Source organism: Trichomycterus rosablanca, chromosome 13 (assembly GCF_030014385.1).
Source record: "Trichomycterus rosablanca isolate fTriRos1 chromosome 13, fTriRos1.hap1, whole genome shotgun sequence".
Lineage (NCBI taxonomy): Eukaryota > Metazoa > Chordata > Actinopteri > Siluriformes > Trichomycteridae > Trichomycterus > Trichomycterus rosablanca.
The window spans coordinates 31,094,516-31,321,260 of record NC_086000.1 but is presented as its reverse complement, the minus strand read 5'-3'; the positions used below and the strand labels follow the sequence as shown (position 1 = coordinate 31,321,260).

Here is a 226,745-nt window from a genome sequence, read left to right as displayed (position 1 = left end):
GAAGAAGGTCTGAGAATATTTTTTTGTGTAGTATATTTATGTAAAATAAGTTTATGAAACATCTGCTTCAGCCACATGTTGTCAGCCTTGTTGTAACAGAGAGCTGCAGTTAAAAACGAAGTGCACTAGAGCATGATATGCAGCAAACACTTTCACTTATGTGGCTTTGTACAGAGTGTATCCAGCTGTAAGTCGTATTTAGCCCATCAGAGCAGGGTTAGGGTGGGTGGCACACTCCTTGGCATACAGCTTTAGCGGCCGGCATTGGAGATCCTGGAGTGCTCAGCCCAGCGCTAACCACCCCAACTAGTGCGTATAAATAAAGCAGCGGTTAGCAACAGACAAGGGCAGCTCTCTGTTTCCATTGCTCAGAATCAAATATGAAGTGGAGAAATACAGGCGGAAGCAGATGGAGTTTGAATAGTGAATAACTAAGCAGAAAGGAATGGTGTAGGGAAAATATAAGTTCAAGCACTTAAGTTGCATTTTTAATGAATGCAATATTTCAGTATTTTAGTACAATGTTTACTCACACACTTAACCCTTGTGTGGTGTTCATAGTTTTGTTACTCAGCCAATGTTTGCAGGTCTGGTGGACCCACCTCATTATTGTGTTTTTAAATCAATACAGTTATAACTTCTTTAACATACAAAATCTAAAATGTTAGCAATAAAGACAGCATATTTGGTTAACATTTACTACTCACTAGGGCTGGCACCGATCCGATACTCTGTATCTGTATCGGTCCGATATTGGCCCAAATCACTGGATCGGATATCGGAAGGAAAAAAGCATGTAATCCGATCGGATACTGTTGCTTAATGTAAATAACACTTAATGTAAATAAGGCCATTCAGAAATTAAAACACACTGATCTACTTAAACTTTTAGCATTTAAAAAAAATCATCTACTACTGCCACAACTAAAAACACTGTTTTACGGCGTGTCGCCCAAAGTGTCTACAATTGGAAGATGTGGATGTCGATCAAACGCAATGGACCAATTAGAATTGACACAGAGTTTGGTTGAGATTTTCTGTTAAAGTTCTGTCACGTTTTTAGATTATTAAAAACCAAAGCGCGCTTATTAAAAAACCCTGCTGAATTTTGAAGAGGACGTCTGTGGCTAAACGGGAAACACTAATGGGTTGAATTTTGTTGAGGATGTGAGAGATCTCCAAGCCGAGACAAGAGAGATACATTTGTTTTTTCACTGCCACTTTAAGGTGTAGACTTGAGAGTTGACGGCTCTAGAATTGTATATTGAAATTATAATTTATTTGTTAAATACAGATAAAGTTGCACTTTTTATTTTAATTGTTTGTACAGTGCTGTTAAACAAGCCAAAAATGCTGCTAAATGTTCTGTGTAAAAGTGAAAATAAAAACAGCAGTTTTGTATAAGTGTGATGTTGTAGATTTTGTATTTATTCCTTTAGAATGTTTGTTTCACAGTCTGAGCATTGTTATTTAGATAGCTAGTTTAACCATGGTGCATTGAGACGTGTATTATTACTGCTTAGTTGTTTGAGGGGAGAAGTGACAGTATCAGATTGGTATCGGTATCGGCAGATACTCAATTTGCAGTATCGGTATCAGACATAAAAAAGTGTTATCAAGCCAGCCCTAATCGAAAAGAAACAACCTTAAGAAATGTGAAACATCTGTCAGTGTAAGAAACAGCAGCCTGAAAAGATACAGAATCTATATCAGTCTACACATCAGTCCCATAGAACACAGTTTATTCATGCTATAGCCTATCTAACACATGAGGCTCAGCTTTACTGTGTGTGTTCCATACATTCATTTGATGCATGTATGCTGTGTCTGTCTGTCTTTCTGTCTGTTCATCTCTCTGTTTATCTCTCTGTCTGTCTCTCTGTATGTCTGTCTCTCTCTCTCTGACTGCCTGCCTTCCTGTCTGTCTCTGCCTTTCTGTCTGTTTTTTTCTGTCTGTTTCTCTCTTTGTCTGTCTCTGCCTGTCTGTCTGTCTTTATCTATCTGTCTGTCTGTCTCTGCCTGTTTGTCTGTTTCTCTCTGTCTGTCTGCTTTTTCTCTCTGTGTGTCTCTGTCTGTTTCTCTCTGTCTGTCTGTCTGTCTGTCTGTCTCTCTCTCTCTGACTGCCTGCCTTCCTGTCTGTCTCTGCCTTTCTGTCAGTTTTTTTCTGTCTGTTTCTCTCTTTGTCTGTCTCTGCCTGTCTGTCTGTCTTTATCTATCTGTCTGTCTGCTTTTTCTCTCTGTGTGTGTCTCTGTCTGTTTCTCTCTGTCTGTCTGTCTGTCTGTCTGTCTCTCTGTCTGTGTCTCTGTATGTTTATCTCTCTGTCTGTCTCTCTGTATCAGTGTGTCTCTCTGTATGTCTGTCTCTCTCTCTGACTGCCTGCCTGCCTTCCTGTCTGTCTTTATCTATCTGTCTGTCTGTCTCTGCCTGTTTGTCTGTTTCTTTCTCTGTTTCTCTCTGTCCATCTGTTTCTCTCTGTCTGTCTGTTTGTCTTTCTCTCTCTGTGTCTCTGTCTATTTCTCTCTGTCTGTCTGTCTGTCTCTCTCTCTCACACACACAGACACACACACTCACAGCAGGACATGTTGTAGTAGGACAGAGTAAAGGGACACACTTTTATACCTGAGGATCCAGTGGACCCGAACACCACATGTGTTGTATAAATGTGCAGGGGGGTATACAGTGTAAACTCATTAAAAACGTGTTATTTTATATGTTCTGCACACAAAATGAGCCAAAGACAAAGAGTCTGAGGTTAAAATAATAATAAATAGCATCATCTTTCTTTTGGTAAACAATGAAAACAGGTCCCACAGACCCAAACACCACACAAGGGTTAATCACTCACTCACTTGCTCACAACCAAAAAGAAGCCACAAAGAGGCCAAAGTACCTGGAGGAAATCCATGCTACCCTGGGAAATCATGCCAAACTCATCACAGACAATAATCAGTAGTAAGGTTCCAACCCTGGTTCTTAGAACCCATGCTGCTGTATGGCACTTAGTCTTCACAGTTTTGACTGAACACAGTTTAAGCAATTGAGGGTTAACAGGTTTGCTCAGGGGCCCAACAATGGCACTTGAGAACTCGATTTATTTATTTTGCTGTGCTGTTAGCCATTTTTGCATGTTTTGTAGGCATCTACATAATAAAGCAATTAGCTTTTTGCAGCATTGTGGCTCCATTTTGGCCAGCTACACAACCATACATAACTATTTTGGTTTTATTTAGGTGCAGAAAAAAACTAAGTACAGCCTGAATGTCCCACAGAGTGAACTATTTTAACCAGGACCAGAGACTGGTTTCCAACAGCACAACAGGAGTCCAAAAACTGTATTTAAATTTGTCCAAAGACTTCACACTGTCTGTCCAATCTGATACAAGCCTGGATAAAAATATCAAAAAAGCAGTAAAAAAAAAAGCAGACACAGTGAAAGTGTAGGCTTTGGAATTGGTCAGACCTTTAAAACAGAGCAAATGAAAAAGAACTGGGAATGAATTGAGGATTAAAGCGAGAAGATGAGTCCAAACCAGGACTGACCAAAGCAGACAAAGTCTAAATGGGCCCCCATGTTTATTCAGGAGTATTGTGTGGTGGGAGGCAGTGGCTTCATTTCAACTGGCACCAAACTTAACCCTGGCATCTCTGTCTAGAGAACAATAGCAATGAACAAAATTTTATTAAAGAGCATGTTTTTTTTTCTTTTTTTCCCCACTTTTTCCCCCAATTTTTCTCCCCTAATCTAGTCGTGTCCAATTACCCTGATAGCGTCCTCTATACTGATTCTATACTGCGCCATCAGTCAGCCAGCAGGGGCCGCAGTTGCACCAGTTATGAGGACCTGTGATCCGACTTTTTACCCCAACCCTGAACAACAGCCAATCATCGTTCATGCTGCCGCCCAGCCCAGTCAGAAAGGCAGAGCTGAGATTCGATACGATGTATTCGAAACCCCAACTCTGGTGCGCTAGCGTACTTTACCGCTGCGCCACCTGAGCGGCAAAGAGCATGTTTAATGAAAACCAAAATTAAATTGCAAGGTGAAATATTCATCTTCAAAATTGCAGTGTTACTGACAACCTTTTGCCTCCTACTTTCACAGTGGGACCAAAAACCTAACAGGGAAAGAAAGTGGAGGTGAGCCAAAGCATAATGTGGCAGGAATATGAGGAGCACCATGTTGCTGAGTGGGCGTAAGGACACAGAACTATTATCTTCATCCTCTGTTAACCAACTAAATCTGCTGTTTTACATTTACATTTTCAGTATTTAGCACTTACAGTACTGTGACAGTGTACATTCTTAGCAATTGAGGGTTAAGGGCCTTTCTCAAGGGCCCAACAGCAGCAACCTGGCAGTGGTGGGGTTTGAACCAGCGACGTTCTGATTACTAGTACAGTCCTACAATGTTTTCATCCTCAACCACTCCTGGTATAGAAGGGTTAAATGTAAATAATGATAATGATTCGGAAGGAACTTCACCATTAATGTATCAACACTTTCCCTGCAGTTACAGAAGTTCAGATTTAAAAAGTTGAACCATCAGTTATATAAGAATGGGATTTACCTCATTGTTAGAATAGACGATCACTGCAGTTGTTTTCTTTTTGCTGCCAACCCATCATTCTGATGTTTGCTTTCATTTTTGCTTTCTATCTTTTACATTATAAAGCTCACCTTCACTGATTTTAGACATGTCCTTAGTTCCTTGGATGTGTATAAAGACTTATGCCTAGTTCACACTGCACGATTTTTGCCTTAATTTTCGCTCGCTACATTTGCCGGCTCAGGAGCAACTCGGCGTTCGCTTGGCGATCGAAACTCGGACCTCAATCGCTATGTGTGAACTACCCAACAACTCGATCCGAGCGGCTCGACCGAAGAGAGATTTCTAGCATGTCAGGTATCTTAATCTGAGTTGCCCGACTGGCAATGAGTGCTATGTCGAACAGCCAATGAGAACGCAAGATACGGGGTGAGGGGAAATGCAGGGGAGAAGTTGTAAAAAGGTGGGACAGGAGCATAATATAGTTTATATCAGAATACATCAGTACACACACAAGTATTTCTGACCTTATCGTTCTCTACACAACATAACACCAACACTGCATTGCAAAAATATTTATTAAAGTCCAACTCACTATAGAACAATTCAAGCCAAATCCACTCAGATTCACTTATTTTTCCTCTTTGATTTTACGCTGCACATCAGCTCACAAACATTGATCGCTTGCTACTTGTTGACGTGCATTTTTGGATGTGGTATCATTAAACCTTTCATCATTTCTCACGTTTGTTTTCATGACAAAACGTAGTTTGGGAGATCAGAGAAGCTCGCCTGCGATTCCAGTTGGTGATAGATGGTGTAGTGTGAAACCCCCTATCGCCGATCAGTCGTGTAGTGTGAAATACACACCGATTTAAAAGACTCCCGATTACAAGAGATCCAGTTGTGTAGTGTGAACTGTACAGTGACCTGATGACTTGGAAAGTCGTGTAGTGTGAACTTGGCATTAGTAAGCTTTAGAAAAGGCTTTTTCAGACTGATATATTTTAACACTTCTACTCTTACTGAAAATGTCTTTAGACTGTGGACCAATAGATACCTTTAAACAAATGCTTGACTTTTATGGTGAGGTTCCAGATAAGTGAAGCTTATTTTGTGCTGCAGCTGTCTGGGGACAATCAGTGGTTCCATAACCTTTCAGTTTGCAGTCGTGGCTCTATAGCTTTTTTTATTTAAATATTTTTGATACTTGTGTCCCTATTATGATTAAATACTATATATTATTAAATACTTTGCAAACAACTGAGGGTTAGAGGCACAACAGTGGCAACTTGGCGGTAGTGGAATTAAACCAGAAACCTTTTGATTACTAGTCTAATATCTTAACCACTGAGTCACCACCACCTTTGAGAACGTTATGAAACTCTTTTACCTTCACTACAGATTGTTTGAAATCTTTTCAACCAATGCAGCATCATTATAATATATTTATGAGTAATCTTTTCTCTCTTTTTCTACAATTTTGTCCCCTAATCTAGTTGTATCCAGTTACCTTGATTGTGTTACGCTTCACCTCTACTGATACAACCCACCACTGCTGACTGAGGAGCTTTGCAACTGACACACGCCCCCTCAGACACGTGTGCAGTACCGACTGCCTCTTTTCACCTGAACGAGGCGAGTTTATATGTGGATCAGTTTTGTGTACTGAGAGCCACACCCTGATCTGTGCAGATGCCATCAATCAGCCAGCAGAGTTAATTTGCTTAGTAATGAGGTCCCTATCCGGCTTTTCCTTCCCTGTATGAACATAGCTGCCCAGCCGAGCCGGATGGCAGAGCTGAGTTTCGAACTGACTAGTTTAAAATATCAGCTCTGGTGTGCTAGCGTGTTTTTTAAACTCTTTACCTTCACTGCAGACTGTTTGAGATCTTTCCAATGTCCAATGTCAGCATCTTATTAATATTTTTTATGTGTAATTAGATATATGCAAATATCCTTAGTGGTCAAGGTACTGAACTGGTAATTGAAAGGTCATTGGTTCAAGCCCCACCACTGCCAGGTTGACCTAAACACTCAATTGCTTAGATTGTATTCTGTTACAATTGGATAAAAACGTCTACAAAATATCATAAATGGAAATGGTTTAATACTTGTTCTTCCTCACTGTATTTCTGCATCAGACTTGCTTTTGTGAGTGTGCAGCTTATCCATGCTCAATGTGATTACAAGATCAAATTTTTAACAGATTTCTTCCCTTAGTAAAAGGTTATTTAGTATGCAGATGGTGTGTGAAAGCATTCTGACTTTTCACAGAGCATTTAACAGTAAAAAATCTGAAGCACCTTTTTTTGCCTGCAGCTGTAATATACATCTGTAATTCTCTGGTTAATCCTGACTTTGTACGTTTGGTAAGTATACGCACTTAGAAAAACACCCTCAGAATTCCAAACAGCTTCACTCCAGCGTATTGTAGTGTTTTAAATCAGTGGCTACACAGTGTAGGGCTACTTGCTTAGAATGTTTAATCTACACAGCTTTTCAGACTCTGTCACTTTACAAATGTGCTCGATTGTGGTGAGTGGACTTACTGTGGGTATCACGTAAGGATTTTAAATGAAACTCCTTTGTAAGACTTTGGGAGGTTTTCTCATAAAAATTTCACCCAGTGTGTTCATTGTTTGCTTTCAAGTAAAGTAAAATAGTTTAGTGTAAAATAGTGTAAGTGCTGAATATAAACACCTTGCTACATGTCACTGTATAGAATTTGTAAGTATTACTTAAAACTTAATTTATTCATTCATTTATTGTCTGTTTTCAGAGCCGTGGTGGGTCCATTTCACTGGGCAAAAGTCAGGAAACACCCTGGACAGGTTGCAAGTCAATCAAAGGGCAAACACACATACACTCATACCTAGGGGGACATTAGTATTTCTAATTCACTTAAGTACATGTCTTTGGACTGTTCAGAAAACCGGAACGCCCGAAAGAAACCCACACAAACACAAGAAGAACAGGCAAACTCCACACAGAAACTACCCAGTGTTTCACCTAGGAATCAAACCCAGTACCTTCTTGCTGTGAGGTGACGGTGCTACCCATTGAGTCACAGTGCTATCATCCTCCCAAAAGCTTGCAGAAAGTAATTTAGATTGTAAAAGAAAACATATCACATTAAATTGCAACTAAGTAAGTAAATAAGTATGGGATGCCCTGTGTTGAGTTGGTGTCCTATGCAGAGTATATTTCTTTCTGGCCTCTCTGTGATAAACATTTTCATAACTTACAGAAAAAGTTGGGACAGCATGGAAAATGCAAATAATAACATTACATTTACTTTGACATTCCAAAAAAAGTTGGGAAAGTAGACATTTACCACTTTGTAATGTTGCCATTCCTTTTCACCACACTTAAAAGACGTTTTGGCACAGAGGATAGTGTTCACCTAAGTAAAAATCATTATGCAGTTTTCTGTGTAGTCCAAAGATATACAGAGAAAAAAACCCATTTAATATTTGTCTTTTCCTAAAAATGAAAATTATTTATTGGGATTTTAAAGACATCTTTCACACAGACATCTTTGGTTAGATTCATGACAGGACAGGTAGGTACAGGTTACACATGATTAATCAGTTCATTAATAAGTTCAGTGTCAAACACAGTCACTGGCAATTTTGTACTGTGGAAGGAAACCGGAGCTCCACCTGGAAATCAAATCCAGGCCCCTTTTGCTGAGAGGTGACAGTGCTACCCACTGAGCAAACATGCTGCCCAAAGAAAATAAGCTGTCAAATTATGCATGGGTAGCACCCTGAACAAACCTAAAAATACAGTTTGTCCTATTTAAACAAAAAAAATACTATTTCTCTTCAGATTAATCTGGCATTTAAAGAATGCTGTTGTATTTTCACTATTTGCTGTGATGATAGCAAGCACTTATGCTGGCATGGACTGCACAAGTTTGTGCAAAATCTAATAATCCATGTTATTCTAGCGTGAGTTTAAAATATACCAAAAAGCATCTTGTGATGCTAGTAAATGCTTTGTTTTCTCTGTCTACAACTGCCCCTATAAACACTTAATAGTGAAAGTTCATGACAGTCAGTACCTGACTTCTAACTGTCTCATTTCACCCATTCTAATTATTTCCAGTTCCTCATTATGCTTTAATTGCCGCTTGCGCCACCCCTGTTCTGTTGTCTGAGGAGGACCTGGAACCTTAGCAGTGCCACCATTCTGGGCAGAGGCTCGATTGGCCAGGACAGACTCAATCGGTGGTGGAAGGCTAGTACATTAGACATCTGCCTCATCAATCTTTCCTTTCACATTTCACATTTGCCCATTAAGTGCTGATTTTTGTGTACACATTACTCAAAAGTTACAAAGAGGATTCTAATTGTTCACTATGTTCTCAAAGGGATTTCTAGCTCACACTTCCTGACTTTCCACTTTTCAGTGCTGTGTGCTGAGTCATTATAAGTGTACTGTGTCAACATAATCTTCACACCTAGTAGCCTATGGTACACATTCAAGACAATTATGAAGCATTAAACCTGACTTTCCACACATCAGTAAAGTGATCTCATTCAGCTTAAACATGAGTCTTTGTCCAGGATTATCTGTTGAGTTTAATAATCCCTGCATCCTCCTGGAATTAGTTTAATAGCAATAAGTGTTATTCAGATGACACAGACATAACATCTCCTTACTTTAGATCACTGTATGCTAACCTGCAGTCCACCTCAGCCAGGATGGATCTAATTCATTGTGTAAGTGTTGGAAACATTCCAGACAAGTTGATTTGTATACCGACTAGGCATAACATTACGACCACCTTCCTAATATTGTGTTGGTCCCCCTTTTGCTGCCAAAACAGCCCTGACCTGTCAAGGCATGGAGTCTGACACCTTTCTATCAGAACCAGCATTAACTTCTTCAGCAATTTTATCTACTGTAGTTCGTCTGTTGGATCGGAACACACGGGCCAACCTTCGCTCCCCACATGCATCAAAGAGCCTTTGGCCGCCCATGACCCTGTCGCTGGTTTACCACTGTTCCTTCCTCTGACCACTTTTGATAGATACTGACCACTGCAGACCAGGAGAACCCCACAAGAGCTGCAGTTTTGGAGATGCTCTGACCCAGTCATCTAGCCATCACAATTTGGCCCTTGTCAAACTCGCTCAAATCCTTACACTCGCCCATTTTTCCTGCTTCAAAACACATCGACTTTGAGGATAAAATGTTCACTTGCTGCCTAATATATCCCACCCACTAACAGGTGCCGTGATGAAGAGATAATCAGTGTTATTCACTTCACCTGTCAGTGGTCATAATGTTATGCCTAATCAGTGTATTTTTTATACAAATGACTGAATAAAATGCTGAAGGCCTTTAATTTATATAGGTATTTTTGTAGATGAATTTTGTACATCATCTGGACGACATGGTGGCACAGCTGGTAGAGTAAGTGCTGAACAGCAAGATATGTCTGGTAACAGGTGTAAGGAGTTTGACATGTTCTTTTAGTGTCACTGTGGGTTTCCTTTAGAACCTTGGTGTTTGCTTTCCATCTCTTGCTTTGGCTACTCTAAAATGCCCTTAGATGTGTTTGTTTCCCAATTACGGTATCCCTCAGTGTCCAGGATGAGTTCTTCCCAATACAACCAACACCAAGATAAGTAATTAGTTAACATGAATAAACAAATATATGAATAAACATAATCTAGGTGGGCCAGTTGGATATGAGCTAGCTGCACAGCAACACAGGACCTGTTGATCTGGGTTCAATCCTTGTCTCTGGTCACTGAATGGGAGAAGTCAGCCTCCCAAAAGCATGCAGCAGTAAGTGATTGGCTATATTAAATTACTCCAAGGTGTGATTGAGTGGATGTGTGAATGTTTATCACCCTGTAATAGATTGGCACCCGGTCCAGTGTGAATTTTTGCTTTTTTCCCCCCAATGTTTCTGGGTGGCACTGAAGCCACCATGATCTGTCCAGAATAAAACGGTTAATTAAAATAAATCTTATTTCCAGACATAAATAAAATTTCATAACTCCGTTGACTGCCTATGTTTTCAGAGCTTTGGTTCACGTGTGTCTGGAATTTCCAATTTATAAGGGATTACGTAGTGTGAAAAGATCTACTGTACTTGCTTTCATAAATTTTTCTTCATTTTTTACATTTCAGTATGGCAGTATGTAGGAAGCCATTTCAAACACAGCTCATGGCTGCAGTCTAGTCTAAAATAATTATTCCTATAAAAGGGAATTTATAGTGAGACAGACCACATTAACCATCTGTTGGGTTGTTTTAACTTAAAGTATGAAAAAAACGCTCCATTTAATGGACCCTACACTCTCTGGTAAGGTAACTCTGTATATTTATGATACTCTGTACATTATAAAGTATTTTATAGTTTTTTTTTTTAGCTTATTTAAGGTAGATAATATTTATTTATTTATTTATTTATTTATTAGTATTTTAACGTCATGTTTTCCCTACTTTGGTTACATTCATGACAGGACAAGTAGCCACTCGTTACACAAGATTCATCAGTTCACAAGTTTGATGTCAAACACACTCATGGACAATTTAGAATCTCCAATTCACCTCACTTACATGTCTTTGAGCTGGTGAGGAAACCAGAGGTGACGTGGTGGTGTGTTAGTGTGTGTTGTGCTGGTATGAGCAGAGCAGACACAGCAGCGCTGCTGGAGTTTTTAAATATTGTGTCCACTTACTGTCCACTCTATTAGACTCTCCTACCTAGTTGGTCCACCTTGTAGATGTAAAGTCAGAGACGATAGCTCATCTATTGCTGCTGTTTGAGTTGGTCATCTTCTAGACCTTCATCAGTGGTCACAGGACGCTGCTCGCAGAGTGCTGTTGGCTGATTAATTTTGGTTGGTGGACTATTCTTAGTCCAGCAGTGACAGTGAGGTGTTTAAAAACTCCATCAGCATTGCTGTGTCTTATTCACTCATACCAGCACAACACACACTAACACACCACCACCATGTCAGTGTCACTGCAGTGCTGAGAATGATCCACCACCTAAATAATACCTGCTCTGTGGTGGTCCTGGTAGAGTCCTGACCATTGAAGAACAGCATGAAAGGGGGCTAACAAAGCATGCAGAGAAATTGATAGACTACAGTCAGTAATTGTAGATCTACAAAGTGCTTCTGTATGGTAAGTGGAGCTGATAAAATGGACAGTGAGTGTAGAAACAAGGAGGTGGTTTTAATGTTATGGCTGATCAGTGTATGTGCTATAAAATTTGACGTATTGTGTGAAACAGTGACATGTGAAAGGGTGAAATTAGGTTTTTCTCTGTTTTTGGTAATCTTTTGGGGGTCGACTTGTACAGTTTTGGCTGAGACAAGCAGTCCTCAGCTAGTTGTCTCCTGGCCCTGTGAGGCTAAGAAACTCCATTAATGCCGCGCCATTAATGCCTTGCGCCTTTAAGAAAGGTGGGCGTGTCCTGCACTGCTGCTGCTTTAGTGCTGCTGATCAGACCTGCTGCTCTCACTTAGACTCCAACACACGCTGAGTGAGAACAGACAGACTAGCAGCTGAACCTGTGCTACAGAATCTCTACCTACCTCTCTGTTTATTCCTCTAGTTTAAAGCCTTTCTCTGTGGTCTCACATTACGGATTACATTTGTGCAGGAGAGATGTTTTCCCACATGGAGCTGCATGGTGAGTGTGCAGATCTGGTTCAGCTTTACGCAAACGCGCACCCGTGACCTGACATAACCCAGCGTTCCTGCTCTTTTACTTATGTTACTTATACATGCTATTTAAATGTTTTAATTTTGGGTGCACTATGTGTTTTGCCCTGTCCTGAGTTCAGGTGGCTTGTATTGGTGCCGTAGTGTGCTGTTAGTCGGGTAAATGCAGCTTAATGTGAACGTGGTGTTGGTTGGAAAGCAAAAAATTTGCGCCAATCAGCGTTTGCGCGAATTTGTACTCATATTATTAAATATTCTATTGTTTTAAAAGATCCTTTTTGTCTTGATGTAGCTCTGTATTTCCACAGGTACGCCATGAAGTATCTTAATATTTGGGAAAACGTTGGCAGTTGTCTTTTACGCATTTGGCACGTTTGGTCGGTTTGCGTGTTGCATGCTTTTAAATCCACACTGAGTTGGTTACACGGATGATCTGTTGATTTCCTTGCAGCAGTGACGTTAGTTTAACTGGAAATGTAATGGTTTAGACGCTGGGTAGTGCTGGGTAATGCTGGTAGAGGGTGCTGCTCCCTTTCTGTAAATCATCAGCCTGTTTGAATTGCGTTGCTAAAATTAGGCAGGCACTGTTTACTGTTTGGTTCTAATCCTACACCTGCACCATTCCCTCCTGTAGGATCATTCCACCTTTGGTGTTTCATTGTAGAGGTTTAAAGGACATTTTACTTGCTTACTACCATGTGCCTTCAACATTTTAAACTTTGATACCAGTTTGTTTGGCACAGCTAAACTTACTGCTTGTTTATCTGCTCTATAAATATAGGTGACAAACCATAACAATGCACATTTAGTATTTATTCAACAAGTCTCTGGACCTGCTTTGGTTCAATAAATCACAATCTTCCAAAAGATCCTGACAGATTTTTCTTAAATTGGCTTTTGATGGTGCTGTCTTAACACAATCCCCCATAAATGTTTAATAAGCTAAACAAGATCCGTTGATGCAAAATCCATGGATTATAATTGTTGTATATCATTTTCCTACTCATTAAGCTATTATCATCCTTTAAGTCCTGTCAACCTAAAACAAGCATTTCTATCAGTATAGTAATGTCATTATTAATGATCAGGCGATTAGTCTGTAAAACTATAGCTGTGTAACACCCTCAACAGCATAGCAGGGCCACAAACCTAAAGAGTCTAGCATTCAGGCCTATGCCATTTTCTTGGTGTATATTACTATATTCTTAAGGTAATTGAATGAACGTGTGAAGGTTAAATTAATAACATGACATAAAATAAAAACATGGTTTGACAGTTTTGATGTGGAGACACAGAGCCCTGACTTCACCTCCACTGCACATCTTTGGGATAAATTGGAATGTCATTTGCAAGTCAGGCCTTCATGCCCAACATTAGTGGCTGAACCACAAACACATTCCAAACTCTTGTGGTAATCTTTCCCAGAAGAGTGGAAGCTTTGCTGGAGGCTTTGTTTCCTAATGAACTACTGACTTGAATAAAGTCTTGAATATTTATTTTCACTTTAATATTTAATATTTCTCCATTTATTTGTTCATATTTTCCTTTTATTTTTCCATGCTCATTTTGTGTTAATCCTTTCCTGGTCTGTTCATCATTTTTCGACTGAACACTGCTGGCTGGAAGTTTTTGGCAGGTGAATGTTCCACTACCAGCATATCTGGACAGTTTTGAACCTATGGTGGATTATTTTGATTGGTAAATAGGTTAAAAAGGTGGCCCATTAGTTCAGTTACAGTTTGTAACTGTATACATATACAGTTCCCAGTGTGATAAGTGTGCTTATGTTATAATTTTAGGTTTTTTACTGGGTGCTCTGATAAGATCTCCTCAACATGACAAAAATCACATTTAAATCTAAATAAAGTCTAAAGGCGTATGATGCAGATAACATTACATGCTGGAAAGTACATTAACAGGTAGGAAAAATGAAACCCTAAACTGAGTTCCACATGCACAACAAACTTTGAGATGAAAGTCTGCGGTAGCTGAACACAGAACATCTGGTAGTGCGTTTGCTCTTGAGGTGCCTCTCCAGCTGCTGTGGGCTTCTAATGTATCTGACAAAATCTTAACCTGTTCTACACTGCCAGAACAAAACTGAACAGCTCATCAATGTTGAAGTTGTAGACCTGACACATTTCAGTCTTGTTGGTATTGCTAGAATAAGAGCAACTTCTAACTTTAGAAGGAAAACAATGTAGAGGACTGTGAATAAAATTGAATATATACACCGATCAGCCATAACATAAAAACCACCTCCTTGTTTTTACACTCACTGTCCATTTTATCAGCTCCACTTACCATATAGGAGCACTTTGTAGTTCTACAATTACTGACTGTAGTCCATCTATTTCTCTACATACTTTTTAGCCTGCTTTTACCCTGTTCTTCAATGGTCAAGGACCACCACAGAGCAGGTATTATTTAGGTGGTGGATCATTCTCAGCACTGCAGTGACACTGACATGGTGGTGGTGTGTTAGTGTGTGTTGTGTTGGTATGAGTGGATCAGACACAGCAGTGCTGCTGGAGTTTTTAAATACCGTGACCACTTACTGTCCACTCTATTAGACACTCTTACCTAGTTGGTGCACCTCGTAGATGTAAAGTCAGAGACGCTCGCTCATCTATTGCTGCTGTTTGAGTTGGTCATCTTCTAGACCTTTATCAGTGGTCACGGGACGCTGTTGGCTGGATATTTTTGGTTGGTGGACTATTCTTAGTCCAGCAGTGACAGTGAGGTTTTTAAAAAACTCCATCAGTGCTGCTGTGTCTAAACAACTCATACCAGCACAACACACACTAACGCACCACGGCTGATGAGTCTTCCGAAGGCTCGATGTGCCGCTTGGATTCTGTTTTCTATGTCCTTAGATGATGTGCACTGGGTGTGGGAGCGGTCGTGCGAGGATTTTGGTCTTTGAGGCGTTCACTGTCATGCCAAAGCATGTGTGTGCCGCGTTGAAGTTGTTTTAAACATGGCGCTTGATTTGTCTTACTGCAGTGGTGACTCTGTTTGACCGATCAGTGGTCTGCACTGTTTGACACCCCACCTATACAGCTCACTTTAAAACTATTAATGGTAAAAAGCTGTTTTGTGTCAGTATTAATACATTTAAAGTAATTTGCTTACAGATTTCTACAAATGGTAATAGCATTAGCAGCTGACATGGCATTAAGAATCAAACAAACAAATAAGCTGATAAGCATCATTTTTTACCCAAAAATGATGTGGATATTTTGCGTCATGCCAAAGTATAGTAGACAGAACTCTGCTTATCATGTTATAATAGCTTCTGATGCAGTCAGAAAAAGCTTTAAGATACCAGAGGCATCTCTTTTTTTTTTTTAATAGCATATTTAGCTATTGCTTGTAATGGTTTTGGGTTTCTTTGCAATTTTATTGCCATGTTTACTACAGTAAGCTATTTTTATTCAATAAAGCATAATGATGCATTGATAGGAAACTCTATGATGTGTTTAATACAGCATATTTGTTCATAACTTGCACTCCTTGTGCATTTATAACCCTCTTATACTGGTTTATGTTAAAAGCTAGAAGTCCAGATTAGGAACAGGGAGTGCCTACATTTAAGCATGCACAATGCATTGTTCTAATGTGTTTGATGTAACAAATTTATAGAAATGAAATATTTGTTAAATAATTAAAAAGTGTGTTATTTTCCATGTCCTGACAAATCAAATGAAATTTTGTACTGCTGAGTTTTTTCTTAAGCTGGTAAACAGTCTGTTACTTTTACTGGTGCATTGTAATAATCGGGCCACTTTCCCTTCCTGGTTCTTTTAACAAGGACCACTTAAGGTACTTTTAAAACCTAAGCACAGTTTCATCCAAGACCAACAACACTAAGTGTTTTCTGCTGAGCTGACCAGTGCTCATCAGTGCAGCAATCTGCTGACCAAGAGCTAGATTGAGAGCCTTGGTTAGGGAGGGTTGCTGTGTGGGCATCAGGCAGGATGCTTGTCTTCTGTGTGCCCAGCTCCGGCCCTGAGGAGAAAAAGAGGACCATTGTTCGTTTAAAAGCTGCTGAAGTAAAGCGCTCAGGCTCTGTGCTTGTGGCCAGATGTTGTGCTTGGCAGCTCTTTTAGATTGAGCAGGTGAAGTGAAGTCGTTCTGCCTGGCAGTCGGGTTCTGTGCTGATTAACACTGATGGAGCAGTGGCTGCTGGAAAAGACACAATAGCACATATGAGGGTACACACAGTCATTTAGCCAGTGTTTGCTGTAGATAATGGACCTGAAGGGGCATTTCACACCTAAAGTGGGTACATATGATGTTTAATTCAAATATAGATGGAAATAGTGTGACTGCATACATTAAAAAGTTAATGGAACAGTGGTATCAAGGTCAGGAAGAAAACCCAGTGTCACCATATGTAGAGACTAAATTTGTTCGGGTGGTCAGTTTTTTTAGGAGCCACCAAAAACAGCTTCTGGGAAGATGGGTTTCACTGTCCTCAGTCAAGCAAGCTTTACACTGCTAGAAAATCATCAACAAACCTCTGTTTGTGCTTTGTTGAGATTGAAAAGTAATATAAATTCACTCTGGTCATAAATATGCGGACACCTGAACACAAGCTTGTTGAACATTTCTTTCCACATCTATGGGCATTAATAGTAATGGTTATGACAACTTTCCTTCATCAGGGAGGGCTTTCAACATAATATTTTGCTGTGTGTGTGTATATACGTATTTAGTGCAAGCATATTTGTGATGTTAGGTACTTATGTTGGACAACACTTGCAATCAATGTTCCAATTCATCTCACTGGAGTTCAGGTATGGTCTCTGTGCCGGCCACAGGAGTTTGTCCACACCAACTCATCAAATCACGTCTATATGGACCACACTTTGCACGTAGGGAGAGTCATACTGGAACAGAAAAGCATCTTTCCCAAACAGTTGCTATAAAGTTGGCAGCATGTAGTCTATTTTATATAAATTACTTTATACAGCTGTACAGATGATCCATATACTTTTGATCATAAGGGACATAAAGGACATAAATAAAATAACGTTCTATTTTTAAGATTGGCCAAAATGCCCAAACAAGTTATTTATAGTGATGATGCTTGGTCTTTTTGTGTAATACAGTGATTTCTGTACTTAAATATACACCAACGAGGCATAACATTATGACCACTGACATGTGAAGTGAATAACACTGATTATCTCCTCATCACGGCACCTGTTAGTGGGTGGGATATATAACCACCTTTCATGGAAATGGTATTCCCTGATGGCTATGGCCTCTTTCAACAGGATGATGTGCCCTGCCACAAAGCAAAAATGCTTCAGGAATGGTTTGAGGAGCACAACAATGAGTTTGAGGTGTTGACTTGGCCTCCAAATTCCCCAGATCTCAATCCAATCGGGCATCTGTGGGATGTGCTGGACAAACAAGTCTGATCTATGGAGGCCCCACCTCACAACTTACAGGAGTTAATGGATCGGCTTCTTTTTTAATTTTTTATTTATTTTTTTATTTTTTTATTTTTTTCTCCCGCCACCACCCCCCTCTTCGGGGACCAATTAAACTTTATTAGTGTTAATTTGAAGTACTAAAGTGTGGTCCTTATGCAGAGGGAAGATATACATTACATATAATAAGAAAACAATAATATAAGCAAAATAATGAACAAACAGAAAAAGGGGGGTGAGAGCGGAAGTAAAAGAGGAGGCAGAATGAGCAGACAGCAGGGAGAAGAAAAGTAATAGTAATAATAAATGGAAAGAGAGGAAAGAAAAAAAATATATATATGGATCTGTCTTGTCTTATCTCTCTCTCTCTCTGTGTGTGTGTGTGTGTATATAGAATGGTTATAGCTGTATAATGGTTGTGTTAGTGGTGTGTGGGTATAGTATGGTTATAAATGTATAATGGTTGTGTTAGTGGTGTGTGGGTAAACTGTTGATGAGAGCTGATGAAGTTATTGATATAACAGGTTTTTAAGTGCTGACCATGTTTTCTTGTGTTCGTGAGTTCTGTTTTTGATAGATGCTGAAATTTTTTCCATTTCTATATGTTCTATGAGTACATTTTTCCATTGATTGTGATATTTTTCCTTGATTTCCAGTTTGTGAGAATAGTTTTTCTGGTGATGGTTAGCGCCACTAAAAGTGATTTTGTTTCATCCTGGTTTAGGTTTGTGGTTGAGTGATGGGGATAGGAGGTTGGGGTGTTTTAGTAGTGGAGTCAGATAATTTATAACTAGTTGCCAGGAGTGTTTAATTGGTGGACAGTACCATAAGGCATGTATGTAGTTGTCTGGGGTGTTTAGTGAGCAGTGTGTACAGATTTCAGAGTCCCCTAATCCCATTTTATATAGCTTTTGCCTAGTATAGTGTACTCTGTGAATTATCTTATATTGTATAAGGTGGAGGTTAAAGGATCTGCTTCTAACATCTTGGTGCCAGATACCACAGCACACTTTCAGGGGTCTAGTGGAGTCCATGCCTTAAATTGGAACCGACACAATATTAGGAAGGTGGTCATAATGTTATGCCTAATTGGTGTAAGTTGTCTTTTATATAAATTATTTTATACACATTGTCTACATACTTTTGATCATAAAGTGTAAGGACATAAATAAAATAATGCACGAACATGTTTTATGCATAAGAATGGTCAAAATGCCCAAACAATCTATTTATACTGTAGAAGCTTGGCCTTGTTTGTGTAATACAGTGATTTATGTACTTATATTTTGTATTTCTATTGGCAGTTGGTATTTTTTGTGGTACACATGGAAGTTTACCAGATGTATGGGGGTATCTGCTAAAAAATTTTAACATTGCTGGACTAAATTATGATTGCACTTTCTGCTGTATCTGCCCGCTGTGTGAATGAAAGGACAACTTTTTCGCCTATTAGCTAGCTGGCTCATTCACTGTCAAACAGAACTGTCATTGTCATTCTGCTAAATCAATTAGCACATTGCTACTGTACGCACTGTGTGTCAGCTACAGGCCATGGTCCAGATCTCCCGTGCAAAACTTAGCCCACAAGACTTAACTGCAGGTGGGAGGTGAGCATTTATTAATGGGTTCCAACTAAGCTGCTGTGCTGCAAACACACTGGGAGTCTTTGTTTCTCTGCTCGGTTTAATATGGAATTTGTTCTGAGCTGCGTGTAGACAGCCAGTAAGTCATGCTATGTTACCTTCAGCGCTGGCACAGGAAAGGTTCTAACAGGCGTCTCGGGCATGGGTTTGGTTTATGTTTGATTTCTGGTACCTTGTAGCATTGAAACAATCATGGACGGTGTTCAGGTCAGCCGGCGAAAAGTAATTCATTTAGCTTCAATTGAACTGTACACCTGATCTTAATGCAAAGATGATGATGCAAAGATGATTACTATTGAATTTATGAGAGTTACTCACAAATTTATGAACAAAACACTTTCAGTTTTCTGGAGATCCACTCCATGTGGCCAAATGTACATTAATGAGCCAAAACAGTAGGACCCCCCCCAAAAAAATGCACATGGTAATGTTTATCTCATATCAGGTGTGTATGTTACAATCAGGGATATATTACATGTTGAACTGATTGTTGAGTGACTTTGATAAGTGACAAATCATTATGGCCGGACGACTGGGCTGCAGTATCTTAGACAACAAGGAATGCGCCCAGGCTGCCATAGTGAGCACCCACAAACAGTGGTCACAAAAGGGGTGTTGGACAGCCAAGACTTGTTGATTTAAGAGAACAATGACTGATATGGCATTTAGTACAGACTAACAGAAGGGTGTCTTATGCCCCTTTAAAATCTCCAAAATGGGGCAACTCCATATCAGTGGTTGTAGTTCTGGAATAGGATATCCAACAAGCTCCTGGGTCAGACATATGTAGTTGACCATGTTGTGTGGCATGTTTGCACCCCAGACAGTGTGTTATACCATCCAGTGGTGTGACACACTTCACTTACACCTAGGGTCTGTCTGAAAAACTAGTGAGCTCCTGAGATGAAGCTTGTCTAAATTCTTAGACAATACTGCCTATTGAGCTCCTTTAATTCTGACCGATATTCGGACTGAATAATGATTCTTTAGCGCTAAAGGCAGTCCCAGCATTTAGTGCGGCACAACTTTTCTCACAAAAGGTTACAAATATGGCGGACAAATGAGAAGCAATGAACTTGTTCTTGTCAGTGACAATTTTCAGTACACTGAGGGAGATGTTAGCTGGCATGCTAGGGGATTGTGTCTCCTCAGCTAATTGGTTTATATGGCCTAAGGGTAACTGTGTTAGCTTTGTTAGGAAAAACTGCGGTGACTGAATAGCCATAATTGCTGCCTTAGTAGTGTGTCTGAATCCTCTCTACTTAGGCAGCTGCCCAGGTAGGCAGTAGGCAGCAAGGCAGCTCAGTAAGTTTTTAGACTGACCCATAGTGACAGTTTAGACTGTCCAGTCCACCTACTAACATGTTTTCGGAGGAGGAAGTACACTGGTGTACTTGAAGGAAACCAATGCAGACATGAGAAGCTCATGCAGAACACCTTACAGTATATCCAACTGGTCAGGTGTCCTCATATGTAGTTGATCATATAATGTGGAATGATTACAATGATCACTATGGGGCAAGCTGTAGCCTAGTGGCTAAGGTAATGGACTAGTAATCAGAAGGTTGCTGGTTCAAGCCCCACCACTACCAGGTTGCTGCTGTTGTGCCCTTGAGCAAGGCTCTTAACCCTCAATAGCTCAGACTGTATGCTGTGACTATGCTGTAACTGTAATGTAAGTCACTTTGAATAAAGGTGTCTGCTAAATGCTGTAATTTAAATGTAAACTATGTATGTGACAAACGTTGATTTTATTTAATTACAGATAGTGACCAGAGGCAAGGTGTACACTGGACCACCTTACTATCCATTTTGTCATGCTAGTTATTTGGCCAAATCTAATTTTGGTTCTATGTTTATAAGTCATTTAATGCCAAATGGTACTTGCATTATGCCTGTCACATATGCAGTGCCTAATTGAAGCTGATGGTAATGGTGTGGGTCTCTTATGAAGCTGGATTGTTTTTGGGATATACCTAAATAAAAAAAGGAGATGCAAGAATGCGCAAATTGTTGTCACATGGATCTGGAATAGGATATTCAACAAGCCATATAGTGTGGCATGATTGCACTCCAGACAGTGTGTTAAACCATCCAGTGGTGAGACACACTTCACTTACACCTAGGGCCTGTCTGAAAAACTAGTACAAAACTAAATTCTTAGATACCTTAAAATGCTGCCTACTGAGCTGCCTCAATTCTGATTCCTTAGCGCTAAAGGCAGTCCCAGCATTCAGTGCCTACAAATATGGCGGATGAATGCGGAGCAATGAACAATGAACATTATGCCCGTCAAATATGCAGTGCCTAATTAAAGCTGATGGTAAGGGTTTGGGTCTCTCATAGAGCTAGATTGTTTTTGGGATGTACCTAAATAAAAAAAGGAAATGCAAGGTGCAAGAATGCGCAAATCGTTGGCACATGGGTAGTACTTCCAAAGGTATTGTAAAAACTTGCTGTAGCTTTTTATGGGCCAGATCCTTTAAAGCACGTCTTATAGCTCAGTCTTTAACTCTAATGAGTCAAATCATTTTCTGTTCAATTCTCTCCCTTGGGATAAAACAATGGTCTTTCATCCAAGTTATTTGGACCTGAGGTCTTAATAATCCTTATAAATGAATTTATCAGATGTTAGATAAAAAGGAAGGAAAACTTCTACCTCCCTTTCCTCCACTTCCACACCACCTCTCCCTCCGCCGTCCTCCACAGCTTCATTTCCTGCTGCAGTTCATCAGGAACAGGATGCCGTCGCTTCAATAAATAATAGCAGTCATGTTACGGCACAGTTAATTCATGGTTCCACTCCTAAACCCAGATGCTAAATATTATAATAACTGGCTGGAGTTTCCTTTTTTTTCACAGCACTTAATAACACAATGTTTCATTGTTTTCTTCCAGAGCCAGTCAAGTGGCATATTTGGAGTGCGGAAAACATTTTCCTGCTTCTCTGCTCTGTGTAGGGAAAACAAAAGAGTGCTGTCTTGACTACCTGTAGAAGTATTTCAAACTCAGAGCACTATGTAAACTTTGGGTAGGTCTACAGGATGGGGGTTGCTTGCTGATTTCTGGTGGATAGTGAGGCAATTAGGATACTGACTAGACCTGCAGGCATGATCCAGACTTGCAGTTTGTCTGTCCTTGTTAAACCTTTGTGACCAAATTGGGTCCTAAGTTGATATGGATATTTTGTATCATTCTCTAGTATAAAGGTAAAACTCTATTCATCATGTGTCAATAATGACACTAATGTACTTACTGGATCTCTATCATGATTAGCATGTTTAGTTGGTGCTTGTAATGCACTGTTTGCTATTGACTCTGTTTAAAATCTACATTCTCAAGGCGCACAGGTGGCGCAGCGGGATAATCCGCTAGCGCACCAGCGCAGAGATTCTAAACTCCTCAGTTCGAAACTCGGCGTTGCCACCAGTCGGCTAGGCGCCATCCAGCGGGCATAATTGGCAGTGCCTGCAGGGAGGGACGACCGGAATATGTGCGTGGGGTCTTCAAACGCTGTGTAAGGACCCTGATGGGTGGAAAAGGGTTCCGTTAAGGGCTGCGATATACCCTCCTCAACTGCAAAAAATTGGGGATCCCCAGCAGCGGAAGACAAATTGACTACACTAAATTGGGAGAAGAATTGGATTATACTAACATTAAAAGCACCTCCTTGTTTCTACACACATTGTCCATTTTATCAGCTCCACTTACCATATAGGAGCACTTTGTAGTTCTACAATTACTGACTGTAGTCCATCTGTTTCTCTGCATGCTTTGTTAGCCCCCTTTCATGCTGTTCTTCAATGGTCAGGACTCTCCCAGGACCACTAAAGAGTAGATATTATTTGGGTGGTGGATCATTCTCAGCACTGCAGTGACACTGACATGGTGGTGGTGTGTTAGTGTGTGTTGTGCTGGTATGAATGGATAAGACACAGCAGCACTGCTGGAGTTTTTAAACACCTCACTCTAACTGCTGGACTGAGAATAGTCCACCAACCAAAAATATCCAGCCAACAGCGCCTCGTGGGCAGCGCCCTGTGACCACTGATGAAGGTCTAGAAGATGACCAACTCAAACAGCAGCAATAGATGAGCGATCGTCTCTGACTTTACATGAATTGACACTACAGAATGGACACGATATTTAAAAACTCCAGCAGCGCTGCTGTGTCTTATCCACTCATATCAGCACAACACACACTAACACACCACCACCATGTCAGTGTCACTGCAGTGCTGAGAATGATCCACCACCTAAATAATACCTGCTCTGTGGTGGTTCTGTGGGGGTCCTGACCATTGACGAACAGCATGAAAAGGGGCAAGAAAGCATGCAGAGAAACGGATGGTACAGTCAGTAATTGTGGAACTACAAAGTGCTTCTATATGGTAAGTGGAGCTGATAAAATGGACAGTGAGTGTAGAAACAAGGAGGTGGTTTTAATGTTATGGCTGACCAGTGTATGTGATGTCCTGTTAGGGTCAACTCGGTTATATGTTTAACATTTTGATTGGATGCTATAAACTTGTCACTTATCAGTTAACCTTTAAATAATAAGAGTCCTGTATAGGTTAAAAGAAACTGGCAACATTTGCATTCTTAGATCATGGAACTTTCTACTGGAAGTTGGCAGTGTAAAAATATTTATTGCAGTAAATTGCTTAGGAAATTTCTGCATATATTTATTCATTTTTAGTAACTGGTTTAAATGGATTAGGGTTACAGTAAATCCACAGCCTGTCAAGGGAAATGTTTCCTGGACAGATTACCGGTCCATCACAAGGTATTAGACAATTGAATGTTTGAGGGTTGGTGTCCAGGAAAGTTTGGTTATTGCCTGTGCCCTTTAATAATGGGCACGCTTCAGGATCAGCTTGCCGTATGAACTTTCTTTTGGAAACTCTAGTTAAACACGGAACATTTCCAGCATCTGGAGCTTAGGATTAAAAGGACAGTGATGCATGGCAAAACCCATGGCCATGGTTTAATTAAGTGGATGAATCAGTGGTTTGTTCAGACCACAACTGGCTCCTTATACCATAGCTCCTGGTAACACTCGAAAAAACAACTCTTTATTGCCAACTGTTTGAAGCAGGTGCATTTCTAAAATTAATGGATGTGTGATTTACTGCTGCTGTAATGGCCTCTGTTATTTCAGCTCATTTAGTCTGATCCATTTTCCTGTTACCTGCCCCCATCACCCCTTACCCATTTAATGTGACGTCCCCCCCAACTCCCAAGCAGTTACAGAAAATTAGCTCCCGTCAAAACAGGTCAGATAATAGGCCGTGTAGCCAGAGGGGCACTACTTGTTGCCCTTCAGACCTTTATTCACTAATATTACACCAAGCTACCGAAAAGGAGGGGGTCATAAGGGCGGCTCATTTATTTAGTGTTCTGCTCGAGTGCAGTACAAAGCTGTTCATTCACTGGGGATGTGGAACACATGTGGAAACATTTTCCTTGCTGCGAGACACAAGTTTCCTACCTCACCTTAAACGCTGCCCTCTCTAGCTAACATCAGTCCTTCACTGAGTCTGTTTGTAACTGTGAGCTACCTGAAAGATGATCTTCCAAAATCCAGAGCTAGTATACATGCAATCACTTAGCTGTTCAACACCCATGTCAAACTTAAAGTAATGACCCCTTTTACTTTAACAGCTTTTACCACATTTTGTAGCAATGATTGCAGCTAATCAAATCAACGTGGAGGATTTTTTTGTGTAGATTTTGTTACACCACCAAGACTGTGTCTTTAAGTAAACTTTCCTAAACTTTTAAGTATGTTTGTTTCTAGACAGCCTGAACTTGTCATCTAGAACAGCTGTTATATTTTGGGTTTTAATCCTTCTGCGTCATCAAATTATGCCTCAACTTCAACTCATTGACAGATATGTTTACATTATTTTCCAAAAAGTCACTTTGCACTTTAAAGTTATGCTTACTATCAAATCCCCATACTGTATTCAAGTCAAATCAAATTTATTTATATAGCACTTTTTACAATGGACATTGTCTCAAAGCAACTTTACAGAATCCAGGACCAACAGAACAAAAACCCCTATTGAGCAAGTTGAGGGCAACAGTGGCAAGGAAAAACTCCCTTAAAAATACAGGAAGAAACCTTGAGAGGAACCAGACTCAGCAGGGACCCATCCTCTTTGGATGCATATTGTATTTGAAGTTACTCTTCTGTAACATAATGCTTATTTGTACATTGTTCAAATGTTAAACGAACCGCTATAGTCATATCATTTTATAATATTATGTTTATAATACTTTTATACTATATCCTCAGATTCTCTATAAACTCAGACATTAAACATTCTTATCTAAATATGTAAATATTTATATTATTTACTGTTCATATTCAAATATTCTTTATAATACAATAAAGAATGTTCGAATATGAACACTAAATAATACATACTAAATAATACATTTACATTTCTGGCATTTAGCAGACACTTTTATCCAAAGCGACTTACAGTACTGTGACGGTATATTGTCTAAGCAATTAAAGTTAGGCTCAGTGGGTAGCACTGTCGCCACACAGCAAGAAGGTTTTCGGTTCGATCCCCAAGTGGTGCAGTCTGGGTCCTTTCTGTGTGGAGTTTACATGTTCTCCCCATGTCTGCGTGGGTTTCCTCCAGGAGCTTCGGGTTCCTCTCACAGTCCAAAGACATGCAAGTGAGGTGAATTGGAGACACTAAATTGTCCATGACTGTGTTTGCCGTTAAAACTTGTGAACTGATGAACCTTGTGTATCGAGTAACTACCGTTTCTGTCATGAATGTAACCAAAGTGTAAACATGATGAATAAACAAACTAATAAACAAACAAACAGTTGAACAGTGGCAGCCTTGCAGTGGTAGGGCTTGAATCAGTGACCTTTTGATTGCTAGTCCAGTACCATAACCACTAGGCTACACCTGCCTTATGATAATAAGAAAACTAATAAAAGGCAATATACTATATATATATATATATATATATATATATATATATATATATATATATATATATACAGTGTATCACAAAAGTGAGTACACCCCTCACATTTCTGCAGATATTTAAGTATATCTTTTCATGGGACAACACTGACAAAATGACACTTTGACACAATGAAAAGTAGTCTGTGTGCAGCTTATATAACAGTGTAAATTTATTCTTCCCTCAAAATAACTCAATATACAGCCATTAATGTCTAAACCACCGGCAACAAAAGTGAGTACACCCCTAAGAGACTACACCCCTAAATGTTCAAATTGAGCACTGCTTGTCATTTTCCCTCCAAAATGTCATGTGATTTGTTAGTGTTACTAGGTCTCAGGTGTGCATAGGGAGCAGGTGTGTTCAATTTAGTAGTACAGCTCTCACACTCTCTCATACTGGTCACTGAAAGTTCCAACATGGCACCTCATGGCAAAGAACTCTCTGAGGATCTTAAAAGACGAATTGTTGCGCTACATGAAGATGGCCAAGGCTACAAGAAGATTGCCATCACCCTGAAACTGAGCTGCAGCACAGTGGCCAAGATCATCCAGCGTTTTAAAAGAGCAGGGTCCACTCAGAACAGACCTCGCGTTGGTCGTCCAAAGAAGCTGAGTGCACGTGCTCAGCGTCACATCCAACTGCTGTCTTTGAAAGATAGGCGCAGGAGTGCTGTCAGCATTGCTGCAGAGATTGAAAAGGTGGGGGGTCAGCCTGTCAGTGCTCAGACCATACGCCGCACACTACATCAAATTGGTCTGCATGGCTGTGACCCCAGAAGGAAGCCTCTTCTGAAGTCTCTACACAAGAAAGCCCACAAACAGTTTGCTGAAGACATGTCAACAAAGGACATGGATTACTGGAACCATGTCCTATGGTCTGATGAGACCAAGATTAATTTGTTTGGTTCAGATGGTCTCAAGCATGTGTGGCGGCAATCAGGTGAGGAGTACAAAGATAAGTGTGTCATGCCTACAGTCAAGCATGGTGGTGGGAATGCCATGGTCTGGGGCTGCATGAGTGCAGCAGGTGTTGGGGAGTTACATTTCATTGAGGGACACATGAACTCCAATATGTACTGTGAAATACTGAAGCAGAGCATGATCCCCTGCCTCCGGAAACTGGGTCGCAGGGCAGTGTTCCAGCATGATAATGACCCCAAACACACCTCTAAGACGACCACTGCTTTATTGAAGAGGCTGAGGGTAAAGGTGATGGACTGGCCAAGCATGTCTCCAGACCTAAACCCAATAGAACATCTTTGGGGCATCCTCAAGCGGAAGGTGGAGGAGCGCAAAGTCTCGAATATCCGCCAGCTCCGTGATGTCGTCATGGAGGAGTGGAAAAGCATTCCAGTGGCAACCTGTGAAGCTCTGGTAAACTCCATGCTCAGGAGAGTTAAGGCAGTTCTGGGAAATAATGGTGGCCACACAAAATATTGACACTTCAGGAACTTTCACTAAGGGGTGTACTCACTTTTGTTGCCGGTGGTTTAGACATTAATGGCTGTATATTGAGTTATTTTGAGGGAAGAATAAATTTACACTGTTATGTAAGCTGCACACAGACTACTTTTCATTGTGTCAAAGTGTCATTTTGTCAGTGTTGTCCCATGAAAAGATATACTTAAATATCTGCAGAAATGTGAGGGGTGTACTCACTTTTGTGATACACTGTATATATATATATATATACAGTGTATCACAAAAGTGAGTACACCCCTCACATTTCTGCAAATACTTTATTATATCTTTTCATGGGACAACACTATAGAACTAAAACTTGGATATAAGTTAGAGTAGTCAGTGTACAACTTGTATAGCAGTGTAGATTTACTGTCTTCTAAAAATAACTCAACACACAGCCATTAATGTCTAAATGGCTGGCAACATAAGTGAGTACACCCCACAGTGAACATGTCCAAATTGTGCCCAAAGTGTCAATATTTTGTGTGACCACCATTATTATCCAGCACTGCCTTAACCCTCCTGGGCATGGAATTCACCAGAGCTGCACAGGTTGCTACTGGAATCCTCTTCCACTCCTCCATGATGACATCACGGAGTTGGTGGATGTTAGACACCTTGAACTGCTCCACCTTCCACTTGAGGATGCGCCACAGGTGCTCAATTGGGTTTAGTCCATCACCTTTACCTTCAGCTTCCTCAGCAAGGCAGTTGTCATCTTGGAGGTTGTGTTTGGGGTCGTTATCCTGTTGGAAAACTGCCATGAGGCCCAGTTTTCGAAGGGAGGGGATCATGCTCTGTTTCAGAATGTCACAGTACATGTTGGAATTCATGTTTCCCTCAATGAACTGCAGCTCCCCAGTGCCAGCAACACTCATGCAGCCCAAGACCATGATGCTACCACCACCATGCTTGACTGTAGGCAAGATACAGTTGTCTTGGTACTTCTCACCAGGGCGCCGCCACACATGCTGGACACCATCTGAGCCAAACAAGTTTATCTTAGTCTCGTCAGACCACAGGGCATTCCAGTAATCCATGTTCTTGGACTGCTTGTCTTCAGCAAACTGTTTGCGGGCTTTCTTGTGCGTCAGCTTCCTTCTGGGATGACGACCATGCAGACCGAGTTGATGCAGTGTGCGGCGTATGGTCTGAGCACTGACAGGCTGACCTCCCACGTCTTCAACCTCTGCAGCAATGCTGGCAGCACTCATGTGTCTATTTTTTAAAGCCAACCTCTGGATATGACGCCGAACACGTGGACTCAACTTCTTTGGTCGACCCTGGCGAAGCCTGTTCCGAGTGGAACCTGTCCTGGAAAACCGCTGTATGACCTTGGCCACCATGCTGTAGCTTAGTTTCAGGGTGTTAGCAATCTTCTTATAGCCCAGGCCATCTTTGTGGAGAGCAACAATTCTATTTCTCACATCCTCAGAGAGTTCTTTGCCATGAGGTGCCATGTTGAATATCAAGTGGCCAGTATGAGAGAATTGTACCCAAAACACCAAATTTAACAGCCCTGCTCCCCATTTACACCTGGGACCTTGACACATGACACCAGGGAGGGACAACGACACATTTGGGCACAATTTGGACATGTTCACTGTGGGGTGTACTCACTTATGTTGCCAGCTATTTAGACATTAATGGCTGTGTGTTGAGTTATTTTCAGAAGACAGTAAATCTACACTGCTATACAAGCTGTACACTGACTACTCTAAGTTATATCCAAGTTTCATGTCTATAGTGTTGTCCCATGAAAAGATATAATGAAATATTTGCAGAAATGTGAGGGGTGTACTCACTTTTGTGATACACTGTATATGTATATATAGTTCATTATGTAATGTTTTACACTTTGGTTACATTCATGACAGGAACGGTAGTTACTCATTACACAAGATTCATCAGTTCACAAGGTTCACAAGTCATGGACAATTCAGTATCTCCAATTCACATCACTTGCATGTCTTTGGACTGTGGAAGGAAACCGGAGCACCCAGAGTAAACCCACGCAGACACGGGGAGAACATGCACACAGAAAGGACTCGGACCGCCCCACCTAGTGCTACCCACTTAGCCACCGTGCTGCCATTTCTTATAGTAAAATGCAACTATAACAACATAACTACAGCAAATCGTCTTGGTCTTGACAAAACAGTTTACCACTGTATCCATTACTGAAAAGATATGTACTACAGCTTTAAAGCCGATTTGTCAAAGACATTTATGTATGTGTAGCTTTTTTAGCTGACTTATCAAGTGAGTTAAACTTTAACAAATATGTAATAATTATACACCAGACTGTACAAAATAGCCTGCGAGCAATTCTTATGAAAGTTATATTCTTACTAATGATGACAGTAGTGAACGTCTACACACCCACATGATGACAAAAAAAACTTTTAATCTCTTGCTTGGTGGCAAGATGAGCCCTTATAATCCTAGCCTACATTAAAGTATTAGTTGTTACTATTCTTACTTGGGTCTGGAGAATAATAAAATGAAGCAGATTAGCTAAATCTACCAACCTTAATTTTATCTACCATGCATGGATAAATGCTAATGAAGTTTAGGTTTACCCTACAATTATGTGTATAGAATTACATTTTTCTTGCTGCTCGGGCATCTTTGCATCTAGTTGTCTGGGTCAGTCTATGTACTGATTTACTTGAAGGACAGCATCTAGTTTCATTGTTGTATTGTTTAGCTGTGGCTGTAAACTTTGATAATTCTGAACTATCTTCATCTGTCAGTTTAGTTTTCTTTTAAAAGCTAGTGTTAGGTTAGCATATGTAGCAGATTCTTTTTTTTTTTTTATCTCTAAGCTGGTAAGCCAATGTAAATCTACCTAAATAACCCTAGATCTTAAAAGTGACTTAAAGCCTACATGTGATTTTATGGGTTCACTATATACCCCGATCAGCCATAACATTAAAACCACCTCCTTGTGTCTACACTGACTGTCCATTTTATCAGCTCCACTTACCATATAGGAGCACTTTGTAGCTCTACAATTACTGACTGTAGTCCATCTGTTTCTCCTCATGCTTTGTTAGCCCCCTTTCATGCTTTTTTTCAATGGCCAGGACTCTTCCAGGACCACCACAGAGCAGGTATTATTTAGGTGTTGGATCATTCTCAGCACTGCAGTGACACTGACATGGTGGTGTGTTAGTTTGTGTTGTGCTGGTATGAGTGGATCAGACACAGCAGTGCTGCTGGAGTTTTTAAACACCTTCCTATCACTGCTGGACTGAGAATAGTCCACCAACCAAAAATATCTAGCCAACAGCACCCTGTACGCAGCGTCCTGTGACCACTGATGAAGGTCTAGAAGATGACCAACTCAAACAGCAGCAATAGATGAGCGATCGTCTCTGACTTTACATCTACAAGGTGCACCAACTAGGTAGGAGTGTCTAATAGAGTGGACAGTGAGTGGACACGGTATTTAAAAACTCCAGCAGTGCTGCTGTGTCTGATCCACTCATACCAGCACAACACACACTAACACACCACCACCATGTCATTGTCACTGCAGTGCTGAGAATCATCCACCACCTAAATAATACCTGCTCTGTGATGGTCCTGTGGGGTCCTGACCATTGATGAACAGCATGAAAGGGGTTAACAAAGCATGCAGAGTAACAGATGGACTACAGTCAGTAATTGTAGAACTTCACAGTGCTTCTATATGGTATGTAGAGCTGATAAAATGGACAGTGACTGTAGAAACAAGGAGGTGGTTTAATGTTATGGCTGATCAGTGTATAGTGAATTAATGTGAAAGATAAGTGTTAGAATTCTATAGTCATCACAATCTGAATTATTAAGCCTCTATATACTAGCGCTGCTTGTGTTTTTGTTTGACACATTCCAGTTATTTATCTCTCTTTCCAGCACATTTGGCTTTAAAAACACTTCTATGAAAGGCAGAGTGACAAAATGTTCCTAGAACACTAGAATACACAAATTTAGAACAGAGATATTTATCATAAAGACATTTGGCTAAAGTTTAAGAAGGAAAGATACATGATTGAAAGCAGTTTTGCACTTCACTAAATTTTAGGGCAGTCTTTTAGCAGCTGGTGTTAAATCATCTTTATGTCTTTGTTTAGACTTGCAACATCCACGTGATTTAGAAATGTTTTGTGGAGACTTCAGTATTTGGTAAAAACTGGTTGAGAAATGATGAAATAGATTGTTAAATACAGTATGGCTGCACATTTTCAGTACCACATGCTGTGTGAACAGCTTCATAATTTTTTCCCATGAAGAGATATTAGTTGGATGCGGCTGCTTTATGTGAATCCAAATGGATTCAGTAGACCTACGGTCCATTAGTACCTGGCAGAATGGAAAAGGGGGACGAAATGGGTTGTTGCCTCTTAATGACCTTTGTATTTAAATGACCAGGAAATCCAGCAGTGTGATCCAAAGTTCTTCTTGTGATCATCCAGCATTGGCCATCTGCACAAGATCTATGCAAGACAGTAAGCAAACCTTATAAATCCTTCCAATAAATTAAGTTTGACACCCGATTTTCAGTCTCGATCACTAAAACTCAGCTGGGATGTAAGCAAAATTAAAACAGAAATCTGGAAATGGGGCCACATTTTTGAAGTCCAGAGGGTCAGCTGTACAATGTTATTTTATTTTTGCAGTCCCCCAGTGTACAGGGTCCTGACATTGCCCCACACTGCACTGTGTTGGAATTTTCCCACAATCAAACAAATAAACAATATCCCTGAGAGAGCCTGCCCCATTCCCTGAGTCTTTCCCATGGGCTCGGCTCGGCTCGGCTTCTTCCTGCAGCCCCACTGAACATCCGCAATCCAGCTTTAAAAACTTAAGCTTTCAAGTACTAAAAAAATAGATCTATTTAAAAACACCAGAAGACCTGAAAAAAAAAACCTGATAAAAATGCATTGTAGTTTGCAGAAATTTTGGAATTGTGTTATTACTGGCTCTTGACATTTGATTCCATAATCACGTGATCTCAGCTGCTAATGATCCAAAATGGGTCACAGACTGAAGATGACTTTTTAGTAAAACTTTGTCTGTGTTTCCTGTGGTTGTTCTGCCATTGTGGGTTAAATTTACATCATCAAGTTCTACATAATCTGTCAAAGATATCATGCTGTATACACATAGAGACCATACAGACATGATTGGCTGTGTCTGAGAAGGTGTACTAAAGGCCTCAGCATACTTTATGAGGAGACAACGTTCGTCTGGCTTCGGTGACCAATGTGATGTAATTGTGGAGAAAACGAACAACCCGGACGCCGCGCAGTGGCTTCGCTTGCCCTGTCGCACACATGGAAGCTGGACGAACTCCGCGGACGGCGTCACTCTGTGACAACGCCTGTGATTCATCGGTAAAAAAAGAGGCGTGCCATGAAAACAAACACAGATTTTGAGGAGCGTCTCAACTGTGATCATCGGTAGTGTGTCCGAATACGTAGTATTCATTAAACAGTACGCGAAAAGTACCTGGATAATCTACTGCTTGGGCAGCATTTTTTGGTTATGCAAACACAGCACACTTGCATACGGAAAGAGCTTACTTCTGTACCGGCCAAGCAGTGCGCACCACCTCTAATTAAGAACATACATTTTAAGTATGTGATTTCGGACGCAACCATCGTTCTTCCGGTAGTCATGGAACTTAACATCATAAATGTCACAGCGTCACCTGCAGCTGTGGAGCAGACACGACAGGCAAAGCAAAACAAAACCGCTGGAAGTATGCCAGCTTGTAAGCTCGCAAAGATGCGTTCGGCTTCGTGCAACGCTCGCGACTTTAGTTACACAGGAAGTATGCGGAGGCCTTAAACCTTGTGATGGATCGATGCTCTGAGTGCTTTCCAAACCGAACCCACCTAGATTTTATAAGAAGGCCACTTCTCATGAAGGATATTCAAGGACTGATTCCTTAATCAAGCTTTGGTTGACTTGGAAGTGTGTTTGGGATTATTGGCTGGAAAGTTCATTTGTCACCAAGGTTCAGTTCACCACAAGGGTTGTGTGTATTGTAGAGTCCGACCATGAAACCCTTGGTTGTTAAGTGATCTTATGGTATTGCCTGTATCGGGTCGTTCTGTAAGTCTATTGCAGTAACACAGGGGTTCTCTTCGTTGTCCTGATGAGATGCACCATAAGTTTAGAACTTTTGGACGTTACTTCCAATGATGTCTCTAGGAATGCTTTAAGTCTTGTAAAGTTAGGGTTTGTTGTCAGCTTTTGTAACAGCCCCCTAGATGTCACCATGGTTGTAACACACCTTGAACACTGGAATCTCTGGGCGATGTCTATACAACACATCACAGTGGAAGCAAATTAAGGATCACTTAAGTCTTTTTCATGGAATGCATTGTACCACAGCACATAGCGTTGGCTCAGCACATCTCTGGTTCCTTGAGTTTGCTCCTTGCCATTCTGTTTGATGCAGCAGGTCTAATAAAGGAGGTTTTTATGCGCCTCATAAAAAAATCTAAAACCTTGGGAAAAGACATTGATAGCAGTACGACTCAGCTGGAATTCCTCTAGCTTTTCAGCACTGTTATAATGCTCTAGTAGAAATCAGAAATCTAAAAATCTCCTCAGACCATTAGCTAAGCTCAGGGGTGATGGGGAGATGGAGATCTTAATGCAGCGTAAAACTGTAGGGAATGTCTAAGCACTACAGGTTTACTTTGGCTTACCTTTACCAAAATAGCCATGAAATGAGAGAAGGATATTCAATGAAAAATATTTTGCGTTTTTGTCGTTTAAATATGAGCTGCTCTAATGTTCAGGTTGAAGGATTTGCCTTTTGGCGTATGAAGCATTATTAGTTTGTTTTTTAGCATTATTGCTCGGATGTGTTCTTTGGGGGAATTTTATCTCTGAAGAATCTGGAGTTTAACTCTTTGGAAGACTTCCTGTAAGGCATGGGTATACCCAGGTGTACTTTCACTTGCGTAATAACTTCATTTAAAGTATGCTAGGGTATTTTATTTTGGGACAGTGAGACTACATGGGTAAAATGAAAGTTTAACTTGATGTTTATGACACTAGCATAATTCAACATTCTAAACAATGAAAACCTTTTAATTAAGACAGGAAAGTAAAATATGCATGGTCTAGCTTTTATGTGAAGCATGGTAGTCTGAAAATCAATCAATTACTTGTCTTAACCTGTTTAAACACATATTAGTCTTCATCAGCCTTTACTGTGTTTAAGGTCAAGGAAATACACCGACCAGGCATAACTTTATAACCACTGACCGGTGAAGTGAACACTGATTATCTCTTCATCACGGCACCTGTTAGTGGGTGGGATATTTTAGGCACCAAATTAACATTTTATCCTCAAAGTTGATGTTAGAAGCAGGAAAAATGGGCAAGCGTAAGGATTTAAGTGAGTTTGACAAGGACCAAATTGTGATGGCTAGACGACTGGGTCAGAGCATCTCCAGAACTGCAGCTCTTGTGGGGTGTTCCCGCCTGCAGTGGTCAGTATCTATCAAAAGTGGTCCAAGGAAGGAATAGTGGTAAACCAGCGACAGGGTTATGGGCGGCCGAGGCTCATTGATGCACGTGGGGAGCGAAGGCAACAGACGAGCTATTAGTAGTTCAAATTGCTGAAGAAGTTAATGCTGGTTCTGATAGAAAGGTGTCAGAATACACAGTGCATCACAGTTGCAGGGCTATTTTGGCAGCAAAAGGGGGACAAGCCTTGTACCTTGAGCTGAATGCTTGTAATGAAGTAATGTTCAAGTTAAGTACTAAAACACATTAACCTCCTGAGATCCACAGACCCACCAGTGGAACCAAAATTGCCATTATTCCCTTGGTTTTAGAACAAGATGTCCAACAATCTCATGGGCAGACATCCAAATTTCCTCCCAATGTTCCAATGTCTTCTATTTTGCAGATCTTCAGAGTATCTGTAATATTAGGCAAACATAACCCAAGTAAACATAAAATACTTTTTTGAAAGGTTAAATATTTTAATAGAAAGGAAAAATGCGGTTCAGCCCTGAATTGTCCTATGTAAAAAGTAATTGCCTTTTTAGTTAATAAATCAACCAGTTAATTATATTCAATCGACAGTTTTACAAGCCACACCCAGGAATGATTACTGCCAAACCTGTTGAATATAAACATAATTTAAATAGAACCTGTCTGGCATGGTGAAGCAGGTTAGAAGATCTCAGCACAAAAAGCAGCACATAAGGCCGCATTCTAAAGAGAGTAATCAAGTCAAAGTCCTGACTTGAATCCTATTGAGATGCTATGGCACAACCTTCAATGGGCAGTTCGGGCTCAAAAACGCTTTAATGTAGCCAAATTTAATCGATTCTGCAAAAAAAGTGGTTCATAATTCCTCCACAGTGATGTTACGGGCTTGTTGCAAGTTATCACAGGCATTTGATTGCAGTTTTTACTGCCAAGGGTGGCACAACCAGTTATTAGGATTAGTGTGCAATAAATTTTTCACATTGGTGATAAAGGTTTTTAAAAAATCATAAAATCATAAACCATAAACCATAAACCATAAATCTTTATCTTCAGCAAAAGCTGTGTTTTGTGTCTCGCTCATTCACTCTCTTAACCGCTTATTCAATCAGGGTCGCCGGGGGTGCTGGAGCCTATCCCAGGTTTTCAAGGTTCAGTATCTCCAATGAACCTGACTGCATGTTTTTGGACTGTGGGAGGAAACCGGAGCCCCCGGAGGAAACCCACACAGACATGAGGAGAACATGCAAACTCCGCAGGACCCAGGACCTTCTTGCTGTGAGGCGACAGTGCTACCCACCAAGCCACCGTGCCACCCGGAATTAAGAATCTGAAATAATTAAATGTGACATTAGCAAAAATAGAAAATTGGTGGTGAAGGCAAATACTTTTTACAGCACTTTAATATATATGGATTTACATGTATGCCAAAGTGATGACAGTTTTCAAACTGTGGTATGAATGGCGTTGATGGAACTTGAAGCTTTTCCAGTTAAAACACCTGAGTAATGTAAAAAAGTAAGTATAATTGATTTTGATATTTCTATTATAATTGAATCAGTATATTTAATATAATAATACTTTTCAGGCTACACTTACACCACACTACACTACAACCATTAATCACATGTTATTTCCAGATCTCAATAGTTTTTAAGGCCTATTATTTTTGCTAGCTCTGGGGAGACTGTATGACATCTGAATTTAATCTCACCACAGAAAGCATGTTGATGCTGGCTAGCATTAAAACTTGCATAGATTGGACAGCACTAATTGCAAAATGAATGTGATTCTGTGAGATTACTTAAATGGAGCACTCTAACGTTTTGGTCAGCGGTGATACTTGGTCTGAAACAGGCGTGTCAAACTCATTTTCAAAGGACCTATTGTAACGTGTCCTGCTGTGATTGCAGTCTGTCTTTTAAGTCTTGGACAATTTGTCGTTTTTTTTTTGGAGGCTAAACTCTTGTGTTTTGTGTCAAAATGCCAAATTTATACTGTATATAAATATATATATATTTACCACAGACACGGCCTCATAAAACAAGAGACGTACCGTTTTTTCTTCCTAAAGCTTGTATTCACTTTCCCATCTTTTATTAAATTACCTCCTTCTGCTTTAAATGTTCTCTTCTTGTACATTTTGGGATTATTTGTAAATAGTTCTCAACATCACTTGTTAAAAAATCGCCTCAGTGATGTGGAAACATTGCCATCTAGTGGGGGGATGCGGTCACTTTGCGGGTCACAAAATCGGCATGCATTGTGGGAGATGCAGTTTATGTACCATTTTACAGTGTATTTTACGACAATCATACATCTTTTAAGCTCTCGCGGGCCACACAAAATGATGTGCCACAGGCCTTGAGCTTGACACATCTGAGGATCAGTGCCTTAAAGTACAAAGAAAGAGATATGAAATACTAAGCAGTGCTAAGCTAAGTATATTACATGATGATAAGTGTCTATCATTCACATTTAATGTCTTGCCGAGGGCTTTGTTTTACATTTGTGAGTGGGGTAAAGGACACAAATTACATCTGCAAATGCTGATGACTAAAAAAACAAGTGCTTCATGTTTTTTCTTCAGGCATCTTGATGCTTTCACAGAGCACTTATCTTCACCATTATTTAGAAAAGAAAACATTTTAAACCAAACAGTTTGTGCAGCAGAATGATCGCTCTCATTTTTGCTTTTGTCTCTAGCAAGTTTGAAATGATGTTGCTACTGTGCTGTTAGGGTGCTGCTAATGTTCTGTTGATTGAAGCGTACCATTCCTTTGCCACAGCCATTAGGAATTCTGTTAGGAATGTCATTTAGTGGGGTGTCACCTGGGGTCTTTCTTCAAGAAGCATGTGACTGCTTCAGAAAGTGTTTCATTTACTGGATCGGATATCGGAAGGAAAAAAAATTTGTAATCCGATCTGATACTGTTGCTTAATGTAAATAACACTTAATGTAAATAAGGCCATTGTTTGTGTGTAAAGCAAATAACACATGAAGATACATTCCAACAAAGTGCCGTTTATTGCCAGCTCACTCGCCAACTGCCGTAACAAAGTGCATCTTGATGACATCATTAACATGTGCCACTGATCTACAACTCGTCCGCAACAGCCATTCAGAAATTAAAACACACTGAACTACTTCAACTTTTAGCATTTTAAAAAAGCGTCTACTACTGCCACATCTAAAAACACTGTTTAAACACAATTAAAATTGCTTTATAAATGATAAATCGCTCACCTGATCTCCCGGCTTGGAGATCTCTCACATCCTCAACGATTAATCCATTAGTGTTATGAAATAAAACAAACTACACCGTTTCCCGTTTAGCCACAGACGTCCTCTTCAAAATCCAACAGGGTTTAATAATCTAAAAACGTGACAGGAATTTAACGGAAAATTTTAACTGTGTTAATTCTAATTGGTCCATCGTTATTGATTGACATCCACATCTTTCAATTGTAGACACTTTGGACGACACGCCGTAAAGCGAGATGTGTCACATGAACGACAGCTCGAACGTAAGTGAAACCAAAAATGCTGCTAAATGTTGTGTGTAAAAGTGAAAATAAAAACAGCAGTTTTGCATAAGTGTGATGTTGTAGGTTCTGTATTTATTCCTTTAGAATATTTGTTTTACAGTCTGTGCATTGTTATTTAGATAGCTAGTTTAACCATGGTGCATTCAGATGTGTTATTACTGCTTAGTTGTTTGAAAGGAGAAATGACGGTATCGGATTGGTATCGGTATTGACAGATACTCAATTTACAGTATCGGTATCGGACATGAAAAAAGGGGTATCGAGCCAGCCCTAGTAAATATACAAAATAATCTAATAACTGCAAATTATGTGGATGCCTGATCATGAGCTTGTTGGGCATTCCATTTCAAAACTGTAGTCATTAATATGAAGCCCCCCCTTCCCCAGTTTGGACTATAACCTTTTTTTAATCTTTTAGGAACAGCTTAACTGGGGAATTGTGAGCATTTAGTCGAACAAGCATTTATGAGGTTAGGTGTTGATGTTGAATGAAAATACCTGGCTCCTACATAATGGTCCACTTCATCCTAAAGGTGTTTGAACATTAGTTTAAGAGAGGGAGTGCCTTGTGCTAATATAATGCAGGAAAATGGTATTCTATTCCACTGGCTAAAATAATTAAAGCCAACTCAATTTTTTTACCAGAGTAAAGTGCTTCACTTTAGCCCAGAGGGCAAAGTAACCAAAGCAAAGTAGACAGTCATTTTAAAAAGGCTATGCTTTAAATTCAGCACATGTAAACTGTGTCAGGTTTGGTTCTGATGTGCGTAGCAGTGGTCGATTGAATTAATTGACGATGAATAAATCAATGAAGAATTAGTGATCGACTTCAGTTGGTCTTGTCTAATCTCCAATTCTGCTGGACTCCTGCAGCCCCAACCCTCTCATCACATTAACCCACATTACACCCTCCCTCTGACAGACCCCTTCTTATTCGCCCATACATTTTTGGTTTTGCACATGAGACCAGTCTCACGCACTGAGAGTCACACACTAATCTCAGTATTCCTCTGCTTTCTGTACAGGTGCCTTAGTCTGTTAACCAGGGTCCTTACACAGCATCAAAGACCCCACACCTTTTTTAAAGCTGGTGTTTTCCCACCCAGCAGACTAGTGGCCAACTGTCTTTGCTGCAGGCACTGCCAATTGCCAATAAATAAATAAATAACTACATTTGGTTGTTGGAATAATTAGTGAATGCATTTTTTTTATTTACAAAGTCTAACCTGTACTTTTATTGGCACCCTGGCATTAGGGTGGTTTGCTGCCAGGTTGCTTGGGCAACATGCTGTTTTACATAAACACTGAGGTGTTTATCTTAGCCGTGGCTTTGGAAGCTGATAATTTTATGCTTTTTATCTGTCAGCTGATGGTCGACAGGCGGCACACTGAGCAAGTGAATCAGAAGTGACGTTTCTGCTTTCCTTCACACCTTCAGCACAACCAGGCTTTTAAAAAGAAGCTTTTTAATAATTTAACATAATAGTGGTTTGATGTGGAAAAATAATGACTGAAACTGTATTCACGGTGTAACTGAGTTGTGAGATGAGTGAGGGATTGATTGAACAGTTTAACACATTGATCGATGATCACATTAATGGATGATGAACATTAATGCTACTGATTTTTCTGCTGGTTGTGGTGGGAGCAGAGTCCAGAGACTTAGTCTAGGCTTAAAGCCAACCGAGACCTGTACTGTGTTGGCATTACCATAAGTTTGACCTTATCTATATTCACAGCCTTCTGTTATGATTGAACTTGTTCCAGTTCTCCAAAAATATTGTTTCAGATTAGTGGTATGTGCAAGATACCGATCATGAGCTGCTGATAATCATTATATTTTTGAGATAGACAGATTACCAGAGGTGGTAAAAAAATGTGAGTGTGGAATGTGGAATGTGAGTTTCCCAACCAATTTTGTTCTTTTTAATGACATGGCTTCACTGTTTTGTTGGTGCATATCTATTATAATATTTATTGTAATTTTACCACTATGATTGGACATATGCAGTACTGTAAAGGTGTTTAGTTTATATAGCAACAATTAAAGGCAACTCAATATTGCTTAATTTAATGAATATTTAATGCTTTTTAATGTGTTTAAGGGCCATTAAACACAAATACACAAAAATGTATTTTTTTGTATCCATTTTATCAGCTTCACTTACCATATAGAAGCACTTTGTAGTTCTACAATTACTGACTGTAGTCCATCTGTTTCTCTGCATACTTTTTTTAGCCCCCTTTCATGCTGTTCTTCAATGGTCAGGACCCCCACAGGACCACTACAGAGCAGGTATTATTTAGGTGGTGGATCATTCTCAGCACTGCAGTGACACTGACATGATGGTGGTGTGTTAGTGTGTGTTGTGCTGGTATGGGTGGATAAGACACAGCAATGCTGATGGGGTTTTTAAACACCTCACTGTCACTGCTGGACTGAGAATAGTCCACCAACCAAAAATATCCAGCCAACAGCGCCCCGTGGGCAGCGTCCTGTGACCACTGATGAAGGTCTAGAAGATGACCAACTCAAACAGCAGCAGTAAATGAGCAATTGTCTCTGACTTCACATTTACAAGGTAGATCAACTAGGTAGGAGTGTTTAATAGAGTGGACAGTGAGTGGACACAGTATTTAAAAACTCCAGCAGCACTGCTGTGTCTGATCCACTCATACCAGCACAACACACACTAACACACCACCACCATGTCATTGTTACTGCAATGCTGAGAATGATCCACCACCTAAATAATACCTACTCTGTAGTGGTCCTGTAGGGGTCCTAAACATTAAAGAACAGGGTGAAAGCAGGCTAAAAAAGTATGTGGAAAAACAGATGGACTACAATCAGCAATTGTAGAACTTCAAAGTGCTTTTATATGGTAAGTGGAGCTGATAAAATGGACAGTGAGTGTAGAAACAAGGGGGTTTAATGTTGGCTGATCAGTGTGTATATGACAAATTAAGGCCTTCTATTCTATTCTATGCACCACATAGTCGAATAGTAATAGCATTGCACATGTATGACTGTTGTACTATGCTACTTATATTAAATCATTTAGTTGATGGTTGCGAGCAAATGCAATTTCTAATGTTAACAGTTTCTCTTTGGCACGTTTTATTTAAATGTATATTTATACAGGTCTGATTTGACCCTTTTAATGTAGATGATTTGTTCATTAGTGAATCTGCTGGCTTTAAATACATTATATCAAATGAACTTGGAGCTTGTCTGTCTATCTTTGAATTGTACTGTGTATTAGTTATGCAGGACCGTAATACAAAGTTGAATTGTATAGAACACTGAGGTATAAAATGTATTACATTTACAGAACTTTGCTCCTTATATATTTGTATGTGTTTATGATTATGTTTAAGTATTTACATTACCACCATATGTCATGAAAGTGTGGAATGTATTATATTGTTGTGATTTGTTCATTTCAAAAGAAAAAGATGGGGACCAATGATCCACTGTTGTGACCCCTAATAGAAACGGCTTATCGTCTCTGACTTTACATCTACAAGGTGGACCAACTAGGTAGGAGTGTCTAATAGAGTGGACAGTGAGTGGACACGGTGTTTAAAAACTCCAGCAGCGCTGCTGTGTCTGATCCACTCATACCAGCACAACACACACTAACACTGTGTTGTGTGTAACAGTGCTGAGAATCATCCACCACTTAAATAATACCTGCTCTTTGGTGGTCCTGTGGGGGTCCTGACCATTGAAGAACAGGGTGAAAGCAGGCTAAAAAAAAGTATGTAGAGAAACAGATGGACTACAGTCAGTAATTGTAGAACTACAGAGTGCTTCTATATATTAACTGGAGCTGATAAAATGGACAGTGAGTGTAGAAACAAGGAGGTGGTTTTAATATTATGGCTGATCAGTGTATGTATTTTAACTTATAAGTTTCAGTTCTTTCTAAGATCCTCTGAGTTTTGTTTTAGTATCTTTAATAATTACTTGCTTGTTGTTAGTTGTTACTTTTTTAGGTGAGGCACAGCTTGTTGCCTAGCAGCAGTTAAGCATGCATTTTCTTGTTTTAATAATATCTACAGAGACATTAGAGTTCTACTTAGTTTCATTCTGGCTTCAGCTTTTATGGTTAAAAATGAATTTTGGTGTTTGTAGTTGTCTTGTCTTGCCTTTTAATAGGAGCTGCTCATTCCTGCCACCCTCACTCAACCGCACCCTAATCAGTTCTGGACCGGTTCCATCACTGCTGGCATTTCAGCATTAGTAATCTTGAAATTCATCCAAAATGGAAAGGTGGGGGTTCTGTTTGTGTGTTCGTAATGTGTTTTGAAATGCTAGATATGAAATATTTTAGTGGGAATTTAGAGAAAAAATTGGAGCAGTTTTAAAGCAAAAGTGGGTGGTTCAGTGTCGCCTCACAGCAAGAAGGTTTAGGGTTCGATTCCTAGGTGGGGCGAACATGCAAACTCTGTGTGGAGTTTGCATGTTCTCTGCGTGTCTGCGTGGGTTTTCTTCCGGGAACTCCGGTTTCCTCCCACAGTACAAAGACATGCAAGTGAGGTGAATTAAAGATACAAAATTGCCCATGACTGTGTTTGACATTAAAAACTTGAACTGATGGATCTTGTGTAACCAGTAACTACCTGTCATGTCATGAATGTAACCAAAGTGTGTAAAATATGATGTTGAAATCCTAATAGAATAAAATTTAAAGCAAAAGTTAAGACTTGAACAGTCTGTGCACATCACACGTCAACATGTTGTGTAATATTAACTTCAACCTCAAAGCAAATCCACCCAGTTGCCTTGGTGACATAAATGATCTCTGAATCAACAGGATGAGCGAGAAATGTATGCTGTCTATATACACTGATGAGGAATAACATTATGACCACCTTCCTAATATTGTGTCGGTCCCCCTTTTGCTGCCAAAACAGCCCTGACCCGTCGAGGCATGGACTCCACTAGACCCCTGAAGGTGTGCTGTAGTATCTGGCACCAAGATGTTAGCAGCAGATTAACTCCTTTAACTCCTGTAAGTTGTGAGGTGGGGCGTCCATGGATCGGACTTGTTTGTCCAGCACATCCCACAGATGCTCAATTGGATTGAGATCTGGGGAATTTGGAGGCCAAGTCAACACCTCAAACTCATTGTTGTGCTCCTCAAATAATTCCTGAAGCATTTTTGCTTTGTGGCAGGGCGCATCATCCTGCTGAAAGAGGCCACAGCCATGAGGGAATACCGTTTCCATGAAAGGGTGTACATGGTCTGCAACAATGCTTAGGTAGGTGCTACGTGTCAAAGTAACATCCACATGGATGGCAGGACCCAAGGTTTCCCAGCAGAACGTCGCCCAAAGCATCACACTGCCTCCGCCAGCTTGCCTTCTTCCCATAGTGCATCCTGGTGCCATGTGTTCCCCAGGTAAGCGACGCACACGCACCCGGCCATCCACGTGATGTAAAAGAAAATGTGATTCATCAGACCTGGCCACCTTCTTCCATTGCTCTGTGGTCCAGTTCCGATGCTCACGTGCTCATTGTTGGCGCTTTCGGCACCCTGATTGGTCTGCAGCTATGCAGCCCCATACGCAACAAACTGTGATGCACTGTGTATTCTGACACCTTTCTATCAGAACCAGCATTAACTTCTTCAGCAATTTGAGCTACAGTAGCTCGTCTGTTGGATCGGACCACACGGGCCAGCCTTCGCTCCCCACGTGCATCAATGAGCCTTGGCCGCCCATGACTCTGTCACCACTGTTCCCTCATTTGACCACTTTTGATAGATACTGACCACTGCAGACCGGGAACACCCCACAAGAGCTGCAGTTTTGGAGATGCTCTGACCCAGTCGTCTAGTCATCACAATTTGGCCTAATAATAATGATCTTTAGTTTAATATTTTCAGACTATGGTGCTGATTTCAAAAACAAAGTCAAACTTTCCTCAGAAGCTCATTATACTTGACTCACTCAAACAGTCGGTTAGTATTTTCTACACCAGCACTTTACATTTCAGAGAAGTGAGCCAGACCTCCCTCAGCAGGCACTTACCCAATTTTTCACGGCTCCAAAGACAGGACCACATGTGCTTTGATTTTCATGGTAAAAATGGTCAGGCGTGTAATCCTTAGCACAGGTCAAGCACTGATCTTCGACCCTGACTTTGAATTTCACATGGTCGGTCATGTCCTGCTCTTATGTGGACAAGCAAGAACGACTGGTTAGCCAGATGGAAACCTGAACATTAGATTATGTACTCCAGGTTGGGCGTAACGGTGGCTTGGTGCGTAGCTCTGTCGCCTCACAGCAAGAAGGTCCTGGGTTCGATTCTCAGGTGTAGCGGTCCGGGTCCTTTCTGTGTGGAGTTTGCATGTTCTCCCTGTGTCTGCTTGGGTATCCTCCAGGCGCAAGTGAGGTGAATTGGAGATACAAAATTGTCCATGACTGTGTTTGACATTAAACTTGAACTGATGAATCTAGTGTAACCTGTGCTGTCATGAAAGTAACCACAGTGTGTAAAACATGATGTTAAAATTCTTAGTCGTATCCAATTACCCAATTGCATTACGCTTACTCTCAACTAATGCTGATCTCCACTCCTGATTGAGGAGAGCGAGACTGACACACTCCCTGCACGTGTGCAGTAGCCGACTGCATCTTTGCACCTGCACGAGGTGAGTTCATATGCAGATGAGCTTTGTGTACGGAGAGCCACACCCTGATCAATGCATTATCCCTCGTCTCGTGCAGGCGCCATCAATCAGCCAGCAGAGGTTGTAATTGCATCAGTTATGAGTTCCCTATCCGGCGTGCTGCCCTGTATGAACAACAGCCAATCATTGCTCATGTAGCTGCCCAGCCCAGTCGGATGGCAGAGCTGAGTTTTGAACCGACGAGTTTGAAATGTCAGCTCTGGTGTGCTGGCGTGTTTTACTGCTGCGCCACCTGAGCGGCCATGAATTTAAAATTAATTAATTAACTAAAATTCTAATAAATAATAAGTAAGTAAATGAATTATTTTCTATTCTTTTTTTTTAATGCATTTTTTCCTCCAGTTTTCTTCCCAATCTAGTCATATCCAATTACCTGACAATTGTTGGGCTTCGGTCACACTCCCAGACATAACCAATTATGTCAATGTTAATGTCCAGCTGGCTGATGGCACCACTGTGGTTCGAACCTGCAGTATCCTGTATAGTGGTGGTGGGTGACACAGTGGTCTGTTACCACTATGTTTAGCCTGAGTGCCCTGTTTGACTCTATTTTCTTCCTAAATGTAGACTCCAAGTGAAGCTTAATTGTCTTAACTTTTGTTTGTAAAGAAAACAAAGGCTAGTGAGTTTAGCCGTGAGTCTCTGGGGAAATGTTGAGACTCCATCTGACTGCTTTAGAACAGATTGTTCTTGTTTTTTTCTGAAGATAAACAGGAAGTGTGTTTGTTTAGCTTTAAAAGGGTAGACTAATGGAATGAAGGATCACTTTAGATGAAGTCACATATCGGCATGTGAAGAATTTATCTCCCTCTTTAACACAGATTGCAGCTCCTTAGTAAAGTAGACATATTTCATTTAGGTTTAGCTTGGGGTCTGTCTCTGTTTTTAAAAGTAGTACCTTTAACAGACCTTTTTTGGTCTGGAATGGTATCGTAGGAATAACACAAGTCTTTAAGTCCATAATCAGCAATTAAAAGATCTGTTTTCTTCATTTTGTTAATGTTGGACTATCATGATGATACTAAACTGTTTTTCTCTGACTTGTAAACACATTGCTGAGATGTTTCCAACTGACAACTGTTTACAGATCTGCTTCCTTAGCGGAAACCCAGTATAAACACTTCCTACTTGTTCTCAGCCGTGTGACCGGTGAAAGTGAATATGTCTGTCGCAGCCTCAGTATTTCTTCATGCCCACATGCAGTTAAAGACATGGATCATTAACCGAGCCTGATGGTCACGCAGAGGGTCACACAGGTCACCATCTGAGCCGTGCACCTGTTTTTTAACTCGGGTCACACAGAAGACGACTTGCAGATGTGGCATCGGGTCTGTGCCGACACCCAGCCTTGAACCTGGATCAGTTTCCCACTCGACTATCCAGGAATCGTATATTGTGCAGGTTTTGATTTATAGGCTTTGATATGGAGCTCAGTAAAGAACGTTTGTCCACATGGAACAGTTCAGATGTTACAAGACTGTGTGTTTTTACTGCACTAATAAAATAACCTTGTTAAAGTTCACGGCCAGTAAGTGGCTCCTTTACAGTGTCTGTGAAACCCATTGATTACTGGTATGTCCGTCGTGCTGTTTGACCTGTGTAGCTGGATCAGAAATCTAACTGGTCTAAGTTGACATACAGGTATAAGTGGCATGTATGTGAGATTTGGTTATTTATCAGAAACGATGCACACTTATTAGCAAAATGTTATCATGCCAGTGTTAACCAACTGGCTGATTTTTAGTTGTAGGTACTGAAGGCTGAAAGCACATCTTTAAATGTAAGTTTATGTGCAATTTACATAACTGCATCTCTGAATTTTTGCCTGTTTTATTGTTTTAAGAGCAAACCTTCATTCACATGATGGATAAAAACTGCTTTTTTTTTTTTTAATTAAGCCGTGTTTGGTAGTCGAATTCCTGTTATTTTTGACAAATGATAATTTTGTCAGATTTGTGCTGTTGGACAAATCGTTCTTGAAGGATACAACAGAAGTCTATTCAGTACACGCAGTGCAATCACTGACTGACAGACCAGACAGGAGTGTTAACCAAACGCTACATGTGTACTTCTACTAGGGTGATTTGGGGCACCAGCAAAATGAATAATGAAGATTGGCAGGTGAAGGTCATTTAATCTAACAGCAGGCCAGAGGTTGGCAACTGCCTACTGTTTTCACGCATGTGTGAACTAAGTAACAAGTAGGTTTTTGACAGACACGACAGTTAATGCATCTCGGATGTAATAATTCTGTTATCCTTTGTTAACTATAAAGAGTTTATTTACTGTCAGCATCTATCTTTTATTGACTTATAAATTTAGTCATTTTTTGTTGTGTTTAATTCCTTCTGACATTCTCCTGCTGACATTGTCAGAGGTCTACAAACTGTCATGCTCCCACTCCAGCAAGCACACAGCCATCAATCGCTTCTTTTCACCTATAAGGAGGGGTCTGACGGAGTGCACTTTTGTGTACAGAGATCCAGACACCTCCATCTGTTATTAACTACTCATTTTTTATCAACTGCCCTTTTTGAAAACCTCACTTGGTGGGTACAAGGATAATGCAATGTGATTTGCATATGTGACTACAGCTGGTGACTTATCTGACTCCTGTATAACTAGGGCTAGTTTAATTGCTCACAATATGAGCCACAATCACTGAAATGAGAAAGTCTTGGGAGCTCTGTACAGATCTCAGAAAGAGGATTATATACTATCAACATTTAGGAAGATCACTTTGGGCTAAGCAACTTTTGGTTTCAATGTAATTTTGTAATTTGTAAAACTATCATCCCCAAGTATATGGAACTTTAAACTATCAACAGGAACAGGGCAAAAATTCTTAGCAAATCAGACTACAGTTAAACTTCCCAAAGTCCTAAACTTGAAGGGCCTATCAAGAATGTATGCTCTGTATTAAAATGTCTATAGCACAAAAACAGTTAGATTTTTTTATAAAAACCAACCAGATATGTTAGAGCTAAGTGAGTTATGTGTCCTGTATACATTATTTTAAGGTTTCATATTCTTAGAAAAACCCTCATAGTTAACTCATATGTATGTAAACTTGATAACACAACTTATAAATTCTTAAAGCTTTTTAAAAAGACAGGGTCATTTCTGGTGTTATCATGTATACACAATGTAGTAAAATTCATATTGGCACATTGGATTCCCCTTTATACTGGTTTGGCATGCATTCCCAGTGATGTGTGAGTGCTCAGGCCTTGTTTCTGTCTATCATAGCATAACACAGGGCTCAGTGCTGGGTCCTGAGAGGAAAAGCACAGAGTGAAGAGCGATGCTCTGTCTGTTTTAGCCATTTTTGGGCCTGTTGATAAGTAGAGGTTAGAGTAGGTATACGGCTCTTGAGGTCTGTCTGTGAATGTCAGTGTCAGTTTACTTATTCTGCCATTTAAGAAAATTCTCCTGCCGTGCTTTACATTCTCAGCACTGTTACACATTGGACAGGGTTAAGGGATCATTGCTACTTTGGGCTCGTGACTCCATGGCTCATTTTTGCCTTTAAAGACAAGAGCTAAGAAAACTGGCCAGACTCTCACCAGTTTCCAGTAATTCCTAAAATGTTGTTAGCCATGCAGTTAATTATGGGTATTTAAAGTTTTGGTGCCCAAACCTGCTATTACAGAAAGAAACAGACTCTTTTATGTTTTATTGGGTGTAAGTTTCCATTTTTTCTTTGGATTATTGGGGAAAAAATGGCAAGAGATGAAAACAGAATAATGTTCAAAGTTAAGTCATGGACACATTTGATTTAAGGTATTTTTGCCCCGTCTACTACTTCACATTGCAAATTAAGCTGCATAAAGCTCGAGAGTCATCCAATAGTGCAGCTGCTTTGTTGCATTGACTTCATGTTACAGCTCTTTCTATCAGATTGCAGAAAAACCTAAATAAATAAAAATAGCTGTACATTTAGCAATGTGCGTCTGAGTTTTGTACAATTGTAGTGAAAAGTGTGGTATTTTGAGGGACGTTGAGTGATGTCTTAAAGAAACTACAAGGTTACTGTTAAAGTGCTGAATGAATAAAGAGGTGGGTCTTTATCCATTGTTTAAAACAGGGGTGCCCACACGTTCGTGGCTTGAGATCTACTATTTTAGTTGACAGGTCATCACGATCTACTTTTTAAAAAGGTTGGCCTCATCATTTTTCAAAAAAGCTTTGAAGCATCAGTTGCCTATACTGATATTCAGCATTACAGGGCAAGTGACTGAAAAATCCCACTAATCTTATTCTGATGATTTGCACTGAATGGTGTCAGCCAGGTTTATGTAGTCTGAACAGTAGCTGCTGATACCAAGTCTCAAGCAGGCTTCTAAGTGTTCATCAGTAAGGGTGGACCGATATTTAGATTTAATTATTTTTATGTGGGGAAAAGGCTGTTTCACACAAGTAGGTTGATCTAAAAATGCTGTCAAATATGTGGCACATTTTCTTATGTTTGGATATTTTACCTAATCCAGCAAGTTCCACAACTGTCCAGCAGAGGTGCTTGACTTTATATGAATGTCAGATTTTAGGGCTAGAATTTCTTCGTCAGCTTCTTCAACATATGAACGAATCAGCTGTCTTTGCAGTGTTCTTGCCCAAACAGAAACGGTTTTGGTTTCTTTGTGCCTGGTTGCGCACTTATCTTTACCAACAGTGGAGGTTACAAAAGGAAAATGCAACTGGCTACTGATGAATGAAAACTTTCAAGATTAGCGGTGCATTAGGCAAGCTGAAGTGTAGTCATGTTAACAAACCGCAAATTAAATAAACAGTGGCCACATTTCACGTCAATCACGTTGACCTGTTTGAATGAGGCGCGATCTACCAGCGTGCACTGTGCGATCATATTGGGCACCCCTGGTTTAAAAAAAAAAAAAAAACATAGTTGACAGTCCTGGGATGTTTACATCACCAAATGTGTGCTAAAACAGACATGTGGATTCTCATGCTTGTCTTTCCTAAGTTTAGTGGGCTGAGTCAAGTCGAGCCAGGCTTGGGGCTTAAAGCATAGACATTAGAAGTTGCAACAGGGCTTTTTGCTAGATTTGTGGTCTGTTTTCTCCTCAAAGTCAAGCATAATTCTCATAAGATTTAAATATGCATTAAGCAGGCCTATATATACAATAGGCCAATACAGGTAATGCAGCAATAAATAACGTCAAAGTGATAAGGTTAGACTGAACAAGGACCTGATAAGTAGTTATGCAGGAAATGGTTATAAACATTGTCAGACAGGGCAAAAACATTGCAAATCTTATTATTACTTTGGTAGAATACCTAAACCCAAAGGCTAAATAGTCTACATTTCTATGGAGGTCATGCTTCAAGTCCAGATACATTCACACCTCTTTTGCTCAAGGAGTGGACCTGCAGGTCAATCTCTGAACTTTTTCATGTTTGGTGGAACCAGACTCCTTTGGAAATAGCCAGATTTTGGCACTAATTTGCCTTTATATCAAAGGGAGACACTTGCTTGATCCCAGTACTTTACAGATCGTGGATCAGGTGCCAGATTTGCAAATTTCAGCACTATTGATAATGATTAATAGGATTTAGATTAGGACTCATAACAGGTCCCTTCATAACAGTCCATTGTTTTCTTCTTCTCTATTCTTTGATGCTCTCTGATGTGCGTGTCGGGTCGTTATCCTGCTGGAAGACCCATGACCCGCATCTGACTCACAGCTTTCTGACACTGGGCTGTACACTCCAAATGCCTTGATAATCTTCTGACTTCACTGTCCCTGGCTCTGATTTGTGCCTCCTTTGTAATTCATAGTAGATGTGGTGTATATTGTAATACAATGCCATGGTACCAATGTTTTCAGCCACTTCTCTAGCCAGTCAGAGTGAGTCCACTTTGACTGCTCGTGTCAGCACCCTAACCAGGGCAGTTGTAGCCTAGCGGTTAAGGTACTGGACTTGTAAGTAGAAGGTCGCTGGTTCAAAACCCACCACTGCCAGGTTGCCGCTGTTGGGCCCTTGAGCAAGACCCTTAACCCTCAATTGCTTAAACTGTATGCTGTATACTGTATACTGATTAAAGCATCTGCTACATGCTGAAAATTTAAATGTAACCAGACAACAGATTCACTATTTAAACAGCAATGAGAAGAAAACCTATCTACCCTTACCTCCCTATCGCACTGGCCAGGCCAATAACACAGCTGAGATTCAAACTTGGGAGTTCAAACTCTGCCTTAAGTTCCAGTAATGTAACATGGCCAAGTTTAGGATCATGTTCATACCGTACAATACCACACTTTCCATTTTTGTGCATAAGGCTTGTTTGGTGTTGCTTTTGGCTCTGCTGTATGTAACCTGTATAGCTGTCACACACACAGAGCTGTAATTATCTTCACTACAGCATGAGTTCACTGTGGTTGTTTGCAGGTTGTTGACGAGTTCTCTTGCTGTGTGGTTTTGACTTCTTTCTCTGTGGTCTTTCCACTGATCTTTCTGGATAACGGCAGGGTGTCGAAGATCACTCACTCTGCCCTTTCATTTTCTTTCAGTGTAAAATGCATGTTATAATAATAATGCTAAATGCAAAACATAACACACCCTTGATAGGAGGAATAGCTAGCACCACACACATATGCACCACAGTGCTTTTTCGAATTCTAGGGTTAGATGATTTCTATCTGACGTCCTGAAAATATATCAGTTATTTATATTTCAGTTCTGTCATTGCTGGCAGGGGGAGTCAAGAGGTTGTGTTTAAGAAACACTTTCTACATGTGGTAAATCACTGAAGTTTTAAAGGATGAGGTCAACCAAGGCAACAGTTGGGAGATAATCTGGGAGCTGGAATAATGAAGGAGTCTTTGGGGACTTTGAAGAATGCAACAATCCTCCTAAAAACAAGGGGATAGCAGAAAACAGTTAAAATAGCAGTGCTGGTTTTATTATGTATATCATATACACTGATCAGCCATAACATTAAAAACACCTCCTTGTTTCTACACTCACGCACTTTGTAGTTCTACAATTACTGACCGTAGTCCATCTGTTTCTCTGCATGCTTTGTTAGCCCCCTTCCATGCTGTTCTTCAATGGTCAGGACTCTCCCAGGACCACCACAGAGTAGGTATTATTTGGGTGGTGGATCATTCTCAGCACGGCAGTGACACTGACATGGGGGTGGTGTATTAGTGTGTGTTGTGCTGGTATGAGTGGATAAGACACAGTAGCGCTGCTGGAGTTTTTAAACACCTCACTGTCACTGCTGGACTGAGAATAGTCCACCAACCAAAAATATCCAGCCAACAGTGCCCCATGGGCAGCGTCCTGTGACCACTGATGGAGGTCTAGAACAGGGGTGGGCAATTAAATTTTCCAAGGGGCCACATAAGAAACTGTTACTGTTGTGGAGGGCCGGACCAATAAGGTGAACTTAATTCTGCTCAATATTAATTTGATCTCTTTATAAAAAGCAGTAAATTGTACAGTTCTAATAATCTGTTACTGTTTAGATGTTACAATCGGAAGAAGTAGGCAAAGTAAAAACATCAACATTATTTCACTATTTAATCAACTAATTTTCAAAAACAAATGTGAACAAAATGTGCAGGTTTTTAAACTTTACACTATTTTGACTGGAGTCTAATTTGCTGTTTTTCAGTCCTTTGTTATTGTTCGATATTCTTTTTAAAATCACAAAGCTGGTCCTGACTGCTTCATTTTTGGATGTGTTAAACCTAATAAAAAGTCATTATTGCTTTTGCAGTTTAGTTAGCGCAGCTTCAGGTGTGACGCTCCGCATCGTTCATGTTGTTGTATTCCTTAAACAGCGTTACATCTGACTTCAGTAAATAAATGCTTTAGAACTCCATGTCTTGCTAAAAACTCGACCGTCGCTATCAATCACACTCAGTTCTGTTCGCCCTGTGATGGTCCTGACCATTAAAGAACAGGGTGAAAGCTGGCTAAAAAAGTATGTAGAGAAACAGATGGACTACAGTCAGTAATCGTAGAACTACAAAGTGCTTCTATATGGTAAGTGGAGCTGATAAAATGGACAATGTGTGTAGAAACAAGGAGGTGGTTTTAATGTTATGGCTGATCGGTGTATGTGGTAAATTACACAAAGTTAAGTCATGGACACACATTTGATTTAAAGTATTTTTACCCCGTCTTCCAACTCGCATTGAAAATTAAGCTGCATAAAGCTCAAGAGTCGTCCAATAGTGCAGCTGCTTTGTTGCATTGACATCATGTTATAGCACTTCCTATCAGATTGCAGAAAAACCTAAATAAATAAAAATAGCTGTACATTTAGCAACGTGCAACTGTGAGTTTTTGTACAATTGTAGTGAAAATTTTGGTATTTTGAGGGACGTTGAGTGATGTCTTAAAGAAACTACAAGGTTACTGTTAAAGTGCTGAATGAATAAAGAGGTGGGTTTTTATCCATTGAAAAACATCATAGTCTTTTGGACAGTCCTGAGATGTTTACAGCTCACCAAATGTGTGCTAATACAGACATGTGGATTCTCATCCACCATGTCAGTGTCACTGCAGTGCTGAGAATGATCCACCACCTAAATAATACCTGCTCTTTGGTGGTCCTGTGGGGGTCCTGACCATTAAAGAACAGGGTGAAAGCTGGTTAAAAAAGTATGTAGAGAAACAGATGGACTACAGTCAGTAATTGTAGAACTACAAAGTGCTTCTATATGGTAAGTGGAGCTGATAAAATTGGCAATGTGTGTAGAAACAAGGAGGTGGTTTTAATGTTATGGCTGATCGGTGTATGTGGTAAATAAAGCTGATACTGACAGAAGTGTTGTTCATCTGTTATTCGTTTTTACATTAAATACAACAGGAGCATTACTGTAGAGTTAAGACTGACCATAATATTGAACCTTAAATAACTTGGACAAAAATATTAATTTACGTTTGGAATTCTGAATAAGGTAGTTTGATCCTCACTTGTTTAGCAAACCGTTCCAGCTCTCAAATTTGACCGACCCCATCTCCCAATAGCAAGTTCCAACACTTTCCCCAATGATTAATAGAATTAAGATCAAGAACTTGGAACGGGTCAGTTTAGAAAGGCCTATTGTTTTCTTCTTCTCTATTCTTTGATGCTTTCTGATGTGCGTGTCGGGTCGTTATCCTGCTGGAACACCCATGACCCGCATCTGACGCACAGCTTTCTGACACTGGGCTGTACACTCCAAATGCCTTGATAATCTTCTGACTTTACTGTCCCTGGCTCTGATTTGTGCTTTCTTCATGATTTATTGTAGATATGGTGTTCCCTTTAAAAAAATGAATTTTTTTTCCTCCTGTTGACATTAAGTCAGTGGGACTGTCCACAGCACGTTGTCCCAGAAGCACATTTAAGTCAGTGTCAGATTCAGTATTGAAAAGCAATAAGGAGAAAATTTATCCAACGTTACTGGGCCAATAACACAGCTGAGATTCAAACTCAGGAGTTCAAACTCTCCGCAGTAGTGAGCTAGCATATTAAACTGCCGCCTCAGCCAGGACCGTTAAAATAAAAAAGGAGAATAAGTATTTAGCGACAAATAAATAAAATGATATTTTGTTGCAAAGCCATTGTTGGAATGTAGAGGTTTGTGTTATCTATAGTAAGCAAATCGTTGTCCTATTCCAGTGTTGTGGTTTTTTTTTTTTTGGCCTATATATATTTATACACCGATCAGCCATAACATTAAAAGCACCTCCTTGTTTCTACACACATTGCCCATTTTATCAGCTCCACTTACCTTATAGAAGCACTTTGTAGTTCTACAATTACTGACTGTAGTCCATCTGTTTCTCTGCATGCTTTGTTAGCCCCCTTTCCTGCTGTTCTTCAATGGTCAGGACTCTCCCAGGACCACCACAGAGTAGGTATTATTTAGGTGGTGGATCATTCTCAGCACTGCAGTGACAATGACGTGGTGGTGGTGGTGTGTTAGTGTGTGTTGTGCTTGTATGAGTGGATCAGACACAACAGTGCTGGAAACGGAAAGGGGGCTAAAAAAGTATGTAGAGAAACAGATGGACCACAGTCAGTAATTGTAGAACTATAAACTGCTCCTATATGGTAAGTCTGCAATCTTCTTTGGTCCAAAAAACACGTGTGGACGGTGGTTCAGCTATAAAGGTATTAGACTATTGATAAGAGAGTTGCTGGTTCGATCCTCACAACTCCCAAGTTGCCACTGTTGGGCCCTGGAGCAAATACATCAACCCTCATTTGCCTGCATTGTATTCAGTCAAAGTTGTAAGTGGGTTCGGATAAAACAGCGTCTGTGAGTCGACTGGGAAAGCTGTTTGTTCTTGGACTTGTGAACAGGAAGGTCAGAGGTCGCTCAATGTCCCAGCTGCTTTTCTCTTTTAGCACCTTTTCCCATCTCCGTTTCCTTCATGACCTGAGCTGCTCTGTTGCGGTCAGACCAGATCATCTACACTAACCCTACGCCCCCCCCCCCTTTCCCCCCAAATGAAAACATTTGTCCTTGAATTGGTGGGTGTGAAAACCACTTCTTGCTGTGTTGCTTATTGCTTTAATTTGTGCCTTATGCATTTTCATGAGTAGCAGACATGTACACAGGGTGAGTCTTGAATTACTAATGGCACCCTGTGCTGCTGGCTTGGCAGACCTCTGTTTTATCATAATTGCCCTTAGGCCCTGGAGGGGCAAAGGTGGTGATGGTTATCTGATTCCCGTCTTAGAACATGCAGAAAGGGTGAAGTCCCAGTGGCTTGAACATAGCATGTCTGAAAAAAGCTTTGATCAATCAAGTTATCTGATTCTTACAAATTCACAAGTCACCAGCATGCATATGTAGACTGGATATTCCTTTTAAGGTGCTAGACCGTATGAGGAAGACTATGGACAGGAAAAGGAGTTCCTCCGGGTGTTCTGTGATCCCTAGCACATTTCCTTTGATGATTTGGGCTGGGGAATGTTCATAACTAGGGTGGTTATGGGAGGAGTAAAGGTTATAGGGAAGTGTAAGCTGTGAAGGGGTCACTTCCTTGCATCCTGTTCTCCTCTCATACAGCTTCATACATATCCACATGCGTGCTGTTATAATCTGAGCTCAGAAACCAGGAGTGGACCACGCAAGTAAGAGGGGCTCCAAAAAACCAGTGAGGGAGGGACATAGCAAAACCGAGGCGAAGAAGGAGGGAGCAATGTCAACAGCTCCAGTCCTTGTGCAGTCAGCTGAAACGCAGGCTCTGGCGCAGTAGCCGAGAGGAAAGTGGCAGCTCAGGCTGGGGCAGGAAAATCTCTGCATTCAAGTATTCCTCAAGTAAATTCTCCAGGCCGAAGACGGATCCACACTCAGCGGAAGGATTTTATAAATTAAAGAGCTTTGAAGTTTTACAGCAACGTTTAAAAGGTTCCTGGGTTCTTGCTCAGGGTACGAGTGAAGAATGCGAGATGAAAGATCTTTTAGAAAGTGGTGAGTACCCGTCCTGCAACTCGATCGCACTGTTGATGTCCGTGGTTTGCTGTGCTTGTAAGATGAGCTTCTCTGTGCAGACTCTTTATAACATGAGCCAGATGCATTTGGAGCTCGGAGGACTTTAAATAGAGCTGGTAAAGACCTCCGTGCGCTGGCATTTATTGTCAATAAAACAAGTGTTTAGAGAGCTTACCCCAGGAGCTTTGTAAATATGAATTGACACATTTGCCTTACAGCAAATAAATTATATAAGACTGGCATTAAATGTCCAACAAAACTGGCTTCTATGTGCCAACAAGATAATACAAGGTAATAAAATGCACATTTAATTGTACAGGCCTGTGTCAGTGGGGTGACACATTTAAGCTTACATCTTCTGCAACATCACTTTTTTTGGACCCTTGTTCTTCATCAAGACTTCATTACAATCACATAATTTTACTGTACAGTACATTTGTTGCTGTACATTTTCGGGCTTTTTAAAGGTCCCTGACTTTAGTTGTATCATTGCTGGGTTCATTTCATCTCTTAAAAACCGTCAGTAGGTGGATTGCCTCCTTTAAATAGCTTCTAGGTGCATTAATAATTAAATGTTTTTGAAACAGATTGGTACCCTAGTTTGGGTGTGTGGCTGACTTGGCTCTAGTGTTTCTGGGAATGGTTTTGGGCCCCACCACCTTGACCCTTAATGTTCTGTTGTATGGACCCTTGACACTGGGGTGACACATTTAAGCTTGCATCTAGACTTACATTTTTTTTAACCCTATTTACCCTTGTCCTCCAGCGAGACTTCATTACAATCACATAATTTTACTGTACAATACAATACATACAATACATTTGTTCCTGTACAAGGTCCTTGACTTCAGGCGTGTATTTGCTTTTTCATTCCATCTCTTAAAAACTGTCAGTAGGTGGATTGCCTTCTATAAATAGCCCCTAGATGTGTTAATAATGAAATGTTTTTGCAATAGATTGGTACCCTGGTTTGGGTGTGTGGCTCACTTGGCTCTAGTGTTTCTGGGAATGGTTTTGGGCCCCACCACCTTGACTCTTAACGTTCGGTTGTACGGACCCTTGACACTGGGGTGACACATTTAAGCTTGCATCTTTTGCAGCTTCACTTTTTTGGACCCTTGTTCTCCAGTGAGGGTACATTACGATCACAGAATTTTGCTGTACAGTACATTTGTTGCTGTACAGTTCCAGGCTTTTAAAGGGTCCTTGGCTTCAGTCGTGTCTTTGCTTGGTTCATTTCATCTCTTAAAAACTGTCAGTAGGTGGATTGCCTCCATTAAATAGCCCCAAGATGTATTAATAATTAAAGGTTTTTGCAGTATATTGGTACCCTATTTTGGGTCTATGATTGACTTGGCCCCAGTGTTTCTGGAAAAGGTTTTGGGCCCCACCACCTTGACTCAGCACTTTCTGTTGTACAGACCCTTGTCACTGGGGTGACACATTTATACTTACTTACAACCCTATCGATCCTTGTTCTCCAGCGCGGGTACATTACAATCACATAATCTCACTATACAATCCATGTGTTGCTGTTAGGGATGTAACGATACACTCTACCCACGATGCGATACGATTCACAATACTGGGTTCACGATATGATTTTTTCACGATCTTTTAAACAAAATGAAATTGAAGACAGATTTATTATTTATCTTAAAAAAATAAGTACTGTATTTGTGCTTATCTTTTATACTATTATAAAAAACTGAAATGAAATAAATTCCACATTTAATAAATGAATAACACAAAGAAAGTATCCTCACATAAATAAATTTGGCTGGAAAATTCAGAACCTGGCAACCCTGTAGTGACGTAAACCAGGCGAGGTGAATAGGGCCAGTGCCCTCTTCTGTTTAAAGTGAATATCGATTTATAATACATATAAACCGATTTGAATCGTTACATATGTGAATCGATTTTTAACTGTCTTGTGGTGCATCGTTACATCCCTAGTTGCTGTACATTTCCAGGCTTTTCAAAGGTCCCTGACTTTAGCTGTGTCATTGCTGGGTACATTTCATCTCTTAAAAACTGTCAGTAGGTGGATTGCCTCCTTTAAATAGCCCCTAGGTGTATTAATAAATAAATGTTAGCCCTTGTGTGTCTGGGAAAGGCTTAAGCCCACCACCCTGACTCAGGAAAAAACACTTACCAAAGAAGAATAAATGAATAAATTAGTATCTTTATTCTGAGGACATAGATCTTTTAGGTACCCTGAACATTTAAATATTTAAAGTATACTGAGGTATGATTATGATCTTTGAAAAGCAAAGTGTCACAAAACTCTTGGACATGCCTTGTTCTCGAATAAGAGTAAGTGAATAAAGTAAAATAAGTGGTGCGTGTTATCACTACTGATAAGCCACTCCAGTTTCTAGGGCATCGTGGGTCAGTCAGTGGTCTGCGGTAACGTTAGGAATGGAGCATCACTATTCAAATGGGAATCCTGGGATCCTGCGTTGAGCAGGGAGGATTAAAGTATGCTAGGAATTGTGGGTAGGATAAGCAAGTCTCTGGGAGCAAGATTATTTTAGAATGGTGGCATGCACTGTTACATGCCAGACTGTTCTCTGGGGACCAGTCTAGTCCATCTGGTCTAAACTTCAGCAGTGTTTGAGATCTCTTTAGAGTTTAAAGCCAGCACTTAAACTCCACCAGGCTCACTTCCTCTCCCTTGAGACATCAAGACATGCTGACCCAAAATTACCTGTACAGTGAGGATGGTAGTTATAGTGGAGATGCAGTGTGTGTATGTTCAAGATGTAATTTGTACTTGGGCACTTTATTAAGAGCACATTTTAAGAACCATTGTCCATTTATTTTCATGAACTGCTTTATTATGATCAGGGTCACAGTGTGTCTAGTGTCCTGTGCAGTGTACATACACCGACCAGGCATAGCATTATGACCACTGACAGGTGAAGTGAATAACACTGATTATCTCTTCATCACAGCACCTAGTAGTGGGTGGGATGTATTTGGCAGCAAGTGAACATTTTATCCTCAAAGTTGATGTGTTAGAAGCAGGAGAAATGGGCAAGCGTAAGAATTTGAGTTTGACAAAGGCCAAATTGTGATGACTAGCCGACTGGGTCAGAGCATCTCCAGAACTGCAGCTCTTGTGGGGTGTTCCCGGGCTGCAGTGGTCAGTATCTATCAAAAGTAGTCCAAGGAAGGATCAGTGGTAAACCGGCGACAGGGTCATAGGTGGCCAAGGCTCATTGATGCACGTGGGGAGCGAAGGCTGACCCGTGTGGTCCGATCCAACAGACGAGCTACTGTAGCTCAAATTGCTGAAGAAGTTAATGCTGGTTCTGATAGGTGTCAGAATACACAGTGCATCTCAGTTTGTTGCGTATGGGGCAGCAAAAGGGGGGCCAACACAATATTAGGAAGGTGGTCATAATGTTATGCCTGATTGGTGTACATACATAGAATCCATTCTGGGTGGGGTAGTAATTCATCAAAGGCATTATTTGGTCACTTACTTGCACATTGGGACAATTTGAATTAGCCAGTCCTTCTGTAGCAGGAGAAAGCTGGAGTACTCACGGAAAGCCCATAATGACACAGGTAAAATATGAAAGATGGATGAAAGACTGGATAATGGGATTAAAACTCAGGACCAGTGTTACACCCACTTTTTTAGTTGTTCCACCATGATAATCATAGAAGACAATTATTAATGGGCACCTGGGTTGTGCAGGTCTAATACTAACCCACCATCTCCGGGATCTTGAGCTCTTGAGGCACACATGGCTGTGCCTGAATGAGGGAGGTCAATGGGGTTCCTCGTTGCTGCTGCAATTGCGGAAAGGCATAGCGTGTCTCTCCATACATGATACTGTTTTTTTGTGGGAAACGCTGTGGGACTGTCTGTGGTTAAGGAGTACAGGATTTACAATTTGGGAATCAGGAATGATGAGATTGGGAGAAAATAGGAAACATGGAAAATAGAATACAAACCATTATTTTGTTTACAATTTTGAGAATAATAGAGACAATTTGCAGTGACTGATGCCTGGTGATGAACTTTTGCAGGGTGTAATCCTGGATATAAATCCACCATTATAAGCAGTTAATGAAAGAATAGTCTAATTAATCTGCTTTTTTTTGCAATTCCCTAAAGCAAAGACAAAAATTCGACTGCTGCATGGCAAATCTAGAAGGATGATCGGCCCAGCAATGCTATTGCAGGAAATGCTCTAGGGTCGGCGCTTTGATATTAATGCTGATGTCATTTGGAAGTCCCCATAAAAATATAGAATAAGCTTCTCTTTGTGCCGGATGCAGTGTTATGGTTATTAATGTAAAGCTGATCATTGTATTATACAGTGCACTGGGTTCAGTACATGGCTGTTTTGAAGCTATTTTAAGTCCTCTTGCTATGCAGAAAGCAGTCTATATGGCTATATGGCTCAGCGTATAGACTGACTCACACATTCCAGACGTTTCCCATAATCCTGCACAGCTCGGTGCTTCAGCATGCAGCTGCTGACCTTTAACCTTGTGAGTATATAGCACAGCTGAGTAACGCACAATGCTGGAAAGCCAAGTCCACTGTCTGCCAGGCATTCTCTGTACTGGACTGTAGACAACCAAGACAAGTTGCTGAAATCCTGCACGATCAGTCAGGGGAGCAAGTCTGTATTAACCCGTCACCACTTAGCCACCACCAGCTTAAATATCACGCCTGCACCAAATACTGAAATCAAGGAGAATTGATATGTATATACACTGATCAGCCATAACATTAAAACCACCTCCTTGTTTCTACACTCACTGTTTATTTATCAGCTCCACTTACCATATAGAAGCACTTTGTAGTTTCACAATTACTGACTGTAGTCCATCTGTTTCTCTGCATGCTTTGTTAGCCCTCTTTTATGCTGTTCTTTAATGGTCAGGACCACCACAGAGCAGGTATTATTTAGGTGGTGGGTCATTCTCAGCACTGCAGTGACACTGACATGGTGGTGGTGTGTTAGTGTGGGTTATGCTGGTATGAGTGGATCAGACACAGCAGTACTGATGGAGTTTTTAACACCTCACTGTCACTGCTGGACTGAGAATAGTCCACCATTCAAAAATATCCAGCCAACAGCGCCCTGTGGGCAGCGTCCTGTGACCACTGATGAAGGTCTAGAAGATGACCAACTCAAACAGCAGCAATAGATGAGCGATCGTCTCTGACTTTACATCTACAAGGTGGACCAACTAGGTAGGAGCGTCTAATAGAGTGGACAGTGAGTGGATACGGTATTTAAAAACTCCAGCAGCGCTGCTGTGTCTGATCTACTCATACCAGCACAACACACACTAACACACCACCACCATGTCAGTGTCATTGCAGTGCTGAGAATCATTCACCTAAATAATATCTGCTCTGTGGTGGTCCTGACCATTGGAGAACAGGGTGAAATTAGGCTATAAAAGTATGTAGAGAAACAGATGGACTACAGTCAGTAATTGTGAAACTACAAAGTGCTTCTATATGGTAAGTGGAGCTGATAAATAAACAGTGAGTGTAGAAACAAGGAGGTGGTTTTAATGAAGAATTTGGCACTTTATAATAACCTGTTGAACATGAACTTAAATATCAAGACCAGTTTAGCAATAAACTTATTATTTAAAACAAAAGTCAATAGCTAGCAGTTATAATAGCCAAATTTGCTACTGAAGGTGCAGCTGGTATCTCAAACTTTATCTTAACATGTCGCTTGTGCATAAGGCAAAGATATGTGAATTTTGATTATGAAAAATGATGTTTTACACATATCCACACAAGCTTAGTTTCATATCACAGCATGATTGACTGCAGGCGGGCATATTTCAGCATGACAACACTTTTAGGTAGGTGTTGGATTTCGGCTCAGTCAAGTTTTATCTTGGTGGTGCTGAGATGTGTGAGAGGATTTTAGCTCCACTTCCTATTTAAATATCAGTCATCAGCTTCTGGAAATAAATCTACATGACCTATTGAGTGACCGTGTTAATCGAACAATAATAATAACTTCTTTGATTTCCCACTGTGTTATTGGTTAATCCTTAACAACCCTAAAAAAAATGAATCTTAGGGCATGTTGTTGGGAGTATATATAAAAAACGAAATATACCGTGTGTGTTTATAGGACCTTAGATATACTGCTGGTAATTAAAACTTTAAAATTGACATGTTGAGGCACCCTGGTGGCGCAGCACACCAGTGCAGAGATTCTGAACTCATCTAGCAGGCATAATCGGCAGTGCCTGCAGCAGACACTGATTGGCTACTGTTTCTGCTAGGGCGGGATGACCGGACTATGTGGGTGGGGTGACCGGACTATGTGGGTGGGGTGACCGGACTATGTGGGTGGGGTTTTCAAACACTGTGTAAGGACCCCGATTGGCAGATAATGAGGCGCCTGTGCAGAATGCATGGGTGAAAAAGGGTTCCGCTAAGGGGGTCGGAGGAGGCGTGAGCAGCAATATACCCACCTTGAGCGCAATCAGGGATCCCCAGCAGCGGAACACAAATTGACTATGCTAAATTGAGAGGAAAATGGGAGAAAATGCATAAATAAAATTTAAAAAAATGGACATGTCAGCATTATGAATTGTAAATAATAACGTTTACCATCATCCCAATAAGAAAAAAAAATAGACTCTAAACTTAAACAGAAAAAAACCTCCGTAAATTTCAGCATATAAGCAGCTGTCAATGTTTTGGTTATATTTAAAGTGCAAGTTCATCCTTCAGCACTCTTCAAGATCGGTCTGTTACTAAGGATTAAAGTTCATGGTTTAGGCTGAGAATTTGTTTCTATAAGGTCTTAAACCATTGCTTTTCTGTCACTTTCCATTAGCCATGTGGTGACTGTCTCGAGAGGGTAATAAATATAAACTGATCCAATTAAGCAAAGAAAAGAAAACTATTTAGTAATCCATGAGGGATATCGGATATCAGGTTCCCTTATAACCCTGATGAAACATGGGAATGCACTGGTGGAATGCAGAAGCGTCCAGGATTAGCCTGTGTTTTACGTCGGCTCTGTGTCATCCGCAGTTCTTGCAGTAACAGATGTTAGGAAGTGGGTCAGTAGTGCTACGTATACGGGACTGTAAATCCAATCCTGTACTGTGCCAGTCAGATATGTGAACAATATCTGAAATTATATTGTGAGTTGTTTGATGCCGTACACACTTGTTAAAGATTTCTTGCATGTTAGAGATTACATTAAAACCACCAACTTGTTTCTACACTCACTGTCCATTTTATCAGCTCTACTTACCATATAGAAGCACTTTGTAGTTCTACAATTACTGACTGTAGTCCATCTGTTTCTCTGCATGCTTTGTTATCCCCCTTTTACTCTGTTCTTAAATGGTCAAGACTCTCCCAGGACCACCACAGTGTAGGTATTATTTGGGTGGTGGGTCATTCTTCTCAGCACTGCAGTGACACTGACATGGTGGTGGTGTGTTAGTGTATGTTGTGCTGGTATGAGTGGATCAGACACAGCAATGCTGATGAAGTTTTTAAACACCTCACTGTCACTGCTGGACTGAGAATAGTCCACCAACCAAAATATCCAGCCAACAGTGCCCTGTGGGCAGCGTCCTGTGACCACTGATGAAGGTCTAGAAGATGACCAACTCAAACAGCAGCAATAGATGAGCGATCGTCTCTGACTTTCTACAAGGTGGACCAACTAGGTAGGAATGTCTAATAGAGTGGACAGTGAGTGGACACGGTATTTAAAAACTCCATCAGCACTGCTGTGTCTGATCCACTTATATCAGCACAACACACACTAACACACCACCACCATGTCAGTGTCACGGCAGTGCTGAGAATGATCCACCACCTAAATAATACCTGCTCTGTGGCCATTGAAGAACAGCATGAAAGGGGGCTAACAAAGCATGTAGAAAAACAGATGGACTACAGTCAGTAATTGTAGAACTACAAAGTGCTTCTACATGGTAAGTGGAGCTGATAAAATGGACAGTGAGTGTAGAAAGAAGGAGGTGGTTTTAATGTTATGGCTGATCAGTGTATATATAAGCAATAAATTCATTCACAAAATCTGTATTACATTACTAATACAAATAAGAAAATTTATCTTCATGTATTTTGCCAAGATTTTCTGCATGTTGGAGATTACATTAAAGAGTTGCATGACCCAGCCGGGGTTTGGAAGGACGGTGTTCATGTGAACAATGATGACACTAATGACACACTTCTTCAACAGAGTCCAGAATCGATCATGTGTACAGACACAAGTATTCACCCTTACAGCTGTTACCTATCAATACAACATAATACAAATACTTCTCTTGTCGTTTAAAGCATGTTCTGAGTAATTTAGGGTAATATGGGGTTTAAATAATTTTTTATTAGTTCTTTAGTTTGTAGAAGAATGTAAAATCCTGACTCATGGGTATAAAAGATTTTTGCTCTGCTGTCAAAGCTCATTTTCCTAAAGCAGAAGCAGCTGGATGAGGCGTTCTGATGAATGTTTATTGCACAACTCAAAAGAATCAGCTCTGCTTTTCTTTACTAAATAACATTAAGGACTTTCACCCGCTCTATAAAGCTTATATAGCATTTTACACAAAGCCTTTACAAACATCACATACAGACTTGTGAGGATCCCTGTTAAAGCAAATGAAAGAAGCCGACATGGATTTTTTCCATTCATGGCTTGCATGCAGGCTGAAATTGCGTTCTGAGCTCGGCAGCAGATGTGGACATGGCTTTAATTTTGAGGAGACAATGAAAGAATGAAATGGCTTTTACTGACTTGCCTGTGAATCCTTGCTTCTCTGAGATTTACCCGAAATACCTAAAGAAAGGCGTTTATTTAAAGCAGCTCACAAGCCTATGCTGTTAGGTAGCAGTGAAGCTTGGAGCTGATGTCAGCTATGGAGGTGGGTGTGGTGAAAGATGCATATAGTGTGATTACTAGAGACCTTGAATTAATCTGTGACGTTGATGTGCTGTTAGATAAAAGTATGCGTTTGGACGGGGTTGGGTGTTGGACATGGTGGGCCCCCATTGGCTGCACTCGCCAGGTAGTTATTGTTATATCACATTATTTTCATTAAGTAAAATATTAAAATAACTAAAATACAATGAAATATCTGTTTTGGTTTAGGATTTCATGTCTAAATATCCAGCTGTCCTCCCATCCCACTTTTCCGCTGTTTCTGGACAGATCTTATCTGATAAAGAGAAAATCATTTAGAGAAGCTGGAGGGGGTGAGGGACAGACAGAAAAGAGGAAAAGATGGCTGGATTTGTCATTCCTAACAATCTTGCTTATCCTCTGTGGTGCACGTAGGCACATTTTATTCTAGGGCTGACTTTGTAGGACGTGTCTCTCATTTACTGATACTTCAAAGCAATTGTTCTTTTATTTAAATACATTTATTTATTAGAGTTTTAGCATCATGTTTTACACACTTTGGTTACATTCATGACAGAACAGGTAGTTAGTTACACATTACACAACATTCATCAGTTCAAGTTTTTTTATGTCAAACACAGTCATGGACAATTTTGAGCTTGAGCTCCTAAAGGAAATCTACGCAAACACAGGGAGAACAAAACTCCACACAGAAAGAACCCGGATCGCTCCACCTGGGAATTGAACCCAGGACCTTCTTGCTGTGTGGCGACAGTACTACCCACCAAACCACTGCGTCTCCTGTTTTGCTTTAAAGTCCAATTGTGACCCAAGTTTAATTTCACCACAAATAGCACAACATTCCTCCTCAAAATGTCTTGGTATTTCAGTAAATCCATGATGCTAGTCAAGATCACCAGTTCCTGCAGCAGAAAAACATTCCCTTTTATGCATGACCATAAACCTCGCCTTTATCGCGTCTGAAAAACTGCTGATCCATACTGTGTCCCAGAACTCCTCAGACATATCCAAACTCTTTCGAGTGTATTCAGTCCAGCCCTTCCTGTGCTTCTTGGACAAGTGGTGTGCATCATAGTCAGACCGTAAAGCCCTTGGTTGTTGAATGATGTTCTTATTGTTATCATTGAATTATTTGTCCGAGCCTTCATCAGGTCAGAATTTCAATTATTTGCAGTAACCCGAGAGGGGTGTTTTTGTTTTGCTGATTTTGCGAAGACGTGGACAAATTTTTGGGCTTTTTTACTTGGCCAGGCAGGTTTGCTGCTGTGCCTGAAGTTTGTATTTTTCAGCAAATACACCTCTTGGTGTCTCCAGGAATGTTTAAGGTTTTGGAAATCTTCTTAAAGCCTTATGTGCTAGACTTGAATGTCATATTCAACCCACCAGTAAATATTTTACTATCACTTTCAGTTTTCTTCTCAGTTATGTTTTCTTTAATTACAAAAACACAAATGTTATTTCTAAAAGTCATATGAGGCAGAATTACAGACTGGTGAAATGTTATGACAAGTCAGGGGTAATATTTGTGTTAGGTAGAGGTTTGGAAGAACTAACAAGTACTTATTACGTAAGCAAACTTATAAAGTTACAAATTATAAGCCACTGTATAAAGAGTTATTCTGGCATTTTAGTTATGTACCCCCCAAAAAAAATCACTGGGAATTTTTTGGCCAATTTGGGAACTTGATTTTATTGTATTTGTTTTAAAGTATGTTTAATGATTTTTTTACATTGTAAAACTTGAATACACACCGATCAGCCATAACATTAAAACCACCTCCTTGTTTCTACACTCACTGTTCATTTTATCAGCTCCACTTACCATATAGAAGCACTTTGTAGTTCTACAATTACTGACTGTAGTCCATCTGTTTCTCTGCATGCTTTGTTAGCTTTGTTTCATGCTGTGACATGAGTGGACACAGTATTTAAAAACTCCAGCAGTGCTGCTGTGTCTGATCCACTCATACCAGAACAACACACACTAACACACCACCACCATGTCATTGTCACTGCAGTGCTGAGAATGATCCACCACCTAAATAATACCTGCTCTGTAGTGGTCCTGTGGGGGTCCTGACCATTGAAGAACAGGGTGAAAGCAGGCTAAAAAAGTATGTAGAGAAACAGATGGACTACAGTCAGTAGTTGTAGAACTACAAAGTGCTTCTATATGGTAAGTGAAGCTGATAAAATGGACAGTGAGTGTAGAAACACAGAGGTGGTTTTAATGTTATGGCTGATCAGTGTATACACAAACATTGACCACTACACATTATTTACATTTTTGATATCCACACAGTCCTCCAGCTGTAGTCAATACACCTCAATTGTTGTTTCTTCATACATTTATACAGCTGTAAATGAGGTGAGAAATAAATTAACAAGTGAATAAAATAAAGCAAGTACAGATGTACAAACAAGCAAAAGAGAGAGTATTGCATTACTTAATATGGTGACAATTACAGAATAAGACAAAATTACCTCATGTAAACATCTGTTTGACATCTGGTGCATTATTACATCATTACAATATAATAATTGGTGATTAATTCCTTACTACTCTAAATTATCCTTTCGAAGAATGGGAACCCAATTTTAGATCCTGGTGTTTTTAATAAGAAGCTTAAAGACTACAGATTTGTTTCATGCTACTTCCAGTTTATTCTAGGACAACAACTGCACATTCTTATGTTGGGAAACTGTCCGCTCTGAATGCCTCCGCCTTTGTGTCTCTTTTGCATCATCCCACATGAGCATACATTCCCCTGTCGCACTGGCCTACACTCCAGCCACTCCGTTAAAACAAACAGAGCTGGCTTTCAGTGGAGAACCATTCCGGTGGAATGTGTACCCCCACCCGACAATTTGCCATGACCATTGTTCTAACCTCTCTGTTACAAGGTTAGTGATGGTCATTTATCAGTCCTGACTGAAACCTTGAGCTTATGGCAGTGCTGTGTTTAAAGGGATGCTGGATGATGCTGTAATGAGTCAGGAATTTTTATTCTGTGTTTATTTCTGTGTGTATGTGGGTGGAAGCATGTACTCCCTTAATTATTATCTTTGTTTCTATATTAAGCATAAGTGACAGTGTGTTCATAAGTACAGTGTGTGTGTGTGTGTATGTGTGTGTGTATATATACATAAATATACATATATATACAGTATATATATATATATATACATTAACACCACCTCCTTGTTTCTACACTCACTCATTTCATTAGCTTCATCTACCAAATAGAAGCACTTTGTAGTTCTACAATTACTGACTGTAGTCCATCTGTTTGTCTGCATGCTTTGTTAGCCCCCTTTCATGCTGTTCTGCAATGGTCAGGTCCCCCACAGGACCACTACAGAGCAGGTATTATTTAGGTGGCGGATCATTCTCAGCACGGCAGTGACACTGACATGGTGGTGGTGTGTTAGTGTGTCATGTGCTGGTATGAGTGGATCAGACACAGCAGCACTGCTGGAGTTTTTAAATACTGTGTCCACTCACTGTCCACTCTATTAGACACTCCTACCTAGTTGGTCCACCTTGTAGATGTAAAGTCAGAGACAATCTATCATCTACTGCTGCTGTTTGAGTTGGTCATCTTCTAGACCTTCATGAGTGGTCACAGGACGCTGCCCACGGGGTGCTGTTGGCTGGATATTTTAGGTTGGTGGACTATTCTCAGTCCAGCAGTGACAGTGAGGTTTTTAAAAACTCCAGCAGCACTGCTGTGTCTGATCCACTCATACCAGCACAACACACACGAACACACCACCACCATGTCAGTGTCACTGCCGTGCTGAGAATGATTCACCTACTTCCTCTGTGGTGGTCCTGACCATTGAAGAATAGCATGAAAGGGGGCTAACAAAGCATGCAGAGAAACAGATGGACTACAGTCAGTAATTGTAGAACTACAAAGTGCTTCTATGTGGTAAGTGGAGCCATAAAGTAAGCATTTTTGGCCTTTGTTGACTTGAATTACAGCTTTGTCAAGGTCACAGCATACATCTTTGTTGAGACTGGATGTCAGAAGAGCTAAATAAATGTTGTGGTTACTTTTTGTAGCTGTCCTTTGTGGACATTTGGTAATTAATATGTAGGAGTGCTCTGTCCTTGTCAGTGAGCTGCCTCTTCTACTTAAACTACTGTTTATTTTTGGTAATGTCATTTATCTTGGTTGACAAGCGAGCTGCCACTACATTGCACAAGGACAGAGCTGTGTGCAACACTGATGCACAAGTATGTGTGGTGGTTGTTTGGGCTGTTTGAGCTTATAGGCACTGATGCCCACATAATCAGGTCATGCCATCAATATTGCCCGCAGCAGGATTCAGTCATTGAAGTGTGACACACACATACACACGCATCAAATCAATGTGCACAATGTATTTTCAGCACTGACAGCACGTAAACTAATGTGCACACATCAGTGTATCATGTATGGTAACAGGAAAAGCACTCACAATACTTGACAAGCTTATCTAGGATGTGCACGTTACAGTTGAGCAATTTGCCAACTTGCAAAAATTGATAGTTGACTTAAAAATCATTCAGTAATCATTATGTTGAACGCAAAGGGGATCAATAAATTAGTTCATTTTTTGGACATTTACTTTTAACACCTGATTTATTCTAATTAGGGTCCAGTTTTACTCAAATACATTAGCCACAAGCAAAATACAACCTTAACAAGGCACCACTGTATCACAGGGTACCACACATTTACCCATTCACATACGCATGTGCATCTAGCAGCAGATTAGAGCAGCTTTCTGTATGTTTTGGAAAATAAAATAAAAAACAGTAAGCCTTTAGGAAGCCAAAGCTGACACAGCAAGAACAAGCCAAACTCTAAACCAGATTTCCAGGATTCTGGTGCTGTGTGGCACCCACTTTACCTTCCGTGACATTTATTGGTTTTGGGGTCAAAACCGGCCTGAAAGGCAGAATTAGTATGCGTCTGGATTTGAAACATTATCTTATTTTGTTTACTAGTGTATTTCAGAAAGATCATTGTTAACTGACAGCTTTGATTATACATGTCAAAATTTTATCAAAGTTTGCTGCTCTCATTAAAATGACAAATAATTGTTAATCACAACTATAATGATGTTTAGGATTTAATCACATTAAAAATGTGAAAAAACAAGTTGTTGTATTTGTATGTGTATAGTAGTTGGCTGCGTCCCTGGAATCTAAGGTATTGAAAAACAGGAATTGACGATGGACTCTGACACATTGGATACAAATGATCTCTAATTAGTCGATAAATTTAGAGGGTTTTGAAGGTGCAAATCCATTATTTCTTACAAAATATTGGAATTAAATACACTTTGCCCAAAGAAATGGGCACAGATTGAACCCTAATGCTGCCGAATTGCCTCTGTTGGACCCCTGAGCAAGACCCTTAATTGCTCAGTTGTATTCAGTCATAATTGGAAGTCACTTTGAATAAAAGAATCTGATAAATGCCTTGAATGTAAATTTTAGTAGGTGTATCTAAGCTGTAATTGCCAATAACTGCTTTACAACTAAGTATCAATGCTTTTTCTTTTGGATACTCCCTTGTATATGGGCCACCACAGTGGATCTGGTTTGCATACCAGACCTGACGCTGCATTCATGCTCGATTCCCTTCCTGAAACAACCCTTCTATTTCCATCAGGTCCTGGGACTGGCACTGAGAGTGCACAGAAGAAGCTGTTCGGTCCTTCCCACATCCTTGGACATTAGCCAATCATGTCCATGCAGAAGCCCCGTGGGAAATTTCACCACTGAGATTCGAACCCTGGATCCCTTGATCTCAGCAGTAGTGGGCTAGCAAACTTTACTGTTATGCCACCCAAGCAGCTATTAGAAGTATATTGAATAATACAGTGAAGTAAAGGAAGGATTTTACCCCTACTACAACTATTTCTAAATATTGTGGCCGGTATGATGGCTCAGTGGGTAGCACTGTCACCTCACAGCACTAAGGTTCTGGGTTTGATTCCCAGCTGGAGTGGCCTGGGTCCTTTCACCGTGATCCTAAATACTGTAGAATACAGCAGTGGTAAAACAGACAATAAATCAATACATATTTATGAATATTGTTAGCTTGTATTTAGATGCTCAGGCTTCGACATCAAAGATGACCGAATGAGTGAATGAATTTGACGTGTTTAGAGCTTGTAAGTATCTGTGTTTGTCTGCTCCCTCCCTCCCTGGCATTTCTCTTCCACTGACCTACTTCCAGCAGCACTGTGAGATGAGGTGATGGGGCTGAATGACAATTGGAAACAGCTCTCGCTCTCAAGCCCTCTCTAACCCTCTTCAACCCTCTCTTTCTCTTTTTTTTGCCTCCTTCACGGCTGCTCTTTGGAGCATACATAAAAAACACACTCTGCCTCAAAGCTGTGTGAGCTTGCATGTTGGAAGCCATGAACACTGATACAGATTTACTGTGGATGCACCAATCTCATTTTCTTTGTCTTAGCATAATGCCCAAATGCCAAAAAAGGGTCTTGTGAACCTGAGTGTAAACCCCCCCACTCTCCCAGTCACCATCTGTGCAGAGTTTCATGTGATGTTCAAGTTAATGTGGGTTTCTTCTGGGTTTCTCCCACCTTCCAAGATAAGGGTGGAATGACTTGGAGGGGGGTCTATAGGGACATGGAAGAAAAAACTTCGTTCAAAGAAACTCCAGTGACCTGCACGGAGCCCTGACCTTCGCTTCACTGAACAGCTTCAGAATGATCTGGAACATCAATTGAGGTTTCTTGACCCACATTAGTGATCTTCCATAAAAATGCTCTTTTGACTGAATGTGCACAAATTCCCACAGACAGGGGAAGTCTCAGGTCTTGTGAGAAGCCTTCTCAAAAGAGTGACTTATGGCTGAAAAGATCACATAGATGTCAGTCTATTTCAATATCATTCATTTTAGAAAGGAAATGTGTAACAAACTCAAGGTTAGGTGACCAAATACTTTTGGCCATATAGTGTAATAACGCTGTGCTTTTCTGCTACACTGCATGTGACAACCCTGAGAAAACAGCAAAATGCAGTGTGTTACATAGCTCGATAGGGAGCTCAGTAGTATATAACATGCATTGTGGTACAACATGACATGATGCATTGACACAGTAGAGTAAAAATAGCACTAGCTAAACTTAAATACTATATTTTACTAAATTAAGCCTAGTATTAGTCACAGACTTGTTGCTATTATGCTTTGTTAACAGAGCTTATCCAACAGTTAATATGTACAGGGGTTGGACAAAATAACAAACACCTGGTTTTAGACCACAATAATTTATTAGTATGGTGTAGGGCCTCCTTTTGCGGCCAATACAGCGTCAATTCGTCTTGGAAATGACATATACAAGTCCTGCACAGTGGTCAGAGGGATTTTAAGCCATTCTTCTTGCAGGATAGTGGCCAGGTCACTACGTGATGCTGGTGGAGGAAAACGTTTCCTGACTCGCTTCTCCAAAACACCCCAAAGTGGCTCAATAATATTTAGATCTGGTGACTGTGCAGGCCATGGGAGATGTTCAACTTCACTTTCATGTTCATCAAACCAATCTTTCACCAGTCTTGCTGTGTGTATTGGTGCATTGTCATCCTGATACACGGCACCGCCATTGGATGCACATGGTCCTCCACAATGGTTCGGTAGTCCTTGGCAGTGACGCGCCCATCTAGCACCAAGTATTGGGCCAAGGGAATGCCATGATATGGCAGCCCAAACCATCACTGATCCACCCCCATGCTTCACTCTGGGCATGCAACAGTCTGGGTGGTACGCTTCTTTGGGGCTTCTCCACACCGTAACTCTCCCGGATGTGGGGAAAACAGTAAAGGTGGACTCATCAGAGAACAATACATGTTTCACATTGTCCACAGCCCAAGATTTGCGCTCCTTGCACCATTGAAACCGACGTTTGGCATTGGCACGAGTGACCAAAGGTTTGGCTATAGCAGCCCGGCCGTGTATATTGACCCTGTGGAGCTCCCGACGGACAGTTCTGGTGGAAACAGGAGAGTCGAGGTGCACATTTAATTCTGCCGTGATTTGGGCAGCCGTGGTTTTATGTTTTTTGGATACAATCCGGGTTAGCACACGAACATCCCTTTCAGACAGCTTCCTCTTGCGTCCACAGTTAATCCTGTTGGATGTGGTTTGTCCTTCTTGGTGGTATGCTGACATTACCCTGGATACCGTGGCTCTTGATACATCACAAAGACTTGCTGTCTTGGGTCACAGATGCGCCAGCAAGACGTGCACCAACAATTTGTCCTCTTTTGAACTCTGGTATGTCACCCATAATGTTGTGTGCATTGCAATATTTTGAGCAAAACTGTGCTCTTACCCTGCTAATTGAACCTTCACACTCTGCTCTTACTGGTGCAATGTGCAATTAATGAAGATTGGCCACCAGACTGGTCCAATTTAGCCATGAAACCTACCACACTAAAATGACAGGTGTTTCAGTTATTTTGTCCAACCCCTGTATATAGTCATTGAAAGATTAACCGCCCCAGTCTTGTGGCTACCATCTCACTGACTGTCAGATTTTCTACACATGTGACAAATAAACCTTGATTCGAAATGACCTTGTGTTTTAAAATTTGCAGTTAATGGGCATGTTAGAAAAAGAGAAAAATAAGTTCTGAAAAGCTTTCAGAAGTGGTACAGACATCCCATTACTGTTGTTATCACTGGCCATTTCATTTTAATTTTTAATTAGGGATTCATTTCCTTAATTTATCTTTATCTTTGCATCAAGGACTAATTTTCACGCTACTGACTGTGCTGACTATGAAGGACGTGGTATGTCAGATGCATAATCAGCTGCTCAGCCTCTCTGTGGAAGCAAAGCATGAAGGATGACTTTAGTAAACATGAATATTGAAATGAAATGACAAACACTGGGAAATGCAAGAACACCCACTGAACAGGGTTTTCCCACTTTAAACCTCCCATTGTACCACATCCCAAAGGTGTTCTTTTGGATTTAGATCACCTGCCTAGAAAAGCCGCTGAAGAACACATTGTCATGTTTATAAAACCTGTTTGAGATGACTTTGCTTTGTGACATTGTGCATTAACATGCTGAAAATGTCTGAATGCCACAGACTATTTGAGTATTGTTGCTTTCCATTTGGATTCCTTTATGATCACATTTACCCATTGTGTAATAGCTAAATGTGATCATCAAGGAATCCACATGGAAAGCAACAATACTCAAATAGTCTGTGGCATTCAGACAATGAGTGATTGGTCTGTCAAAAACATTACCCACACCATTACACCACCTCCACCTGCCTGGGCTTTTGACACTGCTTTCACACAGTTGGCTGATCAGATTATTGCCTGAATGAGTAGGTGTACAGGTGTTTGGTTTTAGGAATTAGTTAATCCATTTTGTTTGATTGCTTGGTGAGTTATTTTTATTGACAAGTCAACCAGTGTTTGTTGCAGTACTGGTAGACTGCCTGCATAACATTAAGAGACCCAACAGTGACAACCTGGCAGTGGTGGGGCTTGAACCGGCAAGCTTTCGATTACTAGTCCAGTACTCTAACCACTAGGCTACATCTGCTCACAAAACAGGGTAACACACAACCTTGACTCAACACATTTACATTTTTGGCATTAAGCAGACGCCTTTATCCAAGGTGACTTACAATAGTGTGACAGTATGCAATCTGAGCAATTGAGGGTTAAGGGCCTTGCTTTAAGGCCCAACAGTGGCAACCTGGCAGTGGTGGGGCTCGACCAGCAACCTTCTCCATTACTAGCCCATTACCTTAATCGCTAGGCTACTACTACCCATTTAATCATAATATTCATTAGGCTACAGAGTTTAATAAGTCCTAACCTTGAATCCAGGATGCAGTTGATTACTTCCCCAGAAGATCGTATTTGACAGTTGACATTTGTCGGATTTCTCAATGATTTACAGTTTAAGCATCTATGAATTTAAAAGCAAGCTAGGGGTGGCACGATCACTTGGTGGGTAGCACTGTTGTCTCACAGAAAGAAGGTCCTTGGTTTAGTTCCCAGATGAAGTGGCTTGGGTCCTTTCTGTGCAAGATAAACAAATTGGCTGTGACAGTGTTTGACATTAAACTTGAAGTGATGAATCATGAGTAACCTGTAACTATCTGTTTCGTCATGAATGGAACCAACCTGTAAAACATGAATAGACCTTAAAATCCTGATTAATAAATAATTAATAAATAAATCGACAGGCTGTGTGCTTATGACTTACTTCAGTTGTGTTGAGAGATGTAGACAGCAGAGGAAATGTGAGCAGCCTTTAGTCTTTCTTGCCAAGTCTTTTAAACTGTTTGCTGGTGTTGGTGACACTGAAGTAATTAAATGGTACAGATGTTGATTGGGATATTAAATCTTTATTCTTGCTGAATGCTCTTTTTTGTAAAGTGTGAAACACAATTCTAGTCCTTGCACCTTTACTTTTGTATGAATGGAACAAATCTACTCCTGTTCTTGCTCAGCAGTCCCAGCTGAATCGTCTGGTCTACTTCAGACAGGCTGAGCAGTCGATGGATTTGCAATTTCTTTCTCTCTTTTATTTTTCTCTTTTGCTTTCTATTTTCCCTTCCTTTCATTGTGTCTTGCAAGGTGCGTTTGTGAATGAATGATTGGTCACTTGGCCTACTTTTAACACCAGCATTGGACAAGAGCCAGGGTGCATGATAAGTGAAAGCTGGCTGCCTGTAACACGTCCACACCATTTCTGAATTGTGGTGGAGCTGATTGGGAGCTGATATTGTTAGGTGTGTGTAATCTTGTACGGTGGTCATGTGGACAGCTGGGTTGCCGTTTATTGGTGAAGTGTGAAGAGAGTGTGAAGCAACAAATAGCAATACAGATGATCTGCTAGTCAAGGGAAAATCTACCAGTGCAACAGTAGCAGTGGTGTTTACCTGTAGTCCTGATTAGGTCTCAGTTGCTGTTATAATGTTAAAGCACTAACTAGTCAGGTTTGCATTTAGTTCTACTGTTTGAACCTGTCCAGCAACTCCAGTTATGTCATTTATGTAATTGGGACAGTTGTAGCCTAGTGGGCAGAGCTTTGGGATACCAATTGAAGACTGAGAGTTCAAATACCAGCTCTGTCATGCAGCCTCTGTTGGAACCCCTTAAACAAGGCCCTTAACCCTGTCTTTTCCAAGGGCACTGTACAATGGCTGACCCTGTGCTCTGACCCAAGCTTCCAAATAAGCTAGGATATGCAAAGAAAGAATTTTATTGTACTGTACACCTGTATATGTATATATGACAAATAATGGCATTCTATCTTCTATGTTATTGTTGGTTAAGGTCAGGGTTCAGCTGAATCCTGAAGATTCAAACACTTCACCTCTAACTGAGCAACACTATACTTTCTTTATTTCCATCTACATTTACATTTTCGGCATTTAGCAGACGCTCTTATCCAGAGAATATGAGCTAGTGGTCTTTGGAGGTCAACAAGTTGTACCTCATGAGAACTGACCTTTCCTCCTTTTCTCATTTTGTTGATACATTTGTTGAGTTTTAACCCAGTAGAGAATGGTCCATATTCCATTTGTACCCAAGCTGTATTCTCCCTTACCCCATTTTACAGTTGGCACTATGAATTCAGTTCAGTATGATTCAGAGAAGTCCAGTCTTGGTGTGCTTTATACCATTTTAGCCAACAATTATCCCTGATTGGGAATTTGGACCTCCATGAAGTTGCTAAGTTGCCATAAAATCCCAATACATTTAGTCATACTTTTTTGTTATGCTGACCTATGCTTCCTGGACTATAATAAATATTACAACTCAGAACAGACGTTTTTTATGCACTACGTTAGCGTGTTTGGCTCTTTGCACCTCTGCTGTGGTGGAGCTGTTGCAGAAGCTCCACCACAGCAGAGGTGTTTGAATTATGTAACACATAAGTGTATGACTTATGAAATGGGCTCTTTGGAAAGCCGACATTAAAGTACAACCCATTCTACTGCAAATATTTGTTTATGGTGAGAGTATGGTTGTATGCACTTGTTATGCTGGGTGTGGTTGAAATCCTAACCCACTAATTAGAAGTGTTAATTGTGTAGTCATTGCTTATTTACTTTTTGAGCATAGATTATTTGGTAAACTGGCTAGTAAACTGGTTATTGAGCTAAATACAGGTAAACACCACAAAAATCTTATGGCTGTATTTTCATACAAACTGTTACTAGTGATGTAACGATACACTACCCATGATTTCAGATTTCAAATTTCAGATTTCAAAGCTTTATTGTCATATGTACAGTAGGAAACGTGTTTCCCTGTACAATGAAATTCTTATTTTGCTGTCCACACATGATGTAACAAAGTACAAAGATAATAATAAAATAAAATTAAGAAATAAAAGTTAGATATAGTAAAAAAAACACGCTGAGTATAAGTTATGTACATTGTGCAAGAAAAGAGCAGATACAGTGTATCACAAAAGTGAGTACACCCCTCACATTTCTGCAGATATTTAAGTATATCTTTTCATGGGACAACACTGACAAAAGGACACTTTGACACAATGAAAAGTAGTCTGTGTGCAGCTTATATAACAGTGTAAATTTGTTCTTCCCTCAAAATAACTCAATATACAGCCATTAATGTCTAAACCACCGGCAACAAAAGTGAGTACACCCCTTAGTGAAAGTTCCTGAAGTGTCAATATTTTGTGTGGCCACCATTATTTCCCAGAACTGCTTTAACTCTCCTGGGCATGGAGTTTACCAGAGCTTCACAGGTTGCCACTGGAATGCTTTTCCACTCCTCCATGACGACATCACGGAGCTGGCGGATATTCGAGACTTTGCGCTCCTCCACCTTCCGCTTGAGGATGCCCCAAAGATGTTCTATTGGGTTTAGGTCTGGAGACATGCTTGGCCAGTCCATCACCTTTACCCTCAGCCTCTTCAATAAAGCAGTGGTCGTCTTAGAGGTGTGTTTGGGGTCATTATCATGCTGAAACACTGCCCTGCGACCCAGTTTCCGGAGGGAGGGGATCATGCTCTGCTTCAGTATTTCACAGTACATATTGGAGTTCATGTGTCCCTCAATGAAATGTAACTCCCCAACACCTGCTGCACTCATGCAGCCCCAGACCATGGCATTCCCACCACCATGCTTGACTGTAGGCATGACACACTTATCTTTGTACTCCTGACCTGATTGCCGCCACACATGCTTGAGACCATCTGAACCAAACAAATTAATCTTGGTCTCATCAGACCATAGGACATGGTTCCAGTAATCCATGTCCTTTGTTGACATGTCTTCAGCAAACTGTTTGCGGGCTTTCTTGTGTAGAGACTTCAGAAGAGGCTTCCTTCTGGGGTGACAGCCATGCAGACCAATTTGATGTAGTGTGCGGCGTATGGTCTGAGCACTGACAGGCTGACCCCCCACCTTTTCAATCTCTGCAGCAATGCTGACAGCACTCCTGCGCTTATCTTTCAAAGACAGCAGTTGGATGTGACGCTGAGCACGTGCACTCAGCTTCTTTGGACGACCAACGCGAGGTCTGTTCTGAGTGGACCCTGCTCTTTTAAAACGCTGGATGATCTTGGCCACTGTGCTGCAGCTCAGTTTCAGGGTGTTGGCAATCTTCTTGTAGACTTGGCCATCTTCATGTAGCGCAACAATTCGTCTTTTAAGATCCTCAGAGAGTTCTTTGCCATGAGGTGCCATGTTGGAACTTTCAGTGACCAGTATGAGAGTGTGAGAGCTGTACTACTAAATTGAACACACCTGCTCCCTATGCACACCTGAGACCTAGTAACACTAACAAATCACATGACATTTTGGAGGAAAAATGACAAGCAGTGCTCAATTTGGACATTTAGGGGTGTAGTCTCTTAGGGGTGTACTCACTTTTGTTGCCGGTGGTTTAGACATTAATGGCTGTATTTTGAGTTATTTTGAGGGAAGAATAAATTTACACTGTTATATAAGCTGCACACAGACTACTTTTCATTGTGTCAAAGTGTCATTTTGTCAGTGTTGTCCCATGAAAAGATATACTTAAATATCTGCAGAAATGTGAGGGGTGTACTCACTTTTGTGATACACTGTATATTGCAATCAGACAATATAGTTACATGTGCAAAATGTAAAGACAGTAGTGTAAACATACATGTGCAGCTGTATGTAGACCTGTAAACAGTCATATGTGGTATAATGCAAGTATTGTGTGCAAGTGTGATAGTGTCTGTGAATAATCAGCTCAGCTGTTTAAGAGTCTGATAGCTGTGGGAAAGAAAGAGATCTTTAGTCTTGTTGTCCTGCATTTCACACTTCTGTATCTCCGGCCTGAGGGTAGAAGTGTGAATAGTCCATGTTGGGGGTGGGTGGGGTCTTTGATGATGGACGCAGCTCTCCTGTGGACTCTGTGATGGTAGATGCTCTGGAGAGAGGGTTGTACCGTCCTGGTGATTTTCGTAGCAGTCTTTATCACTCTCTCCAGGCGTTTGCGATCCTTCACAGTAGAACTGCCGTACCACACGGTGATGCAATTGGTCAGGATGGACTCAATGACGCAGCGGTAGAAGTTGCTGAGTATTTTGGGTGACATGCCAAATTTCCTCAGCCTCCTCAAGAAATACAACCGCTGCTGAGCCCTCTTTAACACCTGTGTGGTGTTTAGTGTCCAAGTGAGGTCATCACTGATGTGGACCCCTAGGTATTTAAAACTGTTCACCCTCTCCACCTCAAGGTCCCGGATAAACAGTGGCTGATGAGGTCTCCTCTCCCTCCTCATGTCCACTATCATCTCCTTGGTCTTGTCTATGTTGAGTGTAAGGTTATTGTCCACACACCAGGTAACCAGACTGTTCACCTCACTCCTGTAGGCTGCCTCCTCTCCTCCAGTGATACGACCTATCACAGCAGTGTCGTCAGCAAACTTCAGGATGATGTTGTCGGGGTGGGAGGCGACACAGTCGTGGGTAAACGGGGTGTAGAGGATAGGGCTGAGGACACAGCCCTGCGGGGTACCAATATTGGTGATTATGCTGGCTGATGTCCTGTTTCCAATCCTAACAGACTGAGGCCTACCAGTCAGGAAGTTTAAAAGCCAGTCACAGATGGTGGGGTGTAGTCCAAGAGATGACAGTTTATGTGTAAGTTTGTGAGGTATAACCATGTTAAAGGCGGAGCTGTAGTCAATAAAGAGTATCCTGACGTAGGAGTCTTTATATTCCAGGTGTGAGAGAGAGACATGAAGGGCTGCGGCGATGGCATCCGAGGTAGACCTGTTGGCCCTGTATGCATATTGTAGGGGGTCTGTAGTGCCTGGTATATTGCTCTGAATGTGGGCCAGCACCACTCTCTCGAAGCACTTCATAATGATTGGAGTGAGTGCTACTGGCCTGTAGTCATTCAGACAAGATGGGGGATTCTTCTTGGGGAGAGGGATGATGGTGGTGGTCTTGTAACAGGTGGGAACTGTGCATTGTCTGAGGGAAAGGTTGAAGATAGAAGTAAAAACATCAGTCAGCTCGTTAGCACATGCTCTGAGGGCCCGCCCATGATGCGATACAATTCACGATACTGGGTTCATGATATGTTTTTTTTTCCCATTTTATTTTAAACAAAATGAAATTAAAGACGAATTATGACAGTTTCCTTTTATTATTCGTTACTGTATTTGTGCTTATCTTTTATTTATCTAAATAATGAATGTCCTTTTATTTCTGAGGTAGGTACAAACTATGCCAAATAATGCTTATTGTGTAAAAAAAACTGCAATTGAAATTTTAAAACAAATCCAACATTATATAAATAAATAAATCATACAAATAAAGAAAGTATGCTCACATAAATAAATTTGGCTGGAAAATCCCCTACCTGGCAACCTTGTGAAGTGCCGTCAACCAGGTGAGGTGAATAGCACCAGTGCCCTCTGCTGTTTAAAGTGAATATCGATTAATCTTAAATGAATAATCGATTTGAATTGTGGCACATGTGCATCGATTTTTAACTGTCTGGTGGTGCATCGTTACATCCCTACCAGTTACTCAGTGCATGTAGGGATTCTTTAACATTCTTAGTTAAATTCTTGAGGTGATCTATAAATGCAGCTACTTCATTTTCTTCTTTTTCTTCTTCTTATTCATTTACATAAGAGCAGCTCAGTATTTATTGATCATTCCTGCATTATTAGTCACATACAGGTTGCGATAGATTGCAGCTTTGTTGTTTTGTTCTGTCATGTTGGATCCTGAATGATCTAACATGCTCTGGATTTGTGTCTCTGGTGATTCAAAGAGTCAGAGCAGTTAAAAAATCACTGTGGTCAAAATAATGCAGTACAGTTTGGACATCAAGCATTAATTTTAAACCGTCCTCCACATGCGGTGATATTGCAAAACATCACAATTTCAGCATTAGAGTGTAATCATGTTTTGATGTTTTGTCCATGTTGTGCAACTTTAAAACAAATCCAGACTTAATAAGAGAGAAAAGGGTATGTTTTTTATATTCCATGTTTACACATATGCACTAAACAGTGACACTGTTTTTCAAGGCAAGTATCCACCCCACATTTTTAGAGGAACTAGTGAAAATTCATTACTGTGGAAGAGAGGGGGCTTTAGTTAATAGTTACAATAAAATAGTAATGATTTTTAGGATACTCAGGAGTTAAAGTTTGTCAAGATGAATAAAGCAGATTATGAACTTGACGTATGAAGACTTGGTTCAAAATAAAATGCATCAGACTGCATAATGAGTTATGTTTGTATCATAACTGAGCATAGTTGCAATGTTGGTAATCTTACTTAACATTATAACAGGTATGTTTTCATTCATTCATTTATTCATTTAGTGTCTGTTTCATCATGGCAGGTTTGTAGTGAACCTGATTCATGGGTAGTAGGTCAGGGAACACCCCGGATAGATGGCCGGTCCATTACAGGGCAGGGACACACACACACACACACACACACACACACACACACACACACACACGTTTACCTCTTTCACTTACTCACTAACTATCTAAACCGCTTATTCTAAACAGAGTCTGGGGTTGGGGTGCTGGAGCCTATTTCAGCTCTCAATGGGCACAAGGCACACATAAACACCCTGGACAGGACGTCAGTCATTTTGCAGGGCAGACATACATATCTGAACACACACACACACACACACACACACACACACACACACACGTTTACCTCTTTCACTTACTCACTTACTACCTAAACCGCTTATCCTAAACAGGGTCAGGGGTTGGGGTGCTGGAGCCTATTTCAGCTCTCAATGTGCACAAGGCACACAGAAAGTCCATTGCAGGGCAGACATACACACCTTAACACATACACACACACTTGTATTACTTCATTTAACTTGACTGCATGACTTTGGACTGTGGGAGGAAACCCATGCGGACACGGGGAGAATATGCAAACTTCGCACAGAAAGAACCCAGACCGCTCCACCTGGGAATCAAACCCAGATTTGTTTACAATAATATATAAAATAATTTATACTTGTAAGGTCAGGCACTGATTTTAGACAGGGTCCTAATTCACAATATCATGTTAAATAGGGTGGCACGGTGGCCAAGTGGGTATCACTGTCGCCTCACAGCAAGAAGGTCCTGGGTTCGATCCCAGGTAGGGTGGTCCGGGTCCTTTCTGTGTGGAGTTTGCATGTTCTCCCCGTGCCTAAGTGGGTTTACTCCAGGTGCTCCGGTTTCCTCCCACAGTCCAAAGACATGCAAGTGAGGTGAATTGGAGATACTAAATTGTCCACGACTGTGTTTGATATAACCTTGTGAACTGATTAATCTTGTGTAATGAGTAACTACCGTTTCTGTCATGAATGTAACCAAAAAGTGTAAAACATGATCTTAAAATCCTAATAAACAAACAATTAAATATGTTAAATATGCTTAATAGTCTGAAGTGTGAGTTCCTCCACACCTAACTCAACAAACTGCTTTGTGCACATGGGCACAGTCATGCTGACATAATAACTGGCACAAAGTTGTAAGCCTATTTATGTTATTCTTTTTACACACCTATTAACAGTGAGTGTGGCTGAAACACCTGAACTAAATAATTAGAAAGGGTGTTCACATTTTGACCATATAGTTTACATGAGGGCATTATTAAGACACATTCTCACACAATCTTCTTATCCTGGCTTTTTAAATCCCATGGTGCCCTTCAGACAGCATAGAAAACACTTTTGTTTTTCTGGTCCTTCTCAGAGTGTGCTGGGTACCGCCGGCTTTTTTTTCTATCCTGCCTCTCATCCCTCCCTCCTTCCTTCCACACACTGAAGCGCCACAACAGAAGCGCCTTTGTGCCAGCCAGAATTATGCCAGAGCGAGCAGAAAGGTGCCAGGCTGCTCCCAGCTCGGTGCCCACACAGCCTGCAACATGGTCCAGGAGAGATGAATGCTTTTCTTTCCAGTGCTCTGCATGCACTTCACTTCTCCACTTTAAACACACCAAGCATTTATTTTAAATGCCATTCTGCTTTTTCCTTTTTTTTCTTTTCATTGCAGTGTCGCAGATAAGTGCCCTGTTTCCACTGACACAGTGCTGGTGACAGAACTGATTCAGGAAACCATAACCTTTTAAGAAGTAACCAGTATGTTCACTGGTTTAAAAGGGAAACCATTACAGAAGCAGATGCATTGTGGAAAAAGTTAGATTTTTAATTTGATGATAAATTTCGAAATAAATAAGTTAACATTTGCACACAGCACTAAGCTATATGCACCAGATAAGTAAAACAGCAGGTGCACCAACAGTATGTGGACACCTGTTCTAAAAAGTAGGTTCAGCAGTTTCAGCCAGGCCTTATTGCTCATGTTAAAAAAGTCAAGCAAACACCGATCAGCCATAACCTCAAAACCACCTCCTTGTTTCTACACACATTGTCTATTTTATCAGCTCCACTTACCATATAAAAGCACTTTGTACTTCTACAATTACTGACTGTAGTCCATCTGTTTCTCTGCATGCTTTGTTAGCCCCCTTTTATGCTGTTCTTCAATGGTCAGGACTCTCCCAGGACCACCACAGGGCAGGTATTATTTGGGTGGTGGGTCATTCTCAGCACTGCAGTGACACTGACATGGTGGTGGTGTGTTAGTGTGTGTTGTGCTGGTATGAGTGGATCAGACACAGCAGTGCTGCTGGAGTTTTTAAACACCTCACTGTCACTGCTGGACTGAGAATAGTCCACCAACCAAAAACATATCCAGCCAACAGCGCCCCGTGGGCAGCGTCCTGTGACCACTGATGAAGGTCTAGAAGATGACCAACTCAAACAGCAGCAATAGATGAGCGATCGTCTCTGACTTTACATCTACAAAGTGGACCAACTAGGTAGGAGTGTCTAATAGAGTGGACAGTTAGTGGACACGGTATTTAAAAACTCCAGCAGCGCTGCTGTGTCTGGACTGTCTGTGTCGTCCTGTCTCGATGGCCAGGCTGTGTTCGCTGAGTCTGTACCTTGTCAAGGTGTTTCTGAGTTTTGGATCAGTTATATTGCTGAGATAATCTGCCACACTATACTGTCTATTTAGAGCCAAATAACATTGTAGTTTACTTTGAAGTTCAGTTTGTGTTTCCCAAAAGGCCAAATAGTTTATCTTTAATTCATGTGTAATTTGATCAGTTCTGATTAGGTTCTTTAGTCTTAATAGTGTTAGTCTGTGTTAGTGGTGTGTTAGTATGTGTTAATGGTGTGTTGGTGCAGTGACTCAGGACCAGTTGGATGAGGGGACTGGTATCTTTGCTCAGCTCTTGGTATTGCAGAGCTTTCTCTCTCTCTCTGTCGCCTTACAGCAAAAAGGTCCTGGGTTTGATTTTCAGGTGGGGCTGTCCGGGTCCTTTCTGTGTGGTGTTTCCATGTTCTCCCAATGCCTGTGTGGGTTTCCTCAGAGATACAAAAGTCTTGAACTGATTAATCTTGTATAACCTGTAACTACCTGTCCTGTCATGAATGTAACCAAAGTGTGTAAAACATGACGTTAAAATGCTAATAAATAAATACATTTGATATAGCTGTTAGCAGCTGTTGTGGTTGAAACACATAAATTTCATAGTTCGACTGGATGTCCCAATACTTTTGTCCGTACAGCATATTTGAAATGTTATTTAACCTCTAGATTCCCCCAGTGTCTGTGTGGGTTTCCTCCAGGAGCTTGAACTGATGAATCGTGTAATCTGTAACTACCTGTCTTGTAATGAATGTAACCTAAGTGTACAAACATGGTGTTAAAATCCTAATAAACAAACTAACAGGGCAGTAAACTTTTCTTTGATTCAATATGTGTTTTATTTTATTAACTCATTTCTTTATTTAACAATTATTGCTTCTATTCTGTCAGACACTCTGCTGTCCATTCACATATTGTGCTTCTCAACCCAAATAAAACTTGGGTTACAATCCATGATGCTTGTTTCTTTTTATTTTAGCAAACAGTTAATCTTATATCAAGGTTATTTATGTTGGTTAAAATGATTTTAACAAGTGTTTATTGGGAGCTGTGATTAAACCTCGGACCAGATCTACACGTCATTAGAAAAGAAATTCACCTGCCTGTGATCGTGGTTAAAATTCAATGTGTAACTCGTCTCCTTTAAGAGCAGATTAACTTTTAGAGAGACTGTTTAATGATCCAGCATTACAGCATAACATTTTGTTCTAGTGAAATCAGACCCAGATTTGTTGGTCTAAAAGGCAAAGCTTCTACGGTCAGTGACTGGAGACACTGTGCGTTTATTATTGTGCACAAATGCAAGATCAGCTCCACAGTCAGGGTCAGTAAACCTCTGCATGACATTCCACGTCTGTGCTTTTACATCAGAAATTGTGCATTAAACGAGTTCACCGTGGCCTGGTCTGTCGTGGAGGTCTCGCTCACAGTCTGTTTGTTTGTCTCTTCATGGAGACGTTTATGACTGATTATCTGCAGCAGTGAAAATGCTGCAATTTAGTCTTTCGTGTTCCAGAATGTTTATGATTATTATCCACAGTTAAAAGGTTAATGAACCAGTGTTTCACCCCAGAATAGCTCAAATCCATGTTCTAACCTCGTGTTTCGTTTTGTTTTCAGATCATGCAACCTAGATAGCAGACTCGGCTAGTTTGGCCCATCCAGCTCGGAGAGGATGCCTCCCCGGAAGCGCACCAGGCCCACCCTGGGCTTTCTATGCTGCTTTGGCAGCAGCGAGCCCCCTGAGATTAACCTAAAGGACAGCGTTCCTCTACAGCTTATTGAGTTCAGCACCCCCATGCCACCGGAGGAGGAACTGCATGCACGCTTCTCTGAACTAGTGGTGAGTGATCCTCTTACCTCTTGGTTAACAGCACTACTGTACTTATGAAGTGCACTTTTGATTAAAGGTTGACTGGTATTGGTTTATTGATTAGACACAAACATTTAGAACAGCAGAAACCCACAATTATAAAATGAACAGCGGAATTATGTATTCAGGTATGTAGGGTTCAGACTGGCACTGCTGTAGGGTCCAGTTGTGTGCTTTATACCACTTTGTAGTGATTTAACATTGCATTTATTGATTCTAACATTTAGTGCAGCTGCTCTGCCATGTCAATCCAGTCTTTGAAGCTTCAGTAAACAAGAAAGTTTGGAACTGGGTAGTAAAAGCTTGTGTGGTCTACCAATTGACAGCCAAGTCTTCTGTTGCTCATACATGTTTCCACTTTACAATAACAGCACTTACAATTTACGATGGCAGCAATTTGATGAATTGTTGGAAAGGTGGGAAGCTTGTAACCCTGTAGCCGTGTAATGCTTGAAGTTATGAAGCTTTTTAACCCCTCAGACTCATTTTTACTGCTAATGTTTGTCTGTGGGGATTGCATGACATGACATTATATGCTTGAATTTCTATTTCTGTCATTATTGCATGCATCTGACTTGTTTGTAATTACACAGCTGACTTCCCTGATAAAACCGACAAGTGCACCAACATCTGTTTGTGTTTTCCTGCTGCCTCTGAGCCACTTAAAGAAAATGGGCTGTTCATACAGGTTGAGTTTACGTTAGCTGAGCTCTGCATTGTTTGGACAGGAGCTCCACATGCTGCGCTTCAGCTAAGTGCATGCAATGAAAGTTCTTATTGGTAGGAATCAAATGAAGTATGCCGGGCATATGGGAGCGCTTAGGCCAAGCACGGCAGCCTCACGCTCTACTAAATAAAACGAATCTCGGCTTGGCTGTGGTAAATATCTGGACTTGGCCGAAGCGGACCCAGCAGGCGGGTGTACGCTTCAGAATGTGGAAGAAAAGTTGTTTTTGTTGCGGCTTTAGGAAGCCACATTTAACTTCTACAAAGCTTTTCTGTGGTGCATGCAAAGCTATACTTTGTGCAAGGCATGAAGAGAAGTCATATACCAAATAGCATTATAACAAAGCATATCGTTTTTGTGTTTCTGTTATAAATATTCGCTTACAGGAAGTTGGAATAGCACTGACAGAATTGGGACATGCATGAACTTGATAGTTTTGGAGAGTCATAAGTTGAATAGGATTTTTGGCCACACAGAAAACATAAGTCATGGTGTTATTTAGAAGCTGGGTGCAGTATCATTGGGTAAATGTGTGTTGTATTTTGTCTGCTGTTATTATTAAGGCCACAAAATAAAACATACACCGATCAGCCATAACATTACAACCACCTCCTTGTGTCTACACTCACTGTCCATTTTATCAGCTCCACTTACCATATAGAAGCACTTTGTAGTTCTACAATTACTGACTGTAGTCCATCTATTTCTCTACATACTTTTTTAACCTCCTTTTACTCTGTTCTTCAGTGGTCAGGACCCCCACAGAGTAGGTATTATTTGGCTCTTGGATCATTCTCAGCACTGCAGTGACACTGACATGGTGGTGGTGTGTTAGTGTGTGTTGTGCTGGTATGAGTGGATAAGACACATTAATGCTGATGGAGTTTTTAAACACCTCACTGTCACTGCTGGACTGAGAATAGTCCACCAACCATAAACATCCAGCCAACAGGGCCCCATGGGCAGCATCCTGTGACCACTGATGAAGATCTAGAAGATGACCAACTCAAACAGCAGCAATAGATGAGCGATCGTCTCTGACTTTACATCTACAAGGTGGACCAACTAGGAAGGAGTGCCTAATAGAGTGGACAGTGAGTGGACACGGTATTTAAAAACTCCAGCAGCACTGCTGTGTCTGATCCACTCATACCAGCACAACACACACTAACACACCACCACCATGTGTCACTATGTCAGTGTCACTGCAGTGCTGAGAATGATCCACCACCCAAATAATACCTGCTCTGTGGTTGTCCTGTGGGGGTCCTGACCATTGAAGAACAGGATAAAAGGAGTTTAAAAAGTATGTAGAGAAATAGATGGACTACATTCAGTAATTGTAGAACTACAAAGTGCTTCTATATGGTAAGTGGAGATGATGAAATGAACAGTGAGTGTAGAAACAAGGAGGTGGTTTTAATGTTATGGCTGATTAGTGTATGTGCAGACAGCCTATTGCACACCTTATATACCCACCAAGCCAGCTCACGAAACATAACTTTCTTCATGATCTACGTGCCGCCTCCATCGAAAGTAGAAAGTGGTCATTATAGTGTGACTCGACTGTATATTTAGTGTGGTTAAGGGCTCATTTACGGCCACTGGCCATCTCTACACCAAACTTGTCAAACCAGGTCTTTTGTCCTTTGTCCATAAGAGTCATACAGGATTAATAAAGAGCATTTTTGTGTAAAATGAATTTTATATGAACTGAATAATTAGGATGTGTGTCCAAAGATCCTAATCAAACATTATATAGTGTTTGGTGTTTCTGATGACCGGCACAGTTTAAAGTTTTGGAAAACATTACATTTGTAGCTGCTTTTAAATCAGTGGTTGGGCAGATCTGCACTATACAAACTTTACAAGCTCTGACACTGCCTTCATTTAGTGGCCCAGTTTACCAGATTTAAACCAAAATCCAAACAGTATACGACCAAACATAATGAGCTTTTGCTGACTGGCTCAGTCAATCAGACCACATCAGAAGGTGCAGTGGCTCCATTCAGTCACCAGACAGCCTTTAGAGCGGTGTGCCAACTGTGCTGTGATGCATCATGGCTACTGAATCGAGCAGTTCCTTAAGAGTCTTTAAGATATATGGAGCTAATTTTAAAGGCAAGCATAAAGCAGATGTTTGAGTAGTAAAGATAGAAATCTTGTTTATCCGGAATAAAAAAAAAAACTTGATTAGAAGCAATAATATTTTTAATTGTCAGGCCAGACGTTTGACTCTTTTGAAGTGGCTTCATTGTAAACTCTTGGAAGTTTGAGCTTGCATGCGACCAACCGTTGTTTTTGTATCATGTGGCTTAGTTCTTGTAGCTATGGAGGAGAACGTGCATGTGTGCTTAAGTACTTCTTTATGCACACAGTACATCATAGATTATTGCCAGTTTGTAAAGATACAGTATAACTGTACTGTTACGTGCTAAGCTGTGCATTATGCATCAAACTTTATCTAATGGTAGTTTTATTGGCACCAGCAATAAAAATGGGTAAAATATCCTTCTAATGTCCTTCTGTGGATAATTATCTTAAACTTAAAATATAGGCCTAGGATATCCTAAACATATGGTAAAATTAAAGTTAAATAAAAATAAGAACATTTCATTTACATTTTCTTAAAATAGAATAGAATTCTCTTATACACTTTGAATAAACTATCACATATATTTTATCCATAAGTATTTTATATTCATTATTATATTTACTTTATCCAAAATCATTTCTTAGCTGTATTTAACTAGGTTTAATTAATTTTGGAACCTACTTATTGATTCAAAGTCAAAAGGTTATAGATGATCCATTTAACCTCTAATGGTTTATTCCAGTCATGTCTCCTTGGAGTGAGATAAGTCAACTATGAATGATGAGTATGAATTTTCTAGTCTGATGTCCCTGGCTTAAAACCTAAAATATTTAGCATTGTCTAAGTGAGAAAAACAGGATCAAATGGTTTTATGAGTTCAAATGACTTCAGTAAGTGTTAAATAAGTGTTGAGCTCAGAGGCAGTAGCTGAGAGGCAGGTGGACATGTGGTGACCATGTGTCTGAGTTTGATTCACTGAAACAGAGGAAAACAACTCCAGAGCAGATAACACAAAAAAGTATCATACAGTTTGCGTAATAGCAGCAGGGAAATATGATGGGAAAAATGTAAAATACTGTTTTATTAGCACAACAAGATAACATTTGGTTCACATGTGATTGATGTGATTGATAGAATGTTTTTTTTTCTCTCCTCACATCATGTCATCTTCATCTGTCTGTCAGGATGGAGGACATATTTATTCCTGTATTGGCTAATTTGAGCAAGATGTATAAAGTAGATTGAAATTTAACATTGTGTTTAGCAAAATAGTTTTAATGCCTAGTGTGAAACCATTGATAATAAATGCAGATTATAATTCATAATTAATTATTTGTCCTTTCCCTGATTGGCTGAGGCATTTATGGATAAACTTAGGAACCCACACCCAGTGAAGTACATTCCAACACCCAATGATGCCCATCACACAGAGATGCCTTATCTCATTTCAGAAAAAACATAAATGGGTGTGGTAACCAGAATGATGTAGCTGATTCACTAATGCTTTATGTTTTGTATGTGTTCATTGTGTTAACAAAATAAAACATATTACTGTACTGGTGCAAAATATTACTCTACTAGACTGGAAAATATACACCAATCAGCCATAAAATAAAAACTACCTCCTTGTTTCTACACTCACTGTCCATTTTTATCAGCGCCACTTACCATATAGAAGCACTTTGTAGTTCTACAATTACTGACTGTAGTCCATCTATTTCTCATTCTCAGCACTACAGTGACACTGACATGAGTGGATCAGAAACAGCAGCACTGCTGGAGTTTTTAAACACCTCACTGTCACTGCTGGACTGAGAATATTCCACCAACCAAAAATATCCAGCAAACAGCGCCCTGTGGGCAGCGTCCTATGACCACTGATAAAGGTCTAGAAGATGACCAACTCAAACAGCAATAGATGAGCGATTGTCTCTGACTTTACATCTACAAGGTGGACCAACTAGGAAGGAGTGTCTAATAGAGTGGACAGTGAGTGGACACGGTATTTAAAAAGTCCAGCAGCGCTGCTGTGTCAGATCCACTCATACCAGCACAACACACACTAACACACCACCACCATGTCATTGTCACTGCAGTGCTGAGAATGATCCACCACCTAAATAATACCTGCTCTGTGGTTGTCCTGTGGCTGTCCTGACCATTGAAGAACAGGGTTAAAGCAGGCTACCAAAGTATTTAGAGAAACCAATGGACTGCAGTCAGTAATTGTACATAGAACTACAAAGTGCTTCTATATGGTAAGTGAAGCTGATAAAATGGACAGTGAGTGTAGAAACAAGGAGGTGGTTTTAATGTTATGGCTGATCGGTGTATAATAATACTCCATACTAATCCCATGTTTTCATTATCACTATAATACTGATATCAAAGTTCCAGTTGTTAACTGATACTAGATATTCATTATGACAAGAAAAACAAAATATCATGTCATGACAGGGCTGCCTTAACCTGTGCCATGCTCAAATGTGCATGTGGATTACTAGCGTTGTTCGATGCATATACCACGCACATTTTATTAGTGGATTAGACTGTGAAATATAAATTCCATACAATAGTGACTCATACAGTTATAGACCAACATCAGTCCCACAATATTAGATCAGTAAACTCAACAAGTACTCAAGACAAAGTTTGGGTATCTTTAAAAATAGAAGAAATGTAACATGTTGAGCAGAAGAAATAAGTGAATGCAACTTCTATTAAAGTTCTAAAACATAGTGTAATGACATGGAGGCTTTACTCTTGGCCAGCTTGAGGTCAGCATGATCAATCTTTCGCTCTTCCTTCAACTTAGAGCACTGAGTGGAAAAGTGTTTCCTGAATCATCATCCAATATCTGTGTCCTCTGTGAACCCAGCAGATCCAGGCATGATTCAGCAGCTCCAGGAGCAGGGACGGGACCATAGGACGTGCAGATTAACAAACCTGAGCCAACCCAAGTTTTTACACCCCTACTTTAATAAATGATCTATAATGCAGGTTATAAAGCGGGCATAATTGGCAGTACCTGCAGCAGGGTCGGAAGAGGTGTGAGCAGCAATACACCCACCTTTACTGCAATCAGGGATCCCCCAGCAGCGGAAGACATATTGACTACGCTAAATTAATAAAAATAAATAAAACAGAAAAAAAGACTACTGGTAGTAAGTTTATAAGGATTTATTTGTACAGAATGTAGCTTTCAATTTGTATGCTTTTGTTTTATTAAGTAATAAAAAATTATCTGATTACATTATTAGGAACACAGTCAGTCATTTGTAATAGAATATTATATAAACTCTGATCAGAACAAGATATTTTTGCTCTATCATCCACTTCTGGTATTATGTTCTCTGTCTCTATGGCTAGCAGATCGCTTTTGGCTTTTTATAGTTTCCTGTTGCTTTCCACATGGCCTCAAATGACTTTCTCCTATCTTGGTAGTCAGTGAATCGTCTTTCCTGTCTGTCCTTTACAGAACATACAGATGTAAATGTTATCTTTCTCCCCTTGCAAAAGCAAATGTCCTATTTTTGGGTTGGGTTTTATTTTTGATATCTGCTAATGGTTTATATACATACAGTTTCTATATATTATATATTATTTATATACAGTTTTAATTTTAAAACCATAGAAAACGTACAATAGTTTTGATGATAAGTATTTTGTTTAAGAGTACAGTTAAATACCTGAATTTATTTTTAATTAAATGGTGTGTTCTTATTAGGGTAAACATTTTTTAAGCATTTAATAAAATTTATTCATTCTGTTTGTTAAAAAAGATCTAAAGGAGTGGCTAATTTTGAAATATTTTTTGTTGGTTACGGTCAATAACATACACCCATTAATTTTCATCCATTCAGCCTACTGCAGTTTAGCTTATAGTGAGAGAAGTAAAATAAAAAATACTTGAGAAGTGCCATTCAGTTTCAACAAACATACAACAAACAAATAGTTCTATCTCTCACCAATAATTAGAACACTTCTAAATAAGTTTTTACATATAATTATTTTGGGTTTCTAAAAGTTTGCAGGGTGGCTCGGTGGGTAGCACTGTCGCTTCACAGCAAGAAGGTCCTGGGTTCGAACCCCAGGTGGGGTGGTCCGGGTCCTTTCTGTGTGGAGTTTGCATGTTCTCCCTGTGTCTGCGTGGGTGTCCTCCCACTGTCCAAAAACATGCAGTCATGTTAATTGGAGACACTGAGTTGCCCTATGGGTGTGTGTATGTGTCTGCCCTGCAATGGACTGGCGCTCCTGTCCAGGGTGTTACTGTGTGCCTTGCACCCATTGATAGGCTCCAGCACCCCACACGACCCTGATTGGATAAGCAGTTAAGAAAGTGAGTGAGTGAGAGTGAGTAAAAGCTTGCAACTCTGGTGTAGAATTTTAAGAGGCTTTATTTTCATTTCAGCTGTATATAAGTACATATCAAAACCAAACAACGTTCCTCTGCAACCCTGACCTGGATAAAGCAGTTAATAAAAATGAGAAGAATTAAATAGAAAAAAAAAATTAATGGTCCAGTAACGTGTCATTTATGTATTAATCAATTATCTAGGAATCAGAGATGACCTTAAGTCTAAACAAAATGTGGTTAATAATTATAGGGTTATGCAATTGCCAGATTACATTTTTTCCATCTTTGTTTTAATATCCATATCTTAAATGTATCTGATACTAAAATCCTTCCAGTAAACAAGCAAACTTATCTATCTATCTATCTATCTATCTATCTATCTATCTAGCTATCTATCTATCTCTAGCTATCTAGCTATCTATCTATCTAGCTATCTATCTATCTATCTATCTATCTATCTATCTATCTATCTATCTAGCTATCTATCTAGCTATCTACCTAGTGTGTATATATATATACACACACATGTCAAATGTTTAGACAGTTGCTGTCCATGTATTATTTACAAATCAGAGAATGTGACCTTAACAGAATGTGGTTAACAATAATAGGTTTTTACAATGTCTAGATTTAATTTGTATTCCATGTTTGTTTTTATATCTGTATCTAAGACTTACCTGATACTAAAATCCTTATGTATATCAAATGTTTCAGACATTTGCTGTCCTGTGTTTGTGAATGATTTGTATTGTTTGTCACCATCACAGCTGTTAAAAGAACTATATCAGAGCTTAGGCTTGGACAAGATTAGCCAGTATTGGCTCAGATTGGTACATCTATGATCAAAACATCTGTATAAAAAAAGTACTTGGTAATATGTTCCATTTAAATGAACTAGAAAGTCATCAATGGCTTTAATGGAGTCTGTCTATGGAGCAAAAACTGATCAACAGATTTATAGTCTAAATTTGACCAGCTACTGAAACTACTTATATATATATATATATATATAAATATATTTAAACTGCTATAGTAATCTTTTTTAATGGTTTCTTAATATTGTTGACAGTGTGGGCAACCAGGATGAAGTCACTCCAACGGCTAAATTGGGGTTGAAAAGGCATTACTAGAAATTCCCAATTTGGGGGAAATTTTCATTTTAAAAATATTGAGTTTCAACCTTCACTTGAGATCATTTACCTAGTTTTTGTCTGTCCTGTGTGCATAATTATGGCTGTTAAATTAGTGGCTTACTCTTGTGTCTTGTATCTGCAGGATGAACTGGATCTTACAGACAAGAACAGGGAGGCCATGTTTGCCCTGCCTGCAGAGAAGAAATGGCAGATCTATTGCAGCAAGAAAAAGGTGAGTGTTTTGCATTACATGCTATCTTTTAAAGGTGCAGTGGATAAAATCCAACAGTTAGAAGATGACTTACAAAAATATTTGAACAATATGTTTACTTCTTGGCATGGCCCAATCTATTTAGCATATGGGCGTACAGGTTCTTGGGTGCATGTCAACATTGCTTCCTCAGGTATACAATACATTTGCTTTGATCAAATTATCATGTTTTGTTGTGTTCTTTAGAGATATGTAACAGTAAGAAAGACAAAGGTGTATAAAACATGTATCTTTTAGCCACCACTAAACAAAAAAAAGATCGTTCACATTTCTTAAGTGACTCTTCCATAAGGCAGTGTAAATAACCAAGTCATTTTCATATAAGTGAGGTTTTGTATAAGAATTAAATGAGCTTCAAATTAAATAAACAGCATGAGCTTATTAATTAACGTTATAAATTTAAAATAGGCGAAGTAAAAACACACGCTAGCACACCAGAGCTGGGATCTTGAATACATCGTATTGAGTCCAAGCTCTGCCATCCAGCTGGGCTGAGCGGCCACATGAACAACGATTGGCCTATTGTTCATATAGGGGTGGGGTATTAAGCCGGATAGGGACTCCTCGGGACTGGTGCAACTACGACCTCTGCTGGCTGATTGATGGCACCTGCACAGACGCGGGGAAAAAGTGCGTTGATCAGGGTGTGTCTCTCCGTACACAAGGCTGATTCTCATATATGCACTCGCCTAGTGTGGGTGATAAAATGCAAACGACTGCTGCCCACGTGTCGGAGGGGGCTTGTGTTAGCTTCATTCTTCTCAAATCAGAGCGGGGATTGGCATTAGTGGAGAAGGAAGCATGACTCAATCTGGCTATTGGATGCGCTAAAAAGTCGGAAGAACAAGGGGAGAAAATTCATACACAAAATATAATAAATAAATAAATAATTACATTTAAAATAGGATAATTGGATAATAGTTACTTACTACTCACTTAAAATTCCAGATTTGTGGGTAATACTGGACTCAGTTGACCCTAACCAGGTTAGTAAAGTGGTTAGTAATTGAATAATTAAATGACTGCTATTATTTTAATTTCTAAGAAAATGTTGCAATTTAACACTTACCAGCATTACTATCTGTGTTTATTTATGACATATGCTAAAATAGCAGTTACCTCACCACCCTGATATTTACCCAATTAAGTTTGCATAGGGCAAGAGGGCAGTTGTAGCCTAGTGGTTAAGGTACTGGACTAGTAATCAGAAGGTTGCTGGTTCAAGCCCAACCACTGCCAGGTTATTGCTGTTGGGCCCTTGAGCAAGGCCCTTAACCCTCAATTGCCCAGACTGTATCCTGTGACAGTACTGTAAGTCACTTTGGATAAAGGCGTCTGCTTAATGCCGAAAATGTAAATGCATACCCATGGATATCTATGAATACTGCTGAACTCTTGAACACCCACCCACTGAGTCTCTTAACATAGGAGGGTGAGGGCTTTCTGCAGCTTTTAACAGCCAACCAGTTTTTCTTATTATCATAGGGCACGTAAAGCAGGTACTAGTACATTTAAGTTTACAGATGCCCAATATTGCAAGTGTTGCCTAAATTGATAAGGAAAATGAAATGCCGTTCCTTATTGTTGAGGTTAAATCTTGCATTCTGGTAACTATACGATGAATGCTTCACTGTTGTATAGGGCTGCGGCTATCGATTATTTTTGTAATCGAGTATTCTATCGATTATTGCAGCGATTAATCGAGTAATCAGATAAGAATTACTTTTGCTTTAATAAAGAGCAAAAATAAATACATATAAGATTAAATAAGTCTCTTAAAACAAACTGTACGTTTTTATTCCTTGCATACAGGACAGTTTAAAGAGAACATTTTTGAAATGTAAAAACAAATACATCAAAAATAAATCAAATGTATAACCTAAAACTAAGGCATAAATAATAATAAACAATAATATATAAACATTAACTCTAATTTGTGCAACTTTCAATGAAGAAAAGTCAGCGTATCAACATGACGCTCTGATAGTGTACTGTAGATGTTGCACTGAGTTTTCGTTTTTTTCCAGCTTAAAATGATCTCAAACTTTTTGTCATTTTCTCTGTCCAGTCTCCTCTGTTCGCCCCTCTGACTGTGTCCTAACAGTACGCAGGAGTGGCAACCGTGTCCAAATACATAGTATTTATCGAACTGTACGCAAAAAGGACCCGGTTTAAGTGCTTTTTAAGTATTAAGATTTCGGATGCAGCCCTCGGCTTCTTCACGTCCCTTTGCCCACAGCGTGAACGCGTGCAAAAGTCGTCCGTGCGAAACACCGTGAGGTGTATATAGTTGTATGGATTAAACGATGCCTCGATGCGAAAAATTTGCATGAATGATTTTTAGTAATCGAATGACTCGAGTTTCTCGAGGAATCCTTTCAGCCCTACTGTTGTACCATTTGAAAGCCAGATTCTGCTTGCTTTATTAGGCATATTTGATAAAGATTTAGGTAAGCTGGTAATGTCCTAGTTTAATGCTCCAGACAAAGAACTGTAAAACTTTGTTTTTACAATGAAAGCCTTGAAATTGAAATTTGTAACCACAGCTGAATCTAAAGCACAGGCCAAGACGTCCACCATCCTCCTCACACATATCTTTTGCTCAGCTGATTTCATCTCTGTGAGTTTGCGGTCGGTCGTTCAGGATATTACTGTCTCTCTGATTACAGTGCAGAGACTGTGGTGGCCTGTGAAAGCTTTACCGGATCTCACATTAAACAAATGCACATGGCTCTTTCACGACTGTGTGCTGGTAATTGCTGAACAAACAGAAACCAGTGCGTCTGAGCTTCTGGTTTAGCTACCTAATAACATCAAGCCTTGCCTATCAACTTAAAATTGTAAGCATAGTGCAGAGAGGCTCTGCTGTACTAACCATTCGCAGTATATTTCAGATTCTGGTTAGGAGGGCCGTGTTGGAGGCAGGGTGGGGTGCTCTGTGGTTTGGAGCAGAAACGGCTCGCTGCCATGTCTCCTGGAACTAAGTCATTTGCAGCTAGTCTTCTGTTTCTTCCAGTCCTCTAAAAAATGGACAGGTTTTCTTACTGCACACGGAGTTCGAATTGAGGGAAAAAACCAAACCAGAACCAGGCAGATCTGTTTGGAAAAAAACCAGGAATGGAAACAAAAAGCTTATTCATGTTGGCTGCAGTGGAGAAAGATTATGGCAGGACTGATTAAAATGCAGTATGATGTATACACAGAGTCAGACCCAGTGAATGGAAAGTAGTTGAACACAGAAAGAAATGTAAGCTCTTGCCCAGAAGGTTGATGTGCCATGGTTAGGATGGCAAGGTGACAAGAATATTCCTGCATTACACAGATGGTTTCAGATTCAAAGACACCAAAAAACTGTAATATTCCTGTCTCCTGACTTTGTTGTGCTTATGCGATATACACCGATCAGCCATAACATTAAAACCACCTCCTTGTTTCTACACTCACTGTCCATTTTATCAGCTTCACTTACCATATAGAAGCTTTTTGTAGTTCTACAATTACTGACTGTAGTCCATCTGTTTGTCTACATGCTTTGTTAGCCCCCTTTCAAGCTGTTCTTCAATGGTCGGGACCCCCACAGGACCACCACAGAGTTATTTGGGTGGTGGATCATTCTCAGCACTGCAGTGACACTGACATGGTGGTAATGTGTTAGTGTGTGTTGTGCTGGTATGAGTAAATCAGATACTGCATTGCTGCTGGAGTTTTTAAATACTGTGTCCACTCACATTTTTACATTTACATTTTCAGCATTTAGCAGACGCCTTTATCCAAAGCGACTTATAGTACAGTTACAGTATACAATCTGAGCAATTGAGGGTTGAGGGCCTTGCTCAAGGGCCCAACAGCAGCAACCTGGCAGTGGTGAGGCTTGAACCAGCAACCTTTTAATTACTAGTCCAGTACCCTAACCACTAGGCTATGGCTTGCACTCACTGTCCACTCTATTAGACACTCCTACCTAGTTGGTCCACCTTGTAGATGTAAAGTCAGAGACGATCGCTCATCTATTGCTGCTGTTTGAGTTGTTTATCTTTTGAGATCTTCATCAGTGGTCACAGGATACTGCCCACAGGGCACTGTTGGCTGGATATTTTTGGTTGGTGGACTATTCTCAGTCCAGCAGTGACAGTGAGGTGTTTAAAAACTCCAGCAGCGCTACTGTGTCTCATCCACTTATACCAGCACAACACACACTAACACACCACCACCATGTCAGTGTCACTGCAGTGCTGAAAATGATCCACCACCTAAATAATACCTGCTCTGTGGTGGTCCTGGGAGAGTCCAATGGCTGACCCTGTGCTAAGCTATGAATCAATCCCCCCGTTTACTAAAGTTACACTAATAGCTTTACTACTTTTAGTGATACTACTACTTAACACTGTCCACAGCCAATAGACGTCTGGTCAGTGGTGGTCCAGTAGTAAAGTGGGTCTAACATTTTGCAGAATAATAGATAACTTACAGTAACTGTTTACCTTTAAGGTGCATCCACATAGTGTTATCTTTACAAATCACAAATAAAAATAAAAACAATCATGAATAAAAGGAGGACAATGTGGATGTGAATTCCTTCCTAGAGAATACCAGATGCACTTTCTGGACCAGAACTGTCAGTTTGTGGGTATGCTGGCCACTCACCAAAATTTCCATTTGTTACGGTACAGCGAAACTCACCCATGCAAGGAAACTGTATAATTAGGTCCAGACTACAATACAACGTTTATATGGACTATAATAAGACACATTTTTGTAGAGAAGCAAACTTCCATTCACAGTGTCACTATGACTCGAAGTACCCAAACACAGCAGCCATAATAACTATAATAAACACACCCTTGTGTGCATTCCATCTCCAGCAAGAGCATCGTGGCTGTCAGGCAGATGTTGTGTAACAGCTGGCTGGATGTTCGAGTTTGCGTGCTTGTGGTCAGGACCTTGTTGTAAACAGTTCATGCAGTTTGAGTTTGTGTTAATGCTTTCTCAGAGACTCGATTAGCTTGATAGGAGTACAAGGCATACAGTCGTTCTTTGTGTTCTCTTACAGATCTTGACCTTGGGTTCATTTGATCAGGACATTCAAACGTGACATCATCTCTGATAACACAGTGGCACCTGGTGATAGAAGTGGCTCACTGTTGTAGCGCAATTAGAATAGAATAGAAGAGCTTTTATTTGTCATATATACATGTACAGGTGTACAGTACAACAAAATTCTTTCCTCACGCAAAAAGTCAGCCATCGTATGGCGCCCCTGGAGCAGAGAGGGTTAAGGGCCTTGATCAAGGGCTCAACAGTGGCAGAGCTGGCATTCGAACTCTCAACCTTTTAGTTGATAGCAAACTAAATAAATACAAATAACAGCATTTCTTACTAAAAATTAAAATCAGGAGGTCTGATTGGTTCAGAAAGCGGTTCTTCCAACCATTAGCACCAATTCTGTTGGAGCGTTTCATTCACACCAGCTGTTCCAGTGCACTACGTAGGGTTTTCCACTGTTTTAAGTGAGATTCCAATCCAAAGGAGGGAGTAGGGAGCGATGTTTCATCACTACGCCGGAAGCTGGCTGGAACATTTACCCATTGCGTGCGTTGCAGGTTAAAATGGCCAGAGCGTTATTAGAGAGCAGAAAATGACACGATCAGAATGATGTCAGATCATATATATATTTATATATAATTGTCACACATAACTAATGTTAACACATGCTGCTGACTTTTGTTGTCTACAAGTCATTTTTTGCGTGCGAGTCACAAGTCGAGTCCGAGTCATTTGAAACGAGTCCGAGTCGAGTCTGAAGTAGCTGTGTGTGCGCGACTTACATGCGACACAGATGCCCCATCTCTGAAATGCAGGAGGCATCACTCTATTCAGTCGATTCTAAACCAGTACAGAGCACAAAGTAGAGACTAAATCTGAATACACAGACCACTCCCGCTATGCTTAAACAAACACAGAACGGGTTCACCCCATCAAAAGCAACACACTTAATGAAAGCGGCATGTACATACAAGCAAAAACACCATTCTAACCACAAAACCCACTTTTTATCCCATAAAAATACCTCGACCGTGGCCGCTGGGCATCATGGGATGCCACACTCTTACAGCCGATGACGCACGCAGGGGAAACCACTAAACAAAAAAGATCAAAGATTAAATCATTCACATTTCTTAAATGACTGTTCCATAAGGCAGTGTAAATAACCAAGCCAATTTATATAGGTGAGGTTTTTATAACCATTAAATGAGCATCAAACTAAATAAATAGAATAGGATTATTCACACCTTAAATTTACTCACCTAAAATTCCTGCCTTGTACCCAGTTTTTCTGGATAATAGCGGTTTTAGTTTTTAAATTTTTTAGAAAATAGTGCAAAATGTCATGGCCGATGAGGTACGCAGGGGAAATGCCCCCACCCCCCAAATGTAACATCTATATTAGCACCTTCTTTATGTCCAATTTCCACAGTAAAGCAGCTCTGCCATTGATCACTGACCCAAAGTTGCAGGTCAAATTTTAACATGATAAGATTTGCTTAAATGTGTTGGACTGTAATGCCTAGTTCACACTACAAGATTTTTGCCCTGATTTTTGCTTGCCGACTAGTCGCCGCTAGATATGTCAGCTCGGAGGCAACTCTGCGTTCAAAACTCGGCTCTCGATCACTATGTGTGAACTGTTCAACAACTCGATCCAAGCGGCTTGCCAAGCTCTTGCAGACTAAAGTAAAATATCTAGCATGTTAAACATCTGAATCAGTTGGCCGACTGGCAGTGAGTGCGGTGTCAAACTACAGCCGATGAGAATGCAAGATACGGGGTTTGGAAACCCGGTGGAGGAGTGTAAAAACGTGGGACAGGGACATAATATAGTTTCTATCAGCACACATCAGCACACACACAAGCTTTACAGTATTTGTGACCTTATCATCCATGCCAAACCATAATACCAATGCTGCATTGCAAAAAATATTTATTAACCTCCAACTCACTACAGAACAGACAATCCCTACTGATCTTGTTGCCAAATCCACTCGGATTCATTTATTTTTCCTTCTTGCTTTTATGCTGCACACTTATTGTTGAAGTGCATTTTTGGACACAGTTTCATTAAACCCCTCGTCACTTCTTGCGTGTATTTTCGTAATAAAATGTAGTTTGGGAAACTAGACCAACTCATCCTGGTGATACACTCATCCCTATCGCCAATCAGTCGTGTAGTGTGAAAACCACAACAACTTAAAAGACTCCCGAGATCCAGTTGTGTAGTGTGAACTGTACAGCGACCCAGGAACTCCGAAAGTCATGTAGTGTGAACTTGGCATATTTGTTGCAATATATCTAATCCTAGCAACTTGTGTTAATTTTGGTATTTAAAGAATATCAATTAAAACCTGGTATGAGAGTGGCTTTGCATAGCAGTGTTTTTTATTGTATAGATATTTGGACATCTGTGGGTCTTCAAATTAAATTTATTTAACATTTTTATCAAGGGCACTGACAGATTTGAATAATTGTACTCGGAGCTGGATTCCTGCTGTTGAAACTAGATATTTAAATTAGATTGCAGGGTGAAGCAGGGTACAGCATGCTGAGAGGTTTGATCTTGGCAAGATGGTTGTCTGGCCTCAACCGTGGCTGATTACTGCTCTGGCACAGAGACAGGCACAGATCTGTGTGCTAATGCTATTTCTGCAGGGCCGGCCTGTTACCGAAGGGAACGACCAGCTTCTTGTTAGCCTGTATCAATATTTACACTAACTGGCTGTTTTATAGCTTTCCACTCTGATTAAACACACATTTCACATCTAGTTAAACGCCAAAAAAGATATTAAGAGATAAACGGACAAAAACAAGTCAGAAAAGACGTAACACTAATAAGATGAACTGATGAACAGCTAAGCATACGGCGTCTGCTTCGTGAGCTGCTACTTATGTAACCGTTGGATGTAGATGCCGCTGCCACCAATAAACAAAAGAACTCTGCATTGTGTTTTTGTTGGTTTTATTCTGATAACAGAAATAATACAGCCTTTAGTATTGGTTAGCAAACCCCTGATTTCTCTCTGCTCTCCTCACCTCCCCATACATGACAAATCAAAAGGGCTGCAAAAGCAGGGCTTATAGTAAAGAATATATTGTATTGTATAAAAATTATAAAAAATAACAACAGCTTATTAACAATAACAACTTGGATTTGTTTGCAGACAAGACGGGCGCATACAGTAATGACGTCACTCTACTGCGCATTGCTGCATTAACATAACCGTTAACATAACCGTAATATATCTCAGGCTTTAACAACTTTATACATAAAATTATGCATACCTGATAACAGAAATAATATAGGCTTTAGTATTGGTTAGCGAGCCCCTGCTTTCTCTCTGCTCTCCTCACCTCCTCATATAAAAAGAATATAAAAGAATAAACTTAGCTGACTGGTATACTGCGTGGACCATGCTGTGTAATGTTAGCAACATGTGCAGAAGTATAATTCACTCTAAAACTGAACATCAGCAAAATATTATATAGCAAAATTGCTGATAATGAACACAGGAACATATATATAAACCTGGTGAGCTTTTTATGAACTAAAAATGTACAATTAATACAAATTAGACATGAGGCATATTCTGATACCTGCCTCCTCATACATGACAAAAATCAAAAGGGAGGAGGCAGGGGAAGGGGAGGAGACTTTAAGAGAGGGAAAATGGGAATGGGATGTCCCAATGTAAACTGCCCAGCACCAATACAGGCTATATTAAAGAAAATAATTTTGTGTAATTATAACATTAAAATATATATAATTTTTTTTTTTTTTTTTTTTTTATAAATTTTTTATTGAGAAGTCAAAATACAACAAGTTACAAAGAAATGTAATGGCTCTCAGACTTCCTCAGTTTTTCTTTTACAATCAAACATACATAAAGACCACACATACACATTCACACACACACACACACACACACACACACAATAACAGAACAAAAAACAAAAACTATAAATAAAAATATACAGTAGACAAAATTACCAAAAAGAAATTCAATGAAAATAAATAAATAAATATACAAAAGGAGAGGAAAAAGAAAAAAGAAAAAAAAAAAAAAAAAAAATGGGGGGGGGGGGAGGGGGGTTAATCAGTTAATTCGAAGGCATGGCCTGAAGCTGGTCAAAATAGGCGAGAAAGGAATTCCACTTAGAATAAAACTTCGAGGTATCACCTCTCAAAGTGAATCTAATTTTCTCCAGTTTCAAGAAATACATCATATCATGAAGCCAGATTGAGATAGTAGGTGGTTTAGGGGATTTCCAGAGCAAAAGGATACGACGCCTTGCCAATAAGGATGTAAAAGCTATAACATCAGACTGGGCCTGCGAAAGTGATTGAGGTCCTAAACACAGACCAAATATTGCAATGAAAGGACAGATTTGGATGGTAACACCAAGAATTTTTGACATCATTGCAAAGTAATCAAACCAAAATTTATAAATCCTTGGGCAAAAAAAAAACATATGGCTTAAATTGCAAGGTGACATCGAACATCTATCACACTGATCACTAACTGTCCCAGGGTAAAATTTTGATAGCTGAGACTTCGAGCGGTGAACTCTGTGTAGCACTTTAAATTGAATTAACTGAAGTCTGGCAGAGGGTGAGCTAAAGCGCACCCTCTTGATTGCCTCTTCCCACCACTGTTCAGGTAAATCAGGGCCCAATTCCTCCTCCCATGCATGTTTTATCTTGTCAACGGAATATGTGTTCAAATATATATAAATTTTTAACTTTGTTACACTTATATGTTAATTTATACATTGTGGTTCACCACAGTCAGGTGTAAGTGAACTAAATGCCTGTTTGAAATCTGTCACATAACAATTTTATGTTTTCTATTTCTATATTTCTATTTGTTCTTTTGTTTACCAGTGTTGGCACTGTAATAATCATGAGCAGATTCTCAAAATACAACTAGTCAATATGACTAGCGTTTTCCATGAATGACTAACTCAAGACTTAAACAATACAAGTGACTTGTCATTACAAGTTAAGATTAATTATTTGGAGACAAATGTTTCTTTAATAAAACATGTAAATTGCATTCTGGAATGCGGCACTATTAGAGAAATTATCACAAATTAAATGCAGCCCAGGAAATCCTGATACCCTTTATGTTGGCCAAATAAAGCACAAATACCATGACTAGGATGACCATATGTTCTCATCTTCCTGGACATGTTATCTTTTTTGGTAAATAAAAATGGTATCTTAGCACTTAAAGTACTGGACCAGTAATCGAACGGTCACTGGCTCTACACCACTGCCAGTTTGCCAATGTAAAGTCCTTGAGCAAGGCCTCTAACCCTCAATTCATTGGACTGTATAAGGTCATAATTGTAGATTGCTTTGGATAAAAATGTCTGCTAAGTGTAATAAATGTAAACAAATGTCCAGAATTTGGACATTACAACCACCATGTCATTGTCACTGCAGTGCTGAGAATGATCCACTACCTAAATAATACCTGCTCTGTGGTGGTTCGGTGGGGGTCCTGACCATTGAAGAACAGGGTGACAGCAGGCTAAAGTATGTAGAGAAACAGATGGACTACAGTCAGTAATTGTAGAACTACAAAGTGCTTCTATATGGAGCTGATAAGTGATAAGTGGAGCTGATAAGACAGTGAGTGTAAAAACAAGGAGGTGGTTTTAATGTTTTGGCTGATCAGTGTGGATATACAGTATATATATATATACTGAAAAAAAACAACAACTTTATATATATTTTTTTTTTTTTGAAACTGGGCAGTATAAAAGTAAAAAGTATATAGAATTCCATTTTTACCAGTTTGAAACATTTCAAACTAAGCAGGTGAATTAAAATCATCTGAGGGAATCCTGATTGGATAAAAAATGCAATTTAGTTTTGAAATATTTAATACATTTTAACAAAGCCCTTTGAAAACAACAAACTATGCATGCATCTGTCCATTTATCTTGATTGTATCACATAAATAATACATTCTGATTAGACAGTATTTAAATATGAAGAACCACACAACACCGATACCGGGCTAATTAGATTTATAGCATACACTCAGCTCAGTCTGTGTTCAGGTTCATTACCACTGGCTATTAACAAAATCAGAAATTAAAATGATTCATTATCAATCGCTTGCTCTCAGCCCCTCACGTGCTGTATTTTTCAGCTGAAATGTTTTCTTTTGGCAGTTATTCTGGGTTTGGTGTCATCACCTCTGCATTTGTACAGCTGCTGCTTTAAAGCACTTTTGTGTGGGTTTAGCCAACAGGTTCCAAAAACACTTGGCAGCAAAATCTCAAGCAAAACCACAGAGAACATACAGGCAGTGAAATGCTTTGGAGAATATTCTGGGGTCCCCTTGGCTATTGGCGTGGTAGAAGTTTAATCCCCGAAAGCGAGTGAGCAAGACCCCCAGGTTAAAGTTGCCAAACTCGAGTGCTGTGCTCTAGCACATAAGGAGACACGAAAGAGGAATTTGTTCCAGAATCCACAGCACACGCCTCCACAGGACAACGTGGTGTATTAAATGTGTGTGTGTACCGTTCGGTGGGGTCAAAGACACTTGGAACAGAATTATGAATTATACTGCTTTGCTTTGTTCACTGCTCTGCTGAAGGTCTTCTGATAAATTCAACCACCGAAACGATACAATGTGCAGATGGATATCATGTTAATAGTTTTTTACTACTTCAGATAATTACCGTGTTTCTACTATCTAACTTATTAAATATAAATACAAAAATAAGACAATTTTTTTTTAATTTATTTAATATATTTATATTTTTACATTTTTAAAAGTTTGTTCCCAGTTAAATGTGTTAATAGCACATACCTTTAAACCCCTGAATAGTAAATACATTTTAAAAATAGGTCTTAATATACATTTTAAGGTGCCTTGGTGGTGCAGCGGGCTATTCCGATAGCACACCAGCACCGAGATTCTGAACTCCTCGGATCGAAACTCGGCGTTGCCACCGGTCAGCTGGGCGCCATCTAGTGGGCATAATTCGGCAGTGCCTGCAGCAAACACGGTTCTGCTAGGGTGGGATGACTGGACTATGTGGGTGGGGTCTTCAAACGCTGTGTAAGAACCCTAATTGGGTTGGACGAGGCGTGAGCAGCAATGTACCCACCTCGACTGCAATCAGGGATCCCCCAATAGAAGAAAACAAGTATGCAACCACCTTTCATTGTTTATTATTGGTGTTCACACCCTCTTTGGAAAAGCTGTTTATACCTTGTTAAAAATCTGCTTTTGTCAGTTACAGTTTCAAGACATTTATGGCAAAAAAAATTGTAGTTCAATCGTTCTTACCCATTGCTTTTGGAAAATTGTCTTATATTTCATACGGTAGCAAGGGTCTACTAAATAGGCTCATAATTACAATATTCTTTGTAAAATTTGAATGGGAATTAAGTCAGGAGGCCATACAAGGACCTTGACTTTTCTGTTTTGTTTCGTTTGTATTTGTTTTCTCTAATCATTAAACATTACATTTAAATTTCTTTTGGAAGATGAAATAAAATTCTTTTTTTATTCATCCCGGTATATCTTTTTGTTTCCTTTGTCAGTGTATTAAACCTCACTACTCCTTTCTGTATAATTTGTGGTTCTGCTTTGGAATTATAAATTAAAAATAAATAAATAAATAAATAAAAATAAGTGTGTGCCATGTGCATGTATACACTATTTAATGGAACAAAAAATGGTTCAATAATTTTAAATAATTTCCCCCCACTATTATACAGCTTTACTTGGTAAATGTAGTAGTTGGTTGGTTTATATTTAAAAGGATGAATAATAAAGATTTAGAGGCTTATTAAAGTATTGTTGTTTAAATAAATCCTTTTAGGTCCCTAGTTTTAATTTAGTTTTGAGATTTAAAGATTCATGTTCATTCCAACCAAACCAAAACTATTTGCGGTAATCACAAATATGCAGCAGCTTTAATAGACAAATTGTTAAAATTCAATATTTGTTTAATAAAACATTTCTTCTTCTTGTTAAAATACAAATGCACAATGGAGAGCTGTGTGTGTTTTCTATCAGAGCTGTGTGTATGATGTTCTGTCTTACAGCTCTTGAACACAGTAGCTCCTGTGTTCAGCCCAAAGCCATGACAAGCCCGCGCTGCCCGAGAACACGGGGTCGTGTTTATTATTGCCATCCACTCCAGCTGTTTTAATAGCATAAATATTGACACGTAGGAAGAACATTTCACCACCACACAGACTTGAAACCGAGCAGACCCCTCTCCCATTTAGAGCCAAGAGAAAGTTTACCTTTTTTAATGGCTGTTTATGTACATTCCTGCCAGGAGAAATGTTCTCTTAATAGTGTGCAGGTTCGGGTTGCCAGGTGATAAAGTGTAAAGTCATTAGTCATTAAGCGGATAATCTGACCGATAAAATCCATCTGGCTGTGTGAGCAGACGGCATCTGTGTGCTTAGCTTAAATGCAAAGAGAAAAACAAGCTTCGAAATGAGTGAAAAGAAATAGTTTGCTTTTGTTTCTGACAGCTTGGGTCAGTTTTTTTTTCAGGGAAATGACATGTAGGCTTTTGTAGATTTTTTGCATTTGCAACTGTTTGTACTGTATATTTACGAGGTGTAGCTATAAAGAAATATTGTACGTACCCGGTTTTCCCTAATAAATTGCCCAGTAAATATACAGTACAAACAGTTGTTTAATGTACACCTGACAAACCACTAAATGGGGGTGGCACGGTGGCTAAGTGGCTAGCACTGTCGCCTCACAGCAAGAAGGTCCTGGGTTCGATCCCCAGGTGGGGCGGTCAGGGTCCTTTCTGGGTGGAGTTTGCATGTTCTCCCCGTGTCTGCGTGGGTTTCCTCCGGGTGCTCCAGTTTCCTCCTACAGTCCAAAGGTGTGCAAGTGAGGTGAATTGGAGATACTAAATTGTCCATGACTGTGTTTGGTATAACCTTGTGAACTGATAAACCTTGTGTAACGAGTAACTACCGTTCCTGTCATGAATGTAACCAAAGTGTAAAACATGACGTTTAAATACTAATAAGCAAACAAACGAACCACTAAATGTTATTTAAATAATCTGAATTATTTATTTAAACAGCAAAAATCTAATTAAGTTATACTGGCCTTTTTGACTTCCCATATGAGCCATGTTTGTATATGGTACCCGAATCTAATACATATTATGTGGCAACATAACCTCAACATGTACAGTTTAATCTATGGGTCAGTACATTCAGACCTGGACAGATATGTTGAGTTATTTATGTGGGTTATGAATAAAACTGGTTTGAGCAGTACAAAGCATTTTGGCAATAAAAACAACTGGGTTGAACATAAATCATCCATGGAAACTTCAGAACATGGGAGGCCACCCTGATCAGAGTGTGGCTTTTCGTGAACAAGGCTGATCCCCATATGAACTTGCCTCGTGCAGGAGAAAAGATGCATTCGGTACTGCACACGTGTCAGAGGGGGTGTGTGTCAGTTGCAGAGATCCTCAGTCAGCAGTGGAGGGTTGTATCTGCTTACACATGACTGCTTACTGTGTACTGAGGTACAGAACAATTATAATTACAGTCACTAACTGTACTGTATATTTACAAGGTGTAACTTATAAAGAAATATTGTACGTACCAGGTGTACCTAATGAATTGCCCAGTAAATATACAGTACATACAATTGTATAATGTACACCTGACAAACCACTAAATGATATTTAAATAATCTGAATTATTTATTTAAACAGCAAAATTAATTAAGTTAATTAAGTTATACTGGCCTTTTTGACTTCCCATATAAGCCATGTTTGTATATGGTACCCAGATCTAACACACATTATGTGGCAACATAACCTCAAAGTGAGCAGTTTAATCTGTGGGTCAGTACATTCAGACCTGGACAGATACGTATGTTGAGTTATTTATGTGGTTTATGAATAAAAAAGGGTTTGAGCAGTACTAAGCATTTTGACAATAAAAATAATTTGAGAGATACTGTTGGGTTGAACATAAATCATCCATGGAAACTTCAGAACAAGGAATCATCATTTCTGTTCCAAAAAAGTATTAATGCTCGCTGGTAACAATATTTTCCCCAAAATGCTTGAGGTGCTTTTCTGATTTGAACTGAGTAGGTGTCTTCACATTCTCTGCATGATGTTTACTTGTTGCTATAGGAAACCAAACCTTTATCAGATCAGTAAGTGCTCCCCATGGAACTAATGATAAAATAACACTATTTGCTACCCCAGCTGAGACTAGAAACAGCTGATTTAATAAAGTGACACATTTAGTGACGTGCATAGAGAGAAATGATGGGGAATTGAACAGCTGGTCATGTTTCCAATACTCTGGGTTACACTGGATGAAACAAAAGCTGTGCTTGTAGATCTGCAATTTAAGAAGAAGTTCCTGCTGGTATCATGTGTTTCTACAATAGAAGGTTTTAGAAAGAATCATATGAAGCTTTTTAAGTAAAAAGAATGTTGGAATGTTTTTTTGTGTTGTTGGACAATTACAAAAAAAATCCCAAGAACCCATAAGGACCTTTTTAAATCTAAATTCTACCTTTTTATTTTATCTATGCATTTTCTCTTAATGAAAATGCATCCTGATGTTTGGGATTACAATGTAGAAACTGTGTATTTAGTACTTTTGCTATTCATACAGTTCATGAAAGTTATGGACATTTTGTATGTTTAGTATCTCACAGCTTCTCTTGAGCATGCTGTGTACCATACTGGTGCTTACCTTTCTTGTTACTTAATGACAAATATAAAGACACACAAATTCCAATTTTATTTCTGTGGTTGTTTTAAGCCATGCTGTTTGGGTTACCGTGTATTATATGGGATTATAATCAAATGGTTTTATTTTGCATTTTTATTTAGGAACAAGAGGATCCCAACAAACTCGCTACCAGCTGGCCCGACTACTACATCGACCGTATCAACTCCATGGCTGCTGTAAGTGCCTGCTTAACAATTCATTGTATTCTTTCATTCCATATTCAGTATTAATCAACAAACGCAACCCTCTTTTTCTCTGCAGTTTTTAATTACCTATTACAATAAATGGCCAAAAGTAGGTTGACACTCCTTTATTTATTACTGGGCATAACAGGTATATAAAATAAAACATATATCACCAAGTTTGTGGTAGCAATTTGAGAAAGACCATTTTGTTTTTTATGACTGCGCCCCTGTGGACAAAGCGAGATTCATAAAAATGGGTTTTGACAAGCTTGGTGTAAAGGAATTCCAGTGGCTTGCCCAAAGCCCTGACCCTAACCACACAAAACACTCTTGAGATGAACCGGAACATCAATTGTAAGACCAACATCAGCGTCTGACCTTACAAAAGCTTTTCCGATTAAATGAGCACAAATTCTGACAAACATTCACACAAACAAATACCCAGAAGGACCCCATTGTGATCCATACGGGAGCCCAACTCCATGTTAATGGCGATATTTTTGAATGTGTAGAGATCATTACATTGTGTAAATAAAATGTGGCGCAGAATTGGTAGCACTACTCAAACAACTTGTAGTTTTTATTTACATACTTTATTTAATGAGATTTAAAACTTTCTCTGGAGATGTTTTAGTCTATATGTGAGCCTGTGTTACATAACATGCTTGTCGGAAGCGTAATTAAAAAAAAGTGTTTTGATCAGTCCTGCTATGCTTTAGGTTTGCTTAATACTCACAATATTGCACTGAAGTTTTTCTCATGTGCTGGACTTTTGTGTCCCCAGCCTCAGTTTACTTATGCTGTTTATTAGATCTTAATCCAGAACTTTTCCCATATCCACATCCTGAGGATTCTCCCTAAAGCATTCTTCTTAAACAGATCCACTGTTATATTTCATAGCATTGTTTTTATTATTTATATTTATTTGATTTGCAGAGGTTATGTATTCCTAGCAACACACTGTTTGGAGGTCAGTTCATTTTGCAGATGTTTATTGTGTGTGTTTGGAAAAACAGTTTGATCGATCTGCACAGTTCCTGCGTAACAGGTTCAACAGTACATATAACAGTTCATCATTTTATTATCATGTTTGTGGTAATCATTATTACAAATACTGGCAGGAGCTTATGCAGTATTGAACTGAGAAAAAATAAAGGGATAAAGGGATACAAATATTAAAAAGTTATAAACATCCTACCCTACTCAGTTACATACATAAAAATTCTGAGCATTAAGCATTTCCCTCACTGGAACTAAGGGGCACAGGGCAATCCCTGAAAAACAACCCACTGGGAATTATACCTCCTCCACCAAACTTTGTAGGTAAGTGAGTAACAACCCACTGGGCATTATACCTCCTCCACCAAACTTTGCGTTTGGCACAATACATTCTGGCAGGTTACATTCTCATGGCATTCGCCAAACCAGACTCGTCTATCAGACTGACAGATAAGCGTGATTTGACACTCCATAGGTCACGTATTCACTGTGTTATAGTCCAGTGGCGGTGTGCTTTACACCACTCCATTCCCCTCAGTGGAGCAGGAACCTTTGTTAAACACACTCTCTATGCATGCCAAAAGATGAATAACACCGAAACAAAATTTTTACTATGCAAACGACTACAAGGAAATAGGACAGCAATAGGACCTAAAACCCCATATAAAATATGAAAAAAACAAAAAAACAATTAAACTCTACACCTTCAGTTACTCAAACAACACTCTAATCCATATACGGCAGTACGCACTTTGACTTAGCAGCTGACCATAGCAGCTGACATGGTGTTAAGAATCTAACAAACAAACAAACACCACTCCATCCAATGATTGGCGGTGTGCTTGTTGATGTGAGTCTTGTGTACAGCTGTTCGGTCATGGAAATCCATGCCATGAAGCTTTTGGCGCACAGTTTTTGTGCTGATGTTAATGCCAATGGAAGTTTTAAACTCTACAATAATTGAGTCAGCAGAGCATCGGTGACTTTTATAACCTATGCTCCTCAGCACTCAGAGAACCTTTTCTATAACGTCATGTGATCTGCTACTTAGTGGCTGATATGCTGTGAATCCTAAATGCTTCCACTTTTCACTAATACCACTTACAGTTGATCGTGGAATATCTAGGAGGGAAGAAATTTCACCAACTGACCGGTTGCCATGGTGGCATCCTATTACAGTACCACACTCGAATTCACTGAGCCACTCATGCTTTCAAAAATGTTTGTAAAGGCAGACTGCACAGCCATGTGCTTGATTTTATATACTCCTGGCAATTGAAATGAATAAAACACCTAAATTCAATGATAGTATAAGAGGTGTGTCCCAATACTTTTGTCCATATAGTGTAAATTCCAAGCAATTAAGTTTCAAGTGCTTTGCTCAAGGGCCCAGTCGTTGAAGCCTTGCAGTTTTGGGGCTTAAACCAGCGACTTTTTGATTACAAATCACAGGGATAGTTTAGTAGTTAATTGTCGACATAGGTCAACACAGCGTCATTAAGACACATTTGTGCTCTTTTTATTATTAATTTATGACATTTTTTTTTTGTTTACAATGGCCAGATAGTAGGAGTCACTCTTGCACTGGTTAAGAAAGGATATCCCATCAGGCTGGGATGGGCAGCTATATGAACAACGGTTGGCTGTTGTTCATGCAGGGAGGAAGCCGGATTGGGACCTCAGAAGTGATGCAATTACGACTTCTGCTGGCTGACTGATGGCACCTGCACAGAGTGGAGGAATAATGCTGATCAGGGTGTGGCTCTCCATCCACAAGGCTGATCCGCACATGAACTCGCCTTGTGCAGGTGAAAAGATGCAGTCGGCTACTGCATACTGCACATGTTGGAGGGGGCGTGTGTCAGTTCGCTCTCCTCAATCGGGACGTGGGTCAACTCCAGTAGAGAGGAAACAACGCAATTGGGTAAAAATTGGGTGCGCTATAAAATCGGGAGAAAAAGAAAGAAAATGCATAAAAAAAAGAAGTGATATCCCCTCTTACATATAGCCTATTTTCTGTTGAGTGCATGGTGGTAACTGGTTGCTTAGAGTCATGGTAGTGTTGGGCTATATACTTACTGTTATATAATAAGTATTAGACTCCTATTCCACCCGAGCACCCATTATTAAGTAAATACTTTTTAAATACCTATTATTAAAAGCATACTTTTATTTTTACTCTAATGTGATTCAGTTTGCACTAGTCCGAGTGGTGCTGAAATAGGAATGAGCAGCATCAGGCTACCAACAGAAAGGTTCTACTGAGGAACTGTGACACGTTGACCGAGATGCTGAAACAAATGTGCGTTTGACATTTGCAGATTGTAAAAATTCTATAAACTAAGTGAAGCAGTTGTGCTCTGACTTCATGGCTTGGCGAGGACGTGATGGCTGCTGTGGCTCTGGTAGCTAAAATATTATGCTTATTTCACAGAATCTGCTTGGCCAGGCGACTTTACATCCTGGCTCCCAGCAGCCATGCAGAGCGCCCTGTCAGAAAAAATGTGGTCACGCTCTAAATGGGAACCCTACACATGCCTTCCATTCCCATTTGTCTTGTAGGTATTATTATCATAATGTCACAGTCATAGATCAGAGGATTTAGAGACGAATAAATGGGCCAAGATTGGTTGTCTTTAAATTAAGTCTAGCGTGAAACTGCTTCTCTGGTCTTCAATCACAGATGTCTTAAACTGCATAATTCTTTAGATTTTTGCCTTCACACAGTTCAGTTTTTTGCTGTGTTTAAAAAAAGGTTGAGCAGGCGCTTAGTAAATCTCTGATTGTTCATGCATGTAATCACAATCCTGCTATTGTAATAAAACTCACCAGTAATTACATGCACCAAATGTCTCAGGGTATCAAATGCCAATTGTATTTATGCTTAACTAGAGACACTGATCAGCCATAACATTAAAACCACCTCCTTGTTTCTACAGTTACTGTCCATTTTATCAGCTCCACTTACCATATAGAAGCACTTTGTAGTTCTACAATTACTGACTGTAGTTCATCTGTTTCTCTACATACTTTTTAGCCTGCTTTCACCCTGTTCTCCAATGGTCAGGACCACCACAGAGCAGGTATTATTTAGGTGGTGGATCATTCTCAGCACTGCAGTGACACTGACATGGTGGTGTGTTAGTGTGTGTTGTGCTGGTATGAGTGGATCAGACACAGCAGTGCTTCTGGAGTTTTTAAATAGTGTCCACTCACTAGCCACTCTATTAGACACTCCTACCTAGTTGGTCCACCTTGTAGATGTAAAGTCAGAGACGATCGCTCATCTACTGCTGCTGTTTGAGTTGGTCATCTTCTAGACCTTCATCAGTGGTCACAGGACACTGCCCATGGGGCACTGTTGGCTGAATGTATTTGGTTGGTGGACTATTCTCAGTGTTTGAAATGTGTTTGAAAACTCCAGTTTACTCCAACTTACAGTTGTCTTCAAATTAATGCAATAACAACCTGTAGTTTTATGGACAACATTTAAAAACAACATTAAGATTATTGACACATTTTCCTGCACCAATGTTGAGCAATAAAGTCTAAATTGCAGTTATTATTTCACTATTTACCAGAGTACAAACTGTTATTACACTGAGTTTGTTCTACGTGTGCTGGTTTGACCTTGTGTGGCTTTAGGGTTGAACTGTTAGTGTTCCATCTCACAATAACAGACAGTATTTGAAGTTAACTGTGACAGCTGTACCTGTACATTTAACTGACCTGTGTGGAAGGTAGAGACTTATTACTGTGCTGCCTTAAAAGTCAAAGAGTCCTTCATTAGGATGTATTGTACTGCCAGTGGTATTGTCCAGTTATCTTTATAACCTCGTGGATTTAGAGGTAAGACATCCCTGCATCTGTATTTTCCCAGTCCCACTATCACCCACTATAATAAATTTGAGCAGATCCAGTTTAAAAGCAGTGGCTTTTTTCTTGCACATTGTCTATGATAAGGTAAAGCTTGCTTGACAGTGGACAGTGTCACCTTAAGTTTCAGAAGCTTTTAATTAATGCCAGTTTTCTGGATTACATCTGATTATTATGACAGATTTTTTTGGTTCCTCTCAAGGTTTCTTCCTGTAATTTTAAGGGAGTTTTACTACTGTCGCCCTCGGCTTGCTCAACAGGGTTTTTGGTCTGTTGGTCCTGGATGTCCATTGTAAAAATTTGACTTGACTGGACTTGACAGATTTGCTTTTAGCATGCTTTGACAGTTTATATATCTTTATATTTTAATTATAATTAAAATATATTATAATTTCCCCCCCAATCTAGTCGTATCTAATTACCCTGATTGTGTTACTCTACCCCTTTACCAATACAACCCTCCACTTCAGACTGAGGAGCTTCGCAACTGACACACGCCCCCTCCGACACGTGCGCAGTACCGACTGCATCTTTTCACCTGCACAAGGCAAGTTCATATGCGGATCAGTCTTGTGCACAGAGAGCCACACCCCGATCAGCATTATTCCTCAACTATGCGCAGGCGCCATCAATCATCCAGCAGAGGTCGTAATTGCACCAGTTATGTGAAACCCTGGTCTGGCTTATCCCACCTTGTAAACAACAGCCAATTGTTGTTCATGTAGCTGCCCAGCCCGGCCGGAAGGCAGAGCTGAGATTCGATACGATGTATTTAAAATCCCAGCTCTGGTGTGCTAGCGTATTTTACTGCTGGCACCATTTAAGCGGCATTGTATGTATATTTTGACCCATCATAATTTTACAATCATACATAAAGTTACAATCAACATCTAAGTTTATTATTATTATTTTTTAACAAAACAAAATGGTTTAATCATTTATAAAGAAAAACAGCAGTTGCAGAAATGATAGAAATCCCCAGACTGACATGAAATGTCCTTTAAAAGTATAAACTCTACCCAACTGTAGATACACTCAGAAAAGATTAGTGGACCTTGGACACACCTAACACAGAGACAGTCTGGGTTATCAATTAGAGTTCCCTGTTCAGGTTAGACAGAAACCACCTAATCCACATTTTACTGGCCTCCATTTAGGACATATATCCATTTTTAAGCGAGCCTGAGGCTTCACAGACATGCCAGTGATCCCCGAGCCATCTGGATAAAAACAGACCAGACCCATCCAATGGATGTTATGGCTGAAACATCCGCTCAGCCCTGCGGCCAGACCAGGGCCTGGATTTGGTATAAAAAGACCCTGGTGCCGTATCAGCTATTCCTTTTCCATAAACATGATCTGCGTCTGTGTTTAAAAGCAGTGCCAGTCTACCAAGCATGACTCTCTACACTTCCTCTGACCAAGTCATCCAACATAAGTCTTTTGTTGGCAGCGTTTCAGTCTGTTTTAAGTAACGGTAATGCAGGAGAGCTATTGGACAGGCTTCCTGAATAGGATTTAGTGTGTAGTTCTGACACACATTTGTGATTTCATTCCTGCTTGGCATAAGCCCACAGTGGAAGAAGGACAGCAGTACAGAAGCTGAACAGACGCGTGTGCCAAATCTAATGTGCACCGCTGCACTTGGACACTACACATGGTAGACTTGAAGCTTCACTGCAAGCATGCTTTTATAATCAGGAACACTGACCGCCTTGTTGATTATAACTGATTATTATTTACATTATTAGAAACCCAGTAGAGGTTTTTCATTTGAAAACACACCCAGACTTTGTGGTTTGGATTCTGTCTGCAACTATTGTTTGACTATTACTGTTTTTTTATATTTAGATTTATTCATAATAGCCTTAACTCATAGTGGAATCAACTTATAATAGTGTCTACACTGCCAATCTACTAAACAAAAACTGTCTACTTTTACAATGAAATAAGTATTTATATTGATGTTAGGCAACTCTGGTTGATTCCTCTCTACAAAGAAAATAACAGTAAATCTTCTTACCTAAATGAATTGTCTGAGGTTCATTTTTGTCTGTGGTAATTACAAACACTATAGATTGATTAAAAGATGCAGTTAATTATATGGCAAAATATAATACACTATTTGAGCAATATACAGTATATATATATATACAGTGTATCACAAAAGTGAGTACACCCCTCAGACCCCTCATTTCTGCAGATATTTAAGTATATCTTTTCATGGGACAACACTGACAAAATGACCCTTTGACACAATGAAAAGTAGTCTGTGTGCAGCTTATTTAACAGTGTAAATTTATTCTTCCCTCAAAATAACTCAATATACAGCCATTAATGTCTAAACCACCGGCAACAAAAGTGAGTACACCCCTTAGTGAAAGTTCCTGAAGTGTCAATATTTTGTGTGGCCACCATTATTTCCCAGAACTGCCTTAACTCTCCATGGAGTTTACCAGAGCTTCACAGGTTGCCACTGGAATGCTTTTCCACTCCTCCATGACGACATCACGGAGCTGGCGGATATTCGAGACTTTGCGCTCTCCCACCTTCCGCTTGAGGATGCCCCAAAGATGTTCTATTGGGTTTAGGTCTGGAGACATGCTTGGCCAGTCCATCACCTTTACCCTCAGCCTCTTCAATAAAGCAGTGGTCGTCTTAGAGGTGTGTTTGGGGTCATTATCATGCTGGAACACTGCCCTGCGACCCAGTTTCCGGAGGGAGGGGATCATGCTCTGCTTCAGTATTTCACAGTACATATTGGAGTTCATGTGTCCCTCAATGAAATGTAACTCCCCAACACCTGCTGCACTCATGCAGCCCCAGACCATGGCATTCCCACCACCATGCTTGACTGTAGGCATGACACACTTATCTTTGTACTCCTCACCTGATTGCCGCCACACATGCTTGAGACCATCTGAACCAAACAAATTAATCTTGGTCTCATCAGACCATAGGACATGGTTCCAGTAATCCATGTCCTTTGTTGACATGTCTTCAGCAAACTGTTTGCGTGCTTTCTTGTGTAGAGACTTCAGAAGAGGCTTCCTTCTGGGGTGACAGCCATGCAGACCAATTTGATGTAGTGTGCGGCGTATGGTCTGAGCACTGACAGGCTGACCCCCCACCTTTTCAATCTCTGCAGCAATGCTGACAGCACTGCTGCGCCTATCTTTCAAAGACAGCAGTTGGATGTGACGCTGAGCACGTGCACTCAGCTTCTTTGGACGACCAATGCGAGGTCTGTTCTGAGTGGACCCTGCTCTTTTAAAACGCTGGATGATCTTGGCCACTGTGCTGCAGCTCAGTTTCAGGGTGTTGGCAATCTTCTTGTAGCCTTGGCCACCTTCATGTAGCGCAACAATTCGTCTTTTAAGATCCTCAGAGAGTTCTTTGCCATGAGGTGCCATGTTGGAACTTTCAGTGACCAGTATGAGAGAGTGTGAGAGCTGTACTATTAAATTGAACACACCTGCTCCCTATGCACACCTGAGACCTAGTAACACTAACAAATCACATGACATTTTGGAGGAAAAATGACAAGCAGTGCTCAATTTGGACATTTAGGGGTGTAGTCTCTTAGGGGTGTACTCACTTTTGTTGCCGGTGGTTTAGACATTAATGGCTGTATATTGAGTTATTTTGAGGGAAGAATAAATTTACACTGTTATATAAGCTGCACACAGACTACTTTTCATTGTGTCAAAGTGTCATTTTGTCAGTGTTGTCAAATGAAAAGATATACTTAAATATCTGCAGAAATGTGAGGGGTGTACTCACTTTTGTGATACACTGTATATATACAGATCAACCATAACATTAAAACCACCTCCTTGTTTCTACACTCACTGTCCATTTTATCAGCTCCACTTACCATATAGGAGCACTTTGTCCATCTGTTTCTCTGCATAGCCCCCTTTCACCCTGTTCTTCAATGGTCAGGACTCTCCCAGGACCACCACAGAGCAGGTATTATTTAGGTGGTGGATGATTCTCAGCACTGCAGTGACACTGACATGGTGGTGGTGTGTTAGTGTGTGTTGTGCTGGCATGAGTGGATCAGACACAGCTCACTGTCACTGCTGGACTGAGAATAGTCCACCAACCAAAAATGTCCAGCCAACAGCATCCGGTGGGCAGCCTCCTGTGACCACTGATGAAGGTCTTTAAGATGACCAACTCAAACAGCAGCAATAGATGAGTGATCGTCTTTGACTTCTTCAAGGTGGACCAACTAGGTTGAAGTGTCTAATAGAGTGGACAGTGAGTGGACATGGTATTTAAAAAGTCCAGCAGCACTGCTGTGTCTGGTCCACTCATACCAGCACAACACACACTAACACACCACCACCATGTCAGTGTCACTGCAGTGCTGAGAATGACCCACCCCCCAAATAATACCTACTCTGTGGGGGTTCTGGGAGAGTCCTGACCATTGAAGAACAGGGTGAAAGCGAGCTAACAAAGTATGTAGAGAAACAGATGGACTACAGTCAGTAATTGTAGAACTACAAAGTGCTTCTATATGGTAAGTGGAGCTGATACAATGGACAGTGTGTGTAGAAACAAGGAGGTGGTTTTAATGTTATGGCTGATCAGTGTAATATATTATACAGATTAGCAGCAATACAAATAAAACATGAAATTAATTTCCTCTTAAACTTCCAGCACAAATCTCTAGATTCACTTAATCAGCTAGTCTTAATAATTACGAAAAATAAAAGGTATGAGGAAAATTTGATTTTTGGTTTTGCTGTTTAGCTTTGCTAAGCTGAGCATAACCATCTTCACATTATATAATTTCAGTGCGTTTTAAGATTGGCAATTTAAAATATTCAAATTTATCTGTTATCATTTGTACACACATTTAACCATGTTTCTTTTTTTAAAAGAACTACGCAGATTATGACTTGTGGGTTCTGTGTTTGATGATGTAACGGTAATGAATAAAAGGTTTTTTGAAAATAAAATCGAGGCATACATTTCCAATAATGAACTAACATTTATTTGATGTTTATTGTTATATCACAGTGAATGGGTGGATGCATGGTTGGATGATTGGATAGATAGATAGATAGATAGATAGATAGATGGATGGATAGATGGATAGATGGATAGATAGATGGATAGATAGATAGATAGATAGATAGATAGATAGATAGATAGATAGATAGATGGATAGATGGATATGGAAGGATGGATGGATGGTTGGATGATTGGATGGATGGATGGTTGGATGATTGGATGGATGGATGGTTGGATGGATGGATGGATGGCTGGATAAATGGATGGATGGATGGATGGATAATTGGATGGATGGATGGATAGATATGTGGATAGAGCTTTTATTCAGTTTGTTCTGCATTTACTTTAATATCATGATTAAAGCTAAATGATGTATACTTGCTCTGTGTGTGTTTTAGATGCAGACACTTTTTGCATTTGACGAGGAAGAGATGGAAATGAGAAATAAAGTGGTGGAAGATCTGAAAACAGCACTTCGTACACAGCCTATGAGGTAAGGACTTTTTCTATTACTGTGAACTACACATAAGTTGTCCACTGTCAGGGGCAACTTATCAAGACTGAGGTCAAGATTGAGGTCTAATCACTGCAGATCGGACACCACATCTGATTTCAGTAACATAAAATATTTCACATGATTTTTACTGTTTATGCCGTCATTAAGAATATAAATTTGAGTCACATGAGGCACATTGTTTTTCTTACTTGTGTACTGGATACTGTAATACTGTATCTGTAATTACTGTATCTATAATACTGTAATACTGTACTGTAATACTGTATCTAATACTGTAATACTGGATACTGTAACTCTTGCTACATAATCATTTGTTAAGTCTGCACACACCCTATAATTGTAATGTGTTAATTACACAGAGTAATAGGAGCTACAAGGGTGCCACCAAGGTATGAAGTAAGCTGTAGAGGTAAAAAAGTAGATTTTGTCTATGTAAGTAAGCTGTGAGGAAAATGTATACCCAAAAGTCGTCCCAATTTCCAAAACGGACAAAAATCTAAATGTTTTTCAGAAATAGTGGAAAAAAATTAAGCTCAGAGGTTCTGCTTTTAGTCAGACTTAAGATTAGCTTTAGTACCTCTTTTAATAGGAGTCTGGGTGATTTGAGCCTCTTCTATGACTATTTCACCCATGTTACTCCTCTCCCTCAACATATACAGAAGCCCATATGGCTCGTGTCTCGGGTTTTTGTGGTCTGACTTTGTCGTGCAACGGGAGCGAATGACTTGTTTTTTTGGTTCTGGTATGTCTGAGCATCAGTGGCTGGTTTCACAGTGTTGGAATATTAAAGTGAATAAAAACACATCGTCGTCCAAACAGGAAGCGTGCAAGTTCACGAACTGCTGCATGAGAGGCTTGACTTCAGGAGTAACCTGCCATCTGGAGGCAATCAAAATGTTATTGGCGTTTAATGTGTGTATGCATGAATGTTTTAGAATGTTTTATATTCATTAAGTGCAGCTGAATAAATGTTAAACTGAGGCTACTGCTTCTGCTGTGTTCTTAATTAATTTAGTCAGGCAGAATAAATGTAATGTATGGGGCCAAATTTTCAGGTTTTGGATTGGGTAACATAATTAAACAGCTAGCGCTCGGGTGGCATGGCGGTCTGTTATACTAGCCCACCAACACTGAGTTCCAGGTTCAAATCTCAGCAGTGCATTCGACCAGCCGGGCGTCTATGCAGACATGGTCGGATATGTCTGAGAGGGGGCTGTTGAAGCCCTATAATGGATTGGTGTCCTACTTTAAGCCCAGTGTTTTCCAGTGGAACTGGGCCTGTTGCAACCCTGACAAGGTAAAGCAGCTGATGAAAACTAAAAATAAACAATTTAAATTTAAAATGACAGGCACAGTGGCTTGTTGGGTAGCACTGTCGCCTCACAGCAAGAAGGTCCTGGGTTCGATCCCTGTGCGGGGCAGTCCGGGTCCTTTCTGTGCGGCGTTTGCATATTCTCCCCGTGTCTGCGTGGGTTTCCACTGGGAGCTCCGGTTTCCTCCCACAGTCCAAAAACATGCAGTCAGGTTAATTGGAGACACTGAATTGCCCTATAGGTGAATGGGTGGGTGTGTGTGTGTATGTGTGTCTGCCCTGCGATGTACTGGTTGTCCAGGGTGTTACTGTGTGTCTTGCGCCCATTAAAAAGCTGGGATAGGCTCCAGCACCCCCCATGTGACCCTAATTGGATAAGCAGTTAAGAAAGTGAGTGAGTGAGAGTGTAAAATGACTCACCAACCAAATGGTTTTTTTTCAGCAATAAAGAGTGTCAGATAGGTAATAAATAAATAAGGACACATGCTATTGATGTAAACATTAGTGTCACTTGTGCTAATGCACATTGTTCTCGGAGTGGCATCAAGTTTTAAAGGCGTTGAGTTTTAAGGTATTTTTTCCCATTAGGGTGTATGAGAAACCTGTTAATGCGTTCCGTGGTCCCATGGAACTGCATATAGTTTAGACTAATGTAAACTAATGGGGTTGTTTTTGACACTTATACACTGAAAATAACACAAATATAATATAAATACACTGAAATACAATTGAAAAAACAGAAGATCTATATAAAATACAATAAAACCGGCACTTTACCTTAACTTCTTTATTGTTTCCTTATGCTGCTTAATCGAGATGCTTGATCTTGCAATACTGTATTCTGTTCTGTTTATTCACATAAAAAGTGTGCATTCACATAAAAAGTGACAAAACCACTTTTGTGCTGCTGTGCTGTTATTTCATATAGAGTGTCCGGTGCATAAAGCTTAACGTGACATATTGTACTAAAACAACGTGCAAGTAGTTTCATTAGTGGAGAGAACTTATGATCAGTAATAATTAAGAGAAGTTTGTTCCTATGTTGTTCTTTTAGTACAAGTCACATTGTGTTTTTTTTATGATAAGCGTTTTAGACTCTGAGAAGCTGATTCTCACCATTTGTCAGCACCCTGAACTATAACACAAGTTTAAAAGTGAAACAGTGAGAAAAATCAAGCTAAACACAGATACATGTGGACGCTTTTAGAGTAAATTTTACAGTTATTCCACACTAATGCAGATTCGTCTCATATCCGCACTTTGATGACATTTTACCACATGGCTTAAGCCAAGCGCTGAACGCAGTGGCTGTTCATTGTTAATTTAAAATTAAATAATAATTTTTAAAAAAGCTGTCGAGTTTAAGGGAAACGTTGAGTTTAAGGGTACAAATTTCTCCAGTATCGGTCCGTGGGTCATTTATTATCGGGCAGCACAGAAAGAATAAATAATCAGAGATCGTTACAAGAGCAATTTAATTTCCAAAACTCTTCGGTATTATTGTCACTTATCACCACTAGATGGAAGCAGTGTCTCGTTGCAGCACAAAAAGCTCAGGACTCACACTGATTTTCCATTCTATAGTTATTCCAATTTAAATCCTCCCGCCCAAGCCAATCCGTGAAATTATATCTTATATGAAACAGGCCCGTGGTGCAAAAAAGTTGGAGACTGCTGTCCTACACTACTGCACCTCTGTGCCCCATCTGCTGGCCAAAACAGGCAACGCAAAATGACATGACTCCTAACATGAACAACACTCAGCAGCCACCCCATTACAACTGTTTTTCCAAAGAATTCCTGATTTATGGCCATCTTGTAAATAATAGCTGCTTCAGAAGACACATTAGAGTGGTGAATATATAACCACAGTTAAATAATGTAATCGGCACGTCAGTCATGAACAGTCTGCATACTGTAATCCAAAACTGAAAACCCTCCATACAACTGCTCAGCATTCCAGGCCTTTGGTTCATGAATAATGGATGATCACAGGCTCATAAATGCGTGATGACATTACTGCGAGTGTGTGATTACTGCTCAGTTTTAACTCTGGCCCGACGTTGTGAGAATTTCCAACTTAAGTGTTCCACCAGAACCCAAGTGGCCGTCCTCAGAAAAAGAAAGCTGACAGCTAGGAGTCAGGCTCCATGTTCGATTCAAAAGATTTGTTAGTCAGCATAGACAGTCTGCCGCCGATTGGTCATAACGCTGGCTGCATTGATCACATATTAACACGACATTGAGGGATTCTGGCTTCGGTGCTTTACTAGGTCATCTCTGTGTGTTCCACTTCACAAGTGCTTGCAGATGTTGTCGATTATAACGCCGACTGAAAATTTGTGTCATATAGTGCATCTGAAGTACTGGAGTACCTCACAGAGAGAATGAGGGGCTAGAACACTTAGACGGACACTTTTTTTTTCTATTTTATGTATGCATTTTCTCCCATTTTCTTCCAATTTAGCGTAGTCAATTTGTCTTCCGCTGCTGGGGGATCCCTGATTGCAGTCGAGGTGGGTATATTGCTGCTCACGCCTCCTCCTACGACCCGCGAGCAGCCCTTAGCGGAACCCTTTTTGCACATGAATTCTGCACAGATGCCTCTCTATCTGCTAATCAGGGTCCTTACACAGCGTTTGAAGACCCCCACCCACATAGTCTGGTCATCCCGCCCTAGCAGAGACGTGTCTGCTGCAGGCATTGCCAATTATGCCCGCTAGAAGGCACCCAGCCGACCCATGGCAACGCCCAGTTTCAAACCGAGGAGTTCAGAATCTCGACGCTGGTGTGCTAGCGGAATATCCCGCTGCGTGACCTGTTGAGCAAAATATTATTATTATTATTATTATATTAGGATTTTAACGTCATATTTTACACTTTGGTTACATTCACGACAGGACAGGTAATTACTGGTTACACAAGATTTATCAATTCAAGTTCAATATCAAACAGTCATGGACAATATTGTATTTTCAATTCACCTCACTTGCACGGACCATGGGAGGAAACCGGAGCTCCTGGAGCAAACCCACGCAGACACCGGGAGAACATGCAAACTCTATACTGTTGAAGTTAAAAGTTTACGTATACTTAGAATTATGCTTACACCCAAAAATGAGCTTGTTGAACATTGCATTTCAAAAGCATGGGCATATGTGAAGAGGCGGCAAGGTGGCTAAGTGGGTAGCGCTGTCACCTCACAGCAAGAAAGTCCTGGGTTTGATCCCCAGGTGGGGTGGTCTGGGTCCTTTCTGTGTGGAGTTTGCATGGTCTGCGTGGGTTTCCTCCGGGAGCTCCAGTTTCCTCCCACAGTCCAAAAACTGAATATTAGATACAAAATTGTCCATGACTGTGTTTAATGTTAAACTTGTGAACTGATAACTCTTGTGTAACGAGTAGCTACCCGTCCTGTCATGAATGTAACCAAAGTGTAAAACATGATGTTAAAATCCTAATAAATGAATGAATAAATATATGTGAAGGAGGATGGAGGTCCCTACTGAGTCTGGTTTCTCTGAAGGTTTCTTCCTGTAATTTAGGGGAGTTTTTCCTTGCCACTGTCGTCCTTGGCTTGCTCAACAGGGATTTTTGGTCTCGGTCCTGGATTCTGTAAAGTTGCTTTGAGACAAATCAATTTGATTATATGCAGTCCCCCATTCCACTTCATACTGTTAAGAAAGCTTAACACAAGATTTCACCTTTTGCCTGGTAGAATATGTGTCCACTTAATTCAAAAAGCACTTGTAAGGTAATGTACTGATGTTAAACCAGATGGCCTGGCTTGTAATCAGCATTTTAATTCATAACAAAGATGCTTAACAGAGTCGAGGCTTTGTGCAAACCACTGAAGTTCCTCCACATCAAACATCACATTTATTAAACCTTGCTTTGTGCACAGAGCACAGTTCCCGTACAACAGGAAAGGGTCTTTCCTAAACTGTTGCTTCAAATTTTAAAGCAATACTTTATACTTCATTTATAAATACTTGATTTATTTATGTAATTGATTTTATATACCTGTTAACAATGCTAGCACCAGTTCTGTTGACAACAAAGCAACCCCAAAACACTACCACGGCAGTGCTTGACTGTAATTACACTTAGTGTTGTTAGGCTTAAATGCTAAATCTTTTCACTGAGCAAACCTTTGGTCATTGTGGCCAAAAAACTAAAACCTATAGTCTCTAATAACTGTTTTTCACAGCTATGACCTCCATCAGTGTTTGCTCTGCTCTGTGCTTTTTAAGTATACTGGCAGAACTGAATGTTGTTTGTAGATCATTGGGTTCTCTTTTACTCCTCTGCTGTCTGTCAGATCTTTTCCGGCTCTGTATAAGCGGGACCACAACACAGGTCGCATGTCTATCCGAACTCGTGTCTGGTCCCCACCCTCCATCTTTGATGTAGTTGAGATCCTAAACCGTCTTTAATTAATCCTGGCTCTGTCAGTACTGCTTAATCACATTTAATCAAAGAGTCAGTGACAGTTGTGACCCTTAAAGACAGACTCTGAGCCTTTGAGACTTTAAGCTCAGGTGAAGGTTAAATCCTTGTACATGCTACTCAGTGTACATGTAGTCTTTTCAGGTATTAGTAATATCATCCTTTATTTAGGTTGCACTGGGCAATATTTATTTCTTCTTGCAAATAAGTTGGATATTCTTGTAGGACACAAACAGAATGGTTAAAACAAATGTACCAAGTATCTTAAAACCTGAAAAACAGCTAAAAACATAATGTAATAATTCCATTCAGGGCAAAAACCATGACTTATACATGACTATAACAGTAGTGTTGTATTTGGTCAGACAGAATGACAAATAATGATGATGGACAATAATAATCAACGGCGGATGGGAACGTCTTTGTCATATATACACTGATCAGCTATAACATTAAAACCACCTTCTTGATTCTACACTTACTGGCCATTTTATCAGCTCCACTTACCATATAGAAGCACTTTGTAGTTCTACAATTACTGACTGTAGTCCATCTGTTTCTCTACATCTGTTTTTAGCCTGCTTTCACCCTGTTCTTCAATGTTCAGGACTCTCCCAGGACCCCCACAGAGCAGGTATTATTTAAGTGGTGGATGATTCTCAGCACTGCAGTGACACTGACATATTGGTGGTGTGTAGTGTGTGTAGTGTGTGTTGTGCTGGTATGAGTGGATAAGACACAGCAGCACTGATGGAGTTTTTAAACACCTCACTGTCACTGCTGGACTGAGAATAGTCCACCAACCAAAAATATCCAGCTAACAGCACCTCGTGGGCAGCGTCCTGTGACCACTGATGAAGGTCTAGAAGATGACCAACTCATCAACTTGTTTCTGATTTACCTACAAGCTGCACCAACTTGCTAGGAGTGTCTAATAGAGTGGACAGTGAGTGGACACGGTATTTAAAAACTCCAGCAGCGCTGCTGTGTCTGATCCATTCATACCAGCACAACGCACACTAACACACCACCACCAAGTCAGTGTCACTGCAGTGCTGAGAATGATCCACCACCTAAATAATACCTGTTCTGTGGTGGTCCTGACCATTGAAGAACAGGGTGAAAGCAGGTTAAAACAGTATGTAGCAAAACAGATGGACTACAGTCAGTAATTGTAGAACTACAAAGTGCTTCTATATGGTAAGTGGAGCTGATAAAGTGGACAGGGAGTGTAGAAACAAGGAGGTAGTTTTTATGTCATGACATCAGTGTAAATGCATTTTTAAGTTTTTATTAACTTTAATGCCAGATTTTTTTATTATTATTTTTTTAATGTATTGTATATAAAAAGTGACATCAATGCAGCAGTTTCCAGTTTTTAGGTTTTCACTTCTAGATATCTGATAATTGTCTTTTAAAAGAGTGAGTTGACCTGAGATCAGTGGCTCTTAGCACACTTTATAAATAATCAAGAGTTTGATTGTCTCCCAAGTACTGGGTTTCAAAATATTGACAGTAGGATCTCAGAAAGGCTAAAAGGCTAAATAGACTGAACCTAACAAACATCTTTGTTTTCACACTTGTCAAATATCTTCAGAGAAACTTAACCCCGCAAGTTTGAAGACTTTGGACAGTGTTTTGTTTTTCTCTCAGTTCTGTGTGAGTCTGGTAGCTGAGCTTGTCTCGGTCTGAGGGGAAATGAGGGGATGAAGCTGGCCAGGCAGCTTTGAGTACGGGAACCATCCTGTGAGGTGGAGTTTGTGTTGGCCGAACTTTAAACGGCTCAGTGCTACCCCAGCTGTGTCCCATACATGCTAAACTTCCAGCCTGATTGAATAAGAAATGTTTTTGCTCGACTGCCCAGTGGGCCTATAAAAGGCATTGTTAACTGACTGACTTCTATTGTTCAGATGTGCTTTGAGTTTATTAAGTACAAGAGGTGATACTATAAACCTAAACCATGGACCAATGATACTTAGAAGAAGACTAGCATGGGATTCTGAGCTTATCGAGTTTAAATCTAGCAGACACGATTGGCAAGTGCCTGTTGCAGACAAAGTGGGGACTAAGAGGTGGGGTTATCAATGCTGTGTAAGGACCTCCCTTTTTTAAACTCAATTATTTTTCATTTATTGTTATAATTATTGTCATTATTTGAAACCTTCTGTTGTGGGGAGTAAATTGGTTTGTGTTGTTTTACATTTGTATTACAGTTCTGCTTAATGTTAAAATTATAAATAAAATATTCAAAATCAGTCTTTGATTGACAGATAAGGTTCAATGGGGGGTGATAAAGTGCACAGAGCAACAAATGGGCTACAGTTAGTAATTGTATATCTATAACTGTATGGTAGGTGTAGCTTACGCCAAGTTCACACTACACGACTTTCCAAGTCATTAGATCACTGTACAGTTCACACTTCTAAACAACTGGATCATATTTACACACCTCTCCCGGGTTTTCCCTCACACCATATCTTGCGTTCTCATTGGCTGTAGTTTGACATTGCACTCGCTGCCACTTGCAACCTGCTCACAACATCTTTCACACTACAGGATTTTGAGTCGGTGACTGCTTCAGATATTTAACATGCTAGATATTTTTCCCAAGCTGCTTGTATCGAGTTGTTGAACAGTTCACACATAGCAAACAAGAGCCGAGTTTCAATCACAGAGGGAACGCCGAGTTGCTTCTGAGCTGCCACCTCTAGTGGCGACCAGTTGGTAAGCGAAAATCAGGGCAAAAAACTTGTAGTTTGAACTAGTCATTACTTAGCACTTGTGGGACTGTACCACATAAGCCCAAGTAACCTGAACTGCTCTGTAATTGTAAATGCCATTTGGAAATTCTGTGAAATAAAGTATTTTTACAGTGCTGCTCTTATCACAAAACTTTTGGGAACCACTGCTATAGATTATTATTGTCTAGCAGCAATAAGCTCAACATAACATATATCTCCACTGTGTTTAAACCTTTTCATTAAAAGTTTGATTTATTTTCAATATGGACTACAAAATGGACTTTTTAACTGGCTTCCAAGTTCGCTCTGACCTCATTTATCCAAAGCCAAGGCTTAAGTGGAGCCGTCTTTGGCGCAGACTGTATCTGTCTGTCTTTTGGCTAACATTGCATGCTCTAAGGCCTTTCTTCTTTTAAAAAGAGGGTTCCTGTGTCCTCTAACAGCATCTCTTCAAGATATATAACTGTTGGCTGTGTAGAGCAGTCAGCATGGAGATGAATGATTCACACATGGTATTAATGACCTCTATGAAACAGAGGTAAAACAGGAGTGTGAACCAAGAGATCATTCAGCACTCAACATTTTTCTACCGGTTTGCAAATGTGAAGGATGTACATGTACTTATGTGCAGAAGTGGGTAGGCACCATTAACAGTAACTCTGTAAATTTTGTAGTCTGTGAATCATGGAGCAAAGTTCAAAGTGTTATTTAGAAACAGTGTTATTTACAAAGTGTTATTTTTATCTTTGCGTTTAACCTCTTATGAAGACGAAATCAGAGTTTTAGGCCATTAAACATCAGTTTTTATACAGGCAAAATGGATGCCTTGTCCTACAAGGATGATAACTTGCACATGTTTACTGCAGCTTTGTGCATTCTAGGTATATATCAGGACAAAGCAGCTGATTTCTGAGATATACAGTAGACCCTTGAGTTACGAGCGGTTTACCATACAAACATATCGGGTTACAAACGATCTTTTTCAACTTAACATACAAACAAATTTCGGACTACGAACCAAAATTCGCAAAACACGTGACGTGTTCACTCCAACCGTCTCTCTCTCTCTCTCTCTCTCTCTCTCTCTCTCTCTCTCTCTCTCTCTCTCTATCTCTCTATCTATCTATCTATCTATCTATCTATCTATCTATCTATATATCTATATATATATATATATATATATATACAGTGTATCACAAAAGTGAGTACACCCCTCACATTTCTGCAGATATTTAAGTATATCTTTTCATGGGACAACACTGACAAAATGACACTTTGACACAATGAAAAGTAGTCTGTGTGCAGCTTATATAACAGTGTAAATTTATTCTTCCCTCAAAATAACTCAATATACAGCCATTAATGTCTAAACCACCGGCAACAAAAGTGAGTACACCCCTTAGTGAAAGTTCCTGAAGTGTCAATATTTTGTGTGGCCACCATTATTTCCCAGAACTGCCTTAACTCTCCTGGGCATGGAGTTTACCACAGCTTCACAGGTTGCCACTGGAATGCTTTTCCACTCCTCCATGACGACATCACGGAGCTGGCGGATATTCGAGACTTTGCGCTCCTCCACCTTCCGCTTGAGGATGCCCCAAAGATGTTCTATTTGGTTTAGGTCTGGAGACATGTTTGGCCAGTCCATCACCTTTACCCTCAGCCTCTTCAATAAAGCAGTGGTCGTCTTAGAGGTGTGTTTGGGGTCATTATCATGCTGGAACACTGACCTGCGACCCAGTTTCCGGAGGGAGGGGATCATGCTCTGCTTCAGTATTTCACAGTACATATTGGAGTTAATGTGTCCCTCAATGAAATGTAACTCCCCAACACCTGCTGCACTCATGCAGCCCCAGACCATGGCATTCCCACCACCATGCTTGACTGTAGGTATGACACACTTATCTTTGTACTCCTCACCTGATTGCCGCCACACATGCTTGAGACCATCTGAACCAAACAAATTAATCTTGGTCTCATCAGACCATAGGACATGGTTCCAGTAATCCATGTCCTTTGTTGACATGTCTTCAGCAAACTGTTTGCGGGCTTTCTTGTGTAGAGACTTCAGAAGAGGCTTCCTTCTGGGGTGACAGCCATGCAGACCAATTTGATGTAGTGTGCGGCGTATGGTCTGAGCACTGACAGGCTGACCCCCCACCTTTTCAATCTCTGCAGCAATGCTGACAGCACTCCTGCGCCTATCTTTCAAAGACAGCAGTTGGATGTGACGCTGAGCACGTGCACTCGGCTTCTTTGGACGACCGACGCGAGGTCTGTTCTGAGTGGACCCTGCTCTTTTAAAACACTGGATGATCTTGGCCACTGTGCTGCAGCTCAGTTTCAGGGTGTTGGCAATCTTCTTGTAGCCTTGGCCATCTTCATGTAGCGCAACAGTTCGTCTTTTAAGATCCTCAGAGAGTTCTTTGCCATGAGGTGCCATGTTGGAACTTTCAGTGACCAGTATGAGAGAGTGTGAGAGCTGTACTACTAAATTGAACACACCTGCTCCCTATGCACACCTGAGACCTAGTAACACTAACAAATCACATGACATTTTGGAGGGAAAATGACAAGCAGTGCTCAATTTGGACATTTAGGGGTGTAGTCTCTTAGGGGTGTACTCACTTTTGTTGCCGGTGGTTTAGACATTAATGGCTGTATATTGAGTTATTTTGAGGGAAGAATAAATTTACACTGTTATATAAGCTGCACACAGACTACTTTTCATTGTGTCAAAGTGTCATTTTGTCAGTGTTGTCCCATGAAAAGATATACTTAAATATCTGCAGAAATGTGAGGGGTGTACTCACTTTTGTGATACACTGTATATATACAGTATATATATACAGTATATATATATATACAGTGAACGAACATTCGGACAGCGGACTGTGTTTTTCAGTGTTTTCTTTATATTTTATGAAATTCAATATTAAAATGTCCCCAGAGAAGGTGCAGAGAAAGCGCTGTTTTTTGTATCAGACAGAGGGGACAGTGAGTAAGAGAGAAGAAGGAAGTTATACTTTCATGAAATTACACCTACAAAATACAACGCTATTGAAATAAAGAAGGAAATAATACAGAAATATGAGAGTTATTGTTGTTTCTGGTAGATACAATGTATTATGGTGTATGGTACAGCACACGTACTGTACTGAAATGTGATGTGTGTTTTTATGTACAGTACAGTACTACTGTGTGTTGTTGTTTATTATTGTTTATTACAGAAATGTCTATTTTATAATTTAAGATTTAAGGGCAAATATACTTGTATTTATAACAAAAAAGACCATTTAAGACATTAGAAAGGTTAGGTTGGGGGGGGGGGGGGGTTGGAAGGTCTGGCACAGATTAATTCTATTTACATAATTTGTTATGGGAAAAATAGGTTTAACTAACGAACATTTTGACTTAAGAACAGACCTTCTGAACCAATTAAATTCGTAAGTCAAGGGTCCACTGTAATATAATGTGGGTATATTGTTATACTTTAAGATGTAGACTTTTGTCATAACTTTGCTTTGTAATGAGTAACATGCTACAGAAGTGTTTTCCCCATGAGATACTGAATGGTTGGTACTTAGTTATTTTTGGCAACTGGCACTTTGAATGTGTATGTCAAACAGATGGGTCAAGACGGGTCACTTCCTTTTTTATTATTATACTTTTCAGTTCTCGTTTTAAGTCTTTTGTGTCTATTGCAAAAAATCCAACCCCAAACTTACCTAGTCATTTCAAGTCAAGTCAAATTTATTTATATAGCGCTTTTTACAATGGACATTGTCTCAAAGCAACTTTATAGAATTCAGGACCAACAGACCAAAAACCCTTATTGAGCAAGCCGAGGGCAACAGTGGCAAGGAAAAACTCCCTTAAAATTACAGGAAGAAACTTTAAGAGGAACCAGACTCAGCAGGGACCTTCATCCTTCTTGGGTGGCCTGGACGATACTTTAAATAAATAGGATTTACACAAATCATACACAAACAAAATTGAATTGAACTGAAAGTTATAACTAGCAAATAAAATATAAATAAATAATTGGAGTTCTTCGTTGTTCAGTCCAGTCTGTGATAAAGTCCATTCTAAGTTCTGGACATTTTTGGTGCAAACACGCCAGGTTTCCATCCCATCTAGCAGGAGCAGCATTGTTGGCACTGCAGTCTCGACTTGCAGTTTTTAACCTCGAGAGGGTAAACAGGTTTCAGTCAGAACCACCTCGGGGTAAAACAACAGACGGTGTAGTTACAATGTGAAATCGTCAAGAGTAAAATGTCAGTTTTACAGAGAGTAGGTGTAGACTCCGGGCACCCCTAATTATTACAGCATAACTAAAAGGGAGAGCGAGTAGGTAACAAGGTCATGAACCTCCAAGCTCTGCACCTTTGTCTATCTATATTTCTTTTTTTTGAAAAGACTAATCAAAGCCTGGGTAAATAAGTATGTTTTCAATCTAGACTTGAACATAGAGACTGTGTCCAAGTGCCGGACAGAGGCAGGGAGATTATTCCACAGTAGACCAGGCTGTCCAAGTCTTATTTAAATTTAAACATCTGCTGTGTAGCAAATTCACACTTTATTCCTGCCGCACTTAAGGACAGACCAGCTAACTCCTGCACAGAGGGCAGATAATGCAGGGCAGATTATGCTGAGTGTTATGTTTGATGTGGAAATTGGAGAAGGGGATAATCCAAACTGTCTTGTTAAAAATCGTGTGTGTAGAGTAGCAGATTATGTCTGAGCCAGCCATGATCTCATGCATACTTGGCTCACAGAGTGCCTGAAGATCATCAGACTGTTTATAAACAGCTGCTATTACCAAGGGTAGCCTGGTCTACTGTGGAAATGTACTGATAGATAGATAAATAACAATTCAATACAATACCATATAGGTCATTTTAATACATTTACATTTTCAGCATTTAGCAGACGCTTTTATCCAAAGAGACTTACAGTACTGTGACAGTAAATTGTCTAAGCAATCGAAGGTTAAGGGCCTTGCTCAAGGGCCCAACAGTGGCCCACCTGGCAGTGGTGGGGCTTGAACCAGCAACCTTTTAATTACTAGTCCTGTACCTTAACCACTAGGTTACAACTGATCTACGTATGTTTGATTATGTATGTATGTATGATTTGTTATCCATGTGTATATTATTGTATAATTTGTTATACGTCTATTTGTTGTCGCTGTCCATAATGCAGTTGGACTAATTGATCCAGTAATTGTTAACTAATAGCTAGATGTTGATGACACGAACAGATTATTACACTTCATAAAGTGACAGATAACAACATCTGGATGGCTGTGCAGTTAAGCACATACCCGGACTCACATACACACTAACCTACACACCATCTGTCAGTGACGTAAATAAGATAAATGTGGTAGAAAAAGAGGTAAACAGTAATTGTGAAGCAGGACACCACTACTACTACTATATAAAAGTATATAAGTATGGAGGTCTGTTACATTTTTTACTACTGCAGAGTGCGGGGTTAGTTTTTACTTATTAAGAAGGCGAGTCTTCAATAAACAACTAAAAACAAGCTGTTCAAATTGAAATGGCCTCCATTTGGATGGATGTGAAGTCCTTGTGTCCTAATTGTTGGGTCAAGTTGATCCAGACTCAATGGGTAGAGAATTTGGTTTGTGGACTTTTGGTAAGTTTACATAATCTAAATACAGATGGGTCAGCTTTCTCCAGTGCCCTCTGTTTCATATTGTGGCGCCGGCGAGTAGGAAGGATAGCGTCAGGGCCGCAAGTGAGCTGCCTTTGGCAGTTCATTCAGTGGTTTAGGGACAGACACCCATTCATACACACATACATTCATACAACAGACAAACATTAAGGCTACTTACCCAACCCTCACCGCAGCCACCCCACTCCCAACAACGGGATACACGGCTACGGTGAGCTTAGACACCACTGCCGCAAGGCTTTCTGGGTAAAGCCTGTGCCGGCCCCCCAGTGGCGACGCTACACTGCCCCCTCCCTAATGGTCAACCGTCCCAGTGACCTACTCACCAGCGTCCACTGGGTGGCTCCATGTCCGGACCGCACCCCATTACACTGCCGAGCCGCCGTTCTACCCACTGCTGCACCTGGCCTACTGGAACACCGCACTGACCCGATCAGTGGGCAGGGCACAAGAAGACGAACACCGTCCTCTCAGCCGCCAGTAACACATGCCCCCGCAGCAACACCTGGGCTAGCGCAATCGGACAGATCGGGCATATTGGCTCACCAAACCATCAGAGCCACCCAAACACCACGATCCCACTTCTGACACCAATGTGGCGCCGGCGAGTAGGAAGGATAGCGTCAGGGCCGCAAGTGAGCTGCCTTTGGCAGTTCATTCAGTGGTTTAGGGACAGACACCCATTCATACACACATACATTCATACAACAGACAAACATTAAGGCTACTTACCCAACCCTCACCGCAGCCACCCCACTCCCAACAACGGGATACACGGCTACGGTGAGCTTAGACACCACTGCCGCAAGGCTTTCTGGGTAAAGCCTGTGCCGGCCCCCCAGTGGCGACGCTACACTATCAATCTTTTTATTAGTAAAAATGAATAAATAATGGTTGTGTACACAGGGGCAGTTGTAGCCTAACGGTTAAGGTACTGGACTAGTAATCCATCTAGTTCAAGCCCATCTAGTTCAACCACTGTCAGGTTGCCACTGTTGGGCCCTTGAGCAAGGCCCTTAACCCTCAATTGCTTAGACAATATATACTGTCTCAGTTCTGTAAGTCGCTTTGGATAAAAGCGTCTGCTAAATGCCGAAAATGTACATGTACACAGTCATAGAGCCATACCACATTTTTAATATGATGAAATATGATATTTTTTGGGATATATTCTGTTAATTGACAACAGTTTTTTTTACACTGAAACAAAGGAGCACCATTATTGTGCCCATGCGACATTACTTCATGTTTACTAAATAAAATCCACGTGGTCACACTTACCAGCAGATCTAACAATCTTCCAGATGTTTAGCCTTAAATCCATGTTCTGCTTAAATGATCAAAGTATGTAGTATTTTGATTCATCCGTGTCTTTGCTCCACAGGTTTGTGACACGTTTTATTGAACTGGATGGTCTGACGTGTTTGCTCCACTTCCTGAAGAGCATGGACTTCGAGACATCCGGGAGCCGCATCCACACCTCCGTCATCGGTTGCATTAAAGCACTGATGAACAACTCTCAGGGCCGGGCGCATGTGCTGGCTCATCCTCAGAGCATCAACACCATCTCACAGAGTCTGCGGCAGGACAACATGAAAACCAAGGTGGCCGTACTGGAGATCCTGGGTGCTCTCTGCCTGGTACCCGACGGTCATAAGAAAGTGCTGCAGGCCATGGCGCACTACCAGAAATATGCTGCAGAGAGGACGCGCTTTCAGGTAATGTCATGTTTAGTTACGTTTGGATTAGAGCAAATGATCTTTACACAGGGGTTAAGTAACATGATTTTTCTTTAAATATTCTATCAAAAACACAGTTGTAATTAAATAAATTTTAGAGTAGCATGAAATAAAGTACAATAACTTTAAGATTTAATAATTAGTTTTTTTATTAATGATTATTGCAAAAACTTAGGTAATTGTAGATCAGCTATACACCGATCAGCCATAACATTAAAACCAACCTTCTTGCTTCTTCACTCACTGTCCATTTTATCAGCTCCACTTACCATATAGAAGCACTTTGTAGTTCTACAATTACTGAGTGTAGTCCATATGTTTCTCTGCATTAATTGTTAGCCCCCTTTCATGCTGTTCAATGGTCAGGACCCCCCACAGGACCACCACAGAGCAGGTATTATTTAGGTGGTGGATCATTTTCAACACTGTAGTGACACTGACATGGTGGTGGTGTGTTAGTGTGTGTTGTGCTGGTATGAGTTTATCAGACGCAGCAGTGCTGCTGGACTTTAAATACAGTGTCCACTCACTGTCCACTCCTACCTAGTTGGTCCACTTTGTAGAAGATCATAGAGCTCGTGGAGTGGAGTGAACACAGAGAAGGTCAGCGATATAGCTCGTGTAAAGCTTCCAGACATGCAAATGCTGTGGCGGGATCCCCGATGAATGTAACGTGGGCGTCGTGCTATTCCCATAGCAACAAAGAGTGTGTAAACCTCAGTAGGCAGGCGAGTCTTTGAATTTAAGCACAGCAGCTCCAATTTCGAGTAATAAGGCATATTACCGTATATGTGAAAGTATACATCATTCGTCACCCTTAGTGACAGATCAATGTGTGTTTGAACCATTGTGGGTAGTGGGATTTTTTGTTAACTGTATTATGGTTTCAGGACAATATTCATGTAAAATATTAAGCTGCGGCATGTAAATATTGGAGATGTTCAGACTAAAAGACCTATTTGGTCAAAATATGATATTGCTAGGTATAATACACAGCTCAAAAAAATTAAGGGAACACTTAAATCACACATCGGATCTCGATGAACGAAAGATTCAAGTTGAGAATCTTTACTGATTTGTCTAATTAGTTAAAAGCAAAATGACATAACAACAGTCAATGGAAACCAAAATCATCAACCCATGGAGGGCTGGAACAGATACCGGTCCTGCTGTTGGGTTGATGCCCAGCTCTACGGCCCTGTCCTGCTTTTCTTGTGTAACTGCCTGTGTCCTGGTATCTCCTCCATACTCTTGAGACTGTTCTGGGAGACACAGCCTGGACTACCTGTGCAACCTGAAAGGGCTGCAAGTACCAACTTATGCTACCAGTAGTGACAAGAAGAGAGTATTTGTCTGTGGCCACTACCTGCAAAACCATTCTATTTTTGAGGGTTGTTGCCTCCCCGGTGCACTCGCTGTCACGTTCATTTGCACCAAAGCAGGTAAACTTGATTCACAATCGCTTATTTTTCCTAAGTGGGCAGATTGATATCCCTGAAGTTTTGTGATATTTTTCACCAATTCTGTCAACACATGTAGTAGTTAAGTTCAGCCAAATACTAGCAATCAACACCACAATATGTAATATTTTAGGCATTTCAGTGAAAGCAGAAGTTTATTTTGTCTACCGTCTCAAAAATGGCTCCTAATCATTTGTAATCAAAATGTGTTGATTAGTGTTTAGGATTGTTGATTAGCCCAATCTGTCTAGGTGTCGGCAGACTCACAGCCTGCTGCCACATTTAGGAAAGCATTGTTTGAAGTACACGTGCACAAACATACGGGCTAGGAGTGCTAGGTTTTGTTTGCCACTCTTGTTTGCTAGCTTGCTCAAAATTGGCAACAACACGATTTGTGAAGTATAAAGTACACAAGCTTTACCCATAAATAGATTTTCACACTTGACTAGATTTTGGGACTACAATTAAATTACAATTACATTCTACATGTGACTAAATTAAATTTAAATGTTTATGCGTCTGTGCTTTGTCAGTGATGGATAAACTGAATCTTGTGTTTTTCAGACTCTTCTACATGAGTTGGACAGAAGCACAGGGCGCTACCGGGACGAGGTCAACCTGAAAACTGCCATCATGTCTTTTATCAATGCTGTGCTAAATGCAGGACCTGGAGAGGTCAGTACAACATGAAAATTAAGTCTAAATGTTCTCACTATATCCACAGATCTTTTTAACAAAGCCACACTAGACATTTGGAAACATTCTGAAAGACTTGTTATTTACTACATTTTTAGGATTATTTGAGTGTCACTCTATTTTAATGCAGTGGTAAACAACAGGTTCATTATTGTAATTTTGTTGAAATAATTTTATTACTGACTAAAAGACGAAAGAGGGAGGTGGAGGTGGCAGAGATGAAGATGCTTCGATTTTTTGTTAGAAGTGATGAGAATGGACAAGATTATGAACCACTTTATTAGGGGACCAAATGAGAGTTATATCAGGAGAAGGATGCTGAGCATCGAGTTACCAGGCAGGACGAGGAGAGGAATTGTTTAATTGTTTCAAGCTTTTTATGTGACACAATTTGCTTCTGTACACAGGACAGCCTTGAGTTTAGACTCCATCTGAGGTATGAATTCCTGATGTTGGGGATTCAGCCGGTCATTGACAAACTAAGAGGTCACGAAAATGCAACACTCGACAGGTGAGACAATTACTCAAATTATTAAACATTTAATTGATAAAGATCTACTTTTTTAAGTTTAGTACTTTACTATTTTTTCTGAATAATCTTTCAGACATTTGGATTTTTTTGAGATGGTGCGAAATGAGGATGACTGTGAATTGGCTAAACGCTTTGACATGGTAAGTCCTGTGAAAACCTGTTACCAAAACCTAAATTGTAGCCATGTATTGTTATTGATAATGAATGATTATTATTTAACTATTTTTAACATTATTATTATTATCATTATTTAACAATTTTTAATATTATTATTATTTATTTTAATATTATTATTATTATTTAACTATTTTAAATATTATTATTATTATTATTTTTATTATTATTATTTAACTATTTTTAATATTATTATTATTTAACTGTTTTTAATATTATTATTATTTAACTGTTTTTAATATTATTCTTATTTAATTGTTTTTAATATTATTATTATTATTATTGTTGAATATTAGTAGTAGTAGTAGTAGTAGTAGTTAACCATTATTATTAGTATTTAACTATTATTATTAAATTATAGTCATGTATTATTATTATTATTATTATCATTATTAAACTATTTTTAATATTATTATTAGTATTATTATTGAATATTAGTAGTAGTAGTAGTAGTATTTAACTATTATTATTAGTATTTAACTTATTATTATCATCATTAATTATTAGAATTTCTTTGAATTCTATAAAACAATTTAATTGTAGCTTGGATTTCTGACATGACTTGTGGATTTTCTTATAGACACATGTGGATACGAAGAGTGCCAGCCAGATGTTTGATCTAATTAAGAAGAAGTTAAGCCACACAGATGCCTATCCTTACCTCTTGTCTATTCTCCAGCATTCTCTGCAGATGCCATGTAAGTCCCTTAATACATTTAACAAGACAAAGTAACATAATTATCTTAAACTCTCAGCTACAGAGTTCTGCAGCATGGTAATAGTTTAAAAATGGAGAATAATATGAATGCTTTTCTGCAGCTTGATTTTTTTTTTTTATTAAAATGCTCTTTTACATCACTCTCTGATTTTGTGTTTGCAGTATCTTAGCAAAAGTAGATGCATTTGTAAAATATTTATATTATCTCCTTCTGTGGCTAGTTAGTGATGTGTACTAGTTTAAATTAAACAGGTAGCATACACTTTTCTGGTTTTGTTGTTTTCTCTGCTGTTGGGCTTGTGTTGTATGGAAAATGTTTTGTGTTGCAGATAAACGTAGCGCTGGGGCTGTACAGCAGTGGCAGCTTCTGGACCGAATCCTTCAGCAGATTGTGCTGCAGGATGACAAAGGAGAAGACCCAGACGTTTCACCCTTAGACAATTTTAACGTCAAGAACATCATTCGAATGTAAGTGCTTCTTCACTGGAACTGTGCAACCCTTAACTCTTATTTTCATGTTCATTGATCTGTAGTTTATTTGCAACCATAGCCTTGAAAAAGCAGGAAGAGACAGTAGGGAGTAAGGAGCTCGACTTCAGACCTAGCGCAGATCAAAGCTCAGCTGCCTACTGCTGCTGCCGGGTGATTACAGAATGTTTCAGGCTTGACGGAGAGGAACAGTAATGAGAGGAATAGCATCACTCCAACTCATACCCTTTTGAAAATACAAAGTTTTCTACAGACACTTAAAGTAGTAGGGAGTTTTTTATCTGAGCTTGAATTTATGTAGCTGAATTGAGGGTGAACCAGGTTATCACCACCAGTTGTAGGTGGTACAATGTTTGATCAAAGTATGAACAAAATTTCTTACTTTTACCCTAGCAAATCAGATTTACAGTGTTTACCTGATTGCTTTATGCTTCCTCTCTACTGCTGATTGTGTGCAGTACCCGACTGCATCTTTTCACCTGCATGATGCGAGTTCATATGCAGATCAGCTTTGTGTACAGAGAGCCACACCCTGATCAATGCATTATTCCTCAACTATGTGCAGGCGCCATAAATCAGCCAGCAGAGGTTGTAATTGCATCAGTAATGAGGTCCCTATCCGGCTCCCACCCTGTATAAACAACAAGCCAGTCGTTGCTCATGTAGCCACCCAGCCGACGAGTTCAAAATGTCAGCTCTGGTGTGCTAACGTGTGTTTTAGCGCTGCGCCACCTGAGCCGCTATGTTTTATTATTTTGTTATAGACTCATTTATGCTATAGATTGAAGTTTCTGCTATACTAAATTACAAATGGTTTGCAGCCAACCGGTTGACTGGTTTAGATTATTTGTATTATGTTTGTGCTTTTTATTGGTGCCAAGTTAAGTTGCTTGCTGACAGCCACCTTATACAGGTCAGCTAGCAAGATAGACTGCTAGTTAAGATATCCTTTATTTGTCATATATACATATACAGATGTACAGTACCATGAAATTCTTTCTTCGCATTTCCCAGCGTGTTTGGAAGCTGGGGTTAGAGCACAGAGTCAGCCACCGTATGACCCAACAGTGGCTGCATAGCAGAGTCTGGATTTGAACCGCCAGTCTTCCAGTTAATGCCCAAAGCTCTACCCACTAGGCTACCACTGTCCCTAATGTTAAGAATGACATTCAATCCATTAAGGATTATTAAGGAATAGTCATTATTAAAGAATAGACCTTGATATAATGTATCTAAAAAAATCATTTAGGTTAGATTGGTTACTAACCAACAAGAGGATCTGGGCTCACATGTACAGCCTCCAGTTGGGCCTCCAATGCTGCTGTGCCACTTCATCCCAGAAAGTATTAAGGGCACAGTTTTGACAGTTCTGTGTCTTTGCTTCTATGGGGAGTTGGCCAGCTTGTGTGCTGTTAAGATGTCTGTTAAATTAGAACTAGAATTATACTAGAATTATATTGGAACAAGTTCATTACAGTTTCTTAAAATGTATGTAGAGAAAATGAACCCCTGTTGGCTAACTGGTAGTTTATTGCTGCATTAGGATATTCCTGAAGAAGATAGACATGATAATCATGCCTGTAATTGCATTTACCTTATTCTCCCTAAATAAAACCAGTACAGTAGATGCTGTAGACTAAACATTAGTCACTAAGCTTATGAATGTATTATTATTTGTCATTAAAGTCTACAATATAAATAATTCTTAGATGTCAAGATTGGTCTCCCAAGTAAAGGCAAGTATGTACCACGATCAGCCATAACATTAAAACTACCTTCTTGTTTCTACACTCACTGTTCATTTTATCAGCTCCACTTACCATATAGAAGCACTTTGTAGTTCTGCAATTACTGACTGTAGTCCATCTGTTTCTCTGCATGCTTTGTTAGCCCCCTTTCATGCTGTTGTTTAATGGTCAGGACCTCTACAGAGCAGGTATTATTTAGGTGGTGGATCATTCTCAGTACTGCAGTGACAATGACATGATGGTGGTGTGTTAGTGTGTGTTGTGCTGGTGTGAGTGGATCAGACACATTAATGCTGATGGAGTTTTAAAACACCTCAGTGTCACTGCTGAACTGAGAATAGTCCACCAACCAAAAGTATCCAGCCAACAGCGCCCCATGGGCAGCGTCCTGTGACCACTGATGAAGGTCTAGAAGATGACCAACTCAAACAGCAGCAATAGATGAGTGATCGTTTCTCACTTTACATCTGCAAGGTGAAAAAACTAGGTGTGTCTAATAGAGTGGACAGTGAGTGGTATTTAAAAACTCCATCAGTGTTGCTGTGTCTGATCCACTCATACCAGCACAACACACACTAACACACCACCACCATGTCATTGTCACTGCAGTGCTGAGAATGATCCACCACCTAAATAATACCTGCTCTGTGGTGGTCCTGTGAGGGTCCTGACCATTGAAGAACAGGGTGAAAGCAGGCTAAAAAAGTATGTAGAGAAATAGATGGACTACAGTCAGTAATTGTAGAACTACAAAGTGCTCCTATATGGTAAGTGGAGCTGATAAAATGGACAGTGAGTGTAGAAACAAGGAGGTGGTTTTAATGTTATGGCTGATCAGTGTATATGTAGCATTAAACCATAAAATATTAGAATGGAATGACAGTAGGAACAGCTTCCTTCACTGCAGTTCATCGTCAGTATGTTACACTTTGACTGTCTTCCTTTCTGTCTTTCTGCTTTCCTTCACTTTGCCCTTTAAGTCTCTGTGTATTTAGACTAAATAACCAGCATTCACACACTTCCATTCATCATCACAATGGGTAATCCAAACTGTGAATAATGTGTTTAGTCTCCTGCATGAAGGCGAGAATGGAAAGTGTTTTGGAGGAAAAGCATGTGTCTACATTTGGCTTGCTGCCAGCTCCCAGTGAACTGCGTTTATTTAATTTGTACGCTGTACTGTAGTTCTAGCTGAGAGCAGAAGGTAAATGCATTTAGAGAGTGGTTTGTTACCAGTCCTCTTTATTATGAGCTGTAATCAGAGCTGAGCAAAACGTGTGTATTGATGTATCCAGACCTCAGTTTTATCTACATGTAAAGTCAAAATGGAACATACACCGATCAGCCATAACATTAAAACCACCTCCACTGTCCATTTTATCAGCTCCACTTACCATATAGAAGCACTTTGTAGTTCTACTGACTGTAGTCCATCTGTTTCTCTACTTACTTTTTTAGCCTGCTATTACCCTGTTCTTCAATTGTCAGGACCCCCACAGGACCACCACAGAACGGGTATTATTTAGGTGGTGGATGATTCTCAGCACTGCAGTGACACTGACATGGTGGTTGTGTGTTAGTGTGTGATGTGCTGGTATGAGTGGATCAGACACAGCAGCACTGCTGGAATTTTTAAATACCGTGTCCACTCACTGTCCACTCTATTAGACACTCCTACCTAGTTGGTCCACCTTGTAGATGTAAAGTCAGAGACGATCGCTCATCTATTGCTGCTGTTTGAGTTGGTCATCTTCTAGACCTTCATCAGTGGTCACAGGACACTGCTCATGGGGCGCTGTTGGCTAGATGTTTTTGGTTGGTGGACTATTCTCAATCCAGCAGTGACAGTGAGGTGTTTAAAAACTCCAGCAGCGCTGCTGTGTCTTATCCACTTATACCAGCACAACACACACTAACACACCACCACAATGTCAGTGTCACTGCAGTGCTGAGAATGATCCACCACCCAAATAATACCTGCTCTGTAGTGGTCCTGTGGGGGTCCTGACCATTGAAGAACAGCATAAAAGGGGGCTAACAAAGCATGCAGAGAAGCAGATGGACTACAGTCAGTAATTGTATGACTACAAAGTGCTTCTATATGATAAATGGAGATGATAAAATAGACAGTGTTTGTAGAAACAAGAAGGTGGTTTTAAAATTATGACTTATCAGTGTATATTACACTATATTATGTTTTAAATGAATAGTGGCTTTCTACTCCAAATTATTGTATTAATCCTTGAGATGAGCATTTGTCTAGCAGTGAAATTGCTTTTGGTGAGACTGCTAAATTTTAAAGGTTTGTTATTAGAGCTTTAAATTATCAATTGAAGCTGGTAGCTCTGAATGTGGCCTGGTAATACTATTAGAAAGCTAATAAGACATTTCTTTTAGCAGTCAAAAACAAAGAATGTTTTTCTTTGTTTGTTGGTCATCGTTTTGTTGTACTTCAGCAAAATTGGCGTCTAGTGTCCGCTTTGTTCCATCTTTGTTCAGCAGAGATCTATATATTTATCTTTTCCAGTCTAAGTTGATAGTAAATCTTATCTCACTTGTCTCTTTTTCCTCCTCAGCTATGGAAAGCAGCGCTCATCCAGGTCTTTTATTCCAGGCTTTTTCTAAAAGCCTTCTGTTAAACTTACAGTGCTAATCATACGCAAAACTAAACTGTTTGTAAAGATACATAACCATTTAATGACTCCTAATGCAACTGTCAGCACTGGATCCTCATTATGTTTTAATGATGAATGTGTGGTAAACAGATTACATTTCACAGTTATTAAATGGTTATGTTTTATATCAAATGTATTAAAGTGTATTTGTGTAAAACTAAGGCTAACTCTGTGTTCGTGTGTTGTTCAGATTAAATGGAAATAATTCATTTATGCTTATGTGATACAGTCCTGCTTTTACAATGTCCCTGACTGATATCAACACTACTTATGAGAGTACCATGGCCATGAAAAATCGTTTCTGATTGGCTGGCAGGTGTGCATAAGGAATAACTGTGTTAAGGAGTAGCATTGTTACTAGTAGTTACTATAAAGAGTTTAGCTATTTTTATTAACAAAGCTGTAACATAGAGCTGATTTATAAAGTGCAAATTATATATTTTTAATCCATCAGTTCTTTTAGCCTTTATAGAAGTATAGATTGTAGAAGTATACAGATTGACTGTAGAAAAGACAGAAAAACAGTGCAAAATATTACCTGTGACTTTAAACATTACATTTTATAAATAAAACTATTTAATAGCAAAGCATTTTTAGCACGTACAATCATTTATTTGAATTTGGCAGAAATGTTTACATCAATAATATAAAGCCTTGTTTTGCATAAAATTATTTTTTTTATCATTTGGTTATAATCACTGTTAAATGCCTAGTTCACACTGCGATTTTTGCAGCTCGCCGACTGGTCTGCGCTTGACTGGTCAGCTCGGAGGCAACTTGGCGTTCGCTCGGGGATTGAAGAAAAATATCTAGCATGTTAAATATCTGGATATCAGTCGGCCAACTGGCAGTGAGTGTGGTGTTGAACTACAGCCAATTATAATGCAAGATACAGGGTTTGGAAACCCGGCGAGGCATAATATAGTTTCTATCAGAATGCATACACTTACATTTTACAGTATTTGTAACCTTATCGTCCACGCCAAACCATAATACCCACGCTGCATTGCAAAAAATATTTATTAACCTCCAACTCGCTACAGAACAGACAATCCCTGCTGGTCGCATAGCCCAATCCAGTCGGATTCATTTATTTTTCCTCTTTGCTTTCAGCGCACAAACAACTTTGATCCTCGCTTCCTGTTGACGTGCATTTTTGGACGTGATATCATTAAACCCCTCGTCACTACGAAACGTAGTTTGGGAGACCAGTGAAGCTCACCTGCGATTCCAGTTGGTGATAGATGGTGTAGTGTGAAACCCCCTATCGCCGATCAGTCGTGTAGTGTGAAAGTCACACCGACTTGAAAGACTCCCGATTACAAGAGATCCAGTTGTGTAGTGTGAACTGTACAGCGACCTGACGGCTTGGAAAGTTGTGTAGTGTGAACTTGGCATTACTCCGGTTCAGTGGCCATGGTAGAAGCAAACTTCCACTGAAGTGTCCCAATATTAAATGAAAATGGATGACAAGGTGGTTAACACACCAAATTTTGGTGTTTTTCTCTGCCAAGTCTGTGATTTCCTGCTGTTGGGACATGTCACTGGTTATCTCCTGCTTAACAATAATATTTAAATAAATGTAACACAATGACTACATTAATTAATTGTTCTCCTGGTCAGTACAGTGAAGAACTTGAATGCAGCAGCTTAAAGTGCATCATTGTGTTGGTTTTCTCTGCTTACAGGCTTGTCAACGAGAATGAGGTGAGACAGTGGCGAGATCAGGCCGAAAAATTCAGGAAAGGTAACAGCATGTGTGTATGTATATGAGTGAGTAAGAAAAAAGCAGGTAAACATAATACATGTTATTAATCTGTGTGTGTCTGTTCCTGTAGAGCATGTAGAGCTTTTTGGCCGGCTGGAGAGGAAGGAGCGAGAGTGTGAGATTAAAGCTCAAGAGAAGGAAGATATGATGAAGACTCTGAATAAGATGAAAGATAAGTTGCAGAGAGAGGGGGTAGAGCTGCGTTCTGCCAGGGAGCAAGTCCTAGACCTGTCCTCTCGCATTAACGACATCTCTGTGAGTATTAAATGCCTTTGTTTTAATGTTCTTGATTCAGAGATGTTCACAAGTCACAAAATACGAGGCTGAGTCAAGTTACGAGTCTTTAGGCTAGAGTCCAAGTCAAGAGTCTTTAGGCTAGAGTCTGAGTCAAGTCACCAGTCTTTAGAGTCCGAGTCAAGTCACGAGGCAGTTTAACATACACAAAACATATATTGGTAATGTAGCGTAGAAATAAACAAATAATATGTAAGTTAAGATAAAAACGTTAACAGATTAGCGACTGTATTTTGCCGTTTTACTTAGTGCCTTTACTTTCCTAGTCATTGTGTAAATGAATGTAATTTCCGTAACAAGAAGGTACCAGTTAAAAGCTTCAACTGATACGTTTTGTTTTCATTGCAAAACAAAAGTGCGTGATAAATCATGACACAGCGGCCAAAATCCAAAACACAGCAAAAAAAAATCATAACCACTGCTTACCTTATCTTATGTTCTTCCAGATGCTATTACATTTATAACCGTGTGTCCCATTAAGAATATAATCTGTTATTTTGTAAATGTGCTTATAATTAAAAACCTCCAAACTTTTCCCGGTTGTGAAGTAAAACACTAACACGTTAGAAAGCCAATCAAGAGTTTCATTGACACATCATCTGTGTGACGCAAACTGAATAAATGCAAATAGCAGCATTTCTTACTAAAAATTACAATCAGAAGGTCTGATTGGTTCAGAAAGCACTCTTTCAACCATTAGCGCCAATTCTGTAGGAGCGTTCCATTCACCCCAGTTGTTACTGTGAAGTGCACTACATAGAGTATTCCACCATTTTAAGTGAGATTCCAATCCAAAGGTAACAAAAATGTTCAAATGAAGTGAACTTCAAATATAATTGTCACACGTAACTAATGTTAACACATGTTGGCGCTAGGGACTTACTATTCTCTTTCTAGTTCAAGTTCAAGAGTTCAAGAGAGGCTTTATTGTCATTTCAGCTATATTTAATATGTACTTGTACATATATAGCTGAAATAACAATAAAGCCTCTCTTAAAGTAGAAAGAGAATAATAAGGGGCCTACAGCGGAACCTTGAGGATTTCCTATTGCGGTTTACTTAATGTGAAATGGTATTATTAATATTTTTAATATTTTATTTTCCCCATCAGATCCTCAGTGGTTGATTGTCCTTCTGCATATTAATAATTCTTATCTATCTCTCTTCAGAATGGAAGTATGGCATTCCTTCCTCCTCCCCCTCCACCTGGAGGTCCAGTGGCTCCTCCTCCTCCACCAGCGATGGCCAATTTCCCCCCTCCTCCTCCTCCTCCTCTTTCATTCTCTACATCTGCCCCTCCTCCACCCCCACCTCCTCCTGGGGCTCCACCTCCTCCCCCAGGAGCCCCACCTTTCTTCAGCGGCCCTCCACTTCCACCAGCAACTTCATCCTTCAGCAGCGGCACAAACCTGCGCACCAAGAGCATCCCACAGCCGTCACACCCACTCAAGTCTTTCAACTGGGCCAAACTGGGCGAGGTGAGTGTCATTTTTTTTCCATGATTCAGCCAATCAAACACCATGAATAAGCCTTATGTAAATAGCACATCCCAGCTGGGTAAACATTATGCCATGCTTCATTTTTTTGCAGATCCAAAATAGCACATTTTGAAATGATCTCACCTCCTCTTTACCTTGTTTATGCAGAACAAGATCACTGGTACCATCTGGCACGAGATTGATGACCTGAAGGCCTTTAAAGTTCTCGATCTGAAGGATATTGAAAAGATGTTCTCAGCCTATCAGCGGCAGCAAGTATGAATGATTTCTGTCTGTCTACCTCAAAACTAATTCTCGTAAATAAGGAGATGAATAGTTTTGCTGTTGTTGCTGTTATTTTTTGACCAATTGTAAATATATTGAAATGAAATTTGCTGTAGACAGTAAGGCTGTCATGGTAGACAGAATACCTTGTTTGGTCACGTTTTTAAAACAGGCAGATTGGTATATACACTGATCAGCCATAACATTAAAACCACCTCCTTGTTTCTACACTCACTGTCCATTTTATCAGCTCCACTTTCCATATAGTAGCACTTTGTAGTTCTACAATTACTGTCTGTAGTCCATCTGTTTCTTTAATTACTGTTTTAGCCTGCTTCACCCTGTTTGTTAATGGTCAGTGCCCCCACAGGACCACCACAGAGCAGGTATTATTTAGGTGGTGGATGATTCTCAGCACTGCAGTGACACTGACATGGTGGTGGTGTGTTAGTGTGTGTTGTGCTGGTATGAGTGGATCAGACAAAGCAGCGCTGCTGGGGTTTTTAAACACCGTGTCCACTCACTGTCCACTCTATTAGACACTCCTACCTAGTTGGTCCACCTTGTAGATGTAAAGTCAGAGATGATCGCTCATCTATTGCTGCTGTTTGAGTTGCTCATCTTCTAGGCCTTCATCAGTGGTCACAGGACGCTGCTCACGGGGCGCTGTTGGCTGGATACTTTTGGTTGGTGGACTATTCTCAGTCCAGCAGTGACAGTGATGTGTTTAAAAACTTCATCAGCATTACTCTGTCTGATCCGCTCATACCAGCACAACACACACTAACACACCACCACCATGTCAGTGTCACTGCAATGCTGAGAATCATCCACCAGCTAAATAATACTACCTGTTGAAGAACAGCATGAAGGCTAACAAAGCATGCAGAGAAACAGATGGACTACAGTCAGTAATTGTAAAACTACAAAGTGCTTCTATATGGTGGAGCTGATAAAATGGACAGTGAGTGTAGAAACAAGGAGGTAGTTTTAACGTTATGACTGATCAGTGTATTTATTGATCATTGTAGTTACTATTTACTGTTTTTTAAGCAATAATAAAATAATGGTATGTTTTTTTTTTACTGCAATGCTCCACATGCACCACACACACATTTATGGCATTCAGCAGACACTTTTGTGACTAAATACAATCCAAGCAATTGAAGGTTTAAGGCTTTGCTCAAGGGCCCATCAATGGCAACCTGTCTGTAGTGGGGCTAGAACCAGCAACCTTTGGATTACTAGTACAGTATCGTAAACATTGAGCCACCACAGACTGTACAAACATTTACGTTTTCATCCAAAGCAACTTGCAGTACTGTGACAGTATATTGTCCAAGCAAATGAGGGTTAGGGCCTTGCTCAAGGGCCCAACAGTGGCAACCTGGCAGTGGTGGGGCTTGATCCAGCGACCTTCCGATTACTAGTCCTGTACCTTAACCGCTAGGCCACATCTGCCATGACCTAGAGGTCGTACAGTATACTCTAAACACGTGTGTTTAAAAAAGTGAGATCTTACTTCTGTGGTCATGTACAGTAGTCTGTGTATTTATAAAAAGATTTTGTCCAGTCTACATTCAGCTTGCACCCACATCAGGTGGGGCAGTCCAGGTCCTTTCTGTGAGGAGTTGGCATGTTCTCCCTGTGTCTGTGTGGGTTTCCTACGGGTGCTCCGGTTTCCTCCCACATTCCAAAGACATCCAGTCAGGTGAATTGGAGATACAAATTTGTCCATGACTGTGTTTGATATTAAAACTTGTGAACTGAATAATCTTGTGTAACTACCGTTCCTGTCATGATTGTAACCAAAAGTGTAAAACATGACGTTAAAATCTCAATAAAACAAAACAAAGCACCCACATCAGGTGGAATGTTTGAAATTGGCAGGATGGAAATTAAAACAGCAGGGTGAAAACTTACACCCCTAGGTCATTAAAGAAAAGAAAACTAAATCAAATGGATTAATATCACTGTGTGAATAGCATGATCATGAAAAGCAAAAACCATGACAGCTTGAGGAATAAGCCTGGCTACAGTAGAGCAGTATCTTCAGCTGCTGATCTTTGCTGAATGGCATGTTGTGTTGCACATGCTTTAGTATGCAGTCGTAACTGTAGTGCTTCTGTTTTGCTAACAGACGTCCTTTTAGGCCTGACAGTGCCAACTGCTGATATCAACATTTCCAGTTTTTCAGTACACAGACGTTAACCATTAAATCACATTGACTTATTCATTTACATTTTCAGCATTTAGCAGACACTTTTATCCAAAGCGACTTACAGTACTGTGACACTATACAATCTGAGCAATTGAGGGTTAAGGGCCTTGCTCAAGGACCCAACAGTGGCATACTGTCAGTGGTGGGGCTTGAACTGGCAATCTTCTGATTACTGGTCCAGTACTTTAACCACTAAGCTACACCTGCCCTTGGCAGTGTACTTCTCAATTTCTTGTGATTGTTTTGACCTATTAGTATTTTCTATCGGCATTTGTGAAATAGGCCTAAGAGATCTGTAGCTGTATGTATAAGTGTGTAAAAACGTATTTGCTTCCTTTCTGAATGCCTAATATTGCATAGTTGATGCAGTTATTGATTTCAGATCATCATAAACATATTACATTAAGGACACGTTTTGTACAATGGAATTATATACCTACTTATTTTTTTTACTAAACAATTGGGTGGCACAGTGGCTTGGTGGCTAGCACTGTCAAACACTGCCTCACAACAAGAAGGTTCAGGGTTCGATTCCCAGGTGGAGCGGTCCAGATCCTTTCTGTGTGGAATTTGCATGTTCTCCTTGTGTCTGTGTGGGTTTTCTCCAGGCACTCCGGTTTACTCCCACAGTCCAAAGACATGAAAGTAAAATGAATTGGAGATACAAAATTATCCATGACTGTGTTTGACATTAAACTTGAACTGATGAACCTTGTGTAATGAGTAACTACCGTTCCTGTCATGAATGTAACCAAAGTGTAAAACATGACACATGAGAGACTAAGAATAATATTATTATAATATGCAGTATTATATTATATAATATAATTATATTATCAGTTGCCTGAATAATGTCTAGTTGCAGGAATTGCTAGAAAGGGTGGTGTAACTATGAGGTGATATACGTAGGTGTTGGATTACTTGGTGTAATGTTTTGCTAAGTGATCTGAAATCATTTACTGTGCTTTTTTCTGCAGCGCTATATGTAGATGGCCCTGTAGTTCAGCTCTGACTGAGCCTTTTTGCTGTGATTCTTCTGCTTGTTTTGCTAATCACTGCATGTGTTCCAATGTTTTTGTTTTTCTGCGCTGCTCTGTACATCTGCCTGACCAGGAGCTGCTCACTAACCAATCCTTAAAGCAGGTGAGTGATTGATTTATCAAGTCATGTCTTCCAACTAACAGCCACTCAACCTTCATTACATAGACTGAATTAACAAGCAAAACTACATGGAACATGCAGAGACCAAGTAGTTTATTGTGGATGTAGAATTGGCCACTCCAAACTGACACATCAAACATCTAATAGGAGGAGAAACTCCTACACTATGTGAATCCTACCAGATATCCATTACCATAAAGCATGTCCTAACTGAGTGCCCAAAATATAACCAAGAACACAAAGATTGCATATGTCTGGGACAATAAGAGACCCACAATCAGAAGAACACAAAAACAGTTCTCAGATTTCTTACATAAAAGAGTGAATACACATATAAAACAGACCCTAGTAAAATATAAAACACTACTTCTGTTGTAAATATCACAACAATGTGCAAACAAACATAGTCTGAATTAAAGGTGCATTAAGCAATTTTGTGATATTGAGAATATTCTGGCGATGGAAGTCTCTGAACCCCATGTGACACACGTTGATTTAACAGCGTTTGTGGTATTAAATGCAGCCAAACCTGTGTGCACTTTGTTTTAAACACTTAGATTCTCTATGTAGTGCAGTCTGCAGAATCTCATAAATGCTAATGTATTTGTAAAAGTTGGCTAACAATAATTGACATAGAATGTGACTGTGCGAATCCAGACACCGGCTTTTTAGTGCTTTATAGCTGTTAGGGGTGGCAGAAGGACATTTAAGCATTTCTAATTTGAATATTTCAAAATAATAAATTTGTAATAATGTATCATTTGTAATGAAGTGTGGATATGTTACTACAATATTTATAGGTTTATTGAAAATTATGGTCATATCTTTGGCGACCAAATAATACCCTAATTAATTCACATATTCCTATACACCGATAAAGCATAACATTATGACCACCTTCCTAATATTTTGTTGGTCCTTTTTTGCTGCTAAAACAGCCCTTACCTGTTGGGGCATGGAGTCTGATACCTTTCTATTAGAACCAGCATGAACTTCTTCAGCAATTTAAGCTACAGTAGGTCGTCTGTTGGATCGGACCACACGATCCAGCCTTCGCTCTCCACGTGCATCAATGAGCCTTGGCCGCCCATGACCCTGTCACCGGTTTACCACGGTTCCTTCCTTGGACCACTTTTGATAGATACTGACCACTGCAGACCGGGAACACCCCACAAGAGCTGCAGTTTTGGAGATGCTCTGACCCAGTCCTTACGCTTGCCTTTCTAACACATCAACTTTAAGGATAAAATGTTCACTTGCTGCGTAATATATCCCACCCACTAACAGGTGCCGTGGTGAAGAGATAATCAGTGTTATTCATATTCATCAGGGTCATAATGTTATGCCTGGTTGATGTATATATTCACATTGGGAGAGTTATTCATATCCAGATGAATAAAACTAACGTAAAGCACTGATTCCTGCCGTGAATGTCATAGATATGACAACATGGCATTACAAAAACAAACAAACATATCCAGACGTGCAGTATACAGCTGTTGAAGGTTTATTGAATTTAAATAAAATATTCATAAATATGTGAATGATTAGCATCCAATCATTTAAAACTAAAAGTTGTTAAAATCATTCCAGTCAAATAACAAAAGCTGCCATTTTTTATTAGGTGATTTAGCCTATGTTTGGTTTTATAAATGCTAACTTTTGCCCAAACAGCTGACTATACCATTAAGATAAGATATACTTTATTTGTCATATATACATATACAGTACAATGAAATTCTTTCTTTGCATATCCCAGCTTGTTTGAAAGCTGGGGTCAGAGCGTAGGGTCAGCCATCGTACAGCACCCCTGGAGCAAACAGGGTTAATGTTAATGCCTTGCTCAAGGACCCAACAGTGGCTGCATAGCAGAGCTTGGATTTGAACCTCCAATCTTCTGGTTGATATCCCAAAGCTCCACCCACTAGGCTACCACTGTCCCACAGTCCCAAGTTAAAAAGTGTAAAAGTGAAAAGAAAATTATGCACAATGTTTTTCTGTTACCTTCTCATTTTACATTTTACATTTTACATTTTAACTCCATCACTTGGATAATTATTAAAAGAAAACACAATTTATGTAAGCTCACTTATTCCTAAAGGATAACTTTGTACTGCCCAGCCCATCTGTCCAGTCAGTGAGTGATGTTCTGGCATGGCCTAAAAGAGAGTAGGAGTAGTTGTCTGCATTCATTCCAAACCAAAATCCCATCAGCCACAACCATGGAAGCTCTGAGCCGTGTTTGGACGCCTGTTCAGTGGTTGTTAAATCATTCTTGTACTTGCGTACAGAACAGAGGAAAAGCTCTCGGCCATAAATAGCATACTGTACTTCAAACATCCTCACCTCAGGCTCTCCAGTCGTGTGGTCCCCTGTTACAGTCTGCTCTGAATCCTGGATGTATTTCCTCTCCAACCAGGTTTTTTGAAAAGTTAAGAATTTAATGTTTGCCATGTGGCTTGTCAGTTTATCCGATTTCAGACCCCCTATATTTTTATTCACTTGATTAAGTTTTAGAGTGACATTCATTGCTGGTTCATTGTCCCTCTTAGGGGGGAGTACATGATCTATAATGCAGAATTTGCCACATTCATTAAACAACAGCAACGGCCACCCACTTTGATCAGCCATAAATCACTTCTATATTATTTAGGATAGCTGATTCTGATTACATACACCGATCAGCCATAACATTAAAACCACCTACTGGTTTCTACACACACTGTCCATTTTATCAGCTCCACTTACCATATACAAGCACTTTGTAGTTCTACAATTACTGACTGTAGTCCATTTATTTCTCTACATACCTTTTTAGCCTGCTTTCATCCTGTTCTTCAGTGGTCAGGACCCCCACAGAGCAGGTATTATTTGGGTGGTGGATCATTCTCAGAACTGCAGTGACAATGACATGGTGGTGTGTCAGTGTGTGTTGTGCTGGTATGAGTGATCAGACACAGCAGCGCTGCTGGAGTTTTTAAATACTGTGTCCACTCACTGTCCACTCTATAAGACACTCCTACCTAGATGGTTTACCTTGTAGATGTAAAGTCAGAGACGATCGCTCATCTATTGCTGCTGTTTGAGTTGGTCATCTTCTAGACCTTCATCAGTGGTCACAGGACGCTACTCATGGGGCACTGTTGGCTGGATATTTTTGGTTGGTGGACTATTCTCAGTCCAGCAGTGACAGTGAGGTGTTTAAAAACTACAGCAGCGCTGCTGTGTCTGATCCACTCATACCAGCACAACACACACTAACACACCACCACCATGTCAGTGTCACTGCAGTGCTGAGAATGATCCACCACCCAAATAATACCTGCTCTGTGGTGGTCCTGTGGGGGTCCTGACCATTAAAGAACAGCATGAAAGGGGGCTAAAAAAAAGTACGTAGAGAAGCAGATGGACTACAGTCAGTAATTGTAGAACTACAAAGTGCTTCTATATGGTAAGTGGAGCTGATAAAATGAACAGTGAGTGTGGAAACAAAGAGGTGGTTTTAATGTTATGGCTGATCAGTGTATGTAAAGAAAGTATTAGGCCTTTTTAGTTATGTGAATTAAAGTTAAAAAGCATAAAGAATATAATTCTATATAGACTATTTTAAATTATTAAAATGACCAGCTTTTAGCATTATAGGACTGACTTTTAGATTAGGCAAACTAAGTTTATTTGTAGCTCTTTCTACAGTGGGTAATTAAATTGCTCAGTTATTAATTATTAAAGCATATTACTTTAAATCAAAATGAGCTATGAATAATAAATGAATAACTGCTATTAATTATTCACTAACTATAAAGAATTTTACAGGGAAAGTATGTAGTTATCCACTTAATGAATGTAAGTCTGGACCTACTGGTGGGTCCTGGGAGATTTAAGGACTAAATAAAGAAATAACAGGACAGACTCATGATTAAGTACATGGTATTTATTCAGCCTGTGTTTAAAGTCTTGTATATTACCTCTGGTGACTGATTCTCCTCTTTTTATCTGTTTTGTTCTCTATTGTTGTTTTTCACTCTGTAGAAGGAGACGGGCTCCATGGATGACCTGTACCTGACCTCAAGGAAAGTGAAGGAGCTATCTGTCATAGATGGGCGACGAGCACAGAACTGTGTTATCTTGCTCTCCAAGTAAGTACTTAACCATGAATCAGCCACTTAGAACTTTCATCTGTTTAAAAGAAGTCATTATGAGCGTAGACGTTACCTCAGTAAAACACATCAACCATAAGTTACAAGCGGTCTCTGCTAGACTATAAAATTATAGACTTTTTTAGATTTTAATAAAGAAATTAACTTTTAAAAGGTGCAATATACATATACACAGGGGGAAAGGGAGCACCTGTAGTAAACCTCCCTGGCTCCACATTATGGCTACAATAAATCTGTATTTAACAATCCACTATTAACAGTTTATACCATTTATGCAGTTTTTTTTACATAAAAACACAGGCATGAATGCACCCAACATCAATTTATAATAATTTTATCAGATTTAATCAGATTTAATTTATTTCTTTATTAGGATTTAAGGTCTTTGGTTCCGTTAATGACAGGACAGACAGTTACGCCAAGTTCACACTACACGACTTTCCAGGTTGTCAAATCGCTGTCCAGTTCACACTACACAACTGGATCTCTTGTAATTGGGAGTCTTTCAAGTCGGTGTGTATTTCACACTACACGACTGATCAGCGATAGGGGGTTTCACCAACTGGAATTGCAGGCGAGCTTCTCTGGTCCCCCAGCACTGGCAATGAGTGCTATGTCGAACAGCCAATTAGAACCCAAGATACGGTGTGAGGAGAAACGTTGTAAAAAGTTACCTTTTGTCACGAAAACACACACAAGAAGTGACGAGGGGTTTGCTGATAACACGTTCAAAAACGCACGTCAACAAGTAGCGAGCGATCAAATAAATGAGTGGATTTGGCTACGCGAGCAGCATGGATCGTTCTATAGTGAGTTAGAGGTTAATAAATATTTTTTGCAGTGCAACATTGGTGTTATGTTTTGTAGAGAATGATAAGGTCAGAAATACTGTAAAACTTGTGTATGTGCCAGTGTATTCTGATATAAACTATATTATGCCCCTGTCCCACCTTTTTACAACTCCTCCCCTACGTTTCTCCTCACATCGTATCTTGGGTTCTAATTGGCTGTTCGACATAGCACTCATTGCCAGTTGGGCAACTCAGATTCAGATATCTGACATGCTAGAAATCTCACTTTGATTGCCGATCGCTCGGCGAGCCACTCGGATCGAGTCGTTGAGCAGTTCACACATAGCGATTGAGAGCCGAGTTTTGATCGCCGAGCGAACGCCGAGTTGCTCCCGAGCTGGCAAATCTAGCGCCAACCAGTCGCCGAGCGAAAATCGGGACAAAAATCATGTAGTGTGAACTAGCCATTACAGTTTACACGTGATTCATCAGTTGAAGTTCAGTGTCAAACATTGTCACAGGCAGTTTTGTAGCTCCAGTTCATCTCACTTACACTTACAGAACCTTCTCTTTGTGTATTTAAATCAGATCCATTTCATCTAGATGCTTAAGTCTAAATGCATCTGTCTGTCATGCTGCATCAGACAACCAACATTTTTTAATACATTAGGTCGTAGTTCATGTGGTGGCACCTTTAAGTAGATTCAAAATGGCATATAAAATGTTATCACAATTTGGCCCTTGTCAAACTCGCTCAAATTCTTACGCTTGTCCATTTTTCCTGCTTCTAACACATCAACTTTAAGGATAAAATGTTCACCTGCTGGTGTAGATTAATTAGTTTACAAAAGCTTTAGTTTTATGTTCCTATAGTTTAGTGTCTGTTTTTTTTTCATAATGTAACAATTTTTGTGATGTTTACTTGACTGTGGATGTAGTGTTAGCGTAAAGTCTTAATTTTAAAATGTACTCAGCTTAACAGAGTGCCTGTTTTTCATAGAGACTGTGTTTTTAAGAACGCACCAAACTCACTGAACCAGCGCATTCAAGCTCAACTTACCCAAAGGCAAATAACATCCTAATCAGGTCATGAGTTCTAGACTGATCACTATTGAGAACGCTTCACAGAGCTGGATATTGATTCATCTGAACTCACTGCCGTTTGTATGTGAGCATGTGACTGCATGATTTCTAAAACTGCCCATCTGATTATTTTTTATTTTTTCCACTCTATCAGGTTGAAAATGAGCAATGAGGAGATCAAAAGAGCCATTCTGGAAATGGATGAAAGAGAAGAGCTGGCTAAAGATATGTTAGAGCAGGTACTTATACAGCTGTATTGATTTGATTGGGTGTATGAATTGTACTAATCATATCCACAAAGTTGAATCAGTTCATCTGGACACAAGTTTGTTGTAGAGATACGTTTTGTCACTGACAAAACGTATCTCTACAACAAACTTGTGTCCAGATGAACTGATTCAACTTTGTGGATTTGTGTACCTGGATTATTGAGCATGCATCAACAGTACTAATCATAATATATGATATACACCAATCAAGCATAACATTAAAAACTACCTCATTGTTTCTACACTCATTGTCCATTTTATCAGCTCCACTTACCATATAGAAGCACTTTGTAGTTCTCTAATTACTGACTGTAGTCCATCTGTTTCTCTACATATATTTTTAGCCTGCTTTCACCCTGTTCTTCAATGGTCAGGACCCCCACAGGACCACTACAGAGCAGGTATTATTTGGGTGGTGGGTCATTCTCAGCACTGCAGTGACACTGACATGGTGGTGGTGTGTTAGTGTGTGTTGTGCTGGTATGAGTGGATCAGACACAGCAATGCTGGTGGAGTTTTTAAACACCTCACTGTCACTGCTGGACTGAGAATAGTCCACCAACCAAAAATATCCAGCCAACAGTGCCCCGTGGGCAGCATCTTGTGAGCACTGCTGAAGGTCTAGAATATCACCAACTCAAACAGCAGCAATAGTTGAGCAATCGTCTCTGACTTTACATCTACAGGGTGGACCAACTAGGTAGGAGTATCTAATAAAGTGGACAGTGAGTGGACACGGTATTTTTAAAACCCCAACAGCGCTGCTGTGTCTGATCCACTCATACCAGCACAACACACACTAACACACCACCACCATGTCAGTGTCACTGCAGTTCTGAGAATGATCCACCATCTAAATAATGCCTGCTCTGTGGTGGTCCTGTGGGACTCCTGACCGCTGAAGAACAGGGTGAAAGCAGGCTAAAAAAGTATGTAGAGAAACAGATGGACTACAGTCAGTAATTGTAGAACTACAAAGTGCTTCCATATTGTAAGTGGAGCTGATATGGACAGTAAGTGTAGAAAAAAGGAGGTGGTTTTAATGTTATGGCTGATCAGTGTATGTCCAATGTAGAAGGAATCATTACGCCTACAATTTTTATTTAGTAGTGTAGTCATTAGCAATATTAGCAATACTTTTTTGGTGTCCAAGCTTTAGTTTTACACTATAACTTTAAGGTTAGTGGTTAATGATTAATTGAGGCTTAGTCGTATTTTATAGACTCATGTGTTTTCTGATACCTCTGAGATATTTCACTATATGAGAGAAAAAAAATAGCAAAACAAACATTGTAGTGAGACACAAATCTAAGGACTAATCTTCCTCATGGTTTACTTTACATACTAAAGCAACACAATTTATCTTTTGTGATTTATATCATTTACACACATTACCACACAGTTTGCATGATTATAAACTGGTAGCTTTAAGCTTTAGAAAGGCCTACTGGTCAATATTGTGCAACTATGTGGTCAAAGCAGTTGCATTTTTACACTGATTGTAATAAAGCCTGAATTTACTCCAGTTTTTAGCACTTGCAAAAACAAATATGTTGGACACCTGTTCTAACAGGTGGCATCTTAATGGGGGGATATTGTATTTGACATTAAACATATTGTATTTTTTACTTTATTTGGGGTAAAGGGATAATTGTGTCATTACCAACATTTAAATATATGACATTTTGTATGTATGGCTCATGCTTCTCCTTCCTTGGCAGCTGTTGAAGTTTGTTCCAGAAAAAAGTGATATTGACGTGCTGGAGGAGCACAAGCATGAGCTGGACCGCATGGCACGTGCCGACCGCTTCCTCTACGACATGAGCAGGTACAGGCTTTAATTTGAATAGCGTGTTTTGTTTTGTTTTTTAATATAGGAGTACAGAATTTGTGATAATTTTATGTAGAGATAAAGACAACTTCTTTTCAAAACAGAATGTCCTGTTATTGTGGTTTCCTAATGCCATGTTATGGCTTTTATAAACCTGAGCCACCTCAGTAAAGCCGTTGTCTTTTCAATTTCCACTACCTCTTGTCTAGTCCCACCGGCGCCCCAAAGCCCTTAGTAATTTTTATCATTCAATATGGATAATTGTTCTTGGAAATCATCCTGCGAGCCCTCCCACCCCTCTGTTCCTGTTAACTTCCCAGCAGAGGGGGGTCCCTGCATCATTCTCAGTGCATTTTAGAGCAGCTCATTAGGGAAAAAAGTGCAGGAATCTGTATGTGGGAGACTTTGAAATGACTTTCATGTGGAGGTTCTGATGATCTTTCATTTTCTTGCTTGTTTTCTGTTTAACCTCTCTGTAACTCGTGTTTAGGATTGACCACTACCAGCAGAGGCTTCAATCCCTGTTTTTCAAAAAAAAGTTTGCAGAAAGAATTGCAGAGATCAAGCCAAAAGTGGAGGGTAAGTTCACAGAGTGTGTTTTTTGCACATTAATAACCAGATATTTACTTATTGGAATTACTTTTATGAATCATTTAGCTGAGTTATCAGATTTTTGCAGCTACACATTTACAGCACCACTTATGCCAGGCATTAAACATGTAAACAGCACATCTAAGATTTACAAAGATAAAACCTTGAGATAATTATGCTTTTAATCAAACAGGAAGAGATTTGCATTTGGCAGCTGCATGTCTTCTTGAATATGTCTTGCATGTGCTTGCACACCTGTCAGTTCCACTCAAACTGAGATCCTCTCAAACTGTCTCAGATTAGATGGCAAAAGTCTGTGAACCTCCATCTTCAGGTATCTCCACTGATGTTTGACACCCAATCATTCAAGAACTGCTTAAATTGGACAAAGAACTTTACACCTGAGGAGTTTCCATTGTCTACTGCTGGATTCCCAATCATAGTGGCATAAAAGGCAATGAAAAAGCGGATAGCTTGGCGAAGGAAGTGAAAAACAAACAGATTGCTTGGAGATACAGCCCAATAACTGATGCCTACCCAGAAATCAAAGATTGCTGCAGAATAAAATGGCAAGAAGATTGGTCCTGCAATTCCCAAAACAAACTGCATGAAATAACTCCCCACATTAAAGTTAAACACAACCGAGACTTCTTAAATAGGCAAGACCAGACAATTATAACAAGGTGCCGAATTGTTCATACTGCCCTCACCCACCGGCAACTCCTGGTTGGCGAGCAGGCACCAACCTGTCAATTCTGTACTACTGTACAACCCTTACAATAAAACGTATCTTGTTAGAATGTCCTAGAATTTCAGCCGTCAGAGACGACTTTTATTAGGTTAAGAACTTGAAAGAATTGTTTGAGAAGATTCCTTCAATTAAAATTCTGAACTTTTTAGACAGACTTGATATAAAACAAATGATCTGAACAAATAATGATGTACAGTTTCAATATCTGTCTATGCCACAAATATAGCCAGTATGTTGCTGATATGGCAATAAACCCAGACAAACAATCAAACTGATGTTTGATGAAGTTTAAGTCTGGGCTTTGGCTGAGCCATTAAATGATAATCAGGGACTTGTCCTGCAGCTACTACTAGGGTCATAGTTCTGTTCAAAAGTGAACTGTTGCTTCAGTCTGAGTTGGTGTGTGCTTCAGTCTGAGTTGGTGTGTACTTCAGTGGTGTTTTTTTTTAGAATGTTCCTGTACATGGCTGCATTTATCTGTCCCTCATTTTCACTAGCCTTCCTGTCCTTGCCACCACAATAGAATTGATGCTGCCACCACCATGTTTCAGTGTAGGGATAGCATGGGCCAGGTAATCATGTTTGTTATATGTCATTTTGCAGAGTTCAACTGAACTATCAAATGCTTTTCACTCAGCAGTGGCTTCCATCTTGCCCCTACCATTAAGACCTGATTTATGATATAACATAATGGCCTGTAACCATCAAGCAGCATTAGTAGGTTTTAATTTGTAGGGCTGTGGTGCTTAAATTTCTCTTCACTTCAAATAAAGAATAGGGTTACCAAGGAGCCTGTTTTGGAAAGCTGGCAAATGTTGAGTTCTCACTCTCAAAAAACACTGCTCAGTGCTTTAAAGAGCGAGAATACACTTCATACAAAGTGACCTACAGCTCATGGTGTTTCCATAGGCATTATTAGTAAATTAAAAGGCTTATTCAGAGGTCCATGGCAGCATTACAGAACATTCTGAGAGTGAAAAATGTGTAGGATGGATTAAGGCCAGGTTTTTGGGTTTGTTTGGTTGAACATGAACGTACTTGACTACATGACTACAAAGACCTACATTTAAAAGCAACAGCATTTATGTTTTTTACAGTATTTAATTTTACAATGGTATTTTAGGGTGGCGTATAAAGCATTGTCATTGTGCTTATGTTCCCAGTAAATAAAGCTCACACTACCTAAAGATCTTTCACCCAAAGTCTAATGAACACAGCACCAGCAAAACCTGTTAAAATAAATGCAAAGAGTAACGTTTGTGTAATGCAGTGTAGTGTAATGTAGTGTAGATGGTCTCAGAAATGATGTGAGCACACGGTGGCTATACATCCTGGACAGTGCATCTCACTTTGTGGCCTAGTGGCTGCATGCACACTGATCAGTGTCCATTTAATCAGCTCCACTTACCATATAGAAGCCTTTTGTAGTTCTACAATTACTGACTGTAGTCCATCTGTTTATCTGCATGCTTTGTTAGCCCCCTTTCATGCTGTCATTCAATGGTCAGGACTCTCCCAGGACCACCACAGAGCAGGTATTATTTGGGTGGTGGATCATTCTCAGCCCTGCAGTTACAATGACTTGGTGGTGGTGGTGTGTTATTGTGTGTTGTGCTGGTCTGAGTGGATCAGACACAGCAGCGCTGCTGGACTTTTTAAATACCATGTCCACTCACTGTCCACTCTATTAAACACTCCTACCTAGTTGGTCCACCTTGTAGATGTAAAGTCAGAGATGAACGCTCATCTATTGCTGCTGTTTGAGTTGGTCATCTCCTAGACCTTCATCAGTGGTCACAGGACACTGCCCACGGGGCGCTGTTGGCTGGATGTTTTTGGTTGGTGGACTATTCTGAGTCCAGCAGTGACAGTGAGGTGTTTAAAAACTCCATCAGCGCTGCTGTGTCTTATCCACTCATACCAGCACAACACACACTAACACACCACCACCATGTCAGTGTCACTCCAGTGCTGAAAATGACCCACCACCCAAATAATATCTACTCTGTGGGGGTCCTGACCATTGAAGAACAGCATGAAAGAGAGCTAACAAAGCATGCAGAGAAACAGATGAACTACAGTCAGTAACTGTAGAACTACAAAGTTCTTCTGGTAAGTGGAGCTGATAAAATGGACAGAGTGTAGAAACAATGAGGTAGTTTTAATGTTATGGCTGATCAGTGTATAATCATACCCATCAGCAGGTTGTTAGACGGTGGGAAGAAAGGCATGCATTTAACTAAAAACTGCAGACAGTAACCTGGGCACAGAATTGAACCTGGGACTCTATGCTGTGTTATGGTGCTAATAGATAACATCCAATTTATTAATTAGGCCTGAAGACAACGGGCACCAATACCTTGCTTTTATACTTTCATCTATTAAAGAGAATTATTTAATGTATATTTTTAAGCTAACATAATTCACTCTACTCTTAAACCCAAATCCGAATAGTACTGGGACCCATGTTGCTGTGCGGTAACCTCTCAACCAGTGTGCCCCCCATCCCAAAGCCACCCCTTTCTTATCCTGTTAATAACAACACTCTAAGAAGCAGGCACACAGATCGCCCAGTTCAAACTGGTTAATAGACTATGCTAAATGTATTTTGCAGTTGTAAGGGTGCAACAAATGCCACCAGCATATTTTAATCAACGCTTTTATGTTTGCTTGTGTCAAAACCAAGACATTTGTATTTTACCATTTTGCCATGAATAAAGGGTGGTGCTAAATTAACCAGGCCCCCTTTTGGGATTTGGGATTTCTATGAAAGAAAATAAGGGGAGAATTTGGCCATGTATTAGAGCTGTGTGTTTTCTGCATGGCTTCAGTAACTGGAGCTCAGGATGGGAATCCCAGTTCATTGAGGACAGATAAAGGTTGAGACCAGTTCATCTTCACATCCATACTAATACAGAGTACAATGTGGGTTCATATTCTCTTGATCTGACCTAAAGTTTACACTGAGGTTAAGTAGCAGGTTTTTTTTATGCCAGGGACTTTTTTGGGAAATTTTGTGGTTTCGTCTTTGTGTATTGCTCGTGTACAATAGCAACAGTGTGTACTTGTTTTTTATGCACAGCGTGTGTTAATCATCCTTCAGCCCTATACCAGTGTATCAGTGTCCGACCACAGGTCCCTGGTGGCTGAAGATTTTTGGTTGGCAGTCTGGTTTAAAGTGACAGTGTTTAAATATCATAGAAATGCTCCTGTGTTGATGCAGCTGTACAAGCAGCACATACAAAAAAGAGGTCAATTTTATTTTTCGAAGATATCAAAAATGCATTTTCTTAATGTATTAATTTGGTTTATATCAACAGAGCACTGTTATGAAATGACTATGTTAGTGTTGTGAAATGTCATTTAGAACTATAAGAACTCAGGACATTGTGTGGTCCATGTAAATGGTCAGTAAAGTAATCCTTGCTTGTCTGCTCTCTCCTCAGCTATCCTGTGTGGATCCCGTGAGGTGGTACGAAGTAAGCGTCTTAAACAGATCTTGGAGGTGGTTCTGGCCTTGGGGAACTTCTTAAATAAAGGGCAGAGAGGGAATGCCTTTGGCTTCAAAGTGTCCAGCCTGAACAAGATTGTAGACACGAAGTCAAGCATAGACAGGTCAGTGCCACACAGCATGTCAAGTCAAATTTATTTGTATAGCAATTTTTACTATGAACATTGTCTCAAAGCAGCTTTACAGAATCCAGGACCCCTTTTGGGTCCATAGATTTACATTGTTTGTTTATGCAGGACAGTCCAAGCCCTGGAGGTCAAAACCAGGAGCAGCCAGATGAGCAAACGTATTGGGTGTGTTCAAAAACCTAGTGTGCTGCCTTGCTGTCTTACTGCCTTCATGGGCAGCTGCCTCAGTAGAGAGGATTTAAGTCAGGTTATTCGAACCTGATGTTCACTACTTGGACAGCGATTCCATTACTTTTCGCTTACTAAGCTAACACAGTTTGCATAATGCCATTCAAACCAATGGAATGGGGTGGCACAATGCACTAGCATGTCACTGACAAGCTCGAACTTGCAAATAAATGACTCTTGTACACCTTTATACAAATTAAACATCAACGATAATTTATTTACATTTAAAAATAACTCTCTTCATTGCCCCGCATCATCCGCCATATTTGTTATTTTTTTTGTGAGAAAAGTCGTGCCGCACTGAATGCTGGGATTGCCTTCATCGCTAAGGAAGCATTGGATGCTCCTTCGTTTTTCAGTCAAAATATCATTTAAATTAAAGGTATTTTACTAGTGAGCATTTTAAGGCGTCTAGGATTTCGAACAGCCAACTTCTCAGGAGCGCGTGTAGGATGATGTAAAATGCTGTCTATGTAGAGAGCTCACTTGGTTTTTGAACACACTCGATGTAACTAGGCCAGCAACAGTGACAGTGAACAAAATAATTTACATTTTACATTTTCAGCATTTAGCAGGCGCTTTTATCCAAAGTGACTTACAGTACCATGATAGTATATTGTCTTAGCAATTGAGGGTTAAGGGCCTTGCTCAAGGGCCCAGCAGTGGCAACCCAGCAGTGGTGAGGCTTGAACCAGCGATCGTTTCATTACTAGTCCAGTACCTTAACCGCTAAGCTAATACAACTGAATTCTTCCCATATTCTTCCCATATATCCCAGCTTGTTTAGAAACTAGGGGTGAAAGTGCGCGGTCAGCCACTAGACAGCACCCCTTAAACCTGAGAGGGTTTAACTCCTTGCTCAAGGGCCAGACCAAAGCTCTACCCACTAGGTTACCACTGCTTTAAAAATTACTGTAATGTAGGACCTTATGATTGTTTTGGTTGACTTTATATAGCGCTTAATAAAACATTTCCATAATGAGAAAGGATGTGCCTGCAGCCAGTATTGATGACTGCAGGGATAACTGTAATAAAAGTGTGTGCTAGTTTATCTTGCAGCCTCCTTCCACTGTAGTCCACACAGTGTTTTACATGATTGGTTGGTATACTGTACAGTGAACATTTTGTCCTTTTAAGTGTCACATTTTAAGAATATAAATATAACATCACTCGAACAGAAGAATTATTTTTCTCTTTTGTTTAACATGTTGATGTCTAAAGATAAAGAATGGGTTTTAACATGTTTTAATTTTGGAAAGACAAAGAGTGGTGGGTTAAATTACATTTTAATGTGCATTACATGCATTAAAAATCTTTAAATAACAGTGAGTTCTTTTCTGTCTTCTACAGGAACATCACCATGTTGCACTACCTGATTATGATCTTTGAAAAGAATTACCTAGACACCCTTAACGTTCAGCAGGATCTGCTCAGCGTACCTGAGGCGGCCAAAGTAAAGTAAGTGACAGTTTAAGGTGGTGTTAATCAAAAGGATGAATGTTGTCAGTACTTAGAGTAGAGGTTCTCAACCTTTTTACTGGCTGGGCTGCAACAGATGCAATAATGTACAGTATAGGAAGGATGGGATTTAGTCATCCATTGCAGGCTGTAGATGGCCCACAGTTTAAGAACCCTTGTTTTAGAGGAAACATCTCCATTATTTACAGGGTGAGTCAAAATTATGTTAACACTTGAATGGCGGAAACCATTTATTCACAAAACATACTTCATATGTGTAAGATGATTTACAGGACAGTTCACCATTATGTTCAACACACAAAAACCAGCGAGCAACAGTACCATTTAATGCTCGGACACACATTTCGCAGGGAATAGATCCATTAGTGTTAACATAATTTTGACTCACCTTGTATTTACATAATACTTTTTACGTTAAGGTAACACCTGATTTTGTTATTTAGTAATTTTGTGGAAATAGTGTATTTTTTGCTGTTATTTATTTAATTGATTTATAATACTATTAATAAATAACACTTACATGCCGTGTGCTTTGTTTTCACTGCTCTTGGATTTGTTTCCCATCTGGTATTTTGTCTGACACATTTGTTGTTGCTGTATGTGCAGTCTATCTGAACTGGAGAAGGACGTCTATAGTATAAAGAGTGGACTGAAGGCTCTGGAAGCAGTAAGTACTCATACTATACATTTAAATTTAAAGCTCTATTGTTATCAATATGAAGACCAAAATAAATCTTTAGCATGAAATCAGATAACAGATGATATCTGAGTCTCCATAACTGCTAGCCCAAGTGATTTTAATTGGGTTTGATTCATGACTTTTTATAACCCTATTGCATATTATATCATACACTTACACAGAATTTTAAAAATGATTCAAAGGTGATTTTTTTTATTTTTGCTTAGCTCTCTGCTAGAAAATCCTAAAGGACAGTATCCTGTCTAAAGTTGGGTGACCATACGTCCTCTTTTTCCCGGACATGTCTTCTTTTTGGGACCACCAAAAATGTCCAGGATTCGGCTTTTCTAGTCTGTACTCGCTATTCTGCGTGTGTGTTTTTGCGTTGATTTCATCTTTGTTTTTATGGGTTTTTGCATTTCACACTACAAAGCACCACAACAGCTGCAGATCAATGGATGTGCAGTCTGTCTTGTTAAAAAAGGCTTTCACTGCTTCTGAAAGAGTGCGTAAATTTTTACGTGCACCTAAGACAGGCTCTTGTCAACACCGTGATGGCACTGCATTCTGTCGACATTACTCAGCAAGCACTAAAAGAAACTCCTACTGTGGGGTTTCTAATCATGGGAGCAAGTAATTTAAGTAAATTAATTAAAGTTGAAAAAACACTCAAATAACTCAGCTTGTATTTGCGCAATACATTAAAGAAACTAAAAATTAAGGGATTTTTATTTATAGGTGACAACTGTTCAGTTTGTTCAATTCAATTGGTTCAATTTGTTGTTATTATTGTTTAAGGCTAAAAGCTGCATGGAAAGGAATAAGATTGTCTGGCCATAAAATGATTTGTTAGTTGTCTTGTTAGTTGTACATGTTTATATATTAAAGTTCAATAAAGTAGTTGCATGGTTATTGATGCATTTATCAAATATTTAAACCTCTACACCATACACATTGCCATGGTGCCACCAATTACATAAATAATTACCCCTGTCCCTCACTGGACAAAGTGTCCTCTTTTTTATAACCAAAATTTAGTCACCCTGTGTTTAAGTAGTGCTTAGATTAAACTGTCTAGTCTGATTAGAACTTTCAGCTAAATTTGAGTAATTGGCAGACTGAGTAACTAGGGGAGGAATTACTTTTTCCCATGTGACCAGATGGTGTTTGATGACTTTTTAATCAGTAAATGAATTAGTAATTTAATAATAAGTGTTATTTATAACCCATGTTGTCTTTGTCTCATGTTAAGTTTAGATTGATGATCTAAAACAATAAGTGTGATGAATCACAGTAAGGGGGCAATTACTTCTCACAACAGTGTTTTGGCAGTTCTCTTGGTCATTACAGATCTTTGTGGAACCATGTTCTTACTTAAACCTTGGATTTATGTTTAAATAAGTGAGCAATTAACTGGGAAAAGAAAGTGCTTAATGGTTCCACAATTCAGCTAAATTCAGACAAGTCACATTTAACCATGTGCTGCTTCTCTATTTGGGTTTGTACATAATTTTAGAATGTAAAGCATCCAAACAAGCAGAGCCGTTATCAGTGATGTCTGCTAACAGACATGCTTATTAAGCAATTAAAGAAGAGACATGTAGAGGAACTGGGCCAAGCTAAGCCATAACTCAGAGCTGAGCATGTGCACTAATCTCTCTGTCTGCACGACACGGAAAACAGCAGCCTGTGGACTGTATGGCATGAAAGCATGAGATGCCAGGATACTACATGCCGTTTATTAACAGATGATTAGAATGAAACTTAGGAAGCCATAAGAGATGATCTGAATAGTTTTATAACCCACCTCTGGCATGAACCCGCAGGAGCTGCAGTACCAGCAGAGCCAGGCACGAGACCGAGGGGATAAGTTTGTACCTGTGGTCAGCGACTTCATCACGGTGGCTAGTTTTAGCTTCTCTGAGCTGGAAGATCTGCTGAATGAGGCAAAAGACAAGGTAAGTTTATTGGTTATTTTGTTAAGATATTAAAAGATATAAAACCCCAGCCACATTGCTTAGTCTGTCTGTCTAAACATTGTCAGTAATAAAGGTCAATGTGAAGCCAACTGTTGCTGCAACTGAAGGTGATGTTTATAAGTCAACCATATCCAAGAACTTGTTGCTCAGGTTGTGCAGTGGTAAAACATGATAGTGCACAAACTCACAAGTTCAAAACTCAGCTCTGCCATCCGGCTGGGCTGGGCGGCTACACAAACAACGATTGGCTGTTGTTCATACAGGGTGGGAGCCGGAGCCAGGACCTCATAATTGATGCAATTATGACCTTTGCTGGCTGGTTGATGGTGCTTACACAGAGTCGAGGAATAATGTGTTGATAAGGGTGTGGCTCTCCATACACAAAGCTGATCCACATATAAACTCTCCTTGTGTGGGTAAAAAAAATCAGCTACTGCACACTTGTCGGAGGGGGCATGTGTCAGTCTCGTTCTCCTCAATCAGGAGTGGAGATCAGTATTTGTAGAGAGGAAGTGTAATGCAATCAGGTAATTGGATACAACTGGATTGGGAGGAAAATTGGGAATATATATATATACAGTGTATCACAAAAGTGAGTACACCCCTCACATTTCTGCAAATATTTCATTATATCTTTTCATGGGACAACACTATAGACATGAAACTTGGATATAACTTAGAGTAGTCAGTGTACAGCTTGTATAGCAGTGTAGATTTACTGTCTTCTGAAAATAACTCAACACACAGCCATTAATGTCTAAATAGCTGGCAACATAAGTGAGTACACCCCACAGTGAACATGTCCAAATTGTGCCCAAATGTGTCGTTGTCCCTCCCTGGTGTCATGTGTCAAGGTCCCAGGTGTAAATGGGGAGCAGGGCTGTTAAATTTGGTGTTTTGGGTACAATTCTCTCATACTGGCCACTGGTTATTCAACATGGCACCTCATGGCAAAGAACTCTCTGAGGATGTGAGAAATAGAATTGTTGCTCTCCACAAAGATGGCCTGGGCTATAAGAAGATTGCTAACACCCTGAAACTGAGCTACAGCATGGTGGCCAAGGTCATACAGCGGTTTTCCAGGACAGGTTCCACTCGGAACAGGCTTCGCCAGGGTCGACCAAAGAAGTTGAGTCCACGTGTTCGGCGTCATATCCAGAGGTTGGCTTTAAAAAATAGACACGAGTGCTGCCAGCATTGCTGCAGAGGTTGAAGACGTGGGAGGTCAGCCTGTCAGTGCTCAGACCATACGCCGCACACTGCATCAACTCGGTCTGCATGGTCGTCATCTCAGAAGGAAGCTGACGCACAAGAAAGCCCGCAAACAGTTTGCTGAAAACAAGCAGTCCAAGAACATGGATTACTGGAATGCCCTGTGGTCTGACGAGACCAAGATAAACTTGTTTGGCTCAGATGGTGTCCAGCATGTGTGGCGGCGCCCTGGTGAGAAGTACCAAGACAACTGTATCTTGCCTACAGTCAAGCATGGTGGTGGTAGCATCATGGTCTTGGGCTGCATGAGTGTTGCTGGCACTGGGGAGCTGCAGTTCATTGAGGGAAACATGAATTCCAACAAGTACTGTGACATTCTGAAACAGAGCATGATCCCCTCCCTTCAAAAACTGGGCCTCATGGCAGTTTTCCAACAGGATAACGACCCCAAACACAACCTCCAAGATGACAACTGCCTTGCTGAGGAAGCTGAAGGTAAAGGTGATGGACTAAACCCAATTGAGCACCTGTGGCGCATCCTCAAGTGGAAGGTGGAGGAGTTCAAGGTGTCTAACATCCACCAGCTCCGTGATGTCATCATGGAGCAGTGGAAGAGGATTCCAGTAGCAACCTGTGCAGCTCTGGTGAATTCCATGCCCAGGAGGGTTAAGGCAGTGCTGGATAATAATGGTGGTCACACAAAATATTGACACTTTGGGCACAATTTGGACATGTTCACTGTGGGGTGTACTCACTTATGTTGCCAGCCATTTAGACATTAATGGCTGTGTGTTGAGTTATTTTCAGAAGACAGTAAATCTACACTGCTATACAAGCTGTACACTGACTACTCTAAGTTATATCCAAGTTTCATGTCTATAGTGTTGTCCCATGAAAAGATATAATGAAATATTTGCAGAAATGTGAGGGGTGTACTCACTTTTGTGATACACTGTACCTGCTTTCACCCTGTTCTTCTATGGTCAGGATCACCACAGCGTAGGTATTATTTGTGTGGTGGATCTTTCTCAGCACTGCAGTCACTGGAGTTTTTAAATACCGTATCCACTCACTGTCTACTCTATTAGACACTCCTACCTAGTTGGTTCACCTTGTAAATGTAAAGTCAGAGACGATCATTTATTGCTGCTGTTTGAGTTGGTCATCTTATAGACCTTCATCAGTGGTCACAGGATGCTGCCCACAGGGTGCTGTTGGCTGGATATTTTAACAGAAAGAAAAACAGTACTGGATAGAAACATTGTTTTTACTGCCAAAAAGCTTAATTCTGGACGGTCTGTCTTTCAAGACAGTGACCCAAAAACTGTTAATTCAGGATTTGAGTGGTTAAAAATAAAGGAAATTGCTGTCCTTGAACACTGAACATCTGCGGTGAGATGTGAAAATTGCTCTACATCAACATCCCCTAGCTAACCTGGCAGAACTTTAGAAGTTAGAAAAGAAAATTGTCCAAATTTCCTCAAGTGCAAAGCCAAAATGCTACTGGCTGTAATAGCTGTCAAAGGTTGTTAAACCAAGTACTAAATAAGATCACTACTTATAAACTGCTGACATTTTAGTAGTGTTTTATCAATTTCTGATCAAAACGTTGGTCCCTAGACAAATTTATACAAATCCCAGATTATGCATATGTATTGCATTTTAAAGCAGTTTATCTTCTATGTTTTAGACCTTTCAACCTATTTTTTCCACTTTGCATGATCCTGTGTCTTAATTAAAGTATTTTTGCATGCTCATCAAAGAAAGGCGCTTGCTCCTCCACCTCCGCTTCAGGGAACTCGCTTATAAAGCTCTCATCTGAGCCAAAAGCAATTGCACAAGGGACCGGAACACTGAAGCCGTTTTCTTTTTGCTTGTTGTGAGAGTTGTTGTGGAGACGTGAGGTGATTTCCAACTGCTTTTCTTTCACTCTTTGTCAGCAGTGAGCAGGGTGTTGTAAGAGAGCGTCTCAAAGATGGACTCTTTCCGTTCTCCTCCGCTGAAACTCTGCAGTCCTGCCAAGCACTAGCATGAGACATGAAGGGAGGAGAGGGCTTTAATTAGAAAAAGTGAGGGGAGAGAAAGAAGGCCAGGGATTGAGTAAAAGCAGTGTCAGAGAAAAGAAATAGTTCTACTTATTTTTAGTGTGCAGTGACTTCACCATGCCAGGAAAGTCGGATTTCCAGGCCTTTACACTCTTTACAGCTTTTTCTGTATGTTAACTGTTCAGAGAAGAGGCTCTTATTAGTAACGCTGTATGGGTCTGATCCACCTGCTGCATGTTGTCCCCAAGCTCAAGATTATGTATGCGGTAAACAATACATACACAAGTTGGATGTTATGCATTACTTGTGTAACATTTCTAGTATTCACTTTTAGGATGTGGGTATCAGGATGGTTAAGTGGGTAGCATTGTCACCTCACAAAAACAGGGTCCTGGGTTCGATCCCCAGGTGGAATTGTCCAGGTCCTGTGTGGGTTTCCTCTGGGAGCACCCGTGTCCTCTCACAGTCCAAAAACATGCAGTCAGATTAATTGAAGACACTGAATTGCCCTATAGGTTAGGTGAATGAGTGTTTGTGTGTGTGTGTACATGCGTCTGCCCTGCGATGGACTGGCGCCCTGTCCAGGGTGTTACCATGTGCCTTGCGCCCATTGAAAAGCTGGGATAGGCTCCAAAACCCCCCCGCAACCCTGATAGGACAAGCGGTTAAGAAAGTGAGTGAGAATGAGTGACTTTTAGGGTGTTTGTTAGGTATATTATCAAGGTGTCCTTAAACTTTTGGTGACTTGTTCTTCTCATCTGTCCTCTGTGTTGCAACAGAGATACTCGTTTCAGCAATAGCTAACCACAGCACCTGTTTGGTATGATAGCAACCCCAACACCCTAAATATTAACTTGGTTCTGGGTTGTGCTCATAAATAACTATCTTTGTGCTCTACCATTAAAATCCTACTAAGCATAGCCGCTCAGGTGGCGCAGAGGTAAAACACACGCTAGAACACCAGAGCTGGGATCTCGAATACATTGTACAGAGCTAAGCAGCCACATGAACAACAATTGGCCTGTTGTTCAGACAGGGGTGGGACTCTCTAATGCAATTACCACCTCTGCTGGCTGATTGATGGCATCTGCACAGAGATGAGGAAAAGAGTGCGTTGATCAGGGTGTGTCTCTCCATACACAGTGCTGATCCGCATTGCACTCATCAAAGTGTAGATGACAAAATGCATACGGCTGCTGCTCACTTGTCGGAGGGGGCATGGGTTCACTTCATTCTCCTCAATCAGAGCAGGGATCGGCATTGGTGGAGAGGAAGCATGACGCAATAAAGCAATTGGACGTGCATAAACAAATAAACAAATGTTTAAAAAATCCCACTGAGCTTGGACGTACCCGTGCATACTCAAGGCTTCTTCTCTCAGACTCAGAAGATCTGAGCACCAAGATTTCTTTAAGATCTCTTGATGTGTTTAAATTCTTTAAAATATTTATACAGTAATTTTTTTTTTTTTTTTTTTTTTTTTTAATTACTTTTACATGTACACGGGGCCAGTGATAGCTCAGTGGTTAAGGTACTGGACTAGTAAACAAAGGGTTGCCGGTTCAAGCCCCGCCACCACCAAGTTGCCACTGTTGGGTCCCTGAGCAAGGCCCTTAACCCTCAATTGCTCATCGTGTTCCGCTCATTGTGTAAGTTGCTTTGGATAAAAGCATCTGCTACATGCTGAAAATGTAAACATGTGTGAGGTACACCTGCCCCATAATGTGCAAAATGGCAAACACCGATTACAGTCAAACACTTAATGCTAAACTGTATGCAATATTGATATTCAGCATTACAGGGCAATCAACTGAAAAATCCCACTAATCTTATTCTGATGATTTGCACTGAATGATGTCAGCCAGGTTTATGTAGTCTGGACAGCAGCTGCTGATGCCAGTTCTCAAGCAGTCTTCCAAGTGGTCATCAGTAAGGGTGGACCGATATTTAGACTTAATTATTTTTATGTTGGAAAAGGCTGTTTCACACAAGTAGGTTGATCCAAAATGCTGTCAAATATGTGGCACATATTTATTTGTTTGGATGTTTTTCCTCAGCCAGGAAGTTCCAAAATTGTCCAGCAGAGGCCCTTGACTTCATATGAATGTCAGATTGTAGGGTTAAAATTAATCTGTCGGATTCTTCTACGTATAAAAGAAACAGCTGTCTTTGCAGTGGTCTTGCCCGAATAGAGACGTTTTTGGTTTCTTTGTGCTTGGTTGCGCACCCATCTTCACAAACAGTGTAGGTTACAAAAGAAAAAATGCTAAACTGGTGCAAACTGACTACTGATGAATGAAAACTTTATGGATTCTCAGCACTTTAGGCAGGCTGAGGCGTAGCTATGGTAACAAACCGCAAATTAAAGAAACAGTGGCCACATTTCATGTCAATCACACTGACCTGTTTGAATCAGGTGCGATCTACTAGCGTGCACTGTGTGATCGACTGGTAGATCACAATGTACGTCACGATGTATTGGGCACTCCTGCCCTAAACCTATACATGTGTTTCTTTGCTTTGCACTGGAATGAAACCAGTTTTGAAAATGGTCAAGTTCTTGTCTATTCTTCAAAGACATTCTAACATGTCTTGGACAAAATTATTGGTACTGTTTAAAAAGTGAGTGAAAAAATTGCATCATGGCAATGTGATTGAACACATGCAAAACCAGTTAAAATCTTAATCACTCATGCAGCTAGTTTAAAAGGAAATAACTCATCCTGTGGTTTTATACCACTTTGAGTATAACATTAAATATGGCACACAGAAGGAAAAGCAGAGTGGTTTAAGAGGATAAGAAAAAATAAGTAGCCAAGGTTGCTTAAAGTCTCCAAGACCATCTGTAAAGAGCTCAATGTTCCTGTGAACATGGTTGCCAAGATTAATTAAAGGTTTAAGACCCATGGGACTGTTACCAACTTCTCTGGATCTGGTTGTAAATAGCCTAAAATGAACCAAATAAAGTTCTAAATACATTCAAGTGGACCCTTAGGCTCTAGGAACAACAGGTTTAGGTCGCATCATTCATCAGTATCTGAATCAAAATGAGCTGTATGGTAGAAGACCCAGGAAAACCCCATTTTTTACAAGCAAGACACACAAAGGCCAGATTGGATGCATGTTCATAAACCTCACTCCTTAAGGGAGCAAGCATTTTAGACAGACAAATCAAAATTAGAGCTTTTTGGCAAATCGCTCCAATTCTCTGTCTAGAATAAAAAAACTATGCAATCAAAACAAGCCTCTTAAACACCAAAAAACACACCATGCCTACTATTAAACATGGAGGAGGCTCAGTGATGTTTTGGGGTTGCTTTGGTGCCTCAGGCTCTGCGTGCTTTGAATCTGTGAAAAGCACAGAAAAGTCAGAAGATTATCACTGCATTTGGAGGAGAGCGTATAGCCCAGTATCAAAAAGCTGTAGGTCAGGGATCTTCCAGCAGGATAAAGACCTAAAACACTTTACCCAAAAATGGATAAAGTTCTAAAGTGGCCTACTCTCAGTCCTGGTCCGAATCCTATTGAACATTTCTGGAAAGTGGTAAATGTTGCAAAACAGCACTCTTTAATCTTCAGTGAGGTGGGACAGTTTGCTAAAAAAAGATTGGGTCAAACTACAAGCCAATAGGTGCAGAAATCCTAATAAGAAACACAAACACTCAATTTCAATCGTTGACTCCAAAGGCTGTGCTAGAAAATATTAAGTTCTTTAAATAAGATAGTTTTGGTATTTATATATCTTTAGTTGTAAATCAAAAGTACAGTTTCAATGCTATGTGAAACAAAGAATAATGGATAAAATTGTCAATTTCAGATTAATTTACAGAAAATTCAGAAAGGTTGAAGTGTACCACTATTTTGGCCACAATTTTTAAATATAACTGACCCAGATCCAATAATTGTAAATATTATTTATCTTCTCAGATAAGTGTCTGTTGCTAGAGCTGAATTAATTACATGCAGGTAATCAAACCATTTGTTTCTACAATGTGAGGTCCCACAAGCTCATGGTTAGGTGTCCTAATACTTTAGGCTTTACAGTGTACACCAATCAACCATAGCATTAAAACCACCTCATTGTTTCTATACTCAATGTCCAGCCTGCTTTCACCCTGTTCTTTAATGATCAGGACCCCCATAGACCACCACAGAGCAGGTATTATTTGGGTGGTGGGTCATTCTCAGTGTCCTGTGACCATTGATGAAGGTCTAGAAGATGACCAACTCAAACAGCAGCAATAGATGAGCGATCGTCTCTGACTTTACATCTACAAGGTGGACCAGCTAGGTAGGAGTGTCTAATGGAGTGGACAGTGAGTGGACACGGTATTTAAAAACTCCAGCAGCGCTGCTGTGTCTGATCCACTCATACCAGCACAGCACACACCACCACCATGTCAGTGTCACTGCAGTGCTGAGAATGATCCACCACCTAAATAATACTTGCTCTGTGGTGGCCCTGGGAAAGTCCTGACCATTGAAGAACAGCGTGAAAGGGGGGCTAAAAAAGCATGCAGTGAAACAGATAGACTACAGTCAGTAATTGTAGAACTACAAAGTGCTTCTATATGGTAAGTGGAGCTGATACAATGGACAGTGAGTGCAGAAACAAGGAGGTGGTTTTAATGTTGTGGCTGATTGGTGTATGTTACTGTATGTCAATAGCACAATATATTTACATTACTGCCACCACATGAAGTCATTATCATTATTATAGATGTAAGTGTTAAGCACTCGGGTGGCACATGGGTTCATTATGCTAGCCCATCTGGGTTTAAGTCTCAGTGGTGCTACATTGGCCAACCAGGCATACACAGACATGACTGGCTACATCGTCATGGATTGTCACCTGCCTCGACCTTGACCAGGATAAAGCAGTTAATGAAACTGAAATGACAAAAGTGTTCTAATTACAGACCTAGCCTGCACAATATAATTCAGTATGTGTGTCAGTGTCTGCAGGTCAGGTTCTGTGTTTTCAGGTCTGTGTGTGTGTGTCCATGTCTGTGCCTGTGTTTGTGTGTATGTCTGTGCTTGTTTCCATGTCTGTGTTCTATTATAAAAAAATAGGAATGGGTTGAATTGGTCACTGTTGCCTGTCTACTTTGACTGACCACATGCTCCCTAGCTCGGTTCCCAACCACACAGCCTACACTGCGCCACCCATCACTCGCCCCAATTATTTATTTAAAGACTGCCATAAAAATGAAGACTGTTTGGAACAGCGTCACGGGAAAAGCCTGACCCTGAAAGTCTGTTGGCAGCAGTGAACAAAAGCAGCGCTGTACTTCTGCTTTCAAAGTATTTGGAGCCAATCTCACTCCTGTAGCTGGCTGAACCTCCATAGATACACTTATACTAACAGTGAGATTGATTAGTCACTAGAAAGACTATTAGTCATGTGATACCCAGGAGTGTCTAGTACATGGGAACTGACTTACATTTACATTACATTACATTTTCGGCATTTAGCAGACACTTTTATCCAAAGCGACTTACAGTACTGTGACAGTATATTGTCTAAGCAATTGAGGGTTTTGGGCCTTGCTCAAGGGCCCAACAGTGGCAACCTTGCAGTGGTGAGGCTTGAACCAGCGACCTTTCATTTACTAGTCCAGTACCTTAACCACTAGGCTATAACTGTCCTTAACTGACTTCAGAACACTCGAAATTATTCATAGCTGATTAAGCTTGCATACTAAAAATATCAACTTGCACACTGGCATCTACTGGCATTATCATTTTAAATAGTTAAATATTTTTACATGTTTGTACATTTGTATTTATTAATGTGTTTTGACTAAGCTTTGAGCTTGATCAGGGCCGTGGTATGTCTGGTGCCACCTGGAAACACTAGGCACATAAAATACACCTTAGGTAGTGCATTAATCCATACCAGGGCAGCCAGGGCCAGTCTACTGTCTGTTTGTTATTAGAAGGTGGGATGAAATCAAAGAGCCAAAGGGAACCCACACAGATACAGGCAGAACCAGCAAAACAGTGACCAGAAGCAACAGTCAAACCCAGGTCACCATGTTGCTGTGCACCACCCATTGTACTAGTAGTTAGAAATATGTGGACATCTATTGTACTATTTATTGACTTCAGGTGTTCTAATCACCCCTGTTGCTTACCAGTGTATAAAATAAATCCAAAAAACGAAAATGAAATGATAAGATCTGACAGTTTGATAAGTTTGATGTTTTGTAGATTGGAATTCCAGTGGTTCTCACAGAGTCTTGACCTTAGCTGTATTGATCACTTTTGGGATGAATGAATGTATCACTTGTGAGGCAGATCTTTGTCCGATATCAATGCCTGAGCTATTTTGACTGAACAGGTGATATGTTTTATTGTAACAGTCAAAAGTCATGTGTAAAGCAGTCCAAGAAGTGTGAAAGCTGTTAATGCTGCCATTTTATTGCCCATGATTTTTGAATGGGATGTTCAACAAGCTCATGGTCTGATGTCCATATACTTTTAGCTTCGTTGTGTAGATTCCAGCTATTTCCCTATGTAATCTGTGAAACATCATACAGTGGTACCTTGTAACTCGACACCCCCTGAACTCAAAATCTTTGAAACACAATGCCCTTCGTTAAACTCTTGTTCAGTGTTCAGTTTGTTTTTTAAAAATGTATTTATTTAATTTCAATTTAACAATGAACAGTCGCTTTGTTCAGCGCTCGGCTTGAGCGGTGCGGTAATACGTCATCAAAGTGTGCAAATGAGACGAATCTGCATTTGTGTGAAATAACTATCAGACTCTGAAAGCATCCACATGTATCTGTGTTTATCTGGATTTTCCTCCTGTTTCACTTTTAAACTTGTGTTACAACTCGGGGTTCTGAGAAATTGTAAGAATCAGCTTTTTATTTCAGTGTTTTTTATATGTTTTATATACATCCTTATTGGGAAAAAATACCTTGAAACTCAATGCCTTTAAAACTCAACACCATTCACAGAACCAATTAACGTTGAGTTTTAAGGTACCACTGTAGTATTAAGGTTTAGTCTAAAAGTTTTGATAATATTAAGTCGCTTAGAACTGAATGATGTAACTAGTGCTGGACAATAATTCGATATCGATATATATCACGATAAAAAAATTTTCAATAACGGTGATATGATTTTTAAACAAATTCGATCGATATAGGTACATATGTCAGTGTGTGATGACGTACGCCACAGGCACAAAGCCGGTGCTCAGCGTTACCGCTCTGATTACACTCCGCTACAACACGGTGGATATTAGCGGCTAAATGAGTTCAACAGCTGTGAGTGAACGAGCATCCACAGTTCAAAAAGAAGCAGTAGAAATAGTTGATAAGAGAGGAAAGACTAGACTCTATTTCTGTATTCTTTAAGCACAACATCTGCTGCAGCAAATTCTGCAGCAACTCTTAAGCACTTTTTATATTCTTTATCCTGGTTGAGCATTTTTGTTCGAAAATGTTTACATACAAATAATAATCAGTCCATGTTGTGGATTAAAGTTAGTTAAGACCAGAGGTGGAAAGTAACGAATTACATTTACTCGCGTTACTGTAATTGAGTATACTTTTTTGTTTTTTGTGTACTTGTACTTTTTAAAGTAGATTTCACAGCCTGTAATTTTACTTTTACTTAAGTATGTTTTGTATTAAGAATTGTAATTCGCTACATTTTAAATAAGATCCGTTACTGAGTAAAATAATAAACGCTAAAGAAATCACGTCTGGGAAACTGCTGCAGTGAATTCTGCGACGGGGAGTCGGATCTTTTGTCTCGGTTCCTTTTAAAGAGCCGTATATATACGTAAAGCGCAAATCGATTCCTTTATTTCAGTTTAAAGGGCCGTTCAATAGATTCAAATAATTCTACGACACATCACTAGTGGTTTTACAGTTTAAAAAAGTTTTATGGGACTAAAATGACACATTACACACCCCTAAATGTTTTAAATGTTGTATCAACATGTTTCTTCTATTATATTTGAATTAAAAACAACTATTGTGAGATTTATATCCACTTGTTCTGTTTGCATTACACAGAAGAGAGACCCCCCCCCCCCCCCCCCCCCCCCCCCAAAAGTATTTAGTCAGCCACTGATTGTGCAGGTTCTCCTACTTAGAAAGATGAGAGAGGTCTGTAATTTTCATCATAGGTACACTTCAACTATGAGAGACAAAATGAGAAAACAAAAACAAAGAAATCACATTGTAGGATTTTTAAAGAATTTATTTGTAAATTATGGTGGAAAAGAAGTATTTGGTCAATAACAAAAGTTCAACTCAATACTTTGTAACATAACCTTTGTTGGCAATGACAGAGGTGAAACGTTTCCTGTAAGTCTTCACCAGGTTTGCACACACTGTAGCTGGTATTTTGGCCCATTCCTCCATGCAGATCTCCTCTAGAGCAGTGATGTTTTGGGGCTGTCGCTGGGCAACACGGACTCCACAAATTTTCTATGGGGTTGAGGTCTGGAGACTGGCTAGGCCACTCCAGGACCTTGAAATGCTTTTTACGGAGCCACTCCTTCGTTGCTCGAGCGGTGTGTTTGGGATCATTGTCATGCTATAAGACCCAGCCACGTTCCATCTTCAATGCTCTCACTGATGGAAGGAGGTTTTGGCTTAAAATCTCACGATACATGGCCCCGTTCATTCTTCCCTTAACACGGATCAGTCGTCCTGTCCCCTTTGCAGAAAAACAGCCCCAAAGCATGATGTTTCCACCCCCATGCTTCACAGTAGGTATGGTGTTCTTGGGTTTTTCTTCTTCCTCCAAACACGACGAGTTGAGTTTTTACCAAAAAGTTCCATTTTGGTTTCATCTGACCACATGATATTCTCCCAATCCTCTTCTGGATCATCCATATGCTCTCTGGCAAACTTCAGACAGGCCTGGACATGTACTGGCTTAAGCAGGGGGACACGCCTGGCACTGCAGAATTTGAGTCCCTCTCGGCGTAGTGTGTTTATTGATGGTAGCCTTTGTTACTTTGGTCCCAGCTCTCTGCAGGTCATTCATCAGGTCCCTCTGTGTAGTTCTGGGATTTTTGCTCACCATTCTCATGATCATTTTGACCCCACGGGATGAGATCTTGACCCCAAGGGAGATTATCAATGGTCTTGTATGTCTTCCATTTTCTTACAATTGTTCCCACAGTTGATTTATTCACACCAACCTATTGTAGATTCACTCTTCCCAGCCTGGTGCAGGTGTACAATTTTCTTCCTGGTGTCCTTCGACAGCTCTTTGGTCTTGGCCATGGTTGAGTTTGGAGTCTGACTGTTTGAGGCTGTGGACAGGTGTCTTTTATACAGATAACGAGGTCAAACAGGTGCCATTAATACAGGTAACGAGTGGAGGACAGAAGAGCTTCTTAAAGAATAAGTTATAGGTCTGTGAGAGCCAGAAATCTTGCTTGTTTGTGGGTGACCAAATACTTATTTTCCACCATAATTTACGAATAAATTCTTTAAAAATCCTACAATGTGATTTCCTGGATTTTTTTTTCTCATTTTATCTCTCATAGTTGAAGTGTACCTATGATGAAAATTACAGACCTCTCTCATCTTTCTAAGTAGGAGAACTTGCACAATCAGTGGCTGACTAAATACTTTTTGACCCCACTGTAACTAAGTAACCTTTACTCTGAGTACATTTTAAATGAGTTACCTTTTACTTGAGTAAATTTTTAGACTAGTAACTTTACTCATACTTAAGTAAAAATTCATTCAAGTAATAGTACTTTTACTTGAGTACAATATTTTAGTACTCTTTCCACTAAAATATTATGTAGTTGTAAAGGGTGAGATTTCATAGACTTTGCAAATAAATTTTTTAGAGGTTCGCAGGTACAGCCTTTCAATGTTGGTGTTCCTGGCAGTTTTTCTGACATTTGTATTATTCATATCGATATCGGAATTATATCGTATCGACCGAAATTAGGAGTTATATCGTGATATAAATTTTAGCCATATCGTCCAGCCCTAGATGTAACGCAAAATTGTGATCGTAAAATTGCCCTCATCGTAGGCTAGTTGCCATGCTAAGTGACTGAAGCTATGTGGCTGTGTCTGATTGCATACTGCAGACTACATAGTGAATCGTTAAAGTGGTCATAGTGAGTAATTAATAGTTGAATATTGGTAGAGCTGAAAAAAGATTTTTAAAAATGGTCATTTTTTAATGACCAGTTCAGAGATATGTTAGTTTCCTAATGTATTTCTGCATCATTCAGTGTTGGGACAGGAACCTGGCCAAGCTGCCAGCGGGAGGGGAGCCAGTAGGAGCCGGGATAAATGCTACGTTCATCTCTTCCGAGCAAATCTCCAGTGGATTTGGGATCCTCTTGGCAGTCACTACAGTCAAACCTTAAAACGGATTTACAGTTTTAGAACAGGAATCATATATAAATTAAGGTTTTATTTTTCCCTTTAACACCATAATATATCAGACCACTCCTAATGGGCAGTGTAGTGCTGAAAGTAAGATCAGGGTGTCCTGACTTTTACTGATAATGCATATAAAGGTTCAGTTCTCACATGATTTAGTGAGTTCCTTGCTAAAAGCCACTGATTTAATTCAGTATTACTTGATATAACGGCCCATTATTGAAGCTAGTCCCTATTCAGAATTTTTTTGACAAATATGCTGGAATTGCAAAGAAGTTACTGTGCGTGGCACACAGCATTAGGTTTTAAGACAGTAGTTGGATTTGCTAAATCCCCCTGGGTTTGCAAATAGGTGAGTGTAAAGCCCTGTGAAGAATTGGCACATGTTCCCATTTGTGCCTGTTGTTTCCAGTTAGGGTATTTCCCAGTCCTGATCACCATAAAGTAGTTTCAAAATAAATGTTTTGGTGGAAATGAAAAGAGTTTGCTTTGTCAGAAATCCCAATTCATTATATTATGCAGTATTAATGTAATCACATTCATTTTAACTGACCACTTCATTCTGAGGGTCTTGAGCTGTGCATATGGGGGCTTAAGGAAGACAATTATGGTTATAATTAGGATCAGTATTCCTAATCCTATTTGTTCTGAGAATCACTGGGTGCAATAAAGCATTACACCCCGGACTGGACGCCATTTCATTACAGGGCTTTGAACAACTCCTTTCAGACATAGCCAATCATGTCAGTATGTAGCACAACCAGACGATAGCACTGCTTGGGATTCAAACCCTGGGTCCCAGCAGTAGTGGGCTACCAGTTTACCTTTGTGTCACACAGGTGCCTAATCTAATATATAAATTGATTAAATAATAAGACTTTAACCTAGAAGAGTGAGAGCTGTTAATGCTGCCATTTTATTGCCCATGATTTTTGAATGGGATGTTTAACAAGCTCATGGTCTGATGTCCATATACTTTTAGCCTTAAATAATAAGACTTTAACCTTTACAAAACCTTTACAAAACACAGGGCATTACACTCTGCCCTATCAAACACAGTTGGTTTTTGGTTGTTTATACTATTCTCTTCCCTTCACAGTTTACCAAGTCCTTAAAGCACTTTGGAGAGGAGCAGGGCCGCATGCAGCCAGACGAGTTCTTTGGGATCTTCGACACGTTCCTGCAATCATTCAGTGAGGCTCGACAGGACCTGGAGAACATGCAACGTCGCAAAGAGGAGGAGGAGAAAAGAGCTCGCATGGAAGCCATGGTAGGAAATGCATATTTTTACTGACAACAGTGTTGTACTGTATTTCTTCTACAATAAAGAAGCTCATCTTTATTCATTCACAAGTGCTAAGATAACATGGGGGGGGGGGGGGGCTTATATAGGAAACATTTATTCTTAACATTCATTCAAGTGTCTGCTCCCATATGTCTTTGCTTGGTAATATGCGTTTGGGGTTCAGTATGTTCTGTTTGTTCGTCTGTCTTTTATCTTCCCAAATGCTTATTCCATCAGATTAGCCGGTAGTTTCTCAGCCCCACTCTTTCATTTAGCCAGTAGACACAGACGTCTCCCTCAGGGACCATAGAGAATGTGAGCTGAAAACAATCATTTTCACAAGGGAAAATATCAGAGTTTCCATAGACTTTAACAGTTCTACAAAATTCTAATTTACAGTTTTTCACTCAGATCAATTGTGGTGGATCACACAAGACGTTTGCTTTTTATTTCAAAATTCAGTTCTTTTTCCATGTATGCCAGCTTGTTTGGAAGCTGGGGTCGGAGTGCAGGGTCAGCCATGGTACAGCGCCTCTGTAACAGACAGGATTAAGGGCCTTCTTCAAGGGCCCAACAGTGGCTGCATAACAGAGCCTGGATTTGAACCGACAAGCTTTCAACTGTTCCACACTATGCTACCACTGTCCACCTTACACTAGCCACTCTTTGGCACATAACCATTGACCAGTTTAGTATAATTTCTCCCACTTGTGTTGTTATGCTTAAAACTTTAAGCATGCCAAATATAAAACCCTGTAGTCACAGATCCTTTTTGTCAAATCACTTGTTGGTCTAACAGTTTCATTATAACTTGTAATCTTCACCAAGAGTAAAGAGTGGTTTCCCAACAAAGTGCTAAAGTACTAGCTAGCCAGCCTGTTAGCTGTGTGTAGATTTGTTAACTGTGCTTTACAGAGTACAAATGTTGTATATAGTTGGGAAGCAGCAAATAAATTATACTCCTGTTTTTTTTTTAAAGGGCAGGAGAACTTGGTAGTGTTTCCAGTTAATATCAGGAAATAATATGTCTACTTCTGTGTCTCTTTAGTTGAAGGACCAGAGGGAGCGAGAGAGAAGAGCGAAGAAGTCTGTGGGAGGGAGCGTATCCGAGGAGGTGGGCGAATTCGACGACCTAGTGTCCGCTCTTCGCTCTGGAGAAGTGTTTGATAAGGACCTGTCAAAGCTGAAACGCAACCGCAAGCGCTCGGTTCAACTCTTGGAGAGTGGCGGACGTGAAAGGCCAGTCACCAAGGTCAACTATTGACCTTGTGGAGAAAAGTTTTGTTCATAGACTTTATTTAAGTAAAAGTTTAAACTGCCATCCAGCTCTTCTTTACCCCAAATCTTGTCTTAATCCATGACTTACAAGCTAAAGACAGATCAGACGGTTCTCTGTTGTTTGGAATTTACACAACACTGTGTTTAACCTTGTAATTGATCCAAGTCCTGCATGGTCTTCCTCCAGTAGTTCATTCCTTCAAGTCAAAATGTAGCCTCGTATTACCAAGCATTATGGACATTGCCCTTGGTGAGCCATAACCAGTAGCACTGGCTGGGACAGACTAGTTTTGGTTTGAAATGTGGGGCAATTATTAACCACCTCTGGAAAAGACACTGCCAGGTTTTGTTAGGTGCTGATACCCCATGTGCCTCTCTTCACCTATATTTCTCCGGTGCTTTAATTTAAAGGACCGCTGTCATACATTAAACTAACAAGAGAAAGAGAAATGTATTACTATACCTGGAAACTACACAAAGAACCCCAGTTGGCGTACATGGAACGACACAGAGGAAACAGTAACCCACTGGCCTACATGGAACTACCGAGTAAGACTGAGAACCCCATACATGCAGGATTTAACCCATCTAACAAAGGATTAATCTGATCATTTCAGAAAGTTTGTATATATGGAGACAAGCAGATGAAGGAGGAGGAGAACCCCTAAACATCAGAAATGCCAGCTTGGACAACAGGACACTGGTCTCAGCCAGGTTGGCTGTAGTACCCATTTTTAAAGTGCCTCCCCAAACAGATTGCATTCCCAAGGATGGCTTTTGAGACGGTGATGCCAACAAAGCACAGCACTTTTGGGGGTAAATACAGTGAACTACCGAAATGATTTAAGAATGAAGTTCATTGCCAAGAACAGATGCTGAAAGTTTTGTGGTGACGTTGATGAATGCCAAAGCCAAACAGGAAAAATATTTAGTTCACAATAACAAGTGCGAGTAGAACTGCATTTCTATATGTATTTATACATAGAAGCAAACATGCTAATTTCCACATTTTTTAATTCTTTATATAGTTTCTAGTTTGTACATTTAATACTTCTTTTGATGTTGTTTAACTAAAGAAATTAGCACACTACTAGCGAAGCTTATATGACTAAATTACCAAAGTAGTCCGCTTTTCATATTGTGATGACAATTCAAAGGGCGACAGGTGGTCTGTTTAGTGAAAATGGTAAAAAAAAAATGCAAAGTGTCACTGCAAATATGTTTGTTAAATCTAGCGTTCACTATCTTCAGGTCATTGGTACTAAAATGTGTTAATATTTGTTCATTAGTTTGCATCTTTTTACAACTGGACACCTCTCACTTTAACGAGCTTAAGCAGCTCAGTATCCACTTGTTTAAATCCATTTTGTTTATATTGTTTATTTTATTTTATGTATTTTATGTTTAGTTTTTTTTTGTTAGACAAATGGTTAAAAATGCACAGACAGTTATGCTTTGTTTTGTTAAAATGAATCCCAGAAAAAAAGAGAGGTGAGATGAAGGATGTTTATAAAATAAGGTTTTGGTTTATAAGTAAAAACTAATTTTTAAGTGAAATCCCTAAAATGACACTGATGTGTTTTGTGGTACCTTGTGTAGTGAGATTGTATTAGAACAGAGGACGAAGCATTATAAAGCTGCTTATAAATTCAGTCTTGTTTTACTGTGTTTATAAGAACGTTCCCATATTATCAGCCCCACGGTAGTATTCAGCACTTCAGACAGGGGTGAAATGGCTCCCTAAATTAAGATGGATGAGATGAAGCAGGGAAAGGTCTATGAAGAAAGGATGAAAGATTATGGTTAGAATTATGTGTAAAAAAGCAGGATAGTAATAAGAGGAAAGATACAATTCTGTGTCAAAAAAGACTGAAGTGTAAAGTGTTACAAAAGCTCCGTGGTTCCTAGTTTTGTGAGCTTGTTATGGAATAGAAGATAATGAATCCGGCGTTTAAATGGAGTATTGTGCAAGAGTTTTCCTGATTCTTTATAACTGTCCCAGTTTTCACCACTTCCTACAGCTTTTTTATGCCTTTCTTCCTTTTTCTCCCGACATTAACACGTCCAATTACCCGATTGAGTCATGCTCCTCTCCACTAATGCCGACCCAGGCTCTGATTGAGAAGAACGAAGCTAACCCACACCCCCTCCGACACATGGGCAGCAGCCGTATGCATCTTGTCACCTACACTTGACAACTGCAATGCGGATCAGCACTGTGTACGGTGAGACACATCATGATCAGCGCACTCTTTCCTCGGCTCTGTGCAGGTTTAATATCCCACCCCTATATGAACAACAGGCCAATCATTGTTCATGTGGCCGCTCAGCCCAGCCGCAGGCAGAGCTGAGACTCGATACGATGTATTCAAGATCCCAGCTTTGGTGTTTTAGTGTGTGTTTTACTGCTGCGCCACCTAATTAACGTTTGTGTGCACACTTTTGATTGTAGTTCACTAACCTATCCCAGGAAAATATTTGTCTTGTTTTCACTGCTACTGCTTTAACAAGTATGGATAAAACTCATCTTACCTGTGAGCTAGCTAGTAAAATTGTTAGACTCCATTAGTAAGGACTTTGCACAGCAGTCAGAGGAGTCAATAGAGTATTTTAGCAACATTTTAGCAACAGTATTGCTACATTTTTCATTTTCTAAATAATTAGCAGTTACTTGTAGATTTGTTGATTAATTACTAACAAAAGTCTTGGTATGACTGGAAAGTACTGTAAAACATTTGTGAAAAAGCTTGATATCCTGATGATTTTGACCCCTTCTAGTCACTGCCTTAATAAAGTTTAGACTGGTGGCACGGTCGCTCAGTGGGTAGCACTGTCACCTTACAGCAAGAAGGTCCTGGGTTCGATCCCCAGGTGGTGCGGTCCTGGTCCCCTCTGTGTGAAGTTTGCATGTGGGTTTCCTCCCATAGTCCAAAAACATGCAAGTGAGGTGAACTGGAGATACAAAATTGTCCATGACTGTGTTTGACATTAAACTTGTGAACTGATGAATCTTGCGTAATGAGTAACTACCGTTTCTGTCATGAACGTAACCAAAGTGTGTAAAACATACAGACGGTCAGATACAGTCCAGTGGGTACCTACCAGCTAAAAAGCTTGTAAGCACTGGACAGTAATGTCCTCTTACAACAAGAAAGGTAAGGCATATTTTGACAGTCAGTGTGCATCAGTGGTTAAGGTACTGGACTGGTAATTAGAAGGTTGCTGGTTCACTGCCAAATTGCCACATTTGGGCCCCTAAGGAAGGCCTTATTCAGTCACAATTGTAAGTTGCTAGCCAGTTGGTACACATGGTTCACATGGTTTGAACAATGTAAAGGTTTCAGTGAAAACAAGACAAACAGTGTCGGCATCTTTACATTGTCTGGATAAAAGACTCACTGGAGACCTAAAGCATTATGCTTGGTCTATGACAGCTGTAGCCAGAGAGCAAGAAAGCTTTACGGAAACATATTTCTAAGTTGCCTACCAACTGTGTTCTTACAGCATTAAACCCTTGAACATTTAATGCATCATGTCTTCAGTTTGTCCATATTAATGACACTTGTTCACACTTACCATCTGAATGCAGCAGAAGACAGTTTGGCTGAGTAGTGAGAGCTGGTTAATTCCATATTGAGAAGATTAGTATCCACAAAAAAGTTTGGCATTTGTTTTTGCACATTTTGTGTATACAGTTTTCTACTTCCCTGTGGTCACCCTGCCATTTGCCAGTTCATGTGGTGGTTTTTGGGACATCGGAAAATCCTAGCTAAAATGTTAAGACGAAAGTAAGTTTCTGATTATTTACTTTAAATTAAGAAATCCAAAGGTTCAGGATACACAAGAACTATTATTCTGATTATTTTGTTGGTTTGTATTTGCCCCTTTAGGTGGGTGTACATTAATCCTAACTCATGGGTCACGTTCCTTGTACTTTTTTGTATTAATGAGAGTAAACCAAAAGTACTAATTGTTCAGTTCAATTGATCCCTTTAACAATGCCTTATTTAAATATAAACCATGTTAATATTAAGTTCCTTTAATGTGAGCTTAATTTAGATTGCTCAGATTATATAGCTTTTATCACTGAGGAACAACCAGACCTTGATATACCCCATATGTGCCAATATATTTTTTTATTAGGGGCAACGTTAAGCAGTAAAATGTGTTGCTGTTACTTCTTACCAGCGTTTATTATGTAAGCTAGCGATGCTGTCTGTTTTGTTCTCCTTTCCCTTCATTGTGCAACATATTAGTAAGAGGGTGTTTATGGGGACGGGTAAATCTGTACAGGGACACTGCTTCACAAAGACATAGATTGTACAAGATGTAGATTAGTAGTATAGTCGACACCTAAGAATGTAATTCACATTGGAAACACAAATAATATATATTCATGAAGGGAAAGGAGACCCTACAGATGTTACAGAACATTTCTCCATGTTGATGAGTATGGTGAAAGTAGGTGGCTTGGGCCACTTTTAGTTTTGTTCTTTTCAGCTTGTTTCAGGTGGTAGAAAGCTATTAGATGTTTCACATAGCAGGCTAAGCTTCTTTATTCCAATACCAAAATGGGTATTTAAAATCACTATCAGTATTATTGTGTTTTGTCCTAATATGTGTGTTTGGTTATTGAGTGACCAGATACATTTAGAGACTAATAATGTAGCTTGTTGCACTTTTAGAAGACGACTTTTTTCTGCATCCTTAGATTATATTCTCATGATTTATTGTTATAGAAAAAACAATAGACAAATAAAAGAATAAAATGTTATATTTTGTAAGTGATAAAAGCTGAAATATTTAAACCATTTTGGAAGGCTGGATCCTACTTATACCTGTCACAATATTATAATCTGGCAGTACTGGTCATACAGATAATTATAAGTAATGATTAGTTTTATCTGCTGACTTTATATTACATTGCTAGCATAGGTCTAATAGTACTGTAGTGATACATACACTCATCAGCCATAACATTAAAACCACCTCCTTGTTTCTACACTCACTGTTCATTTTATCAGCTCCACTTACCATATACAGTAGAAGCACTTTGTAGTGCTACAATTACTGACTGTAGTCCATCTGTTTCTCCACATACTTTTTAAACCTGCTTTCACCCTGTTCTTTAATGGTCAGGACCCCCACAGGACCACCACAGAGCAGGTATTATTTGGGTGGTGGATCATTCTCAGCACTGCAGTGACACTGACATTCTGTGTCCACTCACTGTCCACTCTATTAGACACTCCTACCTAGTTGGTCCACCTTGTAGATGTAAAGTCAGAGACGATCGCTCATTTATTGCTGCTGTTTAAGTTGGTCATCTTCTAGACCTTCATCAGTGATCACAGGACGCTGCCCATGGGGCGCTGTTGGCTGGATATTTTTGGTTGGTGGACTATTCTCAGTCCAGCAGTCCAGCAGTGACAGTCAGGTGTTTAAAAACTCCATCAGCATTTCTGTGTCTTATCCACTCATACCAGCACAACACACACTAACACACCACCACCATACCAGTGTCACTGCAGTGCTGAGAATGACCCACCACCCAAATAATACCTGCTCTGTAGTGGTCCTGGGAGAGTCCTGACCATTGAAGAACAGCATGAAAGGGGGCTACCAAAGCATGCAGAGAAACAGATGGACTACAGTCAGTAACTGTAGAACTACAAAGTGCTTCTATATGGTAAGTGGAGCTGATAAAATGGACAGTGTGTGTATGAAAGGACTGGGCTTTTAACACTAATGTGCACAGTGATAATTAATGAAAAACAACTTGCGTTATAAGGTGACAATAAAAGAACTCCAATAAGACCATAGATATGCTGTTAATGTTTCCGATAGCTGCTGCATTTTACCACTAAAAGCTGCGGTCTATATTTTTGTGTTACAAAAAAAGGGTTGCATAAGGTCATTAGAAAAAACAAGTAATTAATCACTATTATCTGTATAACAGCTACATTTTTATATTGGTAACAGCCCTAATTGTGACAGGCCGAGTACTCCACAACTTGATTGGAACTGAACATTGATGCGTAAAAATGTAAACCTTGTTTTGTGTAGATTACATAATAAGGGACAGACAGGGCTGTTGAGACGTTTCTGTATTTGTTAGGCTTTAGCCTGGTCATGCCAACAAGGTAAATACATTGGTATTATAGTTCTTAATAATTCAATAGCACCAATTTCTGCCATTTTCCTTTCACCTACGATGATTCACTAAGTGTTTATTAAGAGTAACTCAGAAATGGTGCAGGGTAAGAAAGATTCTTTGAGATTTGTAAGTAATGATGTGACCTTTGTACTGGCCAGCTGCAGGTTGTATATTGTGCAGAAAGTATTTTCAAGAAAAGCTTGAGAAGAGCTTCACCTGAAAGATGTATAGTTCTGAAATATTTTGTACAACGCTGTTTGAGGGGGAAGAGAAGTAAAAAGGAAAAATACTTTGAGGAATGTTTCATTTTTTCCCCTGTAAATTGAATCTATTTATTTGCCTTATTTAGTTTGCTTTATTTTGTATGTATACACGCTATTACACATAAATGTTACAGAAGAAGTATAAATATGATTAACTATACTGTGGTCCCTTGTTTGTCAGATTCGTACAGAGTCTGGATAGCTTTCATTTTTTTGTTTCATTTTTTTCTTTTGCTCACCATGCATCCTTTTGTATGGTTAAATAAACTTGTTTCCTGTACAGTCCATGTGTGTTGTGTTTGTAAAAATGCTCAGAACCACACCTCTACGACCTAGTGAGTTTATTAAACAAAATACATCAGGCATAACATTATGACCAATATTGTGTTGGTCCCCCTTTTGCTGCCAAAACAGCCGTGATCTGTCGAGGCATAGACTCCACTAGACCCCTGAAGGTGTGCTGTGGGATCTGGCACCAAGATGTTAGCAGCAGATCCTTTAACTCCTGTAAGTTGTGAGGTGGGACCTCCATGGATCGGACTTGTTTGTCCAGCATATCCCACAGATCCTTGATTGGATTGAGATCTGGGGATCGTTGTTGTGCTCCTTAAACCATTCCTGAAGCATTTTTGCTTTGTGGCAGGGCGCATCATCCTGCTGAAAGAGGCCACAGCTATCAGAGAATACCGTTTCCATGAAAGGGTGTACATGGTCTGCAACAATGCTTAGGTAGGTGGTACGCACTGTGGGATGCACTGTGTATTCTGACACCTTTCTATCAGAACCAGCATTAACTTCTTCAGCAATTTGAGCTACAGTAGCTCGTCTGTTGGATCGGACCACACGGGCCAGCCTTCGTTCCCCAAGTGCATCAATGATCCTTGGCCGCCCATGACCCTGTTGCTGGGTTACCACTGTTCCTTCCTTGGACAACTTTTGATAGATACTGACCACTGCAGACCGGGAACACCCCACAAGAGCTGCAGTTTTGCAGATGCTCTGACCCAGTCGTCTAGCCATCACAATCTGGTCCTTGTCAAACTCGCTCAAATCCTTACGCTTGCCCATTTTTCCTGCCTCTAACACATCAACTTTAAGGATAATTTACTTTGGATAAAAAGGTGGTCATGTTCTTTTAAATCAAGTAGCTTAAAACTAGTAATACTGTCATTTACTAAGTACGTATGACGGTTAAAGGTTTTTTTTTGTTTGATTTGTTCTACAGCTGAGGTCTTTAGCATGAACTCAAATGCAACTGTCCTTGTGGGTGTGGTTGAACACAATGATCAGGGTTGGTACTTATTACAAGAAAATGGTTAGTGGTCACACTCAATGGAAATGGTTATTGCACTCAACATACATAACCCCACCCTGTTAGGTGTCAAGTGATGTCCGCTTAAATTGGCAAAGTTTTGTAAGGTAAAAAAAAGCACGTATAGACACTCTTAACCTCAGCCTCCACTGGTTAAATTCTTGGGTTTTCTCCCTCAGTCCAAAGACATGCAGCCAGGTTAATTGAAGACACATTCCCCATAGGTATGAGTGTGTGTGTGTGCCCTGTGATGGACTGCCTACCTGTTTGGGATGCTTCCTGCCTTTCACCCACAGCGACCCTTAACAGGATAAATCGGTAATAAAACAGACAATGAATGAATTCTGATGTAAAATAGATGAATATAGAATGTTGTCATAGATACTTGAGGAGACAAAACATTTCATAATCAGATGCTGTTTTAGCGACTAAAATCTCATGGCATGTGTAGTTGGTGACTGATGCATAGTGTGCACCCCTATGATCACAAGAAGACTAATCATGTAGTGTGAACAGTACAGTGCTCCACTCTGATAACACACAGCTGCCCTTTGATAGTTTGTAAAAGCTGTTTTATGAAGATTTCCATGGTTTAATGTTCAGTTTTTTTTAATACAACACATACAATGAAATACAACATTATATTGTACTATTTATTAATATATATTATTCATGACCTAATTTCACATCCACTGCACTTAAACAGTGTAAAGAGCCAAACAACAAAAAGCTGTGGCATCTGAATTGCTTTCACACTGCACTGTATAGTTTACAGATTTGAATAAAGAAATGATTGTTTTTTTTATTAATAACCTAAGTACAATTCATGATGTCTCAGAAATCAAATACAATCATTACATTCATGATAATTACTGTAGGTCTTCTGTTCACCCTGTATTCATGCAAAATATATCCTGATACAAAATGAAAAATAGATTCTAATTGCATAAAATTATTAATACCCATCAATTCTCAACTATCAAAATAGTATTTCATATTAATATTCTGATTTTAAGGTTACATTTGACTAGTCAAAATAGTGTTTACAAATGAAACAAGCAACAAACATGCCTGAATAAAAAGGTGTCTACTTTTCAAGGCACAATGTAGATCAGTAACTGCTTTGGCACAGAAAACTCTTCAGCCTGGCTTCATACAGCTAAAAGTTTACATTCACATGTAAGGGACATGAGTGATGGCAGTCTTGCAACTACCCCAGTCTCTTCAGTACAGTCCACATATACTCTACAGGAGTGAGGTCAGGGCATGAAAAGCTAAATCTACAACCCAGATCATATACCTACCACTTCCACCATGCTTTGCTTCACAGTAGGTGGGTTTTTTGTTTGTTTGTTTTTTTGCATCCCCCCCCCCATTTTTCTCCCAATCTAGTCATATCCAATTACCCAATTGCATTACACTTTCTCTCTACTGATGCTGACCTCCATTCCTGACTGAAAAGAACCATGACTAACACATGCTCCCTCCGACACGCGTGCAGTAGCTGACTACATCTTTTCACCTGCATGCAGCGAGTTCATATGTGGATCAGCTTGGCACATGGAGAGTCACACACTGATTCCATTATTCCTTGCCTCTGTGCAGGCGGCATCAATCAACCAGCAGAGGTCGTAAATTCATCAGTTATGAGGTCCCCATCTGGCTCCCTACTTGGATGTACAACAGCCAAACGTTGTTCACGTAGCTGCCCAGCCGGATGGCAGAACTGAGATTCAATACGATGTATTTGAAATCCCAGCTCTGGTGTGCTAGCGTGTTTTATCACTGTGCCAACTGAGAACCAGTAGCTGTTTTTTTTTGTCTTTAACTGCAAAAAGTGAACCAGCCTTGGCAAGAAAACCACTGTTCCATGTATTTTGTACTTAATGGCAGTTGTTTGTACATATTATACTGGGTGGTAAACCTGCTTAGATCTCAGAAAACTAAATGTTGTGTTAATTCTCAGCATCTACACAGTGCTTACTAGACTTTCCCTTTGCCAAGCTTGTGACTTAGTGAAAAGATGCAGTCAAACTAGCTCTGGTTAGTAATTAATCAAACTCATTAACCCATGCCACGAGGGTGGATTCTACACCACAATCTCTAATAAATGAATTATACTGGATTCTAATTTATGTAAATTTATGAATAATAAATACTTTTTTTATATTTATTATTTAGAACAAAGGTTTTTGAACCAAGAAGTGTATGTTCTAATTCTTTATTTACATGGGGGGTGGGAGTGGGGGGCACCAATTGCAGAATTTAAATCCCAAGGCTGTGATGGCATCCATTTCCCCTACAAGTGTATGTAAACTTGAGCTGTAAATCCTAACACTGTGTTCATGGTCATGTGTGATATTTTGGATTCATGGTTCTGGCACAGAAAGTTACCGCAGTATCACAGGATTGAATGATTGTTTATAAGTAGCGTAAAGGTGAACCCGAATAGCTGATAGTGTTTTTTTCCTGACACCTGTATTCTACCAAATTCAACCTGCACTTTAGCTTTATATACAATAAGCAGAAACTGTGCCCTACACGGCATATGCGCCAGATAAATACTGGACTGCAGCCATTGACATCAATGCATTTTGGCCTTCGAAGAAGGAAACACTGCAATAACTATTATTTACTAGTAATTTTTTATGTCACAAAAAACTGAGAGCCCTAGCTACATTTTAGCATTCACGTCTTCTGTTTGCTGGGATGCAGCATTAGCTGGTGCGCTGAAAATCACCTCTCTGTCCTCCTGTCTTACTCAAAAGTTTGATGTCGGTGATTACAATATCACGACTGACTGCTTTACACATGTCGTAGAGCACCAGGGCAGCGACTGTAGCCGCCGTCAGAGCCTCCATCTCTACTCCGGTGCGCCCTGTTGCCTGGCACTTCGCCAAGATAACAGCTACATGCTCCTCTTCCTGCAGTTCCACAGTGACAGAGGCGTGGTCAAGCGATACAGGGTGGCATAGAGGAATGAGATTGAAGGTCTGCTTGGCGCCCATGATGCCTGCTAGCTGTGCCACTGACAAGGCATCGCCCTTTGACAGCTGGTTGGCACGGACCAAATTGAAAGCTTTGGGACCAAGGAGGACACGGGCGCTTGCTGTGGCAGTACGACGTGTTACTGCTTTATCTCCGACATTCACCATGGAAGCTTTGCCAAGCTTGTCAGTATGGGTCAGATGGTCAGAGGTACCATCTTGGTTTGGGGTGAAAGCATTGTTATGGAACAACCTGACACTCTGCTGTGGCATGTATTTCTGGCAAGGACTTAATGCTAAAGTGCTGAAAAGATTTTTAGAAAATTGGGTACCCCTCACAGAGTTGTGCCCAGGTTCATGTGCGTATCTTAGCCATGCAAAGTCGTCTTTCTGCATTTTAAAACTGGAAGCAAAACTTCCGTCACTAAATATGTCAGTAGAAGCCCACTTTCGTTCCTGAAGGATCTGGTAAACATTCAGCGGCATCTCCTTTTTATTTGAGGTGCCTGAGTCCGAAGAAGCTGGTGTCTTCATAGTAAAAGTGCCGTTGTCCTCACCAGGCTGTTCACTCTGGTGTTGGTAGTAGTAATGCTGAGTGTGTGGCACTGTCCCGCCAGCCAGTGCCATATGTGAAGTAAAAAAAGGATGCCCCTTTTGCCCACCCCTGAACACAGGGACAAGGTGGCTGGCTTCTTTATCTAAAGAAGCAAAAGCACATCTGTTAACTTTTGGTGAGTGCAATAATTAACACCTGATAACATATTACAATTTTGAATGTATCACATTAGTTCAGGGCTTAAGCACATTATGCATTTAAAACCCTACTGTCTGGTTCCTCTTTAAATTACAGGAAGAAACCTTAAGACATTTTTCCTTGCCACTGTTGCCCTCGGCTTGCTCAACATGGGTTTTTAGTTTGTCGGCCCTGGATTCTGTAAAGTTGCTTTGAGCAATGTCCATTGTAAAAAGCGCTATACAAATACATCTGACTTGCTTATTTTGTAGGCAGCAAAAAAGCATATAAAGCATGCACTCAAGTTTATATTTGAACATAAATCAATTGTGTTTCCAGGGGTTCCAATTCCAGGCTGGACACACAAATATAGAAGGTGCATGTCATTACTAGAACCTGGTTATTGGAGGGAGGCAGATATCGATGCACACTTAGTGCTGGCTCCAAGCCCAAAAAATATGAGGGTTAGGAAATTTTGGATTCCAAAATAATAGGACTAATATAAAAAAACTTCCTGTATCATACCGGGAAATATGGCATGTACCCTGTACATTCATAAAAGAGGAATAATGAGAAGAATGCCATTATTTGTCATATATACATATACACATGTACAGTACAATGAAAGCCTGGGGTCAGAGTGCAGGGTCAGCCAATGTAGGTGTCCCTGGAGCAGGTTAAAAGGAGGAGTATAACAGCTTTGCTTAGGGGCTCACCAGTAGCTGCATAGCTGAGCCTGGATTTGAACCGACAATCATACGACTTAAAAACAATATTTATATATACATATACAGTGTATCACAAAAGTGAGTACACCCCTCACATTTCTGCAAATATTTCATTATATCTTTTCATGGGACAACACTATAGACATGAAACTTGGATATAACTTAGAGTAGTCAGTGTACAGCTTGTATAGCAGTGTAGATTTACTGTCTTCTGAAAATAACTCAACACACAGCCATTAATGTCTAAATAGCTGGCAACATAAGTGAGTACACCCCACAGTGAACATGTCCAAATTGTGCCCAAATGTGTCGTTGTCCCTCCCTGGTGTCATGTGTCAAGGTCCCAGGTGTAAATGGGGAGCAGGGCTGTTAAATTTGGTGTTTTGGGTACAATTCTCTCATACTGGCCACTGGATATTCAACATGGCACCTCATGGCAAAGAACTCTCTGAGGATGTGAGAAATAGAATTGTTGCTCTCCACAAAGATGGCCTGGGCTGTAAGAAGATTGCTAACACCCTGAAACTGAGCTACAGCATGGTGGCCAAGGTCATACAGCGGTTTTCCAGGACAGGTTCCACTCGGAACAGGCTTCGCCAGGGTCGACCAAAGAAGTCGAGTCCACGTGTTCGGCGTCATATCCAGAGGTTGGCTTTAAAAAATAGACACATGAGTGCTGCCAGCATTGCTGCAGAGGTTGAAGACGTGGGAGGTCAGCCTGTCAGTGCTCAGACCATACGCCGCACACTGCATCAACTCGGTCTGCATGGTCGTCATCCCAGAAGGAAGCTGACGCACAAGAAAGCCCGCAAACAGTTTGCTGAAGACAAGCAGTCCAAGAACATGGATTACTGGAATGCCCTGTGGTCTGACGAGACCAAGATAAACTTGTTTGGCTCAGATGGTGTCCAGCATGTGTGGCGGCGCCCTGGTGAGAAGTACCAAGACAACTGTATCTTGCCTACAGTCAAGCATGGTGGTGGTAGCATCATGGTCTTGGGCTGCATGAGTGTTGCTGGCACTGGGGAGCTGCAGTTCATTGAGGGAAACATGAATTCCAACATGTACTGTGACATTCTGAAACAGAGCATGATCCCCTCCCTTCGAAAACTGGGCCTCATGGCAGTTTTCCAACAGGATAACGACCCCAAACACAACCTCCAAGATGACAACTGCCTTGCTAAGGAAGCTGAAGGTAAAGGTGATGGACTAAACCCAATTGAGCACCTGTGGCGCATCCTCAAGTGGAAGGTGGAGGAGTTCAAGGTGTCTAACATCCACCAGCTCTGTGATGTCATCATGGAGGAGTGGAAGAGGATTCCAGTAGCAACCTGTGCAGCTCTGGTGAATTCCATGCCCAGGAGGGTTAAGGCAGTGCTGGATAATAATGGTGGTCACACAAAATATTGACACTTTGGGCACAATTTGGACATGTTGACTGTGGGGTGTACTCACTTATGTTGCCAGCCATTTAGACATTAATGGCTGTGTGTTGAGTTATTTTCAGAAGACAGTAAATCTACACTGCAATACAAGCTGTACACTGACTACTCTAAGTTATATCCAAGTTTTATTTCTATAGTGTTGTCCCATGAAAAGATATAATAAAATATTTGCAGAAATGTGAGGGGTGTACTCACTTTTGTGATACACTGTATATATACTCACCAAGCACTTTGTATGTACAAGATCGGTGTTCCTACTGTTCAATGGTCATTTTATGAGATAGACCTACCATACAGATGCATTTTGGGGGAAATACAACCTACCATACAGATGCATTTTGGGGGAAATACAACCTACCATACAGATGCATTTTGGGGGGAATACAACCTACCATACAGATGCATTTTGGGGGGAATACAACCTACCATACAGATGCATTTTGGGGGGAATACAACCTACCATACAGATGCATTTTGGGGGGAATACAACCTACCATACAGATGCATTTTGGGGGGAATACAACCTACCATACAGATGCATTTTGGGAGGCATACAACCTACCATACAGATGCATTTTGGGGGGAATACAACCTACCATACAGATGCATTTTGGGGGGCATAAACCTACCATACAGATGCATTTTGGGAAGCATACAATCACTGACTGTCTTAAAACACAAATACCCCTCTTTTTTAACTAAGCACCTAAATTAACACTAACCTACACTAGTGTTCACTATTTAAAAAAAAAACTACCTATACTTTTGTATAACCGAGTTTTAGCAGATTTGTGTTTTTAGACTGTAGTTTATTCATGCCACACTAAGGGAAATGTTTACAGAGGAAGCACCTCTGTATGTCCCTCTGTATAAGAGCATCAGCTAAATGCTGTAAATGTAAATTAAAGCTTGCTGAATTCATATAAAATACCTATTTACGTACAGCTGTGTCACCCACCAATGAGGATCATGGGCCTGTTCTTCATCTGGGATATGCTAAACATGCCTGTAAAGACAAAGATAAAGAGGGACTTAAGAACAGAAGACACAGAGAAGGCAATGCACTGTAGAGAAAACGTGGGATTCCCTTTTAATTAGAGTACAGAAGCCCAGTGATTAGTATTAGCATGATGGACTTGATGGCCCTCTATTTAATAGACTAGAGGAGGTGGAGTAAACAAATGAGTAAATTAAGAAGAAAGTCAAAGATCTGAGAAGAACTAAATAAGCTCCATTCATCCAGTCAAGAGAACAGGAGTGTAGAAATAAAAATAGGAAGGCATGTCAAATAATGACAGAAAACAGACTAAACATGGTAGAAATGAAAATAAGAGCTAAACCATGACTGTCCGCAGTTATGTCTATATAGGGCTGGGCGATGTGACTACAAAACTCTTATCTCGATATGCTTTTGAGAAGTAGCAATATATGATACTTTGTTAAGTTAATGTAAATAAATGGGCATCAAAAAAATCCCGACAGCAGCACCGCGACCCAGATTAACCACCCAGCAGCATAAAATCATAACCGCTGCTTACCTGAGCTTCTCTTCTTTAAATTGAGACCAAATCTATACCCGTGTGTTCTTCCATTAGGGATAAAATCCACTTTTTTGTAAATGTTTTCCTTCATGTTTCCAGAATATTTCCAGAATATATAAATGCACATCCAACGGATAGTTTATTCTCTCTGCTTTCGAGGTTAAAAGCTGAAACTGGTAATTCGTCACTTATACCTCTACAACCAATAAAGAGAGAGTTTTTTATTACCAGTTTACCTAAATGACGCATATTGGAGAAATAAAAATTTGGATTAGAGGAACAACTGAAATTCCGCCCAAAATCTAAATTCAGAAGCTCTGATTGATTTATACAGCTGTTTTTCAAGGCTTGAACCACGATTGATTCACTGAAACACCTGCGCATTGATCCATGGAGTTGTTCACGCACAACACCGTACTGAAATAAAGGGAGCAAAACGAATGAATCTTTACCATAGACAAGAGCACAGCTCCCTGATTCGATTCTAATGAATAGTTCGCTTGAAAAGAGTCGTGTCTGACTTGTTTTTATCACTCATTCACAAAAGAAAGCGTGCAGCACAGCGTTTTTGTGCTCTGTTTCAAATGTTCTTAAATGGTAACCTGTGTATCCTAGGCATACTCGATATATGGAATATGGTCATTTTCAGTATAGTGTAAAAAGTAATATCGAATATATCGATATTTGTGATATACTGCCAGCCCTGTCTATACATTATGCTTTTACATATAAACATTTCAAAAACATTCCTGAATTAAGAGTTTAAAGTAACAAACAAAACCAACTACTACTACTACAGCTACTATAGACTTAAAAGATAAAACAAACAGAAAACTGACAAAGATACAAGACTGTTCTCTGTATGTTTTATGAGGAAATAAACTACTGTTCCCAAAAATCTTAAAATTTCTAAATGAATCACTATCCTCCACATTCTGTTTGTATTACAAAAAACACATTTTCAGTGTCTGTAGTAAAAGCTTTTGCAGATTTTTTTAGTTCTAATGGAGTGATTTTATAGCTAACTGGTTTAGATAAATTCTTTAAAATACAGTAAATAAAACAAGCATTCAACCACTAAATTCCAGTGTGTACGTCTACTTCACATTTACATGCAATGACTTTTAAAATGATTCATAACATATACACTCATCCCAGCCCAGGATTCAACCCCTGGAGCTAAGACACTGTTATTACCAGCAGTGTGGCTGTTACCACTACACCACACACAGGCCACTTTGTTTAAAACGCTAAAAAGCCAAGATGTTTTTAGCTTGACTTATAAAGCATGAGAGTGAGGGAGACTTAAAGCTTAGTTCCACTGCCTCAGTGCATAGACTGTTAAAGCATGGTCAGTCTAAAGCTTAAACTGAGACCATGAAACAGCTAACAGTAATTAGTCAGATGACCTCAGGGACCTGGAGGCGGAATAAAGACAAATAAGGTCTGTCGTGTACAACAGGATTCACACATGTATGAACTGTAAAACAACTTAAAGAACCTAAAACTGACACTTTTTTTATTTCCCTCCCAATTTAGTTGTATCCAATTACCCGACTGCATTATGCTTCCTCTCTACTGATGGTGACTTTCACTCCTGACTGAGGAGAGGCGTGACTAACTCACATCCCCTCTGACACATGTGCAGTAGCTAACTGCATCTTTTTACCTGCACGAGTTCATATGTGGATCAGATTCACACACTGAGTCACACACTGAGCAAAGCTTTGAGGAATCCCCTCCGGCACCCTCCCTACAAACAAGCTAATGATTGTTCGTGTAGACGCCCAGCCTGCCGGTAGCAGAGCTGAGATTCTAACACACGAGTTTGAGAAAACTGGCACTTTTACTATACAAGGAACCAGTAAAGCAAATCGTGTGGCTGATGGTAAGTGTGAACCCTAAATGTTCAGCAACATAGCATGTAAATGAATGCTTGTACCGGCATGCTGTTTCTTCTTTCTCCCCACTGCAGCTCCGATTATCTGCAGAAGCTCCTCTTCTGATGCTCTAGAGCGCAGACAGTCTCGCAGAGACACCTCCGAGTTTCCAAACAAACACACCTGCAGCACACATGATGGTTTTACTATTATTTAAGTATTTGCATTGTTTTGTATATTACTGTTTCAGAGGTCTATCCTAAAACCTATTCACACGCACCTCACCCGACCCTAATTATATATAACCTCAGTATGCTTAACTACAGAACCCAAAACAGAACCCTAAAATATTTTATTTTCCTTAATAGTGGGTACAAATTTGGGCTACCAATTGAAAGCTTGAAGATTCAAATCCCAGCTCTGCCATGCAATCACTGTTGGGCACATGAGCAAGGCCCTTAACGCTCTTTGCTCCAGGGGAGCTGTACAGTGGCTAATCCTGCACTCTAACCCCAGCTTCCAAACAAGCTGGTATGTGCGAAAAAGGCATTATATTTGATTAACAGAACAATCACATCAAGGTTTATTATAATGAAACCAAATCTGACAAACACACAACCTTGAATTAGTAACTACTTATTTCCATATAGAAACAAATAATGTAAGTTACAGTGTTCCATATATCTGTTTTGCATAATCCTTTGCTGTCATCCTATTGGTGGATACTGTTAGTGACTGGGCCCTTTAGCAGCGGTCAGTAAAAGCTTTGGAGTCTAAATTTCTCACACTGCTTTGGTAGCAGCAGCACTAAATCAGCTGTCAGTGAGCGTGTCACATGTGCATTCCAAGACCACCAACCAAGAACCAATGAGCAATCTTGTCAGCAAAACCGAGCCAATCTTTAAACAGTATTATACCCACTTCTGAAATGATTTCCAAACCGTAATTTATGTTTAATTTGGTTGTATTTGAATACATTTAGTAGCAAGGTCCAAAACAATAAAGTGTGACAAATCAGGAACTCACGTAAGCACATCTGGTCTTCACAAAGTGCTAAAAAAAAAATGCACCAATGCTAACATCTTACATGCAGTTTAATCACAATATTAGAATTATAAACCTACAGATAAAAGCCCCAAGAACAAAAAACAAACACAAGTTAATGTATTTTGAGCACCACCTTCTCTGATCACACACACACACACACACACTGTACCTTCAGGTTGCCATCAGCTGTGATGCGCAGACGGTTGCAGGAACCACAGAAATGATCTGACATGGAGGTGATAAAACCCAGCTGGCCCTGGAACCCTGGCACTCTGAATGCCTGAGACCACACACACACACGAACAAAAATTACAGCATGACCAAATGGTTCCTATTAAAAAGGGAGGTCAAGCATCAAAGGGAACAATGATTTACAAGTAGATTAAAGGACCAATTCAAAACTTTAACTATATTTGGGTGAAGTCAGGCCACATTTAAAGAGCAAAGTTTTCTTACTTAGTCTGGCACTAGAACTTTGATTAATGGATTACAGCTTCCAGTATAGCATCACACAAACTGTATGGCTAACTCACACACACATTTTTATACGCGTCAGGTCTGTTTTTATCTGGAAACACAGGGCAAAAATCAGGAATACCATGCACAGGGCGCCAATCTATCACAAGGCTTTGGCCACCCCCCAGATACAGCCAATCATGTCTGTGTGGACGCTCAAACAGTCGATGGCCCAGCTGAGATTATAATATGGATCTTGGTGATAGTGGGCTAGTGTAAATATATACACATACACCAATCAGCCATAACATTAAAACCACCTCCTTGTTTCTACACTCACTGTCCATTTTATCAGCTCCACTTACCAAATAGAAGCACTTTGTCGTTCTACAATTACTGACTGTAGTCCATCTGTTGCTCTGCATGCTTTGTTAGCCCCCTTTCATGCTGTTCTTCAATGGTCAGGACTCTCCCAGGACCACTACAGAGCAGGTATTATTTAGGTGGTGGATCATTCTCAGCACTGCAGTGACACTGACATGGTGGTGGTGTGTTAGTGTGTTGTGCTGGTATGAGTGGATAAGACACAGCAATGCTGATGGAGTTTTTAAACATCACACTGTCACTGCTGGACTGAGAATAGTCCACCAACCAAAAATATCCAGCCAAAAGTGCCCCGTGGGCAGCGTCTTGTGACCACTGATGACCAAGGTGACCAACTCAAACAGCAGCAATAGAGGAGCGATCATCGCTGACTTTACATCTACAAGGTGGACCAACTAGTCAGGAGTGTCTAATAGAGTGGACAGTGAGTGGAACGGTATATAGGAGGCTTACTGGAGTCTCTCCACACCGGATAAAACAAACCACAACTTTACAGACCTTGCATGGCTAAGCTGAAACAGGAAAGGACCCTTTCCAAACTACTGCCAGTTAAAAGCATATAATGTGTTACTTCAAATATCTATTTAAAAAGTCTGTTTTCTACATTAAATAGTCCGATAGTAATGTATGTGACAAACATTTGAACTCGGTCTTTAGGAAGGGTCTCCAGACCTTTTGGCTCTATAGAGTATATGAACGCATCATATACCCCTCAATACATAATGCGCAGGGCTGAGAACTACAGCAGGTATAAATGGCTAATATAAACTTACAGAATTATAATTATTCCCTGGCGGTATAGAAGTGAGTATATAAGGCACAAGGCTGCTCGCATCATTAATTTTACGCAGTACACTTAAATGAACCATGAGTTTTAATGGCCTCCAGTAAGTACAGAATTTATGGTTAGGATGAATAATACATAAGAGTCTGGACGTGGACTGACCTTGGCAGTGTCCGTCTCATTCCCCGGGAGAGGCTCCAGATTTGGCCACTGCTGCTTAATATGGTCCAGCATCTCTGCATAACTCACCATCTTCTTAAAGTTCCACTTATTGCCTGCAGAGGGCAACAGATTAGAAATCAGAATACAATCCTTGTGTGGAACATCTGTACCAATATATTCTGGTATTTTATTTGTATGTTAAATCAATTCTGTACCAAGGTGTGATCTTTATTCATTAAGAAAATCAATGTACTATTTACACTACATGGACAAAATTACTGGGACATCTGACCATGAGCTTCTTAGACATACCATTCCAAAAACTACAAGCATTTATACAAAAGGCAGTGACAGAGTGGTGAATGTTAAAGAGGAGAGCTGTTCCGGCATTGTTTCGGTGGACCAATTTCTCTGTTCCAGTCTCAAGACCTGGGGTTTGGGAGAGGTGGAGGATAACACAAGGAGGATGATACATCCCCTGAGGATCCCTAGTATGCTTCAGCTCCAGATCCCTCAGCTGTCCACTTAGCTCTTTGTTAGAATTACTTTGAAGCAGCTGTTTGGCATTCACCATCTTGCTGGCTCAGACAGAAACACTAGTTTTTTGCAAGGTAAGATGCCAGCTGAGAACAGAGGTAAATGCACTACAATGAGTGAGCTAGTCTGAATAATCTGATGCAACTGCAGTAAAACTTTCTTTGTGAGCCTAATTGAAATAGTAAGAGGTAGCTTAGTCGTAAAGCTTCTGGACTAGTAATCAGAAAGATCTTAGTTTAAGCACCACCACTACCAGGTTGTCACTGTTTGGAGTCTGAGCGTGTTTTCAACTCTGCACTTGTGGATTTGTGTGCAAGCATATTCAGTGTAAATGTGCTGATCATCTTACATAAACTGTACTAATGTTGCCAGAAAAAGATTGTTAAGCTAGTCATGTCTTGTCATGGACTGTTAGCTATTTACATTTTTGCATACATAAGACAAGCAACAGCAAAAAAAAAAAAAAAGCCACTACACAACAAGACGACAGTAATGAACAATGTAAACGTGTGGCGCCATCTAGTGATGGAGAGGTGGACCTGCATGTCCTACGTCGGCATTTTCATTTCATTTTCATTTAGGAACACGGCAGGTCTGGTTTAAGTAGGTGCAAAGCAGGAATATTCTGGACAGGGCCTCAATCCATCACAGGGCTTTTACTAATAGTCCCAAGCATGGATAAAATAAGGAGGGTTGCATCAGGGAGCGCATACATCGTAAAACCAAAATGATCAGCCGAGGTGACCCCTGAATACAAGAGAAAATAATAACAGACAATAAACTCAGAACTAAATACACTACCAAGTTAGTATCATCGCCCTGGAGCTAACCTAGGATCTAAACCTGGAAAATAACTTCTATTACACATACCTAGTACAACCAGTTTAACAGGTCAAATTTAAAATCACACAAAAAAAATTTTCATAATCAGATTTTCCAAAAAAGTGGATATTAATCAAAATTCTATTGAAAGTAAATTAAATAAAATCTGATGAGTAACTTTTTTTTGTGCAACATTAGCCTTTAAATGACTCTCAGTTTGCAGGGTGCTGATATGGTACTAAACAAGATAATAAATGTACACAAATGGTATGACAACTAAAACAGAAGCCAATCAGCAGTTAATAAGTGTCAGAATAATCTAAAAGAAATAATTCATTGCTTGCTCACCCTATATCAGAGACAGCTTTATTAAAAATGTCTCTAATCAGTAATCACTTAATTTGTTATAATGTATTACCCTCCACTCTCTCAGGAACAATGAATGACACGTCCAGCCTCTCCTAATAAAGACAAATCGTTTTGGGTGTGGGGAGAAGTGTCAGCCTCAAAAAAGAAAGCAGTTGTTGTCACAGGTGCTCATGTAGCACAGCGGTAAAGAATGCAGAATCCCCAGTGGTGCAATCAGCCAGTTGAGAATCTACATACAGACATGATTGGCTTTGTGTTGGGAGGTGGATTGGCATCCTGTCTTACTGATTCCAGGAAAACTGTACTAACTGCAATCCTGACCCGGATAAAAGTCATAAATCATTCAAATAAAATGAAATGGAAAAACTGCAGTCACATGTTATGGATAATTTGATTAATTACACACATACACATACAGCTAGCAATAAATCAATCATGATTCTTGACTATAAATAAAAGCATCTGGTTTATACCATCAAAGCAGGAACACAGAGAAATCTGAGGGGTTTTTTTCTCTGCTTATATTCATTTCATTATTAAAATGTTTATTGCTGACAGGTTTAAGTTGAGCTGATGATTAAACACATGTTGCTAGACGTTCATTAATCATGGCTTGTGACTATAAATCAAAGCATTTGGTTCAGGAGGAACTAGGGCAAATTGCACCTTTCATCAGAGATTCGTCAAACATTTAGCAATTTAAAAGTCCATTGGAGCTATTGTGGCACAGCTGCTACAGCGGGAGCCACACAACCACATGAACACTGAGGAACTGGGTTTGATCCTGGCCTCCAGTCACTGTGAGAAGTTGTCATGTGTTTCCAGTGTAAACACTGGTATCTTCTGGGTACTGTTTCCTCCCACCTTCTAAACATGAAGAGGGTGAATTGACATCACCCCTTACAATCATTCTAACCCCACCCACCAATATGGCATCCCAGGACCAGAGGTGTGTTGTGGCATAATGTATTACAATGTGACAATTTTATTACTATATTTCTGTACTCTAACAACACATGTGGGTTGTAAATCTTTGAGAATGCTTACCGTCAAAGGGCATGTACTCTATAAACCGCACATCCAGAGGTTTTTTTTCAGTCAGGGCCACAAAGTCCAGCAGCTCATCTTCATTCAGACCTCTCATCACCACACAGTTTACCTGTGGAAAAAAGGTCTGTATGTCATTCCTCACTCTGAATATTTACAGCAATCCGCTTGTTAAGTCGTGACGTGTCGACCTTATGAAACGTCACATCCGGGTCCAAGTTGGCTGAGACCCCTCGTATTTTCAATATACCACAGTGCTGTGTCCGAGTCGGAAAAAAACTACCCAACTGTCTTTCTACCGCTTTTCTTGCAATTAGATATCATGAAGTAATATTTTTGTTCATAATTTAATGTAAACTGTCAAATTGTATATTCATTACACGTGTTTCAAGCTGTTTTTAATTTACATGTGATATCCTGGATTTTTGATTTTTATAAGCTATACTGATTAAAAGTAAAACCAAAGAGTCAGAAATGTCAGTTTTCATGTAATGAATTAAAAATATGACCGCTTACCTCTTGATGAGTTGACATGAAATTAAATAATGACATGAACTAGTGTACTGCACATCTTGTCTATATATATATATATATATATATATATATATATATATATATATATATATATATATATATATATAAAAAAGACCTTTTCTCGTCCAGATCGCTATTGAGAAGGACTAGAAGTTTATGACTCGTGTTTGTAAACCCAATTTCCAATGACAGCGACACAGAGTTCCATAAGTTTTCCACAAACATTATTTATTTTAACTTTCTTCTTAAATTGGCTTATCCATTAATCCAAGTTTCTTATAAAAACAAAATAAAAACTCAATATGTTCGCAATTGGCGTATAACAAACAAAACTACGGTAAAAAAATCTATTGCTCCGCGTCCTCTTTCTTTCCGTATATTTTATATATATTTTCCGTATATAGAGCCAATACAATTCTGCCCTCTTAAGGGCTAACCAAAGAGGACTAATGAATAACAGCATACATTGATTACCAGGAAAAATTATCAATAGTTAAAATACCAAGTCTCCACTTCAAATAAGTATTATTTAACCAAACAGGAAATATTTATGACAGATTGGCACCCTGTCCAATGTTACTGCATTGTTAGTGGTGTTACTGCATTGTGCCCAGTGATACCCAGGAAACCGGACCCACTGTGACCTAGACCAGCATACTGGTTTACTGGTTTTTCTACTTGAAGCACAAACTTGTATTCACTTTCCCATCTTTCAATAAATTACCTCCTTCTGCTTCAATTATCTCTTCTTGTACATTTTGGGATTATTTGTAAATATTTCTCAAGATCACTTGTTGGAAAACCGCCTCAGTTGAACGCTGATGTGGAAACACTGCCTTCTAGTGGCGGGATGCGGTCACTTTGCAGGTCACAAAATCGATTTAAATTCATTTTGAATCGATTCAAAATTTACTGTGTATTTTAAGACAATCATACGTCTTTTAAGCTCTCACAGGCCACATAAAATGACGTGGCGGGTTGGATTTGGCCCGCGGGCCTTGAGTTTGAGACGTGCATTAGAGGGTCTAATTAGTAAAAAACAAACCAATACAAGGTACTATATTAAAATAAAAAAAATAAAAAATAAGTAAAAAAGAGTGTGGTAGTTTGCTGGCATTGTTGGCATTTAAAGAATTCAGGTGGATATATGTGCTTATATGCTAAAGGATCTTCTTTTTTCTATTATATTTAAAATACATTCTGTCCCTTACCTTAACTGGATTGTAACCAGTTTCAATAGCCTTGTCAATACCTTCCATCACTTTGTGAAACCCTGTAGAGAAGAAATATGTAAAACATCAAAGGCTGGAATTACAGTGAAGGGAACAGAAAATTACTGCAATCATAGACATGCTGCCACATATTTTCATCTCAGTGGGTGTGAGAGTGCCTGCAGTTAAACTGTTTTTGAGAAGAATTAAAGATATGCAACAGGTCTAACTCAAATGCAACTATCAAGCACAAACTTAAAACTGCACAACACATCAGCAGGGTCAAAATTAATTGTGGGCCAAACAAAATATTGAAACCATGTATTTATTTATTTATTTATTAGGATTTTAACGTCATGTTTACACACTTTGGTTACATTTAGGGATGTCCCGATCACGTTTTTTTGTTCCCGATCCCGATCATTAATTTTGATCCCGATCCGATACCGAGTCTCAAACCGATACTTGTGTTTTCTAGACATTGTCTAGATAAGAACTAGATAATACTGTTCACACAGTGAACATTTCAAGTACATTACAGTTATTCAAATTAATCCAAAGTATATGTTTAACAACTGAATAGCTCTGCAGTGCTGTAGGAAAAAAATTGCCTGCATCCAAGCTATTGCTTAATGTTCTTTTATTTTTACAAAATGAAAGTAAACAAACTTAGTGCAGCATTGTAGTAGTAAAACTAGAACACTCAAAATGAGTGAGATAATTACAGTTTTACTTTGAACTTTACATTCAAAGAACACAGTTCTGTTTAATGCAGTGATACACTAAAATGAACAGAAATCTCCACTCAAAAGTGGTGTAGCAGCTAAACTTGAATATATAAAAAAAAAGCAAATAAGTTACTTAACAGCATTATAGTAAAACCTGAATACCAAAAAAAAATGGAAAGGCACTCTTTTGTTATGAAAGAAAGCCAGTTCTTAAAGTGCTTGTATTGTGACAATGGTTTGATGGACGTTTCTACGCGAAGTGAGTGTGTTTTGACCCTTTGGGGCTTCCATAGTGCATGGAATAGCGTGCTTGGCTAACGCAATGACTCTAGCTGTCCGCTATTTGGTACCATAACAGAAGAAGTTAATAAAGTGTTATGCTCCCGACTATTTGTGAATGTACCGTGTATTTATTCCTTTATTAAGCGAGTGCATCACTACCACGCTCGGTTACATAACTAAGCCAATCAGAGAGCTTGATACTGAGATGTCGTTCAGTCTTGTAACACATAAACTCGTAAAAGCTGTATGTTATGGTCCTGAAGTTTTCATACTCTGATTAAAAGTTATTGTTTTGTAAACCGGAGTGATCCTCGACTCACACACCATATAAATAGTAAAATTCTACAGTAATGAACGCAGCTCTGCTCCTACCGCCTCGTGAAACACTCGCATTGCAGACATTACACTTCGCTGTTGGACTTGTTTCACTTTCAAATTTAAAGTATTTCCACACAGCGGACATGCTGACGTTAAACAAAACATCGGGATTAGGATCGGCATTAGTAAAGCCGATACCGATCAGTTAAAAAATGCCATGATCGGCCCCGATTCTGATCTTTGAGATCGGATCGGGACATCCCTAGTTACATTAATGACAGAAACGGTAGCCACCTGTTACACAAGGTTCATCAGTTCACAAGTTTATTGTCAAATAGTCATGGACAATTTTTTGTATCTCCAATTTACCTCACTTGCATGTTTTTGAATGGTGGAAGAAGCTCCTGGAGGAAACCATGCAAACTCCACACTAAAAGGACCCAGACCTCCTCACCTGGGGATCGAACCCAGGACCTTCTTGCTGTGAGGCGACAGTGCTACCCACTGAGCCACTGCTCCGCTTGAAACCAGGTAAAAATATATTAATTCTATGGCGCTAATAAGTAGAGCCAGCCTTTCCCTTCATAACAGAGTAAATTCAAGTCCTGAATGGTTTGTGGTGGAGATGTTGGAACATTCATATGCTGGCACTTCTTATAATAGTTCACTGAGTTTAAATCTGGTGATTATTAAAAACAAAGATGAGCTGGACTCATGGTATTTAATAAAACACAGTTTAGTAGTATGTATGGAGAAGCTATTACGCTGGAATTTGGAAACATAAAGAAAGACTGCTTGCATCATTAGGGTTTCTGATTTTGTATTAAATGCTTTATGCTTCTTGGCTATTATACAAACATACAAAATGATAAGTTGGGACATTTTGTTAAGTGCAGTAAAAACAATAATCTGTGATTTATTCATTCTCGTGAACCTCTAGTTAACTGTCAAAAGTACAAATAAATAACTTTTATTGTTTTGGCTAACCTACTAGATTGTGTAAACAAGTTAAAATTTGGTGCATGCAACATCCAAAAAAAGTTGATGTACAAAATACACCATTTTGAAGAACATTCCTCCATGCAAGATTGCAAATAATTTGTTTCAAATAATGTTTCACCATCCACCGTATATAATATTGTAAAAAGATTCAGGGAACCTGAATATCTCAAGACTAGAAACCACTGTTGAATATGTGTGACTATTAAGCTCTCAGATGACTGAGATTACATTAGAAACAGTCAAGCTACTGTAATAAACGTAGGCACAAGAAATTGGGAGCACTTTGTAAAAACTGTTCCAAAAAGTCAGTCGCTGCATCAAGAAATGCGACCTGACATTCTGTTAAACAAAGAAACAGCCACACATCAATTCTATGTAGAAACACCACCAGGTTCTCTGGGCCGTCATCTTAGATTACACTAAGATGTAAAAAATAAATAATATTAGTTAGATATGTAAAGATAAAAAGGATAATCCAGACTGTTATCAGCAAAAAGCGCAAAAGCCAACATCTGTCATAGTGTGAGGGTGCTTCAGTGTCCATAGCATGGGTGACTTGCATATGATATGTGTACAGGTACCATAAATGTAAAGGAACATATTTGCATTTTAGATGTTGGGATCAAGTCGATGTCTTTACCCTAGAAGTTCATCATTATTTCAGCAAGACAATGCCTGGCCTTAATTTGCATTCACTAAAACAGCATGGCGTCATAAACACAGAATGCATGTGCTCGACTGGCCTGCTTGCAGTCCAGCTTTTTCTCCAATTAAAAAGGTGCTATTCAACACCAACCATGGGGTGCTGAGAACCTGAAGTCCTGTTTCAAGCAAGAATGTGCAAAAATCCACTTGCAAAACTGCAACTACAAGTAGCCTCAGTTCCCAAATGCTTAAAAAAGGTCATTCATATGAAAGGTGCTGTTACAAAGTGGAAAACATGCTTCGGTTCTAACTTTTTTAAGTGCTGTAGGCTTCACCTTTCTGGAAATGGAGTTTAATACATGCTTCATGTGTTTTTGTGTGTGTACTACAGAGTTACATTTCTCCATCTGTCTCTAACAGTGTGAGACAGGACACCCAAGGATCAAGCATTCTGTCAGTCCATGTGTCCCTGTAGATCATCTTTTGAGTAAATACAAGGCTATATACCAGGAGTGTCCAAAATAACAAAGTCACTTTCCTACTAAAGCTACACAAGAAAATTATACTTTGATAAATGCCCATTAAAAGCGTGTACAGTCGAATCCGGTTAATCGGACCACATCGGGACGCGATCGTTTTGGTCCTAATAACCGGCTGGTCCGATTACACCAACATGCCCTATGTTACAAGACGGGACGTGCTATAATTTATGTAACATATTAAATGTTTATTAAACCTTTATTAACGTACAAACAAGAACTACTGTTGCTTACGAACTTTGTTCATTGAAAAATAAATTTGCAAACAAGTTTTTCGAAACGATCTACAACACAATGTATAGGTACTCAGCATGCGAAGCATAATAATAAAAAAAGTTCTTACTAAATTCCAGTCAACGTTTGAAGAACTTATCCAGTGTGATCTGACGCGTTAATCGTGATTGACAGGAGGGAATTCCTTGCACGTGTTGCCGGACACTCTTGTTTACGCTTGACTTCATTTTGCCGAAAAGCGGAGATGCAGATGGATCCAATAACCACGCTGCTGGCTACTGGGTGCTTCGTTGTGGGAAAGAAAGTGGTGGGCGTGTTCACCTCCCGCTGGTTTTGCTCTCGTCAACACAACTTTTCGGATTTCCTGACCTTTGATAAAAGCATAAATTCTCCCGGGGAGCCCAGGAATCCTCCCATATCTCGCTGACCCGCTTTGCATCCGCTCTAAGTGGCGACTTGTGGCTTCTTTTTCTTATTCGCTCTCACGTTCTTTGGTCCGATTAAACGGAATTTTGGTCCAAATAAGCGAATAACATTACACCTACATAATAGGATTTGTTTCGGTACTTTAGGATTCGGTCCGAATAAGCGGCTGGTCCGATTAACCGGTGGTCCAATTAACCGGATTCGACTGTATTAGCATTAGTTTCAGACAATTGACAATGTAATATGTGAAATTTTAATAAAAGTTCAATAGAGTTCCAAGTTCTGTACTGCAAGTGTATCAGTCACAATAATGAAAAATGTTCAAAAATAAGTAATCAAAGTGTTTGTTAAACATGGACAAATTGTAAGTGTCGGTAACTCATACTATTAACCCTACAAATGTTAGCAGAGAGGGATATTAAAAATTCCAAGCAATGTTAGACTTTGAACTATAATTCACACACCACACGCACACCATGTATATAATACCAAACACTGTAGAAATACAGTGCATCATCATACCACCAAATACACCAAAATAAATAAAACCACTTTATTTAGTTCATACTCGGTTCATCAAAGTCCCTAAACAGTGGAATCTAGGCATGGCAGCCTTGCTCGACATCAAGATACAGTTCGTTATTACCAAAAAGACAAAAGAACGACCTTAACACATTTGACGATGTAGATCTTCCGTGGGGAAAGATGAGTATGACATGGTGTAATTATGCTTTAGTCTTTATATAAATAAATGAAGACCCAGCTGGGTGACTAACAAAAAGTCATGCTGTGTTGTTTGCAATGTTGATAAGGGTATATTAAGTATTATAACCAATTAGCTATTTGCCTGCACTTACACAGAACACAAAACATGCATATCACTTAATAAAGGTTATGAAAGTTCTTGGGAAGCAGTGTAAACAACCCAAAACACTCACTCCTGCAGTGCCTTTCCTGCTGCCTTTTTAAATGTACTTCTTTTAGAATCAGTACAGTCTAAAATAAGTACAGCTCGATTAGGACACGGACAGCAATCCAATAAAAATGATACAGTGGGCATATAACATCCAAGAAATCTGAAGTATATTACCAGAGCCAAGTGCACCCTATGGTGCAAACGTGCTTGACATCTACATATTTGACATCTACATATTTGAGGACATCATACCTTCCTCTTCCACACATACAAACGCACACTGAACTATTTTTTTAAGTGGTTTGATGAACACCAAGATTTAATGATTTCGTGGCCTCTACAATTACAAAATCTTTGAACCTTCAACAAAAGTCTGGTATGGCAGACTGTGAAGTAGACTGCTGCATCATTTATCCCTCATAAACCCAGCAGATTTTCTTTTGGAAAATGCTCCATTATTGCATCCTCCAACAACTTTGGACTTGTATAAGAGAATTCCAAAGAGTTTGATTGGTCTGGAGTCAAACACTGGTCCTAGTTCTTACAGACTCAATATTGACATATCATCATAAGTTTTACTGTCTACCCCTATAAACAAAACCTTTGTCACTGATTTTGCAGTGTGTAAGAATATGTAAAGCACTAAATTACAGCCCCTAAGAAGTGTGCACCTACCTTTGCGTCTAACGATGAACTCAAACTTGGCTGGCACTAATGAGTCCAGGCTGACATTGAGCAGGTCCACACCAGCCTTCTTTAAACCTGGAAGCAGTCTGGCAAGGTTCATGCCATTTGTAGTCACAGCGATCGTCTTCAGTCCTTCTAACTTCCTCATTTCCGCTGGAGACACATTTAATAAACAAACTTTTTTTATTCTTGAGCGTACAGTAGGCATCGGTTTTGTTTCACTTACATTCAAAAGCAAAAAGGTATATCACAAACACTGATCTACAGTGGTTCTTCAAAAAGTTTCCGCACTTTATTTATTAAGAATTTTAAAAACTAATGACATCACTTTTCCACACAGTCACCTTCCGATGCTTTTTTCCAGCACCTTACCAACTTTTTAATGCCATCAGCAAAAAATGTTTTTGGTTGAACATCTAGCCACTGATGCACCACTGCTTTTACATCATCACATGAAAATCTTCTTCCCCTTAAAGCTTCTTTGAGTGTCCAAAAAGTTGGAAATCAGATGGTGCTAAATCCAGACTATAAGCTCTCTCTCAGTCTCTCAAACATGACCAATTACTACTCCTCCCACCCTCACCGTTTCCAACCAAAATAAAAAAAATCAAGAACATTTTTTGAAGATCCCTCATATCAAGCAGGGTAGCACATGATCTTCAGTAACCACATCATAGTGATTGCGCCTGAGATGAGTCAGACGCCACAAGAAAACCACAAGGCACGACTACATACTAAACAGAGCCCCAATCAATCACAAGGCACTACACACTCCCCTGTTCACACCTGGGGGCAATTTAGAGCAGCTAAATCTAAGCGGTAATGATTGTTAGTGTATCTATTTAATGGTTATTACACCTGTTAAGAGCAGTAATAGGTATAGTAAAAAGTACTGCTGCTGTTCTACTGTATATCAGCACTCCTTGTATGCCTACTGTCCAATCAAATTACTTGGTTGGTAGTATCAGTTATAACACTCCACAATAATTAAAGAATACAGTGTGACAGTTTACATTATATGGTAAGGTGATTACAACAGACGCAACTGGCCGTGTCTACGTGAGAAAGGGTCAGATGGGGCTTGTCCTCATCTGCTGGCTGATTAAATTGCTGGCACAAGTAATAGAGAAACACATCTCTTTGTAAGGCTGGTCTAACGATGCAACTGGTGACTGCACACGTGACAGAGGTAAAGGATGCTAGTTTACCGATCTCCTCGGCCAGCGTGGGGGTGGTGCAAGACATAGCAATTTGCAAATATCTCTAAGCTAATACTATAATAGCTATTAGCATCTCAAAGTGTTAGCAGCATTGTAGCTTTAGTACAAAACTACAAAAATAATTTCAGATGCCAAATCTGTTGGCTGATCAAATACATAACTACACCGTTAAATATGCAATATGCATACTGCATTCCTTACTGATAATATGAAGGACATCAGGACGGATGAGTGGTTCTCCTCCAGTAAGGCGGATCTTCTCCACACCTTCACGCACAAATAATCGAGCCAGAGTTAAAACCTCCTCTGTGGTTAAGAGCTTCTCTCTCGGACTTAGCTTCACTCCTTCTTCTGGCATACAATACTGACCTGGAAAAAATAGCAGGAATTAAAAAATCAGTCAGGAAAAGCACCCGGTGTGAGAACTGTCCCAAATCAAGTATACAAACCAGATGATCAGTTGTGGCAACTTCTAAATATAGAAGCAGCCAAACAACACTCAACAAAATAAGCAGTAGGAACCCTTAAAATGTTCTCACTCACAGCGGAGGTTGCATTTTTCTGTTAGGGAAATTCGCAGATAATTATGTCTACGTCCAAAAGTGTCCGTGAGAAATTCGGAGAAAGGTAAGACGTCCTTCAAAACACGTTTGTGATTTCCTGCTACAGCCAATTCCTTTAAAAACAAAAATACAGAATTAAAAGAAAAACTGTTTAAACAACACAAGCTACACAAGTCAATTATATTATGATAAATGCCAATTAAAAGCATGTATTAGCATAAGTTTCGAACAATCAACACTTTAATATGTGAGATTTTAAAGGAACACGAGGCCAATAGAAGTTCACTAGAGTTCCAAGTTGTGTACTGCAAGTGTATCAGTCACAATAATGAAAAATGTCCAAAAAGTGTTTGTTAAACATGGACAAATTGTAAGCATTGGTTACTTATACAATTAACCCTACAAATGTTAGCAGAGAGGGATTTTACGAATTTCAAGCAATGTGAGACTTTGAACTATAATTCACACACACCATATTCATAATACCAAACACTGTAGAAGTACAGTGCATCTAGGCATGGAGGGCTTCGTTCGTTATCAAGTTAAAAAGACAAAAGAACGACTGTTTAAACAACAGTCATTTTTTAAGTCAAGCAATCTTCTATGGGTCATTCAGCAGAAATAGTCCAAAATTTTGTCCCAAAAGAAATAACCTTTCAAGTTATTAAATTATGGTCAATTTTGTATATAAAAAATCTAACATGGAACATGTTAAAATAAAAGCAGATATTTTTCAGTCCATCTCAGTGACGACTTTTAATATGCCTCTTGATAGCTGAAATGATGTGTTCAAAGGATTATGCAGTTTAATAGTACTGTACAATGTTAAAAAAAAACTTTCCACCCATTGGCCAGATCTCTCCTATTACATGTTTTACACAGGATTCATGTAAATAATAGCACTCTTAGAATTATGATTATTCTGCAATGATTATTCCCCTTTTTTAACAGCTTGGTTTTGGTAGTTCTACAGTGGTTTTGTGTAGGGACGGGCGATATTACTGTATCAGGCTTTACATTTTATACTGCACTGCATATACACTCATCAGCCATAACATTAAAACCACCTCCTTGTTTCAACACTCACTGTCCATTTTATCAGCTCCACTTACCATATAGAAGCACTTTGTAGTTCTACAATTACTGACTGTGATCTATCTATTTCTCTGCATACCCGTTTAGCCTGCTTTCACCCTGTTCTTCAATGGTCAGGACCCCCACAGGACCACCACAGAGCAGCTATTACTTAGGTGGTGGATCATTCTCAGCACTGCAGTGACAATGACATGGGGGTGGTGTAGGGCTGGACGATATGGCTAAAATTTATATCACGATATAACTCCTAATTTCGGTCGATACGATATAATTCCGATATCGATATGAATAACACAAATGTCAGAAAAACTGCCAAGAACACCAAAATTGGATGGCTGTACCTGCAAACCTCTTTTCTGGTTTCTGGCAAGAAATACAAGCTGAATACACCAATGAATTAGTCCTTCATCTCTTATCAGCTATTTCGTCTGCTTCTTTTTCAACTGTGGACAGTGGCGGAGCCAGACAATTTTCATAGGGGTGGCCAGACTGAGATCATTGCTCACAGGGGTGGCACAGAAACTGTCTGATACCTTATTTTTTTATGTGGCAAGTTGCTGTGGATCTAGTAGTGTTTTGGTCACTCACTCATTTACCCATACAGGCAGTGAGTACCATGTAGAATTACATCAAGCCTAGCATAATAAGCTTTATGACAAGTGACAAGTGAAAAACTAAAATATAGCCTATAACCTTAACATTACGAGGAAGAATTTCAAAGATATTCCTTTGCAATACTTGATCATTTGACTGCAAACTTGTGTGTACTGATGACTCATCTGAACCCCAGAACATGCTAGTGTGAATGCATGGAAAACAAATTTAAATTTTCTTTCAAGAATATGATACATTCTGACCAACACTATTAAACCAAATCAGCATTGAAAATTGACTTTACTTTTAATAGCCTTCTACAATGCTGGGGCTTCTTAAAACTGAATATTCTCTTTTAAATAGAAGTGTTATTTAAATACTATTAAATTGTTTAAAAAAAAAAAAAAAACGCCCAATTTAGAGGAAAACCGCCCAATCTGGCAACACTGGAACGCGCAGAGCCCGTTGGTGCCTTTACTCGTAGCGCGCCACAACTACTAAGTAGTATTAGTACTCAGTAGTATTAGTACATTTACATTTTACATTTTCAGCATTTAGCAGACGCTTTTATCCAAAGCGACTTACACAGTGAGCGGAACACAATGAGCAATTGAGGGTTAAGGGCCTTGCTCAGGGACCCAACAGTGGCAACTTGGTGGTGGCGGGGCTTGAACCGGCAACCTTCCGTTTACTAGTCCTTAACTAGTCCTTTACTAGTCCTTTACCTTAACCACTGAGCTATCACTGGCCCTCAGTACTCAGTAGTAGTACTTCTTCTGTAATTGTGTTGGTGGTTGACATTTATGTTGAGTGTATTACTGCACTGTTTTGGTGGAGAACTACTTGCTTGAGGTGCGCTGTTGAATTGCGTCCCTGTGGGAACACCTGCGTGCAAAAATGCTTCCGCAAAAAAGTAACACCGGCAAAGCGGCCACCCCCTGGCTCCGCCCCTAACTGTGGATGCTCGTTCACTCACAGCTGTTGAACTCATTTTGCCGCTAATATCCACCGTGTTGTAGCGGAGTGTAATCAGAGCGGTAACGCTGAGCACTGGCTTCGTGCCTGTGGCGTACGTCATCATGCACTGACGTAATATATATCGATCGAATTTGTTTAAAAATCATATCACCGTTATTGAAACATTTTCTATCACGACATATATCGATATTGAATTATTGTCCAGCACTAGGGTGGTGTGTTAGTGTGTGTTGTGCTGGTATGAGAGGATAAGACACAGCAGCGCTGCTGGAGTTTTTAAATACCGTGTCCACTCACTCCTACCTAGTTGGTCCACCTTGTAGATGTAAAGTCAGAGAGGATCGCTCATCTGTTGCTGCTGTTTGAGTTGGTCATCTTCTAGACCTTCATCAGTGGTCACAGGACGCTGACCAAGGGGTGGATATTTTTGGTTGGTGGACTATTCTCAGTCCAGCAGTCACAGTGAGGTGTTTAAAAACTCCATCAGCACTGATGTGTCTGATCCACTCATACCTGCACAACACACACTAACACACCACCACCATGTCAGTGTCACTGCAGTGCTGAGAATGATCCTCCAACCAATTAATACCTTCTCTGTGGTGGTCTTGGGAGAGTCCTGACCATTGAAGAACAGCATGAAAGGGGGCTAACAAAGCATGCAGAGAATCAGATGGACTACAGTCAGTAATTGTAGAACTACAAAGTGCTTCTATGTGGTAAGTGGAGCTGATAACATGGACAGTGTGCGTAAAAACAAGGAGGTGGTTTTAATGTTATGGCTGATCGGTGTATATCATTGAACTTGTTAAACATGAAGGGAGTTCATTATTAAAAGGCATGCTATCTCTGCCATAGAAATGTGGTGCTTTTTTAATTGGACAGAAAGCTGGAAAAAAAAACTCACGTAACCTTTACTACCACTTATCATTTTACCACACTTATCATAAGATGTCTCAAGCTAAGTAGGCTGGTAAAATAAATTGTACTATTTTTTACATTCTATTGAAAAATAAATAAATCACCTACACCAAAATAGAGGATTCTGTCTGTATTGCTCACCCCTAGTTCAATATTCTATAAACGATCCATTTATGAATAACTAATAAAGCTCATCTGAGTTAGTACTCAGCAGGTTAAGTCTGTGCTTGTATGGGTTTCTGTTTTTCAAGGCAAAAAACAGTGCTGAAAAAAGAACATACAAAATTCTGGAATAAGGCAATAATGCTTTGTGACTGCGTTCATAAAAAGGTGAGATGTTTGAACTTTACCCTTCAAACAAGCCACATGTTTGTCTTGTTACAGAATAACTGAGGTGTTTAACATTGTTAAACACACAGTGTTTGACAATCTGAGAAAGATTTACTTTGTCAAGTCAAGTTAAATTTATTGGTATAGTGATTTTTACAATAGACATTGTCTAAAAGCAACTTTACGACAGACCAAAAACCCTTGTTGAGCAAGCTAATGGGCGACAGTGGCATAGAAAAACCTTGTGAGGAAATATCAGCTTCTCAAAGCCAATCTAGGGTTGCACATCATGTCAGCAATCGACCGATTAACCGATAAACGGCAAAGAAATTGTTGTTTGAATAATGCAGTCAATGAAAAATGTCTTGACAACTGATGCTTGGGTTTAATTGAGAGCGCATCTACAGTCAGTACAGAGTAAACAGATTTGAAAAGCACCAGATTCAACAGTGAGCTAGTTCTGTTTACAGACGCATTTGAACATTTTAATTAGTTCAGAAAAAAAACTTTAAGCGTTTACATTATTTAAATCATGACCAGTAGAACTCTTTAATATTAAAGTTGGTGCACCTTATGCCTAGTTCACACTACACGATTTTTGCCCTGATTTACATCCACTTTACTGCAGAACAAGCCATATACTGTTTGTGTTGCCAAATCCACTCAGATTCATTTATTTTTCCTCTTTGATTTTACGCTGCACATCAGACCACAAACACTTTGATCGCTCGCTACTTGTTGACGTGCATTTTTGGACGTGGTGTCATTAAAACCCTCGTCACTTCTCACGTGTGTTTTTGTTTAAAAGAAGAAAAAAAGGAGACCAGAGAAGCTCGCCTGCGATTCCAGTTGGTGATGGATCGTGTAGTGTTAAACCCCCTATCGCCGATCAGTCGTGTAGCGTGAAATATACACCGACTGAAAGACTCCCGGGTGCAAGAGATTCAGTCGTATAGTGTGAACTGTACAGCGACCTGACGACTTGGAAAGTCGTGTAGTGTGAACTTGGCATTAATCTCTGCCATTTCTGTATTTTGTTTTTTTAAACAAAAATAATGTGGATATTTTGGATTGCGCTCCAGTACAAAGGTAAAACTGCATATTATCTTATAACAATGAAACTAATGTTAGCAGGAAAAGCTTAAAATAGAGATTTCAACTCAATTCTTGATTAGCATGTTAATTACCTAATCATACAGGCTGTTTGAAATGTACATACTTGATATTGAACTGCTTCTGCTTACTGTGTTTATGTTTAGCTAAATTCCTGCCATGTTTACTATGTTACACTGTTTTTAATCATTAAAACAGGTGACTTGTTGATAAGCTTGATGGGACCACTATAATCTTGTCGGTTATCAGTTAACCATCAACTAATGACAGTTGGTTCAAATGAACTGGTAAAATTTTCATATAGTACAGTGGTTTTTGTGTATCATAATAATTGACTAGTAATTAGAAAACTATGCCACAAAATTCAATCTCATAAAGAAATCTCTGCACCACCAAATTAATAAGCTTAGTTCCTGAATGTGTATTTTAATCAGGATATTTTCTGCTAACGTTTTAGTTTGGACAAGGAATGTGCTGAAAGTATTAGGTCACAAAACCAGACATAAGAAATCATTAAATTCTCAAAACTGTCATCACACATCCATTATATATATATTTAATATAATTAATATATACTTTAGCCTGCTTTCACCCAGGAGCACCACAGAGCAGGTATTATTTAGGTGGTAAATCATTCTCAACTCATTCTCAATTCTCATGGTGGTGGTGTGTTATTGTGTGTTGTGCTGGTGAGTGGATCAGGCACAGCAATGCTGCTGGATTTTTTTTTTAATACCATGTCCACTCACTGTCCACTCTATTAGACAGTGTAAGAGACGAACACTCATCTGTTGCTGTTGTTTGAGTTGGTCATCTTCTAAACCTTTGTCAGTGGTCACAGGGCGCTGTTGGCTGGATATTTTTGGTTGGTGGACTATTCTAGTGAGGTGTTTAAAAACTCCACCACCCAAATAATACCTACCTGAATGGTGGTCCTGGAGGAGTCCTGACCATTGAAGATTAGCATGAAAGGGGGCTAACAAAGCATGCAGAGAAACAGATGGACTACAGTCAGTAATTGTAGAACTACAAAGTGCTTCTATATGGTAAGTGGAGCTGATAAAATGGACAGTGAGTGTTGAAACAAGGAGGTGGTTTTAATGTTATGGCTGATCAGTATTTATGTATACTTACTATGTATTAACAAAGAACAACATAAAATAGACAGTACACAATCAAACTTTAAATAAAAGTGTGTGTAATTGAGATAGTACAGATACAGTCTAGTACTGAGATACATTTGTATAGTATGTACAGCTTAAAGAACTGAGCAGCAGATATGAATGCAAGTGTACATATGCAACAACTTTAAGTGCATAAAGACACTGACTGCAGTAGGGAAAGTGTAAAAGGCACACAGAGGAATTATAGCAGGATAAATACACTGGTAAATAATGTACAGTAAATGTAATAAAGCACATGTGCAGCAGTTTAAAGCAGAAAGATGTGATAACGTAGCAGTTAATGCATAAATAAAACACACTTCTGCTAAAGAGGCCTGAATCGTTTTACACATGTTATAATGATATGACTGTTTATAGTGTAAATGAAGGAAAACAAAGTGTTGTTGGTTACCTGTTGTTCATGTTGGGGTTTATCAGCAGAAACGCTGGTGTAAGCTGCACTACAGAAGTGACTTACTGACAGAGCAGTAATGTTAACATGCGGCTCACTCCGGGTCACTCCCGAATAATGTTTACATACCCGCTCACTGCTGCACACGTTCACTCTCCGCCAGCCATTAAAAGACTTATTTAAGGAAATTCGGCCACAACAGCCGACGAAAAATGCCATATTCGAGTTATTAATCCTTATCAGTGTCCATAACTGAACTCCTGTGTAACCGTCAACCCCAGATACTGCACTTCAGGCGTGACTGTTTCCAGCCACTGAGCGAAGTGAACATTGCATTGTGGGAAATGTAGTTTCCGCAGACGGGTATGGCCACGCAGGCAGATAATGTTTATCGACAAGGGGAGATTTGGTTGCTAACTTAACCTTTCTGTTGTGTTCGTTTCGGCTAACACTCATAACACTGATCATTTTATTCCATTATAAATCCACGATAATACATATATTATCACCTAATGTTGTATAA

The 226,745-nt window shown here is 39.9% G+C and overlaps 2 protein-coding genes across 5 annotated transcripts; one reads left to right on the top strand and one right to left on the bottom strand.

Annotated features, from left to right (window-relative positions):
- Positions 1-12,074: 12,074 nt before the first annotated feature.
- On the top strand, positions 12,075-188,649 carry daam2 (dishevelled associated activator of morphogenesis 2). Of its 3 annotated transcripts, none has more exons than XM_063007176.1 (26): positions 12,075-12,216; positions 87,063-87,285; positions 95,770-95,859; positions 111,829-111,903; positions 122,214-122,308; positions 137,919-138,252; positions 140,298-140,408; positions 140,837-140,940; positions 141,035-141,101; positions 141,716-141,833; positions 142,183-142,321; positions 148,454-148,512; positions 148,604-148,788; positions 149,997-150,305; positions 150,474-150,581; positions 153,925-153,954; positions 158,002-158,108; positions 160,158-160,242; positions 161,994-162,100; positions 162,594-162,682; positions 166,892-167,060; positions 168,663-168,770; positions 169,398-169,458; positions 171,297-171,428; positions 186,194-186,364; positions 187,428-188,649. In XM_063007176.1, exons 2-26 carry the CDS (start codon positions 87,118-87,120, stop codon positions 187,641-187,643), a joined length of 3,237 nt encoding a protein of 1,078 aa, XP_062863246.1. In that variant the 5' UTR covers positions 12,075-12,216; positions 87,063-87,117; the 3' UTR covers positions 187,644-188,649. The 3 variants fall into 3 exon arrangements, with proteins under 3 accessions (XP_062863246.1, XP_062863248.1, XP_062863247.1); XM_063007177.1 differs by lacking the exon at positions 12,075-12,216 and adding an exon at positions 56,687-57,006; XM_063007178.1 differs by lacking the exon at positions 153,925-153,954.
- A 7,311-nt stretch (positions 188,650-195,960) lies between these two features.
- Positions 195,961-226,461, bottom strand: mocs1 (molybdenum cofactor synthesis 1). 2 transcript variants are annotated; one of them, XM_063007697.1, is made up of 11 exons: positions 226,223-226,461; positions 219,597-219,729; positions 219,255-219,422; positions 217,822-217,986; positions 212,057-212,118; positions 210,312-210,423; positions 207,537-207,649; positions 205,920-206,030; positions 204,766-204,886; positions 202,241-202,288; positions 195,961-199,074 (listed from the first exon to the last, which is right to left on the bottom strand). In XM_063007697.1, exons 1-11 carry the CDS (start codon positions 226,439-226,441, stop codon positions 198,107-198,109), a joined length of 2,220 nt encoding a protein of 739 aa, XP_062863767.1. In that variant the 5' UTR covers positions 226,442-226,461; the 3' UTR covers positions 195,961-198,106. The 2 variants fall into 2 exon arrangements, with proteins under 2 accessions (XP_062863767.1, XP_062863768.1); XM_063007698.1 differs by having other exon boundaries at positions 198,986-199,074; positions 202,226-202,288.
- Positions 226,462-226,745: the final 284 nt, after the last annotated feature.

Bases quoted from the DNA above. Each gene is read 5' to 3' on its own strand.
- daam2 (XM_063007176.1), top strand. From the start codon at position 87,118: ATGCCTCCCCGGAAGCGCACCAGGCCCACCCTGGGCTTTCTATGCTGC. The intron at 148,789-149,996 runs GTGAGTATTAAA...ATCTCTCTTCAG, and splicing joins CTCGCATTAACGACATCTCT to AATGGAAGTATGGCATTCCT. The intron at 171,429-186,193 runs GTAAGTTTATTG...TTCCCTTCACAG, and splicing joins TGAATGAGGCAAAAGACAAG to TTTACCAAGTCCTTAAAGCA.
- mocs1 (XM_063007697.1), bottom strand. From the start codon at position 226,441: ATGGCATTTTTCGTCGGCTGTTGTGGCCGAATTTCCTTAAATAAGTCT. The intron at 210,424-212,056 runs GTAAGGGACAGA...TTTTTTCCACAG, and splicing joins CTGGTTACAATCCAGTTAAG to GTAAACTGTGTGGTGATGAG. The intron at 207,650-210,311 runs GTAAGCATTCTC...TGCCCTCTGCAG, and splicing joins AGAGTACATGCCCTTTGACG to GCAATAAGTGGAACTTTAAG.